Source organism: Paramisgurnus dabryanus, chromosome 4 (assembly GCF_030506205.2).
Source record: "Paramisgurnus dabryanus chromosome 4, PD_genome_1.1, whole genome shotgun sequence".
Lineage (NCBI taxonomy): Eukaryota > Metazoa > Chordata > Actinopteri > Cypriniformes > Cobitidae > Paramisgurnus > Paramisgurnus dabryanus.
In genome coordinates, this window is record NC_133340.1 from 39,725,676 (window position 1) to 40,014,033 (window position 288,358).

General features: G+C 38.7%; 14 protein-coding genes and 4 long non-coding RNA genes across 39 annotated transcripts in view; 8 read left to right on the plus strand and 10 right to left on the minus strand.

The window, feature by feature from the left end:
- The first annotated feature begins 2,849 nt into the window (after nt 1-2,849).
- helt (helt bHLH transcription factor) lies at nt 2,850-4,567 on the plus strand. Its single transcript, XM_065253946.1, has 4 exons — nt 2,850-3,103; nt 3,694-3,798; nt 3,922-4,018; nt 4,109-4,567. Exons 1-4 carry the CDS (start codon nt 2,930-2,932, stop codon nt 4,552-4,554), a joined length of 822 nt encoding a protein of 273 aa, XP_065110018.1. The 5' UTR covers nt 2,850-2,929; the 3' UTR covers nt 4,555-4,567.
- A 1,743-nt stretch (nt 4,568-6,310) lies between these two features.
- LOC135735892 (EF-hand calcium-binding domain-containing protein 6) lies at nt 6,311-50,939 on the minus strand. 4 transcript variants are annotated; one of them, XM_065254554.1, is made up of 20 exons: nt 50,308-50,939; nt 49,762-49,856; nt 47,735-47,835; nt 47,054-47,131; nt 46,178-46,321; nt 44,166-44,297; nt 43,940-44,070; nt 43,200-43,345; nt 42,901-43,097; nt 39,819-39,926; nt 39,375-39,440; nt 38,573-38,683; nt 24,267-24,366; nt 23,098-23,222; nt 20,986-21,096; nt 19,877-20,120; nt 19,600-19,772; nt 18,215-18,362; nt 17,769-18,070; nt 6,311-6,967 (listed from the first exon to the last, which is right to left on the minus strand). In XM_065254554.1, exons 1-19 carry the CDS (start codon nt 50,615-50,617, stop codon nt 17,807-17,809), a joined length of 2,784 nt encoding a protein of 927 aa, XP_065110626.1. In that variant the 5' UTR covers nt 50,618-50,939; the 3' UTR covers nt 6,311-6,967; nt 17,769-17,806. The 4 variants fall into 4 exon arrangements, with proteins under 4 accessions (XP_065110626.1, XP_065110625.1, XP_065110627.1 ...); XM_065254553.1 differs by lacking the exon at nt 6,311-6,967 and having other exon boundaries at nt 17,495-18,070; XM_065254555.1 differs by lacking the exons at nt 6,311-6,967; nt 39,375-39,440 and having other exon boundaries at nt 17,495-18,070.
- On the plus strand, nt 7,665-234,010 carry LOC135735893 (uncharacterized). Of its 8 annotated transcripts, none has more exons than XR_012336578.1 (5): nt 8,578-10,788; nt 11,062-11,254; nt 232,769-233,143; nt 233,189-233,424; nt 233,605-234,010. It is a non-coding gene; the product is annotated as an uncharacterized lncRNA (long non-coding RNA). The 8 variants fall into 8 exon arrangements; XR_012336577.1 differs by having other exon boundaries at nt 232,769-233,003; nt 233,605-234,007; XR_012336576.1 differs by lacking the exons at nt 232,769-233,143; nt 233,189-233,424; nt 233,605-234,010 and adding exons at nt 7,665-8,567; nt 11,441-11,845 and having other exon boundaries at nt 8,841-10,788.
- On the plus strand, nt 34,900-36,720 carry LOC135735525 (uncharacterized). The gene is made up of 3 exons (XR_010527626.2): nt 34,900-35,105; nt 35,180-35,297; nt 35,387-36,720. It is a non-coding gene; the product is annotated as an uncharacterized lncRNA (long non-coding RNA).
- Nucleotides 53,804-56,285, plus strand: slc25a4 (solute carrier family 25 member 4). The gene is made up of 4 exons (XM_065254533.1): nt 53,804-53,995; nt 54,882-55,368; nt 55,451-55,591; nt 55,670-56,285. The coding sequence occupies exons 1-4, from the start codon at nt 53,885-53,887 to the stop codon at nt 55,825-55,827; spliced, it is 897 nt and encodes a 298-aa protein (XP_065110605.1). The 5' UTR covers nt 53,804-53,884; the 3' UTR covers nt 55,828-56,285.
- On the minus strand, nt 58,746-64,837 carry cfap97 (cilia and flagella associated protein 97). 6 transcript variants are annotated; one of them, XM_065254536.1, is made up of 6 exons: nt 64,762-64,837; nt 63,179-64,104; nt 62,796-63,085; nt 61,957-61,998; nt 59,370-59,517; nt 58,746-59,269 (listed from the first exon to the last, which is right to left on the minus strand). In XM_065254536.1, the coding sequence occupies exons 2-6, from the start codon at nt 64,062-64,064 to the stop codon at nt 59,163-59,165; spliced, it is 1,473 nt and encodes a 490-aa protein (XP_065110608.1). In that variant the 5' UTR covers nt 64,065-64,104; nt 64,762-64,837; the 3' UTR covers nt 58,746-59,162. The 6 variants fall into 6 exon arrangements, with proteins under 6 accessions (XP_065110608.1, XP_065110610.1, XP_065110607.1 ...); XM_065254538.1 differs by having other exon boundaries at nt 62,796-63,082; nt 64,620-64,828; XM_065254535.2 differs by having other exon boundaries at nt 64,620-64,827.
- Nucleotides 66,111-81,968, minus strand: LOC135735884 (uncharacterized). Of its 4 annotated transcripts, none has more exons than XR_010527717.2 (9): nt 81,574-81,967; nt 73,418-73,576; nt 72,417-72,563; nt 71,422-71,592; nt 71,022-71,183; nt 70,562-70,612; nt 68,590-69,602; nt 67,555-67,625; nt 67,383-67,452 (listed from the first exon to the last, which is right to left on the minus strand). XR_010527717.2 is itself a non-coding variant. In XM_065254542.2 (8 exons), exons 1-8 carry the CDS (start codon nt 81,701-81,703, stop codon nt 67,159-67,161), a joined length of 1,185 nt encoding a protein of 394 aa, XP_065110614.1. In that variant the 5' UTR covers nt 81,704-81,968; the 3' UTR covers nt 66,111-67,158. The 4 variants fall into 4 exon arrangements, 2 of the variants coding, with proteins under 2 accessions (XP_065110614.1, XP_065110613.1); XR_010527716.2 differs by having other exon boundaries at nt 67,397-67,455; XM_065254542.2 differs by lacking the exon at nt 68,590-69,602 and having other exon boundaries at nt 66,111-67,452; nt 81,574-81,968.
- LOC135735526 (uncharacterized) lies at nt 73,951-76,554 on the plus strand. The gene is made up of 3 exons (XM_065253947.1): nt 73,951-74,615; nt 74,728-74,863; nt 75,238-76,554. Exons 1-3 carry the CDS (start codon nt 73,996-73,998, stop codon nt 75,985-75,987), a joined length of 1,506 nt encoding a protein of 501 aa, XP_065110019.1. The 5' UTR covers nt 73,951-73,995; the 3' UTR covers nt 75,988-76,554.
- On the minus strand, nt 76,663-80,156 carry LOC135735882 (uncharacterized). The gene is made up of 5 exons (XM_065254534.2): nt 79,741-80,156; nt 78,566-78,760; nt 78,407-78,486; nt 78,061-78,115; nt 76,663-77,679 (listed from the first exon to the last, which is right to left on the minus strand). Exons 1-5 carry the CDS (start codon nt 79,837-79,839, stop codon nt 76,765-76,767), a joined length of 1,344 nt encoding a protein of 447 aa, XP_065110606.1. The 5' UTR covers nt 79,840-80,156; the 3' UTR covers nt 76,663-76,764.
- On the plus strand, nt 95,104-96,495 carry ankrd37 (ankyrin repeat domain 37). Its single transcript, XM_065254545.2, has 4 exons — nt 95,104-95,590; nt 95,787-95,936; nt 96,047-96,138; nt 96,273-96,495. Exons 1-4 carry the CDS (start codon nt 95,567-95,569, stop codon nt 96,493-96,495), a joined length of 489 nt encoding a protein of 162 aa, XP_065110617.1. The 5' UTR covers nt 95,104-95,566.
- Nucleotides 97,322-104,681, minus strand: ufsp2 (ufm1-specific peptidase 2). Its single transcript, XM_065254544.2, has 12 exons — nt 104,531-104,681; nt 104,279-104,357; nt 103,969-104,146; nt 103,107-103,164; nt 102,831-102,985; nt 101,340-101,532; nt 101,085-101,231; nt 100,606-100,770; nt 100,358-100,482; nt 99,949-100,025; nt 98,940-99,064; nt 97,322-97,459 (listed from the first exon to the last, which is right to left on the minus strand). Exons 1-12 carry the CDS (start codon nt 104,531-104,533, stop codon nt 97,373-97,375), a joined length of 1,392 nt encoding a protein of 463 aa, XP_065110616.1. The 5' UTR covers nt 104,534-104,681; the 3' UTR covers nt 97,322-97,372.
- Nucleotides 105,215-106,778, minus strand: LOC135736126 (uncharacterized). The gene is made up of 2 exons (XM_065254912.2): nt 105,980-106,778; nt 105,215-105,871 (listed from the first exon to the last, which is right to left on the minus strand). Exons 1-2 carry the CDS (start codon nt 106,657-106,659, stop codon nt 105,850-105,852), a joined length of 702 nt encoding a protein of 233 aa, XP_065110984.2. The 5' UTR covers nt 106,660-106,778; the 3' UTR covers nt 105,215-105,849.
- Nucleotides 107,669-112,592, minus strand: pdlim3a (PDZ and LIM domain 3a). Its single transcript, XM_065254546.2, has 7 exons — nt 112,252-112,592; nt 109,579-109,730; nt 109,393-109,477; nt 109,097-109,284; nt 108,825-108,955; nt 108,296-108,404; nt 107,669-108,096 (listed from the first exon to the last, which is right to left on the minus strand). Exons 1-7 carry the CDS (start codon nt 112,342-112,344, stop codon nt 107,928-107,930), a joined length of 927 nt encoding a protein of 308 aa, XP_065110618.1. The 5' UTR covers nt 112,345-112,592; the 3' UTR covers nt 107,669-107,927.
- sorbs2a (sorbin and SH3 domain containing 2a) lies at nt 115,205-178,382 on the minus strand. 2 transcript variants are annotated; one of them, XM_065254547.2, is made up of 29 exons: nt 177,848-178,382; nt 154,131-154,186; nt 153,435-153,530; nt 151,002-151,028; nt 150,691-150,815; nt 148,793-149,350; nt 147,821-148,213; nt 146,205-146,325; nt 144,009-144,184; nt 143,365-143,431; nt 143,151-143,201; nt 142,105-142,309; nt 141,896-142,010; nt 137,407-137,490; nt 135,796-135,852; nt 134,150-134,196; nt 132,526-132,686; nt 130,422-132,077; nt 129,466-129,527; nt 129,142-129,188; nt 128,502-128,616; nt 128,190-128,318; nt 126,609-126,779; nt 125,447-126,259; nt 121,490-122,395; nt 118,794-118,901; nt 118,470-118,507; nt 118,275-118,381; nt 115,205-117,299 (listed from the first exon to the last, which is right to left on the minus strand). In XM_065254547.2, the coding sequence occupies exons 2-29, from the start codon at nt 154,138-154,140 to the stop codon at nt 117,238-117,240; spliced, it is 6,507 nt and encodes a 2,168-aa protein (XP_065110619.1). In that variant the 5' UTR covers nt 154,141-154,186; nt 177,848-178,382; the 3' UTR covers nt 115,205-117,237. The 2 variants fall into 2 exon arrangements, with proteins under 2 accessions (XP_065110619.1, XP_065110620.1); XM_065254548.2 differs by lacking the exons at nt 118,794-118,901; nt 121,490-122,395; nt 125,447-126,259 and having other exon boundaries at nt 129,142-129,239.
- Nucleotides 196,381-203,561, plus strand: tlr3 (toll-like receptor 3). 2 transcript variants are annotated; one of them, XM_065254550.2, is made up of 5 exons: nt 196,381-196,648; nt 197,460-197,913; nt 199,893-200,087; nt 200,736-202,573; nt 202,940-203,561. In XM_065254550.2, exons 2-5 carry the CDS (start codon nt 197,473-197,475, stop codon nt 203,166-203,168), a joined length of 2,703 nt encoding a protein of 900 aa, XP_065110622.1. In that variant the 5' UTR covers nt 196,381-196,648; nt 197,460-197,472; the 3' UTR covers nt 203,169-203,561. The 2 variants fall into 2 exon arrangements, with proteins under 2 accessions (XP_065110622.1, XP_065110621.1); XM_065254549.2 differs by having other exon boundaries at nt 196,382-196,648; nt 197,457-197,913.
- cyp4v2a (cytochrome P450, family 4, subfamily V, member 2a) lies at nt 204,787-216,674 on the plus strand. 2 transcript variants are annotated; one of them, XM_073814397.1, is made up of 12 exons: nt 204,787-204,963; nt 206,532-206,564; nt 209,593-209,705; nt 210,175-210,260; nt 211,813-212,003; nt 212,335-212,404; nt 214,820-214,946; nt 215,069-215,242; nt 215,449-215,551; nt 215,630-215,764; nt 216,029-216,208; nt 216,311-216,674. In XM_073814397.1, exons 1-12 carry the CDS (start codon nt 204,804-204,806, stop codon nt 216,484-216,486), a joined length of 1,548 nt encoding a protein of 515 aa, XP_073670498.1. In that variant the 5' UTR covers nt 204,787-204,803; the 3' UTR covers nt 216,487-216,674. The 2 variants fall into 2 exon arrangements, with proteins under 2 accessions (XP_073670498.1, XP_065110624.1); XM_065254552.2 differs by lacking the exons at nt 204,787-204,963; nt 206,532-206,564 and adding an exon at nt 208,538-208,757 and having other exon boundaries at nt 216,311-216,663.
- On the minus strand, nt 204,971-206,524 carry LOC141282045 (uncharacterized). Its single transcript, XR_012336573.1, has 3 exons — nt 206,388-206,524; nt 206,171-206,309; nt 204,971-206,092 (listed from the first exon to the last, which is right to left on the minus strand). It is a non-coding gene; the product is annotated as an uncharacterized lncRNA (long non-coding RNA).
- A 52,545-nt stretch (nt 234,011-286,555) lies between the features above and the next one.
- LOC135735897 (uncharacterized) overlaps nt 286,556-288,358 on the minus strand; it is a 13,819-nt gene continuing 12,016 nt past the window's right edge. The window contains exon 4 of the long non-coding RNA XR_010527722.2: nt 286,556-287,931. This is a non-coding gene — a long non-coding RNA (uncharacterized lncRNA). The remainder of the gene's footprint in view (nt 287,932-288,358) is intronic.

Here is a 288,358-nt window from a genome sequence, read left to right on the forward strand (position 1 = left end):
ACAAATGTTATGTTTACAGAATTTAAAAAGGTAAGCAAGCATTATTTTTTGAGAATATTTTGTCTGAAAGGTTCATTATTTAGGGAACCAAAAATGGTTATATTTACTGCGCAACACCCTATTTAGAGCCTTTATTTTTAAGATTATAAATTCGAAAGGAATTCTATTTGTATAGTATTTTTTATATAAAGAAAAAATTATACGAATAAAATGTGATGTTTTGGCTTTATAACAACTTTCAATATAGGCAGAGATAAAAAAATATCGCGGAGGAAGGACTGTAGCACAGGGCAATAGTCAGCACTATTAAAATCACTCTTAAAAAACTTTGCCTTAGCAACTCCCCACACAAGCGAAAACATTCTCCTCTGTCTCAAAAGGAAAGCTCAGTCTGGTTAGATTTTAATTGAAAAGTCTTGGTTTGGTTGGGATATAAGGCGAACTGTACTGCTGTAATCAGGGTGACATGCATGACTGCGCTCTTCTAATTCTCTTTCACATGGAGAGATCCTTACAGGCAGAGTTCAGCTTTCAGGTAGCCTCCATTTAAGACTCTGATCCCTATATTGGATCATGTTTGGACAGCTTTAAGACAGCTTTCCACGGCAATGAAACATTGATACGACAATTAGGACCGTTTTAGACTTTTATAGGAAAACGTTTTTACCGAGACTCGTGACAGACTGTTAAAGTGGTTTTAAAATAAGCATTATTTTTTAATTAGATAATGCACTTATGATCGATTGTATAGCACAAATATAGGCCTACTGTATGAAGATTTAGAGAGCTTTACAATTGCTTTATTTTATATAAAAATTATTTTACACAAGAGATGGCTTGTTTAAAAATATGTCCTATTAATATTGAATAAAGCCTTTTATTATATAATTATATAGCCGCCAGATGCATATAATTAAACGAAAAAGTAGGTTTGTAGTAATGTATTAGAAATGTTAATTTAGATTGCTTTTGAATTAACTTAAATAATTGTAATAAATACTAATTAAACCAGTTTACTCTTATCAAAAGGCGAAGTTTTCATTTATTATTATTATATTTTTTTGCACAACTTGAGACAACAGAGAAACACGAGAAATACAGTTTTGTAATTTATGCAATATATATTTGTAAAAAAAAAATGGTAAGCGCATTTAAAAGTATGCATAATTATAATCTTACTAATATATGTGTTTAAATCGAACGGCGGGATGGACCTGTTGCTTAGGTTTCCAACTTTTTCCCACTCATTTTGTTAAGTGTTTCTTCCACAAATATTGCAAAACATCAGCGTTTTCTTTACATTGACAATGCACAGTAATCTTTTTGTAGTTTGTTGTTTCGGTTAATTATTACAATTAAATTGCAATGTCCTTGGAAAAAATTCTGTTGACGCATTACTAACACGTTTTAAAATAAGATCAAAAATAGTCACATTACAGAATCCAAAGCAAAGTCAAAAGATTTGTTGTGTCGGCTCCAGAGAGCGGTTGCATAAAAATTGTGGTAAATTCAACAATAAAAGTAATGGGATTTTATGCTTTAGTCTACTTCACTGGTGCTTTTCTATTGCGCGTCATGTAAAAACTTTCCATTGCTTTGAATATCCAATAAGCTTTAATTCTCTTAAAGAGAAAAAATCCCCACATCTTTGATTTTTCCCTCCACGACGCACACTCGATCTACTTTAAACTATGGCCAATCTTTCGGATTAAAACGTTCCCAGTGAATAAAGCAGAAGAGCCAGTCTTTTTGGCGCATGAAGGCTGTGAGTCTGAGTGAACACAATAAACCTGTTGTTAACCTTGCTGTGAAAATATGTTTGATGAAAACAGCCAATTGTTGTATGAAATGTATTCAAGTATGAAATAATGCCCTTTGTTGGCACAAACTTGAGCAATGTGGGGGTACAAAAGTCTCCTGTGGCATGAATTGCGCTTTGGCGTCGCCACTTGGCGCGTTACCCAGACCTTTCTATACGCGATTGTTTCTTTCTTTCTAATGACATTTACCGGATCAAAACATGCTGTTAATTCGATCAGAAAGCTTCACCCTACACAACAATACCAGACTGATTTCTCCCAAAGTTTGTTAAGTTGACCGAAATTAGGCAAATGAATAGGGGTCTCCAGGCGCAGGTGACGGAGAATAATGCGCGTCAGCACCAGCTGCATTTTTCTTTATTTCTTCTTTTCTTTCACTGCATTATTAAAATTTAGGCCAATGAAACTATTCATTCCGCTCAATAGACATTTTCTTATAGGATAATAGGATACAAATTGAGCCCCTCTGAGGGGAATCCAGCGGTGGGTAACCCTCGTGTGCCAAAGACGGCTGGAGTCTCTAACATGGTCGGAGGGGCCGCTCGTGTGCCAGGCCGGGTCCCCACACCTGCCGAGGCCTCTAACAAAACTAGAGAATGTAAACAAAAACCCGACCGTAGCCCATGAAAGATGGACGTGTCACCAAGTCGTGTGAGAAACGCTTCGAACAAACGGGGGGACTCCGTCTCCAAAAGGTCTCCCCTGAACTTAGCGGAACAGCCTATTATGTGCTTACTTAATTACTATAATAACAGTAGACAGGCTTTAAACCTGAGACGGGTTCGGGATGGAAGTTAAGATCGCTTGCTGGGACCCATAAACAGGCGATCGTGTGAGAAACGCGACGTGGAACAGAAAGGGAAGAAGGGCTTTGTTTTCATTGCGCGCACTGCGCTCGCGAGGCTCCCGTGGCCATCATGGGCCCTTACTATGCAAATAGTATTCTACAACTCATCACGTGTCTTTAGATAGGCCACGTGGATTAACAAAGTAGGTCTGCCCCCCGCTAGCCCACAGCTTCAGGTTTTACTATTTCTTTAACTGATCCTAAGTGCACACATTAACCAAAAAGGATGCCTTTAATCCTATGGAATAATTTAAGGCAATGAATGCGCCAGTCTTTGGGGCGAGAGCTTTATAAGCGACTGTTTCCATTGCTGCTCATCTCAGTTTATAAAGCTTCTGGAAAGAGGACGACATATAGAGTCTGGCTACAGTATTTTCAGTTTTATCATTTTTCCTTGTTTCATCAAATGATGGCGTCAAAGATGAAGGATCGCAAGGTATGTGGTTACTTTCCTGACGCATACAGTGACCAATGATTAGGCCTACGTGTTTTAATTTGATTTATACGATTTTACAAAAAAATATTTAATAATAAAATTTTATATATTTTAACATTTTTCACATCAAATAGCTATTTCAGTTTGGCACAATTTTCCTAGTTTCAGCGCTGCTCGCGCGCCTTTTTCACAAACGCGCATTTGCTAAATATAGGACCAAATATAGCTTGATTCTTCTGGGCTAGTGGGTTCATAAAAACAACTTTTTTTTTTCTATAATTCTGCCATTTTTAGGTAAACCCAGGACGGCTGAAATAATAAATAGGGATTTTCTTTCAAAAATTTAATTACTCGGGTGCGCTGCGCGCCTTTGCCTTGGAGCGCAAGTTGAAATGCTTATATATTCCTGATTAAGTGTAATTTACTGCAGGGTATTTCAGGGACAAAATAAGGGTTTTACACAGATTTCATTAAAAAAGCAAGCAAGGCGATGGTTGCTTTAAATTTAACATTATTTTGTAAACACAGAACCATGTGTGCCATATACCGCGTGTATGTAACTTAATATACAACATCTCCTCTTTCCACAGAAAACTCCTGTTTCTCATAAGGTTATTGAGAAAAGAAGAAGAGACCGAATCAACCGATGTCTAAACGAGCTGGGAAAGACGGTTCCGATGGCACTGGCTAAACAGGTGCGCATTATGAAACAGTGAATGTTTTGATCGCTTAAATTGCTTATAAATTGCGCTTTGCTCATATCTGCTTTGAATGTTAAGAAAAATGTATCTAACAGATTCTGCATTGTATTAAAACAGAACTCTGGAAAACTGGAGAAAGCAGAAATCCTGGAGATGACGGTGCAGTATCTACGCGCGCTCCACTCGGCAGACTTTCCGCGCGGAAGAGAAAAAGGTAAATATCTAAATAAATAATTTAATATGCACATACGTGGATAAGATGAACCCAAAAGACTCCTTGCTCACAACCTTTCTGTTATCTCAGGAGAACTGCTGACAGAATTTGCAAATTACTTCCACTACGGCTATCACGAGTGCATGAAAAACCTCGTTCATTACTTGACCACGGTGGAGCGCATGGAGACCAAAGACACAAAGTACGCGCGGATCCTTGCCTTCCTGCAGTCCAAAGTAGTCACCGAGCCCGTGTTTGGCGCATTAGGCACCATTTCACCAGACCCCACAGACCTTCTTTGCCAGCTGGAGTACCAGAGTTCGAGCCCGACCGAGTCTGTTTTCCAGCAAAGCCCACCCGGACACTTTTCCTGGCACAGTTCGGCGCGCAGTCCAACGCTCGCGTATCCAGCAGTGTCTCAGCACGGCGCATACTTGTCACCTGTTCAAGGACTCGATCATCATTACATGAACCTCATCGGGCACTCGCACCATAACGCCTTCAGCTTTCACAATGCACAACACGCTGCCCTGTAAATACAACTGAATGTGTCTTTATTTATATGTGTACATTTTTATATTTTAATATGTAGATACTGAATTTAATAAATGACTTTGAATTTAAACATAATTTTTTTATCTGTGGTATAATTAAAATAAGTTGCTTGTATTTAGATGTTTAAGCATCATTAATATGCTTTAGAAAAGCTGTTACTGGTGTGTATCTTGAGAAAAATCCATGGCAAGATCTGTCAGTGCAAGTTATTTTCAGTTGAGACAGCTCAAACATTTATTTTAGTCTAGGACAGCCTTAAGTTAAGCCCTGTCTGTGAAACTAGGGGACACTGTATAAACATATATAAAAAAACTGTTTAAAATAGCAGGCCCAAAAAATAATAATTAGGGGAAAAATGTTACACTCCTAAAAATAAATGTTCAATAAAAACTCTTTATGGTTTCATGAAAAAAACATTTACAGAAACTATGCACAAAAGGATCTTTAGTGGAGAAAGTTGTATAGACTTAACTGATTGGTATAGAAGAACCAAAAATTGTTCTTCTAGCATTGCTGGAGTGAACCCTTTTAAAACCTTTATTTTAGGAGCGCAAGTTTATAAAGCCACTTAAAGAAAATGAAACTGCAATGGATAATTTTTATACATGATGTTGGGTTTTACATTTATGTTGAAAAATTTGAATCTAAACCTCTATTAAACCCATTAAGATTTCATGATTTTTTTCTAATTTCTTAATATTTCCATTGCCAGGGAAACAATTCTTAAGACACATATCTTGACTGCAGTGAAATGGATTCAAACTGTTTCCAGATATTGTTTATTTTCTCATCCTCCTGATCAGTGCACTAGACTGTAGTATTTCTCAGATTAACACTTAGCGTAATGGTCTGCTGGTCTGAGACCCTGTGATTGACAATAAGCCTCTTTTTAGGAGAATCTATTTAGACAGAAATCTATCCCCCAATCCCGCCCCAGTGTCTCTTCCACCTATATTTAAATAGAATGCAAATAACAAATCAGATGGGCAAATACTGAATATTTTTGGGAAGGAGACAGAATGAGTAAATTCATGTTTTGCCACAGTTGCTAAATGAGACAATGTTTAAAATTCTACCTTACGCACATTTTGTCTCCCAGATAAAAACAAAAAAACAAAAACCAATTTGGGTAATCTGTAGAAAAATCTGTAGAATAAAGTGCCGTTTGTGTGCTGTTTGTTCATATCACATAGTAAAGTTAGTTTTATGTCTATTGCAAAAACGTCTTTGAAAAAATAAATTTTCTATAATTTTGATTCAATCAAATACCATCCATGTTTGTTAAACATTTTTTTCTGCAAAAATGCTAAATAAGTCTTGCGATTTCTCCCTGAAGATGCTGTGACATTTTTTTATTCTTTCTCATCCTATATAAGGAAGTGAGTTTGCATGTGGATCAAACAGGTTTCTCTGAAAGTTTTATTAAAGTTTAATATTAAGTAAAGTTTAAAACTATAGGTCTTATACTTAATGTGTAGACCTGTAATAGCAATATTATACTGTATAGTTGATATGATGAATGAAATTCATACTAATCAAAACAAAAAAATATTGTTTGTGAAGCACATACAATACTGTAAATAATGTACTGTAGTAGGGTGCAGATATTTGATAAAGCCGTTATTAGACAAGGCTGTAAATCATATAAAACTTTAATTCAATATAAACCATATACAGAATAAATAATATGTCACAAGTGAATCTGTCCAGACAATATGTATTGTCTCCATACTTGATTTAAGCAAATCAGACAGACAGTTGTTCAGTGTGATCAGGATTAACTTATGGAAGAAATGGCCACCATGGTGGAAAATAAAAGAACTTTCTCTCATTCCATATAATTTTACCAAGTTCCAGTCAGCCATGACCCTGATTATTTCTGAGATGTTGGCACTTGTGTCCCTCCCTTCCTAACTGTAGAGGGTTTTACTTTCTTTGGGCTCTACAATGGCACAGAAGAAGTGAGTCACACCCCTTTCCTCCCCCGTCTTGCCTCTTTTGACACCCTAAATACGCCCAGAAACCAACATTATTAAAATCATCATGGATACTACTACAGTATTAGTGCAGGTACTGTATTGTAAGACGTGTGGAGAGAGAAAATAAAGGTGATTGCACTTCCTGAAGTATTATGATTGGTACCAGACAGGAGTAATTCTCTCCAGATAGCGACTTAAGCACGGGACCCTCCCTTTCAAAGCTTGTATTTAGCTCACCGCCTTCAAGTCTTTCTTTTTTAAGTAAGTTGTATGGCACCAAGGAAAGAAAAAGGAAGAGAGAGGGATTCTGCAGAAAGCGGGGGACTTCTTGGTAGTTTGGCAGGGGGTTGCTCCATTGTGGTGAGGCTGAAAGGAAGACAATCTTGGGTTCCTTGGGCTTCATCCTTGAGTGGATCTGAAGAAAAATAATCAGCCCTATGAAATCAAAGCTCCTCAACAGAGGGCCAGAATTCAGGCATAAGCTTGAGCACAAGAGAACAAACACATGCACACATGCATACAAATGGACAAAATGCATCTACGAAACATTACATTAATAAAACAATGATCCATCCATCCATCCATCCATCCATCCATCCATCTGCCCATCTATCTGCTGGCCTATCTATTTGCCTATCTGCATATCTGCCTAACTATCTGCCTACGAAACATTACACTAATAAAACAATAATCCATCCATCCATCCATCCATCCATCCATCCATCCACCCATCCCTCCCTCCCTCCCTCTCTCCCTCTCTATATATATATACAAACACACACATTCATCTGCCTATCCGTCAATCATCCTATCCGTCCATCCATCCATCATCCTATCTATCTATCCATCCATATATCTATCCATCCATATATATATATATATATATATATATATACATTCATCTGCCTATCCGTCCATCATCCTATCCGTCCATCCATCATCCTATCTATCTAGGTTTATAGATTAAAGCGGGAAGATGGCGGCGCGCGCGGTCGCAGCGGCCTCTACAGCTCCGATAGATGGTGTAAATGTCGGTGTTAAATGTTTGTTGCAGTAACCAAACACGGTTTATCAGGGAAATAGGGAATCTGGTTTTAAATATAGTGTCACAAGGTGACGATCTTTTGGGCGGAACCAAAAGTCGGGAAACTTTGGTTCCGCCCGGATGTTTCCGTCCAGACCGAAGAACGGAAACACCGGACATCCGGCAGATTTGCGGAGGCTGTAATCAGCCGATTGGGCACAGCTGTGCCTAGTTAAAAGAGATCGCCAGGCAATTGGATAACTGAAGCACAGAAAGGAGTATTTAAAGCACAGTTAAATGACAGTTCAGGAGTTTCGGGCACGAGAGGGGGATTGACACGGGGAGAGCTCCTCTGCTTAGGGCAGGAGAGGTAAATACGTACCTTTTGAAGAGCCCGCAGGCTCTGTTGATCCGGGCTGCGCTAGAAGCGCGCGGAAAGAAGACAGGAGCTGCCTGGGGTGAAAGAAAGGCGATACGTGAGTGGAGAAAAGGAGCACCCCGAAGAGAGCATTGTGCTGTCAAGCCTGTGCTTAGTGTGTGCTGGGAAACGGAGCTGTGCTCATTTTTGGATGTGGTGGCTGTCTGTGTTTTTCTCTCTCTCTCTCGTTTCAGTCTGTATTGTGGACCTGCTGGAGTCAACAGAAAAGCCCTATGGGTAAGAAGGAACTTTGTTCTAACCAACATTGAAGGAGTAAAGCAGGAAGAGATATTGACCGTTTGGTACAACGTAAATAAAGGCTATCCGCCGTGAGTATACCCTTTCTGTGTGGAATAACTGGCAAAAATTAACTTGTGCAGCCATTGGAAACCTCCAGGAAAAGGAGGGCGGCCCTACCCCTATAAGAGTGTGGTGGGCGAGCCGTGAGAAGTCAAACTTCAAACAGCCGCCGCAACGAGACTTATTGTGGTCGTATCTCCCATCGCCTTATCGTAGCCCAAGCGCAGTGGAGGACACCGGGCGCTTCCCTTGTTGTGGTGCACTTATAGTGTGGTGAGTGAGATTGTGTAATAAATCTTTTTCACGTTTGGAGTGGTGCTGTGTATTGCTGTGGGTTGCTGTGTGTCTTGTAGACGAAGCCCCGCATCATCCATTTTCTTCCACTGGGCAGAGGACGGAAAGGCCAACGACTACAGAAATTACTGTTACCATATGTAGTGTGCTGTTTGGAGTACGAAGGGACGCAGACTAAGAGCCGTCCGTGACCGTGAGTAAACCAATGGAAACATTCGTGGTGTGAACTTACCTGTGTCTGTTGTGTCGCAGAGTCAGAGGCGAAAGGGTCCGCCGCCCCGTGGTCTCTACGAAAAGGGCGCCCCCGTCGAGGAATCGATCGGCCTATGGGCATTGGAGATAGGGCAGCGCTCGACCGGGTGAGGTGGTGTGTGACCTTCGCCCCTCTGCTGACCTACGGAGGAGAACGTGATACCTACCCAGAAAGTTGTAAACAGCAAAGCCGGTGAGAAATACTCGAAGTCTCAGTAACAGTGTCTTTGTGTCCTGGCGGCCACCTGTGGAGAGAGAGCAGAACGAAAGTGAACCATTGAAGAGCAGACTGTGAACGTGATACCTACCTGAAAAGCTGTAAACAGCAGAGCCGGTGAGAAATACTCGAAGTCTCAGTAACAGTGTCTTTGTGTCCTAGCGGCCACCTGTGGAGAGAGAGAGAACGAAAGTGAATCATTGAGGAGCAGACTGTGAACGTGATACCTACCCAGAAAGCTGTAAACAGCAGAGCCGGTGAGAAATACTCGAAGCCTCAGTAACAGTGTCTTTGTGTCCTAGCGGCCACCTGTGGAGAGAGAGCAGAACGAAAGTGAAACATTGAAGAGCAGACTGTGAACGTGATACCTACCCAGAAAGCTGTAAACAGCAGAGCCGTGGCCTCCTGTGGAGAGAACGGAAAACGAGAAGGAACATGAGGAAAATGGACTGTGTGAAGATACAGTGGTGGTGGAGGAGAGCCTAGAGTGGCCATTGTTTTAAGTCCCCCGTTCCCCTTCCTTATTTAATGCTTTTAAGTAATTTAATAAAGGATATTTTAATTTTATGCTTACCTTGTGTGTCTGGTCATTGGGGTGGCTTTGGGAATCTCCTCGAGGTGGAGAAAGGGGCGTGACCTTATTTACATCTGGGTCCACCCCTACCTGTGACAGATTTGGCGTAGTCGGCAGTCCACCTCGGGTTGAGACCAAAGTCCCCCAATGGCCTACCACATTTCTTTTAAAGAACAGCTCCCATCAACACTCCATCAGTCCCCAAACAACGCGTTCTCGGGACGAGAACGGATTGGCGGGGGAGGATGTCACAAGGTGACGATCTTTTGGGCGGAACCAAAAGTCGGGAAACTTTGGTTCCGCCCGGATGTTTCCGTCCAGACCGAAGAACGGAAACACCGGACATCCGGCAGATTTGCGGAGGCTGTAATCAGCCGATTGGGCACAGCTGTGCCTAGTTAAAAGAGATCGCCAGGCAATTGGATAACTGAAGCACAGAAAGGAGTATTTAAAGCACAGTTAAATGACAGTTCAGGAGTTTCGGGCACGAGAGGGGGATTGACACGGGGAGAGCTCCTCTGCTTAGGGCAGGAGAGGTAAATACGTACCTTTTGAAGAGCCCGCAGGCTCTGTTGATCCGGGCTGCGCTAGAAGCGCGCGGAAAGAAGACAGGAGCTGCCTGGGGTGAAAGAAAGGCGATACGTGAGTGGAGAAAAGGAGCACCCCGAAGAGAGCATTGTGCTGTCAAGCCTGTGCTTAGTGTGTGCTGGGAAACGGAGCTGTGCTCATTTTTGGATGTGGTGGCTGTCTGTGTTTTTCTCTCTCTCTCTCGTTTCAGTCTGTATTGTGGACCTGCTGGAGTCAACAGAAAAGCCCTATGGGTAAGAAGGAACTTTGTTCTAACCAACATTGAAGGAGTAAAGCAGGAAGAGATATTGACCGTTTGGTACAACGTAAATAAAGGCTATCCGCCGTGAGTATACCCTTTCTGTGTGGAATAACTGGCAAAAATTAACTTGTGCAGCCATTGGAAACCTCCAGGAAAAGGAGGGCGGCCCTACCCCTATAAGAGTGTGGTGGGCGAGCCGTGAGAAGTCAAACTTCAAACAGCCGCCGCAACGAGACTTATTGTGGTCGTATCTCCCATCGCCTTATCGTAGCCCAAGCGCAGTGGAGGACACCGGGCGCTTCCCTTGTTGTGGTGCACTTATAGTGTGGTGAGTGAGATTGTGTAATAAATCTTTTTCACGTTTGGAGTGGTGCTGTGTATTGCTGTGGGTTGCTGTGTGTCTTGTAGACGAAGCCCCGCATCATCCATTTTCTTCCACTGGGCAGAGGACGGAAAGGCCAACGACTACAGAAATTACTGTTACCATATGTAGTGTGCTGTTTGGAGTACGAAGGGACGCAGACTAAGAGCCGTCCGTGACCGTGAGTAAACCAATGGAAACATTCGTGGTGTGAACTTACCTGTGTCTGTTGTGTCGCAGAGTCAGAGGCGAAAGGGTCCGCCGCCCCGTGGTCTCTACGAAAAGGGCGCCCCCGTCGAGGAATCGATCGGCCTATGGGCATTGGAGATAGGGCAGCGCTCGACCGGGTGAGGTGGTGTGTGACCTTCGCCCCTCTGCTGACCTACGGAGGAGAACGTGATACCTACCCAGAAAGTTGTAAACAGCAAAGCCGGTGAGAAATATTCGAAGTCTCAGTAACAGTGTCTTTGTGTCCTGGCGGCCACCTGTGGAGAGAGAGCAGAACGAAAGTGAACCATTGAAGAGCAGACTGTGAACGTGATACCTACCTGAAAAGCTGTAAACAGCAGAGCCGGTGAGAAATACTCGAAGTCTCAGTAACAGTGTCTTTGTGTCCTAGCGGCCACCTGTGGAGAGAGAGAGAACGAAAGTGAATCATTGAGGAGCAGACTGTGAACGTGATACCTACCCAGAAAGCTGTAAACAGCAGAGCCGGTGAGAAATACTCGAAGCCTCAGTAACAGTGTCTTTGTGTCCTAGCGGCCACCTGTGGAGAGAGAGCAGAACGAAAGTGAAACATTGAAGAGCAGACTGTGAACGTGATACCTACCCAGAAAGCTGTAAACAGCAGAGCCGTGGCCTCCTGTGGAGAGAACGGAAAACGAGAAGGAACATGAGGAAAATGGACTGTGTGAAGATACAGTGGTGGTGGAGGAGAGCCTAGAGTGGCCATTGTTTTAAGTCCCCCGTTCCCCTTCCTTATTTAATGCTTTTAAGTAATTTAATAAAGGATATTTTAATTTTATGCTTACCTTGTGTGTCTGGTCATTGGGGTGGCTTTGGGAATCTCCTCGAGGTGGAGAAAGGGGCGTGACCTTATTTACATCTGGGTCCACCCCTACCTGTGACATATAGCAGTGAAGCTATAAAGATTTTGAGCTCAAACAGCAGCTACGGAACACCAATTTCAAAACTATTAACAGCGAAGCTACAGGAGCTAGGACTACTACGCAGTCAAAGGTCCACCTCGGCGTCGCCTGACTCAGCTGCCCGGGAGGTAAGACACCGAAAGCGGTGCGGAAGGACCCGGAAGCGAGGCAAGCGTTCGGGTGTTTACTGGAGGCTAAAAGCTAACTCAAGCCGTCCAGCCCTCCCGTCAGTGCTATTGGCTAATGTACGCTCGCTGGACAACAAACTGGATTATCTCAGACTTCGAATGACTACACAGTCTGAAACAAGGAACTGCAGTGTGTTTATTTTTACAGAAACGTGGCTTCATAACAACATTCCCGACACAGCTATTTGGCTACAGGGGCGGACATTGTTCCGGGCAGATAGGAACACTGAGACCTCCGGTAAGACCCGCGGTGGCGGGCTCTGTGTTTATATTAACAACGACTGGTGTGTAAACAGCTCTGTGGTCGCTACTCACTGTTCACCACAGCTAGAGTTTTTAATGGTGAAATGCCGGCCGTTTTACTTACCCCGGGAATTCACTGCAGTCATGATTGTGGGAGTGTATATTCCTCCAAGTGCTAATGCTAACGAGGCGCTGCGTGAATTGTATGATACCATCAGCGGGCAACAAACAGCTCACCCCGACGGTTTTTTTATTGTTGCTGGGGATTTCAATCATGCCAACCTGAAAACTGTAGCACCAAAGTTTTATCAACATGTGAACTTTGCCACGAGAGGTAAAAATATGCTGGATTTATGTTATACCAACATTCGAGACTCATACAAAGCAAGCCCTCGTCCCCATTTAGGATACTCGGACCACCTCTGTGTACTGCTCGCTCCAGCATACAGGCCGGCGGTGAAACGCTCTAGACCAGTACAGAAAACCATTAGAGTTTGGCCGGAAGGAGCTGTTGCAGCCCTGCAGGATTGCTTTGAGTGCACTGATTGGGACATGTTTAAGGAAGCAGCTAGTTACGATCAGCAAACATGCCTGGATGAATACACAGACAGTGTGACTGGGTACATCGAGAAGTGTATCGAGGATGTCACTGTTTTAAGGACTGTAACTACGCGCGTCAATCAGAAACCGTGGCTGACAGCAGAGACCCGTGCCCTACTTAGGGCAAAAGATGCTGCCTTCAGGTCAGGGGATGGAAGGCTCCTCCGAGTAGCAAGGGCTCAGCTCTCCAAGGCCATCAGGAAAGCAAAACGGATGTATGCGCAGAAGATATACAACCACTTCTGTGATGCCAAGGACCCCAGACGTATGTGGCAGGGTATCCAGGCCCTAACAGACTACAAAGTTACAACACAGGTCAACAATAGTGACGCCCACCTCCCAGACAAGTTAAACAACTTCTATGCACGGTTTGAAGCCATGAACAGCACGCGAGCTCACAAGTCCACACCCACCCCTGAAGAGCAGGCATTGCATCTGGACCCAGCCGACGTGAGGAGGACATTATCCAGGGTCAACCCACGCAAAGCTGCAGGTCCGGACAACATACCGGGGAGAGTGCTCAAGGACTGTGCCGACCAGCTAACAGGTGTTTTTACTGACATATACAACATCTCCCTGAGCCAGGCTGTGGTCCCTGCAAGCTTCAAAAAGGCCATTATTATTCCGGTGCCGAAGAAGCCAGTAGTGACATGTCTAAATGACTACCGCCCTGTGGCGCTGACTTCCATCTTGATGAAGTGCTTCGAGCGTCTGGTCAAGAGGCATATTCACTCTTCACTCTCCGCCTCACTGGACCCTTTGCAATTCGCATATCGCTCCAACCGCACTACTGACGACGCCATCTCCTACACACTGCACTCTGCTTTATCACATCTTGACACTAAGGACGCATATATCAGAATGCTGTTCATCGATTTCAGTTCCGCATTTAATACCATCATCCCCCAGCAGCTGTTTAGTAAACTTAGACTTCTGGGCATTAGCACCCACACCTGCAACTGGATTCTAGACTTTCTGATAGAGAGAACACAGTCTGTGCGCATTGGCAGCAGAACATCAGGTTCCATCACACTGAGCACAGGTGCCCCTCAAGGTTGCGTTCTCAGCCCATTATTGTTCACACTACTCACTCATGACTGTACAGCCAAGTTTGATTCCAACCTTATTATCAAGTTTGCCGATGACACAACAGTGGTTGGCCTCATTAGTGGCGATAACGAAGCCCGATACAGAGAGGAGGTGGAATTATTGCTAGGTTGGTGCAAAAACAACAACTTATCCCTTAATGTGGATAAAACACAGGAGATGGTTGTTGACTTCCGCAGGATGCAATCTGAACATCGCCCACTGGCTATCAGTGGCTCAGAGGTGGAGAGAGTCAGAAGCACCAAATTTCTTGGCTTACACATTTCTGATGACCTCACCTGGTCTGTTAACACCGGAACCATACTGAAGAAAGCACAACAACGCCTGTACTTTCTGCGGAAACTAAAGAGAGCACGGCTCCCTTCACCCATCCTTAAAACCTTCTACAGAGGAACTGTGGAGAACATAATGACCTACTGTATCACAGTGTGGTTTGGAAACTGTAAAACACACGAACGTAAGTCCCTGCAGCACATAGTGAGGACAGCAGAGAAGATTATAGGGGCCTCTCTACCACCCATCCAAGACATCTTTACATCACGCTGTGTGAACAGAGCTTCAGCCATCATAAAGGACCCCTCCCACCCCTCACATAGTGTGTTTGTCCCGTTACCATCTGGTAGGAGGTTATGCAGCATCAGGACTCGCACTACAAGATTCTACAATAGTTTTTCCCTCAAGCTGTCAGAGCCCTAAATACCAGGGTGCCAGTCATCATACCGTTGTCATAAATTGCTGTTTCCATTCCCCCCCCCATTGAAGGACTATGAGCTTAATAACTTTAAATAATAATGACTTTCTTATGGTTGAGTTGCACAATTGTTTTGGTTTTACAGTACTGTATGGGTTACTGTTGGTATGTATTGTGTGTATCATGAGGTGTTGTTATATGTATTTGTGTATGGTTGCACACGGATCTGTATGAAACGAAATTTCGTTCAACTGTATACATGTATACAGTAGAGTGACAATAAATTAACTATGACTATGACTATGACTATGACTATCTATGACTATCTATCTATCTATCTATCTATCTATCTATCTATCTATCTATCTATCTATCTATCTATCTATCTATCTATCTATCTATCTATCTATCTATCTATCCATCCATCTATCCACCCATCCATCCATCCATCTGCCTATCTATCTGCTGGCCTATCTATTTGCCTATCTGCATACCTGCCTAACTATCCATCTTCCATCCATCTATATATCTATCTATTCATACATCCATCTGCCTATCCATCCATCATCTATCCATCCATCGTCCATCTGTCCGTCCATCCATTGTCCATCCATCGTCCGTCCATCCATCTATTGTCCATCCATCCGTCCCTCCATCCATCGTCCATCCATCCATCGTCCATCCATCCGCTAACCTATCCATCCATCCATCCATCAATCCATCCATCCATCCATCCATCCGCTAACCTATCCATCCATCCATCCGCTAACCTATCCATCCATCCATCCATCCATCCGCTAACCTATCCATCCATCCATCCATCCGCTAACCTATCCATCCATCCGCTAACCTATCCATCCGCTGACCCATCCATCCATCCATCCATCCATCCACCCATCCATCCATCCAACTATCTATCTATCTTCCATCCATCCATGTATCTACCCATCCATCCATCTGCCTATCTATCTGCTGGCCTATCTATTTGCCTATCTGCATATCTGCCTAACTATCCACCCATCCATCATCCATCCATCCATTCATCTATACATCCATCCATCTATCTGCCTACCTATCTATCTGCATATCTGCCTTACCATCCATCCATCCATCCATCCATCCATCCATCCATCCATCCATCTAATGTATAAATATGGAAAGTAGTTTCCATCTATTCTGGGCAATTATTGGCTATTAATCTTCATTATTTGTTCAAGATCATCAATTTCAAAAACATTTAAAAAGTAACAAATAAATGTTTCTCCTTCTCATTCCTTCAGATGAAAATGTGTTATAGTATCAAGAAAAACATTTGAATTAGGTGACACCAAATCAAAACGATGTACCAACTATGACTGCACTTTCAAATGAAAGAAAAGCAGATGTGTCTGTCATCCAACTGTCAGAGTGAGTAATTGATGGATGAACAGACAGAATGATGGGTGGATGAACAAATTATTAGATGGATAACATAAAGCTGTTTGCCAAACGTCAATATGGAAAAGAAGAAAAAAAGGGGAATGGCAACAAAGAGGGTATGCAGATGGGAAAACTGAAAGACGAAAGCGTTGAAAAGGAACCAAATGACCAACAAGCCAATATTGGTTTAAATCCACAGAGGGGAACACTGTGTTAAGTGGAGGGAGAAAAGCTGGTAAAATTAGAGTTCTTAGCTTCATCACACCGTATGAATCAACACAAATCAAGCAGAGCTAAAATGGCTCAGGATTTTCAACTATTGTCATGTAAAATGCTTAAATGAAGGCAGTCAGAGATCATCTTACAATCTAAAGATTTATTTATATGTAAGTGATCGTGTTACCAAGGTCCTTTCTGAACACATCTGAAACTGCAGGGTAGTACATACATGTGAAACATCATGTGGTGTTACATAATACCATGTTCACTTAAAGTATGATGGACACTTTCAAGTGAATCTAAAAAGCATGTTGACAAAGGAATGCCCAGCCTGAAAGGTTTTATTTAAATGTGTAATATATACATTTTGCTGTCATAATGATATCTGGATTGTTTTTTGTTTAAAATTAAAAATGAATTTTACATTACATGACAATTATGCATTTGGCAGATGCCTTTTTTGCTAAGTGACCTACAGTCCATTTGATCCATACATTTGTATGTATGATCCCTGGGAATCAAACCAGTGACCTTTATGCTTCTGTGAACGCATTGCTACAGTCGAATTACAGAAACACTTTATATACATTTGAATTGTTTTGATGTAAAAAAAAAAGGCTGCAAAAACTAAAATGAAAATACCAATAATCTAATTATCATCATTAAATGCTTAAAAACTAAGACTAATAAAAGCGAAGGGTTCAAGTTTACACTATAAACCAGAGATCTTCAATCTTTATTGGACCAAGAACCCCTTTATGGATAGATAGGAGGTGTAGGGACCTCTGTAGTACATCAAATCAAGATTCGATTTACATACTTTGTTATGGTGGTTATGTTACAAAGATTTTAAAATGTTATTTTTTAATTTTAACAAAAAACATTATTGTGGAAATGTTATGCTCTTCATTATAATGCCTAATTTAATTTTTATTTTACCACCACGAACCCCCAAGGGTCCTCGGACCCCCTGTTGAATACCCATGCTATAAAGTGATTAAATAATGTATACTATTTGTGTAGTTCAAATCAATTGACACACTCTGCATTTGACATTTTATTTAGCAAATGTTAGAGAAACAGTATCTTTGATTTTGTGATGTTATATGTGTACCACTGTTCATGCAATGTTAGAGAAGCATGCACACAACATAAAAACTAAATTAAATACAATGCATCAAATCTAAGCATATCTAATATAAAGTAATATTTTAATAATCCATATTGATTGTGTCCATTACAGCTGTCTTAAAGCAAATAACATGAAAAAGTTCAAATTTACTGTTCACTTTTCTTTCTAATCTGTATTGTTGTAAAAAGCTACACACTTACTATGTCAATGTAGCCATAATTTGCTTTGAAACTCTGACCTATTGACTCTTTTGGCTGAGCTGCTGTTTGGTTTGCTGGCTGTGACTGGAGGTCCTGTGTTTGTCTATTAAGAGCGGGCGGTAGTCCAGTAGTCCAGAGGGGTGAGCGTGAAGGGTGGAGAACACAGATCTCAGCTCTTCCTGACTGTCACAAACTCCACACAGCTGAAGTGCAGCACCCAGCTCGGCCGCAGACAGAAGCCCAGTGTCGGAGCTGTCCAGTCGGCCACAGGCCCTCCGCAGGGCCTTGTGCTTACGTTGGAGCTACAACACAAACAAACAATTGAAATTTATACTCTGCAGATGCTATTCTGCAAAGCAACTTACTAACTTTTACCAAAAAATAAGCGAACTCTTCAGAAATACAGACCATAAATGATATCACCTAGAAGCAATAGAGTACATTACCCTGCGCCTGATCCTGCGGCTTAATGTTCCTGGTGTGGAAATTTCTTTAGTTTCTCTGGGAGACTGCAGAGCAGCTGCCATGTTGGATCCATGCTTCCACGTTTGACTCTGGGATAGGAAAGGCTTGAGGAACTCTACATAGGATACTCTGATAGGATGAAAAATCAGATGTATCACAGTTAGAGTCAGCCTGATCTCACGAATTTCTGTGTAATAGTCACGGAATATTTTGCTCATTTATCCGTCTCACGGGTGCCAGACGAACTTAGCCACGCCCACAACATTTTAGGTCAGGAAGTTCGGTCTGGTGTCGCTCCGTTGTGGCGCAACTATGCTCGAACCAAAGCTGGGCGAACTAATCAACTTGTCAGGAAGGGCTTTATACAATGATGGACAGATGATCAACTGTAACGTAGTCAACCATGTCACCAAAGAGCGCTTGTGTTGATTCTGTTTACAATAAAGATGGCTGCACACTGGATAATTAAGATGTGAAGATTCTGCCATTGAGTCTGTTCTAGAAGATATCGACAGCGCATTGATTTTAAAAGAGGAACAGAGAAATGTTATCAAGGCATTTGTTGATCGGAAAGATGTTTTTGCCGTCCCTCCTACGGGATTCAGCAAAAGTTTAATTTATCAGCTGGCTCCAATGGTCGCTAAGAAGATGGGACACAATGAAAATGGGAAACTCGGCATGCATGACAAAGTGGATTTGACTAGTGGTCATAGCCAGCTCCTTTTCGGAAGCCCGTGGATGAACTTACAAATGGTAAGAGATAGTCTGACTGTATGACTTAGTAAATAAGTCACAATGTTGTGATATGAATGAAATGTTGCAAACATAGTAGGTGTTGATGTACATTCGCAAACTCAGACTTAGTACAATCATAATTTTTGTCTCATTGTAGCAAAATAACTAGCAGGTTAGGTCAGGCTGCAAAAGGACGGATGCCATTTCAACATACGTCACACACTCGGTTGCTCGGATTGGTTGCAAGTCTATCCAATTGAGTTCAGAGTGATTTTTTGTCCTGGTTCGGTTGAAACACGTCCCATAATCACAGCCAAATGGAGCAGTATCAGACTCAAATTCTGACTAGAATTGAGTATGACAACGTCACTAGATGACATGATTCCTAAAGTAAACTTCTCCTATAGTACAAACGTGGGACCTGCGGTCTTTATATCGCAAATCCTATTAGTTTATTTTTCCGTATCTGGCAGATGAGGTTAATTAATTTATAAGCCATTATCGGCCGATAATACTGATGTGCTGATAATATTTTGCATCCGACAAGTTTATCAGTCATGGCCAGTACAACAAGACACTTAGTAAAATGCTCCAAAAATTCTTCATACTGCATGTTTGCGTGGGTGCATACCTGCCATCGTGGTTAATGTCAAACTTCTTGGCCAATAAATCGCACTCATACTGGCTGAGCAGAACACAGAGATTCATAAGGATCTCTTTGAATTCCTCGCTTCTCACAAAACCGGTTCCAGAAAAATCCATTTCGGAAAACTCAGTCCAGAGATCAGAAACACACAACTCCACCTGTTGGAAGAAAGAGATCTCTTTTCACTGAAAAAACACACGAACCTCCAATCTTTCAAACAAAGAAGTAGTCCCATTGCAAGGGTACTGCACTGCACCCCCACCTTGGCCCGTAAAGAATCCACAAGTATATCTGAAACACAGTTGAGTGTTTTGGAGAGGCGCATGAAGTCATTATCTCCACGTTTGGGGGGATTGTGCTTGGCATTAGGGAAACAGCAAGATTTGGGCGACGGTCCAAAATGACGAATAAACTGTTGAAAGTCCACAGTTCCGTCCTGCTGCGTGAACAACGAGGACCATAACTTCCTAACCTCTCCGCGAGTGACTTCGGGATGTAGCTCTAACCTAGGAGGGGAGAGAAGGAGAGCGGAGAATGATGAGAGGAAGAAGAATGGGAAAAAGGAGTGACAATGCTCTGAAAGTGAAAGTGTTTGTTTGTAGGTATACGTCCATATCGTAGAGGAATAGAGACACTGTACCCCTCCTTCTCTACACCCCCTCACCCCTTTAATTCAAGCTAAAACTTGGCAGCAAACATTACAGAAGCAACAGTTTCTCATACACAAATACACAAACATACTGTCACGCCTGAAAAAAAACAGCTCTGTGAGAAAACACAACATAAGAGGATCTGACAGCAAACAAACATACGCTTATAACCCTGATCTCCTATTTTAGCTCAATGGGTTCAGGTTCAAAAGAGTTTACAGTATTTATGCACTCTGAAAACATCTTGGAGATGGTGGAGTTCCTGAAATTCAAACTTTTATGTTGAGTATAAAAGACAAAAAAAAAATGAACTGATCTTCTATTTAGGTCAAGCTTAGGTTTAGCTTTGGCCCAGTTTCACAGACAAGGCTTAAACCTATAGTCCCAGACTAAAATGCAAGTTTTATAACATTAACATATGCAATTGTTTTGTCACAAGATGCATAATGTGGCTTGTTGTGGTTTGTTAGTCCTTTTTAGATGCACCATGCTAGGCTAAACACTTTAAGCGTGCATTTGTATGTGTGTAAGCAAGCGAACATATAAATGAGCCTCCGCTGTGTAGAAATCAATGACAGAAGCAACAGTTTCTCACCAGACATACACTGTGGGAGCCAGAGGAGTTGGCACTGATATGTCAGCCAAACCCTCTGTGAACTGGGCTCCAGTAAAGCCTGTTAGTGTCACTAATCTCTGAGCTGGCGAGGCGAGTTCAGTTCACCTTGGACCGGTTGGCACCGTCTCTCTGTCTCCGTGCACCAGTGCCACGCCACAGATTATGCAAATCCACTCGCGATGCCCCCCATTCAGACCACGACTCCTTTTAGGCCCGCTGCCATATTCCAGCCCAAAAATGAATAGAGAGATAAAAGAGGGCGATGTAGAAAAAAGAATGAGAAGAGGGTGGGAGAGAAATCACAAAGAGGGTCAAAGGAGGAACTGGAGAAACAGCACGGGGGAGGTGGGAGGAGAGTAAATAAACAGATAAATAATTTATAGAAATGGAAGAGGTTCTCACATGGGGTAAACAGTTCAGGAGGGTTTGGTTTAGTGCACAACAACAGGTTTAGTTCAAAGGCTGAGAAAAATAGAGCGAAATCAAGCAAAAAAGAGATGTGCGAGAAAAAGTGTTTCGTGCAGAGCATTGCATTAGCAGCGAAAAGGTCATGGGTTTGGAACTCATGATAATATAAATGCACAAATGCACTTAATCACCTGAAATGCAAAAGGGTCAGTGATGTGATGTCTCTCATTTTTATTCTAATCATTTATTTAGAAATACATGACTAGAAGACCTCTTCTATAGACGGTTTCAGCAGTATCAACATAAACAGCTTTCGTGGATCACACGTAACTTCCGGTAAACTCAGCTAAGAATCAATAACAACAAAGTTATTTTAGAGTAGTACATTTCTGATAACAAGCAAAATAAACAACAAGTACTTTTTCATAACTAAAGCGTATAAAAAACAACACTGAGCTAATGTTGATGTGTAAAATGTGCACTATAATAGACAATGTTAACTAAACCGGCTGCCAAACCTCCTTTCACATAGTGGTGATCCATGATCGTCGACGGCCCTCGTCTTTAGAAAAACTAAAACATTTGTTATCTTTGACAAGGTGTTTGTTCCAGAGTTCATTTTAGCCACTAGTCAGACTATAAAACAAACAGAGACCAGAAGTTAAGTTCCGACCAGCCGCGTAACCACGACAACGCACGTGCGGCCGATGAAACCGTCTATAATCAACAGTGGCGGCTCGTGAGTGCTCTTCTGAGGGGCGCAAATTCAAAATATGTGTTCGGAGTATCGTGTGTGTTGCTAGTTTTTACAAATATGTGTTTGTTGCGTCATGTGAACCATGTGCATCACGTGTTTTGTCAAAATAAGTGCCTGCTGTAGATGCGTCAAAACCGTTTATGATAAAAGAGATGCTCATGTTCACAAAAAACACGCAAGACACTCCCTTAACAGTTAACTCTGATTATGAATGAGATTATGTGTGTATCTGGCAAATGCGAGCGTCTCTTTTATCATAAACCCTTTAGACGGGTCTGTAGAAGGGACTTATTTTGACAAGACACGTGATGCAATTATGCATACGCATGGCTGCTATAGACCAGTGGTTCTCAAACTTTTTCGGTGTGTGAATTTTCTGAGATTTAATTACAAAGAATTTATGACTTATTTATGAACTTTCATAAGACCGGGGCCCCCTTGGCACCATCTCGGGGCCCCATAGGGAACCATGGCCCCCAGTTTGAGAACCACTGCTATAGAAAATGATAAGGAATGCAGTCTATATATTTGCTGTGTGTGTTTGGACACAACCATATAATGAATTTACCTGAAGTTCTGAACACAAACAAAGGTGCTAATAAAGACATTATGCTTAAAAACAAATCAACTACTTTTTAATGCACATACTGTATTTACTGGCTATTTTGGCTGATTTTCAGATTATTAGACTAATGATATGCATGGCATGTGTTATTTTAATTTAGAATATCAAAAAGGGCAAATGTTTTGTGTGTGTACCTGGTAATTATCAGGACCAATTGTCCCCACAAAGATAGGAGTACCAGTATTTTTGTGACCTTGTGGGGACATTTTGATGTCCCCATGAGGAAACAAGCTTATAAATCAAACAAAATGATGTTACTTGAAAATGTGAAGTAGGAGAAGGGTTTCTGTGATGGTTGTGGTTAGGGAATGGGGTAGGTAAGGGGATTACAAAATATAGTTTGTACAGTATAAAATGCATTACGTCTCTGGAATGTCCCCACAAAACATGGAAACCAGAATGTGTGTGTGTTTGTATGATAAACCACCTTTTAAGTAACCGGTACATATCTTCTTGTGTGAGACGCCTGGTGTTCTTCTCATCCAGCTCTTCAAACTCTCTCAGTAAATCTTTGTAACGGCTTGCCACCACACTCCTTACCAGCCTAAACAACTGAAACATTAGATTTAGGAATTCAGTAGACACACTTCTGTTAGATGCTCATTGGGAAGTGATTATATTGTATTTGTTGATGCTAGGTTGTTTCAACCCATGGCTAGGTAAAATATGGACCCAACCGTTGGTTTATTTAAGCCATATTTGACCCAACCTTGGGTTAAAACATCTCAGCATTTTTTACAGTGTAGCAACCTGGAGCATTACGTAATAAAATGTAGGTATATGTAAACAATATGTTAGAGAGGCTTTAAAGGCGACTCATACAATCAGATTTTATTATTTGTTTAATATTTTCACAAATAAATGTATAGATAAAGACATACATTAAGAGAGTACATAATTCATAATCTTAGCTTTTCTCACGGAAAGTCGTGTTACAGTCACAAAAAATTTGTCCATGGCACGAAATTCAGCTTTGTTTTTGTGGTACTCGCATGAATTTTTACAAATAGTTTTTCATGTCCATTGCACAACTTTCTTTTTTGTGTCATTTTATGTATTGTTTTCTCATTGTTTTTTCCTATTTTCTTACCATTGTCACTTGGGGTTGGGGTTATAATCACTTTCTGTTATATTTTTAGACAGTCTAACCTCTAGCCCCAACTCTAGGTGAAAATAGTTTTAAAAGCGGAGGAAAAACAGGTATAAACTGATACATAAAAGTACATACTAAGCAAAACCCCAAATCTAACCCAATCCCCAAGCGGAATTATTTAAAAATATAAAAAAAGAAAACAATACATAAAATGACACGAAAAAGAAAGTTGTGCCAAGGACACAAAAAACTATTTATAGAAATGTGTGCGAGTGCCATGAAAAATCAAGGCGCGAAAAAAAAGCTGCATTTCGTGCCATGGGCACAAATAAATTAATACAATTTTTCGTGACTATAACATGACTTTCCATGAGATCATGTTGTACTTAACAGTTTTTTCAGAGAAACTTAAAATACAGTATGAGAAGTAACATTGTGCTGATGGGGGATTTTATATATTTAGATGAAGGATGGAAAGCCTACATATCTTGTAACCATCATACCTCAAGGTCACTTCGATTTTGTTCCACTAAGCCCTTCTCCTCATCTGAATCATTAGCGGCAGGCTGAGCAACTGGCTGGAAAAGACTGGGAACTCCTTTCCTAAAGAAGCAAAAAGAGAAAGAAACACAAAGTCTTTCAGGCCATTGGTGTTCAGATCAAACTTTGTAAGAAAAATCGCTTTGTGTTTCAGAATTCCCAGAATTCCAACAGTTTTCGCTTGAGTGGTGAACGCGGAGAGCTACAGGACCTGACACTAAAACGCTCCAACTGACCGCTTTGAAAGCAACTGGAGTGGTCAAACCAGGCAGACACCTGATGGTCTTGAAGTCTTAGCTGAGCTATGAAGAAGCACATGAGAAAAGCTAAAGCCACAAAGGCCAGCCTTGGCTAATGTGTTCTCTGTGCGCTCGAATGGGTTGATGGGGGCCAGGCTCGGCTGAGCGGATAGCCGTAGCTCTTTTGTGCTCGAGAGAGGACGGCCACACCCCAGGCTTTGGGGAAGTGTCCTGGGCCATCTTAAGGCCACAGTCCGAACGAAGCGGGCGGACCGCTGGCTTGAGAGGTCATGGGTAGAGCAAAGAGTGCCGGAGTGGATAAAGAGAGAAAGAAAGAGCAGGGAGAGAAAAAGATGGTGAGATTTAAAAGACACAGTTGGTTTAAATGAGAACATTCTTAGGAGTTCAGAGAGATAAATGGAAATGACGCTGACTGCAAGAGGCAATGTGTTTGTATTTGTGCATAGTCAAAGACAAAGTTGTTAGCATGCCAAAGACAATCTGCTCTTTTAAACAGCTGAATGGCATTCTTTATTTCACACGTAATGCACCGAAAATGCCTAAAATATCCAGAAAAGACACTGCAATGTCTCAATGCAGCATCATGAAGATAAACATTTTGGCTCAAAAATGTTTTTTTATTTTTGTTAAATAAACATTTACTTATGTGAATGTTTTTCCTGAAGATCTGTGTAAAAAGATACTTAAAATGGTACCATATAAAGTATTTGCATTTGCCAATCACTAACTCATAAGAGAACTATATAGAGCTAAATACTGATCACCGATCATAGCCAGAGGTTAAGTCTATTAGCGGACCTGTTGGATGTCTAATAGGAAACTGAGGGAAGAGACCTCCTGACCCAGCCACGGACAACTCAGCAGGACTTCCATGTCCAACAGGACTGCCACAAAACCAACACAGCAGGATGTGACATTGACGCAAAGCCAAAAAACAACACACACCCACCCACACACACACACACGCTCCAAGTAAACCACAATAAATTCAAGATCTATTGAGTTGGATGGAAATTTGCACTAAAATGTCCTGATTGTTCCCTTGCTAAAACAACTCAATTCATTTTATAAACTGAAACGTTTTCAACTGATTCTATGTCAAGCATGGTTACAAATAAAAGTGATTTTACAAGTGTATAGAAGTACCGGAGACGGTTGTCTTGGTGACAAAAAGGCTAGTTATTTGAGTCATCAGCATTGAGTAACATTGGTGTCAAATAAGTCAAAGTTAATTCACATGTCTGAATCATTTTTGCCTATCGGGACACCTTTTTAACATATTTTAACCACCTAAATAAATCATACATGTGTTGTGAAACAAACACACGCATTCTGGTTTCCATGTTTTGTGGGGACATTCCATAGACGTAATGCATTTTATACCATACAAACTGTATATTCTATTCCCCTTACCTGCCCCATTCCCTAACCCCAACAATCACAAAAACCTTTCTTGTACCTTAGATTTTCAATAAACATCATCTTGTTTGATTTATAAGCTTGTTTCCTCATGGGGACATCAAAATGTCCCCACAAGGTCACAAAAACACTGGTATTCCTATCTTTGTGGGGACAATTGGTCCCCACAACGTGATAATTACCAGGTACACACACACACACACACACACACACACACACACACACAAAACTGTTAAAAAATAAGGTATAATATATATATATATTATTTCATTAAAAAATATTAAAATGACCCTTTCATAATATTAATTTATTTCCGTTTATTACAAAATGTATAATTTTTTATTGAATTAAAAAGCAACTAAGAAAGCTTTTTAAATATTTTGCCTCTAAAAGCTCTTAATCCCAAATTTAAGCTGTAAAATGACATAAAAATGATACTTTCAAACATGCTATTACACAGACCTACTATTTGGCAGTTTAGGGTTGACTGAAATGTTTATCATTAAATGTTTTAGATTATTTTGTAGAGAAAATTATTATTGTGCTAATAATTGTTCATTTTTTTCATTAGAAAACTAAAGCTTTTTCAAAAAAAATTTTTTTTTTTTTAAATGGATCACTTATGACTACATAATAAAGATCAGAACTTCTTCAAAACTGTTTAAAAACATCTCAATGTGAGACCTCAAGATGCTTGATAAAAAGCCAAGAAAACATTTTTACAAATTCTAGGCAAAGAGTAACTACACCGTAAAAAATTTTTTTTTATTCAATTAACTAGGATTTACAAGTCATTTTAACTTACTATTATTTATCATATCAACTAGAGATTAGTTGTAAAATATAGTCACTTCATTTTATATGTTGTAACAACTACTCTCTTGTTTCGTGTCACTTGCATGAATTTCTATGAATAGCTTTTGTGTCCGTTGCACACTTTCTTTTTCGTGTCATTTTATGTATTGTTTTCTCATTGTTTTTCCTATTTTCTTACCATTGTCGCTTGGGGTCGGGGTTAGAATCACTTTCTGTTACATTTTTAGACATCCTTACCCCAACTCTAACCCAAACTCCAGGCAAGAATAGTTTTAAAAGTGGAAGAAAAACATGTAGAAACCAATACATAAAAGTACATCCTAACCCAAACCCCAAATCTAACCCCAATCTCAAGCGACAATGGTTTAAAAATAGGCGGAAAAAGAGAAAAAGCAATACATGAAATGACATGAAAAAGAAAGTTGTGCCACGGACACAAATAAATTGATCAAATTTTTCATGACTATAACATGACTTTTTGTGAGATCATGTTGCGTAAATCTGAGTTGATCAAACATAAATTATTTAAGGTAGCAGAGAATTTAATACAGTGTACTTTGAAGCAAAATATTTAAAAAATGTGAATTTTGAATTTACTTTAGTTACAACGTAATTTTCATTGTTTCAGTTGTGTTATATTGGTTAACTATTCTAAATAGGAGTGACTCTAAACCCTGTACAAGTTCATTCTTACAGTGGTCAATTCAGATTCAGAGCCATCAGCAGACCCCATTTCAGCCTCAGACGACTGAACTTTGCAGAGGAAAGACATTGTGTTGTTTTAACAGACGAGGGGTCGGTTAAACTTCTCACGCACACGCTATTCTCCACAAGCAGACATTGAGGGATTTGACATTAAAAGAAGAGAGATCTTGAGGGAGGAACGAGTCACTCGCAGAGAGGAGATACCCACAGAGATAACTGGTGAATGAATGGGCAGCTTATTTCTCTTTCATTTCATCTCGTCTGAGGATGTGTGGAGGAGTGAGAGAGGGAATAAGTAGATGCACATTTATCACATTTGAAACTTTATTGTTCCCTTTAATCTTGGCCACCATCTGAGAGAAGACGAATGTGAAGGGTGAAATGTGTGATGGAGACTACAGATAGAGCACTAGTTATAAATAATCTAACCCTATGTTTACAATATAACAAACGTTATTTACTAAAAAGTAGGTTTTGCTAAGATTTGTCAGGTTTTGCTCACTTTTGGGAAAATATTTTGTCCCTTTCAAATCTCAACATCAATGATTGTATGCATATCGCATTCATAGAAATGAATCAGATTGTGCAGTCACTGTGTGTGTGTGTGTTTATGTGTGTATTTGTGTGTCCAGTGTTCCCTACAGCTGCAGCTTCAACGGATTACCCATCATCCACACGGCAACATTACACAAGTCGGGCTTTGAACAAAAGTCATGGCTGCTATTAATGAGATGGTAATCCCGGGCACCACTACCTCCCAGATCTGCTTCCACTGACAGGGGAAGAATGTCCGAACGGCCTGCTCACAACACCCAGCACAACACTGAGGCCATTGTCACCAGCACTGGTCTGAGCCCTGGACCCAGCTCAAGAAGTTATCCCCTTCTATCCCGATCCTGTCCCCACACCCCCGTCTCAACCCCTTCACACCCCATGAATAAAAATTAAAGCCGCAAATGGGCGGAGGGAGGAAAGGAGAGAAAAAGAGGGAGATACGAGAGAGAAAGAGGAAAAACTAAATGTTTTGGCGGAGATTAGGGTGGGATATCTGGGATTTTGACGTCTGAGGTTCCCACACGAAGATCCGACATCTACCCATCCCACGACTGCCTGATCTCACTGTCTCTCATCACATGGACCACACAAACTGTGAGGGGCCCGACAACCGCCAGCTTGTTTTGAGACCACTGGGAGAGACAGAAGAATCAAGTTGAATTGAGGCAGAAGAAATGTACTAAATACTACTCTAATAACTTGTACAAGCACCATTGTCACATCAATGCATACTAATATCCATGCAGGAATGCCAAGAAGTAGATAAAACACAACTGAGGTATTCCAGCGATCTCAGTTGTGTTTTTATGGCCTCCGGCACATTATCAACAAAAATTACAAAACCTTTTCTGTCACTGTGGTGGTACCCTCAATGGTTACTTTTTGTTTCTTTACAAGTATACAACACATTGAAATGTACTTTTTTTGTGTAAAAAATTAAACTAAGGACTTATTGTGTACTTTTAAGGACCAATAGGTTCTTTAAATAACATTGTATAATGTTTTGTATACATGTAAAGGTGCAAAACAGATTCTTATGGTACCACCCCAGCGACAGAAAAGGTACAGTTTTTTACTTTTTCCTGACAGTACATGTATCTCCTTAACAAGTGTATATTTGGAGCACATGGAGATTTTGCTTGTTTCCTACTTAGATTTCCCCCCAGTAATTTCATGTGTCATTTAACACAAAAACTGTCCTTTGTGGTATATGTTAAGTGCATCATTTGTTTCTCATTTGTTTCTACCTTTAGTTCTCCAGCCTTATGAAAACATCCAAAACAAAGGTGATGATCATTAAAGGTCCCATATTGTAAAATCTGAAATTTCATGGATTTTTTCATGATAACTGAGGTCTAGGGGCTACGCAAGTACCATCTTTTTATAGTTAAATTCACACAGCTTGCTTGAAGTAGCTGTGATTTTTCACAAGCCATTGTGAAACGTGACGTCAGGAATACCGGCCTTCGGTCACCACCCCGAGCACTGTCACCGTCCACCGCCCCACCCACTTTTTGCCAAACAAACCCCCAAGGAATATCGCACCATATTGAGAAAACAGTTTAATCGATGGATGTCAGGAAACTAAATCAGTGCACAGGCTTCTGAAAAACATTAATATACAACAAGACCAATGGTTAATGTTCATTCTGAAATTTCACAACAATTGGTTCAACCCATAGACTGTTAAAAAAGATGGACGACGCGACGTCGCCTCCCTCCATTGTAATGAATAGAAGCCAAAAATGTCCGACCATGGTCGCCGCCATGTTACGTAAAAAACGTCAATATGGAGCCAAGGCATGTGCAGAAGGAATCATAAGTGGAGCCCAATGCGGAGCCGTGGTATAAAACTTCCGCCCAAACGCTCGCGCGACCAATTTAACCACGCCAATCATAACGACACGCACCGTTTCTATAGCATCAAATTAGTAGCTAAAATGAAACATATCACAAATATGAACACTTGAACATATATCAGTGTGATAACAACTACTTGAAAGGACCAAAACCATCTTTCGGAAACTTTTATTGGAAGTGTAAATATTTTTTATTTAGAGCAGAGTCCCATTTAATGAATGGAGAGGGCGGGGTTTATGACTTGTACTGCAGCCAGCCACCAGGGGGCGATCAAAGAGCCAGCGGCTTCACTTTTCAAGACTTATGAGGCACACCCGGTTCAAACTTAGCAGTATGTTCTAAACATTTCATAAGTGACTGCTTCATCAATGTGGCACAGTTCAATGGCGGTTTCTCCAAGAATCTGCTCATCAAAGATTTTGCAGTCGCTACTTTGTTGGCTCTGACCTCAAATCCACACCCATAAGTAAACTTTTCACACATTTTAAGTAGGGATGCACAATAAATCACATGCCATTGTCACGCGCATCTTAAAGCCGGTTCCTTGATTAGTAACGTTAGTAAATCGCCATCAACTGCTTTCAGGCAGTGGTGGGCTGTCAGGACCAGCAGGGCCTTCTCTGCTGGCCCTATAAAAAAATAAAAAATAATTTTTTAAAAAGTGTTAAATGTTTTTCTTTAGTATGCTATTTATTTTTTTTCATTGGTGTTATGTCCGCAAAATTAGTTAATTTTGTTAAGGTTGAACCAGAGTACCCTCAAAAATTCACATAAAAATCAGCTTATTCAGCTGGGGCCAGCTCTACAGATACTGCTAGGCTTGTGTTGAAGGACAACACATCTGATTTGTTACAATCATTAGTGACAGAAACATCAACCAATCAAAATTTGGCGTTTATTGAAAGCACGTCCTCCGGGTCTAGCGACGTGCCCAGCGCTACCCCTAACGTCTGTCGTCAATTTCCAACGCGAGTGCGAAATTCAGTTTTTAAAGAAAATGACACCCGCTGTTGCAGATACACCCGATCTTGTTGCCCCTAGCACAACAAGTTATTTTGTTTGCCGTGTTTACGTTTTAATACGAGTAAAGGGACATGGAATGATTCTGGCTTTGACAGTCTGAACAGCTTCACAAAGGCAGCTCTTAAACACCAAGGCTCCGAGCGCCATAATAATGTCAGTCATGCATTTAAAAACTTTTGGTGAATGTCGTGGATTTGCAACTTAACGAGTATAGAAAACGGGAGATCAGTGTCCACAACGAGAGGGTCAGAAAGAACCGGGACATTCTGAAGCGTCTTGACTGTGTTCATTTTTTGGGACGGCAAGAATTATCAGGGGACACGATGAAGATTCGCTGAACAGGGGTAATTACTTGGAATTGTTCACGCTATTAGCGGAGCATGATGCTGACTTGCGACAAACAAACAAATTTGGTGGCAGTTATGGTGGATGAGACGACTGACTTCAGTAACGCAGCGCAGCTCTCATGTCCTCGGGTATGTGACTGAAAAGTGACGGGTGAGTGCTTTACTACTTGTCGAGTATTGTATCATGCAGATTGTGGTTTGTATCTGATAATAAGCATTATTAAGGGCTTATGCACATTGTTATTGAGTGGTTCATGTTGCACTGATAGTAGCCTATAGCCTGTGGATGTGACACTATGCACACAGTGTGCATAGGGGGATTACATGATACATGCAGTGAAATTTAGTCTGAGTTCAACCCACCCTTACCTAGCATACTGTTTTAGGCTAATTGTTGATCAGCTGTCATGTTGCTGAGTGCCTGTATGTGCGGCCGAATATGCGCATTATTTGCATATGGGTGCGTTAGCTGTAACAGATAAGTAGTATGTGGTTTACATGCTTACTGAAGGCCCTGACTGAAACCCCACGGCACGCCACTGCTTTCAGGACAAGCTGCCGGTTACTGACGAGATGCGTGTGACAATCAGATGCGTTTTATCGGACCCAACAAAGTAGGGACTACTCTTTCCCCGCTATTGACGAGTTAACTCTGGTGGCTGGCTGCAGTACAAGCCATAAAACCCGTCCTCTCCATTCAAATGAATGGGACTCTGCTCTAAATAAAAAAAATATTTACATTTTCAATAAAAGTTTCCAAAAGATGGTTTTGGTCCTTTCAAGTAGTTGTTATCACAATGATATATGTTCAAGTGTTCATATTTGTGATAAGTTTCATTTTCGAGTTAACACGTCAATTAAGAGAAAACGCTTAATGAGTTTTTCTGACAATCCGTATTTCCGCTATTATCCACCAGGTGGTGCTCTTACCCAACGTATAAAGTTCTCACGAGAATTTGTTCAAATTTTACGAGTTGGCTAATTCATATGAATTCATACGAAGTTAATTGTGCAAAAACGTATGATTCCCATGAAAAAAACAACAACGTAACCCAACCCCTAACCCCAACGTCACAGGGGTCAAGGCAAATCCTATGAAAACTTACGAATGTGGTCGTATGAATCAATACGAATTAGCCAATTTGTATGTGTGAATTCTTGTGAGATAGCATTGGAAACCCCGAAGCAACCCCTAAGGACAAACAGTAAAAACTCTGTGTGTGTGTTTTGATCATCGCTCTGAATCGGATCTTTATTAAAAGTCCCAAAAATGCAATTATCTTAGCTTTTTGCTCAAAATTGTGTATTTTTGAAGAAACCCATATTTGAAAGGTGATAAAAAGAGAACAAATATAGGTAGGACAAAATGTTTTTTTTTTTAAAACAGAGGGTCTGTTCTTTCAATTGATATATTGTAGGTTTATATATCTAAAGAAGAACATTTTGTGGAAGGCATTAAACTTTTGTGAAAATTATAAAAAACTTTTTTTTAAACGCTGACGGAGAAAGAGTTAAGTTACATTATGGAGCCAGAGAAAACTGAAATGAATTATTGTAAATGGTTATGCAATGCTAACGTGATGATAACTTGATGCTTACGTGTTGTTTTGTAAAGTTACAGTCTTTGGTAGCCACAAGTTTTGATAGAATACCCTGTCTGGGAAACTGCCCATTAACGTCCATTGGTAATATTATTTCAACGGTGTATTTCTCAACAACAGGCCTATCAGAGGAGAGGCTCATGATTATTACTTATTATCGTCCGAAACGACCTTTTCTCAAGGACATCACAACCTAAAATAAAACTCTAGAAAGCTTTGAAATATGGGACCTGAACTCAACATTCTCCAGAGCTAAGATTGCAAAATCTGTTTTCCCACTAGTGTAGCCATAATCTATATGTTCGCAAGATGCTAACTAGTTTCTCAAAGGCATCCAAGAGTATGATATGACAAATTTGTGAACACTAAGTGTTTGCCGTTAATGTGCCAATGGATGGCTAAGACACAGGAAAAATAGCCACCAGACGTCCATCAGACAAAATTCCTATTAATATGACTAGATTTCTGCTGCAAACATCCATTGAGCAATAGTAGACGTGACCAGACTTTTAGCAAGTTTTTCTATCTATCAAAATACAATTATTTGTTGCATATTGTAACACTGAAATATTTAGAGTAATGCACTAAACTCAAAAGAAAGCTAGTCCGGGATGTGAGCGATGTTAATCTGCCAAGGTCTGAATGTCGGCGGCTAATGCTCTGTTTGACTAACATGTCAAATTTTCGTCCAAACAGAGGAAATGCCACACAGGAACTGCTGACACCGAGATCAGCTTTAGTTTTAGCATGAATGATTTAGCATTTCTCATGGGACAAACAGAGAGAGAGAGTTTGTAGCTGTCATTGGCGGAGCACGATCTGCCTTTCTCAGTGTTATAAAAGTTCCAAAGTTTTCTTTCTTTCTATTCAGGAGGTCCCTTGGTGCATGGGCCTTTTCCCCACTGTTAGTATTACAAAATCCCCATTCAGTATAACCCTTGTCACCTGTCAACTAAGCCAGGCTGGTTTTCTAGGTCTTTATCCTCTACACACACTGAGAAGGAAAATAAAATGAGCAGCTAAGCTCATACCCTGCCCCCATTTGATTCGTGCTAGCTAGACACACACACACGCAGTAAAACCGACCGTCTCAGAGCTGCTATTCCAGCAGATTAAAATTCATTACTCTGTTCTATTTAAGAAACGTTTACATTGCGTTGGTTATTGTTGCTCATTCATTAGGTTAGTGGAGTTCACATGGGTCCTTCGGGGTGGTCACTTCCTAATCCTCATATGCAACAGTTTTAAAGCATCTCCGTATAAATGCAAAAAGCCGAAAGGCTTGTAGCGATAAATCCGTTTATATTCATTCAGTTTACAGCAAATGCATTAAGGCGGTTTCAGCAGGAACCACATAAACAAATGGCTTTTGTGGCCTAAATGCATCTTCTGGTACTTTCTTATAGAATCAACAACAACAGAGTCCTTTTACAGGATTGTACAGTATTGTAAATGACAGGTTAATTACCTTTGTTTATATATCATACATAACGTGTATCAACTATTACACTAAGCTAACTTTACTGTGTAAAATTAATGTATACAGTGCAAGGATGTTAGCAGGTCCTTGAATTCTTGCCTGGCTGACAAACCTCTTAACCAAGCAGTGGTTCATGCTTAATTTGATGTTTACATTTAATTATAAAAATATATTTTTTGCAATATGTATTAAAAAGCTTTATTTTTACCTGGCATACATGTATGTTGCTTAAAAATACAATGTATTGTGTTCAGTGTCATAATGGCAATACCGCAACGCCATGAAACTTAAAGAGATACTCAACTTGAAAAAAAAATAAGCTTATTTTCCAGCTCCCCTAGAGTTAAACAAGTTAGTTTAACCGTTTTGAAATCCATTCAGACGATCCCCGGGTCTGGCGGTAGCGGTTTTAGCATAGGTTAGCACAATTAATTGAATCTGATTGGACCATTACCCCGGATTTCCACCGACTGCGGAACGGCTGCGGATCCGCTGCGGAACGGCGGTGGAGTCTATCGGTTTCCGATTGTAGTGGGATGTCCTTTCTATTAGGCTTTTTTTATTTTTTATTATTTGCTACAGCTGTACAAGTGGTCTAATTAGATATCACGTACCCTGATATAAGCAGGTTTGTAAGATGCCGCTGGTGTGTTGAAGCCTTTCCGTGCGTCATTGCCAGGGATCGCCCCTTCCGTTTCGCTCCTCCCGCTTCCGCATTTGCCCTGTTTGTTTGCAGGTATGTGTTGTGTACCTCAGCGCTTATCCCTTAATGACTTGAGGTAAACATCACTCTAAACACTTAATTTATAGCTCTTGGATCATTCGTGTTGATTATCATTTGTGACTGTTCCTGTATCTAACCTTCCTCGGCGTAATCTCGTGCCGGCCGCCGCCCTTGCGTGCACGCGATCAGTGAAGACATTCTAAGGTACGTGTTTGTTTGCAAGTATGTGTTGTGTAGCCTATCGCTTATTGAATGTGTGACGTGAAATAAGTGTCTAAACATTCGATTCATAGCTCTGGGATGGCTCGTGAATAATTACTATTCGTGGCTGCTCCTGCATGTTCTCCTGTGTAAACTTGTGCTGGCTGCTGCGATTGGGTGTGTGCGCTATCGCAGTGACGTTGAAGGTACGTGTGTGCGCTCTCGCAGTGCCGTTGAAGGTACGTGTAGTTTTATTGCACTTGAACATTTCTAATGAGGCTGGAAATAATTTTAATTAATTCCCTGTAGGAGGAATATTTGGATTTGGGACTATGATTAGCTGGCAACTATTTATGATGATGCTGCTGCTTTGTCTGTGATTGTTCTACGATGCAATTCTAAAGCTTTTTGCATCAACGTTGTGTGACGTTGGGGACAGAGTGGACGCTAAGGCGTCGGTTAAAGCCCGTCACATAAATGTATAATTGGGCCTTTTTTGGTTAAATCTGTTTATTCATTTATTTGTATTTCTTATGTTTTCTACCTGCTTTGGTTGTAAATTGTCCTGTACCATTAATCTGATCTTGAGGTGCATTTCCCCAGTTGGCTGGACTTTTGATCTTAATGCAGGTAGCTTTTGTGGTTCTTTTGTTTAATACTTATTTATTTTGAATTATTTTGTGGTATTTATGTAGTTTGGTATTTGTTTATTTGTAAGTATTTGTCTTATTTTGTTTATTTGGTTGGTGTATTGAATTTCATTTGTTTTCTTTATGTACTTGCCCCAGTTACTTATTTTGTATGTGGTCTAGCATTTGATAATAGCTGTGAGTTTGGAGGTACACTTCTTCATTCTGCTAAGACCTCATTTCTGTAGCTGGGTTATTTTGTGGTTTAGCAGTTTTCTTTGCAAAATCTTTTCTTTGTTTATTTTATTTAGGTTTCTCATACTAAATCTTTTTTTTGTTTGGTTTATTATTCCTTTGTTACAGGAGCCGAGGCTGCCGGCTGTCCATTAGTAGGCCTCGAGTACGGTGGTGGGACTTCCAGAGTGCAGTGTGTTCACCATTGATGCCTGTGTGTGTAGTGTGGTGAGAGTGGAGCACCGGGTGTTTAAGGTTGCAGTGATACCGGGGCTGTGTGCTCCTTAATTAATTTGGACTACCATAGGCATGCCTCGGTCCCCTTCATAGTAACTCTTAGATTTTCTAGCCTGATGCCATCGTACATAATTGATTTTAAGATTCCTGTTTTAATATAATAAAGTTTTGTATTTTTTGGTATCCATGTCTCAAGACCCCTTCTTGTGAAGCAGTGTTCCTGTGAGCTTTTTTTCAATAAAATTGATTTATATTATATTATTTCCCTGTTCTACAGGGTGGCGTAGTCAGCTACATTGTAAAATGTTTTCCCTTTTGGGCCTACCACTACACATTCAAGTCAATGTGTGTATTTCCACTGACTGCGCTCCGAATCCGTCACAGCTCCGGCCATCCGCAGCCCTCCGGCACAAATACCCAGAGCTTCTATTTTTGACGGATGCCGGACAGCTCCGCAGGGCGGAGCCATGACTTTATCGCGTGATCATACCTGAATTCACGAGAACTCGTGTTTTTTTATTAAATCTTTGCAATACAAACATTACAAACACACACAAATAAAGTCATTAATACAAAAACAACAAATAATAGACAGGAACAGAGCCTGGGGGAGTTTCAAATAAATACATTAAAGATAGATCATATATAAATGTTTTAGCAGCCTTCTTATTTTTTGAATTTTGGATGGATTTGATGTACTGCTCTGTCTACGCGAGATCTCGTGTTGTGATCTGGGCTGGTTTGTAAAAATGTCATAATTTAACGGCATAATGGGCAGAGACAGAACTAGGTATCGCGTGATCATCACGTGAATTTGCGAGACCTCATGGGTCCTCGTCACTTCAGCACGCAGCCGCTCTGCAACAAAAACGGAACTGGTGGGTATTGGCGGACGGCAGAGTGCGGAGACGTAACGCAGCGAAGCTGATCTGCAGCCGCTCCGCAGTCGGTGGAAATCCGGGGTTAGCATCACATTAAAAAATAATAAAGCGTTTCAAATATTTTTCCTATTTAAAACTTGCCTCTTTTGTAGTTACATCGTGTCTGAGAATGACGTAAAATTAAAAGTTGGGGTTTTTTATTTACCGATATGGCTAGGAACTATACTCTCATTCCGGCGTGATAATGAAAGACTTTGCTGCAGTACCATAAGTGCACCAGACTCAATGATATTACGCAGGGCTTAAAAATAGTCCCATTGGTAACTTTCAATATCTAGGGACTATTTTTGGGTACTGCATAATATCATTGCACCTGCTCCACACATGTTTTTTCAGCACGATGCTAATGGTCCAATCAGATTCAATGAATTATGCTAAGCTATGCTAAAAGTGGTACTGCCAGAACCAGAGATCGGCTAAATGGTTCCAAAACGGTAAAACTCAACTGTTTAACTCGAGGAGAGCTGGAAAATAAGCATATGTTTGTCCCTTCAAGGCTTTGCTTAAGGTTATCATACTGCCAGAATATTATATCGACCCATACCTACTATTTTAACTGATTTTATTACCAATTGAAGTATTTTTTAAGTTGATCCAACTTTTCACTTTTTACGGTGAAAACGTAATAAATTCAGTACAGTTTAAAACTACAAAGACCTATAAACTGTATAAAGATGCATTTTGAAGTCTTTCCTACTGCTGTTTTTTTTAAGTTAAACCCAATGACAAGAACACAAAGCGGGTGGGTGAGCCACCCTGAAGCATGATGTCACTACTGAACTAATCTATTCCCTTACCCTGAATACAAATGATGCAGTGGTTGTAGCCACAATTGAGCAACATAAGTGCATAATATTATATTATCATGGTATAATAGTATTATGGTATCATAGTTTAAAAGTATTATGGCCTTTTCTGTATGGTCTGGGTTAGGTCCAAGCTCCGGAAATAGGAAAATGCCAATTATAAAATGATGAGATGATCATAGAAAATGATCTATTATTTTTAAACAAAAATATTTTCTCTAAAGGTAATTTAGATAAAACCTAAAAAAATATTACTACATTATATATCACCAAATATTCCGGTGTCATGTCTGCTTTGTCATGGATGCTCCACTACAGACTATTGTAGTTTAAGTTATACATAGTAGCAAAAGATTTTCTTTTGACAGACAGACAGACAAACACATACAGACAGACAGATAGATAGATATATAGCTCATTCAGGGGAATACCTGGTGTCAAAGGTTGCCATGAAGATCGGGTACTGCACATTTCCGCGATGGTCAAGAGGAAGCCTGTCCAACAGCTGCTCAAACTGAGGTTCGGAAATCTCCAGGCCAAACCTGCAGAGAAGGTCAGAGAAAGGTCAGAATGAGGTCACCGGTGTCACTGAAGCCAGAGAACCTGCTCATGAGGGCCAATCAGTTCAGCGGGCCCTAAGCATACGCCACTCATTGACCCTCTTACACACTACAGGGTCAGGAGGTCAACAGGTCAACTGCCCTCTTCACCCGGTCATCGAACAGAGACGAACATGCACCGGCCAGTCAATCAAGGGATTAGACTTCACATACATGTATGTACACCCTCAAATATTCACTCGAACAAACTACAACCTTCACTCGCTCCAGAAAACACAGATAAAGACAAATGAACTTATCAAATGTTATGAATAAAATTGTGGGAATGTGCTTCAGACCTGACTTACGTGTAATACACACTCAAATAAAGAGGATTATGGTGAGGTAAATGTGTTTTCAAAGACAGGGGAGTTTCAAACCACAACAAGGAGAGTAAATTAGTTTTAAAATTTACTAGACTCATTTATTGTAAGTTCCTGGAACCATGTGCACCTTTTTCTTCGCAGGGTACCAATGGAAATTAGATAAGACATGTCCAAACAAAGATATGTTTTATATTTTAAATCTTGAATATCAATATGTGGATTATTGTAAATTGATGACATACAAATAGCCTCTGTAAATAGGAAGCAGTGATAAAAGGGTAAAGGAAAAATAATTTTAATGAATTTACCTGCTCTCAAACGCGGCTCTGAATTCCTCCTGAGTAATAATTCCTTTATTGAACTTATCAATTTTCCTGTGCAAACAAACACACTTATTTGTAAATGAAAATGCTTTATCTTCCCTACATGCATTACAAAGCATTTGCTTAAGGCATAAGCAGCAGTGCACACAGTAAAATAATGAGATTTCAAAGTAAAGGATTTAGGGCTAAAGAGGTTTTGAAGGAAATTCATTTGAACTGAATAGTTTCTATGAGGTTCTTGCTTAACCATGTGAAGTTTTAATTAAACAGACTATTAAAAAACTTGTCAACCTTTGACCCAGAAAAAAATAAAACACCTTGTGCATTAATGGAGACCTGTGCTAAGTTTTAGAGAGGGTTAATAAGGTCTTATCCTGAAAGGCGAAAGAAGGTAAAGAGAGAACAGAAAGAGAATGAGATCTTACTTACTGAAAGGTCTGAAGGAGGGAAAGGTACTCGGACTGAAACAATCGAGTTAATTTGGCTTCTATGGCACTTAGAGTGGAAACACAACTGATGTTCTCATCAAAATGAAACCTGCAAAAGGAAAAACCAGTTTATATAACCCATTTTTATATTTGAAAACCATCATAAAGTATAGTATTACCTACATACTTTATTTATTAGTATAAACATTTAATGTTGAAATCAACAGAAAGTTCTACAAACAGATATACTGTAAGTTATTGTGTGACATAAACATATATGACTATACGATGCCACCCCAAAATATTAAGACACCTAATACACATTTAAAAAATGCATGCACTACAATAGATATCAAATGTTAGTTATATTAATTAAAATATATTAATCAAAATAAGGTCACGTTCCTTCCTATACTACACCCTAATGCTGGATTCACACCAAATGCAGTAGAGGTGGCAAAAACGCGCTATTCGCGCATAGTTGGATGCTTGAACATTTTGAGTTTACTCGCTTCATTCGCACGTAAAAACTGCGTGTGAAATTCTTGTCATTCGAGACATTCACACGGAAATTTGCGTCATGGGAGGGGCATCTGCGACTCTGCTTGCTTCCTGTAATCACGTCACTACTATAGCAAGCTCCTGATTGGTTAATGCGGCACGATTTTCCGGCAAAGTTCAGATTTTTCAACTCCCGTGGCAACGCTCAATTCACGTCATTCACGGGTTAATTTGTGTCATTCGCGCAAACTAGTCGCGCAAATGAGGCGGATTCGCGTCTACCGCACGAAACGCCTCATTAGCGCCACAAGACCTCCAGACACGTGTAAACGCATCTTTGCTTAGCAATATAAAAAGCTGCGTCGCACTGCTCTTTTTTAATAAAAGGCAGTGCGTCGTGCCTTGCGTTTCCAAGCGTTTAAAGCGCTTTTGGTGTGATTAGCTAGCCTGGCTCCGCCCTCCTACGTGCTTCCGCTTAATTTACATTTCGCTTCAGCAGTACGTCTGGGATGGCTCTATAGAGTTTCGTTTTCTCCTGCAAAAATCTGCAGGACCAATCAGCGAACAGATGGGGGTGGCTAAGAACGATGACGCTGAGGTCGTGCGTCAGTTTGAGTTGTAGTTCAGTAATGGCAGCGTAATGACATATTGCTGGATTTGAGGATTGCTTGACGTTAGTTTCGTTGCAAATCTCAGATTACGAATGATTACACTTCAAGATGTGCAGAGAGGTGTACAATTGTTTTGGCCGTTTTTTCTATTTTAGATGTACATTGTTACCGAATCTTTCAAAAGACGTGAGAAAAGCTATTCGGTCCGTTGTTGCAAAACTGCTGAATATACAGAAGTTAAAGCCGGAGCAAGAACCAGGTTTGCTAAGTTTTGTTTGTCTGATTATTCTGACTTGTTGTTTCGTCCGGTTTCGGTGCATGATATACGTCACGACCACACGTTAGCGATTGGCTTTGGCAGATCCTGAGTGACTCTGGGCAGATCCAATAGTTTTAAACTTCAACAATGGACCCTCCTTAACGGAAGTAACGCTTTCCAATGGAGCCTGGCCAGACTCTCTGTACAAATGAAATGAATGTCTGGTTGGACCAGGCTAGTGATTAGCCCCTTAGTGTGTAGAAATTTAACATCCGGGGGTACTCTGCTTTCAAACCTGTGGGAATGTACTGTTTTTTCAGTAAAAATGACCTTTTGACCAATTGGGATAGCAAAATAATTTGGAAAAAATATTGTATATCTCCATTTTGTTATCTAATGCAATGCAATTCATGTGTTTAAATACATCATGGGGCCACGGTATGTCATTTTCACCATGGCAAAAGGCTGTATAGATGCCAACTGTTTGCTTTCTTCATTTTATTCAACCGCCAATCCTTTAAGCTGTGGACCACCCCAATCAAACCAAACACAGTCGGTCTGGGCCCTGCAGCTGTTTACTGATCCCTGTGTGCTGGTTGACCCGGGGCAAGGAAGAACTATGGACCGTAAGCTTGTTAGAGCTGGAAAGAGTTTGACTACAAGGCTTAAAGACACTTTCACTGGATGCTTCTGTGTAATTTGGGTTGAGTGTAAGCACAGAAAATATTCAGGGCTTCTGTCGCAACACTACTGTGTCACTGTCAGAATCAATATTGGTGTGGAAATGTTACATTTCCTATGTCCTAAAATCCTATTAAAGTGTGGGATGGATGTTAAAGGATTTTGTTATATATCTTGCTTTTTTTCATCAACAGGGTTTACATAGATGTCCCTGTAGCTCAACTGATATAACATTGCATTAGCTGTGCAAGAGTCATGGGTTTGATTCCAGGGAACACACACATACTGATAAAATGTATTCCATGTATTCACTGTAACTTTGGATAAAAGTGTCGGCAAAAATGTGTAAATGTAGTTCTGAAATTATACGAAATTACATTAGCAATTACTGTTTGTGGGTTTTAGGTAAATGGGAGAAACTAATTCAGAATTAATTGTCGTATAAAACCTTTTCGAATATGTATTTATATTATGCATGTACAAATGGAATTGATTTATGAATTTTAAAAGTCAAAAAGACTACACCCTTTCCAAATAACTCTTTAAATTGTGACCCACAACAAAACCAGTCACAAGGGTATTTTTTTTATTGAGATTTATACATCATCTAAAAGTTGAATAAATAAGCTTTCCATTGATGTATGGCTTGTAAAGAAAGAAAAATATTTGGATGATATTTGAGAAATCTGGAATCTGAGGGTGAAAGAAAATCTAAATATTGCCTTTAAAGTTGTCCAAAAGTCCTTAGCAACACATCTTAGCGATGATAAAGACATTTTTATATATTTGCAGTTGGAAATGTACTAAATATCTTTATGGATATTGGAACATGATCTTTACTTAATATCCTAATGATTTTAGCATAAAATCGTCAATTTTGACCCATATAATGTATTTCTGGCTATTATTACAAATATACCTGTCCTACTTATGACTGTTTTTTTTGTCCAGGGTCACGTATTAATAATATAAATTTAATTGCACAATCAATTCATTAGATAATGAGAATTTCGTAAGGATGAAAATCTGACCGGTGTTTTGGGTTAGAGATGATCTTGTGTGTTATTCCATCTGAACTTCTGTCTTGGAAAGTACGAAGGAAGTTTAAGTACTGCACACAACCCTTCTTAAGTTTCAGACCACAGCGAGACAAGAACAGGCCAAGGTGCTCCCTCCTCAGGTGAAGATCAAACTTCCTCAGGACCTGTAGAAAGTCTTCTCCTTTCACCTGCAATAATCACTGTATGTTCACATATGTACATGACATCACCACTCAGAAGCCACTTAAAGTCTGCACTGATCTCCAGCTTGGTCGAATATTGTTTGTTACCTTTCCACTATTTTCAGCATCCAGTTTTTCAAACTCATCTTTCATGCTCTGAGCTCCCTCCCTGAATTTGTCCTTCAGCCATATCTCTATGGCGATGGATGTGTGACGTTCCTCTTCTGCCTTAGAGAGTGTCCTACCAGAAGATGCTGGGAAGAGAAAGGTATGACAGGTTATTATGGATTAATCAGTGTTTCCCAATCCTGGTCCTTGAGTACCCCCTTCCAAAAAGTTATAGATGTCTCCTTCTCTAACACACCTGATTTTACTCAACAGCTTGTTAGGGAGACATGTTATCCATTCTGGAAGGAGACTGATTAGTTGAATCAGGTGTTTTAAATAAGGAGACATCTAAAATTTTCTGGAAGGGCGTCCTCGAGGACCAGGATTGGGAAACACTGGATTAGATGAACATTGGTTGACAGCTCACATTTTTTACCCTGAAGGAATGAGGCCAATGCGCCCTCTATAGGCTGACTGTTGTTTAACTACTTTAAGTCAAAGGCAAACTGTAAATTTGTGTATGACTACAGCTTTCAGGTTGTCTCTCCGAACATCATACTGTAACTTTAAAGCTAAAAATATTGATTGTATTAAGCAGCTTGTTATTAAATTAACTGGCACTTCGAATAAATATTTCAATGTAAATCAAAGTTTAGATGTTTCAACGTGAGGTTAGTTTATGTTTATACACTATGGATATTGTACATATTAAATGCCGCAGGTAATATATAACTGATTACATTTCATGTCCTCAGCTTTAGCTGTAATGACGTGGTTGTTTCTTTCATTGTTTGCTTCAGTTCTTCTGCTCAATCCCAATTTTTTCAGTAAAATAGTCTGTTTAACTGCTCCGAATCCATCCACATCTAACCTGTTTAAATGAGATAAAGACTTTAAAGCATGTGATATTGTACATGGCACAATGTTGAGCTGAATAGATACAGTAAAGAAAGAAAAAATTCAAACCTTTTCCATAATTTTTCAAACTCAGGATCTTTCAGATGAAGTTTAAGTTTATTGAGTATATTTCGAAACTCGGGTGCAGAAATCCAGCTTTCAGTGTCGGACTTACACAATCCCTCCATACTTTCCAGAAACCTATAGAGAGACGAGTTTATAAGCAGGTGTATTCAGGTAATTGAACTTTAAATAACATTATTTAAATCACTTTTTAATACACACTAACTGAAACTTGTAATGTTTAAAGTTTTTAATTCACTGAAGGCTTTGGCTTTGGCTCGATCATTCAAAAAATATTTCAGTTAGATTAGTGTAATTATTATTTTTTACACAGTTAACACACATCTCTGTTACAAATAAAAACGTAAAGTTTCTTTGTAGGACCTACCCTTCTCGTGCAATTACACCAAAAGTGACAGAAGGGCAAACGACTTACACCATAGGTGGGGTTCATTAACAGACAAGGTTGGTTGCAAAATTCAATTTGAATTGGGTTCAATTTCTGTCTACTAAGGATATTGTTTATTGTTTATTAAATTATTTACATTTCATTATCATTGTAAACCTAAGGTTTGTTGCGTAAAAAAATTCAATCCCAGCTCTCAGTTGTTTCACAATGGTGTTATGTTTTAGGTAAAAAAGGCAGTGATTAAAATAATATAAGGATGAATTTGGTGACTTACACACCAAATTAAAATATCGAAAATAAAAAACATAAGATGAAAAAAAATGTCATGCCTCCAAAACACACTTTGTTCAATATCCTAACCAAAACACATCAAAACCTTACACAAATTCACAGGAGATCATCTTCTGACAACAGAAAAAGACCAAAAGCACAAATTGCTCGTCCCTGTGTAACAATGTAAAGTAGCCGTGTTTATTAACCAGTGGAGGCCGGTGAGTTTTTTTTTGAGGGCGTTCGATCCGAAGTTCATCACAACATGTATGTAGCCCGTCATGTGTGTGGTTCCTTTTTTCAAAATATGTGTTCTGCGTATCGAGTGATCCTATGTGCATCGTCAAAATAAGTGCCTGCTGCAGAAGAGACTCTTGCGTTTGCCAGATACACGCATAATCTCATGCGTAATCAGAGTTTAGTGTTAAGGGAGTGTCTTGCGTATATTTTGTTAACGTGAGCATCTCTTTTATCATAAACGGTTTTGACACATGTGCACATATTTTGAAAACACGAGCAACACACATGACACTCCGAACACATATTTTAAATTTGTGCCCCTCGGATGAGCAGTCACGAGCCGCCACTGCAATTAACCCTGTGTTACGTTGTGCCCTGCTCTCCCTTACGTACAATAAGTATGTAAATTAGCAAATTATTCATGTTTTGATTTTTATGTTAACATGTCCTCTAAAACTGTGATTCAGGAATTATCTATTTCTCTTTCATCTCTATCCTCTCTTTCTATCTTATTAATCTGTCTAGTTTAACTTTACCCATGTTATATCTCACTTAGATTGTCATTTTCAGTATACATTTGTAAGAAAGAGAGGGAAAATGTGTGAGATTAGTCACAGAGATTTCAGTTCTTGCTCACGACTAAAGTATGTCTTGGTCTGGCGAACCTTCACACACTCTTCATTGTATACCATTGGTAATTTAAACAGTTAGTAGAATAGTATCAGTAGTACGGGTGGGGGGTTCAGAGGGGTAAGCTGCTTTCCTGAACATCTTTTCTCAGACTGTCCATCTTAACAGAAGATGTCACTCCCTGCTGTAGGGTGAAGTCTGTGTTCTCTGACTCTCAACCCCAAAAATAGTTTATCATTTCTGTCTATCTTTTTCTTAGTTTTCAATGATCATTATATATAATACATGCAATTTATGTTTTTTAGTAACATTTGATATGCAAGTTAAGCAAATTACAGGGGATTCATTCTTTCCTTTTCTCACTTTCCAGCATGGTGATATAGTTTTTTTTTATTTAAATATAATAAAACATTTATTGACTAGCAATGCAAGATTGTAGCATGTCAGGACTGTAAGATCAGGATCTCACCTGCTTCGTGCGGGACCTCTGAGCAGGGCTAGTATCTGAGGGATGGTGATTGAACCACCTGGGTTGCTTTTATTGGGCTCTGGGTCTCTTAGTGCACCATAAAAATCCTCAAAACTGATAAGAGCCCTATCAGAGAGGTGCAGACTGAAAAAAAATAGGACAGTCATGGCAACCTGATTGCATATGAATTCCTACGAATTTTACAAGTTTGCTAATTCGTACACTGTCAAAAAATGGTTACAATTTAGTCACAGAGATTTCAGTTCGGACTGTACCCCAGTTGTGAATGGGGCGGCGCTCTTTCAAAAAAGAAAAGCTTTGCACCTAAAGAGTTCACAATAATACCTCATAGGTGCTTACTTGTACCATAGAATCAATATTAGTACCTCAAAGATCCATATTGGTATACATATTTGTACCTCATGAGTCATGGTACATAATAGGACCTTTTTAAAGGGTACAGCCCCAGTGACAGCTGGGGTACATATTTTTTTGCCATTTATTCTAACAGTGTATGAATTTGTACGAAGATAATCATACAAAACTGTACAATTATTAGAATAAAAACAATATTGATAAGCCACCCCTAAACCCAATCTAACTGAGGTGAAAACACATTGTACAAAAATTTACAAATTTGGTAGAATTCATACGAATTTGTCAAATGTAAAATATGTATTAAAATTGTGTTGGTCATGGACACAGATTTGTCTAAAACACTGACTGTTAGTACACACTGTCATACTGTCAAGAAAGTTTCAATTTCTTAAAACATTATAAGGAAGAAAATTATATACACACTGTTAGCTATCTTTACTGTGCTTATTGGCTATGTGACATGCATGCTCACATTTTTCCTTTTTTTACTGGTCTTACCGTAGTAAAAGGTCTTTCAGTTGTTTAGCTGTCACATGGCGCCTTAAGAACTTCGTGAGAATCTCAAGTAAAGCAGACCTAAGACCAAACCATGAGAAATTGGATACTAACCCTCCATTCACAAATATCCAGACTGATCTCATGGAAAGTTGTGTTATATTAACAACATTTTTAATTTTTTAATTTTCGTGCCTTGAGCACGAATGTCTTTTTCGTGTCACTCGCAGTAATTTCTATAAATAGTTTATCGTGTCATTTTATGTACTGTTTCCCCATTGTTTTTTCCTATTTTCTTACCATTGTCGCTTGGGGTTGGGGTTTGCATCACTTTCTGTTACATTTTCAGACATCCTAACCCCAACTTCAGGCGAGAATAGTTTTAAAACCGGAAGAAAAATGTAGAAACTAATACATAAAAGTACATCGTGAAACAAACCACAATAACCCAACCCCAAGCGACAATGATTTAAATATAGGGAAATAAAACTATTTACAGAAATTCGTGCTGAGTGACACGAAAAAGACATTTGTGCTCAAGGCAAGAAAAAAAGCAGCATTTTGTGCCATGGACAAATTAATTAATTAATCAAATTTTTTGTGACTATAACACGACTTGCCATGAGATCATGTTGCAAATAACTAAATGCGTGTTTGTGAATATATGTGTTTTGACTCTTCTACCTGTTGACCAGAGGTTTGCCATCAGGGTGGCTGTTCTTAAACAGCATTTTGAGGGTGAAAGCCCCTGTGGTTTGAATACGCTCTTTAATCACATCCTCCAACTATAAAAACAAAAACCCAATTGTTAAGAATAATTGTCAGCTCAGAGACAATTTACACTGTTTTTACACATAAACACCCTGTTGCACTTGCAGAATATAAAAATGTGACAAAAATAAAAGCTGCTTATTTATTGCACATTAACATGACCTAAGCAATCATAGACTGATATAGAAGTATGTCTTACTGTACAATAAATCCTGTCATGATCATAATATGATGTTTGTAATTTCAAAAGCAAATTGTAGCAAGCAGAGGACTTTATGCTTTGGATGTGTTAAATATGATGAGTGACACACGTTAAGCTTCTTTTGTGAGCGAGATGCGATGAAGGGCTTGTGCGTGTTTATCCACACACCCACACTTGTTACGGGAGTCTGTGTGCCCCCGCTGTGTGACTAAGGCAGCTCTCGTGACCAGGCGGAGTCGAAGGGGCCTGTGTGCTGAGTTCAGGCGGTCAGGCAGACAGAAGTCCACGGATAAGACTGACAGGGTTAATCACACTCAACAGCCCCTCCAAAAGACAGACACCTGCAGATTTGTGGACGTTTTCTCTCCCACACCCGTCTGGACATATACTCCCTCTCTCTATCTTTTTATCTCACTCTCTTTGCTAATATCTCTCCTGGGTAAACTATGTTATGCATTGCTGTTGGCTGCTGAGAGCAGCTGAGATTTTTTTCTCTCGCGTTCAATAATGTCAGGCTTTGATGTCAGAAGGAAGAGCACAGGCCAGCAACACTTTCATTAAAAGGAAAACACATGGGGATACTATAAAATATGTCTGGTTTAATGCACAGCACTTAAAGGGATAGTTTGCGAAGAAAATTATTCTGCCAGCATTTACTCACTCATAAGTTGTTAAGTTGTATACATTTCTTTGTTCTGCTGAACACAAAGAAAGATATTTTAAAGAATGTTTGTAACCAAGCAAATCTGGGGCACCATTGACTTCTATAGAAGGAAAGATAATACTATGGTAGTGAATGGTGCCCCAGATTTGTTTGGTTAAAGTTTTTCAAAAAATCTTCGTTACGTTTTTCTTCATAAATTTGTGTTAAGCAGAAAAAAGGAATTTGGAACAACTTGAGGGTGAGGGTTTGCATTTTTTTTTTTTTTTTTTGTGAACTATCCCTGTAATATAAAAACTCTGTGAAATCATGTTCTGGTGTTATGTTACACTTCAAATAGTACCTTACAATCACAAGATCAGTAAATCTATGGAGTCATTTTACTATGTTCACAAAGTAATAGCAGAATAACCTCAGATACAGTTCATAGCATTTACTACAATGTGTCCAGATATTTTATAATTATTTGTTCTGATATTTTATGTTGTTGCATTTCAGTATATGCTTTATGTATCCTATTGCACATAACTGACTATGTGTTATACTATTGACTTTATGTTAACTGTTACAGTTTGATATGTAAAGTGTTAAAATAACATCCTTCATATTATAGACTATTCTAACGTGTAAATATTTCTGTAAAGCTCCTTTGTGACAATGCACAAATAACAAGAAAAATTATACAAATTAAATTACATTATAAAATATAACTAAATGTTCTTTTTTATGAAACGAAATTAATTCATTTTAAAGTGTGGTTAAATACCAGTGTTTCTTAACCAGGGGCCCAGGAGCCAGGACTAAACAAACCCTTAAGGGGGCCTCAAGATTGTTTAAAATTATAAACACAAAATAAGCATTAAAATAAGCTCAAACTATAAAATCTAAATTTTTCTTAGTGTTTGGTTATTGTTAAAACAAATTTACATCTTTGTATACTAAGCTCTTCTTCAAATTGTTGTGGACAATGTAGAGGGGGCTTGAAGGTTCAAATTTAGGCTGGTTTAGACATTGTGACCATATTCATATATTCATTATGACAAATTCAAGTTAAGTGTTAAGTGGTGAGGTAATTACCTGATCAGTTTGATCTGCCATCCCTGCTTCAGTGCTGGAGTAAGTCGTATGAGAAACCCTACTTAACGAGCGATGGTCAGATGCCATTTTGTGATCTACATGACACACACAAAGCCAAATGTTGTATTTAATATAACCAATATTAACTTATTAACTGATATCTGTAAATAAAGGATTAACAATTAAAGGAACAGTGGTGCAGGCTATGGTGCGTTGAATAACAATAACCACTTTAAATACAACTTAACATTTGTACACGTGTAAAGCAACAATTTAAAAAGCAAGAACGCCTGTGACTTAAAAAAATGTGCCCGCCAAACATTTATATATAAATTCACCTAATGAGAGCGCGCCCTCGAGTGGACAGTGATGTAAATGAACACATAATAATTAAATTACCTATTTTAGCCCTATCAATTCAATTCTAGATGAGGATTTACAAATATAAGCAGTCGTGATCTTTAAGATTCGTCATATAAACATAGACCATTAAATCCATTAGTTTTTCTGCAGGGAGGCTACACAAATGTCAGGCTTGTGACTCACGAGAGATGGGTAGTTTGGGGTTATCCATAACCTCCTCTCCCTCGGGGATCTCGTCTGGAATATCCAATCCTCCTCTTTTTCGTTTCTCCATCACAGAGCTGATATCACTTCTGCTGCTTTGACTGCGGAACGCAGAATCCAGACTCTCTGTGCCTGGATATTGAGGTCTGATTCCTCTCTTGGGCATCCAGCATTTGTAATCTCTGCTGCAGTCTGCTGAATAACCTCGGAGGGAGATGAGCTCTGGATCTCCGAGTCTTGAAAGAGGATGTTGAATGGCTGGGAGCCGTAAAGAATCCGCCATGGACATCCTGATTGAAAGTTTTAACTTTTTTCCACACCAAAGCTGAAGGAAATCACAATAGGCTATATTACAGTATAGTGCCTATCTCTGCGCTGTTTTTATTCGCTTAAATGCCCAAAAGTTTATAGTCAAAAGTAGTACAACACTGAAGAACTTTTCAAAGAGAAGGAAGCCTACTGTCTCCTACTGTTTTACAGAAGAGAAGCCAGGTTGCCTATAGCAACCGGTCTGGTCCTCGCGCCTACGTTCGCAAGTTGCACGAGAGCTAAATGTTCTTACACAAGACCGAGAGGAAATAAACAAACGCGCGCATTTCTTTAATAATGACATGTAGATTTGGTTGTTTATACAGGCCCATATAATGGAAATAATATAAGTATGATGTAATACAATTAATATTACAGGTTAACTCCATCCAGGATTTATTTTACTGCTTTTTGAGGCCATTAAATTTAAGCCGAAATTAAATACAAGTTTCAGTCTCCAAGCACTTCATGGCGAGAGATGAAAAGTAGGCTAGCTATTTGATTTTGATGACTATGCCCAGTCTGACTCTCACTGTGTTTAAAAGCTGTTTTAAAGTCTTCTGCTTTGTTTGTAGCTTATTAATGTTCAAAACACTTGAAGGACAATGTAGCTGTACTGTAGCCAGGCAACGGACCAACTAACACGGGGTACAAATAAAAACTGGGATGATGGTTTCACACATAGGTGTCATTTACACTGGGGACGCTGGGGACATGTCCCCACCACTTTTTGAAATGGCTGATTTTGTCCCCACCACTTTTTGAAAGGATTTGGTTAAAATGTTCTGAAAAATCAAACAATACCTGTGCGACTTACACTGCAAAAATGACTTTCTTACTTAGTATTTTTGTCTTGTTTTCAGTAGAAATCGAAAAAATTCTTAAATCAAGATGCTTTTTCTTGATGAGCAAAGTGACGCAAGAAAATCACCCCATTGGCAGATATTTTTGCTTGTTTTAAGCACAAATTCACTTAAATTGAACAGTTTTTGTCTAAGAACTAGACTTATTTTCTTAAATCATTTTGCTCATGAAGAAAATACATCTTGATTTAAGAATTTTTTGATATTTCTACTGAAAACAGGACAAAAATACTAAGTAAGAAAGAAAGTCAAATTTGCAAGAAAAAAATTCTTAGTATTTTTGTCTTGTTTTTAGTAAAAATATCTAAAAATTCTTAAATTAAGATGTTTTTTTCTTGATGAGCAAAAATCTAGTTTTAAGACCAAAAGTATCAAATTAAGTGATTTTGTGCATAAAACAAGCAAAAAAATCTGCCAAAGGGGTAAGCAATTCTTTCCTGAATTTAGTGTTTAAGAAAAAAATGCAAGATTTTTTTGCTTACCCCATTGGCAGATTTTTTTTTGCTTGTTTTATGCACAAAATCACTTACATTTGGTATTTTGGTCTAAAAACTAGACATATTTTCTTATGTCATTTTGCTCATAAAGAAAAAGATGCATTTCTTTATGAGCAAAATGACATAAGAAAATAAATAAAAATACTACGAATTTTTTTTCTTGAAAATTATTTTTTGCAGTGTACGACTTGTTTTTTGTGGTCCAGGGTCACATATGTTGCGTTGTATGCTTATAGTGTGTTTTCTTTTACATATGTAATGAATTTCATTGTAATCATTGACTTAACATGCTGCTGTTTTCTACAGTATAGTGTATTGGCGCTGTTCGGTTGAGCTAGTGTTACATGTGTGCAGTCGACATTGTTAAGGGTTTTATGCTGAGTATTTTTGTGTTGTTGACCAGCCTACGCTATGCCCATTTTTGATGCGCCGTTATCCAATATTTTTCCCGTCCTGCTGTAATGTTTTTTCATCTGATCTTTTGTCCCCACCACTTTTCAACACAAACTGACGCCCCTGGTTTCACATAATGGAAGCGAATTGCGCTGGGATCTGTGGATTCACATGTAAAGACACATTATATAAATGTTAGAAAATACTAGTGTATACAACACATATTGTTATAGAGCAATTTATAATATATTAATAAAAAGTATTAGTCTTTCTAAATTTTTCTAACCCTAACCCACAGCCTAATAAAGCGCACGCTACTCTGTAGCCTATCTATCGTGTATACTTTATAATAGGACACACAATAAAAAAAAAAACCCGTGACTGTCTTGTAACACAACAGGTATTGTTCAGTCTTCATTTGGTAAAGTGGCTCAAGTTCAACCGGTTCATCAAGCGATGGCGGACATCCCTAAATCTTAAATGTCCTTACTTCAATGCTCTCCTTGTATACTTAACTAACTTCAAAAGACTTTAAATAAATAAATAAACAGCCCAAATACATTTCTGTCTTGTCACACTGCAGTAAGTCCGTTAATCTCTTTGACTTTTCATGGATAAATCGCAGAAGAAAACTTGCTACAGTGGTTGTTTTGGTGTTGAAAATAATTTGATGCGTAATTTGACGCATGTGCTAGTGGAAGTCACGTGCGAATTCATACAGCGCTCCCAAAGATGAAGTAATACGCTTTTAAAACTGTGAAATATATTATATTATATTATATTATATTAGTGAATTGCCTAAATTAAAGTATATCGACAATTTAAGGTAATTTTACCAACAATTAAATCAGACTTGACCATTTTAAATTTGAAGTGGACCCTAGAACTAGGCCTAGCTATTTAGCATTCAACAAAACTGAATTAAACATCATTTTAAAATAATACAAAATCCAGATTATAGATTACTTTTTGTACACTGACCTAAATTGGTGTTTAGCCTATACATAGGCTATACTCCTTTTTATAGAATTCAGTCGGTAAACGGTTAATAATCAACTAATTTATTATAATAATAATAATGTAATTTTATTTTTACCTCCGATTATTAATGTTTCTGTAAATTTTTGGCTGAAAACGTTGTTTGTGGTTCTGTGAGCAAATGCTTCTCACACATTTATTGCAACATGTCCCAGCAGTAACATTTTCGACATTTGCATGCTTAAAAAAAATCAAAAATAAAATTCGCCCTTTAAATGTCCCCATACTCTGACCGGCGACAAAAGTTTAATGCACTTGCGTAAGACTCGTGACCCATGACCCGGGTATTTATTCAGCTTTGAATTTCTGTTTGGTCCCTCATAGATCAATCATCTGCTCCTCTCGCGATAATGAATCGAGATATATTAGGAGCCCAGAAGAGAGATCGTCCATTTGAAGGGGCTTCGCAAGGGTTGTTGTAGGGTCTTTTGGTGGTCTTCCAGGATATAAGACATCATGTCTGACGCAGCGATCAGCTTCTTGATAGATTTCATGGCAGGTGGTGTGGCCGCTGCCATTTCCAAAACAGCAGTTGCCCCTATTGAGAGAGTCAAACTGTTACTGCAGGTAAGTTTTATAGTTATAGTTTGATCATAATTATAATAATAGTTATTCCATACTTCAATGGTTGCATTATATATAGGCTAATTATATCGAATAGCCTATGCCTTAGAAACAATGCTTACAAAAAGTTGCATGCAAGTGCATGAAGCCGCATAAGTTATAGAGAGTGGGTAGCACGTGCTTGAACATACTACATTCTGTTTGAAAATGTTAAAAATATATATTTTGAATAAAAATTAACATAATCGACAATTCAGGACAAAAATGACGCATTTAGCGTTGGTCGCTGTCCGTGGTGCTACTTTGTAACGGAATTGGCAAAAAGCATGGATTTTCAGCACCGGTTTAAAGTTTAAGCGATGCTTTTTGATGGCTTCTTAATAAGGCAGACATTAAAGTCATTAAAGTAATGCTTTCCGAAAATAATAGTTTTTTTTAGAAGAATTAACCAAACCAGTTAATACGTTTTACTGTAATATATGACCTTGTGACGACTTCCGTCACTCTTTCTGTCAGTGCCAGGATTAAAAAAGCCAATCTTGTGTGTTGAGATACTATCTGCAAAGGGCTTTGATACTTGGTGTAAGTTTAAAGTTAAAAATAGTCTGAAGGCTGCAACCCAATACTCAAACCCCGCGCGCAAGTGGAGTGTGACGCCAAGTGAACCTCGCGCACGTGTCAGCTAAATCCCCAAGTGTAAGTCATTAACGTGTATAAACTATTCAACTTTTATTGTAAGGTTGTAGGGAAAACTTTAGGGTTTCCGAGATTTGCCGAACATGCTACACACATAAAAATGGTCTAAATACAGAATAAAGGATAAGGATAATCTCACACGTGACAAGTGCCTTCCATTCATCAATTCATTCTGTATCACTCTTCATCACAGGTCCAGCATGCCAGCAAACAGATCACAGTTGAGACACAGTACAAAGGAATCATCGACTGCGTAGTGAGAATTCCCAAAGAGCAAGGATTCTTGTCCTTCTGGAGAGGCAATCTTGCCAACGTCATCAGATACTTCCCAACACAAGCCCTTAACTTTGCCTTCAAGGACAAGTACAAGACGATTTTCCTTGGGGGAGTGGACAAGAACACCCAGTTCTGGCGCTACTTTGCCGGTAATCTGGCCTCTGGTGGCGCGGCCGGTGCCACATCCCTGTGCTTCGTCTATCCTCTCGACTTTGCCAGAACAAGGCTTGCTGCTGACATTGGCAAAGGCGCGGCAGAGAGAGAGTTTTCCGGTCTGGGTAACTGCCTTACCAAGATCTTCAAGTCTGATGGTATTAAAGGTCTTTATCAGGGCTTCAATGTATCCGTCCAGGGCATTATTATCTACAGAGCTGCTTATTTTGGTGTCTACGATACAGCTAAAGGTAAGCAATTCATGAGGGATGTGTGATGTGGATTTGCATTGTAAGAAATACAAGTGAACGACATTGCTGACCTCTTACGCAGGTATGCTGCCCGACCCCAAGAACACACACATTGTTATTAGCTGGATGATCGCCCAGACTGTAACAGCTGCCGCTGGTATTATTTCATATCCATTCGACACCGTCAGACGTCGTATGATGATGCAGTCAGGACGCAAAGGAGGTAGGATGCATTTACAACAGTTAAATGTTTAATCAGACTTTATGTACAGATTGCTTACTTTTACATTTGATTCCTCAGCTGACATTATGTACAAGGGCACAATGGACTGCTGGAAAAAGATCATCAAGGATGAGGGTCCCAAAGCGTTCTTCAAGGGTGCCTGGTCCAACGTGCTCAGAGGCATGGGCGGTGCATTTGTGCTGGTCCTGTACGACGAGATCAAGAAATTCACATAAACATTCTCCATTCATTTTGTCCTTCCCACCCAAGGAAACCCTTTAGCTATGTGTATGTTTTAATTGTAACCAGGAAGATATTGAAGAGGGGTGTACTTAGCCAAGCTGGCACAGGGGTGGGTTGTGATCACGTGATAGTACGAAGACCACTGCACCCTCCACGCCGATACTTGTAAATATATTTAAATCTAGTCCCAATGGCCCTCAGTTTAGATGACTTTCAGTCTGGTCAGATTGAAAGTGATTTTTTCCTTGATTTATTTATTTAAATTATTTGATCTGAAATCTCTCTAATAATAGAGTCTACATGTCCTACAGTGGCTCTTTTCTTCTGCAGCTAGCTGAACACACTTACTCACCGACTGAAGCAAGTGGCTGTACACAGGAAGATTGATTGTTCATGTGGTGTGTTCCACCTTATGTGTTCTTTTAATAAGAATAAACAAGAAATACATGTACTGTTTCGTTTTTTCTTTATGTTTTTTCATATTTGCCACATTAGGGAATGAAATAAAATTATAGTAAAATCCATTTCAAATGAGCAATGTCATACTGGATTCATATAATAATTTTATAAATCACTAAAGGATTGTGTCTAATAATAGTATTCAATCCAATTAGTCTAGTAGTTCTCAAACTCTGGGCTGTGCCGAGAAATGGTGCCAAGGGGCCCCCATTGTTATGACATTTTATAAAATACATCAATTTATTATAAATTCTGTGTAATTAATACTCAAAAAGACAAAACTACTAAACAACAGTAATATGTTGTATAATTTTATGTTTTGTTTACTTAAAATTATAAGTTTTAGAAAGCTTATTTTATATATTTATTTGGAGGTTGGAGTAGGCGAAGGGATGCACCATACTTAAGGGGGGCCACATGCTGAAAAAGTTTTAGCACCACTGAATTAGTCTATTTATGCCTTTCTCTTCCAGCATCTACACTCACCTAAAGGATTATTAGGAACACCATACTAATACTGTGTTTGACCCTCTTTTACCTTCAGAACTGCCTTAATTTTACGTGACATTGATTCAACAAGGTGCTGAAAGCATTCTTTAGAAATGTTGGCCCATATTGATAGGATAGCATCTAGCAGTTGATGGAGATTTGTGGGATGCACATCCATTCACCACATCCCAAAGATGCTCTATTGGGTTGAGATCTGGTGACTGTGGGGGGTTTTTTAGTACAGTACACTTATTGTCATGTTCAAGAAACCAATTTGAAATGATTCAAGCTTTGTGACATGGTGCACTATCCTGCTGGAAGTAGCCATCAGAGGATGGGTGGTCATAAAGGGATGGACATGGTCAGAAACAATGCTCAGGTAGGCTGTGGCATTTAAACGATGGCCAATTGGCACTAAGGGGCCTAAAGTGTGCCAAGAAAACAACCTCCACACCATTACAGCACAACCACCAGCCTGCACAGTGGTAACAATGCATGATGGATCCATGTTCTCATTCTGTTTGCACCAAATTCTGACTCTACCATCTGAGATCAACAGAAATCGAGACAAATCGAGACTCATCAGACCAGGCAACATTTTTCCAGTCTGAAACTGTCCAATTTTGGTGAGCTCGTGCAAATTGTAGCCTGTTATTTCTATTTGAAGTGGAGATGAGTGGTACCCGGTGGGGTCTTCTGTTGTTGTAGCCCATCCACCTCAAGGTTGTGCGTGTTGTGGCTTCACAAATGCTTTGCTGCATACCTCGGTTGTAACAAGTGGTTATCTCAATCAAAGTCGGCCCATTCTCCTCTGACCTCTAGCATCAACAAGGCATTTTCGCCCCCCCAGGACTGCCGCAAACTGGATGTTTTTCCCTTTTCACACCATTCTCTGTAAACCCTAGAAATGGTTGTGCGTAAAAATCCCAGTAACTGAGCAGATTGTGAAATACTCAGACTGGCCCGTCTGGCACCAACAACCATGCCACGCTCAAAATTGCTTAAATCACCTTTCTTTCCCATTCTGACATACAGTTTGGAGATTTTCTTGACCAGGACCACACCCCTAAATGCATTGAAGAAACTGTCATGTGATTTGTTGATTAGATAATTGCATTAATGAGAAATTGAACAGGTGTTCCTAATAATCCTTTAGGTGAGTGTATATAGCTATATTCATGGCGAGAACAGGTTCATCTATTCACAAGTTAATCCACACAAGTTGGTCTATTGGGAGAAGGGTAATATGACATCTTCAATTCACCTAACCTGCATGTCTTTGGACTGTGGGAGGAAACCGGAGTACCCGGAGTAAACCCACACTGACACATAACATGCAAACTTCACACAGAAAGGCCTCTCAACCCAGCCAAGGCTCAAACTGGGGACCTTCTTGCTGTTGGACAACAGTGTCACAATCAAGTTGAAAAACATCCAACAAACATTACATGACGGTGAGATGTTCATGTAGGCAATGTGAAGTTTTAAGGTCAGAATTTATTTTTATTGAATAAATTTAAGTTTAATGACATTTTAATTTAATTAAATGCACTAATAATCCGTAATCTTCACTATGTAAATCTTCTTTAAACTGTAATGAGGTTTGCTAATGTAATTTATTAGTTACTAAGCATTACTCAATATTATAATAGTACTATGAAATTATCAGTGCATCTAGTTACAGCTAGTAACAGTAACCAGCCACAGAAACACAAGTCTAATGACTTAACAAAGCCTTCTATAACAAAGTCTTCCTCTGCGCTGTTCACAAGTGTCGGGCAGCTTGCCAAAAGCAGTTTAAGAGTGACAGGTGAATGACGTGTTGTCATGCTAGTTTGTTGGGGCACTGTCTGAATGTTTGCATCATGTCAGAATGCCTGGTATTTAAGTGTCATACGGCTGGGTCAAGAAACAAATCAACTCTTACTTACCAAACAATGGAATGAGTTACTGGACATCACCATAACAAATAAAGCATTTATTTTGCATTAGATTACAAGACTGACAATATTTTACAAACAGACTATGACAATTAATTATTGTGATAACGGCAAAAAATCCCCATGTCTATCATTATCATAGTGCATCAGGACATTACGTACATACGTTTTATATATATATATAGTACATCATAAAACATAAATAAAGGTTTTGCACAAATAGAGGCACTGACCGACTCTGAATGTCTCTAAAAGTGGAATGCTGTGTATTAAGGTCCCTGAATGTTAAATCTCCTACAATAACCGAAGCGTATAATCAAGATAATTCAGAATGACAAATTTCAATCCAGAAAACATTTATTCAGAATGTATGATGCGGACCGTAAACAGAAACATAGGTTAAAGTGTAGGCCAGAGAGAAAGTAAGAAATATCTTGAGATCAGGACCAGGCAGGTCGTGGTGTTGCTCTGAGTTTAGCCGTCTCTGGTCTAGCTTTGTGTGGACTACTGCAGGGTCTTGGACTACTGCAGGGTCTAGAACTCCTCCCTGTGATCATGAAAGAAAAGTTACAACAGGCGTATGTATTTAACACACACAACAATCTATCATGCAAACTACAGTTTGTGAGGTACATGTTGGCACATACCAGATGTCTTGCTGGATTTCGTCTTGAGTGGTGGAATAGCTGTAGCGTGCGTTCCAATGTATCGACACTGGCGCTGGTAATCTGCTAGTTGTTCATCTCGGGTTAAGCCAGGAGTGGCCTTCACAGATTCGAGACGCTTTAGGAATGCCTGAAAATAGTTATATACACAATTGGTTACCAATGTTTAAAATACTGACCAATCTATACCATAAGAAATACTTAAATGGCAACTAATCTATTAAAAAATGTACACTGTAAAATCAAATATAAAACATATCAAATCAATATATATATATATTATGTTACTTTAACTTTTACAATTTTAACTTGTTTTTATAAGTTATGTCAACTTATCACAAGTCAGAGCACCTATTTCATTGCTAAAAACAATTTTATTATGTGTATTTGGTATAATACAATGTGTTCTAGTGGTTTACGGTTAAAAAATAACACATTATTTTCTACATACCAAACATTTTTGTAGCTCCAGATTTTACTCTCTTCCTGAAACGCACGGATTTTGGAAAGCTGTGTGTCCCTGATTGGCCAGCTAATCTGTACGTTGTGATTAGGGCTTTAACGATTAACCGTGCAAATGCATGTTTTCTCAATTAATGAACTTTACTGAATTACGGTAAAATCTCGGCACATCCCAAAGCCAGGGGGCGCTATCATGTAGAAACTCCTTTTGTGCCACAGAAGAAGTAACATAACAAACGCTATTCCAGGAAATGTCTATAGGAATATTTATATCGCTGTTCTTCAAACAGACAGGCATTTTTAATGGGACACGCGATTAATCCTTACAGCCCTAGTTGTGATTAGCTTGAATACCTCTGACGTCACCAGGAAATTTAACGCTCCTTACCATGTTTGAAAGATTCAGTTGCTAAGAGGAGTTAACTTATAGGAATTATGATAATGTCGGTGTTGTCTACATCACCAATCCCAGGAAGTAAACTGTTGCCTACAATCTGTGTGTTTGTCGTAGTCCAAAAAAAAGAGATTTTCGTTGGAGACAAAAACGTCATCGTTTACTTTGGGGTTTGTACCTTTTGCATATCATTAACATGTACTAATACACACTTACACACCGAAGGAAATTTAATAACGTGAACCGGACAATAGGTGCTCTTTAAAATATTAGGCTTAATTGACTTGCAAAACCAAGTTGTTTTAATTTAAATTTTATGCTGCATTATTTAGTCTATCATTTAATTTATGCAACAAAAAAATACTACTTTTTACATTTAATTTAGGGGTATATTATAACCTGGAAATACACTGAAATTACATGTAAAACTGAAAACGTCAGACAATCATCAACCGTATGACCTCACATTAACTCGCCTCTAACAAAATGTTCGAGACAGCTACAACTGCACACTCGGAAAATCATAGTGAGCCATTGAGAATAAAAATAACCAGTGGCTGAGGATCAGAATGTCACAAGCTGCCATGCCTCTGTACGTCCGTACAAACAGCCCATTGGAAATCTCTCAGTAAGCAAAACCCATGAAAGAGCTGGGACTGAAAATAGAGTAAAGGTGAAAATAGAGGACAGCTTGTCCAGGACTCTTAAAGAAACAGAGAGAGGCCTTCTTAGAAAGTCTTGTTCTTGTGTTCTGGCATTTGTTGCTAAGTAATAAAACGCTAACAGAACCTGCAGGAACATGCAGTCTGGGTAACCGCTAATAGGTTTCTATTGAGGGATTTTTGTATTCAGTTTTCTTAGATCGAACTACAAAAGTCTGTAAAGATGTCAGTAAGAGAATGTGTAACAGGAAGCATGCGAGTTTCGGAGAATCAAACACATATTATGTTGTTTTAACTGACCATGGGTTGCTGAAAGCTGAACAAAATTGGACACATAGAGAGAAAACCTGTTTTAAAGAATTTAAAACATGCATACAAATATGCATTTATATACAACATTAGGGTACACTGTCAGAAAAAAATGCTCCCAACCTGTCACTGGGGCAGTACCCTTTAATACTATAAAAGTTTCAATAAATCTCTCTGCCACTGAATTCATTGTAATGTCAGACCCAGCATGTGCACAAAACCTCTTCCACCTGTCCAATCTCGTCTCGGTCAGGTGGTAACCATCTCTGTACTTTATTGGCTGCAGATGACAGCGCAGTGCCTCCCCCACTACATGAACACAATTTTACAGAATACTAAAATAAACACTGTCTCTGAACACTATTACATAAATGAAGATGTTCAAAGGACAGGATGCAATTGGAAGGTCTGATGTCTCAGTAGAAGCTTGGAACACAGCTTTGTAAATAACAGAATCCAAACAAACATGTCACAACTATGATGCAGTATGAAATCACTTTTTTTGTCTTTTTGGACACTGTCATCTCTCAAAATGTTCGTCAACATAAAGCAGTTCTCAGAGTAATTTTTTTTTAATCTATTATCTTGCAGTACATGTTTGGAGTGAGTTCATTTAAAGTTAGAGGCAAGTTTATAATATTATTACTGAAAAGATAGCTGATAACTCCCTCTACTGGTCAAAGAATAAAAATGCACCATAGGAACAGTTCCAACCAAAAATGATAATTAAAATCATATTTACATATTTACTTTCATGCCATCCCAGATGTATATGACTTTCTTTCTAAAGATAAACACAAATGAAGATTTTTATAAAAATATGCCATCACTTTATGTCCTTATATGGGACCTTTTATGGGACTCATGTTAAAGTTCTGGAAACACATCCATCCATCCATCCTAAAAGTATTCCAAACGATTCCAGTGGGATATTATACATGTGCGAGAAACTATTAATATTTTAATATAATTAGCTAAATATAAACAAAAACAAACACATTAGTGCTGCTAAAATCAATTATGGAGTTTGCACTTTGATAACTTCAAATATCATTGGTGCAACTAGTCGGGAGACATGGCACCATATTTAAAGGGGACATTTAACAAGACTTTTTAAGATGTCAAATAAATATTTGATGTCCTCAGAGTACATGTGAAGTTCTAGTTTAAAATACAATATAGATAATTTTTATAGCATGGTAAAATTGCAACTCTGTAGGTGTGAGCAAAAATGTGCCGTTTTTGGGTGTGTCCTTTTAAATGCAAATGAGCTGATCTCTGTACTAAACGGCAGTGCCGTGGTTGGATAGTGCAGATTAATGTTTTTATTACCTTAGAATGAGTCGTTTCAATCTATATACACCGCTGGACCCCTTTACATGAAAGTCGCTGCCATGTTTCTACAGTAGCCCTAAACAGACAAAACTGATCTACGGAGCGCGTTTTGCCCCTGTGTTGTCTAAAACGGTGACATGTTTGTCCTGTGGCACATACCGTAGCTTCTCGCAATCTCACTGCTAAATGCCACTATAAACTCCATAGTATACCTTTAAATTAATCTGAATAAATAATTGAACTAACCAGGTTTTCCTTCGTTATGCGCTCTTGCTCTTTCTGTCTGTTGATGGCGCTGTGGTAAAGGCGCATTGGTGGTGCACTGCTCTTACGACTGCTGGAGGATGAGATGGTAGAGCTGCCACTACGAGAGCGTGCCGATGAAAGGGAGAGCTCGCGTAACAACCTCTGGTTCTCCCGGTCGATCCTCTGAACTTCCTCGTTGCTAAAGGAATAGTTTTTACGTCTGCTGCCGACACTACCAGCGCTGGAGACGAGCACCCTGTCCAATTGCTTCTCTATTTGTAACAGTGCTACTAGAGAGAAGGAAAAACAATTATGAATAACTAGCCACAACAAAAAAATTTAAAATATTTGTATATGTCAACTTCTTACATGCAGGAGCTTACCTGGTTCATCCTCAGCTTCAGAACTTATACTGCCCTGGTCGTCGGAAACCTCTTCATTCGCTTCTGCCATTCCCTGAACATTTTGCTGAATGTTTGTTTCAGAAGGCAGAACCAAATCCATGGATTGGGCAGGACTAACATCTGGTGTTGAGAGGGGGGTAACATCTGTGACCGTATCCTCAGATTCTTCTGATTCTTTATAACGGTCTCTCTGGTGAGCTGAACCAACCCTGTGATGTCTCACAGGAGATTTGTGCGAGTAAACTGAACTTCTCTCTTCACTGCTGTGGGAGGACGCAGAATCAGACGATGAGGAACGACTACGGCTCCGCTTGCGTAATTTAACAGCACCTTTTTTAGGTGTTCCGTGCCCCTTAAGTTTTGATGATTGTGTCTCTGGTACCCTGTCTTCTTCCTCACTTTCATCATCACTCCGATGGTATCCGTCATCATCACTATTTATATCCCCATCGCTGTTTTTCCTGAGTGTCCTGTCCTCACTACCTAGCTCGCGTTCCTCATCGGATGAGTATGATTTCACACTTGATCCTTCATCTGATTGGCTGTTGCTCCTTATCTCAGAGTTTCTGGCACTTGGGATTGGTGATGATTGTTTGAAAGGTACATTACTGCTTTGTTTCCTGTCAAATTGCCGCTTAATCTCCTGATGTAAACCATTCTCCAATTTTGCTTTATCTTTTCCATTTTTACCACTCTGATCTTCAATCTGATTCATCGAAACATGCATCTCTTTACCTTTCCTTTCATTGTATATTTGTAAGCTCTCCTGTTTACTGAGCTGTCCATCTCCAGCCCCATTATCCTCACAGTCACTGTCAAAGAATGAGTGGTCCACTTCTTCTTCAAGCTCTTTGGGACTGTACATGTCTGTCGTATGTCTTCACAATGTGTTCACCAAGTGGTAGCTGGATAAAAACAAGTTTTATGTAGATTAAAAACAAAGTGCTATAGATTTACAAAGGGAAACATATTTTTGTCACTGGTACAGGCCACACTACATTTTCCCATAACAGGGTAGCATGTAAACAACACTATACAACTCTCCCGTGTTTTCTGGGCATTCATAATCTATAGATCTTAAGGCAGTAACGAAATTCTAAATTAACACTTTTAATAGTGGCAGAGAGTGAGTCTTGCTGAACTCTCCAGTATTTACTTGCATTAACTTTACACACAAGGGACAAGTTTCTATGACAAGTTGTTAACAAGCACAATTGGTTTAGCAACGTTGCCAGAGAGATGAACTATATAGCGGCGTGAATATAAACATGTTTACCAGTTCATTTTAAAGCCTTTAAAAACTAATTCAGTCTGCTCTGTTTAGCTTTACTGTATAATAAGCATGCAAGTTATACATTCACGACTCAAGCACGTAACGTTAAACGCATCTCTGCTCGGCTAATGTGCTAGCGATGCTTACCTCAAAACAAAAACAAAAACATGCCGTGCCGCGACACTGTCATGCAAAGTCTCTAAAACACACATGTGACGCACTGCATTTTGTTTCTTTTTACCACGAGCTATTGTTACAGATAAAATCTAAACATGCAAGCAAAACACACTTGACAGCAACCCCTGCTGCACAGATGGTGCGTGGCTCTCTAGCGACTGTAGCTAAGTGACGTCACTTCCTGAACTAGTTCCGCGCCTCCTCCTCACCCTTATTAATATTAACCAAAAGTAAAGTTTAAGGTCAGGAAATCTCGTTTTGGCGGATTCATTATAATTTATATTACTACCACTTAACTGTCACTGTTCCTGTAGAGGAACACCTAGGTTTACTTCAATATTTTGGATGTAATTGTTTATTAAATCATGACAAACTATATATTTTTGGAAAGGTCTAAGCCTCTAGAATACATATTTCAGCAGTGTTTTATAAAATAAATTATGTAGGGAGAGTAATTGATTCAATTTTAAAGAGAGTGCGCCTCAAAACATTTATGTACTGCTAAATGGCATTCTCCCACCGGTAGGATGCCTACAATTACTTCAGTGTTTTGCATACTAATTTTTATCCAATCATGACAAACTGTATATCAATGGAAAGCTCTAAGAGTGTAGTTTTCATTTGTCATCATCATTTTGGGAAAATATTGACATAGTGTGAGTCATTTTCTAAAAGGTCACGGGCCCTCAAGCGGGCCCACATTGTTTTTACATATTTATAACACTAATACCCTATTCTAAACCTAAAAATCTTGACAAACTATGTATCTTTGGAAAGCTCTAAGAGTGTAGTTTTCATATTTCATCACAATTTTTGGAAAATTATGACGTAGTCAGAGTCAGTTTCTAAAATGTCACGGGCCACAGGTGGACCCAATTTGTTTTTACATATGTATAGCACTAATACCCTGTTCTAAACCTAAACAATCTTGTCAAACTATATATCTTTGGAAAGCTCTTAGAGTGTAGTTTTCATATTTCATCAAAATTTTGGGAAAGAAATGACGTAGTGAGTGTCAATTTCTAAAAGGTCACAGGCCAACATGTAGGCCCAATTTGTTTTTACATATGTCTAGCACTAAACCCCTACTGTAAACCTAAAAAATCTTGATAAACTATATATCACTGGAAAGCTCTCAGAATGTAGTTTTTATATTTCAAGGTCATCTGATGATAGAAATAATGTATTGACAGTTTTTAGATACATGACCCCACCCCCCATAGGAATGCATATTAATTTTATATATTCATAATTCTAATATCATATTATAAATCTTCAAAAATGTTGACAAACTATATATCATTGGAAAGCTCCAAGAATGTAGTTTTCATATTTCAAAACGTTTTAGCAGTTATAATAATGCAGTGACAGTATTTCATCAATTTGTGACAAGAGAATGCAGCAAACCGTTGACATCTAGTGGCCGTTGTTGGTAAAACCACTAAAAGTGTTACACAAACCTCATTTTTTGTGATTTTATCTTAAAATTTGGATCACAACTGCTTGAGACATATGGCCTCATGTTTACATTATTACTTTTGTGAAACATTTTCATTTTTATAATTTTATTTATCAAATTAATATGTTATTGCATTATTTTTAATTATTATAATAAATTTAAACTGCTATAACAATTTTTCTGTTAAATATTTTCACATCCAGAAACATCAGTGAAAAACCTTACATTGTCTTCTTTAAAACAAGACCAAGATTAGTCTTTTAGACCAAAAAATGCCAAAGTTATATTAATTTGAAGCTACACATCAACTTTTCACCCCCCACTCAAAAGGGTGGAGTGACAGGTAAGTGGTTAAACTGTTGATGAGATGGGATGAGAATGCAATGGTGACATAGACTACAGTATAATCACAGTTGCACAGATGTGTAGTTCTGCTGTGACGGATCAGAACTCTTGGATGTGTAAACTTTAAAGAGAGTTGCGCTACTGTGTCTTATACTGTAGTATATTAACATACATTTTGCGAATAGAGTAATGAAAAACAAACGTATGTGGGGCGTTTATGTGCGCAGTTTGTGCCCCCTCCGTATATGTGTGCGCGCGCGGGTTTAAGGGCACTCAATAGGGAACATCGGAGAGACGCCTTCCTCAAAGCAAGCGTACATAAAGTCTTTCTGCTCTTGACAGGGCACATATAATAAACAAAATAATCTCAACAGTATTCTTATTCTAATAAAACATTTCGTTATGTCTTAACTTAAGTGTATGTATAGAGACTAGAGAGTCAAAAACTGTGTCTGTGATGGTCTTAAAGAGACAGTAACCTCAATTAACATACTTAAGTCTGTGTCATTAATGTTAATCAAACAACCTAAGACAAAGAGAAATTCACTTTTGTAGCTCTAAAAATTATTATATTTAATTCATAAATGAAAAACAGTGTTATCATTCACTATTCAGGCAAAAAAAAACTGGCTGGTAAAAAGTCACTGTGGCAGGTGGATTTCTAAATCCACCTGCCACAGTGGCTGGTGGTCAAAAAAGTTAACTTCAGGCCCTGCTCCCCGGGTTGAAAAAACCCCCTAGGAGAAAAACCTCCCAAATATTTTTGCAAGGAAGGAAAAAAGTCCTAGGAGGGAAAAAACCCTTGGGAGATATATGTAAACGGATGAGGAGATTAAACAGGTTCCGCCGGTGGTCGTTGGTCAGGCATCGGCTGGGCATCATGTTGAAGGACGGCCAGTAGATCAGTGGTGTGTTGACCTCCACGGCGGCCGGAACTGGGTCTGTTTGTCTCAATGTCCTTGGGTTCGAGGGTATTTTAGTGTAGATTTCCTTGCCAGACTTCTTAATATATTTGATGGTGACGTACAAGAGAGAAATAATCATATGTAAGTCATATATAATGTAGGGTTGGCAAAACAATTTGATAAAGAGCGGTTCTACCTTCATGCCATCAGATTTGCGCGTCCCCTCATCCACTTTACTAAAGGCACCTCTTCCAATCTGTCTTCCCACTTCATAAAGCAATGACATAAAGAAATGAAAAACAATCAGTACAAAATTAACACAAGAATTGTGTCTCACATGAACTCCAATGGCAGTGCTGCTTATAACATAACAGACAAAAATAAATATTCATTTAAAGTATGTGCAGATAATGGAGAGTTGTTCAGTACATAAAATGCTAATCAGCTACTAGCAGAATAAACAAGAAGTTTAGGATCAAGTAAGAGTAAAACCACTTTTAAAAACCTAAATCTTTTTTTAAATAAGCAAATCAGGACAATAAAAAGGAAAAGCACACTTTTCCAATGTAAAGGAAAAACACACTTATTACGATAACTGGGCAGAGGTTTGAAACAATAAAGTACAGTCGACAAGGGAGAAAATTAAAGCAGACAATAAAGAGCATATCATAACGTATTGCTACAACTCCTTGAAATGCATATCATAAACAGGATTACTAACTAAAGCTCTGACTTCGGACAGAGCGCAGCTCTCTGCACGTGCATGAGATTGAGAGAGGCGATAGTTTGCCTCAGCTCGCATGAATCGCATAAAACTGAACAAATACTTAAGGATTACTACTTTTGTACTATGTTCAGACAGATGCGAGACCGCGAGCACGAGACAGAGAGAAGCGCAGCTTCCAGGACGCGTGCATTAAGTGCATGTGCGTGCAAGAAGGAATCTCTCTACAAGCTCTCTCGCGTAGTGAAGCCCACAAACCCCCCATGCGAGGCAAAAGCACACAATGTGCATGTTAATGTGAAACAATAATAATAATAATAATAATAATAATAATAATAGCATTTTTTTGTCTTAAAAAAGTAAAAATCGAGAAACGAATCGTGACACCCTAAAATGCATGAATTACAAAAACTGGACAGAGATTTGAAAAAATAAGGAGAGAAACAGTTGACAAGGGAAAAAATAAAGCCGACAATAAAGGTCAGAACACAATAACATTATACTCACGATCACCATCGCTTGACCGCAGGCTAGATGAACTTGACCATTCAGCTGCTTCTTGGAAAGCTGTTATGTCCAAAGATGATGAACCAGACTGGCAATAGTCTGGTTCCACAATCTCGCCGGCTCGAGTCCGAAGGGACTATACTGCCTGTGTTTCTCACGAGATGGGTGCAGGTTACACAAACCTGACTGACTAATCAGCATGATCGGTTGAGCATGACGCCCGTGGTCCGTAGACCACATTTAAGATCATCCTCTTCTTGGAAAGGCATGTTTCCAAGGAAAAGAGCTCGCCGGCTCGAGTCCGAAGGGACTATACTGCCTGTGTTTCTTACGAGCTCGTGCAGGTTACACAAACCTGACTGACTAATAAGCATGATCGGTTGAGCATGACGCCCGTGGCAGACAAACCACATTTAAGATCATCCTCTTCTTGGAACGGGCATGTTTCCAAGGAAAAGAGCTCGCCGGCTCGAGTCCGAAGGGACTATACTGCCTGTGTTTCTTACGAGCTCGTGCAGGTTACACAAACCTGACTGACTAATAAGCATGATCGGTTGAGCATGACGCCCGTGGCAGACAAACCACATTTAAGATCATCCTCTTCTTGGAACGGGCATGTTTCCAAGGAAAAGAGCTCGCCGGCTCGAGTCCGAAGGGACTATACTGCCAGTGTTTTATCACGAGCTCGGTGCAGGTAAGAAGAACCCGACTTAAAATCAGCTGATCTGCCGGAGCACATGGGCGATGGTCGAATGGACCATATGATCAGCTGCTTCTTGGAAAGCTGATATATCCAAGGAATGACGAACCTGACCGGCAATAGGGTGGTTCTTAAAAACCCGTTTGCTTAAGACCAGAACCGTTCTACACATCAGCTTCATCTATACGGGCACCTGAGGATCAAAATGGCTCCACTATATCCTCATTTCCACAGCAACAGCAAGCTTTTTTGATAGCCTGCAATGCTCTGCGCAAGAAAGCACGGATTTTCTTCCGGCTTTTTGGTTTTGGTTCTAAAAGACAAAAATAGAAAAGATGAACAACAGATGTTACCACCAGATTAGAGCCCGATCGATAGGGGTTTTTTGGAAACCCATAAATTAATAACACTGGGAAATATATATACAGTCATGTTTATTAATTTATTATATCGATATTTGATGCCACAATATGGATTCTTGTAACGCACGAAGCAACCCAGTCTCACCCCATGTCGTCAATATTTGACGACACTTGACCATTCGTCATATGTTGACGCGAAGGGTATACCTTTCGCGTCATTTTTTGACGAACTGGGGACTTCAATACTATTACGTCCGTTGCATTCTCTTTCCTATTTTCTTACCATTTTCGCGTCGGTTTAGGGTTAGATTTACATAATGACATCCCTTCCCAAACCTAACTCTAACCCCAACGCCAGGTGACAACTGTTTCATTTCGCGTACCTAACTCTAACCCCAACGCCAGGTGACAACTGTTTAATTTCGCATACACTGTTTAATTTTGCGTAATCTAACCCTAAACCGACGCAAAAATGGTAAGAAAATAGGAAAGAGAATGCAACGGACGTAATAGTATTGAAGTCCCCAGTTCGTCAAAAAATACGTATGACGAATGGTCAAGTGTCGTCAAATATTGACGACATGGGGTGAGACTGTGTTACACGAAGACAGACAATGATCAATCCGCATACCAATTTATTGTCCCACCCTTATTCCTGATCAGAGATCTGTAATTCAAATCTCACTAGCCAATGGGATTAAAGTATGGTTAAGTCCTGCCAACACGAGAGATTTGTGCCAGAATGGCGAATGTAAATTTCTAAACCTTAAATGAAAACCTTGCTTAGAAAACAGTTAAGAAATAATGTGAAACCCGTGTTAGATTTTTGCTTTCGTTCTCATTTTACGTTTGTTTGTTTAATTTAAACAATACTTTTTGGGGTGTCATTATTATGGTGTAATACACTGACCTGGTAAGCTTCTCTCCTCTTCATCTAAAGCCGCTGCAGATGTAGACACAACTGGAAAGATCGGACACAAAGAAGACATTATAAACTTCTCTAAAATCTAACACATTGTTACTGTATAGTTATTATGGTATTGTGAAAAATATTATAAAACCTATTACATAAAAATGTCATACATGTTAATGTTACATGTGTGTTATTCCACAGTTTGTTCTTATTGTAAAATTTGGAAAAATTAGTGTTGTAAATTATATATATATATATCAACTCTGTTCCTCAAGGCCCACTGCCCACTGCATTTTGTATGTCTCTATCAGCTGACACAATCAGTTCAGTTCATTGAGATCTCTACTAATGAGCCGATGATTTGAATCATGTGTGTTAAATAAGGGAGACAAACAAAATGTGCAGAGCAGTGGGCCTCCAGGCAAAACCTTGAGAACCACTGGTGTAACAAACTGACCTGCAGGGACCCACTCTTCATCGTCAATTGCCCCGGGAAGGACAAACCTTGTTTCGCAAGCTGCGGGTGCAGAGACGCACAGCCTCCGTTGTGAATCTCGTTCACCGCAGCTTGTTACTTCTTTCCCCTGAGCTGGTGTAGACATGGCAGTCTGTCTACCAGCTGGACAGAACAGACAAAAAAAGACATTATAAACTTCTCTGAAATCTAACACATTGTTACTATTGTAACTTTATAAAACCCATGACATAATTTTCAATATATGCTAGTGTTATACATTTGTGTTATTCCACACTGTTATTGCGTTTATTCTTCTTGTAAAATGTGGAAAAATAAATAGACTGAGTATTTTAAATTTATATATATTTAATGTGTCATTATAACAGTGTAAGAGACTGACCTGCAGGGACCAACTCATCATCATTAACTATCCCCGGAGGGACAGCCCACATTTCGAAAGCTGCGGGGGCAGAGACGCACAACTTCTGTTGAGCATCTCGCTCCCCACTGCTTTCAACGAGACTTACGAGCCCTTCAGCTGATGAACCCGTGATCTTATCTTGTCTATCAGCTGCACAGACCGGACACAAAGAACACATTTTAAACTTCTTAATACAGTAACAATGTGTTAGATCTCAGTTACTGTGGTATTTTCACAAACATTGTAATAATAGTAATAACAAAAATGTATCACATAAGACATGTATGTGTACCAGTGGTGGCCAGTGACTTCTTTTTCGAGGGCGAACAATGCGAACATGTATTTAGTCCGTCATATGTTCGGCACGTCATGTGAACCTATGTGCATTACGCGTCATGTCAAAATACGTGTCTGCTGCAGACGCTTCAAAGGCGTTTGCCAGATACTCGATTAATGTCATTTGTAATCAGAGTTTAGTTTTAAGTTGGTGTCTTGCGAGTATTTTGTGAACGTAAGCGTCTCTTTGTCATAAACCCTTTTGACGCATGTGCAGCAGGCACGTTTTTTGAAATGACGCATGATGCACATAGGTTTACATGACGCAACAAACACACATTTTGACATGACGAGCAACACAAGACACACGGAACACATATTTCGGATTTGTGCCCCTCGGAAGAGAAGTCACCGCCCGCTACTGATGCATAAACACAATGTTTTATACATCATCACTATTATTAAATTAATAACTATATGTGAACCATATTTTATTTAATTTAAAAACTTCACATGAAAAACATAATTACATAATACATACAAATGTAAACACCAAAAATACCAAACACCGCCCTCATGCTATGCTAGACCCAAGTACACAGTAACTTCATGTATGTTTTACTATCTATATAATAAGTTAATGTGTCAAATGTTTTTCATTAAATTTGAGGTTTCATAATAATGATGTGCTGACTGACCTTCAGGGCCACACCAATCTTTCAAAATCTGTAGAAGGGCCCAACGTGCCTCCTCATCCGAGTATAAACGGGCCCTTCGTGAGGCTTCCATTCTAGTCATGGACATCCTGAGCCTCTCAGTTGATGTAAGCTTTTTCTGTCTAACACCTGGACAGATCAGACATAAAAAAACACATTAACAGTTAACATGGTATTTTCACATTGTGGATAAATAGTTGAAGAATTTTATAACTGGCACTTTTCTAATGCAAATGACAGAAGTGAAAAGGGCGCGAGGCTGCGGGAAGCTGACAAATGAGTGTTTATAACATCAGAACACGTTAACAACAAGTTAGCATAGCGTTTATCTGCTTATAGTTACAAGCCTCCATTTAACGGACCTAAAACAATGTGCTGTCACTTTAAACCCAGTGTCCTGATCACTATGAATGATTTTTGTGTTCTTATTAGCAGGCCCGGATAAACACAATGTAGTGTTTGCCCTTGAAAGTCACCATGAACCGGAAGTAGTGATGGTCTTGTAACTCTGTATGCATTTATTGTATGTCATTATGCACAATTGATCAAACTTTCACAATAGTTATGAACCAAAGAATCATGCAAACCTCCTTCACTAATTCTAGGCATAAGATCGTTTAAAATACTCAATTTAAAACAAAAGGTACAGAATATGAGCAAAATATAGATGTCCTTTAAATTAGCCATATACATTTTCTATGCTGATCTTAGGTCCGCAGCAGCTAACTACAGTTAGGATTGATTTACACGCTGTAATGTGTCCTTACATTAATGCACCACTAGATGGCACTCAAGCTTTGTGAGCTAGATAAACGTGTGGTGTGTTAAAAGAAGAAAGTCAGTCCTCTTTTCGAGGTTATGAGTGAGATTTTTTAAAGTGTGTTTGACTTCATGAGGGGCTATGTAGACCCATCAAACAATGAGCTGAATGTATGGTGACACAAAATGAGGCGTCGTGCAAACCACTGGTGTAACAAACTGACCTGCAGGGACCCCCTCATCCTCATATGTTTTTCCCAGTAGGACAAACATCTTTGGATAATAGGAGGCTGGAGCGTAGGCCAACTCCTGGTATGTATCTCGTACATCCCAGCCTTTTGGCCCCTGTGCTGGTCTAGACATGCTCTCAGTCCATCTACCAACTGGACAGAACAGACAAAAAGAAGACATTATAAACTTCTCTGAAATCTAACACATTGTTACTTTGTTACATTATAAAACCTGTTACATAATATTTCATATATGCTAGTGTTATATATTTGTGTTATTCCACACTGTTATTGCGTTTATTCTTATTGTAAAATGAGGAAAAATATATAGAATGAGTGTTTTAAAATTATATATATATATTAATATGTCATTATAATAGTGTAAAGAGACTCATCATCATTAACTGTCCCCGGAGGGACAGCCCACATTTCTAAAGCTGCGGGGGCAGAGACGCACAACCTCCATAGGCTCCGTGCACAAGCGTAGTGACGAACTTCCGCTATTGTCAGAAGGCGGCATATCGGTTTCCGGTTTACTTCGTCTTCATCCGCATCCGCTATAAACAAACAAGATGAGTGCTGCTGTTGTACGAAAAAAAAGATATAATGTGCGTGACGCATCTAAGTTTCTAAGAGCTGTAGGTGGATCTAAGGAGCACTGCTGTGTGCCACTTTGCTCTGCTTCAAGTCGATATAACACCCATTTGAGCTTCCACTGTTTCCCGAAAGACACCAACCTTCGTGCGCAGTGGCTGCACAAAATAAGGAGGGCACGATTTACGGTGACCCCCCACACTAAGGTATGCAGTCGACATTTTCACGAGAATGACATCCACACTACTGCTAGGGGTAGACGGGTTTTAGCAGTAGGCTGTGTCCCGTCGTTATTTGAGTGGAATAACTACACTAAGGTGTCACGGGCCGGTGTTTGGGAGCGCCGATCTCGACCACCGAGTCCAGAACCGGACATGCCGGGGCCTGATGAAGACATCGAGCAACCAGTCATGGTCCCGATGGTTGTGGACCACGACTACGGGGCCAGTCGTACTGTATGTGTGGACCGGGAGCGATATGAAGATGCGTTGAGGGAAATCGAGACGCTCAGAGAACAGCTTCAAACATTTCATCTTCAACACTCCTTTGGACTTAAACGGTTTGCCTCGTCTCCTGAAGACATTAGATTTTACACCAGGTAAGATAGTTGTAATATCATCATCTTCTCATACCTGTTTACTAAATAACTAACTGACCAAGTAATTATTTTTTCCTCAGCCCTTTTAACTAATTGTAATACTGTATTTTAGATTCCCCTCATACGAGCATCTGATGGCGTTCTGGCACCTGATCGAGGCAGCAACAGCAAAAATGGTTAGGGTCACCAGGGCAAATAAAAACTATGCCACTACCACAACAACTGAAAGCCCTTTAACCAGACCAACTGTAAGTTTTCTTTTCTGTCAGACACACACACACACACACGAAAAGGATGGTTTTGAACTGACACTAATAATAAGGGTGTAATTATAACCTCATTTCACGATTCAATACATATGAGATACTGAACTCACAATACAATATTATTGCAACTTAACATATTCCCCTATTGCATTATTATTATATTCACCATTATATATTGTAGTTTAATGTAGTACTGACAGTAAAACTTTTTAAACTGGATTTTATCTTTAACACATTCATTTTAATTTTGGGTGATCAAAACAGATATTCACTATCCATGATTTATGTTGTTGAAATTTTGTATTGTGGTATTGTATTACACCCCTACTCATCACATTAAACTCATCTCCCCCCAGAAACTGCTGCCGATAGATGAGCTATTCCTTTTTCTCACATACCTGTCCACTGGCTGTACCCAGAGGGAGTTGGGTCATAGATTCAATATCCACAGAGCAACAGTCAGCCGAATCATTGTGACCTGGGCCAACTTCCTCTACTGCTTACTGGGCTCGGTTTGCATATGGATGTCTCCTGCAGCTGTGAAGGCTAGTCTTCCACACGACTTTGATGGCAGCTACAGCAATACACAAGTAGTGCTTGATTGTACAGAGCTACGGTGTCAAACACCTTCATCCCTTCTCCTTCAGAGTGAAGTTTTTTCCAACTACAAGTCCCACTGCACCTTTAAGGCTATGGTGGGCATGTCCCCTCACGGAGCCCTGACTTTCGTGTCAGCACTCTTTGAGGGTTCCATGAGTGACAGGGAGGTGTTTCGTCAGTCAGGGATTACATCACTCTTAACACCTGACATGGCCATTATGGTGGACAAAGGATTCTTGGTTGAAGGCCTTGTACCTGGGCCTGTTCATCGTCCTGCCTTCCTCTCCAAGAGGGCCCAAATGTCACAGGGGGAGGTTCTGAAGACCCAGTCCATTGCCCGTTTGAGGGTGCACATTGAAAGGTTAATTAGAAGAGTAAAAGAGAATAAACTGTTTGATACCACCATCCCTCTCTCCATTGCAGGGAGCATTAACCAAATCTTCACAGTCGCTTGTCTCCTTTCAAACTACCAAAATGGACCTCTGGTCAAGAAATGGAGATTATGAAGTGAAAAACTGTAGTAGGAATGTGCGTTAATTTGCATGCGATGGTCATTGCGGTTCCTTGATTAGTAGTAAACCGGCTTCACTGAAGAGATGCGCAATGACTATCACATGCAAATTATCTCACATCCCTAAACTGTAGCCATATGTTCATCCAAAGAGATCAATATTAAAGGGATAGTTCACCAAAAAACAAGAATTCTGTCATTATTCACTCATTCTCATGTTGTTACAACCTCGCATAAATTTCTTTGTTTTGATGAACACTATACTATGGAAGTAAATGGGGTCCACAAACGGTTTGATTACAAACATTTCTCAAATTATCTTCCTTTGTGTTCATCAAAACAAAGAAATTCATACAAGTTTGTTACAACATGAGGGTGAGTAAATGATGACAGAATTTTCATTTTTGGTTGAGCTATCCCTTTAACAGTTTTTGTGTTCAATATACAGTATTCATTAGAATAAATTATCACTTTGTAAATTGTCTCTCCGATACAGTTTGTAAATATTTTCATCAATTGTGAGAACTTGAAAGTGCAACACAATAAAAAAAATCTAAAATCACAGGCATGGTCATGTAATAATTTGCAGTTTAAAGTTGTCAAAGAGGCACTTGTAGTGCCAGCAACATCTGCCTTCTATTGAGTACAATGGTAGTGTTTAAGTGTTAAAATACTTTTATTGCGCTTAATCATAAAAACATTTACCTTTCACATTTCATACATAACATAAAACTTTTAATTGGAAACACTACAAAAACATACTGTTGAAATATTAGACATTAGGCATTACACATTTCTGTATGTAGACATAAAAATAAAACCTGTCTACATTTTCTCTGATTGCATCCAAAACATCACTGTCTCTGTAAACTCTCTGGATGAGTATGTCATCCTCAGCCGAAACCACAAAATCACACCAATCCATTCCCGTAATTAGCATCTGGCCCTGCACTTGCCAGTAATAAGCATGGGTTTTTTTTATCTCCAATTTGCCTGACTCCATTTTCAAATATGGACAGTCTACGTAGCTTTTGACGTTCGGACACTTCATCTCAACCAGCCCAAATGGACATGGCTCTGAAGGGTCAAAGATGATCCCGTCTGGAGACGCCCCCAGCCAAGGAGCATCAGGGTGAATGACCAAACCACAGGGGTAGTGGTTGACCCTTTTAATTTGGCAATATTCCCAGATAGCATCCGCCTCTAATTCAAGCCCCCTTTTCATAGCCGCTGTCTGACGGGTCCCTTGCAGTATCCGGGTAGCCAGACCTTCTTCAGTCTTTTCCCGGACCTGGCAGATCTCTCTGAATCGTGAGGCAGTCAGTCTATGCCGCCTCAGCTGATGCCATTCAGTACATGTGCTTTGGTGTCTGGTGGCACATTCATATTGGTGTGCCATGTCCCAGGTGACCTCCAGACTCCTAAGGTGAAGCTGTTGTGGTTGAGTGCAGACAAACATACAACTGGATGGCTGTAAGCGGTAATTCTCAAGAGGCACAGATGGTTGTGGTGGGGCAGCATGGAAGGAGGGGTTTCGCTTTGCTATTGCAGGTTGTTGGTAGGACAAGGGACTACCGGCTTGAACCTTGCCAAGGGTGGAGTCGACCAGGGGAATTTCAGAGCTGATGCCCAAGCTGCAGATCATCGGTGTGTCATCTTTAGAGAAATCTTTGAAAACCTCTGTCACCTTGGAAGTAACAATATATAGATTAGCAATACACTAAATATAATAATAATACTATAAAAACATAATGAGCAGTATCTTTAAAATTTCGAGTAAATTACTATCCACAGAACATTATGCATGGCATACAAGTCCATAATGATATGAGAACACCCTTATGAAGTCTATAATCAAGTGAGAACACCCTAATGAGGTTATTATCCTATTGATTTAAATTCAATTTTAGGTTTTTTTCTTTGAAGCAGAATATTTGTTTGTATAATTGATGGGCCATAGTACATTTAATTAAAAGGGGAGGAAAAAGAAAACCAGAAAATATTGGTATACAGATTTTGGTTAATCATACTGTACAGTGATATTTGCTATTGTTATAGCCCTACTCACCTGAAGGACGGACAGATCAGGCAAATCCCCAGTCAGACCTTTGTAGAGTGTGCTCCTGTGTAGAACATAAAACTTGGGAAGTGGCATGTCCACAGATATTTCACTTCATACAGTAAACAGTAATGCACTCCCGCGGTGTAACGGCACTTCGCGTTGTGTCGCATTACCACCTTAGATATGCATTATTTTCTAATAATTCAAAGAACCGGAGTCAATTATTCAGCTTATACCACGGGTACCACAAACGTTGCTCTGGTGACTATTTTTAAGACATTTGATAACAGATAATGTTCAACAGATCTGTGGTATAAATTGTAATAAATAATCTACAATATTCAACATTTACCTTACACCCTCGGTTGTTGCTCTACGCTTTGGTTTAGCCGACAGCACAGCCATCTTTTCAACAGGGCCTGGCTTTATGCCCTATAAAGTTATTCAGGATACAGTTAGAAGTAGTTTAGAAAATATAGTGAACAGGTCTATAAAAACAGTGCAAACTTACCAAAGTTCTGGGCTTGTGCCACTGCTGTTCCCCTTCAGTACAGCTTAGCACAGGAGGCACAACTGGCACATTCAGTTCCGAGTAATGTGCTGACTGAAACAGCAAAGCAACGCAGTGGTTGCATAATGCTGCTCCAGCAACACATGTGCAGCTGTGTTGCACAAGCTCCACAGGAATTGAATCTTTCAGTACCACCTGCAGAAGTAAAATGTCATATTAAATACTTAATTATCATAGCTTGTTTACTGTTTAATCATTTGTTTAGGACATAGTCTTGTTCATCACTGTTTACTAATTGGTTTGAGACATAGTCTTGTTTATCACTGTTTGACCATTTGTTAGGACATAATCTTGTTATATAGATGTTATATAGATATTCTATATAAACAGATCCAAATAGATTGGATTAGATTATGCTGTATAATATGCCAACTGCATTAGATCAAAATCTATAATCGTTTATTTGAAACATTATAACCTGATACCTATAACACAAGACTGAATCTTAAACGAATGACTGAGTTGAAAACTTGAATAGGAAGAACGCATTTTACCCGGAGGGGACCAGCTATGGAAACTTACCTGCCTACAATAACTGTTTTCATTAGATTTGAGTTACATTACACATGATTAACCATAGCCGAGTCCCCAGGAACAAGGAACACCGGGTTATAATAAGTAACAAGCTTATAACATGAACAAGAACGCATACAGTAACCCGAATGGGGACCTGCAAGGTACACTCACCTGTCAATTTTAGCCATTCGTTTCATTACGTACTCAAGAGTTATAATAAACAAGAATTACCTTTGCTAAATCCCCAGGAACATCACGAACACCGGGCTACTAAATGAACAAGCCTATAACTGCTGTCTTATCTAAAGTTAGCTGCACCATACACTCAAACTGTGAGGTTTCTCTGCTTTCTTCATGGACCTGTAGCACAATGCCCTGACAGTGACTTCACCTGTGCTCTGATCTTTATTAGAAACTGAGAGGAAAGCAAGTTAATACAATTGATTTTACAATTATCACAAAAAATAACGATCAGTCTGGGTTTAAATTAGGAAAAACAAGCTTCTGTACTAACGTTACAATAAAAATGAACACATCGCTAACTGTTAACTAGCTTAGCCGCTATCTGCTGTCACACCACATACGATTAAAATACTTACCCTCATAGTTGTGCAAATAACTCGATATGTAGAGTTTAAAGCCCTTGTCCCTCTTGCTTGTCGGAGCAGGGGACCAGGCATCAACAATGCGATGTACATCGCTGACGCGTATTTTCGGAAGATCCTGGAGACATCGAGTAAAAACAGACATTTTGGGCGACGCGCCAGTACACCGGAAACAGATATGCCGACTTCAGGCGACAGCGGAAGTTCGTCACTTCGCTTGTGCACAGAGGCTATTGAGCATCTCGCTCCCCACTGTACACGCTGTAATGTCCTTACATTAATGCACCACTAGATGGCACTCAAGCTTCGTGAGTTAGATGAACGTGTGGTGCGATAAAAGAGGAAAGTCAGTCCTCTTCTCGAGGTTATGAGTGAGATTTATTAAAGTGTGTTTGGGCTACGTAGATCCATTAAAGAATGAACTGTATGGTGACACAAAATGAGGCGTCGTGCAAATTAGCAGTAAAAAAACAGGTCGCGCATTTCGTTTGCCCCGTGCCCCCCCCCCCCCCTTCAAAATAGCCATTCACCTAAACCAAAACTCCGGTGACGTAATTTAATCTTACCACCGATCTCATATATATTTTCATTAGTTCATGCTCAAATATCACAACAAAGCGCATAACACGTTTGAAAAAAAAATAATACATTGACGAGAACATCATGGAAGCACTTTGACAAATAAATATGTTTGACAATATCGTCAGTTATGGCGTTTGAAAGAAACCGCACCAGACAAAAGCACGCGCGCGACGAGTCCAAAGATAAATCACACTCTGCTTTGTTCATAACGAAACAAATCAGACAAAATAACGAACGCGTAACATTATAAAATGTAAAGTTTACCTTATTATGACCCTGATTTCATAATTTAGAGACATTATTTAATGAATAACTTAAGTAATGCGTCGAATAATTCATTCACATTCAGTAATGCGAATTAATGCGTCGGTTTCTAAACTTGGAAAAGGTATTACCTCACCTGCCATATGATGGCGGGAGGGTCGTGTAAAGAAACAGACATTCGCATCAACCCGTATTTGAAATAGACACAGTTCATATTAAATCAACTACAACAAAACGCCTCATGCATACGAGTCTTTAATTCCACCAACAATACAGGCATATAGCAACGTTCGTCTGTATAGCGCAAAGTAAAGCTGAACTTAATTTCCACTCGTATATTTTTGCATTTGGGGTTTCTCTTTAACCGAATGAGCTGACAAACCCAACATTTGACTAATATGTGACCGTGAGGATCTGGCCGGTTGCATAAAGCACCTTAAGTTTTTCCCTTAAGTATGACACCTAAGGGGTAAATTCACCTTAACTACTGTAAGAGAATAATTAAAGTGTTTTGCATATAATCCCTTAAATGGTTCGCTTAGGTAAAGGTAATCGTAAAGTGTTTCATGACAGCGACCCCGGTTTGTTGTTATAAAATACTATTGTTGCCATGGAGACGCAACAGATAAGGTTTTTCTGCAACACCCTTAATTTTAAAGGAAACATAAGGGTGAAATTAAGGGAAAATTACACTTAAGGTGCTTTATGCAACCGGGGAAGGTTAATGAGTTAAAGGTAGTTATCCTTCGTAGGTCGCATTTGTAGGCTGCATACGTCATCTAAACCGTCTTTTTGCAGAATATTAACAATTAAAAGATTGGCTATTATTTTCAGTTAATCGTAAATTGTTGTAATATGTTTACGACTTTCGAATGCAATGCTCAGTTAACTTAAATAAACCAGACATGTGCAGCCTGCATATGCGATCTTCGTAAGCTGCAACCTTCGGATGGAGAAAAGGCGTAAATAATATTTACTGACCTGAATGGCTCAATTCCACATCCGGTTCAGCCCGCGGACGGGCGAAGGTTACCCGAGAACCTGAAGGGGCAGAATTCTGCTTTCGCAGAATACCACCCCTGCTGGTCTCGAGATCCTTCAAATCAGACATGATGTTGAAAATGTCTTTAAAAGTCTATTAAATAACTGTCAGCTGTTGCTTGACTAGTCGTTTGAAAGACTTAAGGTAATCGTTTGGTTTTTGATGTCTTTAAAGTCAGGAGAGTAGTAGTGGTTTTCAATAGCTTTCGCTTAGAGAATCACCAGTGTGTGAAGTGAACACGTCAGGGCAAGCCTTTATATATGTTCGGTGACGTCAAACGTTCCATTCGCTTGGCCAATGAGAGACAAATAATTTAAATATAGAACACACACTGTGTACTCGTCTCTATGACAACAAATCATTTATTATGACGACAGAACATTTATGACGTCTTTGTGTCAATCTTAATCAACTACGTTAAAATATCTTATGTATTATAATATTATGTAAATATTTACATCTATTCATTACTTTTATATTAAAATACATTTAGATAACCTTCTATGTAAATATATGGTTTTATATTGCAATATATGACCATATATATTTCTTTCTAGTACTTGTCAACATATTATTTTGTTGTTATAAGTAAATCTATTTAAAAATGTATGTGAAAGCCCCTCTAGTATATTTCACATACAGTGTAAACAAATTTCCCACAAATAAAAACCACTCAACACACAGCTTTTGTAAATAATTTAATTTGACCGAAATTTTCATCACACTGCCCCAATAAATCAGTGGGCACTGAAATCAGATTTTACAAACAATGGGGTATACATTTATGCACATAATATATATGTTAAGCACATATATAGTATATCCATTAACTGCACATTAACAACATGAATCCAGCCAGCAACAAATACTAGAGTTCAGATATAAAATCAAAGCATAAATTTGGATTGGGGGCAGGCTTATGGCTCCTTTCTCTTTGCCATCTCAGAGTTCATAGCCTGTCATAACTGTCCAACAGTTTCCACCTTATGATGTTTTATGAAAGCATCTGCAAAAGAACACAAAAGAGAAGTTAACTTGAAAACATTTAGGTTAATCAGTGGTTACTAAGCTGATACTAGTTACTCTGTACCTACGGACAAAAAAATCCATCAATATATAATAATAATATAAAAGCAAGTATTTACTTCACATTTATATAGGGCAGTAATACTTAAAGTGTGGTCCCAAACCCCCCAGTGGTCTGGCAAAAGATGACCTAAACTAGGCAAGTGTTTATACAAAATTGTCACTTATTTAAATAGATTTTTAATGCCCTTGTGAAATTGTGATATCAGTTCTTGCCATTCTGTTTTAATAACGTAAAAATGGATCGGTGGCTAAACCAAAGAGGAGTCAAAAGAAAAGATCAAGCGTCAACTGAAAGCAGCTAAAATCCACATATCTGTTAGTTCTGTAATTTCAGTGATTTTGGACATTAAGGGGAACAATTTTTTTCAGCATTTTATTGTTACCATAGTTACAACCATATACTTCATATACCCACCACCTCAGTTTTAAACTAATGGCTCTTTGGAATGACATTAAGTGGGACCTAGGCTGTTCTGTTTAATTGCAGTTTTTTTCACATGTGCAGTTTGTTGTTCATATTAAGCTGCAACTCATTTCACATTTACTTTTTCTAATGAAATAAAATTCATATAATAATTTCTGAACATATCATTGCACTTGTGTTTAAAAAATTAGTTTTTGACTTGAAACAGTTGCATATTAAACTTAAATTTAGCTTATCCTTCCTATTTTGTTGTTTTTTTGGAGGTGTGTTAGAGTGGGATTCTGTTAGGTGGTCCTCAGAAAAAAATCGGAAGATAAAGTGGTCCTTGGGCTGAAAAAGTTTGAGAAACACTGATATAGGGCAAGGTATCATTAAAACATTTTCAATGGAGTAGAAAATGCACGCTCTGAGGGTGTGGATGATGCTTGCACACAGAGATACCCTGTAGCCAAATCAAAAAAAGCATTGGCCGTGTCCTTCATGTCACACCACCAGGGTTACTGGACTCGCTGAGGACTGAGGAGATGGAAGTAATCTGTAGTGCCTTATCAGTGCTGGTGGTCTCTTTTCTTACTTTATTTCTATGTCCTCTACAGCAAACAGCTCCTTGAGGGCAGAGAGCTTTGGCCTCTTCTGTGAACAAATAGGTCAGGAAATAAAGAAAAATATAAATCACTATTGAGGTACATGCAAACAAGTTCATTTTGTACTAATAATTAAATGGGGAAAAAACAGAATGCCTTTATATTTTCTTACCACTGTTTCACTGGCAGATGCACAGATGTCTTCATCAGATATGCAGTCATCTTGGTCTTCTGCTCTCTCTTTAAGCCCCTGATTCATCTGCTGGCCCTGAGCCTGTATGGAATAGAATATGAGGGTCATGTATATTGATATCGACAATTGAAGAGAAGTAGATAACTAATAATGTTTAACACCTGTTCATTTATATCAGCTCCTCCTCCAGTCTGTACCACACTTCATCTGACACTTTTGACTTGAATCTGGCATCCAACGCTGTGCACTCCTCCAAAAACTGTCTGACGCTGTCAACCTGCAAGTAAGACTAAAACATCGTATGAGTCCCTAAATAATCCTAATTATAAACAAACGAGAATATGATTACGCTGAACACCTGGTATCTTTTTGAGAGGTCATTCCAGATAGTGTCCTTAAAGGAGGGGTTTAATGCCATTTCATGCATTCTGACTTAAGCCCTTTTCACACAGATATTCCGTAAGATACACGGGACAGGCATCCTGGAATTTTACGGGACCGCTTGATATTTTATTCATTCACACTGCCAAGTTTACACGGCATCTGATGGTCCCGGAAAGACACGTGACATGTTGAAAGTCCCGCCCTCTCTTCTACGCAGCGTCTGAAGTTTGCATATTATTTATTATTTCTCTCTCCAGAAACAACTCGCGTGCATTTTTGTTTATGATAAGACTACAAAGGAGCGCGTGAATGCACAGTTCTATTCTGGTGAATGATCTCAGCTTCAGAGTGGATATTTGACAAGCTCCCTGATTTCTGCTTTGATACAGTTTTCAGACATTTCTCATCGTGATTGTTTATATGCATTTAAAACCCGCATTTTGAGGAGCTAAACGATATTGTTAGGATGACGCGCGGGTATTTTCGTTTATTATAGCTCAAATGAGCACGTGACGCGATATTCTTTTATGCTGCTGAATGATCTCCGTTTCAACGCAGTAAGTAACGAGCTATTAACTTACCTGATATCCGCTTCAGTCTAGTATGCTGACATTTCTCATAGTGAATGTTGTAAATCCCTGATTTTAAAGAGTTGAACCAACTTCATGTTGCCATGACACGCGCGTCCTCACTACGGCACGTGCGTCATTGTTTATGCGTCTCATATATCATTTCCTGATAACTGCTTCAATCTAGTTTGCAACATTTCTCGTGGTGAATGTTTATATACATGTTAGTTTGCAACATTTCTCGTTGTGAATGTTTATATAAATGTTATCTCTCGTTGTAAGGAGCTGAACCATAACTTGTGTTGTGATGATGACGCGCGCGTCCTCACTTCGACACGCCCTTTATGGCATTCTTGTTCACACAGAGGGTTACCCGCGTATCTTACTAGGTCCTCTTTCCGGCAACGATCCCAGAAGATTAACGGAACGAGTTTTTGTTCACACAGACGCTTGTCTGGCAATTTTACGGGTATTTTCTGGGACCAGAGGTCTGTGTGAATGAGGTTTTATTGACACCGTTTAAAAGTTGTAATCCTCAGGCTAAACTAATGCATAATGTCAAAAAAGCCATTAGGCATGTGACAAGAGTATTTCTGGGCCAATGGCTGCATCTGACTGTAAGCCAAGGTTATGTAAAAAACTGTTTTTATTTATAATAATTAATAATAATAATAATTAATTTATAATAATAATTTCTGTTTTTATTTAAGCTTTATTTACTTTGATGTATCAGCTGTTGGATTAGAATTCAAAGGCTGTGTATACTCGTAACTCTTTAGCTCCGCCCACTGTATGCCATCAAGAGATCATCTTTTCCACAAAAAAAACCTGGAAAAGGTGTTCTGTCTTTTATGAATCTGACAACATGAAAGACTCTTTGGAAATATGAAGGATGAAATACTACTCTATAGATAACCAAGATTAACATGAGAGTGGCAGAAATCGTGTGTGTTATCTGATCTTTAATGGTCTTTGTGAAGGAGTTCTCATCATTAACTGTAAAGTGGTGATGGCCAATAAGACCAGAATTGTGTGTGTTCCCATAGCTCTGATGGGAGAGGGCTCAATTTCCAAGAAAAATGTATGGATTGAAAACTTGATGTGACAACAACAGGTTAGGACTGAAATGATCTGGCTTTGACTAGTTACATTTACGCATTTGGCGGATGCTTATCCAAAATGGCCTCTGGTGAATTATAAGGTATACATTTTTATCACCATGTGTGTTCCCTGGGTTCGAACGCTTGTCCTTTTGCACTGCTAATGCAATGTTTTACCACTAAGCTCTACAGATACAATTAATGATTTTGTATAATGTTATACAGACCTGAAAGCCAGAAACCATGTCTGGAGTGAGCTTGTGCTTGTGTCCCAAGTCTCCTGCTTCTTTAGCTTTGATGAAATAGGATCTTTCCATCTTCGTCATGATCAGTCCTTCCCAATCCTGGTTCTCAAGTACCCCTTCCAGAAAGTTGTAGATGTCTCCTTATTTAAAACAACCAATCAGCCTCCTTCCAGAATGGTTAACAGGTCTCCCTAACAAGCTGTTGAGTTGAATCAAATGATTTAAATAAGGAGTCATATGAAACTTTCTAGGAGGGGGTACTCAAGGACCAGGAAACACTGCTCTAGATGAAAGTTTAGGTGGATCTGGCATCCGACATCATAACGATCCTATTAGCCACTTCTTTACTGGCTCTGTGAAACTTCTCCTTAACCATCTGAGAACCCAAAGTTTTAGTCAGCATAACAGCGTAATGAAAGACTTTCAGCATTTGACATCAACGTACTGCAAGACCACACTTCACCATATGCTCTTAATTCGCTCTCATAGTACTTGGATTTAATAAGATCACCCTGCGTAGGGTCTTGTTTTTATTCATAGATAAAAAGTCAAGATTTTCGTCATAGTTGTCGTCATTATGTGATTGTTTCAATTTAGTTATCGTTTCGTCAATGAAAACGTAGCCACGTTATTTTATAGCGGCTGGTTCTCAAACTGATCTGTCAAGAAAACCATGCGCGAGCGAGAGACACATGCACGCAGAAAAGAGTCCTCGTGAGCGCACCTCTGCAGTGTTGCATGCAAAGGCTCGGAGGACACATTATGGTAGAAATCATAATCCTGATTATTTTAAAGGATTACTTAATGATTGTAAAAACCTGCATTTATACACACATACAATTCAATGCATTTGTTTAGTGTTGTTGCAGAAGGCTACACGCGTCAAAGCATTGGTATATTTCACCCAAAAATCTCACCTGTACTGACTATCATGTCGTTACAAACCTGTACCAATTTGTTTGTACTGATAAACACGAATTAAGATATTTTGAGAAATGTTCATAATCAAACCTTTCACGAGCCCCATTCACTTCCAGTGTATTATTTTATCCTACTATAGAAGTGAATGGGGTTCACAAATTGTTGATTACGGACATTTCTCAAAATATCTTCCTTCGTGAGAATGAGTAAACGATGACAGAATTTTCATTTGTGGGTGAACTGTCCCGTTATACATGAGGGACTGTTTTGCTTTAGCTCGCTTGAAATGCATATATCTTTAACAAACATAAACAAGATTACTACCTAGTGATAGGAATTTGGACAGATGCGAGAGCACAAAGTGACGTACATGTGGTCTAAACAAAGAGAAACTTAATACACCAAGCCTTTTTCAAATACTCAAATATTTCTGTGAAGTAAATTTTGGATGAAGACTTTTGTTTTCTTGTAGCTCGATTGACAGAACAGAGCATTGCATTAGCAGTAAAAATGACATGGGTTTAATCTGTGTGTGTTAGATTACATTTAAGAGCATCGCTCCTTCCCCGCCTGATGTTCTGCAGCTTTTCCTCCTCAAGACAATCACTGCCATGTTTAAACCACTCCTTAACAGTCTCAGGTTTTGTGCTTAAAGAAACCAAACAGTTAACACACACATTCAAATAATTAATTCAAGGTGTAATGTAGATCAATTATTTAACCCAAAAATGAAAGACAGAACCGTTCTTACGCTCAAGATCCCTGTAAGTCTGGTCACCAGAGCATCTTTTAGAAGATAAGGTGCTTGACTTTCCTGTACTAGATAACTTTCATGACTCCTGGGTAACGCATTTCCAAACCTGTGATAAGAACATAGAGAACTCATTAAAAAGACATTTGTTAGGAAATTACTATATTTTAGCTACCCAATATGGAGGCATCTCAATCGCTTTCTGTTCTTCAGTATCATCCTTCACAGGGAAAAATAGGTGGTTACTTATAAGCAAACTGAGCAAAAATATCAGACAAATATCAGAATTTTGTTAAAGGTCAATTAATACTTAGAAAAAGTCAGTTTTCTTTTTTCTTCACACTGAAAGTGAGAGCGCATCTGTGGGTGGAGCTACAAACCAAATACTGTATTTTCCAGACCGTAAGTCGCTCTGGAGTATAAGTCACATCAGTCAAAAATGTGTTTTGAAAAAGAAAAAAACATATATTCAAGTCTGGACTATACGTTGCGTTTATTTAGAAAATGATTTCCAAATGATTTCACATCACCCGCTGCTGCTATTATCTCCTCCTCGCGTACCTTAAAGCTTGGTTGTACTCACGTCGCTGACATGCTGCTCTTGCTCTCAGCTGTTGTTGCTGTGCGTTAGGGAACGTAAATGCACCATACGTCATCATCACGTCGCTATATCATTGATATGACTTTTTTATCGTGTAAAAAATTATACCGGTATTATCGTGAACGGTATGCTATGGCACACCCCTACCGCCTAGCTCGATTCTAGTGACAGCAGTGGCCGTTCACCCCTCACTCAAGTGCAGAAGTTTAAGGCTTAATATAATTTAAACAGATTAGTTAGAAAAAAATTCAACCCCCTCACAGTTGTCATGAAGGGCAAAATTAGCTGTACAGACCAAAAACACTTTTTGTACCAGGCTGTAAACAAATTATTTTATACTGTAAAGTTGGCCATTTTCAACATGGAGGTCTATTGACTCCCTTTTGGAGCCAGCCTCAAGCGGCCAATCGATGAATTGCAGTTTAAGTCACTTCCGTAAAGGCTTCATCAGAGAGATCGGAAGGTTGCCCCTAGCTCCAGGCTGCGTCCGAAAACTCTAAATTGCTGCCTTCTGAGGCAGCTTTCCAAGGCAGGAAGGCATCAAGGCATATTCAATGTTAGGTTTACTTCCTGTCTCCTGAGATACCTATGCGTGGGCGTACAATAAGAATGTGATTGGTCGAGTCTGGTCAAGTTCGAAAAAATAAAATGGCGGCCAAGGAAGCGACTGGAGCACAAATTTAGTGTAAATAAAGGTACATTTTCACTTTTTACACCTTTTAATTGCATTTTTAGCGAGAAATTAGTATTGTAGTTTTCAAATATGTGAAGGCGCTCTCTGTTTATATTTCAAACACGCTGCCTTTGAAGTGTGTCCGAAAGTCTTTCTCTGAGCTGCCTTCATGCCTCCGAAGTCATTTCCTCATGAGGCAGTGAGCGAGGCAACGAGTCACTCCCTTGAGTTTTCGGACGCAGCCCCATAGACAGTAAAAGAAATGGACACAGCGACCCCATTGGATTCAACGGAGACAAGTGAAGTCAATTAGAAGCACGCACTTCCTGGGTGTCGAGCGTACTGCGCAGACTCAAACTGAGCTCAATGATGTGGATGTCACGTGAGCAACCTGTCTGACAATTGTAAGTCTTCTAATAGCCGTGCCACGGGAAATCTGAATCACCTACTGAATCTTGCATAGACGGCGAGCGTGAACAGGAGCACATTTTGGTTAGTATTCTGAATAATAATCTCCCTTGACTTTATGCCTTCACGTCCACCCGATTGCCTCATAGTCAGTAAAAGATTGCCTGTGAGCTTCTCTCCCGGTCCATATGGTAATTTCTCTACTGTGCGACAGAAAGTCGCAGGTTATGACGCAATCGTTAGCCTATTTTTAGAAAAAATGCTTCTACTGGGACATAACGTAAGATACATGGTAATGGAGCCTTTTATACATTTTCGTGTTTCTTTAGAAATAATTAATGGACAAATTGAGTCTTTAAACGCCTCAGATGTAAAGTTATTTGCTGTCAAAGTGACGCCAAAATGAATGGGAGTCAATGGGATGCTAACAGCAGATGGGTGTTCGCTAAGCAATGGCGGCGTCCAGGGAAGCTTCAATAAAATATGAAACCCTGCCCCCCTGCGCAGCCCCAGTCTCAAATTGTTGTGGTTACTGTTCCTTTAAATAAACAGCCAATGACATTGCAAGGGAGGCGCTTGAAGCGCTCTGATATTTTTTTAAGGTGGAACGGATAGTTAGGCGAATAAGGAGCCAGCTCGAGTTCGTTGATTGTACGGATTTTCTCTAAGTAACGTTACCGCAACATTGCTTCATTGTTAAGTTTGTATTTATATGTAATTTAAACTTGATCATCGTTCGATCCATTTATTCCCGTACTATTGCTGTGAATCCTTACGACCGCGTCCCCTGAAATGGCCGCCACTACCCAGAATGCAATGCGAGCTAAAATTTTATCCCGAAACCGTGTGAGAATAAAACTTTATTAAAAATGCTGTTGTTATCATTTATAATTGTATTTGACAACAACACAAACTAAATATATACAAATATGTAATTATATAGTGCATTTCTGCATCTGTAGTTTAATTAAATTTAATGTGACAAAGCTAATCTGACGGTATAAATCCAAGCAATTTTGGTGCGGGGATGTCGCGTCATCTGCTTACTCACCGCAAAATGCTGTATATATCGTCATTTTGTTTGTATCTATGCATGTTGTTGTGATTCGTATTTAAACAGAATGAAACGTTTTTATTTTCTGAGCAAACAAGATGGTGACCCCCGGGGAGTTGGTGCCCAACACATACTGTGTTTTGATGTTTGTCAGAGTCATGTTAATAAAAAAACTAATAAGTTACATACCTTTGAATTGAAATATGACCCTCAGTCGCAGGCCTTGAGAAAATACTCCTACATGGCAGGGCACACGCAGTTGACCCCATTTCTCACGCTCTTACGACCAAATCAATTTTTTTCACGCAGGCTCGTGCCCACCATTAAGATCCCCGTGGTGTGTAATAGCAATCATCACTATTGGAATAATAATTGCCTTATATATAACTGTAAATACTGTGCAACGCCCACTTCTATCTGTCTGCCTCAATCAGCAGTCTAAAGTACTTGTCAAAATCAAAATGATGCGATAGCCAATCAAATCAAAGAAGGTGGAGTTGTTTACAGTAGCCGGAGCGCGAGCTACAAACTACAGAGCGAGTACACGTCTGCGCGATGTTTCTGATTGTTAGCGGTGGTGAAAGTGCAACACACGATGTAAGTAACTAAACCAGTTAGATTTAAGGGTTTCAAGCGTACCTTTACTTTCTACTGAGAAGAACCACCTCACCACTTCTCATGTTGCTTGTATTTTACCGTAAAGAATCAAAGGGGCTGCGCAGTCCGTTCTGACCGTTGTCAGACCGTTATGACATCAGAAAACCGCGAGAGTATGTCAAAATGTTACAAAATGGTCCGCCTTTACCATTTCTCTCGCGGTACTCTGACGTCATAAGGGTCTGCGCAACACCATACAAAGCGTCAAGGTCTGGATGAAAAGCAAGCCTTTCCATATTCCACGCACGCAGATACGCTCAAAAAACTGCAGATTTAACCTCTTAATTAAAAATAAATGTAACTCTGTCATTTTTTTGGTCTAGATAGAAGCCTAATCTTGGGTCTTGTTTTAAATGAGACAACTTTACTTTTGTCACTGAAGTATCGCTGCTGGAGGTGAAAATATTAAACAGAAGACATTTTATAGCAGTTTAAATATATTTTAATATTAAAAAATAATGCAATGCACAATCATTTTATAAAAAAAATGATACAAATGTTAATGTTTCACAAAATAAATAATGTAAACATGAAGCAATAAGTAGTTTGATAAAAATGTAAAATTCAAATCACAAAAAAATGTCGTTTGTGTCACTTTTTAAAGAGATAGTTTGGCCAAAAATGATATTAAATCCATGTTTTACTCACCCCCAAGCCGTCCGAGATGCATATGTCGAACACTTTTCAGTTATTTTAGAAACTGTCTTAAGGGGGTCGCACACCGGACGTGCAGCTCAGCGCCGCATCGAGTCACGTCTAGGACAATTCAGAGGTAAACCGGAGTGCACATTAAATAGCGCGAGCATTGAAGATGGGTCGAGGCTGGGTCGTCCAACATGACAATGACCAGAAGCACGCAGCCAGAATAACCAAGGAATGGCTCTGTAAGAAGGATATCAAGTTTCTGGGATGGCATAGCCAGTCTCCAGACCTAAACCCAATAGAGAATCTTTGGAGGGAACTCTAACTCCGTGTTTCTCAGTGACAGGCCAGAAACCTGACTGATCTAGAGAAGATCTGTGTGGAGTGGGCCAAAAAAATGAAAAACGAAACGTTGACCTCTGTAATTGCAAAGGCTACTGTACCAAATATTAACATTAATTTTCTCAGGTGTTCAAATGCTTATTTGCAGCTGTATCATTCAAATAAACAGTTAAAAAAATCATACATTTTGATTTCTGGATTTTTTTGTAGATTATGTCTCTCACAGTGGACATGATGCACCTACGATGACAATTTCAGACCCCTCCATGATTTCTAAGTGGGAGAACTTGCAAAATAGCAGGGTGTTCAAATACTTATTTTCATCACTGTATTTTAGCATTGTTGTTTAATAGAACCATGTGTTTGTTGGGTTTTGATACTTTATTTGCACCAATTATTATTGTCTCATCAAGACAAGGTTGTCATTTTGAAAGCTTTTGCTCCCTTAGGTCTATTTTTATTACCAAAAAATATCAGATTACTTGATCATCCTGAATTATCAAAATAATAGTTAGTGAAAACTCTATAAATTGGTTAAAACATTTAAAAATCTTGTGATTTCAGTTAAATAAAAGGATATTTTCTATTCATATATTTCATCATTGAGGATTTCTTAAAACTTCGTCCTGAAGTCTCAAGGTGAAAAACTCATTTTATACTAGGTCTTAAAGGGGACCTATCATGAAAATCAGACTTTTTTCATGTTAGGTGCTATAATTGGGTTCCCAGTGCTTCTATCAACCTAAAAAATATGTAAAAGATCAACCCAGTAACTTATTTTTGGTAAACCATGCTCTCCAAGCATGTGGAAAAAATAGCTCATTGAATTGGCTCCCCTTGTGATGTCAAATAAATCTTTTTGTGTCCCCAGAGTATGTGGGCAAAAATGTGCTGTTTTGGATGTGTTTTTTAAAATGCAAATGAGTTGATCTCTGCACAAAATGGCAGTGTGGTGGTTGGATAGTGCAGATTATCGGGCGGTATTATCCCCTTCTGACATCACAAAGGGAGCCAAATTTCAATGACCTATTTTTCACATGCTTGCAGAGCATGGTTTACCAAAACAAATTTACTGGGTTGATCTTTCACACATTTTCTAGGTTGATGGAAGCACCGGGGAACCAATTATAGCACTAAAACATGGAAAAAGTCAGATTTTCATGATATGTCCCATGTAAAACTTTTTTATTAAGGACATAAAAGTGTTAATGTTATAAAAGTAAATAACTATAATTTGGCATCTGAACTATTTGGGCCCCCAAAGATTATTTTTATTAGTAGTAACGTGGGTGTGGTAGATGGCCCAATGTGATATTCTTTCATAGGGCCCAAAATTGCAAGTCGCCTAGTTGCATGTCTTCCCTAAAGGTACTTAGGGCAGCTTTGACACAAACCTTACATTGGTCTAAAAAATTAAAATAAGATATTAGATAGACAACAAAATATCAAACCATATGACCACTGCAAACAATTTCCACACTTTTAAAGTGCTAAAGTAGTTACTTGTGGATTATAAGATGATGTGCCTTACCATCAGAGGTGCTTTACCATATCCTACATCACATATTTAGATTTTGGACGTCTGCTCACTTTATATCTTATATCAGAATATTATATTACTGTTAAGTGAATATTCATTCCTACTATGAATATTAGTGGCGCTGTCAACATTAGTGTTTGTAACACTAATACCCTTTTCTAAACCTAAATCTGGACAAACTATTGTTGGAAAGCTCAAATAGTATAATTTTCATATTTCATTACCATTTGGGGAAAATTATGACATAGTAAAAGTCAGTTTCTAAAAGGTAACGGGCCCACATGTAGGCCAAATTTGTTTTTGCATATTATAACACTAAACCTCTACTCTAAACCTAAAAAATCATGACAAGCTATATATCATCGGAAAGCTCTCAGAATGTAGTTTTAACATTTCAAACCCTTTTTGCATTAATAATAATGCGGTGACAGTAATTTATTAGTTTGTGAATATACAAGAATATGCAGCAAAATATAGTGGTAGTTGTTGGTAAAACCATTAAAAGTGTGACAAACCTCATTTTTATGATTTTAACTTGAAATTTGTATTACGACTACTTGAGACATATTGCTTCATGTTTACATTATTGTGTGAAACATTTACATTTTTATACTTTTATATATAAAATTAATATGTTATTGCATTATTTTTAGCTGGTTTGCCAGCTAAAACTGCTATAAGGTAAACTGCTATAAAAATATTTATATTTAATATTTTCACCTTCTAACACATCTGTGAAAAACCCTAAATTGTCTTCTTTAAAACAAGACCGAGATTAGGCTTCTAGCCCAAAACATCCCAGAAAAATTTTCATTTAAAGACGTAAATCACATTGTCACCCACCACTCAAACGGGATTTGCGCCACATAAGGGGTTAAAATACGACGAACCGTGTGTCCTGTATCATAGCTCCATGAAAGACCTTTGCAGCAAAAAAATCCGCGTGAAAAGCAGTTCGGTATTCACTGAGATATGATTAATTAAATGCGCTGATAGCTCATTCCACCTGTCATACAGATTACACTGAGTGGAGCGGGTGACCGATCTAAGATGGCGGCCCCACGGCTCGACCGCGTCAGTAGGCAGTAGCGGTCGATAGGGCGTCTACCTATATGATGTCTATGGTTGAACTAGTTCAGTGTTTGTCAGTGAGTCAGTGAGTTTCCGCGATTGGAGACCCTTGCACAATACAATACAACAGCTCAAATGCGAATACACCATATAAATACTGACAATAACCTAATAAAACTTCAGAATAGGTGTAATACAACACAAAAATATTCTAGTTGAAAGGTTGCATCTAAGAATAAGAAAACGAATTAACTTTTAAGTGCACAACCCAGCTGTCCTTTAATTAAAATTACATTTTGTATTTTATGTAAACAATGGCTTTCTTAAATGCACGTGTTGCTTCACATGTAAACATTTGAAGAATAATGAATCATTTAATTGATTGACATGACACGCGCCTGTCCGTGATCGTGCGTACGTGTGGAACAGCACAACTTCACGAGCTGTGTTGGCGGCCGAATCATAGGGCCGAATGCAAGGATACGTAATACAGACTCTTGGATGCTGATTGGTTGACATCGTAAACCACGTGATCTGAAAAGCATTTCTCCTTTTACTACACGTGCAATTTTTGTTTGATTACAGAACACTGACGACTGACGAGTAACAACAGACCGAGGACGGTGAAATTTTTAGCGAAACAACATATAATTCATCTGTTTAATACTGATTTAGTAACCAGATATGTTTTTACTCGAGGCTGAATCGGTAAGTTGGTAATTTAATTGAAATACTATTGTATATAACATAGATCGATTACGTTACCTAACAAGTGCTATTACTATACGTAAGAGTTACGATATCATGAAGGACCCACATTCAATTGTTGTTGTTCTGTTTGTAGGAAGTTTAATTATTCATTTTTTGTATCTCGTGTTTTATGCCTCATTGCACATAACCACAGATGGACTGCACGAGTTATCTTTTTGAAAGCGGTTTTGCAGTGAATGTGGGTGATGGTCCTGGACAGTCCTCTATACATCTAGCGGCATGCGGAGATCAAGCATTTTGCTTGCTGTGGTTGCTCCAGACCGGCGCTGATGCAAACGAACAGGTACCGCCATCTCTCCAAAACGTTTATTAGCAGTTGAGAAATTAATCTTTACTCTGTTACTGCACACAGCCTTGTCACATGTTAATCAATTTGACCCTTTTTTTTTAAAGGATGCAAATGGAGAGACACCCATGCATAAAGCAGCCCGATCTGGAAGTGTGGAGTGCCTAAGTGTGCTGATGGCGAGTGATGCAAAACTCAAGTAAAGGATTGACATTTTATGATCTCAAAGAGTTTGCACATTCTAAATGATTTGTAACAGCATGAACATTTTCATTTTTGGGTGAACTATCCTACCTGTGCACTGTTCTAACCAATCTGTTTATTGGCCTTCAGCATCTGCAACAACTTTGGACAGACTGCCGAAGATATAGCTTGGTCCTGTGGGTTTGAGGAGTGTGCCAAGTTTTTAAATACACAACGTAGAACACAAGACTTAAGAAACATCCCATCATTATCCTCATTGCCGGTCAAGCCAAGCAACTCTTTGGCGGGGCAGAAGAGAGGGCGCACCATGTCCGACACCATAGAATGCAAGAAAGCTTGCGAATGGTCATAGATGCTCCCATGAAGAGGGGACCATTCCGAGTAATATCCATACCCAGTTGTTCAGCCATTATGAAACCGAAAACTAAATGGGTGAACAGATGGATGGGTGTGTCTATGTCAGAATATGATTACTGTAGCCTTAACAGTGAAGGACATTTGGACCTGTCTGTGGTGGGCAGTAATTTATGGTAAGGAATATATTCTGATGTGGGAAAGCGGCATGCTCTACATAGACCGGATACCTGCTAGCATGCAAGAGATGGAAAATAGGGCAATGTTTCCTTGTTGGATGGACGCTTCTTTAAACACAGCAACTTGTAGAAAACACCAGTAAAAAAGTAATGTGCTGTTTAGGGAGACAAAGGAATTAATTTATTCAAGGACCTGTGAATGAGGTTGCTGGTTTGAATTTAAGATGCTTTATTTTGTATTCCTGTAGCTCAGTTGTAAGCCTAGCATTAGCAGCGTAATCAGTTGTGGGTCTGATCCCAGGGAAATTGGGAATGCATACTGAAGAAATATCTTGAGTGCACTGTAAATCACTTTGAATAAAAGCATCTGCCAAATGCATAAATGTAAAAGTGTAATTTTTTGTGTTGTTAAACAAGTTTGTGAAGTAGGAATAAAAATTAATTTGTTGTTGGGCAGGAATTTCAAGTATATTTCTAACAAATTATATAGTTAACAAACTTGAATGAATGTAACCAAGAGTGTGATGGGAAAAACAAAGCAATGTTTAAAAAATGAAATATTTCAAAGAATGTTAAATAAACCGTTTAGCTTTCAGGTCACAGAGATTATTGTTTGTACTTGTTCAAACAAAGAAATGTCCTGCCAGTTCACTAATTCCTGTACAAATAAAGGTGAGTCAGTGTGGTGTACGTGACTCAGATTGTCTTCAGTCTCTGGGGAAGGCAGAGGTTGTAATAGGCGTTCTGATCCCAAAACTCCGGCCCCTTCCATCCACACCAACCCTGGATGCAAACAGAAATAATAATACATTATATTTAATTAATTTTGTTTTTTTAAACATGACTAATCATTATAAACCCCAAACCAAAATCTCATAAAAAGTAATATACAATGGGTATAATGTAGACAAACTCTGACTTAAAGGCACACAAGGCAAGTCTGAGTATTATCTCTCTACTAGCTCCCCCTAGTGTCTGGGAGTAAATGCGTTCTATATCTAAGACTATACAAGACTGAAGGACACCGGGTCGGATACAGCGAACTTGCAAGTGGGGTATTCTTCCTACAGACGGTAGGGGCGGGCGAGAGAGTCTTCATTCGTCATGTAATGAGTCATTTAACCATATACCGACTTACGAAGATGGTTTATGAACATAAAAATGCTGCCTTGTGTCCCTTTAATGGTGCAATGTATCAAATTTAGGAAGACCTATCGACAGAAATGCAATAAAGTATACATAAGTATGTTCTCAGTGGTGTGTAAAAACCTTACATAATAAATAGATATTATTTTTTTTTACCTAAGAATCAGCCGTTTTATCTACATACATCAGGGGATCCCTCACATGTAAGTCACCGTCATGTTTCTACGGTAGCCCTAAACGGACAAATTTCTCTATAGAGCGCATTTTGTTACAGCGTTGTCTCAGACGATGATATATTTGTCCTGTGCCAGCTACCATAGCTTTACTATGCGTTACGAAAAGAAGGGGTGACCTTTGGTTCTGGCTAGAGGGGATACAGCTTTGGTAAAATCTTAGGAGATGTTGAGTTTGGGATGAAAACAGCACTCATCCAGATTTTGTCTTTAGTTGTATCTGTTCTAGCCACAACCGTTGGTTGCAGTTCACAGTCTCCCTGCTAGATGCCGCTTCCTGATTGCACCTTTAAAGGTGGTGTGTGTACATTTTAGCGACATCTAGTGTTGAGATTGCGAACAGTACAGTACGCAATATAACGTGTTCATGTTTCATGTGTAAAATGGGCTGATGTCTTCCTTGTTCTATGAAGTCCCTCCTTCAGAAATGCGTATCGAGTTCTGATTGTGTACTTTGTTTAGTGTGTCGTGATTCCACAGCAGCTTAGCTTAGCAGAGCCGTTTGAGCTGGAGACTGACATCATTCAATCGGGAAGTAAAGGGATGTAGTCCAAACTGGCCATTCACTGTAGGCTTTGAAAGGGGAATGCTGCTAAAAAAAAAAATATATCGCCTGGCAGTGAACTTTGAGCTTTATCATTTTGCAGGTATTATTTATGCTCTAAAAGCAACATTACACACTAACTAAAGTTTAAGAAAATGGGATCAGGAAGAACATGACCTTAAATTTCAAAACGCATATGTAGACGCCACAGACAAACGTGTCGTCTTCTGAGACAATGTAGGGACAAAACACGCTCTGTAAATCAGTTTGTCCGTTTAGGCCTACTGTAGAAACACGACGGCGCTGTCCATGTAATGTGTATGTAGATAAAAATGCTCACCTTGTCAATGATGGTTTGCAATTCCTCTCCACCAGTGTAGTGAGGGTCAAGGATTAGGAACCGGATTTGTCCAGAATTCTCACTCCATGCTACACCTAGAATAGTGTGTGCAAGCACACCCCCACCTGGCGACAAGGAAATGTGCTTAATATTTAACTTGATTAGTAATTTTAATTTTTATACATATGTGAACCTGTCTGAAAACCCATATAAAGTTTCTTTTGTGATTTACTGAAGAACATTCTGTGAAAATATAACCTTGATATATTTAATATTGACAGAGTAAGGCCATGTCAAAGATTTAAATCAATGTGAAATCTATTATTAAAATCAAACTTTAATGGCACGTACGAATCATAAACTAGCGGAGGGTCATCATTAAGTATAACATGACTCATGACTTAACACATGAATTCATTATTAACTAATAAAACATTAACAACTAATAAAGATATCAAGTTGATGACCCTTATTAATATTTAACTGAGATTATTAAAGGTGACATATCATGAAAATCAGACTTTTTCCATGTTTAAAGGCTATTATTGGGTCCCTAGAGCTTTTATCAACCTAGAAAATGTGAAAAAGATCAACCTAGTAACTTAATTTTGCTAAACCATTCTCCACAAGCATGTGAAAAAATAGGTCATTTGTCTCTCCTTGTGATGTCAGAAGGGAGAGACAAATGATACTGCCCCTAAATCTGCACTATCCAACCACGGCACTGCCATTTAGTGCAGAGATCAAATCATTTGCATGTTAAAGGACACACCCAAAACGCCACTAAGTGGCAATTTTAACATGCTATTATAAATAATCTGTGCGGTATTTTGAGTTTTTGAGATTTATTTAAAATCTTAAAAAAGTCCTGTTAAAATTTCCATGTAATAGATTAAATTATTAGAAACTATGCCTGGTTTTCACAAAAAGGTTCATGTATTTGTGTCATTAAATATATTCCCATGCAATTACAAGATAAAGGGAGGAGCCAAAAATGATATTAACGCACCAATCATGACAGGTGTCCCTTCAGTCTGGAAGTGGTTGGCTAGTTCTCTGCCCTTGGTAACAAGCTCAGATCCTTGGCTAACAGAAAGACAAACAGCAATTTAACCCATTCAGAAAATTAGCATTTATTTCAACAGATTTTCCATCAAATTTTCTAATACGTCTCCACTGATATTGCATTTAAAATGTATTAATGTTATCTTTCCATCAATGTATTCATGTAGCTCAATTGGTAAAATAATGCATCTGCAGTGCAAGCCATCACAGGTTTGATCCCAGGAAACACACACACACTGATAAAATTAATTTTTTTAATGGACTATAATGCGGTTTGGATAAACATGTCTGCCAAAAGCATAAAATGTACATAACCCATCATGTCACACGCACACACACACAACTTTGTCTACCTGACAAACATGATCTTTGAGGTGACCCCAAGCAGCTGGTTAAGTACAACCTGAACTTCAATGGAGCCGATCCACTGACGTGAGCCGACAAAACGAGGCTCTTTATCCCCTGCATCCACCAGAGCCTAACATGAAAACAAATACACATATTTAAGTGGCTGTAAATAATACAGGCAGTTTCTCAGGTCTATGTCTTTAACAACAGCCCATACACATGACAGGTACTGAGAGGGGTTGTGTGCGTTTACCTGCTGGATCTGTGTGTGTGTCGGAACAGCCGTCTCCACGTATCCCTGCTGCTGGAACCAAGAGCAGATGGTCTGAAGCGAACGATATGCACAACCCCAGCCGTCATCATTTGCTCGATCTTGCATGTAGTGATGATAGCTGTACACACCCTGCACTAGATACAGCTACAGAAAGAAAGAAGAAACGGGAGTTTATAATAAACCACACAGGGAGTAGACCAAAGCCAAATATTAAATGATTTTGTCTGAGCTATGAATAAAATAAAAATGCTAGAATTCATATTGTCTCATTTTATTTGTCTTATCTATTTTATATATTATTTTAGCAGGTATATTTTATTTATTAAACCATTTTTAAAAACTATGAAGCAAGTATTGCTGTACCCTGGTCTGCCAGTAGATGCCCCCCCAAGCACAAATGTAAAACTCCACCTATGTATTTAACTTAACTATATAACTATAAAAAACCACTGCCTTACCTTAGCATCTTCAATGTTAGGGGGGTTGAGGTGTACATGGGGATTGCGCAGGTAACCGTCTTTATATGCTTCATCAGGAAATCGGAAGGCATTGGCACGTCTAAGGCACGGCCTGTCACCAGGCAAGTCAAACTTCCTGTGCAGATCCTGTATAACAAAAAAAGCTCATTTTATTGGGAGAAATCACACCTGATTTGCTACTGAACGTCAATGTTTTGAACCTCTGTGTGTACTGTATTTGTGCATGTGTCTTGCCTCTCTAACGGCCTGCAGTTGATGGTCTGGTACTCCTGCAGGATAGATCACGGTGGTGAGTCCAGCAGGTTCGGGCAGCTGAAAGTGAAATGGCTGTGGCACCAGGAGAGAAGAGCCCTTCTTATACCGTAGCACAACCTCCTCCATGTCTGATACTTGGTTACTTAATGCCTCCACTAGTCCTTTACATGCACTGTATAGTCACACACACAGCATACAGAACAATGTCATTTAACAATGCTTAATGATACTATGAAAAGAAACATATATCAGTTCAAAATGCAGTAATGGTTTTACAGACCTTGTGGGTTTTAAAGGAAATTGGCTATTGACTTTAGTTGGTGTATGAAGATGCGTAGCACCATGTTTGACTTCAATAAAAACTAATATGGTGACTCTCACGAAAACTTGGTTATAAAAATGTCAAGCATGAAAATGTAAAAATTGCTTAAATTTACTTTTTATCCCACCAGACATTAGAAACAAAGTCTGGAGTATATGGGAACATTAATTTAAAAAGTTGTACTTATCATTTAACACTTTTGTAACATAATTTCGAAAATAAGTCCTAAAAATTCTCATTACCGCAACAGTCAGAAAACATCAACACTGTTAGAAAAGCTAATATATTTTCACATTTTTAAAAATGGATTATTAATAGTCATGCACAGTAAATGGAAATTCTGAAATAAGATTTATTTTAAATTTAACAGTTTTTTTTATTTATTTTTATTTAGCTCATATACCGCAACACCTTCCACAATTTACAACAATTATTTTTCTTAATATTTTTGTGTTCATTTGTTTCAAATACAACATAACATGTTAAAACACAGCCGGACGCATTGCCTTAATGAAAATTTCAGCAGAATATGAGATAAAATTGCCAAATTATAAATTCTTGTGTTGAAATCACACATTGTGCAAGGTAGAACAAAGTATTGTGTTAATTCCGATGCTTCTTAATATTACTATATTACAAATTTTGTATCTAAAAATCATTAGTGCCGAGGTGTTTCAATGGTTTTGTGAAAATCACCAAATAGCTCCTGTCTCGATTTGTACTTACCAATTTTATATAATGCAAACTAATAAAATTGAAGAACTATGACATTTTAAAGGGGACATATCATGAAAATCTGACTTTTTCCATGTTTAAGTGCTATAATTGTGTCCCCAGTGCTTCTATCAACCTAGAAAATGTGATAAAGAAAAACCCAGTAACATAGTTTTGATAAACCATTCTCTGCAAACATGTGAAAAAATATGTCATTGAAATTTGGCTCCCCTTGTGATGTCAGAAGGGGATCTATCTTTTTACAGTAATACTGCCCCTTAACTGCACTATCCAATCACGGCACTGCCATTTAGTGGTGCCATTTAAGCTTTAATTGCATTTAAACCATCTTGTTAGCACCTCATAAAAGAAACCAAATGAAAGATAACAGAATGGTTATTTTGGGGTTAAGAGATGCATAATAATGCACTCACTTTGCCAGGTTTTCATTATTGGTTATAGACAGAACACAGTCCATAGGCAGTGGCATCCTCACACAATGCTGTTGTCTGATCACTCTGTAAAGACTAGGAGCTTCATTCCCAGCAGGCTCGGTCACCTCAAACAACAGCTTCATATTCACCACAGTCTAGATCGTATGAAAAGAAAACAGAGGAAGAAACGTGTAACAGATAGTGACTGTAAATGGATCAAATATTTACAGTTAAGAAATGTTAATTGTAATACTGAAGAATCTGGCCAGGACTCACAGGTCCAGTGAATTTATCTTTCTTTTTAGATGCCTTCTTGTTTCCACTGTTATCTGACCTGTGAATCACAGAAAAAAACTAAGTTTTTTATCTTAAGTTTTTACAATATTCTGCAAAGATGGTTGTATATTCACACAGCAATTACAAATGCATAATAATAGAAAATGCTGAATTCAGAAATTTATTTTTTCCAAGTTTGCAAAGCAAGTTGTGGTAAATACTGGATGTATTTGCAAAGACAGTATCGTGAACATAATTGCAAGTTTGTAATCAAACTGTTATATTCATTTATAGTGCTATTTAACGGGATAGTTCACCAAAAACGAAAAATCCTTTGATCATTTTCTCACACTTTCTCATGTTGTTACAAACCTGTATAAATTCTTTTTGCTGATAAACATGAAGGAAAATATTTTGAGAACTGTTTGTAACCAAACTGATCATGAGCCCCATTCATTTCCATAGTAGGACAAAAATTAAACTATGGAAGTAAATGGGGCTCATGAATGGTTTGGTTACAAAAATTGTTCAAAATATCTTCGTGTTCATCAAAATTTATATTGGTTTGGAACAACATGAGGGTGAGGAAATGATGACAGAATTTTCATTTTTGGGTGAATTTTCCCTTTAAGCAAGTGTGTGTATTATATAACATGCAAATATGAAATTATGCTGTTAAACATGAAACTAAATGATGACATGAAGTGCATATCATCAGAACTGTATTGACACCGAGGTGGATCAGAGCAGCATCATTTAGCATTTATGCACATTTTTACACAGAATTTGAATGCAGGCACAGCCTGTTTAAAGACACTTTCATACACTTCTGAGGAAAAATGAAAAAAGTGGCACAACGTACTCTATATACTTCAGAATATCTCCACATGCTGATGCCTCTGTCAAACTCTCCACGCTCGACTGGAAACTGTTGTTTGGCCATATTAACACTGGACTGTTAGTGACACTGAATACAAGCTTATTTGATGATACTTTGGAACGGAGACCCTGGAAAGATTTTGAGATGGTGCTCTGTGCCTCTGTAAAAAGCGAAGAGACACTTTAGAGCAAGCATTATTGGCAATATTCATTTAAAGTAGGATGCTGAGATTTTAGGTTGAGTACTTCATAGAAACGCGACAGTGCATTACAAAGTCTTTGAATAACTTTACCATTAGAGTCGTCAAGCTGGCAAGCAAACTCTAAGATGCCTCTGACCCGGAAAATAATGTTGCAATCCTCTGAATGAACCTGAGAAGAACAAAATTATTTAGATATCGTAGTTTTTTTCCACAGTATGCAGATCTCTCAAAACATATGGTAACAAATGACTAGTGCAGGCTATATTAACAACATCGTTATATGCAACTACTGAAATATCGAAATGCCATAAAGAAATATCTATTACAAATATATTTTTTTACCATTTTAATTTCCAATGATCAAATCAGCTGCTGTCACTCGGAGGCTGACATGTTTGATGACGTATCACAACACGCACGTCTCTTCCTCGCATATTTGATACAGTGCAGCGGTGAAATTACTGCAGTCTTTTACTGCCCCCTACTGACCCGAAGGTGACCGCTCAATAGTAAAAGTTCATTAAAACAAGGACAGAAAGTCAATACTAACCAGGGGCATGTTCAATCTCACACCGGTGCGCAACGTTTTGCTACGGTTTCCGGGTTGAACGACATGTTTCCTGGAAACGGTGTGCAACGGAATGCAACAGGTTTTAGAAGCGTTTTCTCTTGTTTGGTGGGTGTGTCAGAAATGTCAGCCCAATCAGCGGCAAGATGTATAAAACCACGCGATAGTAAAGAGACAGCTCTCTCAATGGGTTCAAGTTGGAATGTTGTCTTTCATTTTGGACAGCAAGGTCAGTGATTGTAACATCGAGGGTATTTTACAGTATTAAACACACATTTATAACGATTTCATCAGGCTTTAGAAACATTTAAAAAAGAACACAAAGAATGGCCTCTCAGCTACCGTAGTTGCAACTCTTGCGTCATCACAACAGGGTGTTCAATGCATCACCGTTTCAGTTTAATAAACGTTGTGCAACGTTTTGTCGGGGCTGAACGCAGCCCAGGTGTAATTTAACTATATGCATCACTGTTCAAATGTTCAGGGTCACATACTTGTTGTTTTATTTCTTTTCCTCTGCATTTAGAATAATAGAAACAAACATTTTAAAAACGATGAAATAAATAACTACTTGTATCTAAAAAACCCAAAATAAAATAAAACTGTTATACTTTAGCATTTTCATTCAACGTTCAAGTTGAATTCAAGTATTCAACGTTTGCCTAGAATATGCAAAAAACAAGCTTCTTGTGACAGTTTTTCTTTATTATTTATTTAGGGCATATTGTGCATTTTTAAATCAAAATTATAAAGACATGTTGGCACAATTATATTTGCAACTAATCAACACATTTTTAAGTATACGATATATGCCTTCAGATCAAAAGGTTTCTAAGATTATGAAAAAACATTTTAGTCCTAAACTGTGTAGATAGTTATTTTTAACAGAAAGGTTGTATGTTTAAGATTTGATTATTATTTATGTGATCTATAACCTTCTGTAGTAGGTGGCATTTGAAACAAAGAACAAAGTCAATTTTCAGTATAGTTTACTTCAGAATAAAAATAATGACAATGCCATTTACAATCTTTTAAGGGAGAAAGACTACTGTCCTTCAGGTTTCCAAGTTTTTTTATCTTTCTCATCCTCATATTACATCTTCATCGGCTTCATCCTATGCAGCCACATAAATAAAACAGTAAACTTTCCATACTAAAATAATAAGAATCATTACAATGTAAATAATCATTTTTTATATCTTGTTGTATTTACACTTACTTACCTACACGGTGCTGAACTGTGTATAGCTTTGCTATGGTGATTTGTAATGCATGCCTCTTTACTGGTGTCCCTAAAAACCTGCTGTTTCATTACATCCTTGACTTTAGCTTTCTTATTTTCTTGCAGCTGCAGTAAGATACTGTTAGTAAGGCTCATATATTCCTTATGGAGCTGTGTCACTTCCTGTCGCAGTAAATTTTTCTCAGTCTGCATGGTGAGCAAGCATTTCTCCAGTTCATCTTTTTCTATCTGTGATCTCTCTGCTCTAAGCTCAGCATCTTTTAACATCTGTCTGTTGTGCTCCAGTGTCTCTCTTAAGGTCTTGTTTTCTTGCTGTAGTTGGGTCTTTTTCTCTTGGCTTATGCCCTCTTTTGAATCCTGTGTCTCAGTTTGGATTTTGTAAGTTTCTCTGACTTGTTCTGTCAAGTGTTTTACCTTTTGTTGAAGTTGAAGAATTGTCCCAGTAAGTTGCGGCTTCTCTTGACCTGTGACCTTCTCTAAATCTTCAGATTGAGGTTTCTTCTCCATCAAGACGTCTGTAACTCTTTGCCTCATTTGCTGATTTTTGATAAGCAGCTGTTTGTTCTTTAAGTCCAGCTCTTTGTTGATGTTTTTGAACTCATTAAATCTCTTCACGAATCTCTGCAGATCTGTTTTGCACTCCCTGCAATAGTTCTTCATCTTTTTCAGCTTATTTTTCACCTCAACATTTTCCCTCTCTAATCGTGTGCACCTTTCTAAATGAGTCTCAGTTGACTTAGCTGCTGGACAAGAATCAGGAGAGCTCGTTTTATGCCTTACATGTCTTCTGTTTACAGTAAACGTGTCTTTGTGTGCCATCATTGCATTGTTTTTGCTGTACCTGCAATTGTGCTTTGGTTCTGTACACAAACAACTAATTAACGTTAATAGTTTATGATAGGAAATGATACAAATATTTTATACAAAAAAGCATTGTATGTTATTTTTTTTTTTTCATTTTCATAGGTATTAGTTAGGCAAATAATATGTAAAGATGTGAAATGTAGGCTACATCTGATGTAACGTTAGCTACTGCTAGCCTAATAATAATCCAATATTTTGTATATATATATTTATTTTATTATATTGTTGATAACGAATTTATGTGGTTTAATTAAGTGCAACTTAATGTGGTGTATTAATTTAGTGTAAATAAAGTATTATTTTAGTTTTATTCTGTAAATCTGTAAAATTAACAAACGTTTACCTTTGCTGACCGCCATTGTTCGTTGAGGGGGCGTGGCCTAAATTCAGTCAAAGATCCCGCGTGAGCATGATTTCAACGTGATTGGCAGCTGAATAAGAGTCAATTTATTACTTTTATTTTATTTACCGAAACAATAACAATAATTGGTACCTATTTTACTGCCATTTTGCAGTTGCAATTATTACTTTATTACATTTATTGAAACTTTACTGGTTTTAGTTGTCTGTTAATTAATAGTAATTTTTTATTTAGTTTTTTTGGGGAACCATTTAGTTTTTGTGGGAAACCTGCTTAAAAAAAATGTAATTGGTAATTCTAATAACAATTTGCACGTAATGACCTTAATGACGCCTTAACTACTCTTTATGACTGTAATGTATATGATAATGTATATAATAGGTTTATAATGCATAGGAAGAATTTAGAAATGAGAAAGTATGAGACGTAATGGACAGTGTTTTCAAGTTATGGCAATTAATATCTTTATTCATAAAACCTTTGTTTATTTAACACTAATTTTATACAAAGTGCAAAACACTGCATCCCAGCACACACGAAACAACCAAGACAAAACAACTAAAATCTGTTCATTCGCTATCCATAAACTTGTGTGTTTTAGTATCTGGATAAAATATATTTTGTGATGAGACTTCAGTATCTTTATTCAAAATGTTCATGCACTCAACAGTGGCTGACCCATATTGAGTCTAAATGGACCAGGTCAGAGGTCAGGACTCTCAGGAGGTTTTGCCCGAGCATGGGCATGAGTTTCACAGTACAGCTTGTCGTCTATGAAGTAGTATCCTTTATGTTTTAGGTTTTCCTCGCAGTCTGTACACACGAAACAGTCTGGGTGACAATACTTATCCTGAACCTTGACAACCATCCCACTGAAAAACCACACAGACAAAAACCGAGGTTATATTTTCACAAAATGTTTTGCATTATGTAGGATGAGTTTATGTAGAAATAAATCACCAAAAATCACTTTAGCTGGGTTTTCACAGGCAGTGTCACATTTGGACCACACTTTTACCAATAATTACTTTATGCAAGAATTGTAGATGTGCATTAATATGTCTAACTTACACAATACCATTACCACACTTATCACACATGGGCAGTTTGTGTAAGTTCCCAGCGGGAGAAGGTTTGGTTGTGGGGGCGCGGACCTTGCGTGTCACTAATGGGCGTGTACCTGTGAATAATAAAATGCCATAGATCATTTATATATATATATGTTTGAAAGAATAATTTTTATGTCATTTTACAGCTTAAATTTGGGATTAAGAACTTTTAATGGCAAAATATTTAAAAAGCTTTCTTAGTCGCATTTTATTTAATTTAAATTGTCTAATAAACTGAAATAAATTATTTTGTTATTTGCAATGTCTTAGCTATGTCTGTGGTAACTTTGTATAAGTGGGACAATTGACTCCAGTCCTTTGAATTATTTGAAAATAATCAACACCCATGGTGTATAACTCCCCTTCGTGACGTGACGTGACGCATTTGGGTGTGAATTATTTTCGAATAATTAAATGGCCCGTTGTCAATTATTCATTACTTAATTGTTTATAATACAATTTCTCATTTGTCCTGTGTGTGTATGTCATACCTTCACTATTGATAAAAGTCTGTAATGCTTTAAAAGATCCAGACTGTCGCGGTTCATGCAGCTCCTGATCTTCATCTCTTTGCAGCATCTGATACACAGCTGACTCTTCTATACAGCTAAGTTTCCTGGGACTAAAATTTGCTTTGTCAAATGTTTGGTCAAATTATGCAAAAATAACACAAAAACATCAAATGTAAAGTTTTAATAAATAAAAATAGGTTTTATTCCGGTTTAGGCACACGAGTGAAATTCTCTGAAGGTCTCTAAATCACCTCTCTGGTTTGCTATGGATGAGGCCCTTGAGTTGTCCTTGTAAGGCATCCTGGATATTGCCTGAAGAATAAAGGCCAATAGGGGAGTTGTACGTTGGGCTCACCACCTGTCGTGTGTCATCAATGTTACCTGCTGCCACAAAAGGGGCCGCCTTACGATTATGGCCCGTTCCAATAGGACTGTGCTCCTGTCAAGCAAAAAATTTAGGTTTTTTTTCAGCATACAGTAAGTTATATCAAACTACAGTATTGATGTCACTGTGCAGACAGACATCACATGGAAAACATACACATACATGTCTCTCTGCCTCTAAGTTGACTTTATACTGATTGGTTTGGCCATCTTTTGTGACATTGGGTGACCACAATTTTGTCTCTGGTCTGCAAGACAATTATAGAGTCATGTTCATAAATAAGAAAGTGATCTTTACTAATCATCATATAGGGCCTAGTCATTTATATAAGCATAGGTGACCTCTGACCTTTCAACAGTAAGAGTAAGCTGATGAGTCACATCCTTTATAAGATTCTGAGCCTCACAGTGCATCATGTTTTCTGCAGAAACTCCATTTATTGCCAAGAGAATGTCACCAGGAGACAGGTTGACTCTGGAGGCTTGACTTCCTGGAGATATCTGAAAGCACAGAAGGGTGAGTTCATTTTAGCACAAAACGAGCATCTTATTATTCACCTGTTTTTTTATTTTAACCAGGCGTTGAGTAAGTGCTGTAAAATATTACTGTGTAAACTGAATGATTTTTACATCTATTATCGATCACTTTAAATGTAGTGCAATTCATAAACAAAATATTTATTTAAAGGTGCCAAAAAATGCATTGAAATAATATGTAATTTTTTTTCTCTTGATATCTGCATAGAAGGTATGTGTGCAAAAAGTGGCTTTAATTTTTTGGAAAAGTAACTCAAATATTAATGTGTTTTGTATTAATTATTTAAAAAGTAATGCGTTACTTTACTCGTTACTTCAGAAAAGTAATATTATTACGTAATGCACGTTACTTGTATTATTATTATTATTCATTTTACATTCCACGGCACCTTTGAGAGAATAAAAAAAAACAATAAAAAAAAAGTTATTGGTCAAGGTTGCAGTAATTCATTTGTCTTTTAGGACCCAATTCAGGTGCCTGCATTACAGACAATATAGCAGATCTCTGTAGTTTGTTGCATCCTTCATAACACAGAACTGACCCAAAACCGCCCCACATTGTCCAGTCCAGCAAATAATAATAATTTTGTGGCCAAGTTTACAGCATTATCTGATTGACATAATTTGTTTAGTAGACAATAAACATTAAGGGGAAAATGCCCCCCCCCAAAAAAAAAATCAGAAACAGCCCAATTGCTTCCCCCGAAGTTTGATTTTTTTTTAATAAACATGCATATAGCCCTGAATGTTTTGGTTGTTCCAATGTTTTGGATGTGGTTATAGCCTTGGTGCAGTGTGTAATAATAAATTACTTTCTAATGCATAAAGAGATTGATGAACTTCTAGTCCAAAACTACATAAGCATAAAGCACCTTTATTTTGTTTATGTATAAGCCAGAGTGAATGTGTATGTTTGAGTCTTTGCCATGAATGGTATGTGTGCATGTGCAAACTATGTTTCACAGTAAACATGCTCTCAGGAATAGTCCCATAGTCCTGCTGCTATCAGCTCTCAGAACTAAAGCACTGGCTATATATATACAGTATATATATATATATATATATATATATAATGCATTATGTAATTCATACTAAATCAAGATAACAAAATGTTTCAGCAATTTAGAGAAATCTACTCAGGTTTGAACTAAACAGACAGACAATTGAATTAAAATTCATCTTCTTTCTCCTTCTCAGTCCGCTGTAATTTCTGAAGTCAATCTTCTGCTTTTACATTTTGAACACAGACCAGATGTGCTATTGGTAACACACCATACTTTGATTAATAAATTCCAGGTTACACGGCTAGCTGAGAGTAAAAACGACTCCCAAGGTCTAGAAAGAGAAAACAGGAGGGTGGTTGACCAAAAATGGCTCTGTGATGTTGAGATTCGAAAACACTGTCACACTGATCTGGAGACAGAACGTTCCAAATGTGAAATCTCATTAAAGTCAAGTATAAAACCTCTGGGCATGAAGATCTGTAAAGAAACTGTATTTGTGTATTTCAGCATCTTCAGTATCACACAATAGACTGATGGATAATAAAATCGTAAAACATCCCAACTAAATATGTGGAGCTTAGATGCAAATGCCGGTAAACACCACCTCAATCATAAATGAGATAATGAAATTAACCAAATGCATTAGCCTAGGCACGTATTCTACATTCATCAAATGCACCCTACACTAGGGGAGAGCACGTTTGAGGACCACTGGTTGTTACTGTAAGTGAGATTTCAATCAAATTGTCATGAATAGAATAAAATAATCCAATGACAGTTGATAATAAGTTCTTGAATGTCTTCTGTGACAGCCTCAGTCTCATTTACATTCATTATTTGTAAATAAGCATCCTGGATATTCTTCAACAATTCCATTTGTCTTCCACCGGATAAGAGAAAGTCATGCCCCCCTTCATGATGTCTCCCTGGTTTGATACATAATGATGTTTTTTTCTGTTCTTGAGTGAACTTTATCTTTAAGAAGTGAACAAAACACTTTGTATCTTTTTCTTTTTCACTCTGTCTGTTTGTTTGGATGTAGAATACAAATCTCTGTATAGCCACAACAGGTGCGACCGTGCGAGGATCCAAATGTTAGTATGAATGATTCATCATGAACATTTTTAGCTGCACACACACTGTGTAGCATTAATAGGATCAGAATAGCCATTGTTCTCTTCCAATAAATGCTCTGTTGGTACCTGGTATGAAGGGGTAGGATATGTTGCAATCCTCATTTCATGTTTGTCGTATCAGTTTTAGTATTACATTGTCTATGTTTCTATTGTTTCATTTATCTGTTTAGTATTTTGTACTCTATATATTCATTTTATGATTTTTTTTAACTGTCAAACATTTTTATTGCCGTATTATTATTATTTATGCACATCTGTGAGTCTTTTACAACCCACACACAAACATTGCCAATAATTCTTTTAGTCAAATTTAACTCTAGAACTGCACAAAACTTACAAACTTACCTTGACTATAGTGAGGGGTTGACTGAAGTCCCTTCCTCCAATAAGTCGAAAACCCCATGGTGCTGGACCTTTCAACACAACATTAAACGGCATATCCCCAGCAGGTGTGCGTCACAATAAGTCTCTCTCTAGAGAGTGATGGTTTATACGGATCTGGACCTTTAAAGAGAAGATGAGAAACCACTCCTACAGTGTGAGGGCTCTCTCGATCTTTCTCTCTCCTTTCAAAATTTTATCATCACTTTTACCCCCATCTCATCTTACTCTCCTCCCTTCCTTAAGTCCGTTATTTCACTCATGATATCTCTGCACCATTCTCTCTACATCTGTTTACAATCTCACCTAACATATACAGTCAACCATCAGAAGTTGATATTAGCATACTTTCTGTACATACATATGTACTTTAAAGCTGCCAATATGTACCTTTGAGGTACAAATATAGGTGTACTTTTCGAAAAAAGGTACTGCCCACAATTGACTCCATCCACTTGAGAAACTGCCTCAGTTGAAAAGACATTTACTGCTGGTAACCAGTATGTGTTGTTTTGGATGCTGGTCTCTATAGTAGCATGGTGTGCTGGTCTCCCAACGTGACTTTTAAGATAAACAAGCAAGACGTTCTTTGTTTATATTGTGAGCTTGATAAACTTCACCAGAAAGATCTGCCTCCCTTTAGCACTGACTAAGCATTCAGCATTAAAAAGCTATTGCTCAAACTCGCCGTTTTTAATCCATTAAAACATTAATTCAAAGTTTCCAAGAGTTCTTCTAACATGAGATAAGGAAAACTGATCTTGGATCAAAGCCTTAAGAGAAACATCAATCGCAGTAAATACAGCCAAAGAACACAGAGGCAGGACTCCAGCCCATCGCCTCCCGCTCCGGCCCTCTGGTGACCGGGGCCACATGGCAGGCCGGGTGCTTGTATGGACCTGACAACAGAGCTCACTGCTTCTGCCCATATTTGGTAAGTGAGTGAAGCGGAGGCTTGTGAAGTCTCACAGGCACATTCTTTTATTACAAATCTGGATGTGTCTCTCTCTCTCATCCTCCACATTTAGTTATGATCAACAGCCCTGTTTGCTCAATTCTACAAAGCTCTTATGGTCTACTTTTACTTTTGCTCTCAGTAACGATGCACTAAATTCTCCATGACTCCAAATGTAAACTAATCTCTGCTTTGATAACTGAAATATTCTCTTTCTCTGTCTTTTGGATCATAAACAAATACCATCATTAAAAAGACTGCACTCTATTATAATACAAGTTAACTTTAGAGTATATCCACTGGGACATTGGCAGAAATTAGATTTTAGCAAGCGTGATTGGTTTATTCCATATAAGGTTTTAGGTATGTGGCCAAAGAAAATAAAAGTCACAGAGTAAATCTGATCCTCATAATCCCTCTGGCTACACCGACTGCACGGCCTTTGCTAAAGCCTTCATCTGTGTATTTGTAGCCAATGTGCTTCTGCAGTAAATGCATACTCACTCAAAGTTTAATATTACTAACAAAAATGTAAGCATTCACAATTTATCACTGATTATATCAGTATCAGACGATATACAATCAGATTTATAAGCAGATAAATTGCAGGTGCGCGCTACTTACGATTAGGTTTTTGACTGGCGCTTTCCACATGACATGAGACACCTGTAAACAGTGGCATATATTGATGGCACATCAACTATGGCATATTATTGATAAACTATAGTGCTTCCATTGTAACTTCCTCCAATGCCTGCAGTGCATTTAGAAGACAAAGCACACTATTCCAAAGAGAAAGCAAACCTTATCAAATGTTACAAAATTAAACAAGTATAAAATAAAATGTTTGATTGAAACACAGAATGTAAAGCTGCAAGTATACAGTACAGTGGTGGAAAGTCAAAAAAATGTTGACCCTACAAGTGGCATAAACCTGACGATTCCCACATAGATCAGTCCCTCCAGAATAACATGATTATGCAATGGCATGAATCAACGCATAATCAGCCAAACTTTGCATGTTTATGCGGGGGCCGCATTTTTTCAAATACGCCGCAGCATAAATGGCAGATTTCCGTGTGCCAAATATGCGGGGCTTGCATGATTTCATTATCCCCGCATTTTCATAGCCAAAAACACATATATCTTAGCAGAAAGTTGAAAAATGTCGCATTTACTTCACACAAGCGCAGCCATGTCCCCTGTTGCCATGGGAACGTTATGAAGTGACGTGATTGTGTGACGTGAACATCATTAAAAAGCTCCAAACAGTTTTTGCAAGTTCCCGCAATTTTTGCAAGTTCCCGCATTTTCATTGCATAAAAATCATGCATATTCCATCGCATTTTTAAAGAAAACGTGCCGCAAGATAAAGGATTTTTGCCCGCAACAATCACAAAAAAAACTGCCGCGTTTTTCTGGAAGGACTGATAGATTGTTTCATCGGAAGTTGTAAAATAATTTGCTTATATTGTCACTGCTGAATCAGTTTATAGGTGCATCGATATTAAACCTGCATGGTGTTTTACTGTAATGACTGTGGGTACTTTTAGGGGCAACTTTATTAATATGGTAATCATTTAGTACCATAATATCAATCAACGAATAAGAGTTTTTCTCATAGTTATATCTTTACTACAATCTCAGTATTTAGGTAAAAAAGAAAAAAACTAAGAAAGGACATTATTTAAAGCCTAAGGAATAAATATCATACAAAAGGTTCAGTCCTTAGTAAAATAGTTTGTGGCTCTAGCATAGGCAAACAGTGCTAAAAAAATCCTGTGACGCAAGTTTCACTAAAGTGTTTATCTGAAGAAAGTAATGTATTAATCCAAAAAATATTCCTGACCTACTTTTTTGCATACATTTTCTTTTTGTACCAAAGAGATTGAGTGCGTAGAATATATTTGGCACATGGGGTGGATTACAAAGATGAAAGAAATCAAAATGAGATGCAGAGTGTGAAAGGAAGGACTTTATAATGTACTGTATGTGAAATTCATGTACAGTAAAATACAAAAAAATGACACAAAGTTTTGTCAACAAACACAGCAGTGGAGCTAGAAAAAGCAAATAGTGTAACAAAAAAGGTGAAGTGTGCAATTTTATGCTATTGTAACTCAACTAAAAATGACTGTTTATTAATCAAGTTTTTAATGGCCAGAAAAACAGTCCAACCTTTATGCCATTGGTTGAGCTAAAATCAGGCTGCTCAAACAAACAGAGCAAAGTTTTGATAACGCCACAAAGTAACAAAATGTAAGCTTTTAGGAAAAAACGTGCAAATGGCTTACTTACAATTTTAAGCGTCAAAAAGTTGTAAAATTACACACTTCAGCTTTAAAGAAAATATACAATTGTGTTTAAGGTGCTTTAGGATTGCTCTGCTGTGTGTGAAATTCATAGACACACTTCTCATATACTGAATATTTGTACAGGTCAAAGCCAATGCAACACAAGCTATATGCTTTCAAATGAGAACACAAGTGATACACTTAGTGCAGAAAATACTGATATCCGAATCCTTCAAACTAAACATGAAGCTTCATTTGACCCAAATGTCAGCATACAGAAAACTATAATAAACAAAGACCACCAGCTCTCTCTGTTGAACAGTATGATGCAGTTTTATGAATCCTTTGAACTGAAGTTACATCGTGTAAGTGATAAACAACTGTGAATATAAATCTGGAAAGTCAATCAGTAAATTTGTATATTTTATGGACGTTTACACAAAAAGTTTAAATATACTGTAGCAGGTTCACCTTGTTATTGAAACAATGCCATTCATTTCTTATACAAGCATTTAATCTTAATTTACATGATTTCTTACCATAGGAAAGTCAGGTGACTAACTCACCTGGTTTATGATTCAAAAACTTGAAGTAAAAATTAGAAAACAAGCTCATTGATCAAACATTTAAGTTCAAAAAGCACATTTCTTCTTCAGAATGTTCATTTCCGTTCTTTAAAGGTGCACTGTGTAACTTTTAGGAGGATCTCTTGACAGAAATGTTATATATAATAAAAAGCTATGTTATCAGTGGTGTATAAAGACCTTAAATAGTGAACCGTTATGTTTTTATTACCCTAGGTTTTGAATAAGGCATTTTTATGTACATACACAATGGGTCCCCTTACATGGAAGTGGCCATTTTGCACCGGCATATTTGTACAGTAGCCCTAAATGGACAAACAAATGTTTTGTCACTATGTTGTTTCGACGATGACCGGTTAGTCACATGGAGGTTTGAGCTGTGTACTGAGCCATTGGTTGCATTTTACAATTTTACAGCTAGATGCCGCTAAAATATACACACAGCACCTTTAAATAACAATTTATACAAATACTCATCCTATATGAATGATTGCCACTTAGTCGACCTGTATGGCAAAGTTTGTTATGATTGTTACCAAAAGTATTAATACAATGTGTAAAATATCCTCTTTTAGCACGAACACTTCATTTGTTTGGCCAAACAGGAGCAAACTCTCTCCATTTTACACAAGTCAGTGTCCATGATGCCACTTTTCGTTTTAATCACATGATCCATACTCATCTACTGTAGTCTACATTCTACGCACTCATTCACACACAAACAGGTTAACACTGACGGCTGAGGTCTGTCACATGTATACTGATCTACTGACCTCTTCATCGCTGTCTGAATCTTTACCATCTAAATTGAGTTACATCATCCTTTAATATCACCTAAATAGTCCTAAGTAACATGAAAACGTTCAGTGTGCTGTTGTCAGAATAGCAGATGAAGGATCAGTGAAGAGAATGTGAAATGGCACAAAACAAAAGTGCTGAAAGTAAAACAAACATCAGTGGTTTGTCTGTGCAGAATTGGCAGAACTATTTGTGAAAAGTTTGTTTGTGAACACACACACACACATGGACACACACACTTTCTCAAAGGTGAGGTGCCTTGTTGGCCCTTTACAGTAGGCACTGGAGTGGCCGTAGTTGTGCCATTGTTTCCTATTTGTTAAAGCGGTTTAACGTAGTTTCCTGGGAACGTTCCAAATAACCTTGTTCTTCGGGACGTACCTGAAAACAAAGACAAGCAAGTGTAAAAAGTAGGAGTATTGTCCATTTTAAACAATATGCATGCTAAAAATGCTGGGTAATTTTTAATCCAGCGTGGGTACAAAAGGGACGAATCCAACCTCTTGGGTTCTAATTAACCTGCTGGGTTGTTTCAACCTGAAATGCTTTTGATTGTTGGGTCAAATAAAAATATTTTCTGGGATAATTTATTTAGTACGGAGCCCCTTAGGGGACATGGAGCAAAAATTAAATAAAGTTTAGTTTCATGTGCTCACGTGAAACTTTCATGTGCTCATGTGAAACTTTCATGTGCTCACACGAAACCTTAATGTGCAGATTTTTTTTTTAAAGTTTCGTTTCGCGTGCTCACGTGAAGCTATCGCGCGAGCACGTGAAACTATCGCGTGCTCACCTGAAACTATCGCGCGCGCACGTGAAACTTTCGCTTTCACGTGCGCGCGATAGTTTCACGCGAGCACGCGATAGTTTCACGCGAGCACGCGAAACTAAACTTAAAAAAAATTCTGCACATGAAAGTTTCACGTGAGCACATGAAAGTTTCACGTGAGCACATGAAAGTTTCACGTGAGCACATGAAACTAAACTATAGAATTTTTTTACTCCAATGACACCTTAGGGGCTCGGTAATTTATTATTATTTATTAAGTATTATTTATTTATACACACAAGTATAAATTGCACATCAATGTTATCATATTTTGTATTCTGTAATAACAGTTTCATATTATACCTAAAATCGGGACTCTATTAGACTTTATTTTAATACAGATGTGGTGCTCACAAGCTGTCAAATGTGGCTTTGCTAGACTGTGCCATAAACAAAACGCTATTGGTTATTAAAAAAAAGGGGGATGATCTTCTTGAGAGTTCCTCACTGACTTCCTGTTTTAGTTAAAATCATGTCATGTTAAAAATATGTAGTTTTCATAGCTTGTAAATTTAAAGTATCCTTACCCACAAACCAGCCATCATCACATTTGTCTATGACATCAACAACGTCCCCTTCCTTTAGCTCCAGCTCATCCTCATTACGAGGTACGTAATTGTATACAACTTGAAACCTTGAGAAACGTTAAAAAAACATTTTTAAAACATTGTGCTGGAAAAATTAACAGATCGCAGATATACAATTAAAAATATGCAACTTACGGGTCACCACTTGCATGCGACGAATCCTGCATCATTTTCTATGAGGGTAAAGAAAGAGAAAAAAAAGAGAGAGAGAGAAGGAATCAGTATATAGTGTATGTAACACTTCCACGGGTCAGTAAATCACACCACATCCAGGCACAGGACGTCAATCTGTAAGTCTTTATCACCACAGAGCTTAGAGAAGACCCGGTATGTTATAGTTCACACAGAGAGGAAATCCACCAATGATGTGAACCCCAAAGAAATACAATATAAAGGATTAGAATGGACCCCAAGTCCCAGCCTGCACTGCTGCTAGTGTCACAGCACACTCCATCCTACCCTCCGCACTTTACTGGGTGATATACTGGGAGATAAACAGCGCCTCCTGGTGGAAATGGGGCTACGGGGTGGCTTACCATCAAGCACCCCTTCCTGCTTATAAACTGTCTGCAAGAATCAAATGCATGAAAACCATCAGCAGAGATCAGCAGCCTCATATAAATCCAATGCAGGATTATTCACATCCCCACTCATGTTAATCTCAATTACACATGCAGAATATTTTGGTCAATCAGTATTTTGTCCTGCTTTCATTAGATATTTAAAGCAAGGAATGTATGCATTTGACAGACGCTTTTATCCAAAGTGACTTACAATGCATTTAATATATACACCCTCGGATTGAGCCCATGACCTTTGTGTTGGTAACACAATGTTTTATCAATTGAGCTACAAGAACCCTACTGTTTAAAAATTAAATTCGTATGTTCATTTTACCATACCCCATCTTACTCACATTGATGTTTAAGCATAAATCTTTCTGGCTTAAACAAGATAAAAAAAGGAAATGATTTGCCAACATGGCAACACTACCTGTTAAATATTTAGGTTTACTTACTTAATTCTTTATTAATATTAATTAATATAATTTTAAAATAAACTGAAAATTAAACTATGGAATAACACAAATGTAAATCTGGAAAATATGTTATTAAAAATGAAAAATATATCAAAATATGTAATATTTAGTATCTTAATAGTAGCTACCCTTAGCATAGTCTGCAAAAAAATACTGTCTTGGCATTTTATCGAGCAGCTTAAAGGTGACATAGAATGATTGAAATGGGTATTTATCCTTGTTCTGTGATGTGACATGTAGACAAAATATTTTTAGTTTGGGTCTGTAATGCCTTAGAAGCTTCCTAAAAACCTCTCTCAGATAGCTCTATTAGGGTGGGGGATTTAAACCAAGTGGTTTTGCACCTATTTGGCTCCCCCTACTGGCTTAACTTGCAATCTCATTACCGATTGGCTGACTTTGCTGCCACTCAAAAAATGTAGCCAATTATTTTAAAGTGGAGGGGCAGTGAGATGCCTGTGATGTCATAAGCATCAGTTTTTTTTTTTGATTGGGCCGTTTTCTGGCTGACATTTCTAAAAGAGGAATTTCTATGAGACTGAGATGTTTAGCATGTCTAGCACTTTTTGTATGTTCGTGAATGCGGGTAGACTACCATTATTTAACAAAGACAAGGTAAAAATGTTTTTTCATTCTCTGACCCTTTAAGGTCGCATCCTAAGATGTTTGAACTTTATTGAAAAAGTTCCCATCTGTTCTGGGATCTTATTTTTTATTATTTAGTTCAAGATCAAAATATTTTGTGAAGTCAAATATTAATTTTCTTTATTAACTCATTACCTGCCAGCCTTTTTTTGAGAAGTTGCCCATCAGCATTTTTCTGTGATTTTCATAAAAGTTTCACAAAATGCCTTCCAGGAAACATTTCTTCTAAAAATATATAAACAAATATACACATATATAAAAGGAAAGAACAGACCTTCTGCTTTCAAACAAACAAAACGAAAAAAAAGTTTCATCCTATCTTTATGTTTTTCTCTGTTTATAAACTCTTAAATGGGTATTTTTCTTCAAAAATACAAAATTTTGAGGAAAAAGATGAAATCATTGAACTTTTGTGAAGGAATTTTGTTAGAGATCAGATTCAGAACGATTATCAAAACACACACAGAGTGTAAAATTTATAAATCATTTTTTGATTCAGTTTTTTTTTATAAATAGGGTAATCCATATTTATCCACCTAGTGGACAATCACGGTATTACAGTTTATCATAAAAACTCATCAGGAACAAGTTTTTTTCAGGCAAATGTTTTCTCTTAATTGAAAAGATAACTCGTCAATGGCGGGAAATGAGTTAAAGAAATAATATGTTGGCATACGAATATTTAAGTGTATCATGTTTACGAAAAATTAAGCATTTAAGCAAATATCTTTGTTTAATGGCTCATGATAGGTCATGATAAAAAAGATCATGATAAACATTTCAGTCAAGTATCCCTAAACATTGTGAATGGTAGCATACATGGTGCCCTTTATAAGTATTGGGACAGTAAAGACAAAATTCCTCTGTTTGCGGTTGTATGTCGTTATAAGCTAAACTATGAGGTCGTTATTTTAGGAAGACAGTCTTCAGTTATCTTGGTTTAAGGATGTTTAGAATTTTTCTGGAAATTAAGACACAAACACTGATTAAGAAAATATTTTTCCTAGTGTGATGTTTCACTTAACCGTCATGCCAAAGTTTTAAATTATTAGGGACTTGATATATACAGTCCATGATACACATGCAAACACGCTGTTTCTCTGTCACACCATAAAGCTAAGTCAAGGCAGAGGCTATATTAAAATAATGTAAATAAAATCTCGGCTAATATAGTGATGGAAGTACAGTTCAATTGTTCAAATGACTGTACTGTTGTGTGTACATCTCTGTCACTCCGTCACAACCCTATACATTCATCTAATGAATAAGGTCAACTGCATGCATATTTACACTCACACAATTCTGTATATATTTAGTCTGTAAGTAAATCATGGGGCCTGTTTCATCACACAAGACCAGACATATTGCAGCACCTTATACATCAGCTCACACACACATGCCCCCCACAGCAACCCTGCATTCTTGTTATAAAATATACACAAGAAAACCTTTCTTTCTTTCACTATTTTACCTTGATCTTAGGAGAACGAGGCTGTGAACGAGGAGAGAGGGGAGGAACAGAGGGAGACGATGGTGGGATGGATGGAGAGGTTTGAGGAGGGACAGAGGAAGGGGAAGAAGCAGAGCAGAGAGGAGCAGAAGAAGATGATGGAGTAAGATCTGAGGAAGACTGAGGTAAAGATGGAGGAGGAGGAGAAGGGGGAGGAGAGGGAGAGGAGGGTGGGGAGGCGGGGATGGTTGGTAGACGAGGCTTGCTGGAAGAATAAAGAGGAGGATGAGAAGGAATTGGAGATGAAGGAGGAGATGGAGGGATATGGGATGAGTGAGGAGAAGATGGACAGTTGGAAGCTGGGATTTGAGAGGAGAAATTTGTGGATGTGGGTAGAGGTGAGGAATGTTGAGGATGGATAGAAGAGTGAAGGAGGGGTGGAGAGGACAGAGGAGATGAAGATGAGGGGCATTGAGAAATAGGAGGTGAAGATGACAGAGGAGAACACACTGGTAAGGAAGATGGGAAAGATGGTGCCGATAGTGGAGATTCTTTCAATGCAGGAGGCGAAGGAGGAGAAGATGAAGGGATTGGAGTGAAAGGTGGAGGTGAAGGAGGGGGAGAGGAGACAGATAATGGAGGGAGAGGAGAGTTTGAAGGGGAAGACAAAGAGGAAGATGGAAGGACAGAGAAAGAAGAGGGTATCAAAGAAAGTGTGGGTGGAGGTGACACGCATGGAATGGGTTTAACAGCCGACAGAGGTGAGGGGTGAACAGTCGAGTTGGATGATTTAATATGAGGAGGAGAAAAGCTAGTGGAGTAAAGAGAAAGTGAGACATTTTGAGTGGTAAAGGGGGAGGAGGTGAAGGGGAGTGATGAAGTAATGAAGGAGGAGGTGCTGCACTGTGCAACAGATGAGGAGTCAGCCTGGCAAAAAAAAGGACAGAGCTGAATATGTGTTTCCACTATAAATATACATAAGCTATTCACAAATTTACAATTTTGAGCCTGGTAGTCTAAATTATTGTACATGCAAAAAAGATTTTTAAGGTTTATATATTTTGTTTCTTTCCCTTAAAAATGTAATATGTAGATATACATCAAACCAATGTATGCCAAAACCATTAATTGAAAGCAAAAAGCAAAAACATGTTCACATGTTTTTTTTCTCCGTCACAACCACATGCATAGACACGACTGCCTTCATGTCATGTATGCATCATGTTGACATGACAGTCCAAAATGCACCAAAATGTAGAATATGGCCCCTTGAATATAGCCAGTAAATTCACTGTCTGATAAAGATGGGTCAAAAAATGCTCCCTAGCTGTCAGTGGGGTAGTACCCTTTCATAAAGAGGTACATACTGGTACCAAAGAGTGCATATTGGTACCTCAAAAATATGTCAAAGATTCATTATTGGTACGCAATTGTACATATTAGGACACATTTAAAGGGTACTGTCCCTAGTGACTGTTTTTTAGTATTAGAAAAAGGTACAAAATTGTACCTTTTCTGTAGCTGGGGTAGTACCCTCAAAGGTAATTTTTTTTAGGGGAGCGCAAGTGTGAAAGTAAACATTTTCAGAAAAAATTAATTTTTAAAGATAATGTTTTAGACAGAGATAAAAATAGATATTTTTGCTATGGTCAATAACTCACAAGTGTGGTCTATCAATACCAGGTGGAATTTTGAACGAATGTAAAACGACTTCAGTATAATTTCACATTGAACATGAGTAGCGCATTGTTACTTTGGCCCCTTTCAGCTGGGACGAAAAGTAACACGCAGGTGGGTCAAAAGTAACAGAGAACAAGATAGATTTTTGTGTCACACTTGTTTCTAGTAAATATACATGACTGTGACTTTGTTTATATGTAACTGCAAACATATTTTGTTGTTTATCTTTGCAAAAAAAAAAAAATATTTAAAATTTTTTATAAAAAAAAAAACTCAACATTATCAACAATATGAAAATTAAATTAAATCAAATTAGCATAAATATAAATGCACAATGCAACAGTATAAGCAGTGGGAGAAAAGTATCAAGTGTTACTTTAATCCCAATAGGAACTCCTGACATTTAAACCTGATTTACTAAATAACCTGTAGATTAATCAGTTAACGAGAAACACAATGCGTTATAAGAAAAAAATTTAGCTTTCTGGACCTACACGCGCGAAACGCTGTCGAAAAAACGCAATATTTGTCAACTCTACCCCTGTCAAGGCTTGCGTGCTAAAGATGCTGTCATAGTTTGAAATGCAAATGTAGTTCTCCCCTATACAACGTATTAAAATGTTGTACCTTTTGGGGTACAATATTATACTCTAAGAACCTATTGTGTACCTTAAGGAACAATTTTGTTCCAGTTAACTGTACCTTTAAAGAGCATCAATGGTCTGATTCATGATTTAAAATTTCCTTTGGTTTGTGTGTATTAGTACATGTTACAAATATGCAAAAGGTACAAACCCCAAACTAAACGTTGACGCTATCATCTTATGCTGCGTTTACACCAGCCGCGGTAGAGGCGGCAAGCGCGGGTGATTTACATGTTAAGTCAATGCAAAGACGCAAATTGAGTGTTGCCGCGGGAAAAGCGCAAGTTGAAAAATCTGAACTTTGGTGGATTTCTGTGTCGCGTTAACCAATCAGGACCTTGCTGTAGTAGTGACGTGATTACAGGAAGCGAGCGGAGTGGCGGAGTCTCCGCGGAGTCGCAGAAGCCCCTACCATGACACGAATTTATGCTAAATTTCTGGAATGACTAGAATTTCAAGCGCGAATAAAGCAAGTGAACTCAAATGTTCAAGCGTCCAACTACGCGAGAACAGCGCGTTTTTGCCGCCCATACCGCGGCTGGTGTAAACGTAACATTAACTCTTTCACCACCAGCATTTTTCATGATTTTCACAAAAGTTTAATGCCTTCCAGAATATGCTCCTTTTTAAATATATAAACATACAATATATGAAATAAAAAACAGACCCTCTGCTTTCAAACTAAAAAATCCGTTTCATCCTACCTTCATGTGTTCTGTTTTTATCACCTCTCAAATATGTGTAGGTTTCATCAAAAACACCAAATTTTGAGCAAAAAGCTGAGATAATTCCATTTTTGTGAAGGACTTTTGATAGACTTGAGATGCAGAGCGATATTTAAAACATACACTGACATACAGCTGTTTGCCCTAGGGCAATACTTTATAACTTGCGGAAGAGCGCCATCTGGTGGATAATAGCGGTATTGCAGATTGACGAGATAACTCGCCAATGGCGGGGAAAGAGTTAAACGTAAATCTCTTTTCTTGGACTACAACAAACACACGTATTTTAGGCAACAGTTTACTTCCTGGGATTGGTGATGTAGACAAGACCGACATTATCATAATTCCTCCCGCTTCGGATTTACAGCCTGTAAGTTAACTCCTGTTAGCAACCGAATCTTTCAAACATGGTAAGGAGCGTCACGTATCCGGCTGACGTCAGAGGTATTCAGACCATTTACAACATACATATTAGCTGGCCAATCAGGGACACAGAGCTTTTCAAAACCATGCTTTTCAGGAAGAGAGTGAAATCTGGAGCTACAAAAATGTACGGTATGTGGAAAATAATGTGTTATTATTTATCACGCAAACACATTGTATTATACCAAATACACAAAATAACATTGTTTTTTAGCAATTAAATTGGTGCATTTTAAAGGTACACAATAGATCCTTAAAATACAATTACATACCCTAAAAGGTAGAACATTTAATTGTTAGTATACCTGTAAAAATGTGTACATTTTTGTACCTTTAGACCCCATTTTGGACTTTTTTCTGACAGTGTATGAAATGAAAATTTTGATAAAAAAAATTGGGTTTTAATTGTAGTAAGAGATTTGGAATGATGATTAGAGGGTGTTTACTCTAGTACACACAACTACTGTGTTATGCACTAATATAATACGTCACACGATATTCACTACCTCTTTTTTTGATACAGCATCCAAGCCTGATCTGTTGATTATTTCATCATCTTCTTCCTTTATGAACAACTCAGGAATTCCCTCCCATTTAATATCAGTTATAGGGCTGTGAAAGTTTGACTTGTTACCCGAAACAACTGAGAACTTCTCCTCAGTCTTTTTCTCGCAGATCTCATGACCTTTATCTGCTATATTTGCTTCTTGGTTTGTACTGATGGACTCAGACTTTGACCAATCCGGTAACACCTCTCGATAACCTATGCTCGCTGATTGGTTAGCCAGTCTGACTTCAAGTTCATTGTAAAGCTGACGTCTTAAAAACATGAGCTGGTCATATGGATCAGGTGTGGTTATAAGGCTTGATGGGTCATAGTTTTGCATCAAGCTTTTACCACCAGGCACTTTTTGTACTGGTCTGAACAGCTCCAGGTTATGGTCTGAGATCAGTTTCTGAGGTAAACCGAAATCTAGTGATTTCATTCTATGCCCATAGGGATGTTCATGGGAATATAGAGAAATATTTGAGGAGTCTATGATTGGTCTTTGTATGGGTATGGGGGAGGACTTTGAGGAGGGGTTTTGTGGTGATGGGGTGAATTTTCTCACAGGTGGAGTAGGAGGTTGGGGGCTTGTGCAGTGTAGGCTGACTGGTAAGGGAGGAGGGGTGGGTGGGACTGGACTGCCACAAGAAGACGATGGGTAAGTGGTGGAGACACCCAGTGTGAGGGATAGCCATTCGCTAGTGACTGCTCGGAGGTGGGTCCTAGTGGCATAATCGAACCACAGCAACTGGGGGGAGGAGTCTGTGTCATGCTTTAGCAGGGGGAAAGAAAGCATTTATGAGTTTATTAAGGCTTTTTCCTTTTCAGATAAATAGGACATATACAGAGCAGCTTTTGATTTTTGTGCCTGTATGAAATGCACAAACACACACTGAAAAAAATGATTTAAAAAGTAACCTACTTAACTTACCCTCATCAAACAACATGAGAAGTACAGAGATATACAATCGTTAAAGTAAAAATCGTAAATTAAACCTACAATAACACACAAACCTGCTTAAGAAGTACTGGGCACCTGAAAAGGGTGCACACCCAAAAAATATACATTATATTTGTCACATTTGTTTGTGGATGTGCATGCTGCTGTGCTGCTGTCTTACCTTCTGTGCCCTGTATGTGTGCGCGTCTCCTTGGTGACTGGGGCTCTTGGATGGGGAGCCCTTGATCACGTCGACGTAAGACACTGGAAAAATACCCTGCCTGTTTGAGCCAGGAATTTTCCCTTCATACCAATTTTGATCAACCTTCCTCAAGAGGATCACCCGTTCACCCTAAAAGATACGTGTGCATTTAGGGTAAGCAATGTTTTGGGAAGAGGAAAATGCTACTGCTCAAAGGTTGCGCTTTTTAATAACTCTGGAACCATAAATAGTGTTCCCATATCATTCCAATATTAAATTTCATGTTTTACCTAAGATTCCTTATACACATATGGGACAATTGATTCCATAGAGTATGAGTATACAGCTATAAATTAAATAGCATAATAAATGAAGAGTTTGGTTCCAAAACGCCATTTAAAAAAAATAAGTTACCGCCAAAATCAGTATTGTATCTGGTCACTATTAAAAAGCAAATTTTTAATTTTACGCAAAATCCAATATCCGCCGTGTTATTTTGTCATCTTTTCTCCCTTTTTTTCCAAAACGCGATAAACACCAGTCTTCCTTCTCTGCAGAATGCAATAAATCCGGTCAACAAATCACAGCGCACCATTACACACATTGTAAACAATAATGGCTGTGCTTTGAATACAAATGGAATCCTACTGTAGTTTTCCTCATCTACTTCATGATCAACAACCAAACAAAAACAAAATAATACTTTTGATGACATTGATAAACCTGTGGTGGTTTTCTGTGGCAGAGAAGAAACGTAAGCCATCAAAATCTAAAAATTTATGTGAGAGGCACTCGAGCGAAGGAAAATGCTGGCTGTTGCTTGTTCTCACACGACAGCATCAAGCTTCTGTCACGCTAACACATTCACCCCAGGGGATCTTATGAAAAACTTTACATTATTTTACTCAAAGTCAACGAAAATCAAGCAGGACCAAAACATTTTACAGCTGATCGCTGTCAAAAAAGTTCAGCGACGACATCCCAAGGATGACGGCAGCAATGACAGTGTTCTTAATATGACAAAGTAAGTGTTTTGATGTATGCCATTAATGTTTATTTTTTTATCTGTGTATACCACTAGTCAACTAAATGAATATAACATGGCAAAGATAATGCACATTTATATATTTATTTAATAGATTTATAGCATTTTGAAAAAAAATCAGTTTTTATAATAAATCTTTGAAAATGAAATTATGGATTTGAATTTTTAATGTTATTATAACCTAAAGATGCTATGTGAAAGCTTGTAACAGACAATAGTGGCTTTCATCTTGTCACTTTCTTGGTATAGAAAACACATTTTTACCAAAATTAGTCAAAATGGCTTTATTGCGTTTGTAACCAAACTCTTCAAATATACAGATAGCATAGCTCAGATTAAATTATTTTGGAAGAATGAGTTCATAATGAACATTTTAAACAATTTATGTATGAAACTATGCTCAGATTAGAACATCTATATATGCTTTTTGTTTCATCTAATTGCAGTCTATGAGAAAAAAATACACTGAAGAGATCTCATCTGACTATTTTTTATCCTCTGGGTAAATCACTTGCCTTTCTAAGAGAAAGCTCCACTGTAGTGTCAGCATTGAAGTTGTATCGAGCTATGGCCTCTCCCATTTCTCTAACCTGAGCAGGGGGAGGAGGTCTGACAGGCTGCCTCCTCTCTGGAGATGCAACCTTCTAAAGGAGAGAATGAAAAAATAGAATAAAGGTAATTAAATTGTTCACAACATTGTCAATATCTGGTGTATCTACTTTGGTTGCCATAGTAACAAAAATGTGAATATTGATGTCACTGCATAAAGAAATATAATAAACTAAATATTTATCACTGCAGTGATGAACATGCGGCAAATTTCTGACCTCTACATATGAGATGGGGAAAATCCCAATCCGTCCTTTGTGTTCCCCCTCGAACCAGTTACTGTCGATCTGTCTGATGATATTGACTGCATCTCCTTTCTTAAAAGAAAGTTCCCTGCGAATACACACATATATGTGCAAAAATATGTGAGCTTAAACATGCATTGTATAGGCCTTACAGAAAACACATTTAAACCAGTGACTTGTGAGTTTAGTTTGACTCCCATCACTACTTACAGATTTAACAGATCGAGATGCAATATATGAGGGTATGCTGTGTTTTACACAGTGCATTTAATGATTTGCAAATTTTAGCTGAGGATTCATAGGTGCTGACATTTCTTTAGTGGTTGTGGAGGCGTCTGCATTTAAGTATAAATATTCATGCAATGAATGACGGTTCTGCGACCAATTGCAAAAAATAACAGAAGGTTATAAAAACGCAGAAGAACCAAAAGCTAAATGCAAAAATTGCTTTTCATGGCAGCCATACAGTCTGGCATCAGCAAGCTTGCAAACATGTACGAAGCAAAAAAATGAAAAAGCTGATACAGCATACTCCACTAAAACCTTCAGTGAATTGAGAACATGTTGTGACGTCATTAACATGCACCAGACAGACTCTTGGATCTATACTTACTTGGCAGACTGGGCTTTAAAATCATAAATAGCCCTGGCAGACTGTTTCTGATGGAGAAGAGAAGATAATATAAGATAGGTCATCTGCTTAGAAATAACCTACGAGACAAGTAGAAATATCATCAGCCTAAACATTACCATGAAGACAAATATTGTGAAACTGTAACCAAGAAGAATGTGGTATTGAAGATTACAAGCAGAAAAAATAGCATAAGCTTAAAATTACTATACAACAAGTATTCAGCTTTAAGATTTTAGTCTTTAATTAATTCTAATAAAATGAAAACTAGTATATATTGTATAAAAGATGATCAAGTCTTACTACCTCTCTTTCCGGTGTGAGTTTTCTGCTTTGTGGTGTAAGACGGCCCGTGTCAGACCCCTGATCTGTGGGATCACAATGAAAAGGTCAATAGAACAAAAAACAGCAATCGTGTTCAACACGACATGGACGCCAGTGTGACCAAAAGGAATATTAGACAATTTAAATAAAAATGCACATTTATTTCACATTTTGGGTCAAACAAAAAGTACGAGATGATAATCAGGAAGATACATCAGCATAAAAACCGCATGCATTTGAAAAAAGCCCCCTAAATATTACAGCCATCACAGAATAGTGAATAAAACAATGATTAAAAAATATAAATATAGAAAAATAAAATGAAAAGTGGCAAAACAAATAAAAAAATGAACATAATAACAAGCAAAGGTGTAAAAAGGGTAAATTAAGCATAATAAAAACATCATGCATACTGAAGCACGTAAGAGATCTTAATCATACAACCGCTGACATTTCTTTTCCACTTTAATCATTTTACATTTTTGTAAAGCACAAACACTCTAGTAAGTATGGTAACAAACATTTCTCAAATGTACACAAAAATGAACCTATTCTGGGTTGTTTCAACCTATGACTTGATCAAATATGGACATTTATGGGTTCATTTTAACCGAGGTTGTGTTTGTCGATATTTCACCAAACTGTGAATTTTTTTTTGGACAGACACCAGGTCAAAGGTTTGAGAATACCCTATAGAACATTTATAATTTTTTAAGTCACAGCATCCATATTTAAAATCAATACAACAGCTCTCTTGCTTGTATGATTTTACATACATTATACTAAGATGATATGTCTAGCTAATATGCTATAATATATAATACAGCATGGTGCCTTATTAGTGGAAAAGAAGCGAAAGTGTTTGCATGTGTCTATTTGGGAACAACTGACGTAATGACATAATGATACTGAAGAAAAACAAGCTTATGAGACAGCACCTGAGTAGCAGTGCGCATTAGCATTAGCATTAGAGTGCTGGTTGTTGTTGGAGGCGTCTGCATGGTGGTGTTGCTGTTGATAGGAGGCACATTGGTGGGCTCCATGGTAAGGCTGGTGGATGTGGGAGGAGGAGGGGGAGCCGGACCCTCTCTGAACCCGCAATGAAGAGCTACGCTTGGGGACGTCTGGTAGCAATTCCTCTAGTAGCCGGCGCAGTATGCTATCATCTGGCAACCTTGCTGCCCCTTGCCCCTTTTCTGCCCTTATGTGATCATAAATGTCCTGCAATGCAGCATCTAAAGCCTCATAAATGGCGGCTTTGGATTTTGACCCCCCACCTCTGCAGTGTCGCCGATGGGTGGGTGGGGAGCCTCGTTTTCGGCGGAAAGGCACGGGGCTGACCAGGAAGGCAAGTTTGGAAAGGCCTGACTCACCTTGCGACTGCTGGCCTGGTGGAGGTGTAACAGGGCGGGAGTCTTGCCGAGCCCTTTCTTGTTGGCGTTCATGCTTTAACATGGTAGTAAATCGTGTATACGAGGCTGGACAGCGACCCTTACAGGAGCTGATGAGGTGGCGATGTTGGTAACCTTGACTCTGACCCAAGCTCTGGTGCACGTGATGGTGTCGGTGGAAACGGTGTCCGTGGTGATGATGCCCATGATGAGCATAGAAGCTCTCAGATGAGGTGAGCGAGCAATGATCGAGGTCGCTCTCACTGCACAACGATGATCCTTCTATTTGGATGTCGCTTATTTCGGAAGCACACGCATCCTGCTCGCTGTCCGAGTAATCTTGATGTCGTTGGTTCTTTTCATGAACTGGCACCAGGTTATTGCTGTCTGGTCCTGTTCGTGGCTGTCCCTCTGGGGGACTCCGTGCCTTATCTGGACTGTCGTCCTCTTCCAAAAGTGATTCAACGGAAAAACGTCGCTTGGGACAACTGCTGGCCCTTGAGGACCCTGGAGTTGTGGTGCCTGAAGGGACAGTGTCATCACCAAGGTCTGGCATGGACTTTGATTTCTGGATGAGCTGCTCATACTCCGATATCCGGTTGGGTACCATTTGTCGTGGCACCTCCTGACCTAAAGATGCCCAGCCATGGAGGCTGTGCCTTTGCTGCTGCTGTTGCCGTTCCAACTCAAGGATTCGTGCACGTACAGAACGAATCACGTCTGAGGGTAAGAGCTGCTCACGGTCAATGTGGTGCATCGTTTTGTAAAGCTGAAGGAAACCAGGGGCATCGTGGGGCATCTTACGTCTGTGATGTCGGCGACCCCTGGGGGATGAGGTCAGACTTTTTACTTGAGGCGGTTGCATGACATCTTCATCAAGCAATGAACCTGTGCTCTCAGTGCGAATGGAAGTCACAGAATTCAACGTTCTCCCATCATTACTAGCGCCATGTCCATCAGACAGCAAATCATCACAGCTGCGTGATTTCAGCCGTGGTGACGTAGGGGTCGCGGCAGATTCTTCGTCAGCACTGCTCCAAGTCTCAGCAGTTTCGTGTCCGCTTGTTTGCCAGCCGTTCTTGAAGCAGATGGAGCGTTTGGAGCCACGCCAGGTTGGCGTGGAGAGAGAGAGGGAATCTGTGGAGAGACGCTCCATACCTGGAGAGCTCATACAGGAAGAGAGCGAATCTGTAGTGTCTCCAGCTGTGAATCAAAACAACATCCAGCGCAGCATGATAAAGAGCAGACAGGAGAGCTGGTTAGTGAGCTCAGCTGACAGTATATGAGACAGTGAGAGACAGAAGAAAATGGGTTACAGTTAGTAAGAAAAGTCTGTTTACAACATAAGGCAGAGAGGAAAACGTGAAGCTTCACATTTTATGTTATTTACTAAAAATAAATATAATACACCAGCTGTCTATAACCACCTTAATGGCCAGCTTATTATAGAAACTCATTTTAATTTCTGGTATGATCAACAGAACCTAGACTTTTATATAAAAATCACTTTACCACAAATTGGCAACAAGACTAATTTAGTGCTTCTAAAAAACCTCTTCAAGATGCCATAAGTTCTTTAATGCATAGCTGGAAAATCATATAACATTAGTAAATTAGTCAATCAGTGCTATCACTTTACATGTCTACTTACCTTTGGCTTTAGATGGTGATGAGGGGGATGAGCGTATGGTGGGCTTCTTTAGTGACTGTGCTTTGTGGGAGTCCACTGGACGGGCATTCTGCTCACTTTTGGTGTTGGCTTGAGTGACAGATGGCTCGGACTTTCGTCTTTTCCTGTAGTCGCTTGCAGAACTAAAAAATCCCGGATAAAAAAGTTAAGATAAATATAAAAACCCCAGTTTTCTGATGGCACAATATCGCAATATTTAGTTAAATACTTCAATATTTACTCAAAAAATATTTCTAAATTTACAAAGAATTAAAAAACAATATTAAACTGAAATAATTAATTCTAGAGCACATTACATTGGTTTAAAATGTAAAAATAAATGCAATAATAGCATACTTTTGTAATATTACTATTTTTATGTTTAAAGGAAAACACCACCATTTTTCGACATTTTACTATGTTCTTACCTCAACTTAGACAAATTAATACATACATTTTTTTTCAATGCATGCACTTAATCTTTGTACAGCGTGTTGTGAATATGTTAGCACTTAGCTTAGCCCTATTCATTCCTTAGGATCCAAACAAGGATGAATTTAGAAGCCACCAGACACCTCCATGTTTTCCCTATTTAAAAACTGTTACATGAGTAGTTACATGAGTAAGTATGGTGGCACAAAATAAAACGTGGCGATGTTTTAAGCAGATAAAAAATAAGAACTATATTGTATGATGGAAGAGCAGTATGCAGCACTTCCGCCATACAATACAGATCTCATTTTTTATCCGCTTAAAAAAATTGTCACGCTTTATTTTGTGCCATTATACTTACTTGTGTAACTACTCATGTAACAGTTTCTAAATAGGGAAAACATGGAAGTGTTTGGTGGCTTTAAAATTCATCCCTGTTTGGATCCTAAGGAATGAATGGGGCTATGCTAAATGCTAACACGATGCGCTGTAAAACAATTAAGTGCACACATTGAAAAAAGAGGTATGCATTAATTTGTCTAAGTTGAGGTAAGAACATAGTAAAATATAAAAAAACGGTGGTGTTTTCCTTTAAATACAAACAATAAATGTGACACTGTCTGTGAAATCAACGCGAAAGTCTTATAATCTAATCATTTAATTTGGAGCATCAAAGTTTGATTTCAATCACTGATTTCACATTGAATTCAATCTTAGACATGGCCTTAGTCAATAAAGATATCAAGGTCACATTTTCACAGAATGTTCTTTACATTACATGATTTGATTTGTTTTTATATTACAGTAAATTACAAAAAAATACTTTAGCTGGGTTTTCACAGGCTGGGTATCAAAAAAGAAAATAAGTAAATCGTTTATGACCTATTGACCATAATAATGTAATGACTCCATCACCTCGATACACACAGCAAATAAACAGGAGGTATAAAGATCCTTTCATACAAATGCAAAGCAAAGAATGTGAATAACTAAAAAAACATACACAAGCACACATATCAATAAAGAGTTGCATGTCTCTTAAACACACAAGGATATTACATTACACTGAGGATGCTCAGCTTCTGTCCTCTAGTTGATAACCACTAAGCATCGCTCTACAAAAATAAAATAGTCTTAGAGAAAAACAAGGGTAAGACCCAAAAGAGGAACTTACCTTGAAGGCCTCTCAGGCCGTTCAGAAGGTGAAAGATAAAGTGATGACTGGAAGAGAGCAAAAAACAAAAGGGATGAGTGAGATCCATGGAAACAAAGAAGCATAACATTACTCTCTCATCCTGCGCCACGCTCAAAACCTTCCCCCCGCATGCGCAAAGACAGCCGTGACTGACAAGGGTTCCATGTCTCTTTATACCACCTTAAGAGACCAGGAAAATGAACTGGGACCTCCTGCTAGAATGAAAGAGTTAATAAGACCCTCGAAACAGACCAACAAAAGCCAGCAAACAAAACCGTACAGAGGCTGCACAAAGCCACGCCTCCTTTCCTTTGACACAGCCGGGGTAAATTACAACAAATCTGAACACAATACAGCAGTCCGACCGGTTAATTCTGGCTCATCCATGTGCGACTTTGATCCAATGCAAGGAGGGAGGGGCAATGCTAACAACAGCATCTTTAGCACAGTAATCAGGTCAGTTAGAAAGCTTTACAATGAAAATCTGTCACTGGAAAGTGCATTTATGCATTGCTTCTGATTCCAAAATCATTTTTAAACAATGTTAAATCCTTCTCAAATGCACAAAAAACAATCCACTCATTCAGATATTAAAGAGATACTCCACTTTAAAGGGGACAGATAATGAAAAACCATTTTTACCTTGTCTTTGTTGAATAATGGTAGTCTACCCAAATTCACAAACACACAAAAAGTGCTAAACATGCTTAATATCTCAGTCAGAAATTCCTCTTTTAGAAATGTCAGCCAGAAAACGGCCCAATCTGAAAAACTGATGCTTATGACATCACAGGCATCTAACTGCCCCTCCACTTTAAAATAATTGGCTACATTTTTTGAGTGGCATCAAAGTCTGCCAATAAGTAATGAGATTGCAAGTTAAGCCAGTAGGGGGAGCCAAATAGGTGCAATTTTTTAAAGTATTTTTATTATTTAGTATTATTTAAAATATAAATAATACTAAAGATGAATTTGACATAGTATTTTTATTTCTTTGTAAAAAAAAACTCTTTTCAATACATGCCGTAATAATATCATTGTGGTAAGTTCTTTTGGCCCACAATAACAGTGTAGTGAAAGTCTGATATTGTGACTTTTAACACAGGGTGTTGAATGCTTTATTCTGATTGGTTGAGAAATGTTGCACGAGTATGCATTGTTTTTGCACACCTGACCTGTTAAATGTTTAAAAGTTTAAATCCCCCCTAATAAATATACCGTAGTCACAAAATTACCTTGTTAAGGAATGCAGGGTATCGCTTATGCATAATTTGTTTTCAAAGTAACTTTTCTGCGAGCGCGCTCTCTCTTTTTTATCTCTCAGTCACCCTAACTCACACGCACAGAAAGAAGAAGTGAGAACGTGTGCAAAGAAAAATTAGCATAACCTAAAAAAGGCACAAGAAACAACGATATGTCCAAAAGGGGTACCTGGGGACAAGATGCAAGATGGTTTTGGTAAGGATCATTTTTGAGTTTTCAATTCATACTACTAAGTATAATTGTGGGTAGAAATAAGAAAAAAAATGTTGGGACTAGAAGAGAGACAAAAAGACAAGACTAAAGATGACAAGGTAGAATAGCAAACTGTATGGAAAGGGGTGGATGGACAGGAGGTCATTTACCTGTGCCACAGCATGTGTGGTGTAGTCAGGATTATAATCCAACCTCTTTTTAGGAGGCTAAAAGCCCCCCACCAGAGTGAACGAACAGCGGAGAGGAGGACAGGGGTGAAGATGAGGTGGACAGGTGCAGAAGCAGGTGCATCATGGGAAAAAGACACATGTGGAAAAGGGGACAAAGTTAGAGCATGGAGAAACTGAGAGATCACACAAAACACACACACACACACTGTGAAAGCACAAGCGTGAAAATTAGGGAACTGTGTCTTTTTCACACAATGCCAGTTGTGCGTACAAGTTATAAACACAATTTAATTTATAATTTGTATTTAATACAAATTATAAACACTGATCTGGCAACTATACAGTAAGAGCCTTTTATTGTGCTTGTTTAGACATGGTGAACAACCAGTAAACAAGTCAGCATTGTAAAAAAAAATTTGTATAATCAACTTGAACTTAAAATCAAATTCAAATTAGATTTTTAATCTTGACTACTGATGAGTTGCTGTAACTTATGAAGTTAAAACAAGTTAAGCCAATTCAAATTTATTTTATAAGTTAAAGCAACTCATCAATTTCACATCAAAAAATCTGGCTTGTAAATCCAAGTTAATTATACTTCAAAATTTAAATGCAAACTTTTTTACAGTGGGGTTTAAGCTGGAGAAACTGTGCATAACACTAAAAAAAGTATACAGTGAGCCTGACGTACTTGGACACCTTATATTAGTCACATATAAAATGAATATGTTTCCTTGCAAAAATAAAATGTCATACCTTGTTATTTGCATATCAAAACCAACTTCACTTTTAAAGTCAAATTTTCATTTACTTATTTGGAAAGAAATGGTTTACATAAAACGTAAAAAAGTAATTTTATTACAATAAATGCCACTTCATGTTGTATGACGTTTGATTCAAAGCAAGGATATTCATGTATATTCAGATGTGGTTACGGGGTCTAAATCTGTTATGGGCCACTGTTTTATCTGTTTATTATTACCAAGATATATTTTATTATATATTAATAAATGTCTGCACAGTTCTGGTGCTATAAGCTATAAGAGCAGGCTGAGAGGTCAAACTATCATCTGATTATAAGGCACTAAAATACCTTTATGGATTTAGTAAAGGACCTCTAGTATCTCTAACATCACCCTACAGTTCCGATAACAAAGTTAGGATATTAGACTAGTTGTTAGACATCAGACATATTTGTATCTGACGTATCACCTGCGAGGTGTTTCAAGCTTTGTTATTGTGCAAGTTGAGGCCCTGATATGCTTCAAGCGAAATGAATGGGTGCAATGTAATTTTAGACAAAATCTCCCCACAAGGTTGTTTTTTATTTAGTTTAGGTTGTTTGCAACAACCTGTCAATAAAACCTTTAAACCTTTAAAAACTTTGCTGTAAGTAGTATACCAGGGCCTTGAAGGTAAATCAGTGCAAGGATCGGTGCTTTTATGCGACCTATGCACACACATATTTTCATATTTTGATATCAATATCAAAATATCACACACAAAGACACTTCACCACAGCATGTGTGTACAGGACAAGGAGATTACAGCCTACAGCATGCCAGCCTGTTGCACCCTAACTCAACTTACCGGCCGTCCAAACTCCAGTTCGGAAAAGAATTTAAACCAAGGCTCGTTCTCTAAATCTATGTCATCTGGGTTTAAATCAAACCCCTGGAGTAAGAAGCAACATGGAAGAGAGGTACATAGAGAAAAAGTAAATAGGACGGAAAAAAATGGAAAGATGGGAATCAGGAGTAGTAAGACAACAAGCAAGATGTAAAGAAGAGGGGGAGGAGCTTGTTGTGGGTATGGAAGTACAGAATGCGTAATACGGTCTTTACGTCAATATAATGTCAAATTATAAAAAATATCAATAACAATAATTCTTGCAAGTTGTGCCTTTCACCAATGACCACAAGAGGGCGACAGGTTGCCTTTTGCATCTCTGATTCTCTCACTTTCTGCCTTCAGCTACAATATGTTTGTGTGCTGGGTAATCTGCCCACTCCTTTTGCCACCCGGGGCATCAAACACTGCCACATCCACTGTGCTTCTGCTGACGGCATGCTATGATTCAGCCCTTGACATTTATATTCCGTTTTTTTCTTAGACCCAACACAGCTTTGTCTGACGCACTTTTAGCATTTTACATCCGCATTACAAAACAGCATCAAAACAGCTTTCAAAAACCACTAAATCAAGCCATTACTTTTCACATAGTTTTTGGGTTTAAAAAAAGCGTTACCGTAATTTATTGTGGAAAGTTACACAAGACGGAAAACGCTGCAGGAGGGGAATGAGTAAAATTGAAAAAATGATAATGAACTTATAAAATGTAAATACATTATTTTAAAATAAAAACAATCTAAATAAAACACTTAATAAAAAAATAACAACAACACTACAAGAAAACTGAGAACTTAACAATTAAAGAAAATTATTAAAAGATTAAGCTGGCAATAATATCACTATGTAAATGAATACTGATAAAATAATGTTTCAGGGGGTACAATTAAAATCTCAGGGGGTACAATTAAACAATTTAGGTCAAAGGGTTTTAGCTGACAAAAAAGTTTTGACCTGTCCCCCTGACCCACCTGGGATTTCCGCCTATGATCGTTTGTTAAAGGGACATTCCACTTTTTCGAAAATATACAAATTTTCCAGCTCCCAAGAGTTAAACATTTGAGTTTGACCATTTTGGAATCCATTCAGCTGATTTCCGGGTCTGGCGGTACCACTTTTAGCATAGCTAGCATAATTCATTGAATCTGATTAGAGTAGACCATTAGCATTGCGCTCAAAAATGATCATAGAGTTAAAGTGAAAGTACCAAGGCAGTGTTTCCCATACGTTGATTTACTCGTGGCGCACTGCCACGGAATCAGTGCTGGCCGCCACAAATAGATTTTTCATGATCCCCATTTACATTTATATTTTACTGTTTTAAAACGTCTTAATTCATTGTTGCAAGCACCCAGCGCGCCCCTCCCTTTCTATGTTGCATGCAGCGCGCGCCTCTCTCTCTCACACATAACAGTGAAAAGGTGACGGTGTTTCAATGTCCGTTGACTCCGTTCCTCCGTATACTTTCTTTTTTGTGTAAATGTCAACAGTCACAGATTTTACTGACAGAGAAGACGGCGATGACTTGACGAAAGGTTAGCATTAGTGTTTCCCACACACACACCTGTTCTCTCCCTCTCTATGATGCGGTATGCCTGCGCACATGTTTTGTAGTAGCTTTGTGTAACAGTTACTGTGTATTCTCTCATATTTCTGAATTTGCACCCAATTGTCTGTGCTATACGCGACAATAAAACTCGCATTTAAATAAAAAAGGGCTCATAACAAGACATTGATGAGAAGAGCAACAGCAGTAAGACTTCAATGTAAATATATGGTGATTTATAGACCAGCTGTAAACATACACGTACATTTCGTAATTTCCTTTTATTTTGCGGGTTTTTTCAAATATAAAAGCGCTTACTTGCATTCTAGGAGAAAAAACAAGTCAGTGGCAAGTCAGTTCCTGAATAACACGACACAAACTTTAAAAAGTCAAATTCACTTCTCAGAGGCACAGAACTGTTCCTGAAACGGAACTTAAAGGTGACATAGAAAGATTGAACGGGGTATTTATTTTTGTTCTGTGATGTGACATGTAGACAATTTTTTTGGGGGGGGTCTGTAATGCCTTAGAAGCTTCCTAAAAACCTCTCTCAGATAGCTCTATTAGGGTGGGGGATTTTAAACAAGTGGTTTTGCACCTATTTGGCTCCCCCAACTGGCTTAACTTGCAATCTCATTACTGATTGGCTGACTTTGCTGCCACTCAAAAAATGTAGCCAGTTATTTTAAAGTGGAGGGGCAGTTAGATGCCTGTGATGTCATAAGCATCAGTTTATCAGATTGGGCCGTTTTCTGGCTGACATTTCTAAAAGAGGAATTTCTATGAGACTGAGATGTTTAGCATGTCTAAGACTTTTTTTATGTTTGTCAATGCAGGTAGACTACCATTATTCAACAAGACAAGGTAAAAATGGTTTTTCATTTTCTGTCCCCTTTAAACACAGTGTTTCGAGTTTTTCTCGTCTGTGTCATGTTGATATCAAGAAGCAACGTGTACATGACGAGTAGAGAGGTGACCTGCTGCGCAATCGTGTTACCCCTCCCACTTCTGAATGTTTTACTGAGACTTCTAATCCCGTTGGAATTGACCATCAATATTACAGACGTCCTGTGGTAAAATTACAACCGTAAAACTAATCCCGTCCGAATAGGGCCATAGTCTGCTCATTTTATGTCTGACAATAGAACTGATAATATGTAAATAATAGCAATCAGTTGTGTTAAAATGCAATATAACGTGACAGATCAAAGAGTAGAAGTGAAACATATTTCAGGTGCCAACACTCGATCAAACGCAAACACGTGATGACGTCACATATATGCTAATTAGCGTGTGACGTCATCACCGCCACAAGTCTCTCAAAATCCTGTGGGAAACACTGCAAGGGGACTATTTTCAGGTAGTGCGTATCATGCGCCTGCTGCAGCCATGTTACGGCAGCAAAGTCCTTGATTATTACGCCAGAATGAGCTCCTAGTATAGTACACGATGTAACTACAGAAGAGTCAAGTTTTAAAAGGGAAAAATTTCAACCCTTTGGTTATTTTTGAGTGTGATGCTAATGGTCTAATCGGAATCAATGGATTATGCTAAGCTATGCTAAAAGTGGTACTGCCAGACCTGGAGGTCGGCTAAATGGATTCCAAAACAGTAAAAATCTAATGTCAAACTATTGGGGAGCTGGAAAATAAGCATATTTTCAAAAAAGTGGAGTGTCCCTTTAAATTATTGAACACACATGTACTAAACAGTGTACATGATTAATATTCAACATGTAGTGACAGTTCAGCACTCAGGCCTTCTTTATTGATGAGCTCTGCCTACGAATGATCAATCAAACGAAAGAAAAGAAAGCTTTCTTCAAAAGCACATTGCTTACGATCAGCAAGTTCCCGGCAAAGCTAATGTTCCATTATTTGGTCAAATGATCCATGACAATGGAAGGGAAAAACCCAGCCTTAACAGTTGTTGAATCAGCAGGCCAGAAAATTTGAGTTTGACAATGTAATAAACATTGAATCAGGCCTAAAACATAAATCTAAACTGACATTCTACTGTAGCATAAATAATGAAATTTAACTGAGTGGGAATGTAACATTTCAACCTATACACTCTCAGAAAAAAGGTAAAGCTGTCACTATAGGGCGGTGTAAACCTTTGCACCTAAAGAGTGCACATTAGTACCTTAAAGGTAGATACAGAATTGGTAGCTCTAAGGTATACTACATATCTGTAAGTGGTACACATTAGGTCCTTTTCAATGGGTGTCGTCCAAGTGACTTACAAGATTTGTACTTTTTTCTGACAGTGTATGATTGTGTCTAATTCAGGAAGTCCACTAGCCAAGAAATCTAGACGCACCCTAGCGGCCGCAAAATATATTTGCTGCCAGGGTTTAGTCTAGGCACTAACAATACACTTAACAGCTCCAAAAACCAAAATTTGGTCAGGCCAATCACATCGTGTTTAGCGTCTGTGGGGCGGGCTTAACATGATGACGACAGAGCTGCAACGGTTCCTACTTGAAAACAAAGAATGGCTGCTGCGGCTGGCGAACAGCTTTCTTTTGAAGCGGCTTTGGCCGCGACTCTGGAGGACTTAGACTTATGTTTTTCTTTGAGAGAAGAGCAAATAACCCTACTGAAGTCCTTTTTAAGCAAGAAAGATGTGTTTGGAGTTTTGCCGACTGGTTACGGTAACTACGTCACCTTCTTCGTTGCTCTGATTGGTCATAGCGCTATCTATTGCGTGCAGAGGCATTTTGAGAGACAACCTTATATCCCGCCCCTTGCATTGAGCCGTTTGTGTGAAGAGTTGCCAGACCTTACATCTTGATGTAGGTCTGGCTAACCAGGCTAGAAGTCCACATTTTATTAGGCTGTTTTTCCAGTTTAAATAAATAAAAATCTCATTAAAATGATTTGCCTTATCAAGATCACTTACAGGTCTCTCCTGCTCAAGAATGGATGATTTTCCAGGCTCATACTCAAAGATGCTCCGTGGTTCCGCCCTGTATTTACGCGTGTCCACTTTGCGATCCATTGGACCCCATTCATTTCTGCAGATGAGGACATACAAAGTCCAGAGTGACATCAGGACTTGTGGTCAGATGTATGGGATCATGACATGTACAGTAATTCAGGATGTCTTACGGGTCATGTGAGAACTCTCTGTCCCTGTCCATGTCTCGTGAGCGGAGCTGGAGGAGAGAGGGCATCGGAGGAGGCGGCGGGGGCACCGGTGACTGTGAGAGCTCCCGATGGGTGGCATCATCTGGTGGGTTTGAGGCATTTCTGGAGAGAGGCCGGTAGGTGTGTGTTCGAGGTGGCGGGTGAGCATGGACAGCAGGGTAGTTGTCTAAAAAAGACAATATCATACCAGTATGACAGGTCAGTAAGCAATGTGTATCTCTAATTAGGACACCGCAAAAAAATAAATAAAGTAATTAATTTTAATTCAACAATATTACAAAGCTGTTGAAATAATGGATTAGGATTAGTCAGTGTAAGTCGTTAGGCTGTATTGTGTATGCTTTATCTAAATAACATTTAAACAAAAGTTTTTTGTTTTGTTTTGGATTTCTACTTATTTTTTGTTTAAATGTAGCTTAAATAAATTGTTTGCAACCACTTACCTTAAAAAATTGAGTAAATTGAATGAATCATTTTTTTTCAGTGTAGCTGTATGTTACAAATTATTTTAACTTTTCATATCTATTTATTAATTGTAATAGTGTAACTAGGAATCGAATGCTGAAACATTGACTTAGAGCTCTTACTCTTACATCAATATTTCGTGTCAATGTATTGATTTAAGTGGTAAAAGTAATAAGGCAAATAATGTACAGTAAGTTGGTCATTATCAGAAAATTAACTCCTTAGGGTAATGTGACCCACCCATGCATCAGTATCTACTTTGGGAAAATGATTATTGACTGTATATTAACACTTGTTTAATTTACATTATATGTGACCCTCAGTCAATATTAAAGATATAAAGGTTATATTTTCACACAATATTTGATAAAAAAAACAGTAAAACAAAATAAAATGCATTCAGTTAGGTTTTCACAGGCAGGGTCACATATTATTAAAATTGTGTGAAAAAATACACATTGTAGACTGTAACAGTGTTTTAAGAAGGTATTGACTTTTAACATCAAATCTTGAGGTTGCCATTTTTTTAGACTTCAACTCACCGTTGTTTATGACAGCATATGTGGCATTATATGTGTCTGCATAGTCATCATCTGATAGAAAAACAAGATAACACAGCATTAAACTAAACATTTTACTGTACAACATTTATATATAATGTACATGAGTGTATGTTTGTGTTGGTAAATCAAAATGAATGCGCAGGCTGTCAGGCATGTTGTGTCACCCCTCCCACTCTGTCACATCTATACACACCTGCTTTATGAACCATGTGGATCTGTTTGAACATGGTCTTGTACCAGTCCTTGGGTCTGTCCACAGTCTAAATAGAAGCACAAACACACATGCACAAGCAAAATAAGTTGCATTAGTCATCAGCTGACGACAATCAAAGTCACAATCATAGAGAGAGAGAGAGAAAGAGAGAGTGTCATAGTAACCTGCTTGGAAAGAGCCAGGAATGCTCTTCTCAGCTCACACACAAACAAACACACACACAACGACAGACAGTCTGAATCGCTCACAGCTCAAAAGCATTCCTTAACCACAATGAGAGGATCAAATGTCAAAACAACCCCAACACAAATCAAGTACACTTCCCTCAAAACAGATAACTAATGGCTCAACTCCTTCATCTCGATTAAAAGAAATGACCAGCGGCACTGACTGGTTTTGTTAGTTTATGTTAGTTTATACAGTGTCTTACAAAAAATATTATGTAGCTTGTACTGTCATTATTTTACCAGGTGCCTAATTAGTAGGAATTTGTACAGTCTCATCCATATGGTTTTATACAATGTGCTTTCACCCCAATGACATCATACGAATCTAAACAGTAAAACCGATATAAAAGATATCATGTGCATATAGGAAAAATGTGTATAGCGGATATCACTCACTGTGCGGATAGCAATGGGAATGCCTGACTCATCCACTGGTCCAATGCCTTCGTAATGGGGAGCCTTTATGATTGACACCTTCTTCTCTTCCTCTGAGAAACGGGCAATGGGCACAGAGCTACTGACCACTGTCTGACCAGAGACTACAGTCTCTCTCCTCATTGTCTCTGAACCCTCTGAGAGAAAGAAAGAGATGTTACTTTGATTTACACACTACACAAAAAACACTAAAATCTTGGTATAGATAGTGAGAGGGGTGTTCGGAAAATATTATATTTTTAATTAAATAAGGACAGACAGTGACGAATTGACTTCACAGCCACAATATGCAAGTTTTCGGTGATATCAAGGCATATTTTTTACAGTGTAAACATTTGTCAGCATGTTTTTTTTAATTAATAAAACAGTACACTGTGAAAAAACGATTTGCTGCCTTACATTTTTTGTTCAATCAACAATTTACATCAAGTCATTTCAACTTACTATTATTTATCTTGACTTAATTTTATCTTGACTAAATTTTTTCAACTATATTTTATAAGTTGTAGCAACTCATCTCTAGTCAAGATAAATAATAGCAAGTTGACATGACTTATAAATATGAAAAATTTAAGGCAGCAAAGATTTTTTATAGTGTAGTATGAAATTGCTTTCCTAATGCAAGCACATGCATACAAATGTCAGCGCGTCGCCAATCCTTAAATCTATTCTGTTCAAGTATCGATTGCTCTGGTGGGATTTAATGGATGTAAATGCATCATATCCTGAGGACTGCACTGCAATGCAAGCTGCCAGGATCCTAACAAGAAATGTACATTACAAATCCATTAAATCAAAGCGCTGGAACTGGGACTCAGTCAATACACAGACACAAAACATGTTAGCGCTCATGTTCATAAACCATTATAATCACATCACGTGCATACAGTTGTCTGCAAGTTGGCGTAATAAGTGGGGTCCCATTCACTTTCACTGTACACTGTCAGAAAAAAGGTACAAAGTTGTTCCTTTTTCTGTCGCTGGGGTGGTACCCTAAAAGGTACCTTTTTGAACCTTTATGGGTATACAACACATTCAAATGTTGTACCTTATGGGGTACAATATTATACCCCAAGGACCAATTGTGTACCTTAAGGAGCAATTTTGTACCAGTTCAATTTTAGGGGTACAAAACAGTTAAAGGAACACGCCCACATTTTGGGAATTTAGCTTATTCATCATATCCCCCAGAGTTAGATAAGTCCATACATACCTTTCTCATCTCCGTGCATTCTGTAACTCTGTCTAACGCAGCCCCTGCTAGCTTAGCTTAGCACAAAGACTGGAAGTGAATGGCTCCAGCTAGCATACTGCTCCCAATAAGTGACAAAATAACGCCAACATTTTCCTATTTACGTGTTGTGACTTGTATAGTCACAGCGTGTACAAATAACCATGTGATATGAGACACAGCCATCTTTTAACCGTATACATACAGGGAACTACATTCTCAGAAGGCGAAGCACTGCTACTTGGGCGGAGCGATTTGCACAACTCTGAGCGAACTCTCTGCTCCTCACCAAAGGGCTTCTCGGGTGCTGCAAGCAAATCAATCCCAAAATGTGGGTGTGTTCCTTTAACTGTACCTTTGAAGGTACACAATCGATCCTTAAGGAACAGTAATGTACCCCAAAAGGTACAACATTGTATTATGTTTATATACCTGTAAAGGTACAAAACGGTACCTTGGGGTGCCACCCCAGCGACAAAAAAGTTACAGTTGTAAAAAATGTAGATCTTTGATACAACGCACATACAATTTAGATATAAAATCCCTGTCACAAAAAAACAAACTGGAAAAAAATCGTCCTTTAGGTGTACTTAAGGAAATGTAATGATTTACACTCTATCAATCAAACGTTTTAATAATATACTTTATATTGGAAACTATCGGGCAGGATTGATAAAGAATCAATGAACAATTTTTTTTGCACCCCCAGATTTTCAAATAGTTGTATCTCAGCCAGACATTGTCCTATCCTAACAAACCATCAGTTGAAATCATATTTATATATTTACAGATTTTCAACTGTCAGATGATGTATAAATCACAATTATGAATGCTTTTGTGGTCCAGGATATGTCACATAAAAAAAGAGATATTTTTTCTGAATATCATTGCAAGAATATCTGGAGGTTTGTTTGAGCCTCACTTACCTGAGCTCCTACCCTGCTGGACCTTTACCAGGCCTGGGCTGAAGGTTGGTGGAGGAGGGGGGTATGCAGGTGGAGAGAAGGGTCTTTGAGACTGAGAGCTGCCGTTCATTGTCATCTGACCCTGGGGAAAAGCATTAAAATGTGTAGTAATATTCATTTACCTTCAGGGATTAATAAAGTGAATTAACCAAATGTTAAAGTGTTAAACAACTAGGCATGGATGAATGTTATGAAACAACATGATGTTATAAATATGAGAGACAGCAGAGCACACAATGAAAAGGCAATGTCACCAAATACACAAAAAGCTATTATAGAGGAAAACATTGTCTTACAGTATTAAATCTATATTATAGAGTAACAAAAAAGCTTTTGCTGGTGCATCTGCAGTTCTGAGAGAAAAAAATGATTTAGTGGGCATGTACACCAAAACGTTTAAACACGGCTGAAAACATCAGGTGGACACCAAATGTGGGTGTTTCTTCAGCTAAACGTTTTGTTTACTCTGATACTTCTGTTTTGTTTATCAGTTGTTTAAGGATGCGCTGGTTGGTTGTTGTGGAATTTGTCCCACCCCTCCTCCAATGTAATTGGACGACTGAGAAAAAAGTGACATCAACAAGTTGGGTTTGCGTTTCACCCAAAGTCACACTGAAGCGTAAAAAATGCAGAGCACTGGCGCTCAGCGTGGACAAAACATGCCAGCTGCTGCCATTTTTGAAAAGCGCGGCACTTCCATTGGAAACAATTAAAAACATATGCCAGCCGCAGGCAAAAACGCTTGGTGTACACGCCCCCTTAAATAATAATATTTTTTTTAATTGTTAGACCACAAAACAATAACAGGTGCAGGACATCCTACAGTATTTAGTTAAGTGTGTTAACATTGGAATATGGAATTATACATTCATATTCCAAAACATCAAAAATGTCACACATTTACTGATACATTAAGGTCAACATAAAATCGCTTTCTTCATTCACATTCCCAGGTCTTACTCCAAAAATATGTTCTTAGTATTTTTCAAAATCTAACAATTTCTCTTATTCCTCCGCAGCTGAAAAAAGTTAGAAAATAATCTGACCCAAGAACCAACAGTGCAGTTTAAAATACATGTCAATTAATAAAGGATATGACAAAAACAGCATATGATGATATAAAATCAATACAAGTAGTAAACATAACCATTTAATAAAAATAAATAAATGACCCTCTTCAAAATTTACTATAAACTCGGCTTCAGGTCTAGCTCTATTCTCGTACTTTTTAAGATTCAATCCATCCCCGAAGAATAAAAATGACATATTTTGACTCACTTGGAAACATGGCACATTACGGCAATGATATGGGTTGTGAATGCCATTTCATGTTGACTTTAAATGTGTAACATAAACAGTAAGTAGCTCACAATAACAAACAATGGACAACTGCATACATTGAGCACACAGAAAAAGCACAACACAAGGCCGGCATCTGCAGTAAGCTGACATATTAATGGTTATAACAAAGTCAGACACAATATTAATGACTAGTAAGGACGTACAGTACAAATATGAGTTGATTCAAATGTGCCATCAGATTGATGTAAGCAATGTCAGTTGAGCGTGATAGTTACGTTAGTGCCCGTGGCAGCTGATGGGGCGGTAGGGTCGGGAACCTCGTCGGGGGCATTGGAGGCATGGCTGAGTGTGGGGGACGGGGTGGGTGTGGTTGTGGGGGAGGAGTCCAAGCCGCAGATCTGCAGCTCCTCCAAGCCGACGGTGGAAGATGAATAATGACTCAGCGCTGATACAGTCACTGGTGATGCGATTGGAGAGGCCGACATGAGTCCGGAACGTTCCAGAGGGGTGTAGGGCGTAGGCGAGAGGGCTTTGGGCAATAGCCCAGACAGGAAGTCGGGAGAGTCCTGACTGGCCCGGCTATACGGTGAACGACGAGCCGCTGGGTCTGGGGAGGGTGGTCCAGAGGTGAATGGTCTGGTGCCCCCTCTAACTGGGGAAAACTCACGCTGACAGAAGCGGGTAAATAAAAGGGAAGAAAAAATATTAAGTGAACGCACAGCAATGCTGGTGAGCAGGAAGTGAGATAACATGAGCACGGGTGGATCGAACCATGATGAGCAATAATGTGAAGAAGAGCAAGTGAATCTGTGGAAAGGAATGATTTTTTTTAAGAGGGGTGATAAAAATTTAGTTAAACAAAATGGGTAATTGGGTCATTCGTGTGATCTGGGTGCCTTATATGTGTATGCCAAACCCTCATGTTTCTCCCTTTTAAAGAAATTTTTAGGTTCAAGTCTGTATTATTTGGAACCATAACCTAAAAATGATGAGGGTACAATAACACTCCAACAAATAATGTAAAGGTTTAGCTTGAGATGACACGTATTGTCACTCAACTAAATCACACTGGAAAAGACACTCGTTTCCTAGAATGACCCAATTATCAGTATGTGCTTTCATACATTGTGGTGTCTGTGAATGTTCAGTATGTCCAATCAGGTGAGAGTGAATCTGCGCTGTTTAGAGTCTGTTAGTTCAAGAAAGACAAGTTCACAAATCACAGTAAATGAAATGACAGTAAATACCACCACAATGCCCGTTGGTCTTGGTGGTACAACAGGGGGTGATGTCGGGTCTGCCATGTCCAGTGCGTTTCTCCTGGATTCAGTCTTAGGCCCTGACTGGGTCTCTGGTTTTGGTTCTGGGCTGCGGGGAGTTAACTGGATGGATAGAGAGGCTACGTGTGTATCTAAAGTGGAGTCGTGCTGTGGTGGAGATTTGGGGTTGGGATTACTACTATTGGTCTTGTTTGGATTCGCCTGCGATTCTGCGTTCAGGTTGTCAGAAGGGAATTTGGTTGAGGACAATCTGCCCTCTAGAACCCGAGTGATAAAACTGTTAGCAGTGGCCTGCTGGGAGAAGGGGGGCTCCTCGAGGGGGGCTCCCGATGTCATAGTGGAAGTTCGGGTGCTCTTGGAGTAAGAGTATGAAGAGGTGGCACTCGATTTAATAGTGCCTTTGGTAACGGCATCATCACTGTGTGGGAGAGAAAGGGGGGTGTCTGAGAGCATTGAGAGGGAGCTATAAGAGGGAGGGTTAGGAGTCGTGTGATAGCTCTCTCTCCGAGGAGGTGGTAGGGGAACCTGACAGAAAAAAGGCCAGTATGAAGACAGAGTATGCTTAAATGCAATTGAGTTTTGGCTATTTAACCCACAAAAACAAATCAAATACAGTAACAGCTAATCAAGTGAAAAATAAAGAAAAATTATTTAGCTGGAATGAACTCAAATAATTATTTGAATAAACAGAATAAATTGAAAAACATGCAAAAAAGTATTCCCAGAGGAAACTCTTTTTTCATGTTTCAACTTTTTCTCAGATATTTCTATTAAGATTCCACAGAAATACAAATACAACTGTTGACATTAAGAATATACAGCTATAAAACATATGTGACCCTGGACCACAAAACCAGTCATAATTATTTTTATTGAAATTTATACATAATCTGAATGAATAGGCTTTCATTGATTTATGGTTTGTTAGGATAGGACAATATTTGGCTGAGATACAACTATTTGAAAATCTGGAATCTGATGGTGCAAAAAATGTTGTCCAAGTCCTTAGCAGCGCACATTGTAAAAAATATTTGCGGGGTGCATGATCTCTGAAAGCCAATGTTGACATTTGAAATCACCTAAACAAACACGACCCTACCCCAATAGAATCTGGACCTTCTTTTGAGAGACTCACCCCACACATACGTACCCCACCTTTATTTTTATTTTTTTGTTTCGTCATTTTAACTTACTATAATTTATCTTGACTAGAGATGAGTTGTCATAACTTATAAAATATAGTTTAAATAAGTCAACCTAACTTTATAAGTTTTAGCAACTCATCTCTTGTCAAGATAAATAATAGTAAGTTGAAATAACTTGTAAAAAAAGAGTGGATTAAACAAAAACATTTAAGACAGAAAATCATTTTTTACAGTGCATATTACTAATCATAAATATTTTTATATATTTACAAAAGAAAGTTTACAAATTTTACAAAATATCTTCATTGAGCATGATCTTTACATAATATCCTAATTATTTTGGCATAAAAAGATGAAAATTCTGAGGCATACAATGTATTGCTGGCTACTGCCTCAAATATAGCTGTGCAACTTATAATTGGTTTTGTGGTCCAGGGTCACACACTTTATGTGGCGTATCTGGGAAACATCACAAAATTTTGACTAAACAAACTAAAACATTGGTAAACAGTATGATGATAACATCTCTTTTGAAACCGAAACCTGAGAAGAGACATACTGGAGAAATAAATGAGACACCCAGTATATCTCCTTTGTAATTTTTCTTTCCTCTGAGTAGCCTGTTCTGAATAATATGGTATAATAAAACATCACATGATCGAACAGAACTATTTACCTGTCCATAAAAATAAATTAAAATGTAAATAAAGAGAAAATTACCACTGTGGGTGATTTCTTGTCTTGCAGATTGGGTTTAACACTACGGAAACCTTTGGCACTCAGGGACGAGCTACTGGCATCTCCATTCCTTAACCCCTCGGACACACTGTGCGAACGCCAGGGATCTGCACACAGCAAACTAATTTTAGTACACAAAAATGTATAAACATACTCTACAAGGAAAAAACATTCACACACAGTAATACATAACCAAAATCATTTTATATTTCTGTCAGTATTTCTGACTGAAAAATAACATCTAAAATACCTAGATATCAACAGACACACCCAAAAATACAACAAACACTTGCCTGAATCTGATGACTGAGATTCGCTACCTGTAGAAAATAATATATATTAATATTCACATAATGTAACAGTTACACCAGTGTGCAAAATTGTACAGACCAAAAAGTTACTGTAACACACTGTATAGACGGTTTCAGCAGTAACAACATAAACAAGCGGCTTTTGTGAAAAACACATAACTTCTGGTAAACTCCGCTAAGAATAAATAACAACAAAGTCCTTTAAAAGTAGTTTATTTATATAACAAGCAAAATAAACAACACGTAGATTACCTGGGAAACCAAAACATTTGTTTATTTTCGACGAGGTATTTGTTAAAGAGTTCAGTTTAGCAACTAGGCAGACCAATAAACAATCAAAAACCGGAAGTAAAGTTCTGACCAGACGCGCAATCGCGTCACCGCACATGTGTCCGATGAAACCATCTATAAGGAAAATTATGTGACAAGACACTTATGTAAAGCATGTAAAGAGAGTTAACAATGGCCCTGAACAGGGTTGGGAAACCATGGGTCCTGGAGGGCCACTGTCCTGCAGAGTTTAGTTCCAACTCTATAAAATATACCTGCATTTCATTTCCAAATTAATCCTGAAGACTTTGATTAGATTTTTCAGGTGCTTGATTAGGGTTGAAACTAAACTCTGCAGGACAGTGGCCCTCCAGAACCAGGATTCCCCACCCCTGGCCTAAAATAGAGAAAAGAAAGATGGCAGAATTGTAACTTCTGCACCATTTTGATTTTTTTCACAGTGTACAATAGTGAAATTAGATAAAATATATGTAAAAATATTACTGTAAAACTCAATATACATCAGAATGACAGGAGTATGTATGGGAAGTCACAAATGGTGGTTCAATTTGGCCAGAATGATGCTTCATCAAGTTGAAAATGAAATAATTTAATTTAATGTTTTAATTTTTATTTTATCATTTAATTTTCAAATTTGGGACATATTTTGCAATTTAATTTTTAATTTTATCATTTAATTAATTAATTTAAAAAAGACCAAAAATACCTTCCATACAGTACAATTGTGCAAATAACATTACTATAATGAGGTCAATGATATTGACAAATGCATTTCCTGGACTTAATCTGTAAAAAATAAAGCTAATGAAGTCCAGGCTTGTTATTTTTTAAATGACTACACAATTGTCACTACACATCTGACATTATAACACCTTATTGTTTCATACTCTTTAAAAAAAACTAGATCCGTCTATTATGTCTAATTTTAGACCCATATCTAAACCTTTTATTATTAAAACTTCCATTGTTTTTAGATTAATTTAGTATTTATGAAAAATTCTAATCTGTTTTTTAAGCCCCGTTGTAGTACTGAAACTGCTTTTTACAAATTTATAATGAATTTATAATCTTTTAGCTGTTGACTCTGGTAACTCTGTTTAGTGATTTTGGATTTAACGGCAGCCTTTGATACGGTCAATCACATGATTTTTTTAACTCGACTTAAACAATGTGTGGGTATTAAGGGCATAGCATTTAAATGGTTTCAATCATATTTGATTGACAAAAGTTTTTCTGTGAATTTTCTTCATCAGATGCTTCTCTTACTTGTGGTGTCCCCCAAGGGTCCATATTGGGCCCCATGTTGTTTTGTCTTTACATGCTGCTGAGGGGTCCAATAAAAAAAACATCTCTTTTCATTGTTACGCTGATGATGTACAGATTTACTTGCTTGTCAAAAGAAATGATAAAGCCTCAGTACAGTCACTGTCAAGTTGACTCATCTCTTCAATGCTTACAGTTAGTCCAAAATTAAGCAGTTCAGCTCCTAACTGGGACAAAAAAGCGTGAGCATATTATCTCAATCTTAGCCTCCTTCCATGGGCTTCCGGTTCGTTAAAGGATTGATTTTAGGATTTTATTATTTGTTTTTAAGATTTTAAATGGGATGGTTCCAGTTTACTTGTTCACATTAGAACAGCTCAAACAAATGAAAGGTTTAAGATTCACCTATATTCCTTAGCCTTCCAGTTAAGTTTTTGATTTGTACCCGTTTTGTATTTTTTGAGTGTGTTTATTTCATTTTGAAACTGTAAAGCACTTTCGTCAACTATGGTTGTTTTTAAACGTGTTATATAAATAAAATTGAAAATACTGTATACATATGGCACTGCAATGCAAATTAGCCTCTAATAACACAGGATTTAAATAAAAATTCTAAATCTATTGCCTTTGTTTCTATTATTTGAAAGCTACAGTGAGAAATGAGATAGACGGACAAGGTAGCAAGACAGAGTATGTGGTGAAATACAGTATATGTAATACAAGCAAACAGACAAGGGGTCTGGGAAAATAACTCTTCTACTATACTAAAGACAGATGAAACAATGATAAACCAAGGACACACCTCTAAATATAGTTCTGAATATCTGTATTTGTTTAATAGCCGCGCTGCATTACTGATACCTGTAGTAGTGTACAAATTAGGTGAACTCTGCACCCTCTTCACCGGCCAAAGAGTGAGAGACAATGACGAACACTTACGAGCACATCCTCCGCTATCTGGGTTATGTTTGTATTCATGAACACAAGCAGAAGCATACATGCACAACAAAAAGAAAGCAATCACATGCATTATAAAAGCATATATTTTCACAATATTAACATTACTGTATGAACTGTCTCTGTAATGGATGATACATATCTAATAAAAGAAGCATTTTAAAGGGGTAGTTCAGCCAAAAATGAAAATTACCCCATGATTTACTCACCCTGAAGCCACCGAGTTACATATGCCCATCCTCTTTCATACATCTTTCATATATATTCAGATATTTTTGAAAATGTCCTAGCTCTTCCAATCTTTATAATAAATGAATGGGGTTTACTTCCTTCAAGTCCAGAGAATGTGCATCCATCCTTCACAAAAGTAATCCACACGGCTCCGGGGGATAAATAAAAATATTTTAAAAATATCTGAATATGTGTTTGTATGAAAAAGGATGGAGATATGTAAATTGGGTGGCTTCAGGGTAAATAATGGGGTCATTTTCATTTTTGGCCAAACTATCCCTTTAAATTAAAGGATAACAAAATCAAATACATGTGTGCATTTGAAATGCAATCATGCACCTTTAAAATTTCAGTGATAAACTGATTTACCTGTATTCATGATGAAGGACTCCACCAAACTATGTTCTGAAGAAGCACACTTTCACCTGCAACATACATAAAACTGCTTTTAATAACAATAACAAATTCACGTTTCACCTAATCTTTTATTTCAAAAACCAGATAAGGTTTAAATAATAAATCCAATAAATAAATCCCATTTACAAGGTGTTTGGACATGTGTGGGCAGTGTGTGAACACAACCACCCTACAATGAAAAATATCCACCCAAACATGCTGTTTTGATTCTGTTGATAAAGTGACATCACGAAAACAAAGCCCCGCCCATGTCCACTGTCTGACTGGTTAATTTTAACCAAAAGCTTTTTTAAAGGAACAGTATGTAAGAAATTTATATCAATTAATTATAAAATGGCCCTGATATATCACTAGACATTAACTCTTTCACCGCCATTGACGAGATATCTCGTCAATTCAGAGAAAACGCTTCCCCGCCAATGACGAGATTTTCCGTCTTTCCGCAATACCGCCCTTCCGCAACTTTTTAAACCCGGAAGTATTGCCCTATGGCAAGCAGCTGCATGTCCGTGTCTGTTTTAAAGATCGCTCTGAATGGGATCTCTATGAAAAGTCCGTCACAAAAATGGAATTATCTCTGCTTTTTGCTCAAAATGTGGTGTTTTTGCAGAAACCTACCCATATTCAAAAGCTGATTACAAAAGAACCACTGAAGGTAGGATGAAACTTTTTTTTTTTTTTTTGAAAGCAGAGGGTCTGTTCTTTCATTTGGTATATTGTATATTTATATATTTAAAGAAGAACATTTTCTGGAAGGCATTAAACTTTGGTGAAAATCATAAAAAACGCTGGCGCTGGCTGGCAACTTTTTTAAAAAACGCTGGCGGTGAAAGAGTTAAGAAATTATTTTCATTTCAAATACTTACATTACTGACGACAGTGGTCTGGCCAGGATATTGTCATTTAAAAAGTAGAGTTGCAGCCCTCAACTGATGTTTATGTTGTCATTTTGTGTATTGGCCACCAGTTGTGTGATTGCAGTACCAGTTTTAGCCACAATCCTACATACTGTTCCTTTAAATGTGTTTGTCCGCACATTGAGTCAGTTGTTTTTTTTTAGCCTGAGACTTATATTGCATCTTATAAAAATGGCATAATTTGTGCCCTTTAAAGTCACCAATGGACACACTTTTCTTTTTTCAATATTTTAGTTTTTTTATAAATGATTTATGTGCACTTTATAACCTCATCATCTTAAATCAAAAATGTTATCCTCCCATCCCTCTCAAAACAGCTACTCCTCTCTTCCTGTCACAAGTTAAGGCATAAGGGCATGGCTATAATTGGGGACTACTGTAGCTGCAGTTCATTGTCCTTGTGTTTTGTTAGCAACGGCAATCTTCCAAATGATCCAACCAGTTCCCGATGCATGAAATATTTAATAAAGACAAAAATAAAGAAAGTCACAACTCCCTTTTTATGGTGAATTTAAACAGAATCGCAAATCATAAATTAATATAAAAAATGTGTTAGCAGTACAAAATGTTGTGGGTTTGATTCCCAGTAAATAGTTATAAAATGTATACCTTGAACACACTGTATATTGCTTTGGATAAATGCATAAATATAAATGACCACTAAGAATATCTTTTATTATTTTATACACCAAAACACTGTGATGACTTAATGCTTTTTAATCTGGTCTACAGTATATCTGGCACAGTTATATATACACACACTATATCCAGTCAGTGTGTCAGATGGATATTCTGTTTTAAACAAGTTTGTGGTGTATCAAATGGACACCTACACCTTAATATGGATCCACGATGTGTACTGCCTAGAAACGTGGGCGTCAGTATGCAAGTTTGGTGTAATATACTCTGACTGACACCGGACAGTCTGTGATCAGTATTTGTAAACAAGAAGCATAAGGTGTGCAATATGTATAGTGATCATAGCGTCCATATCTGTCTCTGACAAACACACTAAATATACAGACACATAACCGCCAGTATGGGGTAATGTTGTTGTAATCCTCACAACAACTGATAATTTCTCCTATATTCACAGAGGTGAGCAGGGACCAGACATCATCATGTATTAAAGAGAGAGAGAGGGGCAGAGAGAGACCTTATGACTTCAAAATAAGATTCAGCTGTCATATAGTTCTTTGCTACTGACAGATTTATTGCTTGCCAAGTAAAACTGCACTGAATCACTACGACCATAACTATTTAATAAAAAAAAAATATGTCAAAGCAAATATTGCTTTAAAGCTATCTCATCACCTACATTTATAATTTGATGTTATGTTGTTCTTAACTGTCTGTATACACAATCATCTTGACCTCCAAAATAAAGAGTACTAACAGCACTTAAATTAGTTTGTATGTATCTTAAAAAAGAACAAGTCTCTGAGTCAACATGAAAAGAAAACCATTGGGACTATCCAGCTCTGTTTACAATCTTTCTACCTTGTCGTATTTCATAAGCCTCATCGTATATACAGTACTTGGTGAGAGATCGGGAAGGAAATTTAATGGCAAATAAATTGACAACTTGTCATGCTATGACCCATGACACTTTCCTTATTTATCTACACCTCAACATCAGCCATCTGGTGACTTTTTTAATACTTCAGTCAAGTCCAGGTTTATATGTTTTTCAAGTTGACTTATTCAAATTTTCTGTAAGCTCAATTTGGACAGCAGAAAATCATATAAATATACTTATAAATAAAGTTATATTTTATTGGCCAGTGTTTGCTTTTATTCAGTGAGGTTAGGAGAGGACAAGAAAGTACAGGGAGGAGAGAGGGGTATGGGATTGGCAAATAACTACGAGCTGGGAATCAAACTCGGGTTGCCGAAAGTGCGAAAGCACCACATGTCGAAGCGCTGCCCACTACACCATCGGCTCCGACGAAATCATGATTTTTACCTATATAAGACAGTACAGAAAATATTACATTGTTATGGCCTGCCCTGTAACTTGTGATCATAATAAAAAAATAACCATTTTAAGCACAAGTTCGGTATTTTACACTGAAAGCCCTGTTTTCAGATTGTTTATGATGAAATAGAACGGTTTTGACTGAAATTTCGATATATGCGGCTGCCCTGAGAATTTTCGGGTATTTTTCTATCACCTCCCACCTCTATAATGGCTATGTAGGTGCACAGAAACAATCCTTCCTAAAAATCATTAAACTTTTGGTTACAAAGACGTGAAACTCACCGAGTGGTCAGGGGTGTTCACTGATATGCTCACACAAAAATCGCTGCAAAAGATGCTTTCCAACAGGTGTTTTAGCATTCGTTGTAAACTTGTGGACCTATTTTTCCAAACGCCTCACACCCGTATATTCTTCCGTTGAGAGCTTGAATAATAGACACGCCAGGCCAGTTGGTGGCGATAATCCGCCATTGCCAATTGCAAGAATAGAAACAAAGTTCCCGGTGTGGGCAATACCGTACCTCACAGCACATCTAATACAAGTTGGAAAAAACTACGATAAAACCTGTTGGAATGCATCTTTTGCAGCAATGTTTGTGTGAGCATATCAGTGAACACCCCTGACCACTCGGTGAGTTTCACGTCTTTGTAAACGAAAGTTTAATGCATTTTAGGAAGGATTGTTCCAGTGCACCAATACACCCATTGTAGAGGTGGGAGGTGAAACAACAAACACCCAAAAATTCTCGGGGCAGCCGCATATGTCGAAATTTCAGTCAAAACCGTTCTATTTCATCATAAACAATCTGAAAACAGGGCTTTAAATGTAAAATACCGAACTTGTCCTTTAAAAAAGCTGAAAAAAAATTGACATGGACACTAAATGTACCTGCAATTATTATCACCCATAGGTCATTTGTTAGTCATTAAAAATACATTTACATAAAGAATAATGCAAAAAAGTCAAAATGTGTACCCCAGCTGTCACTGTGGCTGTACTCTTTCAAAAAGTACAGCATTGCACTAAAGAGTTCACATTATTACCTCAGAAGTACAAGTTAGTATATCAAATGGTACCATACATGTCTGTACCTAAAGGGTACTGCCCCAGTGACAGCTGGGATACATATTTTGACATTTTTTCCCTAAAAGTTTACTGACAAAACTCATGTCAGGCTGATGAAATAAACGCATCCTTGGCTATTTGTTTCACTCTTCAATCTGAAAAATATCTTCCAGCTGAGCCTGGTTGAACAATGCAGAATTACAGTAGTCAAAGAGAAGTGTAGAGCCATGTCAGCTAGCCCATTATATAACGGAAATGGCAGCTTAATTGCCTGCTAACACAAGCTGCAGATGGCATTGAATGTTTGTCACACATAAGTGCACCCGAAGGGCTTTGCACTAATATTGCAGGAAACTAAACAAGAGCTAAAAACTGCAGCTGTGTAAAGATAAAGAAATGAGGAAAATATGAGAGGAGGTAAAGCATAAAATCCACTGCAAGGTTATTGTATTGCTCTCAGTCTGCATTCATGAATTTAGTTTTTTTGCAGATTTGACCTGACAGTTGATTCAGAGGGGTTCAGACAACCATGTTAACATCAATATGCACAATATTTCAGAACGCACATCTGACAACATTTGTCTCACTCATATATTTATTGTCAATTTTTATGTTGGCTCTTTTAGCCCTTGTCATTTGCTGCAGATTTGCGCAACCCGTAAGCAATATTTTTTTAAATATCAATAAAAAACTTTTCTGAAATGACAGCGTTTTCACTAACCGTTGAAATGCGACTAAAAAGTAGTTCAATTTCTCATTAATGCAATTATCTAATCAACCAATCACATGGCAGTTGCTTCCATGCATTTAGGGGTGTGATCCTGGTCAAGACAATCTCCTGAACTCCAAACTGAGTGTCAGAATGGGAAAGAAAGGTGATTTAAGCAATTTTGAGCGTGGCATGGTTGTTGGTGCCAGACGGGCCGGTCTGAGTATTTCACAATCTGCTCAGTTACTGGGATTTTCACGCACAACCATTTCTAGGGTTTACAAAGAATGGTGTGAAAAGGGAAAAACATCCAGTATGCGGCAGTCCTGTGGGCAAAAATGCCTTGTTGATGCTAGAGGTCAGAGGAGAATGGTCCGACTGATTTAAGCTGATTGAAGAGTAACTTTGACTGAAATAACCACTTGTTACAGCCGAGGTATGCAGCAAAGCATTTGTGAAGCCACAACACGCACAACCTTGAGGCGGATGGGCAACAACAGCAGACCCCACTGGGTACCACTCATCTCCAGTACAAATAGGAAAAAGAGGCTACAATTACACAAGCTCACCAAATTGGACAGTTGAAGACTGGAAAAATTTTGCCTGATCTGATAAGTCTCGATTTCTGTTGAGACATTCAGATGGTAGAGTCAGATTTTGGCGTAAACAAAATGAGAACATGGATCCATCATGCCTTGTGAACATGACAATGAGTTCACTGTACTAAAATGGGTCCCACAGTCACCGGATCTTAACCCAATAGAGCATCTTTGGGAGGTGGTGGAACGGGAGCTTCGTGCCCTGGATGTGCATCCCACAAATCTCCATCAAGTGCAAGATGCTATCCTATCAATATGGGCCAACATTTCTAAAGAATGCTTTCAGCACCTTGTTGAATCAATGCCACGTATAATGTAGGCAGTTCTGAAGGCATATACCTGTATATAAATAATGACAATAATGGAAATGCAGCTAATGTCTACTAGTTTGCATGTGCATTGCAGTTTTCTGAAAGGGACTGTGTTTTTATTTTGATTTATTGCAATGCAATGTGCTAACAGCAACAATAAACTTGACAGCTGACTTTCACTAAACTACATTCCTGTGTCATTTTCTATTTTCTATGAAGAAACAAAACCCAATTTTAACATGTGTTTTTCTAGGCTTTGAAAGCTAATCATGCCCTGGTAACCATTCAATTTCATTGACAAGTCAACAACACTCCACATTTTTTGTAGTCAACTGAAAACATGTTGGTATGCAATATAATACTAAATAATAAAATACAAAACTTTAATTTTGTGGTGAACTAACTCTAAACAGCGCTTATCCTAGTCCCAGACTAAAATGCATGTTTGAGCTGCCTTAATTGAAAAACATCTTGCACTGACGTATATTTATTGTTTATGTCTTTGACACTTGATCATCTTCATCCAACACAGCTGGTGCCAGAAAACATGTCTGTGTTATAAGGTCGTATTTTATTCCATATAGCCGTTGAGTTAAACATAAAACTGTAACAGACTATGAATCTGTTGTGGGTGTGAGCATGTGTGTTTGTCATGTAAGCATAAATAAAATCACACGGAAAAAGCCGCCATCGACCGCCAATGAACTGCACATAAAGAATTTGTTTTGGGATATTTTTAAAACACCATGACAGATTTAATGGACCAGCGCATTTGAGTCAGCCAAATAAATCAACTCTACATAACTTGACGACAGATTTTTCAAAACAGGAAGGGCAATATCGAGCTTGTCCTGAAACGACAAAACGAATGTTGATATTAAGTCTGATTTGCAGTTCTTTAATCTTCAGGGAGGTTAAAATGCCAAGTAAAGCTAGCAGCAGAGAGGAAGAGAAGTTATGGGAGGTTGTTTTGCTGTCGTGCATGTGCGCTTGTGCCATTAGAAAAATGTGGGGCTGTTTGGGTTTCTAAAGTTGTTTTGGTTTATACTCAAGTTGTCATTAGCATTCTATTGTATGCCTGAATGAATATGTGTGTGTGTGTGTGTCTAAATGCTTTAAGCTCCTGCCTGCACCATCCCCACCCGAACCACAGAGACTCACTGCCTCCTTTTGTCAGAGACGCTGATTCATTGGTGGTTTCTCCTGGGCACCACAAACCACATTCAACTTCCTATTAGCCCAGTGAAGCGTCTGGCACAGTACGCAGCATGTAAACTACATTTGTGTTTTGATTTGTTTGCACAAAATTCTAATTCTCAAAATCTTTACTCATCTCTGTGTCTTTCCAAAAGCACAAGAAAGCACGGTCTCATAAAACGTACTGTACAGTACCACTGTAAGTGTCTTTGGATAAAAGCAACTGCTAAATGATCAGATCCCAGATAGCATGCAACCATTGAAACAATGTTAAAAATTGTTGATTTGTCAATGTTAATACCATTGAATCAATATCACGTTTGCACCCTCCATTAATATTGAAGAAATATTGAAATGTCAACAAATCACCATTATCGTGATCAGTGTTTGCTTTAGTTGGGCCCTTTACCCTTGTGTTTTAATGGTAAGTTTTTTTTTGGCTGCTGAAGCAGTGTTTTAAAATACATCTGCTATTGCAAAGAAAACAAAGATCTAATGTTATCAAGTAGTTTAATTCTTGTAGATATACCTAAATGATACTAATAAAATATTGTTAAAGATATGCAAAACATGGATGTAACAGTACTAGTTGGAAACAGTGTCAGGTCTGTTATTTTGAGGATTACAAAAACACATTTAAAAAGTTAAACTACTGAATCTATCTCTGACATCATGAATCGGTCTACGAATCTCATCAATGGTGACGATCAACAAAAGAAAGCTTCATGCTGCAATGCATGCTAGGTATCATCGTAGTACTAAACTAATTTATAACTCCCAGCATGCATTGCAGTTGATCGTTTTATATGAATTTGTTTGATGATTGTCACCATTGTTGAGATTTGTAGGATGAGTAATGATGTCTGAATGTGTCAGCAATTTTTCTGTTTGTCTTGTCACAGTATATTTACAAACCAAAACATTGATAATTGTCAAAAATGGATCAACATAATCATGTATAGCAGCTTTTTATATAATCTTGACATCTTCACAAAGAGCAATCACTTTCGACTTAACTTTGAAACACATCTTTCTTTTCCAATGCACATGTGTTTCTACATAAACACATACAAAGACTAAAAAAAGAAAAGAAAGATTTAACTAGTGATAACAAGAGTCAAGGACCCAACTAAAGCAAACACTGATCACAATAATGGTGGTTTGTTGAAATCTCAATATTTTTTCAATATTAATGGAGGGTGCAAACCTGATATTGATTCAATGCAGTTAACATTGACAAATCAACTGTTTTTAACATTGTTTCAATGGTTTGCATGCTATCTGGGATGGCTCTTCTATACATTTTTTAACTAGTCTCAGCCTCAGGACCATTGGGTTGAACATTTTTGCTTAAATTAAGTGTTTAAGAAAAAAGAAATCTTATTTTTAGATTTGTTTCTCACCCCATTGGCAGATATTTTCACTTGTTTTAATCACAAATTCACTTAAATTCTATATTTTGTGTCTAAAAACTAGACTTATTTTCCTAGGTCATTTTGCTCATCAAGAAAAAGCATTTTAATTTAAGAATTTTTAGATATTTCTACTGAAAACAAGACAAACATATTAAGTAAGAAAGTCATTTTTGCAGTACAAGTCGCACAGGTATTGTTTGATTTTTCAGAACATTTTAACCAAATGCTTTCAAAAAGTGGTGGGGACAAAATCAGCCTTTTCAAAAAGTGGGGGGGGGGGGGACATGTCCCCAGCGTCCCCAGTGTAAATGACACCTATGGTGAGGGTAAGTAATGGTAATTTTCATTTTCAGGTGAACTATCCCTTTAAATTGATTAAAAATCAATTGAAAGCCCTGCTATTCTTCAATCATTCATAAATAGAATTATATGATCATTTTGTTACTGTGATCTAATAGGAAATGCAAGCACTAATGTATTAGAGGCATTGTTTAATAATGCCATAAACACACAATAATGTTTGTGTTCACCGCATATGGATATTTATTATATATTTTGTTATTTTTAAATCGAGAATGTGGTCTAAGGCAGAAGCAGTAGATTATTTTTACTGTATGTTGTGGTTAACTGTTTATGTGTAACCCAGGGCACCACAGTTAAATGTGGCACTCATGATGCTTTGAAATAAAGCAGTGTTCCCTTAGTCAAGTTTAATTCAGTTCGGCGCTGTCTCATATTATTTTAACCAAGATGATCAGAACATGATCCAGGGACCGGGACAAACATAGAAAAGCCTGCGCTGGTGAAAGCCACAACCACAAAGAGATTCTGTATTCAGGAACAGCCTTTTATAAAGCAAAACACACAGTCCATGTGTTATCCTCATACTCTCAAACAATTATGGGAAATCACTCAAATAGACACAAAATAAATCCACTCCAAGTGTGTCAACTAAACAAGAATGAAAATAATGTTCAGTTAATGCTTAATGCGTACTGAAATGTACGGGGGGGGGGGGGCGTTAAAAAAGTGATTGAGATAAGGTAACTTCTCTTAAAGGGGAAAGGTTGTGACATGTCAAGGCCACCGTGGTGGGCACACTTACAGACTGTCACCACCAAAGTGCTATTTCTGTGGGTGTGTATACAACTATTTTAAGCTGTACCAAAAGGGTAGATAAACAGTTTGATATACCAGACTCACCTATCTGTATTCATGCTTCACTCTTTGATAAGTTGGAAGTAAGTGACAGCTATTTCTGGATGTAAGTCACCTTAAACAAACCACTCTCTCATCAATTTACCATTAAAGGCACAATGAAATTAACTCTTTCCTTGCCATTGAAGTTATCTCGTTTATTAAGAGAAAACATTTGCATAAAAACATGTTCCTTATGAAGTTTTATGTTAATCTGTAATACCACTTACCCAATTTCTTAAAAACTGAAGCAAAAAAATTATTTACTAATTTTAAACTCTGTGTATGTTTCGATAATTGTTCTGAATCTGATCTCTAAAAAAAACTCCTTCACAAAAATGCAATTATTTCAGCTTTTTACTAAAAAAAATATTTTTGAAGAAAAATACTTAGATTTAAGAGTTTATAAGCAGAGAAAAAATATAGATAGGTTGAAAAGTTTTTTTTTCACGGTTTTGTTTGTTTGTGTGAAAGCGGGTCTTTTCTTTCATTTGATACATTTGTATGTTTATATATTTTTAGAAGAAAATTTTCCTGGAAGGCATTTTATGAAACTTTTGTGAAAAAATAATAATAATAATAATAATAATGCTGGCGGGCAACTTTTCAAAAAATGGCTGGCAGGGAATGAGTTAAAATGACATTTTTTAATTTGTTTTGGAATATTGTGATTTTTTTTTACAATTGACTTATCTGTGAGCTTTATTATTTAAAAAAAAATAATGTGCCCTCATAATCTTTAATCAAAAACGCAAATCTCCTTTCCTCCTCAAAACGATATATCTTTAAATGTTTGCTAGCGATTAGCAAATAGCAACATGACCCAACTTTAAATGATACAAATGATACATTGACGAATCCAGCCCTGCCTTTTTTTATTTCAGAAGCCATTACACTTGTATATACATCAACAATGTGAAAATAAGACAATTTCTACTTCCGTTTAATGGCAACTTTAACTTTAAGTCATCCTATTACTTACTTATCCTTATGCCGTCCCATATAAAATGTTATTTTCATACATTATTATTTTTGTAATGTCATTGGATGGAATCCAGCCAGCTTATTAATAAATTAAGAGAAACAGTGGATTTGTGTAAGAAAAAAACTTAAAATAAACTTAAAATATAGCATTTTGGGTATTGTTCGCATACATGTTCCCAAGAAAGTCGAGTTCTCACTGCCTCTTGCATTAAGTTTAACGTCCTTTGCACTTCAGATTGTCACCATAGTAGGCAATCAATGTACTTAGGAAATTAAATTTAAAAATTTAAAAGTCCCGCCTTCCAGTAAAAAGAGCCAATCATCAACCAATAAAGAATGAAATCCTCTGGAGGAGGGGCTTTGCACAATATCTGACAAGTCAAATTGCAAATATGGCTGTGTAGTGACGCGACTTCCTTAAAAAGACTTCGATTAAACTCAAGAACTGAATGCACAAATGAAAGCTAAGAAGGATGTTGAGATTTTCAGATAATAAGATAAAAAGTTTTATGGCTTCAAAAGATATTCACAGTATGTTTACTGTTATGCATTTGACAGATGCTTTCATCCACACTGACTGTGAAAGGAAATCCTGTCTTCAGATTTTCAATGCTTAAATCTGAACATTAACAGAGCAGTCTTGAGTCCCTCTTATACCACCATGCAAATGCAAGACCACTCCAAATAACAAAGATTCCATTATATTTTCCCCAGCGAAACAGCTTCTGAAAGATTACCAAGATATTTGTTTGGTATTTTGTGGTTTATTCGTCAAAGCTTTATAACCTTGGAATGACTGCATTAAGGGTTGCAAGGAGTTTTGCGATACTCGGGGTGGTTCAATACCAGCTGCTCGGTCCAGATTGCTCTCTTGTTTTCCTAGCTGACCACAGGTATTCTAGTTGACTGCAACAAGGCACTTTTGTTTCCCATGAGTTTTGCCCTTATAATCTCCAAAACCAAACCAGACCATAAAGGCTAATGAATTGCCGCAGTCCCCAAACTGTGTTTTTAGATAAATGTAATTCAAAATAATGAAAGCAGGCTCCGGCTCGGACAATACACAGGCAATTAAGCAGGAATAGAAAAAAGCAATAGGCCACTAAAGACTGTAATTATTAAACCACTATCAATTCGGAATTTCTCAACAATTCCCTACATTCCTAATACATGTTCCTGGTTTTAGTGGAAACTATTCATTGCTGTATGTTATTCCAAAGAGAAAACTGTTTCTCTTAAACTAAATAGAGTCTGAGTAGATCTGAATTAAATCTAGGTCTGAGTTAAATTAGAGATAACTTATACATTTTGTACTGCTTAGAAACTGTATTTTATTCAGCGTTTATGTAATTAAACGTCGGTGTATGAATGTGTGAGTGAATGGGTGAATGTGAGGCAACATGTACAGCGCTTTGGATGGCCATAGGTCTGTTAAAAGCGCTATATAAATGCAGTCCATTTACCATTTTACCATTTTAATTACTCTTACAAGCACACACTACATAAAGAAAGCCAGGACCCTTTAAAAGCCATTGTACCGTAAGCTTTTTGGATTACATAACATAGCATCTTCTCGGAGCATTAAAGCCCTGATGACATTCACTGTGAGTAACCTGTTACTCCTCACTGAGCCAACAAAATATTCATGCACCAGAGGGAATCAAACTGATTAACATAACTCAGAAAAAGCAAACTAAGAAAGATCTAATAGCCTAGAACTTCTATATGGGAAAAATAAAACTTTTGAAAAATTGCATCATGTGGTACGGTGAGAGAAATCAAATTACAGTACAGTGTAGCTGTTCCACAGGAAAACAAAGCATGAATAAAGACGAGTGATGGAAGAAAGGCTGATAAGAGAAAGTATTTGAAAGGCTATCGAGCATTATGTAAGAAGAATGTGATTCTTCAATTTGGGATGAGGCGCATTGCTTCATGCAAATACGCACAGCGTGAAGTTCATTAAGACTCAGTTCTAATTGGACTTTTGTCCATATAGTTTGTGTGCAGCTTAAAAGACAATGAAGACTTGGCACATGAAAGGAACATGAACAATGTCTCTTTCATTCACACACACATCAAACAGACCCAAACGGTATGTAGAAACATGGACGTGTCACTAAAACTCAAAAGACAACAAAAAGTAAAAAGTATACAACATTCGTTTTTGTGCACTGTCCCTTTAAGACCAAATCTACGAAGTATTTTTTTAAAGTCCCCCTGTGGTGAAAATCAGTTTTTTATGTTATTTATATGTGGTGTTTTTAATATGCTTTAAGACAAACCATGTGCAAATTCATCAATCAACACCATTGCTGGGTATTTTCTCCATAAAATTGGTTTCATAAAATTGCAGAATGTAGCATCTATTTACATATATATCTATAATCTGAGGTGATGCGAATGAGTGGAGGCGGGGACAAATTTGCATATCCATAGATCCGCGTATACTAAATGAGGCAGGTGTGAAGAGTTACATTCAAGCTTTTTCAAAGCATGAAGAAATTAATGTGACAGGTAAAACTTTTAAATGCTATTATGATGCTCAAAGATGAGTATTAAGCACTAAAATAAAATACAGGAGGACTTTAGTATATGTCCAACAAGTACTATACAATATAATGACCATGTATATGTCTGCAGTGATATGCAGGGGCATAGCCATCATTTCAAAAAGGGGGGGGGAGAAATGTCTAGTGTTATACCTTTTTTTTTCAGTTAACCGTTGTAATGCGTGGCATGTTTTTTCTATATTTTGCTAATTACATTTTTATGATTGGTCCATATATAATCCTACAACCCCAATCAGAAAAAGTTGGGACACTGTAGAAATTGTGAGTAAAAAAGGAATGGAATAATTTACAAATCTCATAAACTTATTTTTTATTCACAATAGAATATAGATAACATATCAAATGTAGAAAGTGAGACATTTTGAAATGTCATGCCAAATATTGATTCATTTTGGATTTCATGAGAGCTACACATTCCAAAGAAAGTTAGGACAGGTAGCAATAAGAGGCCGGAAAAGTTAAATGTACATATAAGGAACAGCTGGAGGAGGACCATTGTTTAGGAATAGGAATGTGGTCCCATTCTTGTCTTACACAGGCTTTTAGTTGCTCAACTGTCTTAAGGGCTCATTATAGTTGTGCCTAGGTCCTACGGCGTAGGTTCTGCGTCAGTTTTCATTTATACTTTTGCGTCGTCGTCCGCGTCAACGTACAAACACACACGCAGACCGCTGGTAGGAAGTAACCACGCGTGTAACCACAATAGCAGCGCAAACGTCAAAGAAGAAGAAGCTTAGCAAGTTAACCCACAAACGAAGAAGAAACAGCAACTTGTTGTGTATAATTTGAGAAGACCAGCAATGATGGAAGTAAATAAACAGCGACTTTTGATGCAGTTTGAGTTAAATCACTCCTCAACTTGGCTCATCTTTGTTTTCACCGCCACAAACGGAAATACCTATGACGCAGTTTTTTTACCTGACGGGAGGGGTTCTGGTGGACCAATCACAGCGCTTGCGTTCTGCGTAGATCTGACGCGCTGTTAAAATTTTTGCGAGGTGCGCATCAGACTACGCAGAGCTACGCACGACTATAATCAGGCTTTAGGTTTTCTTTGTCACATCTTCCTCTTTATGATGCGCCGAATGTTTTCTGTGGGTGACAGATGTGCAGGCTGGCCATTTCAGTACTCAGATCCTTCTTCTACGCAGTCTTGACGTTGTAATTGATGCAGTTTGTGGTCTGGCATTGTCATGTTGAAAAATGCAAAGTCTTCCCTGAAAGAGACGACATCTGAATGGGAGCATATGTTGCTCTAAAACTTGGATAAACCTTTCAGCATTGATGGTGCCTTTCCAGATGTGTAAGCTGCCCATGCCACACGCACTCATGCAACCCCAAACCATCAGAGATGCAGGTTTCTGAAATGAGAGCTAATTACAACTTGGGATGTCCTTGTCCTCTTTAGTCCGGATGAAATGGCGTCCCAGTTTTCCAAAAAGAACTTCAAATTTTGATTCGTCTGACAACAGAACAGTTTTCCACTTTGCCAAAGTCCATTTTAAATGAGCCTTGGCCCAGAGAAAACGCCTGCGCTTCTGGGACATGTTTTGATATTGCTTCTTGTTTGACCTATAGATTTTTAGCCGGCAATGGCGAATGACACGGTGGATTGTATTCACCGATAATGTCTTCTGGAAGTATTCCTGAGCCCATGTTGTGATTTCCATAACAGTAGCATTCCTGTATGTGATGCAGTGCCGTCTAAGGGCCCAAAGATCCCAGGCATCCAGTATGGTTTTCCAGCCTTGACTCTTACGCACAGAGATTGTTCCAGATTCTCTGAATATTTGGATGATATTATGCACTGTAGATGATGATAACTTCAATCTCTTTTCAATTTTTCTCTGAGAAGAATTGGTGATTCTCTGCCCATCCTGACTTCTGACAGACAGTGCCGATCTGACAGGCTTTTTTATACCCAATCATGTTGGCAATTGACCTTATAAGTTGCAAATTAGTCCTTAAGCTGTTCCTTATATGTACATTTAACTTTTCCGGCCTCTTATTGCTACCTGTCCTAACTTTTTTGGAATGTGTAGCTCTCATGAAATCCAAAATAAGGCAATATTTGGCATGAAATTTCAAAATGTCTCACTTTCAACATTTGATATGTTATCTATATTCTACTGTGAATAAAATATAAGTTTATGAGATTGGTAAATTATTCCATTCTTTTTTACTCATAATTTCTACAGTGTCCCAACTTTTTCTGATTTGGGGTTTTACAAACACTTGTGTATTAAAAGATTTTATACAATGCAAAAAAAAACACTGCAATAGCAGCCAGGTGTTAAAAGCCACATCTGTGTTCACCTGTGAAATTTCTTTTTCTTGTGTGACATCCTGATTCTGCCCTGAAAAACCTAGGTTGTCTGTTTCTTGCTCATTCTTGACAACACATTAAAACGTAAAATTAGTGCAATAATGAAAGAGCACCCCATAAATTCAGATTATACTTGATTGATTTATGTTATGTAGAATTCAAGAATTGGGCAGAGTTAAGCATGCTAAATGCTGGAAAATCTCAGTTCAACTTTATCTTCATTCTTATTTGTAAGACTTTGATAACACTTGTTAAAACAAAAGACGTTAGAAAATAGTTAAGGAAAATACACAGATAATAAGTGAACGATTGTCCAAGCAGCTATTTTTTCCTTATAATTTCCATCAAAACAGGCAGAGTTGCTCAAGATTGTGGAACATAATTCGGATACCACATTTCAACTTAAGCTGCTTGACTTTTTGGTAAAAAGTAGTGCAGAGTTTTGTGCCGCTTTGAACTTGTTGGATACAGTGCGGGACACTAAATAGATTTAGCCACCTGCTACCATGAAATTGTGTGTGTGCATGTGTGTGTGTGTGTGCGTGTGTGCATGTTAACAGGTTTGGTTACATTTGTGAGGCCTGTTTTTTTTAAAGATCTTTACAGATCTAGAAAGTGGTCCTCACTAACTGAAAAGCTTGTAAATGAGCTCATTTTATGTATTGTTTAAAAAAACTATTTCAACCACTTTCTGTGAGGTATACGAGTAGCTTATACAGTAGCGTTGAATCAATAAAGCGGCCTCACCAGAAGTTTTAAAGGCCCATGTATTTGTGTCTGCAAACACTCTCGGGCCAAGTTTCGTACCATTCCCAGACCGCTGAAACTCAAACTGACTGTTTTCCTGTGTTTTCGTTTGAAGCCTTGTTGGTGAGAGCCAGTAAGCTTAAACAAACCAGATAAACAAAAGAATGAGGAAGAGAGAAAATATACACATAAAGAGCCTGCAGAACCATCTCTGTGCATGATTGGGCAAAATATGAACAAACCCAAGCGTTTGTTTAAATTAAACAAGAAAAAGTGCATATTTGACTTGGAACAATCCAGCATTTAGGGTTGCAATAAACCAGCATAGATTTAAACCCAACAGATGTGTTGGTGGAAACAACCCAGCATTTATTTTATTATATTATATTAATCTACTGTAACGAGAAAAACTGTGTCAAATAACATGATTGTGGATGTTATGATGTTTAATTTCAATCCTAGAGGTTGATGGACATATTACTGTACTATACTGTACTGTGCATTCAATGATTCCAACAGTAACCAAGTTGTTGGGTGCAGGTGTGCACGTGTGTTGGTGTAAGTGTATACAATGGACACATTGATGATCTCACTCTCTATGTACTTTAGGGGTGATAAGATCAAGGTGGCTTTCAGAACATCTCGAGAGAGAGAAAATAGGTAAAGGCAATGTGCATGCTGACAGACATAAGGGACAACAGTGCACATTCTACCAATCGGCTTTATGAATAAATCATTCTGCACAATAATATTATGTAAACTTTACTGAGCTGAGTGCGACAATTTACATAAGAATGGATTTTACTGAGGATTTACACATAAATTCTGTCTACTCATGCACATATTGTGTGCTGAAAATTTGAGAAACTTCACAGTTCAGGTCGTAAAATAAAGGGCAGTTTTTAAAGGATTTTTTTTATTGGTTTTATTTGGCATCTCTGGTCTAAGTTGCACGCTGACATTTTATGCTCTATTTCAGTGCTCGACTTGAACCACAACCTTCTTTCGCAACAAGAGGAGAAAGAAAGAAAGAAAAGAAGGAAGGAAGAAAGAAAGAAAGAAAGAAAGAAAGAAAGAAAGAAAGAAAGAATGGTTGGTATGCTTTAGGTTTAAAGAGAGATGCACTTGTTTTTTACTATGGCAATTTAAGAGCACTAGACAGGTCTGCAGTGATAAATGAAAGTTATAAGGACAATCTTTCTGACTTAGCACAGGCTGAAATGCTGCAATTCCCCCTAGGAGATTTACTGCAGCTTTTGCTGTAATATGACTTGCAACTGTGCTGACCCACTCACCAGCCACGGCTCTGAAAGACCAGCTTTTGCATAACAGCATGCACTTGCTTTTAAAAAATCATACGTCAAATGTTTATAGCTGACATCAATGACTTACTAAAGCGCATACAGTCAGAGAAATTCCACACACACTTTTATAAAATAAAAAAATGTCCAATGTCTCTTCCTGCTTTCTTTCACTGCACTGATTTTCTTATTTTTTATTTGACCTTTTCTGCTGGATTGAGAATATTTGTCAAAGTCTTAACATTCAGAGATTCCCACTCTAGGAAAACACTTTCTTCCGGGGTGCATGGCATTCAGTTTCTTGTTGGAATTAGTAACCCAACTTTCTCACATCTAAAAATTTATGGAAATGTATCAAGCTATGAAGAGCCTTAAAGAGTTATATATTTTTTAAGTGTTTAATTAAATTGCATTATTTATACATTCAGCAGACAATTTTAATCAAAGCGACTTAGATTGCATTTTATATCACATTCCCTAGTTTCACAGACAAGACCTAAGGCTAGTCCTATACTAAAACACATGTTTGAGTTGTCTCAACTGAAAATAACTTGATTTTAAAGTGCACCTATTTCATTGCTTAAAAAAACGATGCTATTTTGTGTATTTGGTGTAATAATACAATGTGTTTTACATTATTTTCCACATACCGTACATTTTTGTAGCTAAAGATTTCACTCTCTTCCTGAAACGCACTGATTTTGTACAAAACTCATCAATTTGAAAAGCCCTGTGCCCCTGATTGGCCAGCTAATCTGTACATTGTGATTGGCCTGAATACCTCTGACGTCAGGCGAAAATGTGACGCTCCTTACCATGTTTGAAAGATTCGCTCACAATGCAGTGCTAACAGGAGTTAACTTACAGGCTGTGAGTCAAAGCAGGAGGAAATATTATAATGTCTGTCTTGTCTACGTCACCAATGCCAAAGAATAAACGTTTGCCTTCAATCCATGTGTTTGTTGTAGTCCAAGAAAAGAGATTTACGTTGGAAGTGATAACTCGCGTCATCGTTTACTTTGGGGTTTGTACATTTTGCATATCGTTACTGCATATGTATTAATACACATTTACACACCGAAGGAAATGTAAAATCGTGAATCTGACAATAGGTGCTCTTTAAAATATACCAGTGCCATTGATTTGTCACAAGATACACACCAGTTACGTCTTTTTCTAAGGCATGTTCATAGATGGTTTCATCGCACGCACATTGTCACAGTTGCATCCCTGAACCGAAGGGAACTTCCGTATTTTTTCTCTGTCTTGCTGGTGGCTAAACGGATCTCTGAAACAAATACCTGTCAAAAAATAAAATGTTTTGGTTTGCTAAAGACGAGGGGAGATGACGAGCATGGATCACAACTGTGCAGAGAGGTTTGGCAACCAGGCAAGAATTCAAGAACCTCTAGCTAAATTGTATACATTCATTTTACACCATAACGTTAGTTCAGTGTAATAGTTGATACGCATTAGATATGATATCTGAACGAAGGTAATTTACTTGTCAGTTATTTTTCTTGTTATCAGAAATAAACTACTGTTAAAGTACTCTGTTGTTATTGATTCTATGTGGAAGTCTACCGGATGGTGCTTTAAGTCCACAAAAGCTGTTTGTTTATGTTGTTGCTGCTGAAACTGTCTATAAAAGAAGCTTAAAGGCGGGGTGCACGATCTTTAAGAAACGCTTTGGAAAAGGGAGTCGGGCCGAGTACCAAAACACACTTGTAGCCAATCAGCAGTAAGGGGCATGTCTATTAACCGAGATCGTTGCCTGGGATGCGTATGTGTGGGGTGGGTCTATCTAGCATGTTTGGTTAGGTGATTTCAAATGTCAACAATGGCTTTCAGAGGTTATGCACCTCACCTTTAAAAATAAAATTTAACTAAGGCCTAGTCCTGGCTTTAGCTAAGCCTTGTCTATGAAACCAAGCCATTGTGTGTTTTCTGAAACTGAATCCAAAAACGTTTCCTTCTAACACCTTTCGAGTTTAGCTACAGAACAGCATATAAACGATGGTAGATTTAAAACAGGACTTATCACTAGCATTTATAAACATACATCACCCTATCAAAATGCTCTTAGTGCTGAGTCCAGGCTAATGTACTTTATATGAGTTTGTGTGTGGTCACATTCAGATATCAGCTGTTTTAGCATTACAGTACATAATTTAAGCAGCTGAACCGTACATCTAAAAAAGAAAAAACCTCCAAAACAATTGTACACCTCTCTGCACATCTTGAAGTGTAATCATTCGTAATCTGAGATTTGCAACGAAACTAACGTCAAGCAATCCTCAAATCCAGCAATATGTCAAACACAGGGGTGTCTATGAGTGGTCTAGTGGGTGATGTATGACACAACCTCTGATACGCCTGTCTGCTGGCCGGTAAGCGCTGATGAATAAGGACATGACTGTGGCTACTGTGCATGCCAGGGATGACTGTGATATCAGAACAAGCTGCAAACTGACACTACACACACAGATGATGTAATGGTGAGAAAATGTTCCAGGAGCTTGATAAAAGTACAGTCAGGAAAGTACAAATAGGTACTATGGGTAAAAGGAAATCTGATCCTAATCCGATGATTTATTTGACTTAATTTACATAATCGGTTCACTGTGATATGACACTGTGACATGACATAAGCAATGCAGCCAGGCAGCTTCAAAAGCAACAAAAACATTTTCATAGTCCAGAGGAGAAGCTTTACTTTCTCAGATCTTCTTGTCATCTACTTACATAAAAAGACATTCATGTGCAGGTGTTTTAAGGAACTTTTTTGGGCAAAAATAATATTATTGCGCCATGTTACGGCAGCAAAGTCCTTGGTTATTACGCCAGAATGAGAGTATAGTTCCTAGCCATATCTGCCTAGAAAATCACAACTTTTAATTTTCTGTCGATCTTAGTACATGATGTAACTACAGAAGAGTCAAGTTTCGAAAAATATCGAAACTCTTTGGTTATCTTTAAGCGCAATTCTAATGGTCTAATCAGATTCAATGAATTATGCTAAGCTATGCTAAAAGTAGTACTGCCAGACCCAGAGATCAGAATGGATTAAAAAACGGTAAAAATCAAATGTTGAAAATGTTGAAAATGAGTGCCCCTAAACTGTTTTTCTACCAATTGAAGTTAATTCAACTTATTAATTAATTTAACTGAGTCCATCTATCTGTCAGAAGAGAATAACAAAATAATGTATGAAAGAATTGCAGCAATTCCTCTTTGAGATACGACACATTGATCCTAATACAAACACTTAATTTCAAACATACACAGACACAGTCTGTTGAAGACCTACATTTAAACACATTCACACACCAAGTGGTGAGAATAAATGGACCTCTACTGTCCCATTTCAACACCCAATCCATTATCACAGTGAAAATGCGCTACGCATTCCTGACACGTCAAGTGTGAGGTTATAAAAAGCACTGGTGTTGAGTAAACATGTATAATCATCTGCAGTACAGCGAACAATGTGATATACTGTACCTACTGTATTCCCATTTGGCCAATGGGTTTAGTTACAGATCAAAAGTGTGTGATCAAACATCTCGGTACAACAACCAGAACATTTCCAATATCTCCAGTGCTTCTTGATGTGATGATGATCTGTACTTTTTATCCGGCACTATTCTAGGGCTCTCTACCCAGTAACATTAGACAAATGTATACAGGCACCTTGGCTACAGGCATGCAGAGCTCATCGCACAAACACTCAGCTTTATAGAGATGCTTTCTTTAGCACTTTGCACCACTGGGTGCATGCGTCTGTCTGTCTAAAGTGTTACAGAAGTTTTTACTTTCTGATTTGGATTTTCCTAGATATTATACTCTCTCTGTGAACATGCTTCAAGTCAGTTTATAGACAAAATATACAATGAGTTCAGAAGCTTAGATGATAAGCTATAAAAATCCATTGAATGTGAATGGTGAAGAATTAATGTTACTTCAGAGAGAGGTGTTTTGGGTTTATAGGGTTGCCTGAATTTCCTGTAACAGCCTTTATTAGACAACAGAGCGGCAATTAAAATTCTCGTAAAGATATACTGTATGTAAAAATATAGCATTACACATGTTAGGTTAGGGCTCTCCTGATTTTGCCAAGTGGTTGATGTCCTCAGGGCAACATTATGTTGACCCTGGGACAACATTTCAATCAACCAATCAGATTTCAGAAATAAGTTTACAGTTTGTTTTAAGTTTAAGCTAACAACCAGGATAAGCTGTTTCTAGACCATTGTTTTTCACTTATCATGTCCCTCTGATTATAGGGTTTGGTTATAGGGTTGGGGTTTGAGGTGGGTCTAGGTTTTATTTAGAAAAATGTTGTCCTTGGGTCAACATAATATGATGCCCTAAGGACATCAACCACTTGGCAAAATCAGTTCAGGCTTAGGGTTAGATTTGGTGTTTGCGTTAAAATGTCACTTTAGGTATTGGTTAACTCTTTCACTGCCATTGATGAGATATCTCATCAATTAAGAGAAAACGCTTCCCGCCAATGACGAGATTTTCCGTATTTGGGTAAGGATGTCATTTTCTCTAAATCTAACCCTAAACCGAAGCATCAATGGTAAGAAAATAGGACAAAACATGAATGACACATAAACAAAAATACGTGAAAAGACTCACAAATTTACGTGACTATAGGTACGTAATTTCGTGATACTGGGTTGGTTTTCCTTACTTGTAAGTCGCTTTGTATGCCTAAATATAAAATACGGAATATAAAATGTATGACATGAATGGATTTTTTTTAAATGTACACTGAATAAAAGCTAGGTTGCTTTCATGGTTGATCCAAATAGGAGCAAACCCAACACATTTTTGGTAGAAACAACCCAACATTTGGTTATATCTATTCAACAGATCTATTCGACAGACCCTGGACCACAAAACCAGTCATAAATAGCTTGGTTATATTTGTAGCAACAGCCAAAAATACATTGTATGGGGGAAACGTATTGATAGCTATGCCAAAAATCATTAGGATATTACGTAAAGATCATGTTCCATGAATATATTTTGTAAATATTCTACCATAAATATATCAAGAAATATTTATCAATAGTAATATGTTTGGTAAGAACTTCATTTGGACAACTTTAAATGTGGTTTTTGTAAATATTTAGATTATTTGCAGCCTCAGATTCCAGATTTCCAAAATATGATCCAATTCTAACAAACCATGAATCAATGTAAAGCATATTTATATATACACACTTTAAAAGCCAGATAGGATTTTTATACACTGTGCATTACAGTTGTGCAATAGACTTTGCTTTGCTTAAAATATGATTACATCAGATTGTAAAGAGATATGTCTGGAATACTGCAAAGCCACAGAGTTGACCATAATCTGTGATACACATTACCTCCACCGCCTCACCGACTCGTTCATGACATGTCATTTAATTGTTATGTTAATCAATTAAGCCAAAGGATCTTGGCGCAGGATTTTGGGACACAAGCGCTCTTTTGTTGCTGTGGAAGGTCACACTAGATTGAGTTCCTGGTAATCGGTTTCACTCATTGCACAAACTCAATCCACATGTCAAATGATCGGAATGAGGACAAAACTGACACAACTCTATTACATCTCAATACACTTGTTGTGTCAACTAGACAAATAGAAACACAGATCTTTTTAAATAACGCTTGTGGCTGCTTGATCTGGAGAATAACAATTTCATTATACAGTGGGTTAATCAATATCACATGACAACAATAGACTCCTGAATGAACTCTTGAATAAAGCTGTATGTGTCATTCCTCAACAATGAAAAGCAGCAGCTACATTTAGCATTTTAATCCAAAGTGCATTTGATTTATCCATTGTATGTAATGCACTGAGTTACAGAAATAAATTAACATGGGTAATTATAAGGTGTTTCAACATCTGTCAGCTACATTTTGTTTTGATGTGGTCTGTGTAATGCACACCGCATCTCTGGTGCACACACCTTTACATTCTGTTAATACATAGAGCGGGGCAATGCTGAGTTGCTGACTTCTGAAATCTGTATCTGAATTGCTGTTCCTCAGACTGACATCTGCCTCTTTTTTTCTTATAAAATGCTCTACATCTGAAACCATTCCCTACCTTTGAAATATGCCTCCAAAATAATGCTCTAGTTTCAAAATGATGTCTCCAAAAGCATGATCTCCCTCTGAAATGATGCCTCCAAAATCATTCTCTTTAGATTCAAAATAATGTCTCCCAAACATGCTCTACCTCTGAAATGATGCCTCTGAGAACCTGAAGTCCTTAACTCCCTTGCATTTGCGCTATAATTCAGTTAGTGTCACCGGAAAAAGCAGCGTTTCTTACCCTGAGTAACAAACGCGCATACGGAGTCCTCTACCAAACCCAAGAGCCCGCAGTTACGTTCTAATCAACATATGAGTCCATTAACATCAGAGATGAGAGTGAGGAGGTCCAGAAAGTGCCCACCTGCTCCTATTCCGCTTAGTCGACTCCAGATGAACGCGTGAATGCGCATGGACTTCCCTTTCTCTTGACGCGGGTCAGTGGCTCTCGTGCGGAACTGGAGAGCTATTGGAATAGCATTGCGGTAAAACTGTCTCTTTACACATGACGAAACGCCTATCCGTGTCGGCTCCGGGAGGAGGTGGAGATGGAAACGCAAGATCACACCCGCTGTGCATGCTCGAACCGACGCGCGCGTGTGAGCGCCCCACGAGCCCAATGGGCAAGTCCACGAATAGCGATTTTATCCAGACGTCGTCCAATGACTACCGACCGCTGCCGTGTTTCTCAGGAAATAGGAGTATTTTATAGCATGGCGTATAGAGTCTGTGCCCTCGTGTGTGTGAGATGGAGAGCAGCGCCGCGCATTGGTCCCTCGCGGTTTTCTGTAACCATGGCAACCTGAACATTTCAATCAGCGCTTGGCCTCATGCAGGATGGGAGATGCTGAGGTCACTTCTGACACTCAAGGGCAAAACCACTGCACTAATAAGATGTTATATTAAAGTGATATGCCTATATTAAATTAAATGTACAAAGTCAGAGCATGGTGCTGTAAAACTGAAAGGCATCTCTGATAATTGAAATGACCTTTACATCACAGCCAACGCTTTGCCAGTCTTTTAAAGAAATGCAGTGTGTAAAAGATAGAGGAGGACAAGGGCTTTTTGCCACACTTTATACTCCAGTGAATATTAAAGACCAGTCTTCTTATTTGTAAGAGCTTTAGCAAAATTATGATATTTAAAAATTTCTTTCAAAAGACATTTATTTTATTATCAAAATATTTTAATTTAAAACCGTTTCAAACTTCATCCTAAAACCATCATAAAGAAAAAACTTTGTTAATGAAAACATCTGGGTAATCCAACGTTGGGTAATCCAATGAGCCCCATTCACTTTCATAGTTTTCTTTTCCCTACTATGGAAGTAAATGGGGCTCATGATCGGTTTGTTTACAAACATTGTCTAAAAATATTTTCCTTAAGGTTAATCAGAAAAAAATAAATAAATACAGGTTTATAACAATATCAAAGTGAATAAATGATGACAGAATTTTCATTTTCCTTTACATTTGGCATACGCTTTTATTCAAAGCAACCTACAGTGCATTACAAGGTATATATTTATATCAGTATGTGTGTTCCCTGGGATCAAACCCATGCTCAGCTAACACAATGCTCTACCACTGAGCTATTCAGGAGCACAGGCAGGTTGCTTACAAGTTGAACCGCACAAAAATACGGTACAGCAGCACTCACATACATACTGTATAACAATTGACTAATCCAGACAGACATTGAAATAAAATAAAAAGAAAACTGACATAAAAGCATAGGGGCTTTATAAGAAAGTATGTCATTATAAGGCTGCATAAACAATGCATGTTGTAAGTTACTTAATGACTAAATTCCGATTTTCATTCCTCATGTAGCACAGATCGGATATGACCCACGAACTCGTAAGCAGGAGAATGCGTAAAGATTCCGATATTCTCCTATTTATTTTAGGCCTTATTAATATGTGGAAATAAAACGGATATGAATCGGATACATGCATATACACTCACCTAAAGGATTATTAGGAACACCATACTAATACTGTGTTTGACCCCCTTTCGCCTTCAGAACTGCCTTAATTCTACGTGGCATTGATTCAACAAGGTGCTGAAAGCATTCTTTAGAAATGTTGGCCCATATTGATAGGATAGCATCTTGCAGTTGATGGAGATTTGTGGGATGCACATCAAGGGCATGAAGCTCCCGTTCCACCACATCCCAAAGATGCTCTATTGGGTTGAGATCTGGTGACTGTGGGGGCCATTTTAGTACAGTGAACTCATTGTCATGTTCAAGAAACCAACTTGAAATGATTCAATCTTTGTGACATGGTGCATTATCCTGCTGGAAGAAGCCATCAGAGGATGGGTACATGGTGGTCATAAAGAGATGGACATGGTCAGAAACAATGCTCAGGTAGGCTGTGGCATTTAAACGATGCCCAATTGGCATTAAGGGGCCTAAAATGTGCCAAGAAAACATCCCCCACTCCATTACACCACCACCAGCAGCCTGCACAGTGGTAACAAGGCATGATGGATACATGTTCTCATTCTGTTTACGCCAAATTCTGAAATTAAGACTCATCAGACCAGGCAATATTTTTCCAGTCTTCAACTGTCCAATTTTGGTGAGCTCGTGCAAATTGTAGCCTCTTTTTTCTAGTTGAAGATGAAAATGAGTGGTACACAGTGGGGTCTTCTGCTGTTGTAGCCCATCCGCCTCAAGGTTGTCCGTGTTGTGGCTTCACAAATGCTTTGCTGCATACCTCGGTTTTAACGAGTGGTTATTTCAGTCAAAGTTGCTCTTCTATCAGCTTGAATCAGTCCGCCCATTCTCCTCTGACCTCTAGCATCACCAACAACCATGTCACGCTCAAAATTGCTTAAATCAACTTTCTTTTCCATTCTGACATTCAGTTTGGAGTTCAAAAGATTGTCTTGACCAAGACCATACCCCTAAATTAATTGAAGCAACTACCATGTGATTGGTTGATTAGATTATTGCAATAATGAGAAATTTAACAGGTGTTCCTAATAATCCTTTAGGTGAGTGTATAATATTTATAATCATTTTGCCCCTGCATATCGTAAAATTTTATTTCCTCTGTGGCTTAAGCTGTGCCGGGTCAGTATGTCTACCTTGAATTGTTTCGCCAAGTGTTTAGTGTAAATGCAGCTATCGGATACGAGTCGATTTTAAAAGATGATGTAAGCGGGTCTTCAAAAAATAGAAGACCCGGATACAAGCAACAAATCGGAATTAGACATCAAGATTTGCAGTTTAAATACATGTATAGAGCAGCTGTAGTGGAATTGTGTTATTCTATAATGCATAGAGGTTGTATGATGAGAGGCGTTTATGTTTGCCAATATATAATTATAAAGTAACATAACAATACATAATCCATATACAGTTCATGTAGCTCAGTTGGTATTGCTCTAGCAGTGCAAAGTTGATGGTTCCTAGGAAAATTTGAACCCGCTCTGAAATCCAGGCTAAATCTCAATCTAATTAGAAGATTAGAAGCATCTAAGTTTGATTTCAATCATTGTCATGGTCTTACTCACTCAATATTAAATATATCAAAGTAATATTTTTACAGACTGTTCTATACATATATGATTTTATGTAGAAAACAATAAATGACAAAAATGACTCTCATTGTTATCTTAGATTGCTTATTTAGCACACAAAATATTGCTTTTTACCTCATACAAGTGATAAAGTACAAAAAATGTATTTAATATATATGTTGTACACTAAAATACAGTAATCTGGCAGTCATTGAGACATGTGAGCATTAAGAAAGGCTTGATTATGGCTGCATGCCATGCTTTCATGCAATATTAAAATGTGTTTTTCTGTTTTTCCACAGAGGAACTTTAGTCATCGTCTGTTGGAATTCTGAAACCGAGAGCAGAATCGCATTAATTTGGGTTATCTGCTCTCATAATAAAATAAACATTCTTCTCATATGCACCAAATACCTTGTTTGTGTTTAAAATGACACATTTATTCTGATCATATTCATCTGTCAGCACAGTAATTGTGACATCTCTCTTCACATTTCGAGACCTCAATGTGCTGTCTTACAGGTAAGATATTACTCTGAATCTGACCCCTAACCAGTTGTTACATGTTACTTTAATCTGATTTATCCTGAGAAATCCTGTTGTTAGAGATTTAACCCATATACCAAGCAATCTATATACTGTATTTCTGATTTGGAGAGACACTAGTGGAGATGATATATAGAGATGGAGTACCAGTCAGACAGTGTATTTACTAGCACAAATTTCAGTTCAGTCACAAATGCCTCACTGCACTGCTGCTGTGAACACCACACATCAGTATCACCTTTACCAACTACAGATCAAAGATGTCCAAATATAAATCTCTTCACTCATAGCTGACCTTTGCAATAGAAAATAACTGTGTGGGTGCGTGTGTGTGTGCGCAGGTGAGTGACATTGTGTATGCGTCTAGTCTCAGAAGCTAGCCAGAGCTCTTGGTTATCTGGACTGGAAAATCGCTATGACATTGAGGGGACGTTTTTGAGAGCCCAGTCATCAACACTTGGGACCCTGAGGGAGTGGACTGCAAGGGTGATTGTATGTGGTTATAATAAAGGGATCAGCGACAAACCACTCCATAAGTAAAGCCTATAGATAAACGTTCTTAAATAACACTTAAACAGGCGATAACCTAATGGTTGAAGGTCTACAAATGTCTGTTTGTAATTTAACAAAACGCCAGCTTCCACTGCATTTTTATTTAAATATAAATTATAATAAAGGTGCAGTAGTGATACACACAAGTTTTTAATGTCTATGTTCAATATAAACTCTTAAACTTGTTTTCAAAGTGGTGATCCGTAGGGATTTTAGCTCATTCAACCTGAAAGCAAAAGTTGGTGACATTCAAAAATTCAAGCATCGCTCATTTATTGATCAAAGATGTTGGAAAGGAACATAAACATTCATAAAAATGAACAGTGACAATTTGTTTTCTAATTTATAATGAATGAAATGGTGTTTAATTTTTGTACAAAATTGTGTTTATCACATTAAAACAAGTTTAAAGCCTACACTTGTCTAGTCATTTGACTAAAAACAAACACAGACATTTTTATGAGCTACTCAGAAAGTCAAATTCTTGCCACCCTGATTGGTAGCTGGGTTAAAACCAAGCTATGCTGGTTTTCCTCACTTAGATCCAGACACACAGTACACACCCTGAGTGTTGCTGAAATCGCATACACATGAATAGACAAATACGCATACAGGGTGACACATATCACAGCCCACCAATCATGACGTCACGCCCTGCACTTTAATTATCTCACATGTGAGTACCAAAAATACCACAAAACGCACTCTGCATGCTTTCTTTAGACACACACCGCATTTGTGATGAAACACACAGGAAAAAATAACACCTTATCTCCAGCTACTGTTCACATGTGCTCTGCTTCTAGAAAGCGCCGCATTCCCTGTGCTTGATAATGTATCACTGCCTGCTTAGCTTTCCAGACAGGAACATTCCAGCATGAGGTCATTTTTGGGAAAGTAGTAATTAATAGGTTCGAGAGCTCTTCGACTCACCTTTGATGTTGAGAGCAATGAGAATGAGATGTTCTTAGTCTTGGTACAGTACACAGCCATATGCAAAAGTTTGGGCACCCCTTACGATTTCCATGATTTTCATTTTAAAATATTTGTTTGGATCAGCAATTTCATTTTGATTATCAAATAACTGAATGGCACAGTTATATTTCAGTGGTGAAATGAGATTTATTGTTCGGATTGGAAATTGCTGATCCAAACACCCAAATATTTATAAATGAAAATCATGGAAATTGTCAGGGTGCCCAAACTTTTTGGATACGACTGTACTTGTGATTACTTAAACAGATTGAGATGTTCAGCTGTACAACGTTCATCCAATAAACCATCAATTATGGTGTTTATATAGTTTCTACATGTCTAAGCAAAAACTACAGGGAATAATAAATACAGTATTCCTGTAGCTCAGATGGTACAGGTCATGGGTTTGATCCCAGGAACCACATGCATTGATACAATGTATAGATTGTAATGCATTGTAAGTCATTTGGGATGAAAGCATCTGAAAAATGCTAATTAACCTGATTTAAAAAAGTTTAAAGCTTTAACACGTGGTAAAGTTGGAAATTTAGTCAAATAACCAAATAATCTTAATGGATCTTTTTTTAACAAAGTGGATCTTGTTACTGGACATTGTTTTTTAGCCCATGGTAGGGTTAACAATCTTAAACCTGTCTTGTTTTAGCCTATAAAGGGGCGGTCACACTACACTTTTCGTACTTCGGACTTCCATTCATACCCATGCACATGCTTCGGACTGGAAAGGCAAGCTTGTGCAAAGATATTTCGCTGCGTACCAAGTTCAAGTCTGGGGAACTCTGTGAATTCGTAGTATGTGGACACATGTGACAAGTAGAAAACTGGTATGTCATGGCATGACCTTTCACTCTACTGAAAAGAAAAGATGGACATATCACTTCCTGCCAATATTTGCAGCAACGCCTGAAAAATATTCACATGCTCAAAGTCCAGTGTCACAACCCTTTAAAGGTGACATTTTCAAGACTTTTTTTTAAATGTCAAATAAATCTTTGGTGTCCCCAGAGTATGTTTGTGAAGTTCAAATACCATCCAGATAATTTATTATAACATGTTTAAATTTCAACTTTGTAGGTGTGAGCAGAAATGTGTCACTTTGGGTGTGTCCTTTAAAATGCAAATGAGCTGATCTCTGCATTAAATGGCAGTGCCGTGGTTGGAAAATGCAGATTAAGGGGTGGTATTATCCCCTTCTAACATCACAAGGGGAGCCAAATTTCAATGACCTATTTTTTCACATGCTTGCAAAAAATGGTTTACCAAAACGAAATTACTGGATTGATCTTTTTCACATTTTCTAGGTTGATAGAAGCACTGGGGACCCAATTATAGCGCTTAAATATGGAAAAAGTCAGATTTTCCTGATATGTCGCCTTTAATATTGGGTTGTTTCAAACCATGTTTGGGTCAAATATGGACATAAGTTATCCAGTATTTGGGTTTGTCCCTCCTACCCAACCATGGGTTGAAAACAAGGCAGGATTTTTTTTGTAGCTTTATTTTTAATATAAAAGCACTGCACTGCAAAAAATGACTTTCTACTTAGTATTTTTGTCTTGTTTTCAGTAAAAATATCTACAAATTCTTAAATTAAGATGCATTTTCTTGATGAGCAAAATGACCTAGGAAAATAAGTCTAGTTTTTAGACAAAACAAATACAATTTAAGCGAATTTATGCTTAAAACAAGCAGAAAAAATCTGCCAATGGAATAAGAAAATATTTCTTGAATTAAGTGTTCATGAAAAAAGTAAACTTATTAAAGAAAAATTTTCTTATTCCATTGGCAGATTTTTTTGCTTGATTTAAGCACTAATTTGCTTAAATTTTATATTTATTGTCTAAAAACTAGACTTATTTTCCTAGGTCATTTTGCTCTTCAAGAAAATACATCTTAATTTAAGAATTTTTAGATATTTTTACTGAAAACAAGATAATATAAAAAAATACTAGGTAAGAAAGTAATTTTTTGCAGTGTTGGACTGTATGTATCACTCTGCATGCCCGTGTTTGGTGCATTTCTTTGTTTCTTTCTCCATCCCCTTCATTTCTAACATCTATCATGTTATTGGCACTGCATTCAAGCAGAATTAACTCGATATTGATCATGTATTAACAGAATGAACATTCTTTTTATAAAGGCTCAGCTCGGGTGTGTTTTAATCATTGAGATTTTATTGCACAATGTTTTCATTTCTTTACTTTGTAAGCACATGATCACACTACATCCTACCAGTGGTTAGGTCTGAGTGAGCTTTATGAAATATTTCTTATGACACATTATAAACTTGAGAATGTCTAGTAGTAGAAATTAGAAGAATGTTCTAAACAGAATGTACAATAATATCTTTCTCATTCTCTTAAACATGTGTAATATATACTTTTATATTATATAACAAATAAACCAGCTGATGTATTCCACATTTACAATAGCTGTTTTGTGTTCTGATATTGTGCATTTGAAATCATCTGAATCTAGACAAATAATTCCTCAGACCCTAAAGTCTGCTTCCAGCGTTACATAACTGCCCTCAGAAACACACACACATTCTCAGCCACTGTACAGACCTCAAGGCCTGAGATTAGAGTCAGAGTCTGACCACACACACACACCACACACGGTTATATTTAACCATCTACTTCAAACCTCACAAGACACTCTCGAAAGCAATCTAAATATGTGATACATTCATTGCCTGATACTGAGAAAGTGGGGGAGAGAGGGGGAGAGAGAGAGAGAAAGAGAGAGAGAGAGAGAGAGAGAGAGAGAGAGAGAGAGAGCTGGTCTGGCTCTAAAACTCCAGACCAGCACTAATGAACGCAAACAAACCACAATAAACCAAATCATTAAAGAAAGTCAAACTTTATATTTGGATCATTGGGATAATGAAAGTAAAAACCAAAGCAAACTAGAATGTTATCGGGCACTAAACAGAAAATACAGTCTGTCAGAATATCTCTCCACTGTTAGAGATGTAAAGCAGAGACGAATCCTCACTAAATACAGACTCAGTGATCACAGTCTGGCAATAGAGAAAGGCCGACATAGACAAACATGGCTCCCAAAAGAAGAGCGAATCTGTGTCCATTGTGACAGTGGTGAGATCGAGACAGAGACACACTTTCTCCTTTACTGTGGTAAATATAAAGAGCTTAGAGAAAAACACTTTGACAAAATCTCAAAGCTCATACCAGAGTTTCATAACTCTTCAGATTCAGATCAAATGAAGATGTTACTGGGGGAAGACAGACACCCATCAGTTGCTGCTAAATTCATTTATCAGTTACACACCATCAGAAATAATCTACAGCCCTGATCTTGTACAGTATTTTTATTTTACCTCTCATCTGCCTCCATAAATGTACATTTGTATACTTCCAATGCTTATATTTCAAAGTCTACTTTATATTGTAAATATCCTCTGATTCTATTTTATTTTATTTGCAGTAGTACTTCATCCATCACCCAGCACCTTAGCTTAATTGCACCTTAATGTTTGTTAATATTGTGTTATTGTATGTTTCTTGTTTTATGTATAATGCTTTGGCAATATTGTAAGTGACACAATCATGCCAATAAAGTTCTTTAAATTGAAATTGAAATTGAAATTGAGAGAGAGAGAGAGAGAGAGAGAGAGAGAGAGAGAGAGAGAGAGAGAGAGAGAGAGAGAGGTTGTTATGTCTGTATATGAAGTGAGAAAGAAACCTCAGGGAAAAGATTGAGAGAGAACTTCAGAAAAGCGGAAAGGGGGAGTGGAGAAGAGCAGAAGTGAGAAGAGAGGTGTGATTCTGTCATGGTTAGCATCTGCATCATATCCTTCAAAGAATGGGGGAAAGGAAAATATTCCCATTATTATACAATAATGGACACAAATGCTTTTGTAGCATGGCAAGGCCTTTATCACTCACATTTTGTATTAGTGATCATCTTTGAAAAATGTATAATGAGACATTTAGGGCCCTATTTTAACGATCTGAGACGCAAGTGCTAAGAGCAAAGCGCAAGTGACTTTGTGGGCGGATCTTGGGCGCTGTTTCTATTTTCCCGGCGGGAGAAATAACTCTTGCGCCAGGCGCAAATCAATAAGGGGTTGGTCTGAAGTAGGTTCATTATTCATGGGTGTGGTTTGGGCGTAACTTCAAATAAACCAATCAGAACGTCATCCAACATTCCCTTTAAACGCAAGTGCGCAAGTTCCATGGCGGGTTGCTATTATTATGACGGATTTACCAGGCGCACGGCAGGAGCGGTTTACAGCCGAGGAGACCGACATTCTTGTAAGAGCAGTCAAAGACAGAGAAGTTGTTTTGTATGGGGATGGGAAACCCCCGCCCAAATCAGCGTCGGTTAAACAGGCGTGGGAGGAAATAGCCACAATTGTCTCATCAGCTGGCATCCCCAGGACGTTGCGCCAAGCGCTACAATGATTTCAGGAGACGGGGGAATCCCAAGCTTGCCAGCATAAATCGGGCACGCCGTGTAACGGGAGGTGGATCCGCCTCTACACAGGACCTGACGCCAGCAGAGGACATCGCTGCGTCCACCCTCACCGCTGAAAGCCAAGAAACGCAAGCAGTCCAACCCCAAAGTACACTTACAATCAAGTTCACTTAAGGTTTCTTATGAAAACATTTTAATTATTATTTACTTAAAATAAACGTAATACAGCCACACAACAAACTTATGAAAATATTTTAATCGTTATTTGCATGATACTAATTTAACGCAGCCACACAAAATAAATAAAAACTATCACCACAATGCTCACCACAATGATTTCCCTTATCTCATGTGTTAATATTTTTAAGTGTAACAATTTATGATTTGCAAAAATAACTGTTGCATCTTTGTAGATTAGATAAGCAAAATGTGTGTGCGTTGTGCAAGCTATACATTATGGTCAAGCATGTGCCCTTAAAATAGCATAATGGACAACGCGCAACGCGCCACTGACTTTAGACTAGTTTTTTGTGGTCAGTGGCGCAATTGTTTTTTGAAACGGGATGGTTTTGCGCCGGAACACGCCTCCTTTTTTGCGCTGAACCGCCCAGGAAGCGCAAGTTCATTCCCTAGTTTGCCGACGTGCGTCTGTGGAGGGAAAAAACCCGCTGTGCGTCGGTGCAAAATACGAATGATACATGCGTCACTGACAAAGTCAATTGTGCTGGGTGCAAGAAAGGGCCCTCTATATTTTCATTAAGTAATTTCCCTGTTGGCTGTTCTGTTATACATTTTGTCCCAACAATGTAACAAATACCAAACCCTAAAAACAGGCCTTATTGCTACAGTATATGAAATATATGGAATGCATGATTTTTGAAAAACACTTTGGAAAAGGGAGTCGAGGCTGACTACCAAAACACACTTGTAGCCAATCAGCATTAAGGGGCGTGTCTACTAACCAACATCGTTGCCTGGGTTTGCATATGTGTGGGGCGGGTCTATCAAAAAGTCCCGATTCTATTGGGGTAGGGGCGTGTTTGTTTAGTGATATCAAATGTCAACATTGGCTTTCAGAAATCATGCACCCCGCCTTAAAATTGGTGACATAAAATGGTTCAGTAGATGGCCTGCTGTGCTAGAATGTGATTCACAGACTAACAGTGCCATTCCTCACTCACAATGTAGACATCAAAGCCACCTCTGCACAATAAGAATATAAACAGAGACGCTCTCAGAAGCACTTAGCAATCAGCATCTCTCCCCCATTTTTATAACAGCTAGCACCCACACACTCAGACAGAGACAGAGAGAGAGCGAGAGAGAGAGAGAGAGAGAGAGAGAGAGAGAGAGAGAGAGAGAGAGAGAGAGAGAGAGAGAGAGAGAGAGAGAGAGAGAGAGAGAGAGAGAGAGAGAGAGAGAGAGAGAGAGAGAGAGAGAGATTTATATCAATATATTTAAATAGCAATCTGTAAAATAATTACTGAGCAAGTACAAAAATGAGCCGTGGTCAAACTGTCTCACTACCCATTAATAAGCTATTAATAAAGATAATTTAATTTAGGCTGTCGGGTACAATATTGCAGGTAAAGTTAGTTTGAAATAACTCAGCAATTTTAAATTCAAACAGAGACAAAATATACGGGTTGAAGTTTAAAGCAATAAATGCTTTAGATTGGCTCTGAGGCACACTGGCATATGTTGATGATGCTGACAGGATTGCTACACTGCAATATGGATGTAAATACACCAATGCCCAATCTCACACATACACACACAAAATGATACACGATTTCTGCTGTAGTATAGCATTGTCTGATTTGCATGGCTGTGAGATTTATCTTATCTCTCTTCTGTTTCACACACATATTACACAAAAGGCTTATCATTACAGTTTTAAATGAATCATTTGTTCAGCGGTCCTCTTAGTCAGAACCACATTTCTATTAGATTTTAGCTGATTGGCAAGATTGTCTCCTCCAGTGAACCAGACGTTAAGCTTTACGTCAAAGCGTTGGGTGAGACATTCAACATTCTCATCGATCAATTTCATCTGATTTTAGGGGTAGTTAATGGACCGAATGTTTGTTCAATAGAAGTTCCAGGAGAAATGTTCCAAAGATGTTGATTCAAATACGTCCTATTTAGCAAAGTGGGGTCAGGAAAAGGAAGAGAAGGCAGAGACATTCCTCAAGTGACACAATTTTTCATTGGTTAGTAATTAGGTAATAGCTCAATCAATTCAAGCAACAGTGGCAGCCGGTGACTTCTTTTTTCGAGGACGCTCGATGCGAAGTTTGTCACAACATGTATGCAGCCCGTCATGTGTGTGGTTCTTAATTTCAAAATATGTGTTTTGTGCGTCGAGAGATCATGTGTGCATCACGTGTTTTGTCATAATAAGTGCCTGCTGCAGACGCGTCTAAAGGGTTTATGATAAAAGAGAAGCTCGCATTTGCCAGATACTCACATAATCTCATACGTAATCAGAGTTTATTGTTAAGGGAGTGTCTTGCATGTATTTTGTAAACGTGAGCGTCGCTTTTATCATAAACGGTTTTAACGCGTCTGCAGCAGGCACTTATTTTGATAAAACACGTGATGCACATGGTTCACATGATGCAACAAACATATTTTGAAAACACGAGCAACACATATTTTGATTTGCGCCCCTCGGATGAGCAGTCACGAGCCGCCACTGTCCAGCAACCTATTGGAAGAAAACAATAGAAATCAAATATATTATTGAGTGCAGAAATCTCAACGTGCTTTCCAACTAAGTGTTCTCACAATCGTCGTAATAATGAAAGATATCTTTACCTAAAGCTGATAGACACAGCTGTTTCTTGCCCTTCTTTGGTAGCAACCCTATAAGATTCAATCACACTTAAAAGATCATATTCACTCTATCATATCCAAAAATGGATTAAGGACGGATATGTTTTCCCCAGATCCGAGTCAAGTAGAACAAAAATGCCAAGAATGAACCAAAGAATTCCTTCCCACACATTCCAAACAAACTGGTATTTCCTGGAAGGGACAACCAGGCTGTTCAACTTCCTCTACCTAAGGCAATTTTATTTTTTAAAGAGCAAGCGTTATGAGTGAGGAGTGATGACTTACTTAAACGGCTTAACCTAATGGCTTCGCTCATCCCATGTACTTAAAAAGACTTTGTTTACATGCCGTACAAGGAAACAGTGATTATACTCATGTTAAGAATGCTTCAGGGTCTTATGGGGTCAGCATATTTCACCGAATCATTTGTGAAGATTTACACCATCCAGAATGCCTTCGCTGAAATGTTTTCTGTATAGTTTAATGTTGTTCTTGCTGTTTTGTGTTGTATTAGAGACTGTGTTCCCACTCCACTCTGTTCTGTGCTGAGCTATGCTGCTGATCCGGGTGTAGTATTGATGCCCTGCTACCCCGAGGGGCACATTATGTGTGTGTGGCTGAGTCAGCGATTGGATTGGACTGTACTGCAGCCTGCTAATGTGAAAAAGATCCATGAGCTATTGTTGTACAATCACAAAGCACAGACTCTACCAATTATTCACATATAAAGCGATGAGGGTTTTATGGTCCATACACGAATGTCTGCCGTGTCTGGCATTCAATTAAAAGTCATTTCAGCAGGTGATTGATAGTATGCTGAGATGTTTTCAGTTATTGGTGGCTCGCTATAAATTCGGTCTTGTCTAAGCATCTATTTTAGCTCTATTGTTGTACTGGAAGATTTCAATTGAATTGTCTGTGAGTAACCCAGAGTGCTTTTTTGATGCATTCTGTACGTTGCAGCATAACAATAACAATCACACACACAAACAAACATAAGTAGGCATACAATGGAGTAAGCTGACCTCCAAACACTATGTTTTGTTGGCGAACAAGATAGCAGGCTTGGTACTGCATGTAATATTACAGTAACAATATAGGCTTTTCTCCCACATATACAGACAAACAGATATATAGATAGACAGACATATCTTTATATAATAATATATGGAGAGAGGGACAGATGTCTACACATAACAGCAACATACTTTTTTTGGCATTTTGCATAAACGTAGGATGAAATTACACAAGCACACATATAAGACATCAGCACAAGTCTAGGAAATCATGATGCAAAAATGCATGCTAGCAAACAAACAAAGATCTTACCTTGTCCAGAGTTTCACTACAATCCAAATCCAGCTACAGCGTGTCCTGAAACCTTATTACGCACCCACTTCCACTCTCTCGCTTTCTCAAACGTACACTGATTCGGCAACCTCCTTCTGTGGTTATTCCAACAGGATGAATAGACATAAAACGTGCACACACACACACACACACACACACACACACAATAAATGTCCTACAGTATGCAATTTTAGTTTCCCTAAAAGGGACAATAAAGTTGAGTCTGAGTTTCTTCATACAGTATGTAGTGTGTGAATGAGAAGATGTACAGCTGATCTCCCTCTTTCTAATTCCTCCCTCTCTCTCTTTCTCTCTCTCTCTTTCTCTGACAACTTTTACAGTTTAGGCTGTGTGTACTACAGTGCAATGCAGGGTTTTGTACTGATAGATGCTGATATAGCAACACTGTAAGATCAGTAAGACTGTTAGGGCAGAAGCCTCCTCTCCAAAGAAAAAATATCAAATAAAACGCTGATGAATGTGATGAGTGATGAATCAAATGAACTATAATAAAATGTATTACCTATTATCTATACAGTATAATAAAATGTATTACCTATAACCCAGTCTAAACCTGAATGCAACTTTTAAAACCAAAAACAAGCTATTTTTTATAGATAGATGGCATGGAGGTACTGCTTTTGTTCCTGGAGTATGGTTTACAGTCATTTGTTTTATACAGAAATCAAACTTCTCCACTTTAGCATATATACACTTGAACGGTACTGTATTGTCATGCAGACAAAATGCTGCAAATAAAACTAAAACTGAAAAAAAAATGCTTTTAGTCACCTTTATCTATTATTTTCATGGAGCAGATGTGTTATAGTGACTTTCTCACAACATTTACTCTGATCTGACAGATTGTTACTTCATTTGCTTTTGTATGGCTTTATAAATGTATTGCAAGCGGTTTTCATCACCTGGTAATCTCTAGCGCTGAGCGCAACAGTCTGCAGCTGGAAGCAAAAATCCAATTCATTGCCTCCAATGATAAAATAATTCCTTATGGATTTACACATTACGGATATTAGCCATATGTTTTAAGCAACTCAAAAAAGAGTAAGAGCATGTCAAACCTCTGCCAATGTCCCAAATGGGTCAAACTTTATAATTGGTGATGATTACTGCATTATAAAAATGGCTGGGTTATTTTTGACCCATAATGGGTAAATATTGGACAGAATACACCGCTGGGTTTAAATTGACCAAATGCTGGGTTGTTTTAACCCAACTGCTGGGTTATTATACTCCATGGTTGCATGGTTGGTTAATTTTTGACCCAGCATGGGGTCATTTTTAACCCAGCATGTGTTCTGTCCAGTATTTATGGGTCAAAAATAACCCATGCAGCCATTTTTATGGTACACTATACTGACTAAATTATATAGTGATTGATGTATACACTCCAAATAAATAGTATACATACTATTCTAATGTATAGTTTACAGACTTAAAGGAATAGTTTACCCCTAAATAAAAAATTGCCCATATTTTACTAACCGTTTAGTTATATAGTACAGTATGACTTTATCAGTTATTCAAAGTCTTTCGAGGTAATGCGATGGCTTTTTGTAACTTTTATATTTTAAACTTGGCTGCACGCATGTTCACGAGAGAGTTGAGGTCAGGCTGGCTGTCCTCTGACCCAGCATGCAAAATCTTAGACTGTTTGGTCCCTTATATATGCAGACTGATGTACAGAGCATGTAAAGTATTATAAAATATACAGACAAAGCATACATACAGGTGATGTAGGCTATACAGTATGCACAAAGCATACATAGTATAATGTACAAAAGAGCAACTGGTGTCAAAGGTCAATTAGGGGTCGTGGCTTTCAGTTAACCTTTGAAAGAATGCATGGGAATAACAATGTGAAAGATATTGTTGAGAGGGCACAAAAAGCAGGAGACAAAAGAGTAGTTTCCTGCTAGACAGATGATGGTAAGTTGAACAGCTAAGGTGAAGGTTAGAGGTTATTTAGCCTATACTGTACAAATTCCTTTTTTTAAGCTCTCGGAAAAAAGTAAACCTGTGATTTTATTCTTGAAATTTTGTGACTTTTTCATTTAAGTGGGTATTAATTATAAAAATAAAGTTGCAATAAGTAAGCCATTTAACTTTCTTTTTTATTATTTATACCAACTCCTCACTAGTCAAGAAAGTTGAAATGACTTGTTTATTAAAGTTGTTTAAACTTAAAAGTTTAAGTGCAACAGTACATTTGTTACAGTGTAGCCTACATACTGTAGGAATGTAAGGCCCACTGTAAATGCACAATATGCATTTTTTATTTTATTTTCATTTATCTGCTAAAAATGGTGTAACCTTCTTTCATGGACTTTTATTTTCAGAGAAAAATAATATAAGTTTGCAACTTCACATTCTGTTACTTCCACTTCAGCAAACTTACATTCAAATTTATGCAAACCATAAATTATGCAAAATCTCTAATGGTTCAGGCATTACCTACCGCTGATCTATTCAGAATCATAGAGCTCGCATTAGAGTCTGTGTGTGGGTGCCTGAAATGATGGATTGCCTGCAGTAACTATTTGTGAGAATAGCATGCTACTTTTAACCGTGTCAGCAAAACAGCCAGCGGTTAGATTCACACACACAGAACATTGATTGCTTGTGTGGAGCGAATAATTGCTGACAATGAAAGGACATGCACATGCACACTCATAAATACCTGTAGGGCATTGACAGTGCATTAGAAAGAGATATATGGCATGTGCATTAGAGATGCAGACATAAACCAATACAGTAGTTCTAGTTCTTAAGGGTTTCTGACATCTATTTAATAACATATTTTATTTAAATATCTATATATTTGGATGTTTTAAATGCTGTTGAAATAAAGACTATAACAGGTGTTCTGTTTCAAGTCCAAATCCTACACACAAATACAGATGCTGAGCACAGTAACCTGCTGTTCGCCAAGTGAGTCATCAGATTCCAGGTGCGCTTTCACTTCCTGATGCAGTTGCTGGGCAACAGCATACATCTGAATCTAAATGCAGTCTTCAGAAAAGTCCTGCAGAACTCTGACACCAGACTTTCATTGTCATGTTAAAGTTCACATTTAACTAAAATAGTTTGTGGTGCAACCATATCTTAAAGTGAAATGCCTGGCCTACTGAAACTGTAATTTCTTCTCATGGATTATATTAGCTAAGAATCTACACGTTGAAGCTTTTTATGGCATGTATATTTGGTGACACATTCATAAATGAAACCTTTGAAAATCCCAGCTAAAGTCGTTTTTGTGATTTACTGTAATCTATATAAAATCATCCTACATATTGTAAAGAAAATTCTGTGAAAATATAACCGGATATGAAACGGATGACAGACATGAAACTTTGAAACGCCTACTGTAATCTCATAATTAGATTGGATTTCACAGACAAGGTCACAAATATAATCAGAATATTAACATAATTCAGAATATTAACTCACATTATTCCATTACAGAATTATTTAATTCATGTTTATACATTCACATTAGCTAGAAATTGTACTATATTCAATTATTTCATATACATATTTGAATGACTATGACATTTAAAAAAATAAATAAATAGGCATCAAACAAAAATGCATAAACAGGCTAATAACAGAAATGATAAAAACTTGATTTAAATGAAGGTACCCATATTAAATGTTATGAAGTATGGAAACAGTATTTATACAAAATTTTTTTATATATTTGTAATATATTTCACCATTACAATAAATGCAAATCCATTCAAAGTCTTATTTTGATATACAAAGTACTAGGGGTGTATGTATTGGGACTGTGAATGTACTGGGGGTCCTTGCTCCTCCTCTTTATTAATTAAGGGGTCATTGACCTAAAAAAGATTGAGGACCTCTGGTCTATAAAAACTTTTTAAAGGGCCTCAACAGCTCTTAACCAGCAAAGATTTTCTTGAAATATGAGGCGCCCCCAGCTGGACATTTTTGGAATGACATGTGAATTCATTAACCTTACTTGGTCTAAAAACAAAATATAAACAACAAAGCATATATATATATATATATATATATATATATATATATATATATATATATATATATATATATATATATATATATATATATATATATATATATATATATATATATATATATATATATATATATATATTCTTCGATAGTAGCTAATAAATGTTGTTAAAAATGGGAAATGATGTATAGTTTTAAACTTCTTGAATAACACATCTGCAGCAAGGAGTAGGGAAAAAAGAGGGGGAGCCCCTCGCATTTTACCTATTTCCTCTTTTTATATCAATCAAAATGTTGAGGACAAATTAATATTAAAATAGCGGAAGTGATATGATTTTTTTGCGCTTTCATGTGAGCATATGAGGAAGTCTTTTGTTTTTTCTTAATCTCAGTATTTGCGCTAAAGAAATTATTACCACATTCGGTTGCAGATGTCATAACATGTAAATTCTCAAATGTGCATGCAGGCAAATAATTGGAGATAGCCTATGTAATAAAAAATTTAGTCTAGTATTTGACCTTGACCACTCTGAATGTAGCCCAGTGAAGATATTATTTGATATAAGACACGTCTGCGTGAGAAGGATCCGCCTCTTGTTTGTTTCATTTTTAAGAAAGAGGAATTGTTCCTTTCGCACGTTTTAATTCCCCCATGCAAACTTTATATGACCAAACAAGAGACTTGAGTTGCTTCACTAATGAACCGCTATGCAGGAATGACATTTGTGATATAAACGTGGGACATATTAGGATACATCTCCACATTTCAAGTAAGTGACGTCGTCCACATGGTAATGATCACTGCTACGTCTTAATTTTTACTGCAGTGCTTTTCATAGGGTTAGCGTATTGCAAACTAGTCTAAACAGTTATTATATTTTCGTGTTAGAAATGATACTAAAATGTTATACGAATGATATAGTCAGTTTTTAGTGTAGGTTTATTTTTGAAAGCAAGTTTCTGTTTATGCACATAGACTACCTTACATTTCTGGCTGCAAAAAGGCAACATTTCCATGGTTATTATTGCCCAGATAAAATATTATTGGTATTTTGTCCCACTGCAAGCTGTCAACATGGTAACCTGTTGCTAACCTACTTAAAAGCATTTAACTGTTTATAGCGTAACCCAAAGGTTAATGCAACACTATGATAATATTACAATTTTATTAAATTTACAGTTATACCCGCTCTACTTGATTTTGCCAAGTGAGAGATGTCCTCAGGGCAACACATTTTGTTGACCCAAGGGCAAATATTTTGTAAATAAGACCTAAACACACCCCAAACCCAACCCTAAACATAACTAAACCCTAAAATCAGAGGAAAAATATTTAAGTGAAAAACAATGGTCTAGAAGCAGCTAATCCTGGTTGGTATCTTAAACTTGAAACGAACTGTTAACATATCCTGTGACAACTTGTCCTGGTTTTCCTTGTTTTACTGGCTATACTGCTTAGTTTACATTCCATGTATTAAATGCTTCCCTGTTCCTCAACTGTACATTTGTATAAAGCGTCTACCAATTGCACAAGTGTAAAATTAAATAATGTTAACAATGTTCTTGTGTCTTTTACAGTAGCAAGGAAAAATATATGGAACAGATAAAGCTCATATCGGTGATGCTTTTCTGCACTTGCTTTCATGGCTACTGTGCAGCCAAAGCATCACCACACAAGTCAACATGTACGGTTGAAAACGGCAAAGCAGACTGTAGTCATATGAATCTGGATGCGGTTCCAACAAACCTGCCCAGAAATATCAGCACATTGGATGTGTCCCACAATAAACTAAAGACTCTGTCTTCCCTACGTTTGTACACTGATCTGGTGCACATTGATGCCAGCTACAACTCTCTAACTGCCATAGCAGATGATCTTTGTTTTTCTTTGCCACGCCTGCAAAGCCTTCACGTCCAACACAATGAAGTTTATTTATTGAGCGAGAAAGACCTGAAAAGCTGCTCTCATTTGATCCAGCTCGACCTATCTGACAACAGATTGAAGCTCAAGGGAGAGCCCTTCTCAGTTCTGAAGGTACATATAAACACACAATAATTAAACATTTCAGGTGTCATTATTGTTAAACGTTTTAGTTTGCAAACTTTGCATGTGCTGTGTGGTGCTATCTAGACTAGTGCTAATATTTGCTTAGTGCAGACATGTGTTATGCTTTTAGCAGAATTTAATTATATTATTGGGCATAAAGTGTCCAAGTTTAGTGGCTTAAAGGAAAACACCACTGTTTTTCAATATTTTACAATGTTCTTACCTCAACTTAGACAAATTAATAAATATCTATCTTTTTTTCAATGCGTGCACTTAATCTTTGTACAGCGCGTCGTGAATGCATTAGCATTTAGCCTAGCCCCATTCATTCCTTAGGATCCAAACAGGGATGAAATTAGAAGCCACCAAAACCTTTCATGTTTTGCCTATATAAAGACTGTTACATGAGTAGTTACACAAGTAAGTATGGTGGGACAAAATAAAATGTGGCGATTTTTTAAGCAGATAAAAATGAGAACTACATTGTATGGCGGAAGAGCACTTAGTTTGCAGAACTTCGACCTTGGCGCACAGTAACATCATCACTCCTGCCTACTCCCCCTCTCGCTCAAACTTCCACAGTCCTAAATATCCCTTTAATTCTTTCCCCACAAGCGTTTTAAAAAGAAGTTGCCATCCAGCAAGAAAAAGAGCAGACCCTCTACTTAAAAAAAAAACGTTTCATCCTTCATCATTAGTTCTTTTTATCACTTTTCTTCAAAAACACAAAATTTTGCAATATATATTGCGAATATAATTCCAGAGTGATCCTCAAAACGTACATGGATATACAGCTGTTTTCCCTAGGGAAGTGTTTCCCAATCCTAGTCCTCGAGCACCCCCTCCCAGAATGTTTCAGATCTCTCCTTATTTAACACACCTGATTTGGTGTTTTAAATAAGGAGACATCTAAAACTTTCTGGAAGGGGGTGCTCGAGGACTAGGATTGGGATATACTGCCTTAGGGTGAAACTTTCGGGTTAGGTTAAGTTGCGGAAGAGCACCAACAGGTAGATAATAGCGGTATTGCGGAAAGCCAGAAATACTCATCTTTGGCAGTGAAGAGTTTTCTCATAATTGACGAGTTAAATCTTCAATGGCGGGGAAAGAGTTAAGAGAGCCTACAGGTTCCTGCCATTGCTCAAGGTTTTTTTTAATACTGCATTAATTAATGTACAGTGTTTTCTAGTTGTATTCTAATAAAGAGACTGAGAAATAATTATATATGGTCACTGTACCATTGCAAAAGCAACAAATCTAATGGTGGCCTAAGACTTCTGCACAGTACTGTATGTTGTACCTATAACTGGTTTGTAAACTGTGCCAATAAAACAATGAGTGCGTTTACATGCACAGTCTTACGCCGATTATGCTTAATAAACTGATAACACGTTGGGTCATGTAAACGCGTAAAACGGTTTTCTTTAATCGGAGAAAGCCCATAATCGGTGTAAGCAAAAACCGATCGGCACAGGTAGTTTTTTGCTCATTACGCCGATTTCGCGTGGCATGTAAACACCTTAACCGGCTTTCTCACGGTTTTGTCCATGTGCGCATGTCTCCGCGTATGAAAGATAAACGTAAGTGCAAAGTAATGCATAACAGTCTCCGCTCGACTAAAGCAGTTGGCAGAGAAACTGTTAAAATAGAAGCTTGTGTTACATTTACAGGTTCTGGAGACACGAGAAGAGATACAACAATATAGCTTAAGACAGATATGCCGTCGGCTTTTTGATCGACTATTTGTACTATAGGCGGTGACGTCACTGCCTGCCAGAAAACTGATAATTCTCCAAGTCCCATGTAAACGCATTTGACTGCATAGCCGGCTTATTGATTTGCATGTAAACGCATGAAAACTGTTTTCTATAATAAGCAGATTTTTAATAGTTATCCGCTTATTCTGTGCATGTAAATGCACTCAATGAGTCAGTCCTGATGGGTATTAACATGTCCTCTCTATTTAGGATTTGTCATGGTTGGATGTGTCTCGAAACAAACTGAAATCTGCAAAACTGGGAACAAAACTTCAGCTGCCGCACCTGGTAACTCTTGTTCTTACAGGAAATGAGATTTCTGTACTGCAAAAGGACGACTTCCAATTCCTCAGTAATTCATCCGAATTTCGGGTTCTGATACTTTCGTCCCTGCCTCTTAAAAAGGTAAGAGGAACAAAATATGTCACGTGTCAGGTTACTTAAAGTTAAATGATTGAATATCAGCAAACTAAAATAACTCCTACGAGAGTTTGCCCTATTATGTGTTTACTCACAACCACTCTTATCTTTCCTGGAACTTGTTCAGGACTGTATAGACTTGTGTGCTTACAAAGCTGAACCCTGAACCGTGTTTTGATGATGATGCAGTTGGTTTTATGATTGGTGACGTTTTAACGTCAACATAAAAAACCTGATTTGGCAGAACCACCTTGATGCTGATGTATAAAGTATAAGTACCAAAGTACAAATTATAAGCCAGTATAACAAGTGCTCCCGTAGCTCAGTGTAGAGCGTGTTAGCCGGACAAAAGGTCATGGGGTTGAACCCCGAGAACACACATACTGATACAATATATACATTTTAAGGCACTGTAAGTCGCTTTGGATAAATGTGTCTGCCAAATGCATAAATGTCATGTAAGTGTACAATATGACCCTTTTCTAACAGACACCTAAAATGCTTTTAACAACTTCAAAGTCTGAACTAGATAAAACTTATGAAGAAAGCATCATGCCATTGTATAAATAAAATTTTCTTGAACTTAGCTCTACCACTTGCGATCTAACCAACCTATTTTTTTAATAATATCAGGTCGAGAATGGCTGTTTCCAGGCTATTGTTGGACTATCTGACTTGGTCCTGGATGGCAGCAAGCTCAGCCCAGAGTTTATCCCCAGTTTTTGTCAAGAACTTGCTGGCACATCCTTGAAAAACCTTTCTCTTCAAAACACACTTCAGTTAGTACTCACAAACACCACCTTCCGAGGCCTAGACAAGACTAACATCACTGTGCTCGATCTTTCCAATAACGCGATGACAAAGATTGCCGATGGAACCTTTCATTGGTTTCCCAGACTGAAGTTTTTATCCCTGGAGCACAACTCCCTTAAACACCTAACTAAGGACACCTTTAGTGGCCTTGGAAACCTGAGGCAACTTAACCTTCAAAAAGCACTGATTAAGGGCCGTACGTCGCCTTATCCAGTAATTGACGACTTCTGCTTCCAACATCTAGTCCAGCTGGAGCATCTGTGGATGTCAAATACTGCCTTCCGAGAGATAACGGATAATATGTTTTCCGGACTTGCTAACCTGAAGACGCTGGACCTGAGTGGGAGCAGCACAGGGTTAAAAATAATCACAAATAAAACTTTTGCTTCTCTGAAAGAGTCTCCACTTCAGACACTGAATCTTACAAGCATGGATATTTCAAGGCTGGGTCCTAGAGCTTTTGGGAACTTGGGCAACCTCACAAAACTCCTGCTTGGCCACAATTATATTTTTCAGCAATTGAAAGGGAATGAGCTGGAGGGGCTTTCTAATGTAATAGAGATTGACTTTTCTTTAAACCATCAAAGTATTTGTCTTACCAATACATCATTCATCCATGTCCCTACATTGAGGACTCTAATGCTAGGTCGAGCACTTAGAGGGACCTTAGATTTAGAAGCCTCTCCATTCAGGCCCCTGGTCAACCTCACCTTTCTAGATCTCAGTAATAACAATATTGCGAACATCAATGCTGGCTTACTCAAAGGATTGTATCATCTGAAAGTGCTAAAGATGCAGCATAACAACTTGGCAAGGTTGTGGAAGACAGCCAACCCTGGTGGTGCAGTTTTGTTTCTCGAGGACGTTACCAAACTGTCTTATCTAGATCTGGACTACAACGGCCTAGATGAGCTTCCACTTAATGCTTTGCGTGGTTTGTCCGAGCTGCGTGAGCTTAGTCTCCGTGGTAATCTTTTGAATCAGCTGCGTGCCTCTGTATTCGATGACCTGACGTCTTTACGCTATTTGCATCTTCAAAAGAACCTCATAACCTCTGTCCAGCGCTTCACATTTGGCGTGCCGCTGTCCAACCTGACAGAACTTCAGATGGACCGCAACCCCTTTGACTGCACCTGTGAGAGTATCCTGTGGTTCTCCGAGTGGCTCAACTCCACCAACGCTAGCGTTCCCGGATTCCCAAGAAGTTACCTCTGCAACACACCGAACGGGTATTTCAACCGCTCTGTCATGGCGTTTGACCCACTCTCTTGCAAGGATATGACGCCTTTTAAGGCGCTGTATATTTTCAGTAGTACCGCAGTGTTGACGCTGTTATTTACGGCTTTCCTGCTACACTTCCAGGGATGGAGAATTCAGTTCTTCTGGAGCATAATGGTAAACCGTGTACTTAAGGATAAAACTATTACTGAAGCTAGATACCTGTATGATGCTTATATCATACATTCTGCCGACGACAAGCCGTGGGTGGAACGAAGTTTGCTCCCCCTGGAGGATGAACATTTTAATTTTTTTCTTGAAGACCGAGATGCAACACCTGGCTTTTCTCATCTTGACACTATTGTTGAAAATATGGGACGGGCCAAAAAGATAATTTTTGTTATTACAGAAATGCTTCTAAGGGATCCTTGGTGCAGGCAGTAAGTATTTTTTTTATGTAATTCACTAAATACTTAAATGTAGTTTCTGGAGCTGAACTGGTAGAATATTGTGCCAAGAAAATAAAGAGGTGTATACAAAAATAGCACTTTGAATGCCCTGTTGCAAATGCAAATGTCGCTGGTTAGTTGCAACATGGTCACCACCATTTAAATTGACAGTGAGTCCAGTTTCAGTTCTTTATTCAGATTCTAAATTCAGATAACACCTCATATGTTCGCAAAAACATGCTTCCCTGTTTGCGACTAACTGAAATGCACTTTAGCCAGGACTTTTGGGTTTTTTAAGAAAATAAATATGAAAACTTACTTTTCTGATTGAAGAATAACTTTCTCTTACTTATGCAGATTCAAAGCTCATCATGCTCTTCACCAGGTAATGGAGGACAATCGTGACTCGCTGATTCTGATTTTTCTGCAAGATGTAGAGGATTACAGTCTAAACCGTTCTTTACATCTACGGCGTGGCATGTTAAAACCTCGCTGTATCCTCGACTGGCCTTTACACCAAGAACGCATCCCAGCTTTCCATCAGAAACTTCGCTTAGCATTAGCTTCTACCAACAAGGTCAACTAGATGTCATTCTGGTCATAAGCTAAAGATACCTGTACATACTTTGGCATGGGCTGATATTTCAAAAATTTTCCATATTCCAATAATTTACAGATATTATACAAAAAATCATTTCTGTCAAAACCTCAAAGGCATAGAAGTTGATTGCACTAATATGGATATAAGTTCATCTGCTTAATGTTTACGAGTATTGTGTTTGATTGGTTTTGTTTTTAGTTTACTATACAATTTTGTTACCTTATTTATTACTATACCTTTACAGTATAATACTACCGTACCTGTGAAAATATAATGTTGTCACTTAAAGGGTTTCCCAGACAGGGTTTAGATAAGGCCTTTTTAATTTTTGGATTATATTTAAGTAGTTTTTACAGACAAACCTTTAAAAAAAAACAATACTGGTGTGCATCTTAAGACAAAACAAAGAGATAAATTGTTTAGTCTTGGACTAGGATAAGCCCACTTCTAGTTCTGGACAGTACTGCCCCAAAGTATTCTTTGTATGTTATACACAAAGTATTTTGTACAAACAATGATTTTTGCCCATACTGTAAAGTCTAAACAATCTACAACTTTATAATGTATTAAAAGATACAAAAATTAAAATAATTTTTTATTACTTTGTTTCCAAATAGTATTCCACTGTCAGTTACACAAGCTGAATTATTATTGTATATATAGGATTTAATTATTTTATTATTTGTTTTTGGATGGGAAGTGTTACGTAATACAGACTTGAGATTTTGCACTTGGTACTCAGTGTTAATGTTTAGTACAATGTACCCACCTACTGGTCATTTTTATAAGAAATCAATAATCTTACTTTTGTACCATGCTATATAGTTTATATATATTAAAGTGTCAATGCAAAAAATGAAAAAGAGGACTTTAGTATTTACTATTCTAAACTGTAGTATTTTTTTAGAAAGTGTTTTTTTATTTACATAAATATTAAGGCTTACTACACGTTGCCACAGCTTAGCAACTGACTACAGTTAAATAGGGATTAAGGGATTTTTGCATGCACCTACAAAGTGGTCATTTTAACATGCTATAATAAATTATTTGTGGGGTATTTCGAGCTAAAATGTATACCCCAGAGTATACACACTGGGGACACCAGAGATTTATTTTACATCTTAAAGAATTCTTTTACTGTACATCTAAAAAATATAAACCCTTAAACTCTGGGGATTTTGCTGTGGGGTTCCGATAAGGACTTATTTTATTAGAAATAAGCATATTATGCAGCCACAGAAAACAAGTTTATAAAAGTTCATAAAAGTTAACACTGGCATAATGAACTCCAGCTCTGAAACACAAATTAACTCTTAATATGTTCAATTTACTCTGTAGGTGTTGAATTCAACTCAGAAATGTTTAACACTGAAAATGTCACTCTCTAATTTTTGCTGTGTAGGCTACTATAGTAAATACTGAATAATAAACATATTATTTTTCATGTTGATGTATCCAAGTTGCTGTATTATCCTACTTCATAAAACCTTTTAAAGACAACGGTTTTGGAGTGGGTGGGGGTTATGCATTGAAAATTTAAGCACATCCCAGGTCTCGCAACCACATCAAGTCGTTAAAAGGAGGAACGCTTCTTTGAGATTTATTTGTACAGTAAACAAAATGCTTGTGGAAGTTGGTGAACTTTTAAACGGATTGGTAGTTTTTGTCTCACTTCTAACACTGCTGACTTTTATCACAATTTATCTGCTTAAAGATTACATGCGTAAATGGAGAGACATGAAAGCTATTCCTGGGATTCACCCAACGTACCCGTTTCTAGGTGTGGCAAGACGAGGGAGTGAGAGTTTAGCTTCATGACGAAAGCAAAGATTCTGCATAAAATTCCGACTACGCCACCCCAGGACTTACACCCAGGGAAATATTCCTTACACCCAAAAGGCAGTAAGGCACACAAGTTCGTTCCTCTTAAAAGGAAGAGTGAGCAAGAGACGTGGGTATAGTACAAAAATAGATTTTATTTACACGTAACCCCTTTAAGATGAGCACTCCAAAACATACAGTCACTCCACTTCAAAATGCATCACAATCACACACACTCAAAATTAAGGTTAATGAAAACAAAACAAACATATAGTAACCAGCAGGGCTGAGGTTCCCAACGGAAAGAATCACTTAATCACGACTGGTGTTTACAAAAAGGCACACACACACACACACACACACACACACACACCACTGTGCATTCGGATTACACAACCACACACTTCAAGTGTTACACAGCACCCACTGAGGAGGAAGCACCACCACCGGACAGATCCATCCACCCGTGGGACCCCAGCTCCTGCAACAAATTAAAACAAAGTAAATAATTGGGTCACACAAAACAAAATGGTGGCGACCAGCCTTATTTCACAAAGCTGACGACCACCACACACACACACACACAATAAAAGAAAATAAATTTATAACAATTAATAAAAATAATTATACTAGTCCAAACCACAGGAAAATAGTAAGGCAGTACAGAAGATGTATTCAATTAACAAGGTTTTAGATCACAATTACGGACAAGTAAGTTTCTTGGGAACCAGCTATAATGAGCAGTCCAGAATGTCAACAACATTGCTCATAACCCACAAGCAGGTTTACAAACACAAATGATAATACCCAAAAAATAAGGAAAAACAAACAAAAAGATGTAAGTTGATGCATTAAAGCAGAGCCAATGGAAAGCGACTCGTTTCTCTCACACCGAGAGCGAACCACGGCTCTGAGATATTAACGTCTCACGTGGAGCGTAAACGCTAGGCTCACAACAGAACCAGACAGTACACAGTCCAGTGTGCAATGGCACAGATAATGACGTCGGTGACAGCGGTGCAACACTGCAGCGCGAGAATCAAAAGACAGCGCAACGGGAGACACAGCGTAGAACGAAAGGGAGACTCCTAAAGTAAACAAATATAATATTAAAACTACACACATCATCATACACTCAACATTAAGACTTCGTGCTAGACACTTACCGAAAAGTGGCATCACCCCAGACAATTTATTGTTTTACAGCACATGTTAACCAACAGCAGGAAAACCCATAGCCAACTGAGGGTACACCATCACGTACACCACTAACCGCACAAGGGCACCAGCACGACAGACGACACACTAAAACCAAAACATTACTTTTAAATGACAAACACACAGATTAAAACTGCTAACCATAGCATGTTAGCAAGAGCTCACCTGCCGCTAACGTTGTAAACACCCAGGGGAAAACAGGACATGACGCATCCCGGGCAGCAGCCAATCGGCTCTTAAAAAGGGACTGCCCCTTCCTGATTGGTGAAATCAGCTGTCAATCACAGCTCACCTAATCCTGCTACATAGGCAACGCTCTCAACTTCAAGTCCGATGGAAGAGGTAGCTGATTATTTCAGTAGTTTAGTTTAGTTTAGTTTAATTTAGTTTATATTAACGTAAAAATGTCAATAGTAAATTAAAAATATATATTATTGTAGCTATTATTGTATCTTTGCTCATGTTTTTGATGACTATATGATTTTGGAAATTGTTTTCTTCACGTTTTTTTTATGTCCGTGTGTGATGGTTAAGTTGTATTTTTGTCACGCGCACAATGCTTTGCTTTCCAGTAGGCTACTGGATAACTAAAAGTCTTGGCACCGTCTCTTAGCAGCTTAAGCCTTCTTTTGTCCTTCTTTAATAGAGACACATAAACTAATGGTTCACAGACGTTCATTTCCAACCACTTTACAAGTTGTTGATTCACAAATAGCCTACACAAAAATGTAAACATCATAAATGTAAAATTCAAAATAAAAGGAATTCACGCGCACGCACGCAAGCACACACACACACACAAACACACACATTCTGGTTTCCATGTTTTTTGGGGACATTCCATAGACGTAATGCATTTTATTCTGTACAAACTGTATATTCTATTCCCCTTACCTGCCCCATTCCCTAACCCCAACCAACCATCACAGGAAACTGTCTAATACCTTAGATTTTCAAGAAACATCATTCGGTTTGATTTATTAGCTTGTTTCCTCATGGGGACATCAAAATGTCCCCACAAGGTCACAAAAATACACACACACACACACACACACACACACACACACACACACACACACACACACACACACACATTCTGGTTTCCATGTTTTGTGGGGACATTCCATAGACGTAATGCATTTTATACCATACAAACTGTATATTCTATTCCCCTTACCTGCCCCATTCCCTAACCCCAACCATCACAAAAACTTTTCTTGTACCTTAGATTTTCAATAAACATCATCTTGTTTGATTTATAAGCTTGTTTCCTCATGGGGACATCAAAATGTCCCCACAAGGTCACAAAAACACTGGTATTCCTATCTTTGTGGGGACAATTGGTCCCCACAACGTGATAATTACCAGGTACACACACACACACACACACACACACACACACACACACACACACACACACACACACACACACACACACACACACACACACACACACACACACACACACACACACACACACACACACACACACACACACACACACACACACACACACACACACACACACACACACACACACACACATTTATAAATAGGAGATTTGCAAAATAAACAAATAAAAATCTTAAAGGTTTTATGTCACAAATCTGGTTTATTAGTAGTCTCATGCATCCCCCCCCTTAACCTACAGTAGTTGGACTCCACCACTTCAGGGCGAGGACAATTTGAAATGCTATTTAATGATAAACATTTATTTTCTGTGCCCCTATAAACAAAACATAATTCAACTCTTTCAAAAAAATATAAGAAAAAGTATATTTGGATTTAATTTATAAATTATAAATATTTACAAAAATAGTAAATTAACAATTTGCTGAATCGGAGAGTTTGTTTTTATGTTAAGTCTTACTTCTCCATAAGCAACCAGTATAACAAAAACGCCAAATGTGGTGTAATGCACTAACAGTGATATTAGAAGTTTATGTAAAAATTTAAACATTACTAATCTACAAATAACAAACAAGATGATGAGCCCAGAATATAAACACAATGCACAAATAAGACCACCAGCAGCAGTAAAATCACCAATGTGCTTGGAAAGTATAAAACAAAACACTGCTGGAAATAGGGGTGCTGACACATTTATTGCAAGCTTGAAATACAGCTTGCTTTGTTCATTTAAGTTTCTCCAAACAAAACACATACACAAAAAAAAAAACACCAAACCAAATGTCCTTATTTCAAAGGAGAATGTCATTGGGTCTGTGACTATCCCTGAAGAGCTCACAGAGTGTAACCGGGGTCGTGAAGGTTCGAAGTCCAGGAGTAGAGGGACTATATAAAGCACTGGAGACTAGACACTGTATGTACCAGTTAAAAAGATGGTTGCATTACTTGGAGGGTATACTTTTGGGTTTGTAGCAGCGGCTGTTTGCGTTGTTCTGCTGACATATGTCACCTACCAGCTGCTGAAAAACTACCTGCACAATTGGAAAGAGCTGAAGCCTGTGCCAGGCATTGGATACACTTATCCATTTATCGGGAATGCGCTGCAGTTTAAATCAAATGCTGGAGGTGAGAAGGGTTTTTTCTTACTTATCTATTAATTCCACTTTTCACGGTATATTTAGGCAGACTTGTCTTTCCAAACTATTGGTTATAAACTAAAGTTGAACAATCCAAAAACCTTAATTTGAACTTAATTTAAATTTAATAAAATGTATTTAATTTAATTTAAACTTAATTAAAAATGGTTGAACAAGCATGCACTGATATACCTCTTACAAACACTATACAGTTGTGAAATGAAAGCATTGATCAACCTTAGTGAAATTCATTCATCTGCATGAAAGCCTGTAACATTTATATAATTGAAGATTTGTTTAGGTTCAGTATTTTCACATTAATGGCAATGAAAAGGTTATTAGTTACTAAATGAAATTCTTTATTTTCACAAATTCACTTTATTCATTTCATAGAAATAGGTATGTGCATGCAAGCTTTTTTGGCAAAACCCTCCACTTCTAAAAAAAGCCACTCATATGGACAAGACATAGTTAACTTTTGCAGAATCACTGAAAATGCAACTAGAAACATTGCAAATGCTGAAAGTCAAAACTAAAAAAAAATAGAAATGAAGACAATGAAGTCTCCCGTGCATTTTGATGACCTTGCTGAAAAAAAAAAAATTAAGCATTTAACAGATTATGCCAACAAATCGGTATTTCTGGATATCCTGAGGCCAGGATTAATGAGATTTGAAGTGAATGTATTTAATGAACGTATAATACGGGCCAAGAGCATTCGCTTGACATCATCTAATTGTTGACATTGGTGGTGTTTAGCGGCTTTTGCATTATTATTATTGTTATTTTTTATCATTACTTAATGATCGAAAACTTTCTTTCAGATTTCTTTGGTCAGTTGGTTGGCTACACAAATGAATTTCGGAATTCTCCTTTGCTTAAAATATGGGTCGGACCTGTGCCATTCCTCGTCCTTTACCATGCCGAAACTATTGAGGTAATGTCTGAGACAAGTGCACTTGTACGCACACACCTAGAAACACACACACAAACATTACTTTGAACATATTTCTTGGCCTTGTGCCAGTATGTTTTACAACATGAGCTTTGAAGAAGAAGATAACTTTGGTGAACAAACATGACCCCACACAGACAGTTTAATGTCAGACAAAGAACAAGGTCTATGTTTTATTTGTCACATTATGGCACAAATACAGCCCCCACACATACACAGTGCATATACTGTAATATAACAAAACTTAAATGTATTTATTTACAAATAAATAATAAATAAAGATTTGAAGAAACTTCATTAGTGGTTTAGACTCTGTTAGTTGATTTGACATTTACCAATTTTTTTCTGTCTTATCAATACTGCACCAGTGGTGTTACCTACATAGACAAGTCTGCTTGATGCATTGTTCTTGACAAATCCTAATGCCAAACTGCCTCTCACTCTATCATAGACAGTGCTGAATAATCCTATTCACATGGATAAGGCCTACGTATACAATTTTCTGCACCCCTGGCTGGGAACAGGACTACTTACAAGGTAAATTGTTTACCAGCTTACTTTATTAAAGTCTTACAAAAGAGTTTGGGGGAGAAATCTAACAAATGATATATATTTCAGTGAGATTTTAGACTTGTGTCTAAATATTCTCATGCTATACCTACATTCTTAGAACAAAAAGGTACGAAAGCTTTGAATGAGGCTGTCCCCTTTAAAAAGTACATCTTATATTTGTACATCAAGGTACAGTACTACACCTAAATGGTACATGCTTACTTTTTTTATAAGGTACTGTTCCAGTGACAGCTTTTGTACCTTTTTCTGAGAGCACAGTTAATCTCTTATGTATCTTTTTTAGTGTTTCAGAAAAACTTTTTGTAACATAAAATGACATCCTAACCCAAACACCGATTCTAACCCCAACTCCAAGCGACCATGATTTAACAATAAACATGGAGAAACCTATATATTAAATAACATCCTAAACCCAAATCTAACCCTCAACCCAAGCAAAAATGGTTTAAAAAACAGAAAACAAATGAGAAAACAATGAATAAACAAACACAACGCGCCATATAAGTGAACGGGAGGGACTGGCGTATCATATGCACGCAAAAGCGGAATTTGGCGTATCTATTGCACAATAATCACACTGCGTGTCATTTGTACGCATTTGGTGAGAATGGGTTGTTTATTATAGCATGTTAAAATTGCCACTTTGTAGGTGTGAGCAAAAATGTGTGTTTTTGTGTGTGTGTCCTCTAAAATGCAAATGAGCTGATATCTGTACTAAATGGCAGTGCAGTGGTTGGGTAGTGCAGATTAAGGGGCGGTGTTATCCCCTTCTGACATCACAAGGGGAGCCAAATTTCAATGACCTATTTTTCCACATGCCTGCAGAGAATGGTTTACCAAAACTAAGTTACTGGGTTAATCTTTTTACATTTTCTAGGTTTATAGAAGCACTAGACACCCAATTATAGCACTTAAAGGGACAATCAGTAGGATCTACCCCCATCTAGTGGTGGAATTGTATTTTGCATTCAAACGAACAGTGCTTACTAGCTCCTCCCCTTTCCAAATGCGTGTTGCAACTACGGTAGCCGTTATGTAATCGCTGATCTCCTTGTCCGTTGCAGCTGGTTCACGTGTTCTGAATGAAAACGCGTTGTGGAAACGCGTTGGTAGGCAAGTGCTTTTTGTCCCTCTCTGCTATTATAGTTTATCAATACGGCGAAACGATATGGATGCCTCCTTGGACTTACCCATTCAATGTAAGTAAAGAGAAGAAATTCTAAGCTTACAAAGAAAAATCAGATCACTGGCAGAGGTCATTTGACACCAACGAGGACATATTTATGAATAAAGACATTGATTTTGATTAATAAAACACTTAAAATCCTACTTATTGCCCCTTTAAACATGGAAAAAGTCTGATTTTGTCCCATCTAAGAAAAACCTTTGAGACAACTGTCTTCACTGAAACTTACATACTACAACTTGTTATATGGATGATCCAGATGTCACTTGTCATATGTTGGACACTTTACATGTGACACTTACTGTAAATTGTTTTCCGTCTGTCTTTTAGTACAGGAGATAAGTGGAGACGCAGACGTAAGATGTTGACTCCAACATTTCATTTCTCTATACTGACTGAGTTCCTGGAGGTAATGAATGAACAGGCAGAAGTGCTCATAGAGAAACTAGAGAAGCATGCTGGAAAAGGCAAATTCAACTGTTTTAACCACATCACTCTTTGTGCTCTCGACATCATCTGTGGTATGTTATTATTATATGTGCATCTAAGATGTTATTATTATATTTATATAATATTTCTTATATAATTACTTTTAAGTATAATATTTATAATTGTCACAAAATTAGAAAACAGATCAAAAATATATCTCTGTGAAAATCTCTCTTTGTAATAATTACTGCAAATGCTTTAAAAGTTATGGTTTACAGTGCACATTCAGTAATGATGACTGAAAAGGAATTATCTAAACATTTGAGCATTTTTTATGCTTTTCAGCCGATTTTATGGTCAAACTTTATGATCTTTTTGAGGATTTAGTTTCTAGTGAGAACTAACAAAATTATTATATTTCAGAGACTGCCATGGGAAAGAAGATCTATGCACAGAGTAACTATGACTCTGATTATGTGCGGTGTGTCTACAGGTATTTACTTTTATTTATATATTTACATATATTAACTTACATTCGTATTTATATAATAGTTCATAATATTTACATTTATGCATTTAGGCAGACAAATTATTCAAAGTGACTTACAGTGCACTCAAGGTATACAATATAAATTTATTAATACCATGTGTGACAGAAAAAGGAGAAATGAAAATGTCCAGAGAGTGAATCTAGACAAGAACTACACATTATGGGCCCTATTTTAACGATCTAAGCGCATCATCTAAAGCGCACAGCGCACGGTCTAAATGGGCGTGTCAGATACCACTTTTGCTAATTTAATGACGGGAAAAATGGTTTGTGCGCGAGCGCACGGTCGAAAAGGGTTGTACATATTTTCCTAATGAGTAATGGGTGTGTTTTGGGCGTAACGTGCAATAAACCAATGAGAGTCTTATCTCTCATCCCGTTTAAAAGCCAGTTGCGCTGGCGCTGTGCGTAATCCCTATTTAGATGACGGACCTTGTAAACTGAAAAACAAAGAAGAAGACCACCAGTTTAAAAATAATGTTAAAAATTAGCTGTTTTCATTTTTATTCAATAGTAAAACCTTTAAAAGCCTTTTTCTTTCAGTCACAGAAGTACAAAAATCAGGCTTTGAATTGCTGTACCTGTAAATGTATTGATATCCTACATAATCAGTGTAATCTCAGAAAATAATTAGCAAATATGCATGAAAAGGTTTGTACTCCAAAAATACAAACAAGAGATAAAGGATTTACAAACGTGCAGACAGCCGTAGCGTTTCAGCACTAGAAAAGCGCCATTGGATTTTTTACAAAGCATTACTTAAAATGTTTCTCATCTCACCATATCCACAGGTACAGAGTCATCATATACAATAAATAAAATAAAATAGATGCATTTGTTTAAAGCAAAGCATTTATTTACTTACCAGGCTGCAGGTGAAGCATCTCTTTGTGCCTTCTAACGTCTCATAATCGGTCCTCATTTATGTCCAAGAGACTCAATAATAATCTTTTACATTCAATCCTTTAATCTTTCGTATGTTCAAGCGTTTTTGTGCTGCTGCGCATTCATGTATATGATAAGCAAACCCGCGTTGTCCCGTTTATAGGCGCATATTACTAATGCGCTCTTTAAATAACAAAAAACATATTGCACCATTGACTTTAGACTTTAGACCAGGTTTTTGTTGGTCAATGGCGTAGTCTATTAAAGTTGCCTCAAAATATCAACGCGCCAACAATGCGCGTGAACACACCTCGTTTTCAGACCAGAACGCCCATGGGCGCAAAAGGGGGTGCAAATGCATTTGCTATTTAAACAATGTGGCGCAGGGTGGAAACTAGCAAAAGACACTTGCGTCGCGCATTGCGCTGCATTGCACCGGGTGTAAGATAGAGCCCTATGTGTTTGTTTGTCTGGGTGGATGAGTTCATGTGTATTTCTGAGTCATGTTTGTTTGGATAAAGTAAAGGCCATACCATAATATATATATATATTGATGGTAAATAGTACTTGAAGCTCGTAAACATAGGGGAACCATTTTTAGCCCTACAGAGCACCTATATAGCACCATAAGTGGTGTGCTAAAGCATAACTATTGCACCATCATTGGTTCAACATAGCACAATATGGTTGTACACAGCAGGTGATACATAGGTGATGTATAGCACTTAAATGGTTCCCCTATGATTACAAGCCAGTGAACCACTTTTAGTGCTATTTACCACCATTATTTTTAGAATGTAGTTACATTGCCTGTTTTGTTGCAGGTTATTTATTCTAGTTAATTTGTTATACTAGTAATGAAAATGTCAATCCAAGAGCATTCCACTGTGGGATACGCTAATCCACACATTTGGCAAATGTTGTAGGCCATTCAAAGATTTATTTCTGTAACATAGTTAATATTAGTGTTGTAGTCAAGACCACCTAAACCGAGACCAAGTCATGACCAAGACAGGCCGAGACCGAAAACAAGACCAAGACTTTAAAGGGTTGAGACCAAATCAAGACCAAGACAGGCCGAGACCAAGTCAAGACCAAGACCAGTGCAAGTCACTGCATTAAAACACTTATGATAAAATGTGGAATATGCTTATGATTAGGCACTTCTTGTGTGTGTGTGTGTGTGTGTGTGTGTGTGTGTGTGTGTGTGTGTGTGTGTGTGTGTGTGTGTGTGTGTGCGTGTGTGTGTATGCCATGAGCAAAGTTGATAAAATGAAAATAAAAAAAAAATGGCACTGGAAAAATCAGTAAATTATAATCATTATTAATTAATTAATGATTGTGGTCTTGACCGGTCTTGAAATAAAATTCTAATAAAATAAAATTTGAGTTTTTCCGAGACGAGACCAAGACCGATCTCGAGTACAACACTATTTAATATATCAATTAGTTCTCTTGCTCTTATTGTTGCAGAATGAGTGACATCATCACCAGACGCCAAAGGATGCCTTGGTACTGGCCTGACATTGTCTATAAATACTTTGGTGAAGGCAGAGAACACAACCGAAGTCTGAAGATCCTACACTCCTTCACAGAGAGTGTGAGTATCTCTGGAATGTCTGTTGAGTGTCTCACAATCATTCTGAAAGTTTTGACCGTGCGCAATCTTTGATATGCATTTCTGCAGACCGATTGGCTATGTATGTGTTTCCTGCCACACAGGTAATTCATGAGAGGTCAGACCATCTCAACTACATCGAGTCTGACAGCGAATCAGATCAAGGGATGAAGAAAAGGAAAGCTTTCTTGGACATGCTGTTGAAAGCAACGGATGAGAATGGGAAAAATCTTACTAACATGGACATCCAGGAGGAGGTGGACACATTCATGTTTGAGGTAAAAACTCAAAGAAAACTTAAGATGGGCTCACACTACAGGATTATCGGCCCAAATTTACCTCCCTGTATTTCCCCTCCTGGGAATCTGAGAGATATTTTTAGGAAAATGAAAAATTGCTATCTCAAGTACAGTACTTGTTTATTATGCTATATAGGTGACATTTAATCTGTTAATATGAACGTATTTTTGTCTAAATGTTGCAGGGTCATGACACTACAGCGGCTGCCATGAACTGGGCCGTACACCTGTTAGGTACCCATCCCGAAGTTCAGAGAAAGGCACAGCAAGAACTCTTTGAAGTGTTTGGTAAGTTTAACCAATACAGCAGTTACAGTAGCTTTGTCTTTTCCTGGGTTAGCATCAGTGTAACGGTTTTTGTGTCAGGTGAGTCTGAGAGGCCTGTTAACACGGAGGATCTGAAGAAACTGCGTTACCTGGAGTGTGTAATAAAGGAGGCTCTGCGTCTCTTTCCATCTGTGCCATTTTTTGCTCGAGCCATCTGTGAAGATACAAAAATCAGTAAGTACCACATCTAGTACACACAATTCGTTGCCTGCATTGGGTTGGGGAGCAATTTATTTATGCATTTGTATTTCTGACAGTCTGTCCATGTGCTTTTTGGTGTTTCAAAACATAAAAAAATGATGGGAGATTATTGTGCATTATCTAAGTAATGCACAATAACATTACAACTTCTCAAATGTCTCCACCATTTATGCTTACGCACCAGAGACTGTAAAAGTTGACCATCTTACGTGACTTTTTATTTGTCGTTGCCTGCAGATGGCTATAGAGTCCCCAAAGGAGCAAATGCTATAATCGTGACCTACGCCCTCCACCGTGACCCTCGGTATTTCCCAGAGCCTGAAGAATTTCGTCCCGAGCGTTTCATGCCAGAGAATACCGTTGGTCGACATCCTTACGCCTACATTCCTTTCTCCGCTGGCCTTCGCAACTGCATCGGTAAGACACTTTTATGTCCACGTCATACACAGAAGTGATGCGTCTTTATCCATTTATTGTCTTTTACAGTAGAATTCACAGATTTTTTGTTTGTGCATACAGGCCAGAGGTTCGCTATAATGGAGGAGAAGGTTATTTTGGCTTCTATCCTGCGCAGCTTTAACATCGTGGCGTGTCAGAAGAGGGAGGACCTTCGCCCACTGGGTGAACTGGTGCTGAGACCAGAGCAGGGCATCTGGATCACGCTGGAGCGCAGAAAAAAGTTGAACCAGTTTTAAGCAATAAATGCCTAAACAGACGCACAGCTATACAACAATCCTTGTATACACACATTCATTTCTGTTTAGCAGTGCAGTAAGCTTTGTAACTGATTAAGTAGGACAATTAATATAACATTTGTTTAGCAACTGAGTTGTACAAAATGCAATAAAAAAGTTACGTTTAGAAAAGCCTTGCTGTTCTATTTGTCATTTAGGCAATACATATTTTTTAAAGAAAATCATATAGAAATATTTTTACTAATTATTAAAAATATGTGTGTTTGTTTTGTGTTTTAATTCATTCTCAATTTTCATCCCTAATGTCAAATTTGTTTCATTTAGCATTTTTTGTAGTTTAGCTGTTTATGAATGTATATGTTGGTCAGTGCATGGTGACTACCAGGGCCGCCTTAACCCAATGTGAGGCCCTGGGGCTGAGAGGTTTTGGAGGCCCCCCATACCCTCAATTTATAGTCTCATTTAAAAAAAAAATATTGTAATATCTAGGTAATCTACATCACATAATGCATTAGTTTCTTTCAATACATAAAAGAGTGAGTTTTACCTCTTTGACCCAGAAAATACCATAATATCATTATTAACATCACTGAGCCCACTTGATCATAAACACAAGACACTTAACAACCACACACAGCAACTTGGTGAAAATAAAACCAAAATGTGTGAGAGTATATATGTTTATAAGCTTTATGTTTATTTAGTTTTTGGAATATACAAATTTGCAGAAAATTGCCACTCACTAACTAAATGCTCAGCACAGTTTAAAAAATATAAGAAGTTAAAGTTAGTTTTAAAGTGAAAATGCATTAATGTTAACAAAAGATAAGTCTTTATAGGGATAATCTTGTTTTTTAATCAGTTATTTATTTTGTAGGCTATTGAAGATATAGTAGGCTATGCATTGTATTTAGTATTTATGCATACTACGCATGTAAAACGAACACGTATGAATATGCACAAAACAGACAGGGAACATACATGTATATAAGATCTTTAGATAAGGAGATTATAAATATGAATGGTGCTATCAGGGGATGATCATTTGAGATGGTCTTGTCGCGATTTGACTTGCACATTTACCGTTGCGTTGTCTTTCTAAACCAACAGATGTGTGTACTGTGAGCTAACGTCGCGTCAAACTACAGCGCTCCAGCTGCGCACGCGTCACTGACATAAACGCAAATAAACTAAAACTTTAAAACAACTAACAGCATTATGTGCGGGAACTCCTTTCTTTATTTGGCCGCACAGTATCTTGCGCACAGTTGTAGAGACTTCTGTATGCCACAGACTCAGCTGCGCGAGCACAGAGAGAGCGAGCAGCGAGCGCGGGCGAAAGAGAGAGAGACCTGCACCTCAGTGCTTATTATGAAATTTCAGAAATTACTCTTTCATTTGTTGGTGGATTGTTTCCCGTTTCTCTATCACACTCAGTCTAACATGCAGGAATGCCAAGTTGTCAACGCGCACTTAATTACATTACGCGGAATATAAAAATCTGTTACGTCTGATATTTTATTTCACGGTAAGTTACCACGGACCAATCAGCAGCCATGTAACGTACAGTTAGAGTGATTGACAGATAACCTGACAAGTTACAAAACAATATGAACGTGAACTTGGGAGGCCCCTGAACTTGGGAGGCCCCTGGGCTTCAGCCCAGGTTAGCCCGTGCATTAAGGCGGCCTTGGTGACTACATTGTATTTCAGAGACAGTAATAATGTCCGTTCATGGATAAAGATCCAGAGTCATACACTTTTGTGACACAGGCAGGGCCGTGCACAGACCTTTTGAGGGGCATGTGCTGAAACTGAAAAAGACACTATTTACTATTCACTATTAATGACATTTTTATAGATAATATATAGATATTCAGGGCTTCTTTAAAACTAATTACTTCACTATATATACAATATATATAATTTTAATTACTACAACATTACTGTAGTAAAATATGTTTTACCATGTTTTTTACATGTGAAGACATGCGGGCAGTATACAATACATAAAAAATCTATATGCAAAAGTATGCATATTAACACCGTGAACATTAACAACACTGTGTGACCATATATAATATAATTTATTGTTAATGAATTAAGTCTAGTCAGCATAAATCAAAGAAGAAATTTCTTAGAAATATATTTTACCTAGCTGACAATAAGGATCACTTACAATAAGGATCACAAGTGAAATGCAGTAACACCTGTTTTTTTCCCGGAAAATGTGTGCAAATGTGCAATATGTCGGTCATTAAAATGTGCAATTTGTCGCTCACATCAGTTTTTCCTGTTGTAAAATACATTTGGCCCAAATCTCAATTCATAAAATATGTAATACTGTATGCATAGGCGATTTAACTTCCTAAGACCCGAACTTTCGTTTGGCTTGCATTTTAGATTTCTGGGTTTTGAGCGAATCCAAAAAGATTGTGTCACAAGTTTTTTAATACCTTTAATTGGCTAAATGTATTTGTAAAACAGACAGTCAGTCAGACATACAGACATAAAGGGTGACCAATAGCATTGATTTATTGAAGAAAATAAATAAAAACACTTCCAAAAAAGGGCACTTCGGAGTGTAAGAAAAAAAGGGCATATGCTCTGCACAGGTTGAGCCCTACCTGTGCAGTGCACGTGCCTGTACACAGGTATTAGTGTACAGGCCCCCCATCACCCCCAATTTTTATCTGGTATTAGTGTTCGTTCCATTATAAAATTAGGTTTTCAAACATATGATATAACCAGTGGCATGGTGGTATACTGTACATCTATTTTAGTAAGGTATCATTGAACTTTTTTAAATTACATGAACACTGGTGCCCAACCATGTATCTACTGTATGTGAAATACAGCGAGACACAGCCCACTAAGACAACACTAACTTTGACCAAGTAACCTTGCACTGACTGATAAAATTATTTTATCCTGACTGTAAAGACAAGACTATCTAATCTATGTGGGCTGGTTCAACCCATGGTTATGTCAAATCTAGACAAACTCAACTATACACTAAAGATCTTATGTAATTTATTATGTAAACTATCTGCATATCTATATTCCCTAATAACTATATAGTTATTTGTAGGTCATAAAGCAGGTATCAGTGCACTTGGGCACATTCTTGTTTAGTCGACCATTGTTTATTGTTATGGTTACTGTGTAATTCTTCATTTGAGTAGTAAAATAGCTAGAAACGCTTGAATTTACGATCATTAATGTATTAATGTTTAATGTATGTTTGTTTAAAAACTGTAATTGTTTTTATTACTGTCCTGCAATATCATTTTACTCTCCACTGCTTGTATTAAATGGCTTCAAAACAAACTTCAAAATTTAATGGGGTCTTGAACCTCACCCTTTCCCTTTGTTAGTGTTTTCTTTTCATTCTCATTCACATTTTTTCTCAATGTGTTTATAGGAAGTTGAGAGCTGATATACAGACCAAATTTTCCCTCAGGGCTGCAGTTAATTGAAACGTTCCCCCTCTCTACTGGATTTTGTGTTCTCCCATAATCTCTTCGCCTCATCTGCTGTAATCTACTGCTGCATTATTTTAACAGCAAAACCATTGTTGCTGTGTTATTAAACGGCAATACAAACACAACCACCCACATCCCTCTATTAAAGCAAAAGGCCTAAAACAATTAAAAAGATACTAAAAATACAAGTCTCTAATCAGTTGCAACAGAATTGGTTGCAAACAGCAGTTTAAAATAAAATTGTTGTGAAATGTTGTGATAGACACAATAAATCTAAAAATGTAAACATATTAACACACTGTCAGCTTGGTCCCAAGCTGTCACTGCAGCTTTGAATAGGTCCCAATATGTATAATTTATGTACATAAATGTATACATTTGTTAGCAAAATGTAACAAAAACTGGTGTTTAGAATTGCTGGATTTTGAGACATGACAGCTGGTTTGTTATAGTAAGTTATATTAAACAGGCATTATAAATGTAAGAGTAGTTGCACTGATGTGTTTTGACCACAGAGAGGCAGTATTGATCCTTTTAAATGTTTTTGGTTATAGGTATTAAGTATTGAATAAATAAATGCACGTGCACAAAGCAGAGCATGTTTATGCAAATTCCAAATATTAAAATGCCGCAAAACATACATGCTCAACACATCTGCAAAAGCTACTTAAGTTAAATGTATTGTAAACAAGTATCTTTATATATACTAAAGGTAACAAATTGAATAGAATTTAAGGAATTCTTGTTAGATAAAGTGGCCGTGTGCTACTTGATATCTGGATGTAACACGAAGGATTAAATTGAAGTAATTAAAAATATATTGAAATTCAGATCAAAATTAATAAATCAGTAAACCTAACTACATAAAATTCAGTGACATTGAAAATTGTGAACCTTTCTGAACAACACCAAAAAAATATTAGTTTATGAGTTTATATGAGTTTTATATACTAAAGTGTATTTAGACATAGTTTAAAATATTATTTTTAAAGTATGATTTTTAATTATTATTTTGCCACAAAAGTATAGCAGATTGTGTGACTTGGTGTGATTCTGTAGCCATTGAAAAAAGATTGTTTAATATTCAATATCAAGCTATACTGATAAAGAAAAGGTGCATATGTTAGCAGATAACCAGTAAAGTTTAGTCCGCAATAGATTATACATCCTTAAAAGTGATTCACTTCCAAGTTCCATAGCTGACCTGCAGTAAAACAAGGAGTGTGACCAGGTTTGTATACAGTGTGCAAAGTACACACATATTCTGAACTGGCTTGCTCAGGGCTGCAGATATACAGGCATGACGGTCTTCCTTTTGAAGTCAATGCTGCTCTAATCTTGCACTTAAATTGGCAGAAATATGGGTCACGGCACCAATTTATCCTAGTTAACAAACCTGTAGAGTTTTCTATTTCCTTACCAAAATGCTCCAAGGCAAAGTACACATTCAAAACAATTCTGTACAATTAATTTAAAGTGTTTCCTAAATAGCTCCGACAGTGAAATATAAGGGGTCGAATGCTGACGCACAAAGAGAGGAACATTCTGTTACAGCTTGATCGAGCCGTCTTCAGAGCTGCACTTTTTATTCGTCTCTGTCTCTTGCTCTCTGCATCTGTCCCTCTTTGAAACAGAAACATACATAAGTACACAAAAAAATGCTGGATTGTTTTAACCCATAGTTACAAAAAGTTATTTTTAACCCAACTGTTGTGTTTGCCCATATTTGATCCAACTATGGGTTAAAACAACACAGTGTTTTTTGAGTGGATATACAGTATGGAATTTTGTATGAATATGTTATATAGTGAATTTGGTGATGTTTATTTGCAATTGTTTATTTGCTACAACATAAAGAAGATTCTGTGAAAATATAGAAGTTTCATTGGATGCACATGCCTTGCCGTGGTCACGCCCCTTGCCCGAAGTTAACTTCCAGTATGTGCTTGTTTATCAGTTTGGCAACTAAACTGACCCCTGAAACAAATACTGAAAATAAAATTGTTGGTTTCCAAAAGATATGGGGAAACAGTGAGCATGGATCACTGCTGTGCGGATTTGGCACAGGCAAGAATTTAAGGATCTGTGGCTAATATTGTATACATTAAAGGAATAGTCTACTCATTTTCAATATTAAACTATTACCTTAACTAAGAAGAGTTGATACATCCCTCTATCATCTTAGTGCGTGCACGTAAGCGCTGGAGCGCGCTGCGACACTTCGATAGCATTTAGCTTAGCCCCATTCATTCAATGGTACCAATCAGAGATAAAGTTAGAAGTAACCAAACACATCAACGTTTTTCCTATTTTAGACGAGTAGTTATACGAGCAAGTATGGTGGCACAAAATAAAACGTAGCGCTTTTCTAAGCGGATTTAAAAGAGGAATTATATTGTATGGCGGAACAGCACTTTTGGGAGTACTTCAACTTGGCGCAGTAACACCCTCCCTCTACTATTATGAGAGGGAGAAGGGGAGCGGACTTTTCAGGCGAGTCGAAGTACTCCCAAAAGTGCTATTACGCCATACAATATAGTTCCTCTTTTAAATGTTCAAAGCAGCAGTGGCCAGTGAATTCTTTTTCAAGGGGGAAAAAAGAGAAGCTCATCAACATGTATTTAGCCCATCATGTCAAAATATGTAAACTTATGTGCATCACATGTCATGTCAAAATAAGCGCCTGCTGTAGACGCTTAGAAGGAGTTTATGATAAAGGAGACGCATGTGTAATTAGAGTTTAGTGTTTAGTTACTGTCTTGCAAGTATTTTGTAAACGTGAGCATCTCTTTTATCATAAACCTTTTAGACGCATGATGCACATGGTTCACATGACGCAACAAATACACTATTTGCTCCCCTCAGAAGAGAAGTCACCGGCCGCCACTGTTTCAAAGTTAAAGAAACATAAAACATTAGCAAGTCTTTATCTTTACAGAATAAACTAAAATAACACACTCATCCACAACTCATTCTGCAAACCAAAATCGAAATAAAATAAAAACAGAAAAAGGTTGATGAGAATTTGTGGTTCCCAGAATGCTTTGCATGAGGCTGTTATTTTATAGTTTAATTATGTAAAGACAAAGACTTGTTAATGTTTAATGTCTACAGTAAGTTACTGGCAAACAGCTGCATAACTACAGCAATTTTTTTTACACTTTACCGGAAGTTTGGCTCACAAAAGCCGTTTGTTTATGTTGTTGCCGCTGAAACCGTCTATAACTTAGGCTTTTTTTACCTTGACTGAGTATCTGACTTAGCCTGGGTTTGACAGAAAGAATAACAAATACTGTATCTCCTGCCAAAACTTGAAACAAGAGAATAAACAAAAAGTAGAAAATTAAAAGCTTGTTTAATATTTAGTTTACCCACCAAAGGTTGACAACTGACATTTTCTGGGATCTTGGCTTCGTACCTTATTCGTGAAAAGACTTTCAGCTGTTTCAGATTTTTTCTACTACTGTAAAGGGTTTTTTCAGAGTGTTAAAGCATTACATTATGTTTGACTTTTTTGTACATATATGAGTAGGTGAATATTAAAGACTGCAAAAGTTCGACCTGACAGAGCTCATAAAGACGATGATCTGAGGTGTATGCTGGTGTTTGTGTGTGTGTGCAAGAGTGTATGAAGGTCACGGGAGTAAGATCACAGGATTAAGGAGCTTGAAAGCTTTTGAACTCTTCAGAGAGTGCCACTATGACACCTGCGAACACATTCATGTTCCCCCACAATCACACTACACTGGGGAGATGATTACTTCATCCCTGCATGCACAAAACAAAGAAAATACAGCAACAAAGAAACAGTAGACTGAGACAAAAAGCGAAAGGGATCAAAACAAGAGAGACAGTCAGAATATTGAAGAGCTAAGTGCTTGAACTTTCCCATACACCCTGTGTCAGTGTGTCAATGTGTGTGGTTATAAGTATTTAAGATTGTCTGAGTGACTACACATCAACAGGGATGTATTGTTTTATTGATTAAAATATTGATTATTTTGGTATTTAATAAAGTGAGGTATTCATTTTCTGTATAGTCTGAAAGGTGCAATTGGAATTTTAAAAGGATCTCTTAACAGAAATGCAATATAATATACATAACTATATCATCAGTTATGTGTTTTTACCTTACTTAATAAATTGTATTGTTGTAATTACTTTGCAATGAGCCGTTTTTGGGTCCCCAAACATGGAAGTCACCATGATGTGCTGTCATGTTTCTACAGAAGCCCAAAATGGACAAACTGCTCTACAGAGCACATTCTGTCACTACAGTATACGTTGTCTCAGATGATGATGTGTTTGTCCTGTGGCGGCTATTTTCAAACAACCTAATTTTCTCACACAACCCTATTAGATTTTAAAGCTTATTAAAACATCAAGCTACATCATTATATACTATAATGGCTTGAGCAGTCAAAGCTTAAGTTTTCTGCTTAAACCCTTTCATGGATAATTAACTGTGCAAATAAAAGCACACTTCAGTTGAAATGGATAATTACCCTGGCTAAGCAAGTTCAATTATTTGGGCAAACAATCCAAGTTCTACTCTTATTAAACTATTTCAACCAGTCAATAGAAAACAAAACTTAGGCAGTCTAAATCATGATTTTTTTTGAGTATGCTCAAATGGTTCGATTTGTTGTGTAGCTCAGGTGAGCTTGCAAGTCTGCCATACCACTACATATATAACCAGTGATACAAAGAAAGAACAGATTGGGTCTGAAAAACCAACAAATCTACAGTACAATCATTTGTAAACTATCATTCCACACTATGATTTCAGTCAGTGATATGTGAGTCCATGGACGCTATTGACGTTCAATTCGACATGGATGAAAACGTGGGTGTGAGAACACAAAGCACAGTCCATTTAATAGGCTGCACTGATGCATCTTGCTGTCTACTGTTAAGCCATATAAAATATGTCTTAAAAAATGATTTATCAAATACCACAGGACAGTACAAAGTAGTAAACAAACTGTACAGTACAGTACACCCAATCCTCACAAAAAATAATGGCAAGAGTTGAGAGACAGTTATGAATCTCTTGGAAATTCGGGAATGTTATGTGTGCTTTAATAAAGATAGGACATCTTGTACCATTGAGTTTCAACCCGATGTTCTCGTTTCCCTGCTCCATTAGGGCAATTCGTGCACGTATTGTTTTCTTTCCAGTCTTGTTGTCTCTTATAGGGATTACTCATGAGTTAGATTTGAGCCTGAGTTAAATATCAGATTTGTAGTAAGAACAAAAAATATGCTGCATTTTCTAATGTTTGGACTTATTTGGAACAGAACAACAAATAGGAGTTCAGAACGCTCATACTTAAACAAGAGGAATTTATGATAACAAAAGCTGTGAGATTTTTAAGGAAAAAATAAAACTGTATTTAGTACACTCTCAGAAATAAAGAAACAAAAGCTTTCACTGGGATGGTACCTTTTAAAAAAGGCCCTAATATGTACCATTTCGGTAGATACTGTACATACCATTGAGGTATCAATATGTACCTCTAAGTACCAATGTGTACCTTTGAGATAACAATATGCACTTTTTAGATAGCAAAGTGTACTTTTTGAAAAGGTACCACCCCAGTGACAGCTTTTGTACCTTCTTGTAACTTTTTTCTGAGTAATATAATATTTATTAAAATAAAATAATATAGAAAAACACTTTGCAAACCTGTCAGAAAAAAATGGTCATAAAATAGTCCATTGCTGTCACTTGGGACGGTACCCTTTCAAAAATGATACATTTGCACATACAGAGTTTATAATAAGTATAGTGGTACCAAAGAGGTCATGTTGAGGTTCATATTGGTACTAAACAGTGCATATTAGAAACCTCAAATGTACATAACGATACCAAACTAATATCATAGGGAAAGAAAGTTTTGTATACCCTACACCAAAGAGCACCTAACTAATTTTTCCCAAACAAAAATTTTTTCAGCTATTTTTGGATTTTTTCTGATTTCATAATACCATAGGGACTTTTAAATAGGTACTGCCCCAGTGACAGCTTGATATCTAACAGTGTACAGTAAGTGAGTTACAGTACACTTATTACAGGAACTAGTGAACGTCAAACCAGTTTAGTTGCCAGCCAGGATATTTAAACATTATGCCACCTAAAATATTGCATTTAGGCCAAAACTTTTTTGTTTTTGTGCTCCATACAAAAAGTCATAATGCGTTGAAATGACAGTAGAGTGAGTACATGTTGACAAAACTTTTACTTTTAGGTGAACATCTACTTAGACCTCATGGACCCCTCCCAATTTATTATGCATGGATAATGATTTTGTTGGGTTCATACTGCATTCATTGTGCATTTATAAAAAGTTTGCTAACATAAAAAATGATATTTCATGGATTAAAAATGTCACCTTAATTTAATAATGTAAAACAAGAGTTCCCTTTCAATACGGTTCACTTCGCATTGCGTCAGTTTGCTGACGCTATGGGGGGGAAACTCCTGTTTACTCCGTGATTGAAGCCTATTGGTTAACGTCTGTAGAAAATACAGACCAATGACGTTTGAGCCCGCGCGGGGGCGTGGCACACGTCCCTATATAAGCCGGTGAAATACGTCAAGAGCTCATTACTTTTCTCCTTCAGCGCGAACCTTCTCGCTGCTCCGAAGAAGAAGCCCTTACTCGCCGTCGATCCAAGCACTGCAGCGGACTACAACACACCAGCGTGTTCCCCTGCCGCTTTCCGGTGAGCCTACAAGAGTATCTAAAAGAGCAGAAGCGCGTTGAGATAATGTCGCTTCGGCATTGCGGCTCCTGCCGAGCCCCTTTGCCCGTGGAGGATTTCCACAAAGAGTGCGTCATCTGTCTGGGTCCTGCCCACGCCGAGGCCGTACTCATTGAGGCGGGCTGCGCCCACTGCGAGCTCCTTCCTATCGCGGTGCTGCGCTCCCGCCTCGAGATCTTTAAACGGAAGGCTTCCCGTGCTCTCCCGCCTAAACAGCAGCGGAGCCGTGAAGCTGGAAGACACCCTGAGACCGAGTCCACGCCGGCTCATCCCCCGCGTGCTCTGTCTCCCCGCCGTCATCCTGTCACCTTCGCCCGTGAGGACTTACGCCCCCTGCCGAGTGCTAGCGGCATGGTTTCCTTTGGGTCCGGTGACAACTTGGAGATGATGTCATCCTCTGAGGAGTTGGAGGATTGGGCGGCTTCGGATGACGACGCCCACGCAGCCGCCGCCGATGAACCTACCGAGTCGCGTCCTCACGACTCTGAGCTCATCCGCATCTTGACGCAAGCTACGGCGGAGCTCAATATCAAGTGGTCGCCGCCGTCAGAGCCTCAACTCAGCCGGTTGGACGAGTGGTTTCTGCAGCCCGGGCGCCGTCAATCATCCCGCCAACGGCAGGCGCCGTTTTTCCCGGAGGTTCACCAGGAGCTCACCAAATCCTGGCGTGCTCCCCACTCCACCCGAGCTCAGAGCGCCGTCTCCCACGTCCTCTCCGTAGTGGACGGCGCCGACGAACACGGCTACTCTAAGATGCCGCCGCTCGAGGAAACTGTCGCCGCCCATCTCTGCCCGTCTTCAGCCGGCGGATGGAGGGCTAAGTTGAACCATCCGTCGAAGCCCTGTCGCCTTACATCGACCCTGGCGTCGAAATCCTACGCCGCCGACGGACACGCTGCATCCGCTCTCCATACGATGGCGGTACTGCAGGTATACCAGGCAAAACTCCTCCGCGACATGGACGAGTCAGGTCCGGACCCGTCGACCTTTCAAAACCTGCGCAGCGCGACTGATCTGGCCCTTCGCGCCACTAAAGTCGCCACTCAGGCTGTAGGAAGAGCCATGGCCAGCCTGGTTGTTCTGGAGAGACATCTGTGGCTGAACTTGACGGAAATCAAGGACACGGACCGGGTTGCCCTTCTTGACTCGCCCGTGTCACCGTCGGGGCTCTTCGGCTCCGCTGTGGAGGGGTTCACCCAGCGCTTCACTGAGGCACAGAAATCGTCGCAGGCTATGCGGCATTTTCTACCGAAACGATCTGCCTCAGCGTCTGAGACCGGCCGCCCAAAACCGCCGCCAACTCAACGCCCTAAGCCAGCACCAGCTCAGCCCCAGCCGAGAGCTGAACCGGAGGTCAAGCGCCAGCGTCCTGCACGACCGGCTGGCCCGCCTCGACGCCGCGGTCCCCGTCCTAGGATTACGCTGGACCCGACGCCGGCACCGCCTCCCTGAAGAGAGTCTGAGGAGGAAAAGAGGCTCTGGTCCCGCTTCGGCCGGCCCGCCCTCGAAAGTTCTGCGTGTTTCAGTCCCCTCGGGCGCTGGACACACCCTCGCTGTAACAGCGAAACACAAATTTTTACCTTTTCACAAAAAGAGCAAATTTCCTCCTCTGTACACACAAACACACACACACGGCTTAACGTCCATAAGCATATCGACGCTCGCCGTCAAATTTCACGTTTGGCAATCCACCCCCGGTATGCCGGGCTGGATTCTAAACGTAATCCAACACGGTTATTCACTTCAATTCGCACGGAGACCACCCCGGTTTCGCGGCGTTCTCTACACCACTGTCCCAGACGATCGTATACAGATCCTCAGGGAAGAGGTGCGTTCTTTATTACTAAAAGACGCGATAGAGACGGTCCCGGCGGATCAAAGCGAATCAGGCTTTTACAGTCGTTATTTTCTCGTTCCAAAGAAAGACGGCGGCCTCAGACCGATATTGGATCTACGCGTTTTGAATCGCGCCCTTGCCAAACGGCCGTTCAAAATGCTCACAGCCAGACGAATCATGGCGTTAATTCGACCGGGCGATTGGTTCATATCAGTGGATCTGAAAGACGCTTACTTTCACATTCCGATAGCGCCACGTCACAGGCCGTTCCTAAGATTCGCGTTCGACGGGACAGCATACCAGTACAAAGTTCTGCCCTTCGGATTATCTCTGGCACCACGCACATTTACCAAATGTGCGGATGCGGCTCTCGCCCCTCTCAGACAGAGCGGCATCCGCATATTGAATTACCTCGACGATTGGCTTATTCTGGCACAGTCAGAGAGGGAAATTACTGCGCACAAGACCATTGTACTCCAGCATTTGGAGAATTTGGGGTTCAAAATCAACCTCCAGAAGAGTTTGCTCACCCCCACGCAGCGAATCACGTTCTTAGGCACGACGCTCGACTCATTAAAGATGCGGGCATGGCTTACACAGGAACGCGCGCTCACGGTCAGACGCGAGGCGGCATCGTTCAAAGCGGGTTCACATCTCCCTCTCAAACGATTCCAGAAAATGCTGGGTCTGATGGCAGCAGCATCCCCACTAATACCGTTGGGAATGCTGTTCATGAGGCCGCTCCAGTTTTGGTTGAAAGCGAAAGTTCCGCCCCGTGCTTGGTTGTCGGGCCGCTTATTAATCAAAATCACGTACAGCTGCGTGAAAGCGCTTTCGATATGGACATCCCCTCACCTTTTCCTCTCGGGCACGGAGCTCGGCTCCGTGAGCAGGAGGAAAGTGGTGACTACGGATGCGTCTGCGACGGGTTGGGGCGCTCACTGCGACGGCGAGCTCGCCTTCGGTGCGTGGAACAACCAGTTGTCTCAGCTACATATCAACCACCTCGAGATGTGGGCGGTTATCTTAGCGCTACGACACTTTCGACCGAAACTCCAACATCAACACGTTCTAGTGCGGTCGGACAGTATGACGGTGGTTTCGTTCATAAACCACCAAGGAGGGCTGAGATCTCGCTCCCTATCCAGGCTGGCGAAACGGCTTTTATTATGGGCTCACGCGAACGTACGTTCGTTAAAAGCGACTCACGTACCGGGTGTAGCCAATACGGGTGCAGACATTCTCTCGCGCAACGGTCCGCCGCCGGGAGAATGGAGACTGCATCCTCAGACGGTCGAGAGAATATGGACCGTCTTCGGCCGGGCGGAGATCGATCTGTTTGCATCAGACGAGAACGCGCATTGCCCGATCTTCTTCTCGAGACATCACGATGCCCTGTCGCAAGCATGGCCGGCGTGTCTTCTGTATGCTTTTCCTCCGGTGGCCCTGTTACCACAGGTCCTTCAGAGGATAAGAGAGACGAAATGCGCGATAATTCTGGTCGCTCCGTTTTGGCACAATCAACCGTGGCTCCCCGACCTATGGCAGCTGAAAACATCAGCACCATGGCCAGTACCGCTGAGGAAAGACCTCCTATCTCAGGCGAGAGGGACGATATGGCATCCACAGCCGGAGCTATGGAATCTACACGTTTGGTCTCTGAACGGCAACCTTCACGCCTTTCAGGACGAGTGTTAAATACTCTAACTGAAGCTAGGGCCCCATCTACCAGGCGCCTTTACGCTCAAAAGTGGTCTATTTTTTCTGATTGGTGCACGACGAAAGACTTAAACCCAAACACCTGTGAAGTGGAGCATATTCTCTCCTTTCTGCAGGAAATGCTGGACAGCGGTCGCGCGCCCTCGACGCTTAAAGTGTATGTGGCGGCGATAACGGCGAATCACGCCCTTATCGCCGGTCGCACCGTGGGAAAACATGATCTAATCATTAAATTCCTCAGAGGCGCTCGCAGACTACACCCACCGCGACCTAACACGGTCCCGTCTTGGGATCTGTCCACGGTCCTGAAAGCGCTGCGCGGTCCCCCTTTCGAGCCCCTCGAGCAGGCTGACCTGCGCGCTCTCTCGTTTAAAACCGCTCTCCTCCTGGCGTTGGCATCGGTTAAACGAGTGGGCGATTTACACGCGTTTTCAATTGACCCGTCGTGTCTGGAATTCGGTCCTAACGATAGCAAAGTGATCCTTAGACCGAGAGCGGGATACATTCCTAAAGTTCTGACCACGCCATTTAGAGTTCAGGTGGTTTCACTTCTCGCCCTTCCAACGGCGGACGGCGAACAAACCCCGAACACGCTCTGCCCCGTCAGAGCGTTAAGAATATACACGGACCGTTCTGCCTCATACCGCAAGTCAGATCAGCTGTTCGTAAGCTTCGCACAACATTCCTTAGGTATGCCGCTCACTAAACAGAGGCTATCTAAATGGATCGTCGAAGCCATTGCTTTGGCTTACGCCTCCCTGAATGAACATTGTCCAGTTGGTTTAAAAGCTCACTCCACGAGGGGTATGGCTTCATCTTGGGCTTGGTCTACGGGGATTTCTATCGTTGACATTTGTAACGCGGCCGGCTGGTCCTCGCCGTCTACGTTTGTCAGATTTTATAGCCTGGATGTCCCTGCCTTACAAGCACAGGTCTTATCGGCTTAATGATTCACGCGATTGCGTTTCTGTATGCCTTTGTCACGGGGTGACGATCTTTCAGGGCGGAACCAAAAGTTGAGGAAGTTTTGGTTCCGCCCGGATGTTTCCGTCCAGACCGGAAAGACGGGAACACCGGACATCCGGCAGATTCGCGGAGGCTGTAATCAGCCGATTGGGCACAGCTGTGCCTAGTTGAAGAGATCGCCGGGCAATTGGATGATTGAGGAACAGAGAGGAGTATATAAAGCACAGTTAGAACACAGTTAGGGGTGCTTAGTGTGTGCTGGGAAACGGAGCTGTGCTCATTGTTGGACGTGGTGGGTGTTTGTGTTTCTCTCTCTCCCTCTCTCTCGTTGTAAATCTTTATTGTGGACCTGCTGGAGTGAACAGGAAAACCCTATGGGCAGGAAGGAACGCTGTTCTAACCAATACTGAAGGAGTAAAGCAGGAAGAAAAATTGACCTTCTGGTACAACGTAAACAAAGGCTATTCGCCGTGAGTATACCCTTTTCTGTGTGGAGTAACTGGCAAAAGTTAACTTGTGTAACTATTGGAAACCTCCAGGAGAAGGAGGGCGGCCCTACCCCTATAAGAGTGTGGTGGGCGAGCCGTGAGAAGTCAAACTTCAAACAGCCGCTGCAACGAGACTTATTGTGGTCGTAGTTCCCATCGCCTTATCGTAGCCCAAGCGCAGTGGAGGACACCGGGCGCTTCCCTTGTTGTGGTGCACTTATAGTGTGGTGAGTGAGACTGTGTAATAAATCTTTTTCACGTTTGGAGTGGTGCTGTGTATTGCTGTGGGTTGCTGTGTGTCTTGTAGACGAAGCCCCGCATCATCCATTTTTCTTCCACTGGGCAGAGGACGGAGAGGCCAACGACTACAGAAATCACTGTTATTATACGTAGTGTGCTGTTTGGAGTACGAAGGGACACAGACTGAGAGCTGTCCGTGACCGTGAGTAAACCATTGGAAACTTTCGTGGTGTATACTTACCTGTGTCTGTTTTGTCGCAGAGTCAGAGGCGAAAGGGTCCGCCGCCCCGTGGTCTCTACGAAAAGGGCGCCCCCGTCTAGGAATCGATCGGCCTATGGGCATTGGAGATAGGGCAGCGCTCGACCCGGTGAAGTGGTGTGGGACCTTTTCGCCCCTCTGCTGACCTACGGAGGAGAACCATAACTACCCAGAAAGCTGTAAACAGCAGAGCCGGTGAGAAATACTTGAAGTCTCAGTAACAGTGTCTTTGTGTCCTAGCGACCACCTGTGTAGAGAGAGAGAACGAGAGTGAATCATTGAAGAGCAAACTGTGAACGTGATACCTGCCCAGAAAGCTGTAAACAGCAGAGCCGGTGAGAAATACTTGAAGTCTCAGTAACAGTGTCTTTGTGTCCTAGCGACCACCTGTGGAGAGAGAGAGAACGAGAGTGAATCATTGAAGAGCAAACTGTGAACGTGATACTTACCCAGAAAGCTGTAAACAGCAGAGCCGGTGAGAAATACTCGAAGTCTCAGTAACAGTGTCTTTGTGTTCTAGCGGCCACCTGTGGAGAGAGAGAGAACGAGAGTGAATCATTGAAGAGCAAACTGTGAACGTGATACCTACCCAGAAAGCTGTAAACAGCAGAGCCGGTGAGAAATACTTGAAGTCGCAGTAACAGTGTCTTTGTGTCCTAGCGACCACCTGTGGAGAGAGAGAGAACGAGAGTGAATCATTGAAGAGCAAACTGTGAACGTGATACTTACCCAGAAAGCTGTAAACAGCAGAGCCGGTGAGAAATACTCGAAGTCTCAGTAACAGTGTCTTTGTGTTCTAGCGGCCACCTGTGGAGAGAGAGAGAACGAGAGTGAATCATTGAAGAGCAAACTGTGAACGTGATACCTACCCAGAAAGCTGTAAACAGCAGAGCCGGTGAGAAATACTTGAAGTCTCAGTAACAGTGTCTTTGTGTTCTAGCGGCCACCTGTGGAGAGAGAGAGAACGAGAGTGAATCATTGAAGCGCAAACTGTGAACGTGATACCTACCCAGAAAGCTGTAAACAGCAGAGCCGGTGAGAAATACTCGAAGTTTCAGTAACAGTGTCTTTGGGTCCTAGCGGCCACCTGTGGAGAGAGAACAGGACGAGAGTGAATCATCGAAGAGCAAACTGTGAACGTGCTACCTACCCAGAGAGCTGTGAGCAGCAGAACCGGTGAGCAATACCCGAAGTCCAAGTAACAGTGTCATTTGTGTCCTAGTGGCCGCCTGTGGAGAGCAAGGAGAAACAATTGGAGAACAGACTGTGTAACGTGATACCTACCCAGAGAGCTGCAAGCAGCAGAGCCGGTGAGAAACACCTCAAGTGCAAACTAACAGTGCTTTTGTGTCGCAGTGACTATCTGTGGGGCACAAGGCGAACGTGGGCGGACGTACGACAGGGAACGTAAGGGCACGTGGGGCGAGGACCCCCTGCCGACCCGAGGAAAGATACACCGACAGTGGAGATCCTCCTTACCAGTCACACCAAAATTATTCTGCCTCCAGGACGGAAGAAGGAGGGCGCCACGGTTAGCAGGGTCCAGGCCGGAGCCTGACGTTTCCCTTTCCCCCCCCAGCTTATGGTGGTTGGCACCCTCGTTGCCCTTGGCCTGTCTGCCGTGGCTGCAGCCTCCCTGGAGGGAGAAGAAGAGGCCTATTAGTTTTAATTTCCCCTTTCCCCAAATTCCCAGTTCTTTTAAATATTTAAACTAAATAAAGCTTGTTTTAAATTTTACTTACCTGTTCCCGTGTTTGTCTGGTCATTGGGTTGGCTTTGGGGACCTCCTCGAGGTGGGAGTTGCAAAGGGGGCGTGGCTTTAGTTAAAATAGCCAGCCCCTGGTGGTGACAGATTTTGGCGTAGTCGGCAGGGCCCCACCTCGAGTTGAGTAACCAAGGTCACCCAATGACTGACAACGCGGGGCCTGCAGCCCCACCCCGTGCCACATCTATTATCATGGGAAGCCCATGGATCCAGAAATATGGAGGAGCAGAGTCGGAGGTACGACTGACCGAATGGAAGGCCCAATTAGAGTACTTGGCCGACTTACAGGGCCTTAGCGCCGCTCAGCGGCTCCAGTTTGTGTTGAACTCCCTAGAGGGAGAAGCACGGCGAGAGGTACAAGCCGCCCCCGAAGCAATCCGAGCCACCGCCCAGACTGTGTTCCAGTTCCTTACTGAACAATATGGCGACCATACCCCCGTAGCTGTCCTCCGTTCACAATTTTTTAATTGTAAGCAAGGCCCCAGACAACCTATTAGAGCTTTTGCCCTCAGGCTGCGAGAGCAGTTCACTCGCCTGCAGGCCCGACGAGACCATGGGCTAGGGGACGGAGAAACCTTGTTACGCGACCAGTTCCTCCTGGGGATGAAAGAGGGCCCCGTGAGACAAAGTCTGAGGGTCCAGTTTCGACGGGACTCCGGGCTTACCTTTGAGGACCTAAAGAAGGAGGCGCTGGCCTTGGAAGGTGATGAGGTCGAAGTAAGTGAAACCCCTGTATGTGCAGCCGTAAGTGGGAACACCGCAGCACCACCTGAACACGCAGATTGGAAGCAAGCCCTCAGAGTAGAATTGTTGAAAGATGTCCGAGAGCAGATGTCAGAACTATCTAAGACTCTTCTGGGAGAACTTCGTCAAGGTAGGGCGCAAGAGGAACCGAGGCCGGCACCCCGAGAGCGAGTCTACTCTGAGAGGGGCCGAGAGCCACCGGGGCGCCCAAACCGTTTTAACCGGCCCCGCTTTGAGTGGGATGACCAAGGGCGGCCAATCTGCAATCGTTGTGGAGAACCAGGGCATTATAGCCGTCAGTGTGGGCCTCGCAGGACATCGGAAGGGGGTTTTTAGGACGACCGGCCACAGTGGGTCGTGTGGCCGGGACCCCTCGAGGAGACCCGGGAAGACGTGATAACTCAAGAGACCAGATGGTTGGGCATAGCCCAATGGCGGAAGTGAAGGTATGTGGCAAGACAGTACAGTGCCTGGTAGATACGGGCTCTCAAGTGACTTTGTTTGCCGAAAGTCTCTCGCAGGAAGTATTCGGGAAGCAGAGAACCCAAGGAGGGGAGGCCCCCTGGCTGAAGTTGCGGGGCGCCAACGGCTTAGAGATTCCTTACATTGGCTATCGGCTGACGGACTTAGAAGTTCACGGGGTGTTAGTTCCCCAAAAAGGGGTAATCATCGTGGAAGACAGGTGTTTGGGTGTCCATCGAGCCCTATTAGGGATGAACGTGCTCTCCGAGTGTTGGGAGGAGTTATTTCGGGCTAAGCCCGGCCCTAGGATCTCCCCTGTTGAGAGGCCCCTATGGGAGCGAGTAGTCGCCGACTGTCGTCGGGTCCAGATGACCCAGGTCCGCAGAGGCCGGGAAGAGGTAGGGAGAGTGATGTGTCGCTATGCTCTATCTATCCCCCCTAGGAGTGAGGCCATGGTGTGGGTGAGAGTGGCCCCCCGAGGAGTTGGCCCCGAAGAGTGGGTATTGGTTGAACCCCACGCTGATTGCCCCCAAGTGGAAGTAGCACGAGGCCTAGCGGCGGTCCACCGGGGGAGGGTCCCTGTAAAGGTTCGAAATGACCACCCCTACCCAGTACACTTACACCGACACCAGCGGCTGGCCCGACTAACGGGGGTTGCGCCCCATCAGGTGAGGGAGGAGAGAGATGTTAGTTTCCGTCAGGTGTGCCCCACTGTCATCGAGGTGGCCCTGACGCAGATGGAAGCCCCTTCGAACAACGGGGAGAGGGACGTGCCGAGACACCTGGCAGGTGAGTCCCTGCAAGGGGAAAAACTGGAACAAAACAGACACAAAGACTCCAAGCCCTCCTTCAGAAATGGCAACATGTGTTTGCAAGACACGAGGAGGATTACGGATGCACTAAGGTAGTAGAACATCATATTCCGACTGGAGATGCAGGACCCAGTAGAGAGAGGTACCGGCCGATCCCACCCACCTTGTATACAGAGGTACGCTCACTATTGCAGGGCATGCTGGGGCGGGGCATCGTCCGGGAGAGCAGTAGCCCATGGGCAGCCCCCATCGTACTTGTGCAGAAGAAGTCGGGAGCTTGGAGGTTTTGTGTGGACTATCGTAAGCTCAACCTGGTGACCAAGAAAGACGCTTTTCCCCTGCCCCGGATCGAAGACTCTCTTGCGGGTCTCACGCGGTCTGCATGGTACTCCACTCTGGATCTGGCCAGTGGGTATTGGCAGGTGCCAGTGGCCGAGGCCGATAGGGAGAAGACCGCTTTCACGACCCCGTTTGGATTATTCGAGTGGGAACGGATGCCCTTCGGGCTCTGCAACGCCCCAGCCACGTTCCAACGCCTGATGCAGCGCTGTCTGGGAGGTCAGTTAATGGAGTCAGTCTTGGTATATCTAGATGATGTAATTGTGTACTCCCCAGATTTCGATTCCCACCTCCGGCACCTCGAAGAGGTTTTCCAGGCAATGGAGAAATATGGGCTGAAGTTGCAACCCGATAAATGCCATCTGCTGAGGCGAGAGGTCCAGTTCCTGGGTCACGTGGTCAGCGCTGCTGGGGTGGCTGTAGACCCTGGGAAAGTCTCTGCAGTAAGAGATTGGAGTGCACCCAAGACTGTGAGGCAAGTGCGTTCATTTCTAGGGTTTGTGGGATACTACAGACGGTTTATAAAAGATTTTTCCAAGATCGCTAAGCCACTTAACCAGCTGCTGGTCGGTACAGGGCGGAACCGGGGACGGGGATCACCCCCTATTGACTGGGATGAGTCCTGTGAGGGGGCATTTCAGAGATTGAAACAGGAATTGTTACAGGCTCCTATCTTGGCCTATGCAGATTTTACTCAACCATTTATCTTGTATACAGACGCTAGCAACCTGGGGTTGGGAGCGGTCTTGGCCCAACGACAAGCGGGAACAGAACGGGTGATTGCCTACGCAAGCCGAAGCCTCCACCCAGCTGAGAGGAACGATGCAAACTACAGCTCATTTAAACTGGAACTGCTGGCCCTGAAGTGGGCCCTGAGCGAGAAGTTTAAGGACTACCTCTGGGGTGCTAAGGTAACGGTGATTACGGACAATAATCCTTTGGTGCACTTACAGACAGCGAAGCTGGGAGCTGTGGAGCAGCGCTGGGTGGCACAACTGGCCAATTTCGAGTACCAACTGCAGTATCGGCCGGGGCGAGAACACACGAACGCTGACGTCTTGTCCCGATTGCCAGAGGCGGATAACCCCGGTTGCCGGGAAGGCCAGGAAGAAGAAAGCCAAAGGGAAGGCTATCTGATAGGGGCCGTGGAGGCACCAGGAGGCCAGCAGGAGGCGGTGCCGGAGAATTGGGGCTGGGACCCCTGTCGGTGGAAAGCAAGGCAGGCCCAGGATCAGGATGTGTGCCAGGTAAAGATGTGGGTGGAGCAGGGCCGACGGCCAACATCGTCTGAAAGGCTGACCCAAACAGAGACGGGAAAAAGACTGCTGGGACAGTGGGACAAGCTGGAACTCCAGGAAGGGGTGCTGTGCCGGAAGGTTAGTGACCCGAAGCTGGACGAAGAGGTGCGCCAGATCGTGGTGCCCGCTGATCAAGCAGCCGCCTTGGTGTCCGCCTACCATGATCAGCTGGGACACCAGGGACAGGAACGGACAGTATCGCTGCTGCGCAGGTTTTTCTACTGGCCGGGGCTAGAAGCATCAGTACGCAGTTTGGTCCAAGCTTGCCCCAGGTGTATGTTGTTTAAATCTCGACGAGAGGCTCGAGCACCGATGGTGCCCATACATGCCAAAGCCCCCCTCCACATCAGGGCGATGGATTTCCTGACACTGGGCCGGCCACAGGACCGCTATCCGAACATCTTAGTAATCACCGACCTGTTTACAAAGTACGCATGGGCAGTTCCCACCCTCGATCAGACGGCAAACACCACCGCAACGGCTCTATGGCGGCACGTCTTCCAAACATTCGGATGTCCAGAGTTCCTGCACTCAGACCAAGGGGCCAATTTCGAATCAAAGGTGATCCGAGAACTATGCCAGCTGTACGGGTGCACGAAGACCCATACGACGTCGTATCACCCTCAAGGAAATGGCTGTTGTGAGAGGTTTAATCAGACCCTGTTGGGGCTCCTAGGGACCCTGGACCAACGGAAGCAGAGCGATTGGGTGAGTGCTCTACCGAACCTTTTGCAAGCTTATAATAATAGCGTTCATAGTACGACGGGGTATGCCCCCACTTATCTGATGTTCGGCAGACATGTGCGGATGCCCACGGATCTGGTCTTGGGAGTGGCCGCTGGCCAAGAGGAAGGGAGCGTGATGGAATGGGTGGGGCGCCACCACCAACGGCTGCACTTTGCTTACGAACAGGTATCCCAGAAGATACGGGCTACAGGGGAAAAGAACAAGCGGTTGTACGACCGGACGGCCCGGGACGCCCCCTTGTTACCAGGAGAGAGAGTCTTGGTACGAGACAATCGGCGGCAAGGCAAAGGAAAGCTGAGTGACCGTTGGGAGACCATCCCGTACGTAGTCTGCAGCCAACAGAGGCCGGGACAGCCGGTGTACACCATCCGGCCGGAAGGAAAAGCCGGCCCTGAACGTGTGGTACACCGAAACATGATTCGCCCTTGCCCAAATTATCCCGAGGTCGCGAAGGAGGTAGTGGCGGAGCCGGCACCGACGGCCCCCTGGATGGAAGGATGGGCTGTGGTACCAGGCCTACCCGTGGTGGCACCACCCCCGGCCGCCCCAGGAGAGCCAGAGCTAGCACCTGAGCCAGTTGAACCCCCGGCCGCCCAGAGGCAACCAGAGCCAGTACCAGAGACAGCCGAACCCCCGGTCGCCCAAAGACAACCTGAGGTTGTGCCCGAGCCCGCCGAACCTGATTCCCCTGTGAGGCGCTCCCAACGGGAGAATCAAGGCCGACCCCCTTCCCGTTACGGTGAGTGGACTACTCAAAAGCATTCCAGGGACTAGAATGCATTGGCGGGGGAGGATGTCACGGGGTGACGATCTTTCAGGGCGGAACCAAAAGTTGAGGAAGTTTTGGTTCCGCCCGGATGTTTCCGTCCAGACCGGAAAGACGGGAACACCGGACATCCGGCAGATTCGCGGAGGCTGTAATCAGCCGATTGGGCACAGCTGTGCCTAGTTGAAGAGATCGCCGGGCAATTGGATGATTGAGGAACAGAGAGGAGTATATAAAGCACAGTTAGAACACAGTTAGGGGTGCTTAGTGTGTGCTGGGAAACGGAGCTGTGCTCATTGTTGGACGTGGTGGGTGTTTGTGTTTCTCTCTCTCCCTCTCTCTCGTTGTAAATCTTTATTGTGGACCTGCTGGAGTGAACAGGAAAACCCTATGGGCAGGAAGGAACGCTGTTCTAACCAATACTGAAGGAGTAAAGCAGGAAGAAAAATTGACCTTCTGGTACAACGTAAACAAAGGCTATTCGCCGTGAGTATACCCTTTTCTGTGTGGAGTAACTGGCAAAAGTTAACTTGTGTAACTATTGGAAACCTCCAGGAGAAGGAGGGCGGCCCTACCCCTATAAGAGTGTGGTGGGCGAGCCGTGAGAAGTCAAACTTCAAACAGCCGCTGCAACGAGACTTATTGTGGTCGTAGTTCCCATCGCCTTATCGTAGCCCAAGCGCAGTGGAGGACACCGGGCGCTTCCCTTGTTGTGGTGCACTTATAGTGTGGTGAGTGAGACTGTGTAATAAATCTTTTTCACGTTTGGAGTGGTGCTGTGTATTGCTGTGGGTTGCTGTGTGTCTTGTAGACGAAGCCCCGCATCATCCATTTTTCTTCCACTGGGCAGAGGACGGAGAGGCCAACGACTACAGAAATCACTGTTATTATACGTAGTGTGCTGTTTGGAGTACGAAGGGACACAGACTGAGAGCTGTCCGTGACCGTGAGTAAACCATTGGAAACTTTCGTGGTGTATACTTACCTGTGTCTGTTTTGTCGCAGAGTCAGAGGCGAAAGGGTCCGCCGCCCCGTGGTCTCTACGAAAAGGGCGCCCCCGTCTAGGAATCGATCGGCCTATGGGCATTGGAGATAGGGCAGCGCTCGACCCGGTGAAGTGGTGTGGGACCTTTTCGCCCCTCTGCTGACCTACGGAGGAGAACCATAACTACCCAGAAAGCTGTAAACAGCAGAGCCGGTGAGAAATACTTGAAGTCTCAGTAACAGTGTCTTTGTGTCCTAGCGACCACCTGTGTAGAGAGAGAGAACGAGAGTGAATCATTGAAGAGCAAACTGTGAACGTGATACCTGCCCAGAAAGCTGTAAACAGCAGAGCCGGTGAGAAATACTTGAAGTCTCAGTAACAGTGTCTTTGTGTCCTAGCGACCACCTGTGGAGAGAGAGAGAACGAGAGTGAATCATTGAAGAGCAAACTGTGAACGTGATACTTACCCAGAAAGCTGTAAACAGCAGAGCCGGTGAGAAATACTCGAAGTCTCAGTAACAGTGTCTTTGTGTTCTAGCGGCCACCTGTGGAGAGAGAGAGAACGAGAGTGAATCATTGAAGAGCAAACTGTGAACGTGATACCTACCCAGAAAGCTGTAAACAGCAGAGCCGGTGAGAAATACTTGAAGTCGCAGTAACAGTGTCTTTGTGTCCTAGCGACCACCTGTGGAGAGAGAGAGAACGAGAGTGAATCATTGAAGAGCAAACTGTGAACGTGATACTTACCCAGAAAGCTGTAAACAGCAGAGCCGGTGAGAAATACTCGAAGTCTCAGTAACAGTGTCTTTGTGTTCTAGCGGCCACCTGTGGAGAGAGAGAGAACGAGAGTGAATCATTGAAGAGCAAACTGTGAACGTGATACCTACCCAGAAAGCTGTAAACAGCAGAGCCGGTGAGAAATACTCGAAGTCTCAGTAACAGTGTCTTTGTGTTCTAGCGGCCACCTGTGGAGAGAGAGAGAACGAGAGTGAATCATTGAAGCGCAAACTGTGAACGTGATACCTACCCAGAAAGCTGTAAACAGCAGAGCCGGTGAGAAATACTCGAAGTTTCAGTAACAGTGTCTTTGGGTCCTAGCGGCCACCTGTGGAGAGAGAACAGGACGAGAGTGAATCATCGAAGAGCAAACTGTGAACGTGCTACCTACCCAGAGAGCTGTGAGCAGCAGAACCGGTGAGCAATACCCGAAGTCCAAGTAACAGTGTCATTTGTGTCCTAGTGGCCGCCTGTGGAGAGCAAGGAGAAACAATTGGAGAACAGACTGTGTAACGTGATACCTACCCAGAGAGCTGCAAGCAGCAGAGCCGGTGAGAAACACCTCAAGTGCAAACTAACAGTGCTTTTGTGTCGCAGTGACTATCTGTGGGGCACAAGGCGAACGTGGGCGGACGTACGACAGGGAACGTAAGGGCACGTGGGGCGAGGACCCCCTGCCGACCCGAGGAAAGATACACCGACAGTGGAGATCCTCCTTACCAGTCACACCAAAATTATTCTGCCTCCAGGACGGAAGAAGGAGGGCGCCACGGTTAGCAGGGTCCAGGCCGGAGCCTGACGTTTCCCTTTCCCCCCCCAGCTTATGGTGGTTGGCACCCTCGTTGCCCTTGGCCTGTCTGCCGTGGCTGCAGCCTCCCTGGAGGGAGAAGAAGAGGCCTATTAGTTTTAATTTCCCCTTTCCCCAAATTCCCAGTTCTTTTAAATATTTAAACTAAATAAAGCTTGTTTTAAATTTTACTTACCTGTTCCCGTGTTTGTCTGGTCATTGGGTTGGCTTTGGGGACCTCCTCGAGGTGGGAGTTGCAAAGGGGGCGTGGCTTTAGTTAAAATAGCCAGCCCCTGGTGGTGACACCTTCACGGTGCGTTGCTAGCTCACCGTCATGGCTACCTATTAATAAATCATGCACAGCTCGCGGCGCGCTCAGGGAACCCGCCGTCTCGTGCTCTATTGTATATGCATCATGGTGCGTTTAGAAACTTCACTGTATGCGTATTACTGTCTCATATATGGTGCTTACACTTGCGCTCGCTAGAGCTATGTATATACTGGGTTAGGGCCACATGCAGTGTCTCTCCGGTAAGGGCACCTCAGTCCGTTGTGTATGCACGGCGGGATGGGATTACGTTCCCCCATAGCGTCAGCAAACTGACGCAATGCGAAGTGAACCGTATTGAAAGGGAACGCTTAGGTTACTCACGTAACCCCGGTTCCCTGAAATAACGGGAACGAAGCATTGCGTCGCTGGCCGTGCTACAAACGTCTACGCAGCGAGTGTTATTCGGCTGCGCGCTTCAGTCGAATAATAATGAGCTCTTGACGTATTTCACCGGCTTATATAGGGACGTGTGCCACGCCCCCGCGCGGGCTCAAACGTCATTGGTCTGTATTTTCTACAGACGTTAACCAATAGGCTTCAATCACGGAGTAAACAGGAGTTTCCCCCCCATAGCGTCAGCAAACTGACGCAATGCTTCGTTCCCGTTATTTCAGGGAACCGGGGTTACGTGAGTAACCTAAGCGTACTGTCTAAAACCCAATGTCTCTCTCTGAGTATATTCAAGGTTGGCCTTGGTTTCAAGGAGCTCATCTTTTAATAAAAGCCAGCGGCTAAAACTTTTTAAATTCTTAGCACTGGTCAAAATACCACAAGTGAATATTTAACCCTTTAACTGGCGCAGCCGTTTTTGAGTGGGGATTGGGGTGAAAAGGTACGGAGCCCCTAAGGGGACATGGAGCAAAATGTAAATAAAGTTTAGTTTTGTGTGCGCACGTGAATCTACAGTATTGCATGCTCACGTGAAACTTTCGAAAGTTTTAAGTGAGCATGCAAAAGTTTCACGTGAGCATGCGATAGTTTCAAATGCGCACGGGAAACTTAACTCGATACTAACTTAACTTAAACTTAACGCGAAACTAAACTTTATTAAATTTTTGCTCCATGTCCCCTTATAGGGGCTCGTAATAAGGTGTGTACACTTTCAAATGAATATAACTTGATATAAAGTTTTTTACAGACATTTCTGGAGGTGAAAATTTTAAATATTTTTTTTTCTAGCGGTTTACATTTATTGTAATAAAAATAATGCAATATAATATATGTTTAATACAAAAAATATTGCAAAAAAATGAGATTTGTGTTGGTTTGCTGTGAGGTGTGCTGCATACTCTTGAATGAATAAATTACAGTCACTGCATTTTTATTACTGCTAAAATGTTGTGAAATATAAAAACTATTCTTAGACCATTCCAACGATATATAGTTTGTTGTGATAGATTAAAATTTAAGTGAACTCAGGTGCCCCGCTCACGTGTGCTATCTTTCGAGAAGATATGCAATGTATTTTATTATTTATTTTAATAATAATTAACTATTTACTTATTTAGTTATCATTATAATTTTTTGTAAAAATCTTTGTAACACTTTTTTTACTTTTTAAACCCTACTTTTAGTTTTATCCCTAACCACATAAACATTAATAAACAGTTATGTACAGTGTGATTATTTTTTCATGCTTTCTACTCAGCATATAGCTGTAATTTTAAGTGTGTTTATATTATGACAATATTGGCGCCAGCAGGGCTCATTTCATTATATTGCCTCGGGCCCTGCAAACCCACAGGCTTGCCAACAGCACTTCAACATTCTTCACATTCAATTTTGCAAAACTAATAAATTAAAGGCTAGAAAATACTTCACCCTAGTCACATTCACTTTTTGCTGTAGGGTTACTTTTTATTCTTCCCAATTTTATTTTGGGGACAAAAACTGAGTAAAGGGACCTTCCAGATCTTCACTTTATCCAAACTGGGATCCTCAGCTAACACAACTCACCAGCCCTTGCTTGTTTTGCATACCTCAAGACAAAGAGATGTGCAGAATTTCCATCTTCAGCTTTGCTGTTACTTTATGCGTGCGCGCGCGCGCGTGTGTGTGTGTGTGTCTTTAAGATTTGTATTTAACTTTCAGCAACTAATTCTCTTTAAATCATGTGTAAATATACATACAGTATTTCACATCATACATCCTATTTACTTTTTAACAGTAAGATGGGTATTAACAGGGATGAGTCGATGTGACACAGAATGAATGAAAAGCAAATAAATGTTTCTTTATTCTTTTCATCAGTTTTCTGTCTCCTGTGTGGTTGATTTCTGATGAGCTTACACAGGACGTTGTCAGGTTTACTTATTCGGTCACACTATAATTCAGTCTTTTTTTAATCATTTCAGACACCAAAGTAAACGAAAAGTTAGAAGTGAGGTGAAAATAAATGAGGGCGGCCATGCAGCGCTGGCTGTCTCAAACTCTGATGTTGTGCAAATTTACTTTTAGCTGTCACTGACACTTTAAAAAGTTTCCAATATGTACAATTTAAGTACAGATATGTATAAATTTTGCTCTAATATGTACCTTTGAGGTACCACTATGGAATCTTTGGTAGCAATATGTAACTCTGAGGTACCAATATGAACTTTTTGGGGTGGACAACTGGACAGGGCTTAAATCTAATCCCAGAATAAAATGAATGTATAAGCTGTCTTAATAGAAAACAGCTTGCATGGACATATTTTTAAAAATATATCAATACCATTGTTTTGTTTCAAGATGCACACCAGTAATATTTTTTTTCTAAGGCATCTTCGTAAAAACCAAACAAGAAGAGACGGGAGCATTTTGACAATTTTTTTTCTGAGAGTGTATACAATGGCCACTTTTCATTGTAAATCAGCTCCAAGGCCTAAGGTATCATTAAAATTTGCTCTGTTGGACGCTGATTGAATGGCTGTGTTGCTTGTTTGCGGGCATGTTAACTTGCAAAATAAAAAACTCAATGCAGAAAAGTGGACCCTCATGTAAAGTAATGATTATGTGCATTGACACCGTTATGTATCCTCATTAGAAAAGCTATTCTCCGCTGTCAGCTCGCATACTGCTTTGCTCGGCTATTCTATGCTGAAATATAAAGACAGCATGTGCAGAACATGTTGTTCCACTTAAAGAGAAAACATTTAACTGGAATGTTTATTAAAACTGGAAAAAAATGTTGGCAAGATACAATTTTAGCATTTATTTATTAAAAACAAACAAATGGAAATGTAAAGCCATGTATTCAGTCCCATCAGTGATGGGAATTCGTGAGATAGGGAAGGTAATCTAATTTTAATTTTAGAAAACTCTGACCTTATGTTCCTGTAGCTCAACTAAAGAAGGTTGTGAAAGGAAAAAACCAGCTGCTGGCTTTTTTGAAAGTTCCACGCTTCAATTGAAAACAATTGAAAACATATGAAAACATATGCCAGCATAAACACATTGGTGTGCACGCCACCTAAACTCAAGAAAGTAAAAGTACACAATATTTATGTAATTAGGTATTAAATCAATTTTAATATGCAATATTAAAGGAATATAGAGTTTGATTCTATGCTTTAGATTGTAGTGAACATTTTTAGTAAAGTAAATTAATTTTTTTTCCAAGACAAACACTCTGATAAAGCACAGATGCTTAGAAGAAGGAACTAAAATACTTAAGTATTATACACCTCTGCACAAATGTCACTTTAATCATTTAATTGGTATTTAACATATTTTACTCTCTTTTGCTTCAAATCCATCTTAGTACGTGCAAAAATCTCCACTTCTTAAAAAGTCATTCTTCACTGTCCATTCTGAAGCTGAAAGGCTAAAAAATCAGTCAACATGCAAATATATCCGGTAAATCTCCTTTAATTCCGAAAAATCTTAGTGCCGTTTAATGAATTCTGCCAACAAACCGGTATTTCTGAATGGGATGAGCTGGGTTTAAATGGATTTGAAGCATAAGTATTTGATATAATATGTTTGATCAATATCCAGTGGTGTCCGGTTTTTTTTTTCGAGGGTGCTTGATGCGAAGTTTGTCACAACATGTATGTTGTGTGGTTTGTAATTTCAAAGTATGTCTTCAGCACGTTGAGTGATCATATGTGCATCAAGTATCTTGTCAAAATAAGTGCCTGCTGCAGACGCGTCTAAAGGGTTTATGATAAAAGAGACGCTCGCTTTTGCCAGATACTCGCATAATCTCATGCGTAATCAGAGTTTACTGTTAAGGAAGTGTCTTGCGTGTATTTTGTGAACGTGAGCGTCTCTTTTATCATAAACGGTTTTGACGCATGTGCAGCAGGCACTTATTTTGACAAAACACATGATGCATGGTTCACTTCAAAGAGGTTTAAAAACTGCAACCATACTGTAAAAAAGGTTTGTTGGTTCGAATAAAAAACTAAGTTACCTTGTTGGTTCGACTAAAAAACTAAGTTACCTGGTTGCCTTAATATTTTGAGTTAATTCAACTTAAAAAATATTAGTAGACAATTTTTAGACCACTTGAGTCAACTGCATGGTGGAATTTTAAGTTGAATGTATTCAAAATGTTAAGGCAACCAGATAACTTAGATTTTTAGTAGAACCAACAAACCTTTTTTACAGTATGGTTGCAGTTTTTAAAACCTCTTTGAAGTACAAAATTTGGTGAAATTTATTTACATAACTATAAAATGTCATTAAGACTACAAATAAATATTGCACAGGGTTAAAATGACTAATGAATTAAGAAATAAGAATCTTTTTTTTATATTAAAAAATTTAGAAATCAGTCTTAGTCCATTTTGCATTCAAAAAACCAGTAAACCTAAATATTATATTACAGGTGCTAATACAAGCATGGTTATGATTGAACAGAATAATAATTTGAAATAATAATCTACATAATAATTTCTAAAAGCAATATATTTCTGTCCTAAATTCTTTCTTTTTTTGCATGTGAATAATTTTGTAAAATAGCCACTACCATACCAAAATAGCCTCACCAGTAGTGTTAACCTAAACCAATGCCGTTTGCATCCACAAAGACCTGTTCAAGTTGTTTATGTTTTCATGTAGGTGTTTCACAGAGCAACGCAAATATTTTTGTTTATTATTTTAAGTTTATGGCACCAAGAAACCATTACTAATGTGGTTTAATTCATTTGGAGTGTTCACACAACGCATTGTTGCACTGCATAGATAAAAAACAGAAAAACACATTTAATAAAATGTCAATTTTCAATTTTTTTTTGAAAGACAGTGTATTCATTCTAAACCATTTCTCCTGTCTTTTTCATCTTTTGAAAACCACATCTTTGAGCATGTGATGTTGAACTACAAACGACTTTAACGTCTTCTAAGAAATAGTAAGGAAGGTTACCTAGAAAAAGATAATGCCTTTAATTGGACTAAATTACAGTTTTATCATTGACACAGTTTTTACATGAAGGACAGATCTCCAGAAAGATGACCCATCCTGTGATAGAACAAGCTATATTCAGAACTCATTTTGGTCAATTTTAGTCAGATTTTAATATCACGTTTTGGCTGTACGTACCAACCTAACCTATTAAAGTAACATAAATGAGTCTCCTGTCATCATGGTGCTCATTTCAAGAGACGTGCAAGACTATAAAAACTACAGCTGATGTGAAAGATCTAATTCCTTGTGATATGAACACGAGGCATGACCAATGCTCTTGGAATGACCTCTCAAAGATGTGTTATATGCCACGATAATGGCAATAATTTACATAATAGACATAATAATAACAGAGAAATGACTCTCATTTAGGATCTATTTCGTATGATTATCATCTATCAAAGCAAATAAAGACATTAGAGCCCATATTATTTGTCTGCTTAACAACAAATGATTATCATTATTTTCATTATTATCATGAGCAATCATTTAGCTTTGTAACATTTAAATTAAATACAGGTATAAGACTGAAAGGTAAAATTATAGGTCTGTTTATGTGCAATCTGGTGATTGGTTGGTCTTTATCATCCCACATATAGTGTGGGTGACCTTAACCAAATTATGGCTGATTCTTCTGCGTATTTGCTCGCTTTACCAATTTCATCATTCTGAAGCATGTGCACCTTAATCGGCTGCTAGTTTTATTGAGATCTTGAGTAACAGACCTTTGTGCCCAGTCTCTCTGTAGTTATAGCTGAGAATCAATAATGGGAGCTTCTTTTTTGTTGTTTTGCAGCAGTGTTGTTGGTTCGTCTCGCTGCATGGGTGGAAAATGGCCATTGTAATAATATTAATCATTATGTGAATTGACATCTGGTGTAATATAAAAAGAGATCGGTATAGGTACAAAAGAGAAAAAAGGTCAGGATAACTTTTCCTAAATATTTTAAGAGAGTTTCTTAACATTTTCTTCTCTACAATTTACTTATAAGTTTCATAGCATGTCTTTGTCCTTGCTCGCTCTGGATTTGAACCGTCGCTCCGACTTGCGGAGATCTCAGGAGGAATCTTTTCAAGGTTGGGATGACAGATTTTAAATATATGTGCTCCTCACAGCTCATAGCTAATAACATTTAATTAGGGATTTCCATAACCAGCACGAGCTCCGGCTACACATCACGTCACCAATTTAACACACCGAGGACACGAGGACAAAAGCAGATACAGAATTTTTCATGTGGTGAGACGAGATATAAAGTGAATTCTAAAACTTGCTTTGGTAAATCCAGCTTAAAGCACCATGACATTCATGGGCAAATTGTATAATGTATAAATTTTAATATTAACTTTGTAATGGAGAAACAATGATACATTTTGTGTTCAATATGATTGAAAAAAAAAACAATCAGCGAAAGAAATCTTTGCTTTATTGAAAAGAGGTGGTGGACTCCCCTCTTAAGTTTCACCCCACACGTCTTAATGGGATTCACATCAGAGGACTTTCTAACCAGTAAACCGTTTTTGTGTTGATTTTGATGCATGTTTTGGATCATTTTATGCTTTCTGGCAGAGGTGTTCATTTAATATTTGTTGATATTTGATATGCAATGCCTAAATCCCAGAATACACTGCAGGATTTTTGCACCTTATCACACTGTGCGACATGGATCGTTTAGACAAGCATGTAGACTGTAGGATGATGACACGGATGCTTCGGCCGCTGCATCACACGTTAGCGCAACGTCACCAGCATGTGCTCGTGGTAAACAAATATCAGTACGCAGGTCGTAGCAGCAAACACACTGTGCATTGATCATGTTGAATTTCTGACACTGTCAGAAAACTATAGGCTATCTTTGGACGCAAGACCGGAAAAACGTCCATCTATGAACCTCTCTCACTATACGACATAGGACCACCGATAAAGAGCCACGATCGCAGAAATCACGACGATTGTTTCATGATAACAATCTTTCATCTGGGACAGCCAATAATCGTGCAGTGTATCCCGGGCTTAACAAGATGAAGATCCTCTGGTACCAAATCATTTAAGGCCTATACCTTACTTCCAGGCTGATTCATAACATTTCCAGTTGACATGATGGTGGAAATTGGAATTTTCAGAGTTTTTGTGATTTTCTTATAGCCATTTCCCACAACCTTTTGCCACACATCATAACAGTGGGCATTTTCCAAATGGCATTTTTGTACCCTTGAAGGGCCTTTCAGGAAGGCGACGTCGCATAAACAATCGCTCCAGATAAAACAATTTCAATGATAATGCTTGCAATAAATTTTAAAAGACACATTGTATAAACATTCGTGCTGTTGCCACAAATCAACAAGCTGATCCTCCATCTCTGCTGTCCACATCAACTTCACTTTGGCCGTTTCTCAATAGGTCGCATATGCAGGCTGCTTATGTCATGAAACCTGGTTTATTCAAGTGAAGTGAACATTACATTCGCAAGTCATAAGTATATTACAACAATATACAATAAACTAGGAATAATAGTCAATTTTATAACTGTTAATATTCTGAAATAAGACAGTCTTAATGATCTATATGCAGCTTGGAAATGCGACCTACGGATTGAGAAGCGGCCTTTGTGCTGCGCCATGACTCATCTCACTTTCTGATTGGATATGGTTTTCATCCACGGGATTCCCCCCAAACACATCAGGATTTCTGATCGTAAAAATTCAACATGTTGAATATTTACGATTCGCGATCGGCACGGCTCAGACGTTCTTGCGAGCAGGTTCGTACACTTTTAACACACCTCACACGAAGGTTTCAATCTGAAAAAATAATCTGTAGAACCATTGCGAAACTCGGGACATAGCTAGGGTTGTCGGAAGGGGGGAAATCGGCCCAAAATCATCCCGATTATCTTTTGGTGTGTACCCAGCCTAAGTATACTGTATTTAAATCTGCCACACTATGAGACACAATTGCGCTACTCCCTCTAGAGTTTACACATAAAGAGTTCTGGGGTTTCATTTATAAAGCGTTGAAACTGCGAATGCCAGTTCCAGCCCAAAGGTTGTGATATATAAAAAACAAATTTAATAGGAGAATGGGCTTGCAGGGTGGGATCTGAGGATGATTCATATAAGCACACTTGCATGTGATCTGTGATTTATAAAAGGAACATTGCCCTTTTTTATAAGTCTTAATATTTTTTGGCATATGCCATTTTTGGCCTTTGTGCGTACATAGACTTACAGTAAGGACAGTTTTGTAAATAAGACCCGTGGTCCTTGAGGGGAACAGGGCATAGGGATGATTACTTCCAATTGAAAAATGCCCTGTGTGTTCTTTGGTCTTACCTATTGTGATGAAAAGATAATTAGAAGAAGTAATTTAGGTCTGCTGCAATAACAGACATTCCTATCCGGAGGGTATCAGATTTCTCACAGGACCCCAGAGTTGCTACCTAAATTTTACTAAAATTAACAATACAAGCAAAGTTAGGAAAATTAAGTCATGCTTGACAAAATCTAAATCGCAAATATGCAACTGAAACACCAATTTACCTGTAACATCTTAAGGGAAAATTTGCCTTGGATAAATCAAGCTACTGTTGTGATATTGTGCACATATGTCCAAAGATAATAAAAAGATCATGCCAAATAATAAAGTTATCCAATTTTACGAAACAGAAATGTTCTTTGGATGTTATACATGCAAAAGTTCTGCACTACATAAAATCTTTTGTAAAACAGATGTAAAAGGTTCCTTATTGAACCATATAGCCAAAAATGTTTCTATGGCATCACATAGCACCTTTATTTTTAAGAGTGTATACCATCTAATTTCCCATCTCCTTCAATAAAAGAATTTTTTTGGACCCTTGGGCTAAAATGAGCCAAAAAGAGTCTCAACAGAGAACCTGACCATATTCTCAGCCAAGTGTGATTGCTAAGAAGTCCTCCTAATCTAACATTTGTCTTCAAAGACACACCTTAACCTTTTATTTAAGCAAATTCCTTTTTTTCCAATGCCCACAGGCCTTTTTAGAATGTCTCTAGGTGTTAAACTCCAGTATGTGTGTCTGTGTATATATTAAAACAGTTTTTTTGGCCTGTGTGTAGTGAAAGTTTCCTGCAGTGAAGCCCTGGGGCTGATTAACTAACCCTCAGGCCAGTACACACAAAGATGCACATCCTTTAGTCCATCCACGTACAACGCGTCTGTCATTCACACCCTTTCAATTTCTCCACCACAGGCTGCTATTAAACTGCTAACAGCCCTGGGGCACTTGTCAGATTTAGCCCTGACTGTGGAATGCAGAACTGGACATAAGGAGAATGAGTTATCCCAAGAGGCTTTGATTAGGGAATAAGAGATCTCTACCTTTTACAGTTTGAAGTATACTAAAATACTGCTTTAAAAAGGATTCTCAAAAGGTTCTTTGCAGGAATGTCATGGGATAACCATTTTTTTTTCTTTTTACAGACTATAAAGGTAAGAAAAAGGTTATTTTTAGAACCCCTTTAGAACCTTTACTTTAAAGTATTAAAAAAAGATTTTATTCCAATATAACAAACACTCAAAACTAATAACACACGGTAACCCAGATGCTGCAAATCATTTTGACAGGTACAGTTTAATATTACACAAAAATGTAATATAAATAAGTATTTTAATAACATATATGACATTGTATTTACAAATGATTAAACCAAATAGTGTGTTTGTGACATTTGAAATCTTAAAACCAAAAGTAAACAGGTTTTCCTCGCGGAAGGTCTGCATTCGTTAAAAATGAGCAAATATTTCAAATCAATATTTAATGTTTCTTACATTACTTATGAGGTAAATAGCTGTGTTATAAGCAGGATAATAAAGAGGCAGCCGGATATTTTTGCGAAATAAGCCTCTGCTTCGTATCAGGTCCTGCACTGTAAAAAATACTTTGCTGCCTTAAAATTTTTTGTTGAATCAACTTGGATTTACAAGTCATTTCAACTTACTATTATGTATCTTGACTTGAGATCAGTTGTTATAACTACAGGTGAGTTGTTATAACTTATAAATTTAAGTTGACTTTTCTCAACTATATTTTATAAGTTGTGACAAGTAATTTCTGTTGACATGTAAATCTGAGTTGATTTAACAAAAAATTTTAAGGCAGCAAAGTTTTTTTACAGTGTGATAACACTTTTCTGGGGCTTATTTCTGCGATAACAACCGGCTTCCTCTACATATTTCTTACATAATACATGCTGTGTGTAATCGATAATTCTCAATATAATCAATACGAATTTGTAATTTAGCTTCAGCATGTATCCAAAGGGACTATACTGTTTTAAAAATATTCAGCCTGGGGTCAGGCAATTCACAGTGGAGACAGATCATGAATTCCCCTTGCAACTTCAGTTGCTGCAACCTTTCAGTTACCAGCCCAAAATCTTGAATTATTAGAACAAACACCCAGTATTTAAAGGTGTAATATTACTTGCAATCCTGTCTCTGAAGGGTGTCTGTATATGTTATAGCTGATTATTAGTATCCCTCATTGCCATCATCGCCCTCACATGCAACATATAGTAGCTACATTTTCTGTGGGCATGGAGAAGACAGGATGAAGCTGTTCTGTCCCTCCATCCCTGCCTTTTTGTGAAGCTGTGCCACTTTTCTTTGTCGAGCACTTGTGTTTATAGAGAGAGTTTTTCCATGGTGTCACTGAACTGTATATTGGTGCAGTAAAAGCCAGCTGGCATTAAATTCTTCCATACAGCTGCCTGGAGGTCTGTGTGTGTGTTGTACAGAAGGCTCGTTCAGCATTTCTGACCTTTACTGGGGCTTTGTGATGGGAGAACAGCTGAACCCCAGTAAGACACGCTAATACACCATCACATCAACTCATTTGAGGGTACGCGTGCAGGAGTGTGTTTGTGTGCTCAAGACAATGAATTGTTGATTATATTACAGGCCTCGATGTCAATGCACACAGACTTGCACACACTCTTGTTTTCTGCTATTGATTATCTCAGCCTTATGGGCTTCTCACATTGGGGAGAATAAAAAAGTGGGTAGCACTATATACAGTACGTGTACTTACCTTGTACATATATGGTAAATAAGTTGTACTTACGGACAAATGTGTGGTACTTACTTTTAGGTATCTACATGGTTATTAATTGGTATCATTACTGTACTAAGCAGTGGTACATACTTGGTATTTATTATGTAACTCTAGATAAATACTGGGTAATAACAGATACATACTTATAGTGTAGGTATACTGCATCTAACGAGAAACATTAATGTTCTTACAAATAAATGTACAATATAAGTATTTAGTATTTACAGGCAAGTTGGGGTAAATAACAGGTATTTATAGTGTACATATATGATAACAAATATCAAACACTACTGTACTTACAAATTGTAAATACATGATGGGCCCTATTTTAACGATCTGAAACGCAAGTGCGAAGCGCAAGTGAGTTTGTGGGCCGATCTTGTGCGCTGTTGCTATTTTCCCGGGGAGAGAAAAAACTCTTGCGCCAGGCGCAAATCAATAAGGGGTTGGTCTGAATTAGGTTCATTATTCATAGGTGTGGTTTGGGCGTAACGTCAAATAAACCAATCAGAACGCTATCCAACATTCCCTTTAAATGCAAGGGCGCAAGTTCCATGGCGGGTTGCTATTATTATGATGGATTTACCAGGCGCACGCCAGGAGCGGTTCACAGCCGAGGAGACCCACGTTCTTGTAAGAGCAGTCAAAGACAGAGAAGTTGTTTTGTATGGGGATAGGAGGAACCCGCCCAAATCAGCGTAGGTTAAACAGGCGTGAGAGGAAATAGCCACAAATGACTCATCAGCTGGCATCCCCAGGACGTTGTGCCGCAAGCGCTTCAATGATGTCAGGAGACGGGGGAATCCCAAGCTTGCCAGCATAAATCGGGCACGCCGTGTAACGGGAGGTGGATCTGCCTCTACACAGCACCTGACGCCAGCAGAGGACATCGCTACGTCCACCCTCACCGCTGAAAGGGTTTGGGGGCTTTGAAATGGTAAATGGAAATCGGACCCAAGAAACGCAAGCAAGGTCCAACCCCAAAGTAAACTTACAAATCAAGTTCATATACATTAAGGTTTCTTAAGAAAATATTTTAATCGTTATTGGCATGAGAATTTTTTAATGCAGCCACACAATAATTAAAAACTATCACCACAATGCTCACCACTATGATTCCCCTTATCTCATGTGTTAATATTTTTTATTGTAACAATTTATGATTTGCAAAAATAACTGTTGCATCTGTGTAGATTAGATAAGCAAAGTGTGTGCGCGTTGTGCACGCTATACATTATGGTCAAGCATGCGCCCTTAAAATAGCATAATGAACAACGCGCAACGTGCCACTGACTTTAGACTAGTTTTATTTTTGGTCAGTGGCGCAATTGTTTTTTTGAAACTGCAAAATAGCATCAGGGATGGTTTGCGCCGGAACACGGCTCCTTTTTTGCGCTGAACCGCCCAGGGAGCGCAAGTTCATTCCCTAGTTTGCCGACGTGCGTCTGTGGAGGGAAAAACCCGCTGTGCGCCGGTGCAAAATACGAATGATACATGCGTCACTGACAAAGTCAATTGCGCTGGGTGCAAGATAGGGTCCGATAAGTGTGTGGTACCTGCAGTACCTGTATAAGTGTTATACCATACGGACATGATAACTAAAAACAAAGATTACTGATATGCCATTTTGGTACTCAGTATCTTTGTCCTTTAAACCATGCATTAAATAACCGTGTGCATTAACTACTGGGTACATTCATTAGTATGTCTATATGGTAACTGCATGGAAACAGGACTGTAAAATAAAGTGTTGCTTTTTACACAGTTATTACATAGGACCTACCACCTAAGATATAGCATCATATACAGTTCACTGTGAGGCAAACCCAACCATTGACTATCATATGCATTAACTACTGGATACATTCACTAGTACACACTTATTGTGTATATAAAATGTGTAAGTACAGTAGTGTGTGATATTAGTTATCACATATGTACACTATAAATACCTGTCATTTACCCTAACTTGCCTGTAAATACTAAATACTTATATTGTACATTTATTTGTAAGTACAGTAATGTTTCTCGTTAGTTACAGTATACCTACACTATAAGTATGTATCTATTATAACCAAGTACTTATCTAGAGTTAAATAATAACTACCAAGTATGTACCACTGCTAAGTACAGTAATGATACCAGTTAGTTACCATGTAGATACCTAAAAGTAAGTACCACACATAAGTACCACACATCTGTCGGTAAGTACAACTTATTTACCATATATGTACAAGGCACACGTACAGTAAAATAAAGTGCTACCAAAAAGTGAATGTGCTAAAAACAAAAGATCTCTATAAAGTCATTTACATTGTGTGCAATGTACATTTATTCAGTGAATGTCAATGGTGATAGACAATAAGATGACCAGCTGAATAGTGAGTGGCGCTACCTAGTGGGTTCGTGCAAAAACACTGCATTATACAGTACATATAATGTTTCACAAATTTGTGCTTTTGTAGTTTAAACTAAGACAAAAACAACCACATTTAAAAGTGCATTTTTCACGAAAACAGACAAAACGCATAAAGCCCGGAATACACTGCACGATTTTTTCCCATCCTATAAGATCATTTCCTTATCACACTGTGCGACATGTATCGTTTAAACTCGGGTACGAGAGACATGTAGACTGTACGATGATGACACGGAAGCTTCGGCGGCAGCGTCACATGTTGCGCCACGTCACCAGCATGCGCTCGTGGTAAACAAATACCGGCACGCACGTCGTAGCAGCAAACACACTGTGCGGTGATCATGCTGAATTTCTGACACTGTCAGAAAACTATCGTAGGCTATCTTTGGACGCAAGACCGGGAAAAAGGCCGTCTTTGAACATCTCTCATTGTACGACATAGGACCACCGATGAAGAGCCACGATCACAGAAATCGCGACGATTCTTTCACGTTGGCAATCTTTCGTCTGGGACAGCCAATAATCGTGCAGTGTATCCCGGGCATAAGAAGTTTATAGTTGAAAACAATGTCGTGTAAACAGTCCTTTAGATGACAGGCCAGTACACTTGCCACAGTATATTAACAGGCTGATTAAAGTATGCTGCACACAAAAACATTAAGCTTGGTGTTTTAAACTTTTATCAGCCTTCGTGAAAATAAAATATTATTAACAAGGCACAAGGTACTGATGCAATGAGTGCTTTTAGGGATGAACTTGTCCTTGGATTTGCAAGGTTAGTTGAATCATTATGTGCAATGCACTTAGATGCAGATAAACAAGATTAACACAATCAGAAAAAAACTACTAGTTATTACTTTTGTATATAATCACCTTCAATTGACTCAAAAACACATTAAACTGTGGTTGGTTACCTTCCTGAAAGTTCTCTTGAAGGTCTATTCTAATAAGATTATGATCTTCTAAAAGTGAGTGTATTTGTGTGCATTTCAAGGACTGTCAAGTCAATAAGCCTCACATATGATGCAGACAGGCGCTGCATCACGCTGGATTTTTCTGTCCTGTGAGAGTTCACACAGCAGGTATCAATAATGTATGCTTGGGGAAAAAAGGTTGGTGTGTATCTGTCTGTCCATCATATGTGTGTGTTAAGGGCATTTCACCTCTTAAATTTTCAAGGACTTTATTGCAGATTTTTCATGCATTGTGTACTAAACTTCCCCTCTGGCTCTTTTCCAACAGTCGTGTTTGTTCTCACGGTTAGCAAGGCATGCAAACACCATGTCATCTTTGTTCTGCTGTGTATTTGATTTCCAACAGGGACCAATCTTCTGTTGGTGGGCAGAGTGGCACACTAGATAGAGCACAAGATTTACCACAGTTGCCATCAGTTGAAGACAAAAGGCATGAATGACCCTGCACAAGAACTTTTCAATCCTCCCCCCAAGGCTCAGGACTATTCGAACATGCACTACGTAAATTGTTTTCCAGTCATGTTTGTAACTTTATTGTTTTTCCCTTTATTGTCTGTGCATCATTGATGTCTTTTGCATTATATGATTTGCAAAATAATAGTTTAAACTATTGATTTATAATCTGAAGGCGTTAAGTGACACAAAACAGCACATACAACCAACTGAATCCAGATTTAGACATTTTATAGTTATAAATTATTGTTTGGGTTTCATTACATGTAGATTGCCTACCTTTTTACAGTATATAAACGATGTGATTTCCCTTCTTTATGCAAATTTTGTTTAGTTTGTAATCCTTCTCAATGGCCCATTCTTAAAACCATTGTATAATTTAGAGCCCAATTGAGTTATTAAACAGTGTTTTGTCTAAGACCTGATCTACCCGTTCTCACCAAGATGCGTACAAATGACGCAGTGTGATTATCGTGCAATAGATACGCCAAATTCCGATTTTGCGTGCATATGATACGCCAGTCTTTCCCATTCACTTATATGGCGAATCGTTTCGTGTCGTTTTATTTATTGTTTTCTCATTTGTTTTCTGTCTTTTAAACCATTTTCGCTTGGGTTTAGGGTTAGATTTCAGATTTGTTTAAGTAGGTTATTTAATATACAGGTTTCTCTATGTTTTTGTCTATATTTAAGCCATGGTCGCTTGGAGTTGGGGTTAGAGTTGGGGTTTGGGTTAGGGTTGTCAGGATTGGCAAGACAAGAACCCAGGCGCAGACGGAAGTATACAAAAAACACTGATGATTTTAATTTAAGACACAAAAACTGAAAAAACAAAACCCACGAGGGGGCAAAACATCACAAATACAAGATAACAAAACACTGACTAAACTAGGATGACTAACAAACAAACTCTACTAAATAACAATAAACTAGACAGGATACTTTCATGACAGGATACTTTCAGCACACGATACTCACAACAAGAAAGACAACGCACAAGCAAAGAACATCAGACACAAGGACTTTAAATAGGGACAAAATAAATTACATACACCTGGAAATCATTACAAGTAAGGGATCGGGGAAAAAGTGACGAGACCCGGGAAATGCGTGGTCAAAGTAATACACCACTAAAACCACACATTTCCCACATAGAACATGGTACTGCCAGGACCCCGCAAACAAAGACTAGATATAAAAGACATGATTCTGACGGATCCTGACAAGGGTGTCATTTTTATATAACAAAAAGTTGTTCTAACCCTAAACCCAAGCGAAAATGGTTTAAAAAACAAAAAACAAATGAGAAAACAATAAATAAAACGACACGAAACGATTGGCCATATAAGTGAATGGGAAGGACTGGCGTATCATATGCACGCAAAATCGGAATTTGGCGTATCTATTGCACGATAATCACACTGTGTGTCATTTGTACGCTTTTTGGTGAGAATGGGTTGGACCTGATAGTTATGATAAGAACCTTCGGTATCTTTGCTAGTCTTTAGAGTGTAACCAAGCGGCAACATTTCGGTCTCAGTGAATCCAACCCGGAAGTAATTTAGGGGCAGTTCACATTTCGTGTCTTTCGCGCATGGGTTTAGGTTAAGTTTAATGTAGCCGGTCTCTCTGATGAAGCCAACACGGAAGTGACTTAAACACGGATTTTGCCCTTCATGGACTGTGATGGCCAGCTCCGTCTGCTTTGAGCTTCAAAAATGCTCTTCGGAAACCTATACGTGATGTCACAGACACTAAGTCAATTGTTTTATACAGTCTATTAGTGTAACCTGCTCCTCTTTGTGGACCTTATAAGATTTACACTTATCAAATTCTTACATTTTAAAGTGATACTATAAAACCAAGGACCTGACATTTATTGCAAAGCCCCTGAAACTGAAGCAGGGTGGAATTCTGTAGGCGGATTGTAATGAATACAAGGCTAAGGAGCATGCCTACATTTCATAATAAATTTTTAATATATTCTTTCATGGCAAGGTTAGGAATTAATTTCCAATGCTCTTAATGAAATACTGTATGATAGCAACTGGATTGTTTTGGATTCCATCATGCAATGGTGATTTGGAGCAGGTCCACTTTTTGGCAATGGAAAACAAATATTTTGGAAAAGAATGGGAGTGTACTGTATGTATAGATGCATACATATTGCGAAATCAGGAAAATGTTGACAAAACAAGAAAAGTAAGAAGTTTGTTTTTTGTCCTGTTGTGCTACAATTTATTTTTATTTGCCCTAGACAAGCTATTGCACATACAGTTAAGTACACACAGCATATAAATTTGTTTACATATAGTTCATAATAACAGAATTTACATTAATAACCCAGTTCAAAAAATCTGCAAGGCATCATAAACTTATCATGGATTGTGAGTGTGCAGCGCCTGAGCTTTAAATAAAGATTTAAAAGAGATCTTATCTGCCAGCTTGTCCGTCTGAAGCTACATGCCAAACTGAACGTGTGATCGCATCTTCCTTTTCTGCTATCGACAGTTTTCAGGTAAATGTCACCTAATAAACTATTTGCCTTGTCACAGTTTGGATGAGGACCAAATATGAAGGTCATTTAGAAATGTCAGGTTTATTGATGCTCTGTGACGTGTGGCATGTTATTTATTTATTTATTATAAAAGTTACAACATTTTAGAGGTTTCTTGAAACAGCAATAATTCAAGTTCAAGCTTTGAAACAGTCACATATTTCAGCAAAATATTTTCAGATTTGCTCCTGTTAACTTTGCAGTATTGATTCTTTGATGGGTGAGAGGAAATAAAATGCCATGTATGATCTCATTTGTGTCAAAACATTTTTTTGTTTATATCTTTAATATTGATTGAATAAGGTCATGTCAACGATTAAAATCATATTGAAATTAGTGGACAAAGACATTTTAAAAAGACATACAGACTGGATCACATTAAAAAAATTTTTTTTCAAAATTGTGCTTTTTCTCACATATTTAGACATTTATATTTGTATCCTTTGATGGTTAGATGAGGGATAAATAGTGTAGACACCTGTCTATTATAGACATATATATAAACAATATCCACTTCAAGTATATAGACAAAATAATATTGAAATATTTTCCTGCAAACTTAATTAAGTGTTACAACTAACCCCCTGCCTGTTACAATTAACCCCGCCTATGGGGTAAGATGTAACGTTTGCACTTCTCACGCGTTTGTCACGTTTGGTGTAATTGTCCAAGAATGGTAATAGAAACAAACTTCAAATGTTCATTTGTAGCAGAGATGTGTGTGTTGCTATAATTAATATAATTAATCAAACTAAATTTTTTTAATGACTGAGCCAAAAACAAAAACGTTAGGTTGTGCCCCGCTCTCCCCTGTATAACCTTTTGTAAACTATATACATTTCCAGATGTCACATCGAATACAATGAACTTTATCACTATCCATTATCGCACATAATCTCATGTAAGCTATCACTACTTTGCAGCTGTCACATTGAATATTAAAACACATGAAAGAAAACCAGTTATGTTCAATAGTTAAGGGTATCATTTAATTTTTTTCCACATATTGAAATAATAATAAACTCATCAGATATATGGAATAACTCAAATCTAGCTTGGGGATCATGTCACTATGAAAATATTAAATTATTCACATTTGAGCACCTCCAAAGGAGGTCCCATTTCTTAAAAAAAATGTACAAATGTTCTCTTGGTATTTCATTGTGCAGTTTCTTAATGTCTCACCTCGAGATGCTTTTTAAAGAATTGCATTTCCTATTCTTTTATTTGGATACAAACAGGGTAAATTCTATTCCATTCCACTCTTTAATTTCATGATAGTAAACTGACAAGAAATGGAACACTAAGGAGTCATTTGCCTATTTTTTCCTGTAGTCAAAAAATATAAAAAAAACATGTCTTTATTACATGCACTCAGTTTCAGATATCTGAAACTGTCAGAGTTATGAGAATCTGTCGCCTCACTCATCTGTTAAAAGTTAAATGCCTAATTCAATTCAGCTCAGCATGAGGGCTGTTAGTACTGTGAGGGGAATAATTTAACATGCTGTCTTCCTTCTTAACACTCCTCCTTCAGCACACGCTCAAAGAGAACAAGAATGATTTGATCTTCTCCTGTCTGCTGTCTAATTCTGATCCAACACTTTAGCTCAGTCATGACTTTATTTATCTGACAGAACATTAAATGATGTTATGGCACAATAACAAGCTGGGATTGGTTCTGTACAATGTCTTCAAGAAAAATGTGAGACTGTAGTAAGACCAGTATATGACTTCACACATGCAAACATAATAGGGAGAGAGGAATTTGTCCCCCCTCTGATGCTGTAACGGTGGTGAATTGTCCTGGCCAATAATGCATGTTTAAAAACACAACGACATTAAGAAGAAATTAACATTGTTGTGGCTTTTAAAAAAATACAATATTTATCTAAAAAGCAACATTTCATTTACACAGAAATTTAAAAGCAGAGAATATGCATGTTGTTATATCTGTATACCTCTAGATCTGGACAAGACATGGATAAGCACTACTTAGCACTACTTAACTCTTTCACCGCCAGCGTTTTTTAAAAAAGTTGCCAGCCAGCGCCAGCGTTTTTCATGATTTTCACCAAAGTTGAATGCCTTCCAGAAAATGTTCTTCTTTAAATATATAAACATACAATATACCAAATGAAAGAACAGACCCTCTGCTTTAAAAAAAAAAAAACCGTTTCATCCTACCTTCAGTGGTTCTTTTGCAGTCAGCTTTTAAATATAGGTAGGTTTCTGCAAAAACACCACATTATGAGCAAAGAGTAGAGATAATTCCTTTTTTGTGACGGACTTTTCATAGAGATCCCATTCAGAGCGATCTTTAAAGCAGACACGGACATGCAGCCGCTTGCCATAGGGCAATACTTCCGGGTTTAAAAAGTTGCGGAATAATGGTGGATAATAGCGGTATTGCGGAAAGACGGAAAATCTCGTCATTGGCGGGGAAAGAGTTAATGGATAAGCAGGTGAACTTTAATGAAACTCAATTAATCACATCCCCTGACTCATTCATAATAGGATACCTTTTTACCAATTCAAGCTTAAAGAACAACCTTCTAGTTGACCTTGCAGTCAGTGCACATCTGCACATAAATTTTACCTCATATATATTGACAGACTTAATATTTAATTGTGTTTTGCAGGCCAATGAAGGGCTAGTAAAATATTACAAACTATATTTTTATGTTGCTTGTACGACCAGTTAAAACATTCCTACCAGCAGCCCCAAAGCTCAGTATTAAATATGAATCAAAGCTCAGCTGTTAAATGCATTTTAAAATAATGGTTTGTCTATTAATCTGATCTAACTTTTGACCATTATTTATGCTATAATAATTTATTCATTAATAAAATTCAGTATTTTACTAACAGCTATAGTAACAGTATTGCCTCACAAGGACTTTGGGTTAGAACTGTGTTTTCAAAAGCCTATTTAACATTTAAAAAAAATGGCACTTTGCTATATGCACAAATATTATTATTTCTGCATGCTTGTGTTAGGGGATTTGGGGTGCGTATAATGCAAATTTTAATATGTCCACAGAAAAGACACTACTCACTTTGTGTAAATGTAGAGATGGTGCTATTATGAGTGATGTCTCACATGCATATAATACAGAATATAAACAGAATATAGTTTGTTGTATTATCTTCATTATTATATTAAGTCGAGACTGCATTCAACACGCCAACTGGCCACTATGAGTACCAGGTAAAGCCATTTGGCCTGGTCAATGCACCAGCCACCTTCCAAGCCTTTTGTGTTGACTAACAGAGAAGATCACGCCTTCAACAGACTTAAGTGGCTCTTCACATCTGCCCCAATTCTAACCCTCCCTGACCCAGAGCTCCCTTTTGTGTTGGAGGTGGATGCCTTGGACATGGGAATAGGAGTTGTCTTGCCACACACTTATATTAAACACGACCCGGCAGGTTTTACCGATAATGCATTGCACAAGTCCTAGTGTTTGTTAGCTCTTTAAAACTTCACCAGAGGTTTTAAATACTGTAGAATAAAATGTCTTGTTTTCATGTCACCATCCCATTGTTTCGTTCACATTGTCTCATATTGTTTTACTTGTTTTCACCTCTCAGTCACCACTCTGACCCTCACCTCATGCTGATCCCAAACCCCCTTCTGCACATAACTAAATTGTCCATTCATCCCAAAGTCTATTCTTTCCCTATACATAACCTGGCCTTTAATATTTATGAACGTTCTAGTTTAACAAAAATTTAAATTAATCTTGGACGTCTTGTTATTTAAGAATACAATTTGCTGAGGACAGGAAAACTGATGAACATACTTACAAGTATATCGGAAACTTTTTCCATGAATAATTTTGAAAACTTAGATTGCCTTTAAATTGCATACCGGTTTGTTCCAGAGATATTGTTACTGTCAACACAGAGTTTCTGTCCTTTCTCAATTATGTTGCTCAGCACAAATGAGGCCTGGACTCTTCCGAACATTTATCATAACACGTTCCTCATCTACAGGACTGACATCCATCAAACACAGAATAACATGCAAGCTCAAATAAAGCACACTTAATTTTGTTTTACTTTGCTCATAGACTCAAGTGCATGTGGAATGACTTTGTTAAATTATCACTGACACTCGTTCAGTAATTTAACAAAGCTGGACAGCAAGGACAAGTTTTTAAAGAAAGTGTGCTCTGAATTTTATTACTCTTTTGCATTGCGTGTCAGTCGTGTTACTGGCACATCTGCAACTTTCTTTTCAGATGTGATGGAAACTATTTGAAACTGATTCATATGTTCTGACCTTAAAAATCGACACTTCAAATCTGGACATTAACTAGGGTGACCATACGTGCCATTCTTCCCGGACGTGTCCTGGCCAGGATTTCGGGTACGTCTTCTGGAAGTTGTATTTGTCGACCGAATACGTCATAGAGGATTGTTATTATTATTACAGAAAAGCGACCGTTACATTTTAAGGTAAGAATGAAACTACGATTGTATGTCTTATGTTTTTAACTGGCGTATGCAGTCAACAAATACGACTTTCGGAAAACGCACTGAAATCCTGGCCAGGACACGTCCAGGAAAAATGGCAGGTATGGTCACTGCATTTAACTTGCCAATCCCTCTTTCTTTGAGAACCTGTTTTCACTTTGTATTAACATTTGATTATAAACTTATAAACATGTTTAAAAAAAGTTTTTTTTTTATATAAACAAATCAAAGCAAAGACACGAAATGAATAAGTGAAGACTTCAGATGCAAATTTTTGTAAATGAGAATACATGTAATTTTTTATAAGGCTTTTATCGTGTTTAGATTCAGTAATTTCAATTTTATGGCAATGAAAAGTTTATTAGTCATTTATTGTCATTTCATTGATATTTAACAAATATGACTGTCTTTTGCTGCAAAACTCAAAGCTTTTTTAGGGTGCATAGACATTTAACAGCTTCTGCTAACAAACCTGTATTTCTAAATCGCCTGAGCTGGGATTTGAACCAAAGTAAAGTATTTGAGATTTGATTACGCAAAATGAATGATAAATTTATGTATTATTTAAAATGCAATAAAACCGGGGACCCCCTGGCACCATCTTGCACCCCCCAGTTTGAGAACCACTGACTTAGAGTAAATGCACTTAGGATAAGCATCTGGTAAATGTAAACATGAAAAATAAAATTACTTAGAATTATTTAGTTTACCCATCGCATTTCTGATTTACACCAGTATAAAGTAACTCTACATGTCAGATCTTCCAAGACGCATGTTAATTCAATGTGTAAAGCATATACAGAAGGTCTTCTTCTTGTTTCTTAATGGCCTTGGCTTATCTTAAACTCTTTTCATAGAGTTGAAGGTTTTTCTGTTGCCCCTTTGACAGTCTCAAGTATCTCTACTTTTCCCGCTATTCTCACTATTTCCCGCTATATTTTCATTATTTTGTTATCTGAAAAGCGCTCAGACTGTACAGTGCTCGCTCCCATTTTCTTTCATGTTGTCTCAAAATAGAGTTCTATTCATTACACATATTCACAGATATCTCATACATTTGCATTTCAAACTGAATAGCTTGACAAGTTTGCGTGGCACTGGTCGTTTTGTTGTTCTGGCACAGTTTTACGTGCACTGGCTGACATATGGTTCATGGACTCGCAAGGATAGCTTTGTTCTTGCAATGTACCGATCCAAGGAGATATATTTAAGATATATTTATAAACAAAATGTCTGAAAAAAGTTTAATGCGTGTGCATGCACTAAAATGTGTGAGTTTTATACTGATGCACATTAGTTTCTGTTTACTAAGTCATGATTTTTTTTTACATTAAAATACATTTACTTGAGAAGCAAACTGACCTAAGATATTATTCTTGTTTTTGAAAATTATTAAAATTAAGTTGTTGTATACATTATATGACAGATGGTTAAAAGAGAGGAATAAAAACTAATAGGGCTTGGTTAAAATGTAAAAAAAGTTATTGCATTTTGATAAAACGTTGCAAATCTATTGTTCTACAATACTGTACAGTATAATAAAATAAATAGCATCAATTTAAATTTTTATGTTGACTTTAATGCCTCATTTTTATTCATTAAGTTGCATTGATAAAGCTGTTTAAGGTACAGTTGTTTCAATAATAGCATTTTATTTACATGAGTTGTAGTTCTACACTGTAAAAAATAAATTGTTGGCTCAATGAATTATTTTTTAGTAACTAGTTCCACAGAAATTTTACGTTCACTCAAATTCTGTCTCCAAAGTGTTACCTGGATTGATGTTTTTTAGTTGGCCCAAACTTGACTCAAATATAAAAAAGTATGTTGGCTAAATTAGCTTTATAGTTCATTCAACTAAAATGTTTTAATCAGTGGAATCTTTAAAAACTTACAGCAAATACTCTGTCAATTAAAATTTAAGTATTCACTCAATGTTTTATTTGTTACTTCAATTAATATTTATTATTTGGGATTTTTTTATAACATTTTAAAATTATTTATCAAATAATTTATGCTGGTGTTGTTAACAAAATAATTAACTTCAGTCACGTGAAAACAAAAGCTTTTTATTTACTTATTCACTTATCATACAGACTGAACATACAGCATTAAGTCTTTTCTAAATAGAGGGCATTAAACAGTCCAAAAAGCACTCCAAAGCCAGTCAGAACATCTCCAGGGCCATTTAGGAGACTTTCTTCAGCCCTCTGGTCTGCCTCTCCACATTATCACCGCTCTGGTTTGATAAACAGAGGAATATAAACACACACACACATACATAAATAACATGTTTAATATAACTAGAAATGCAATTCCCAAGGAATTACCAGTGCATGAAAATGCAAAAAAGTTGATTGACAGAAATGTAAAAGAAACTTAGTCTAGTAGTTTACCTGGCTGTTTACATGTTTTAGTGTGAAGCTAGCATGATTTAAAAAAGTTATCATGATGAAATATGAAGCTAGCATGAGTTAACATGATTTACCATGAAGTTAACATGATTTATCATGAAGCTAGCATGATTTATCATGAAGCTAACATGATTTAACATGAAGCTAACATGATTTAACATGAAGCTAACATGACGTTAATATGATTTAGCATGATTTAGCATGAAGCTAGCATGATTTAGCATGAAGCTAGCATGAAGCTAGCATGATTTAACATGATGTTAGCACGATTTAGCATTAAACTAACATGAAGCTAGTAAGATTTAGCATGAAGTTAACATGATGCTAGCATGGTTAGCATTAAGCTAGCATGATGCTAACATGATTAGCATGAAGCTAGCATGATGCTAACATGATTAGCATGAGGCTAGCATGATGCTACCATGATTAGCATAAAGCTATCATGATGTTAGCATGATTAGCATTAAGCTAGCATGAAGCTAGCATGATTAGCATGAAGCTAGCATGATGTTAGCATGATTAGCATGAAGCTAGCATGATGCTAGCATGATTAGCATGAAGCTAGCATGAAGCTAGCATGATTAGCATGATTAGCATGATGGTAGCATGATTATCATGAAGCTAGCATGATGCTAGCATGATTAGCATGAAGCTAGCATGAAGCTAGCATGATTAACATGAAGTTAGCATGAAGCTAGCATGATTAGCATGAAGCTAACATGATTAGCATGAAGCTAGCATGATGCTAGCATAATTAGCATGAAGCTAGCATGATGCTAGCATGATTAGCATGAAGCTAGCATGAAGCTAGCATGATTAGCATGAAGTTAGCATGATTAGCATGAAGCTAGCATGATGCTAGCATGATTAGCATGAAGCTAGCATGATGCTAGCATGATTAGCATGAAGCTAGCATGATGCTAGCATGATTAGCATTAAGCTAGCATGATGTTAGCATGATTAGCATGAAGCTAGCATGATTAGCATGAAGCTAGCATGATGCTAGCATGATCAGCACGAGGCTAACATGATGCTAGCATGATTAGCACGAAGCTAGCATGATGTTAGCATGATTAGCATGATGCTAGCATGATTAGCACGAAGTTAGCATGAAGCTAGCATGAAGCTAACATGATGCTAGCATGATTAGCATGAAGCTAGCATGATGCTAGCATAATTAGCACGAAGCTAGCATGAAGATAGCATGATTAGCACGAAGCTAGCATGATGCTAGCATGATTAACACGAAGGTAGCATGAAGCTAGCATGATTAGCACGAAGCTAGCATGATTAGCATGAAGCTAGCATGATGCTAGCATGATTAGCACAAAGCTAGCATAAAGCTAGCATGATTAGCACGAAGCTAGCATGAAGCTAGCATGATTAGCACGAAGCTAGCATGATGCTAGCATGATTAGCACGAAGCTAGCATGATGTTAGCATGATTAGCACGAAGCTAGCATGATGCTAACATGATAAGCACGAAGCTAGCATGATGCTAGCATGATAAGCACGAAGCTAGCATGATGTTAGCATGATTAGCACGAAGCTAGCATGATGTTAGCATGATTAGCACGAAGCTAGCATGATGATAGCATGATTAGCACAAAGCTAGCATGATGCTAGCATGATTAGCATGAAGCTAGTATGATTAACATGATGTTAGCATGATTAGCATGAAGTTAGCATGATGTTAGCATGATTAGCATGAAGCTAGCATGATGTTAGCATGAAGCTAGCATGATGTTAGTATGATTAGCATGAAGCTAGCATAATTTGCATGAAGCTAGCATGATGTTAGCATGATTACCATGAAGTTAGCATGAATTTAGCATGAAATTAACATGATGCTAGCATGATTAAGATGATGCTAGCATGATTAGCATGAAGCTAGCATGATTTAGCGTGAAGCTAACAAGATTTAACATGAAGTTAGCATGATTTAGCATCAAGTTAGCAAGATTTATTATGAAATTAGCATAAAGCTAGCATGAAACTAGCATGAAGCTAGTATGACTTAGCATGAAGCTAGCATGAAGCTAATATGACCCAAAGACCCAACCCCCATGTCTCTATGATGTCCGGATCCAGAGATATAAGGCTTTGTTTATTATGTTGCTAGGCTGCTCATATTTGGTTGCTAGGGGCGTGGCTTAATACCTCAATAAGGATGGTCAGAGACTGATTGGATGCCTGAGTAAAATGAGCCCACCCCCATGTCTCTGTGACACTGTGCTGCAAAGATATCCATCTGGGCATTTTATAATGGCAGTCTATGGGAAATGTTGCTAGGGTGCCCAAAATGGTTGCTAGGGGCGTGGCTTAATAGCTCAATAAGGATCCTAAGGGACTGATTGGATGCCTGAGTAAAATGAGCCCACCCCCATGTCTCTACGACACTGCGCTGCAAAGATATCCCATCTGGGACGTTTTTATTTCCTTATATGGGCATGATTCCTGCCCCATTATAAGTCTATGGGGAAATTTGGGGGCCTCTTACACCCCAGGGGTACAACTTACACCCCATTGTGAGGTATGTTCTTACAGAGCCTGCCAGCCTCTTCAAATGTGGCAAGTCACAAGTTTCTGTGAAATTCTAGGTCTGAGCTACGACTCGTCAAAGTTTGTCTCCATGTTAAGTCAATGGGATTTTTCGGCTGCTTTTTCGCCCCTGGGGCGAAGACCGTACCCCCGATCGCTTATAAAAGTCATAGCACACTATTCCCGAATAGTCCGCACGTTTGAGAGTTTGAATGAAGTTTCTAAGTTAAGCGGTTCGAGCCGTATTAATTGCGGAAATTTGGTTGGAAGAATAATAATAATAACTAGAAATGCAATTCCCAAGGAATTACCAGTGCATGAAAATGCAAAAAAGTTGATTGACAGAAATGTAAAAGAAACTTAGTCTAGTAGTTTACCTGGCTGTTGACATGTTTTAGTGTGAAGCTAGCATGATTTAAAAAAGTTATCATGATGAAATATGAAGCTAGCATGAGTTAACATGATTTACCATGAAGTTAACATGATTTATCATGAAGCTAGCATGATTTATCATGAAGCTAACATGATTAAGCATGAAGCTAACATGATTTAACATGAAGCTAACATGACGTTAACATGATTTAGCATGAAGCTAGCATGAAGCTAGCATGATTTAACATGAAGCTAGCATGATGTTAGCATGATTAGCATGAAGCTAACATGATTTAACATGAAGCTAACATGACGTTAACATGATTTAGCATGATTAGCATTAAGCTAGCATGATGCTAGCATGATTAGCATGAAGCTAACATGATGTTAGCATGATTAGCATGAAGCTAGCATGATTAGCATGAAGCTAGCATGATGCTAGCATGATTAGCATGAAGCTAGCATGATTAGCATGATTAGCATGATGGTAGCATGATTAGCATGAAGCTAGCATGATTAGCATGATGTTAGCATGATTAGCATGAAGCTAGCATGAAGCTAGCATGATTAGCATGAAGCTAGCATGAAGCTAGCATGATTAGCATGAAGCTAGCATGATGTTAGCATGATTAGCATGAAGCTAGCATGATGCTAACATGATTAGCATGAAGCTAGCATGATGCTAGCATGATTAGCATGAAGCTAGCATGATGTTAGCATGATTAGCATGAAGCTAACATGAAGCTAGCATGATTAGCACGAAGCTAGCATGATGCTAGCATGATTAGCACGAAGCTAGCATGATGCTAGCATGATTAGCATGAAGCTAGCATGATGCTAGCATAATTAGCACGAAGCTAGCATGAAGCTAGCATGATTAGCACGAAGCTAGCATGATGCTAGCATGATGCTAGCATGATTAACACGAAGGTAGCATGAAGCTAGCATGATTAGCACGAAGCTAGCATGATTAGCATGAAGCTAGCATGATGCTAGCATGATTAGCACAAAGCTAGCATAAAGCTAGCATGATTAGCACGAAGCTAGCATGATTAGCACGAAGCTAGCATGATGCTAGCATGATTAGCACGAAGCTAGCATGATGTTAGCATGATTAGCACGAAGCTAGCATGATGCTAGCATGATAAGCACGAAGCTAGCATGATTAACATGATGTTAGCATGATTAGCATGAAGTTAGCATGATGTTAGCATGAAGCTAGCATGATGTTAGTATGATTAGCATGAAGCTAGCATAATTTGCATGAAGCTAGCATGATGTTAGCATGATTACCATGAAGTTAGCATGAATTTAGCATGAAATTAACATGATGCTAGCATGATTAAGATGATGCTAGCATGATTAGCATGAAGCTAGCATGATTTAGCGTGAAGCTAACAAGATTTTACATGAAGTTAACATGATTTAGCATCAAGTTAGCAAGATTTATTATGAAATTAGCATAAAGCTAGCATGAAACTAGCATGAAGCTAGTATGACTTAGCATGAAGCTAGCATGAAGCTAATATTACCCAAAGACCCAACCCCCATGTCTCTATGATGTTCGGATCCAGAGATATAAGGCTTTGTTTATTATGTTGCTAGGCTGCTCATATTTGGTTGCTAGGGGCGTGGCTTAATACCTCAATAAGGATGGTGAGAGACAGATTGGATGCCTGAGTAAAATGAGCCCACCCCCATGTCTCTGTGACACTGTGCTGCAAAGATATCCATCTGGGCATTTTATAATGGCAGTCTATGGGAAATGTTGCTAGGGTGCCCAAAATGGTTGCTAGGGGCGTGGCTTAATAGCTCAATAAGGATCCTAAGGGACTGATTGGATGCCTGAGTAAAATGAGCCCACCCCCATGTCTCTACGACACTGCGCTGCAAAGATATCCCATCTGGGACGTTTTTATTTCCTTATATGGGCATGATTCCTGCCCCATTATAAGTCTATGGGGAAATTTGGGGGCCTCTTACACCCCAGGGGTACAACTTACACCCCATTGTGAGGTATGTTCTTACAGAGCCTGCCAGCCTCTTCAAATGTGGCAAGTCACAAGTTTCTGTGAAATTCTAGGTCTGAGCTACGACTCGTCAAAGTTTGTCTCCATGTTAAGTCAATGGGATTTTTCGGCTGCTTTTTCGCCCCTGGGGCGAAGACCGTACCCCCGATCGCTTATAAAAGTCATAGCACACTATTCCCGAATAGTCCGCACGTTTGAGAGTTTGAATGAAGTTTCTAAGTTAAGCGGTTCGAGCCGTATTAATTGCGGAAATTTGGTTGGAAGAATAATAATAATAACTAGATAGGTACATTTCCTGAAGAAAATGTGAGTGGTGCTTGCCGTGGCAAAATTCTGGGGAACATATATGATTATACTCCAAGCCAAAAGTAAAACGATCCAACTCCTGTGTCTCTACGATGTTCTGATGCGAAGATATTAGGCTTTGTTTACTCTGTTGCTAGGGTACTGTATTTGGTTGCTAGGGAAAAAATTGGCATCCCATAGTGATTACACTCTGAGTCACGAGTCAAACGGTCCAACCCCCGTGTCTCTACGATGTTCTGATGCTGAGATATAAGGCTTTGTTTACTCTGTTGCTAGGGTACTGTATTTGGTTGCTAGGGAAAAAATTGGCATCCCATAATGATTACACTCTTAGTCACGAGTCAAACGGTCCAACCCCCGTGTCTCTACGATGTTCTGATGCTGAGATATAAGGCTTTGTTTACTCTGTTGCTAGGGTACTGTATTTGGTTGCTAGGGAAAAAAATTGGCATCCCATAATGATTACACTCTGAGTCACGAATCAAACGGTCCAACCCCCGTGTCTCTACGATGTTCTGATGCTGAAATATAAGGCTTTGTTAACTCTGTTGCTAGGGTACTGTATTTGGTTGCTAGGGAAAAAAATGGCATCCCATAGTAATTACACTCTGAGCCACGAATCAAACGGTCCAACCCCCGTGTCTCTACGATGTTCTGATGCGGAGATATAAGGCTTTGTTTACTCTGTTGCTAGGGTACTGTATTTGGTTGCTAGGGAAAAAATGGGATCCACTAGTGATTACCCTCCGAGTCACGAGTCAAACGGTCCAAACCCCGTGTCTCTACGATGTTCTGATGCGGAGATATAAGGCTTTGTTTACTCTGTTGCTAGGGTACTGTATTTGGTTGCTAGGGGCGTGGCTTGGGAGTGGCCAATGATGTGCCCAGTCATAACACTCCGAGTCACAAGTAAAACGGTCCAACCCCCGTGTCTCTACGATGTTCTGATGCCGAGATATAACTGTTTGTATTTTATGTTGCTAGGGTGCTCAAAAGTGGTTGCTAGGGGCGTGGCTTAGTAAGTCTGTAAGGATCCTGAGAGACTGATTGGATGCCTGAGTAAAATGAGCCCACCCCCATGTCTCTATGACACTGTGGTGCGAAGATATCCATCTAGGCATTTTATAATGGCAGTCAATGGTATAGGTTGCTAGGGTGCCCAAAATGGTTGCTATGGTAACCTTACACCCCATTGTGGGGTACGTCCTGACAGAGTCTAGCACCCTTTTCAAATTTAGTAACCCACATGTTTCTATGAAATCCTGGCTCGGACCTATGACCCGTCAAAATTTTTGCAATGGTAAGTCTATGGGATTTTGCCCCATTGACTTTTCATTGGGACACTTTTGGGCACCTCTTACACCCCAGGGGTACAACTTACACCCCATTGTGATCCATGTTTTTACAGAGCCTACCACCCTCTTCAAATGTTGTAACCCACATGTTTCTACAAAATCCACGAGCGGAGCTATGACCCATCAAAGTTGGGCCCAATGTTAAGTCAATGGGATTTTTGGGGTGGTTTTACGCCCCCCTTTCGGAAATCCTGCACCCGATCCCTTATAAAAGTCATAGCACACCTCTCCTCAATAATCCGGTCGATTTGAGCCCTCTTTCATGGGTCTACAACAAAGCGTGCGGGACGAGTTAATCGCCGAAAAAAGTGTCCGGATGTAAGAATAAAATATAATAATAATAATATCCCTGAGCAATAGTAATAGTGATGCTTTGCATAAATGCAAGCACCACTAATAATAATAATAATAAAAAGCCCAGTAAGAACAGTACAGCGCATTTTCAATGCACTGTAATAATAAAAAGCCCAGTAAGAACAGTACAGCGCATTTTCAATGCACTGTAATAAAGCTTGATTGTGAAATACTTTATTCCCTAAAATAACGTTAACGTTAGGCCAAATTTCCCTCAGACATCACACATAATTAAACACTATTGGGTGGTTTTCTCGGACAGGGCTTATCACTGACTAAAATAACTGACATCACTTAACATATGAGTAACGTACTATTGTTTTGTCTCAAAATGCACGCCAGTATTGTATTTTATAAGGTTTGTTTGTAAAAATGTCCCAATTATAATAAAGACCGAGTTCTAAACCCTGTCCGGTAAACCACCTAACGTTATAGGCTATCTTTACTAAAATAGCTCCACTACTTCGGACACATAACATAACATACTTTTAAATATATCTTTACAAAAATATCATTACAAAAACGTCGAGTATTTGCGTCTTTTGCCGATTAATATATTCTAAAATTAACATTTAATTACAACCACTTACCTGACGTGAACTTGAGGAAACGGCTGATGGCTTGTGTCATGTGAATCAGTAAGTGATTCCAGCTGTTGCGTGCGGATTGATCTCAGATGAAATGACCTGTGATCCAGATCCTTCCGAGTTAAGACATTTTAAATTAAAAACTCACGCACGTACTGTACATACACAAACGCGCGCGAGCGGGTCACACGCGCGCAGGCGCGCACACGGGTACACACACGGGTATATTTAGAAGTTTTATCTAAGATTGTTATGATATTGGGACTATTTCTCCATCCGCTCCTTCAGCTCTGAAGTTCAAATTCGCATGCTGTCCGGTTATAACAAATGTAAAAGATATGAAACATCACTCAACAGCGATATCAATTAAGTGCAATCCTAAAATATGATTTAAAACATAACCCTTTCATTGTTAAGTATGAGAAATTTAAATGAATTAAATCACGTTTAAACGCCACAGAGAGATCAGAGCCAGCAGTCGATTTCTGATGCGCTTGCCGAGGCGAGGCTGCACTGGGCGGGTTCGAGCGCTTAAGCGCCGGTGATTTTCTGGAGCTCATATGGAGCTCATATGGAGCTAATCTCCGTCCGAAAGTGTCCGAGCACACTTTTAAATAGACGCTATCTTTATTAACCGACCGCATATTTAAACTTTAAGCACATACATTCACGCCTGAACAACTCTTACAATTACATTTTGTGACCAAATAACAGTAATATTTTGAGCATTTTGTTGTCTGAAACATAGCTGTCATAAGTCCACATATTTACCTGATTTGTTTTAATTAGTTCAGTCAACACTGAATGTTGACTGGATTTGAAAATAACCATTCATTTAATGTTTTAAACACAGATTTATCTAGACTTAAAATAATATGTCTTCTCAACTAGCTCAAACAAAAAAATTGCTTTAACTTATATATTTTTGCCCATCCAACATTTCATTAATTGGATTTTTTACAGTGTATGTGTATTTTGTCAGAAGTGGGCAGTGAAAGTGAATCGAGGTCATCTTTGACAAAATTCAACTCAAGGACAAGTGCTATAAAACACTGAAATGAAAAGATGAGAACAAAAAAGGGAAATAATGTTTGAGCTTTTTATAAGGCTTTGTTGTCTGTGATGGAGGTGTGGATCTATGGAAACAAGTAGTACTAAAAGAGCTTTGAGGACCGAAAGGAAGAAAGTGATGCCCAGATAGAGGAATGTTTTGTTTCCGTCTCTTAGCTCACCTGAAAGGAGTTTTCAGTTATATCAAATACCAACTTCGTCTTAGTCACATACAATTCTTTAGCAGACATGAATAAGACACAAATGGAATAATATTTGATGTGATTTCTCAGACCTGCAGACTTTGTGTTTCAAGACATTTGAGCACAGTTTGAGACATTGTTGAAGGCACAAAATCATTTTGAGGTCTTTTTGCAGTAGGAAAGTCTGAAAATCTTACCATTTGTTCTTTGTTTATTCTCATATTTATTCTCACTCAAGGAGGCACCATTGAGATATTAAATATAAGAGTTTGTGTGTGATGAAGCATGCAAGTGTTTGTGCTGGAAATTAATCTTTGTGCAATATTGCAGTAGTCATTTGAGATGAGTTTTTCTGTTTCTTAATAGTACAATAGCTTTTGATGAAAGCATGACCAGATAAGCTATATGTTAAGCAGTGTGTAATTACCGTGGAAACCAGACAGCCAGCTTCATGGACACTGCTGTTCAGAATAATGTGGGTTGTGACCTTTTCTGAAGCGGGACGCAACAACAAGCCCTTGCATTGTTGTAGAGTGAGCTTAAATACAGTACACTCTTAAAACAAAATAAAATTTCAGGACTAAATGTCTTCTTTAGATATCATCGTTATTTACAGTAGTGTGACCTCTCTTGGCATTAAACACATTTTGAGCGTTTTTGAGCAGAATGAAGTAAAAAGACTAATTTCTTTAAATTAGAAATTAGGATTTAATTTTATTTAGGTTTAAGAGATCCTGCAGTTTCCTGTTATTGCTCAAGTGGAAGGGGAGTTTACCCTAAAAACCTGAGACATCAGTTTACATTTTTATACTGTTTTTAATACTACATACACATTTCTGGATGTATTATATTAAAGAGACTGAGAAACAATTATATATGATCACTATAACATTGCAAAAACAACAAATCTAATTGTGGCATGGTGGCCTAAGACTTTTGCACAGTACTGTATATTATTAACAGAACGAGGGCATATATGTTATAATTTTTAGAGTTTGTAGGGCACTCTGGGCAGTGGGTACTATAACTGTCACTCGACTAGCGACGGCCCTGGCTGTAACACTTGAAAGGAAAGACCAGAGAGAACAAAAGTGGGAATGAATGATTAGGCTTTTTATAAGGCTTTGTTGTTTATGATGGAGGTTTGGATGGACAGAAGCTTTGAGGGGCGAAAGGATGAAAGAGATGCCCAGAGGAATACTTTGTGCTCAGAAGTTGCTCTCTCTTAGCTCACCTGAAAGTTATACCAGCTTGTTCTATGTCACAGCTTGTTCTATGTCACACGTATAAAAAAATTGGGGTCTTTTTACGAGAGGAAAGTCTGAGAAGTGGCTGACATAACCTTACCAATTGTTCTTTGTTTATTCTCATATTTATTTTCACTCAATTGAGATATGACAATGATTTTTGTATGATGTGAAGCATGTGTGTGTTGGAAATGAATCTAGGCCTGTAAACAATGTCTGAACTGTCATTTGAGATGAGTGTTTCTTTTCATATAAGAGTACAATAGCTATTGATGAAAGCATGACCAGATAAGCAGTGTGTAATTACCGTGGAAACCAGACGACTGGCTGCAGAGACAAGGCTATTCAAAATAATGTGGGTAGTGACCTTTTTTGTAGCGGGATGCAACAACAAAATAAGTATTGTATTAGACTTTCATTTCTTTTATAATGATTTTCTATAGGAGGAAAACACTAAGCGGACGCGTGCACCAAAGCATTTAAACGCAGCTGAAAGCACCAGGCAGACGCTAAATGTGGGCCCTTGCCAACGTTTCTTTAGCTGGACGCTTGGGTTGATATGAAACTTCTGTTTATCAGTCATTGTACAGTACGATGCCCTAGTTAGTTGTTGCAGTATTTGTCCCGCCCCTTCTCCACTCCGTTTTACACAAAGTTGAAAATTTCTTCACTTTAGGCGTTCAGCGCTGGGTGTGGAAATATATGGTGAAGCCTGGCGCTCAGTGAGGACCGTCAGCTGCTTGCGTTTTGTAAAAATGTGGGGCTTTCATTCGAAACAATTGAAAACATATTGAGGTTGTAGGCAAAAACATCTATTTACACGGCCCCTGAAGGGTTTCGCACACAGGAGGAGAAGCGCAGTGCCATGTCGCATCGCGTCTAGGACAACTTGGAGGTATCGTACACCAGAATTGCACATTAAATAGCGCAAGCTTAGTCAGATAGCATCTACTTCAAAATGCTATATATACCTTAGCAGCCAATGTTAATCGTTAATGATTTGTGACAGATATGATGTTATTTAATGTTAAACTAGTGAGTGGTGCTCTGTGGCTCGACAGGGATTTGAGCAACTTCCTGAGTCGTAGCTATTCGCGCCACCTGTCAGTGCCGGTGTGCATATACTTTTTTTTAGAATGCCGCTGGGCTGCGCTGAGCTGCACGTCCGGTGTGCGACCCCCTTAAATGTGAGTGCGTTGCTTTTATATCCTGAGCTCATCTGCTTGTCGGCTGGGTGAATTAAGTCTTTAACGTGAATGTCCTATTTAAGGCATGTTAATCGTTTTTCACTCATTTTATAATGTTTTGATGCACTAACTCGGTCAGATGCAGTTGTTAAACATTAATGTTTCACATTCACTGGCCAAAATCTTCTAAATTATTTGATTTTGTTAATACTACAGTGACACATGCAGTTTGACTAGATAATACAAGAATAACGTGTCTATTCAGATTTGTTAGTCAACTATTAACTACTCATTTGATGGCTGCTAATGGATGTTATAATGTTATATTTGTTTGCAATATTTATTCAAATATGATGCTCCATTGTGAATCCTAGAGAACATCACACCTTACACATGTAAATCTAATGTATCAGTATGGTCTGACTTTTGAACTCACATCCCCGGATACATTACAAGCTTTACATTTTGCGCATTTGGCAGATTTTTTGATACAAAATGACTTAAATTGCCTTTCAAGCTACAGTATACATTTCATAGTAAAGTATGTGTTCCCCTGGATGAATTAATGACCTTTGACAATGCTCACAATGCTACAACCCTATGTTAGTGTGTAGCTATGTTATGTCTATGAGTAAGGATAACCCATCTGTGTATTTGCCATATGCAATCCAATTGCATAAATACAAATATACATTTCCATAGTAACCCTGACCTTGGTTCGTCTTTTATGGATTTCTGCTCTCTCTCTCTCTCTCTCTCTCTCTCTCTCTCTCTCTCTCTCTCTCTCTCTCTCTCTCTCTCATATTCTGGCTACATTTCATAAAAATCTCATTGTTCATGTTAACCTTGTACACGCAAATTACGTATATTTTAAATGATCTGTCTCACTCTATTGCATTATTGTCATTCATTGTTATTAATACTATTTGTGACCTTGCCTGTGAAAACCAGACTAAGGTCTCATAATCTAATTATGAGATAACGAGCATCAAAGTTTGATTTCAACCATTAATTAAACAATAATTATTATCTTAGACAGACTGTTCTTTATATTATGGAGGATGATTATATTTAGGAAATGCCACGACTAGCCACAATAATGAAGGCGAGAAGTCAATACAATTAGCATAGAAGTTTTACTGAAAACAAACCTAACACACATGGCATTCACATAAGACACTAACCGACAAAGGATGAACAGAACAGGGAGTACACTCTAAAAACAAACGGTGCTATATAGCACCAAAAGTGGTTCTTTGCTTGTAATCATAGAAGAACCGTTTTTAGTTCCATCTAGCACCGGTGAAGCACCTGTGTAGAACCTGTGAAGCACCTCTGTAGAACCACATAGTGCTATGTAGAACCATATGTGGTGCTATATGGCCCCCATATGGTTCTTCACTGGTGCTTCACTGGTGCTATATGGCACTAAAAACGGTTCTTCTATGATTACGAGCAAAGAACCACTTTTGGTGCTATATAGCAGCGTTTTTTTTTTTTAGACTGTATAAATATACAGAGTGATGAACTGCTAACTCCCGGGACCAAGACACTGGTGGGGACTTGGCTGAACGGGGCGACGATGTGGTGAGAGAGGGCGACAGGGAAGCCAGAGGAAGGGAGGAGTCCGATGATGACGTAGGGGTGCAGGTGAGTTGCATTGTCAAAACACCGGAAGTCCGTGTCAAAAAGAGAATGTCGACCGCCAGCGGCTGACCTGGAGTCCCAATGGCACCCAGCGGAGTTTCCAGGCAGACAGACCACGGCCGTGATGAGGGAGCGGTGAGGCAAGGTGCAGGTGACGCATTGTCAAGCTGCAGTGGTGGCGTAGGGCTGGAGACCCAAAGCAGGGGGCTCTCTTAAGGCCACATTGGTGTTGGAGAGGTCTGAGGCAAGGCAGATGGGGTTCCGATGGAACCAACGATGAAGGAGGGATCAGGATACAGGACAGATTAAGAATTTCGGACGGAACCGACGAAGAGTGAAGGGTGGGGATTTAGATGTGAATAGGATCCGTCGACCAAAGGTCTTTCAGGTCGATGTCTGCTTCTGGCTCTGCGATGGACTGATCCAAACGCCCGAGCTCCGGCTCGGGTACTGATACTGCCTCGGGTTCTTGAACAAAGAAGAGAGCACCCTCCACCGGTGTATCATGTCCAGGTTCTCAGGAGCCCACGGTTCTCTGGGCAAAGAATTTGGAGCAGTGCGGGTGAGTCCATCTTGTTTGTTTGGTCGGTTATTCTGTCCCGACTAGCCACAGTAATGAAGGCGAGGAGTCAAGAATACAATTAGCATAGAAGTTTGAAGACAATAGGGTTGAAATCCACTGGTTTAGCAATGGAATCAGTATTACACTTGAAAGCTTTCTTATCAATAAATCTGAAAATTATTTTAAAAGTATCATTTTGTCCAACAACTATTTATTCCCCCACCTTCAAATTCCCAATATAACACATTGGCTGCAGTCATACACAAAACACACGTAGCTTCACGACCGGAAATTTAAATTTTAGCAATAATATCAAATCCGATACATTGAACAAGCTTGGCTGACTGTTTGTTTTTGTATATTGCAGTTTTGATGACATCAGATGTTTAAGAGGAACTGTGACTGGGGGCAGTAGGTTAACAGAATTGCCTCATTGCTGTTAAATATTTCCTGGAATCCAGAGCTGTGTTTGAAGGTCTTTTTATTCAGGACTATGATAACAGAAGCAACAACACTCGTCCAAACATGGACACAAAGAAAGTGTCCTCCAATACACTCCATGTAACAATACCACATCATCCTACAATCCTGTTATATTGTACACCCAGATATAAGCCTGGTTTCTGCATGTATGTTGTTTAGTTAATAGAAAAATAGTCATGCAGGAAATGTAAAAAGCAGGCAAGTGTGTCATCCGATTAAGGTAAGAATCAATTACAGTGCAGTGTATGTGTGCAACAGTGGCTTAGTGTATAGGATGGTCTTAATCCTTCACACACTGATTTTTTGGTCATGCATCCCATGCATTGCCCAAATCTGATATCAATGACAAATACACCTGGAAGACTGGAAATTATGCCCTTTCTAAGAAACAGCTTGATATGTTTTGGCATACCCTATTTACAGGCATAGGTCAGACACTTATCATAGAGTTAACATAGAGTTAACCATCTGCGCTAATGTTTGGTTTATATTTAAACTTGTAGTCCTCAGTGAATCGAGGTTGTCTTAGGAACAGAGGATGCTAACAGCATTCTCATCTGCATCCATTTTTTTTACATGGTTGATTAACAATAACCCAGCTTTTGGGTAAAAACAACCTATTATTTGGGTCATTTTAACCCAGAAATGTGTTCTGTCCAATAGTTACCCAGCCCTGGGTTAAAAACAACCCAACATTTTTTAGAGTGTGTACAACTTAAAGCAACACCAAAGACTTTTTTTTACCTTAAAAGAACGTTTCCAAAAAAGTTTCAGCTTTGCTGCAGTAGGCTAAATTATTTACGACAGTGGTAATGTACAATTCCGCTTCCAACCCGTAGGGGGAGCAAAGAGCAAAAACTTTTTAGTGTTGCTTTAAAGGATTAGTCCATTTTCTTAAAAAATCCAGATAATTTACTCACCACCATGTCATCCAAAATGTTGATGTCTTTCTTTTGTCCAGTCAAGAAGAAATTATGTTTTTTGAGGAAAACATTCCAGGATTTTTCTCATTTTAATGGACTTTAATGGATCCCAACACTTAACACTTAACTCAACACTTTACAATTTTTTTCAACAGACTTTCAGAGGACTCTAAACGATCCCAAACGAGGTATAAGGGTCTTATCTAGCGAAATGAACAGGATTTTTTTTTTAAGAAAATTGACTAATCCTTTAATAAGCTATTATAATAAAAGGAAGACAAAGACAAATGAAAATAAAATGTGTGTGCATGTGTGCGTGCGTGCATGTGGGTGTGTGTCTTTTTCACCTCTAAAGTGCATCCTTTCCCATGATGCATTTCTGTTTATATTGGAGGACGGGATAGAGGGAGGAAACCTGATGACCTTATTCCATTTTGCATGCCTCCACTGTTGCTTTGCACAGGAAAGCTGTGTTAGCCTGATGACACAGACACATACTGTATAGAGTACAGTACATGTTCACTGAAATAAACAGTCCTCTAAAGCTACTCTTCTTCAGCATCATCTAGTTGCTTAGTCAGTTGATGGTGGACATTTTAAAATGTATATTTGTGCATCGACCCAAGAACAACTTTCTTTGGGATCTTCCTTTTGTCTGCTAATCTTGCAATTCAAAGGGGTCAGAGCAGCAGCAAACAAACTTCTGGGGTTTCTTTATAGGTGCAGACGTGCCTTTCTCTCAAAGCAACAGAGAAGATGAATTTAACAAGAGAGGCAATTAAAACAAGGTTATTTTTTAAACCCCTTGCCAGAAATTGTTTATGATCTGAGCAAAGCTTTTGCCAGACCCGAGTGTTTACACCACCAGAAGAATGTCGAACTGTCTTTGTGTTGAAAAGGGAATGATGATTTTTATTCTCAAGAAGAGTTATAGAGAAAGGTCTGGGTCAGGCCTATTAAACCGGTGGCCTGAGGGCCAAATACTGCAGCTTGTTAAAGGTTGTGCTGCAAATAGTCATTATCCATCCACCAAGAAAAACATCATGGATAATTGATTGGTGTGAGTTTGCTGTAACTGGAATCATCAGATAACAAACTTCAATTTTTATCATTGTAAGTTTTCATCATTATGAGTTTTTTTTTATTAATTTTAATGTGGCACTCTTATCACAAAGGCTTTTTTGTTTAATTAAGCTCTGTTTTGGAGGTTCTTGGTGTTTTCATTTAAAGGGGTCATGGGATGTTGTAAGTGTAATTACAATTAGGTGTCAGGGTTTGTGTTGAATGAACCCAAGAGCAGACATTGTGGGAAAAACTGAAGACTTTATTTTAACAAACAGAAAACAAAAACCCACGATGGGGCAAAACCAACATGAAACAAGATGTACCAAGCACAAACAGGACTAGACTATATTAAATTAAACATAGTACTGGACTAAACTAGACTAGAATGACAATGAACTATAAACTTGACTTAACTTGATTTGATTAACAATCAGGTCAGGAACAAAACAGTACGATCACAGACAGAACAAAGAGCACAAGGACTTTAAATAGGGGAAACTAATGAGGGGAACAGGTGAAAATAATAACAAGTAAGGGAGCGGGTAAAAAGTGACGAGACACAGGAAATACGTGGTCTAGTATAGTTAATATAGACAACATATTCCCCACACAAAACATTGTACTGTCAGAACCCTGCCATACTGGGCTAAATCCTAAAACTAGACAACAAGGTTCGGCAGGATCCTGACATTAGGGCTGTCAAACGATTAAAATTTTAATCAAATTATTTACATGATGTGCCAATTATTTAAAGGATTAGTCCATTTTCTTAAAAGAAAAATCCAGATAATTTACTCACCACCATGTCATCCAAAATGTTGATGTCTTTCTTTGTTCAGTCGAGAAGAAATTATGTTTTTTGAGGAAAACATTGGGTAACGCTTTAGATTACAGCCCGGAAAGTACTGCGTAAGTACAGCGAATTTACAGCGTATGTTTCTGTAACTATAGTGTACTTATGAAGTAGGTATGTGTAATTATAAGGGAACAATTTATAATATTGGGGAATAAAGGGGTAACAACCAGGATATATGCAGTAAAGTACTGCGTAAGTACAGCGAATTTACAGCATACATTTCTGTAATTATAGTTTACTTATGAAGTACATACGTGTAATTATAAGGGATCAATTTATAATATTTTTGGAATAAAGGGGTAACAACCAGGATATATGCAGTAAAGTACTGCGTAAGTACAGCGAATTTACTGCGTAAGTTTCTGTAATTATAGTTTACTTATGAAGTACGTATGTGTATTTATAAGGGAACAATTTATAATATTCGGGGAATAAAGGGGTAACAACCAGGATATATGCAGTAAAGTACTGCGTAAGTTCAGCGAATTTACAGCATACATTTCTGTAATTATAGTATACTTATAAAGTACATACGTGTAATTTTAAAAGAACAATTTATAATATTTGGGGAACAAAGGGGTAACAACCAGGAAAAATACAAATAATATATGCAGTATGTTATAACTAAGGGCTAATTATTTTAATATTACATGGCATTATGTAATATTACATATTATGCTAAAGACGTGGGAAATTACAAATTATTTATACAGTAAGTAACCTCTGGCTAACGATTCAAATATTAGGCCTACGTGATATGGTGTAGGCTACATGCAAAACAATTTTATGTTTGAGAGTAATTTAGCGAGAAAACACATTCACTGAATTGGCTCGATCATACTCTTTTCCACATATAGCTGGTGCGTGGTGATCACACTGGCGTCATCTGCTTTCACATGGATTCCACAAACTGCGCTGATTCAGAAGAGACCTCTGAGATGGTTGTAACGTACGCTGGGTCTTCATTCAATCATAGTCATACACCACATATATTTTTGAAATAATATAGGTATACAATATATTTAGGCCAAGTATTTTTTTAACCACGGGGTACCATATTTTTTCATTTCATGATGCATGTGATGGAGATTACTGAACAACAAAACTTGAAATTCAGTTGTGTTTATGCTATTTATTAGTACGATACAATTTATTTAGAATTTTCAATAAAGGTGTAAGGGTGGATTCACTACAGTGGTTCAGTCTGTAGGAATGCCAAAATGACTGAGAAATGTTAACAGCATGATATTATAAAACTGTGTATTTCTGGTCAATTATCACCCTTCTGCAACCTACTAACGACGGAAATAAGTGCAGTTATAATAGCAAGATATGTGGGAGAGCATTGCTATAATATAAATATATAAATTGCAATATCTAGCGTTTAAGTATTAACACTAAATCAAAACTAAACAACAGATTTGTAAATGAAAAGGTTTAGTAACAGTACTGACTTAAAGTAACAATTGAAATGATTACACTATAAATGCATGAAAGGGTACTTAATACAAACAATTAACTGTTTCCAATGTATGTGAGATATTACCTGATAAGATAGAGAACAGAGAAAGAAAGAAAGTTTAGATGAAAGAGAATCACCATTTAGAACTGGAATCTTAATGGCCTAAACCCAAGAACTCAGGTAAAGAAGAAAAGCAGAGGGAAGCAAGCAAAAGGCAAATGCAAAAAGGCAAAAGCCCAGAGCTCATGAAAACCAAGACCTTTATTCTCTATCCCTTGACCATGTGACTAAACCTAACATGATACATTTAAACTGACCAATCAGAAGACCACACCTTTAACCCCCACTGTATTGAATAAACAGCTGTGACAATAGTCTGCGATCACTATCAGTAAGCACAGGAATGCAGATGGTAAAGTATGGAAATGGGGATTGTGACGAAGTTATAAATTCCTATATTTTTAATATTACAAAGGTTACTTACCTTAAGAAAAAGAGTACAGGAATTTTTTGGGTCATCAAGCAAAATTAAAAATAGGCAAGGCAACTATAGTGAAAGCAAAGCAAGCAAAACTAGAACTATTTTCTGTAGTTACTGTGTAAATATACAATATTTTGTGTTGTTACAGTCTAAGTCAAACTTGTTACCCCCTTGTTTCATGTAGTTACATAGTAAATACGGCATCTGCGGGCTGTAAATTAAAGTGGCACTTGTTACCCCTTTGTTTCACGTAGTTACAGAGTAAGTACAGCATCTGCGGGCTGTAAATTAAAGTGGCACTTGTTACACCTTTGTTTCCTGTAGTTACAGAGTAAGTACAGCATCTGCGGGCTGTAAATTAAAGTGGCACTTGTTACCCCTTTGTTTCACGTAGTTACAGAGTAAGTACAGCATCTGCGGGCTGTAAATTAAAGTGGCACTTGTTACACCTTTGTTTCCTGTAGTTACAGAGTAAGTACAGCATCTGCGGGCTGTAAATTAAAGTGGCACTTGTTACACCTTTGTTTCCTGTAGTTACAGAGTAAGTACAGCATCTGCGGGCTGTAAATTAAAGTGGCACTTGTTACCCCTTTGTTTCACGTAGAGTTACAGAGTAAGTACAGCATCTGCGGGCTGTAAATTAAAGTGGCACTTGTTACACCTTTGTTTCCTGTAGTTACAGAGTAAGTACAGCATCTGCGGGCTGTAAATTAAAGTGGCACTTGTTACACCTTTGTTTCAGGTAGTTACAGAGTAAGTATGACAAATGCGGGCTGTAAATTAAAGTGCCACTTGTTACACCTTTGTTTCACGTAGTTACAGAGTAAGTATGACAACTGCGGGCTGTAAATTAAAGTGGCACTTGTTACACCTTTGTTTCACGTAGTTACAGAGTAAGTACAACATCTGCGGGCTGTAAATTAAAGTGGCACTTGTTACCCCCTTGTTCTGTGTAGTTATAGGGTAAATTCAATACTAGACTACTGGTGTAGATAAACCTAATTTCAGCCAAAGTTATCAACAAAGAACTAAATTACAAATTTAAAAGCATAGTAGAAACACCTTAATTTAACCCAAAACAAGTTTATTTAAAACAAAAATATTTATCCAAACTATAACATATTAAATACTAACAATTTTAAAAGAATAACAAGAAACTGTCAAAACAACTAACGATGAATGAACAATTTAACAAAAGAACATCAATTTAATTATTTGAAAATAATTAACCCCTAAATTTGTTTTTTTTATAGGCAACAGCTTGTTTGCAGCCTTCATTTTTTCAATTTTCGATTTCAGCTGGGGGCAGGATGAAAGAAATTTCAGCGAATCCTTTGCATATGACTGCAAGGTTGTCCCTGCAGTATAGATAGATTTCAGTCATGTGACCTTTTACGTCATGCCGCCATCTTGAGGACCTACCGAGTACCAGTAGGCTATTGACAAGCATTGGCTACCTTGCTACGACTAACGGATTTCTTATCTTTTACTGTCTATGATTCTTACGGATACAGTAAAAAGCTACGAAAGACAACATGTCGCATCTTGACTGTCATGAAAATAAACGCTACTTTAAAAAAATATATCTTGGTTAGGGTGTTATGCCTTCTCGATCCCTGATGCGTTCTTCCAGCCGCTGTCCGCTGCTACCGAAATACCACTATTTTACAACATAAGAAGGCGCGACACAACATGAAACTTTGCTTGAAGTATCACCTGGATCTCTACACATGAACGCGGGCATTGAGAACATTGTTTTTGTACACAGAGTTTACTAAAAAGAAAGGTTTTGTACAACTGACTTTGGCTGTTATGGTGTCCGCTCGTCATCTCTGCCAGACGTAAATAATCGATTTCCGAATGCGAATGAATGAATATCATATAAGGCTCCTTTTTCAACTAGAAGGTCAATATTGTTTTTCACTTGCAACAAAACAACGACTTATCCGTGCATTTTTAAGGAACTATGCTTTAGGAGATATCATCTTTACTCTCCTCCCTCCTTACGTCGCAATTGGAGATCGATACATCTTGACTGGGAAGAAAGCGGCGAGCGGACGCCAAATCATCCAAAGTGAGTTGTTCAAAACCTTCTTTTTAGTTAACTCTGTGTTCACAAACAATGTTCTCAATGCTCGAGTTCACGTGTAGAGACATAGGCGATACTTCGAGCAAAATATCATGTTGTGTTGAGCCTTCTTAGTGTTGTTAAAATAGCGATTTTGATGCTCACAGCATATTGAAGGCATAGCTTCTAGTTCTTTTGCGACCACTTCAGGTCCTCAAAATGGCGGAAGACAAGTGATTGACGTCAGCTGACATCCATGTATAGGGAGGCACTGTGAAGTCTTCTCCCTCTGATGCAATTGCCACCTGTAATCACACAAGTAGAGAAATATTTATATATTTAACAGAATGTCAAAAAAGAAAAAACTTGTTACACTAGTACAATAATAGGAAATGAATGGGAAAATATGAAAAAAAAAAAATGTTTTTGTGTGTGTACAATTTACAAATCAGCCACGATATAAAAAAGTGCACAGCATGAATGAATGGGTGAAACTCTAAAGCATCAAGAGTGCAAGACAGACAGAAAGACACACCAACCCTATATCACGAAATTACGTGACTATTTCACGCATGGAGCAGCGTGAAAATGTCATGCTTTGCCGTGTTTGAGCGTGAGCATGTCACGCTTTTCTGTTTGTGTCACTGTCACGTATTGGTTACTCAACTTTTTTGTCCTATTTTCAAACCATTGTCGCTTCGGTTTAGGGTTAGATTTGGTGCTTGTGTTATA

Coding starts and splice junctions, on each gene's coding strand:
- helt (XM_065253946.1), top strand. CDS start 2,930: ATGCGCCAGTCTTTGGGGCGAGAGCTTTATAAGCGACTGTTTCCATTG. Junction 3,104..3,693: donor CAAAGATGAAGGATCGCAAG/GTATGTGGTTAC, acceptor CTCTTTCCACAG/AAAACTCCTGTTTCTCATAA. Junction 3,799..3,921: donor CGATGGCACTGGCTAAACAG/GTGCGCATTATG, acceptor GTATTAAAACAG/AACTCTGGAAAACTGGAGAA.
- LOC135735892 (XM_065254554.1), bottom strand. CDS start 50,617: ATGTCCATGGCGGATTCTTTACGGCTCCCAGCCATTCAACATCCTCTT. Junction 47,836..49,761: donor TGGCAGATCAAACTGATCAG/GTAATTACCTCA, acceptor TTGTTTTTATAG/TTGGAGGATGTGATTAAAGA. Junction 43,098..43,199: donor ATGCTGAAAATAGTGGAAAG/GTAACAAACAAT, acceptor TGATTATTGCAG/GTGAAAGGAGAAGACTTTCT.
- slc25a4 (XM_065254533.1), top strand. CDS start 53,885: ATGTCTGACGCAGCGATCAGCTTCTTGATAGATTTCATGGCAGGTGGT. Junction 53,996..54,881: donor GAGTCAAACTGTTACTGCAG/GTAAGTTTTATA, acceptor TCTTCATCACAG/GTCCAGCATGCCAGCAAACA. Junction 55,369..55,450: donor TGTCTACGATACAGCTAAAG/GTAAGCAATTCA, acceptor CCTCTTACGCAG/GTATGCTGCCCGACCCCAAG.
- cfap97 (XM_065254536.1), bottom strand. CDS start 64,064: ATGTACAGTCCCAAAGAGCTTGAAGAAGAAGTGGACCACTCATTCTTT. Junction 63,086..63,178: donor TGAAGCTGAGGATGAACCAG/GTAAGCTCCTGC, acceptor CCTTCTCTCTAG/TAGCACTGTTACAAATAGAG. Junction 59,270..59,369: donor GAAATCCAGCAAGACATCTG/GTATGTGCCAAC, acceptor TCATGATCACAG/GGAGGAGTTCTAGACCCTGC.
- LOC135735526 (XM_065253947.1), top strand. CDS start 73,996: ATGAGTGCTGCTGTTGTACGAAAAAAAAGATATAATGTGCGTGACGCA. Junction 74,616..74,727: donor GACATTAGATTTTACACCAG/GTAAGATAGTTG, acceptor ACTGTATTTTAG/ATTCCCCTCATACGAGCATC. Junction 74,864..75,237: donor GCCCTTTAACCAGACCAACT/GTAAGTTTTCTT, acceptor ATCTCCCCCCAG/AAACTGCTGCCGATAGATGA.
- LOC135735882 (XM_065254534.2), bottom strand. CDS start 79,839: ATGTACATCGCATTGTTGATGCCTGGTCCCCTGCTCCGACAAGCAAGA. Junction 78,761..79,740: donor TTATTTGCACAACTATGAGG/GTAAGTATTTTA, acceptor TTACTTCTGCAG/GTGGTACTGAAAGATTCAAT. Junction 77,680..78,060: donor CTGATCTGTCCGTCCTTCAG/GTGAGTAGGGCT, acceptor GTTACTTCCAAG/GTGACAGAGGTTTTCAAAGA.
- LOC135735884 (XM_065254541.2), bottom strand. CDS start 81,703: ATGTCTGATTTGAAGGATCTCGAGACCAGCAGGGGTGGTATTCTGCGA. Junction 72,564..73,417: donor GGATGAGGGGGTCCCTGCAG/GTCAGTTTGTTA, acceptor TGATCTGTCCAG/GTGTTAGACAGAAAAAGCTT. Junction 67,626..70,561: donor AGAGGAGAGAAGCTTACCAG/GTCAGTGTATTA, acceptor TGCTTTATGAAG/TGGGAAGACAGATTGGAAGA.
- ankrd37 (XM_065254545.2), top strand. CDS start 95,567: ATGTTTTTACTCGAGGCTGAATCG. Junction 95,591..95,786: donor TTTTACTCGAGGCTGAATCG/GTAAGTTGGTAA, acceptor ACATAACCACAG/ATGGACTGCACGAGTTATCT. Junction 95,937..96,046: donor GCGCTGATGCAAACGAACAG/GTACCGCCATCT, acceptor TTTTTTTTAAAG/GATGCAAATGGAGAGACACC.
- ufsp2 (XM_065254544.2), bottom strand. Junction 104,147..104,278: donor CCAGCTTGACGACTCTAATG/GTAAAGTTATTC, acceptor CGCTTTTTACAG/AGGCACAGAGCACCATCTCA. Junction 102,986..103,106: donor AAGATAAATTCACTGGACCT/GTGAGTCCTGGC, acceptor CATACGATCTAG/ACTGTGGTGAATATGAAGCT.
- LOC135736126 (XM_065254912.2), bottom strand. CDS start 106,659: ATGAAGAACTATTGCAGGGAGTGCAAAACAGATCTGCAGAGATTCGTG. Junction 105,872..105,979: donor CACAGTTCAGCACCGTGTAG/GTAAGTAAGTGT, acceptor GTGGCTGCATAG/GATGAAGCCGATGAAGATGT.
- pdlim3a (XM_065254546.2), bottom strand. CDS start 112,344: ATGCCGTTTAATGTTGTGTTGAAAGGTCCAGCACCATGGGGTTTTCGA. Junction 109,478..109,578: donor CTTACTCTTACTGTTGAAAG/GTCAGAGGTCAC, acceptor ATTGTCTTGCAG/ACCAGAGACAAAATTGTGGT. Junction 109,285..109,392: donor ACTTAGAGGCAGAGAGACAT/GTATGTGTATGT, acceptor TTTGCTTGACAG/GAGCACAGTCCTATTGGAAC.
- sorbs2a (XM_065254547.2), bottom strand. Junction 132,078..132,525: donor ATCACCATCTAAAGCCAAAG/GTAAGTAGACAT, acceptor TTTGATTCACAG/CTGGAGACACTACAGATTCG. Junction 118,902..121,489: donor CTCGTTCTCCTAAGATCAAG/GTAAAATAGTGA, acceptor TGATTCTTGCAG/ACAGTTTATAAGCAGGAAGG.
- tlr3 (XM_065254550.2), top strand. CDS start 197,473: ATGGAACAGATAAAGCTCATATCGGTGATGCTTTTCTGCACTTGCTTT. Junction 197,914..199,892: donor AGCCCTTCTCAGTTCTGAAG/GTACATATAAAC, acceptor CTCTCTATTTAG/GATTTGTCATGGTTGGATGT. Junction 202,574..202,939: donor AGGGATCCTTGGTGCAGGCA/GTAAGTATTTTT, acceptor TTACTTATGCAG/ATTCAAAGCTCATCATGCTC.
- cyp4v2a (XM_073814397.1), top strand. CDS start 204,804: ATGCTTGTGGAAGTTGGTGAACTTTTAAACGGATTGGTAGTTTTTGTC. Junction 204,964..206,531: donor CCCAACGTACCCGTTTCTAG/GTGTGGCAAGAC, acceptor CCTGCTACATAG/GCAACGCTCTCAACTTCAAG. Junction 212,004..212,334: donor TGCTCTCGACATCATCTGTG/GTATGTTATTAT, acceptor ATTATATTTCAG/AGACTGCCATGGGAAAGAAG.